Source organism: Hemiscyllium ocellatum, chromosome 3 (genome assembly GCF_020745735.1).
Source record: "Hemiscyllium ocellatum isolate sHemOce1 chromosome 3, sHemOce1.pat.X.cur, whole genome shotgun sequence".
In the NCBI taxonomy this organism is placed as follows: domain Eukaryota; kingdom Metazoa; phylum Chordata; class Chondrichthyes; order Orectolobiformes; family Hemiscylliidae; genus Hemiscyllium; species Hemiscyllium ocellatum.
In genome coordinates this window covers 135,052,973-135,259,803 of record NC_083403.1, presented here as the reverse complement: position 1 = coordinate 135,259,803, position 206,831 = coordinate 135,052,973, and the positions used below count along the sequence as shown (strand labels likewise).

The 206,831-nt window shown below is 40.2% G+C and overlaps 1 protein-coding gene across 2 annotated transcripts; it reads right to left on the bottom strand.

Moving 5' to 3' along the window:
• Nucleotides 1-17,912: 17,912 nt before the first annotated feature.
• atad2b (ATPase family AAA domain containing 2B) lies at nt 17,913-151,649 on the bottom strand. Of its 2 annotated transcripts, none has more exons than XM_060853661.1 (28): nt 151,364-151,649; nt 115,876-116,042; nt 114,398-114,447; nt 110,570-110,723; nt 108,648-108,756; nt 96,673-96,802; nt 95,028-95,144; nt 94,176-94,251; nt 93,801-93,902; nt 91,795-91,906; nt 89,040-89,155; nt 83,540-83,714; nt 83,349-83,437; nt 78,452-78,611; nt 74,980-75,070; nt 70,169-70,480; nt 68,359-68,500; nt 61,538-61,724; nt 61,233-61,418; nt 59,504-59,639; nt 50,400-50,596; nt 45,972-46,131; nt 40,191-40,313; nt 36,638-36,754; nt 31,995-32,765; nt 27,787-27,914; nt 21,834-21,962; nt 17,913-19,840 (listed from the first exon to the last, which is right to left on the bottom strand). In XM_060853661.1, the coding sequence occupies exons 1-28, from the start codon at nt 151,472-151,474 to the stop codon at nt 19,799-19,801; spliced, it is 4,389 nt and encodes a 1,462-aa protein (XP_060709644.1). In that variant the 5' UTR covers nt 151,475-151,649; the 3' UTR covers nt 17,913-19,798. The 2 variants fall into 2 exon arrangements, with proteins under 2 accessions (XP_060709644.1, XP_060709650.1); XM_060853667.1 differs by having other exon boundaries at nt 95,028-95,141.
• Nucleotides 151,650-206,831: the final 55,182 nt, after the last annotated feature.

Genomic DNA, 206,831 nt, shown 5'->3' with positions numbered 1-206,831 from the left:
CCAGCTCCATTCTTGAGCTGAACCACTTTAGAAGGCGGCAGTAAAAGGAGGGTACTGGACGGGCTAAGCAATTCCAGCTGCCAATATTGCTATCCATAGCACAATGGGATGGAGATCATGTAATTGATGAGAACATTGAGGACAACACTGGGGCCACAACTGGAAGTCAAGAAAGTAAACTATACTGTTCATTTTGAATCTAGAACTTTTAGTGTATTGTGGAATATTACAGGGATAGGGTAGGGGGTTGGATCTGGGTGGGCTGCTCTTTAGAGGGTCATTATGGACTCAATGGGCCAAATGGTCTGCTTCCGAAGAGTAGGGATTTGAAGATTCTAAAGTTATATGGGTCACTGCAAGTTTATGCAGTTGACCACATAGCTGAATAATTTAAACTTTTCGGCCATTAATACACATCGAACCATGTGGAGATCACTGAATGAATTCAGTTACTTACAGAAAGAATGCTTCAATCTGGATGACTGATCAGCTGTACTGGCTGCTTGCTCTATAGTTAGACAGCTCAAACCATCCACAGAACACACAAAGTTTCAACTGACATCAGAAGAATCACAGAATCCCTTAGTGCAGATACAGGCTATTCAGCCCATGAAGTCTGCACCAACTCTCCAAACAGCATCCCAAACTACTCCCATCACCCTGAATTTCCCATGGCAAACGTACCTAGCCTGCATACCTGTGGACTGTGGGAGGAAACCAGAGCACGCAGAGGAAACCCACACAGACACAGGGAGAACATGCAAACTCCACACAGACAGTCACCCAAGGCTGGAATCATACCCAGCTCCGTGGCGCGGGGAGGCAGCGGTGCTAACCACTGAGCCACCCAGAAAGGGGGCAATTTCCAGAACACACTAAACCTGTGGGCAGCTTTTTGCAAGATCAGCGATGAGTGACATTCTGTCACAACCAAGAACAACATCCGGCTCAATAATCTGTGCATTTTTGGTGCGGACCATAATTTGGACCACACCAGTTGGATTTATTGCTTTAACAGATTGAGAATTCATTTAGAATTGTAGCACAACCAATAAATTTAATTTGTAATTTAGTATTAACTGAATTGAAGTTACCTGCCTAATAAACACTAAATAACATTTGAGAGAGATACAGGTCGTTCTGCTATAACACGTGTTTTGTTAATGCGAATCTGCTGTAATGCAATTGACAAATTGGGGACACTGTTTCTAAAGCATAAACATTTAAAGTGTGTATTGGTTAATATGGCGCTGCTATTATGTAATTTTCTATAATGTAGGATCGTACAAGAATGGAACTGCCGTGTTATGGCAGAACTGACTACACAAATTATTTCTCCTGAGCCTGCTCATGCCCACTTCAAGGATTTGTGCAATAATTTGAGTGGACATTGAAAAACTTGGCTGCTTGTACAAAATACAAGCAATTAGTAAATAACTGCTTCCATGATTAGATTAACATATCAGCTCCAATTTAAGTATTGAGAAAAATGCATTGATCAATTTATATTTCTTGATGCTCCTAATGCCTTGATGACAAAATCTGCCAATTCTACTTGAAGTTCCCAAGCAACATCCATAATAAATGGCCATCATGGGTTCACAACACATGGGCGTCAGTTAGCTGGCTTGCTAGTTTGTGATGCCGAGTGATGCTAATAGCATGGGGTCAATTCCCACACCAGCTGAAGTCACCATGTTATCGTTGAGGACTCACATTAAAGACAATGTCCAGCTAGCTGCAAAGATGCTATTATCCTGAAAGTCATTGATGCCAAAATATTGTCACAACCAGTGAAAGTAATTATACAAGTCAGTCATATTATCCCTGATGACTTGGGTAGCACATTTCAAGTCAGACACAGTCACCTCAACTAAATATACTCATTTGCACACATCCCACTAAAACACATCAGTGCCAGTTAAAGTACACATCATTCAGATCAAATTACATCAATTATCCAATTTCTGTCCACGTAAGAGGTCTGCTGCATCTTCCTAAGCAAAACTTTGAAAAACACCTTTAAACAATTAAACTTGGAGATAATTGTAAAGGTATATGTTCGTAAGCAGGGACCAAGTGCAACAAGATATTGGCCTAGATTTTGCTATCTCTGGGAAACGATCATTGGCTTCCATTAATATCACCTACAAAAGATTTAGTGGGCTGCAGAATACAGACATCCACTTATCAAACATTAATTTGAATTTTACACCATCAACAGGAAATCTATGCCACCTACGAATGGGAAGAAACAAACAGGTTGGTCAGCTAATTGGATTGAATAATTCTCACAGATAGTAAAATTGGAATTTAAAAAATCAAGACATATGTATCATACTTAAATGGTCATCTAAGAAACTGAATAAAGATTGAGATATAATGTGGTTCAGTAAAACTGTAAATATAATTGCAGATATTTGAATTAAATTGGCAATTTTTATGGTGCTTCTATGGGAATAGGATTCCATACTTGTAAGGTTGAGTTTTTCAAGACCATGAGAGGTTGGTCAACATTAATAATGACTTTGTACATGAATAAAATCTCAGCAATTTCTGACTGAACAAGATCTAACAATGCTCCTTAAAATGAGAAAACACTGTTTAAATAATCAAAATTCATAACAGATCTGTAACTTCTAAATGATTCCATTTGCAAAGATTACAACAGCATACCCTATGGACACCCACTTTCGGATTTAACTTTAAACTGGACATGTGCAGATGCCCAAAACTGGTATCAGTTTTACGCAGCAATCAACTGATAATTTTGAGGGCTGTCATATCACATTGTGACTAATTTAATAAGATATTCACACACCGGGTGCAAAAGTTAAGGAAAACAACTAATTATGGTTACATGGATCTTTGCCATCATTTCAGTTTTACGACGTGTTAGGGTTCATTCAAAATTGGTGTTATTTTGGCACGTTCCCATAGAGTGCAGAGAATGAAAGAATCTGCTTTATCCTTTTGTACTACATGCAACCTTACCTCACACACATTCAATCCACCAGTCTTGACAGAAGCACAAATTTGAGGGGCTTTGTTAGGGGATTCGATTAAACTTAACTGCAGATGGAAACAAACTGGTGAACAGATATACACAACAGAATGGACCATTTGCAGGACTGACTATTTGTAATATCACAATATTTTCAACAGTGTAGTTTCCCACAGTCAACACACTTTAAAGTGAATGAAGGTTCATTTCATTCAAAATAATTAAGATGATGCTGCTGGGAAATAAATGCTTCCAAAAGTAAAAATTTCTTCTGGTTCTTCCAGAATACTACCCCTGACATAGAAAAGAAAATGCATTCCTAACATCTTATTTGAGATTAAGTTATTCAAAGAGACCACAGGGGGGCAGCAGAGAATTAGAAATCTATTCACACTAGTACAACAAAGACCCATCCGAGATGTGAAAATTTACTTGTTAATATAAAAGGTGGTTTTAATTGCTATCTGGATATTCCATGTCTACTTTGATTTTATTTAAAATATGCAAGTCAAAAATTAAAATGATTTCATTCTCTGGGAATACTATCTTTGATAAGAGGGGAAAGAAATTCAAAGATCAAATATAAAACTTCACAAGAATCAACTGCCATTTAATTTGCCTTGGCACACTGTATCAATTTTAATAACTTGTTTTCATAGGAAACATACCTTGCTTTTCTCTCCTATATTTGATCTGCAATAATGGTCAGAGATAGCACTACCTTAGAGAGCATTGAAATAAATTAAAACAAATGACTAACGGGTCACTTTGAAGAAACAAATGTCTCTGTTTGCTTAGTCATTGACACAGAAAAAAAACAAAAATTCTTCTGAAAGCCAATATTTCATTTACATCTCAGTCCATCTATTTTAAGTATTAAAACTGAATTTCAGGATTGGTTTCTAACGAAGACATGCTAACCATGCACATTTGACAAATTAATTTACAGTATTCTCATAGAGTTTATACAACCATAAAATGCCCATCATTTGTTTTCGATTGCATGGTTCTTGCTTCTATATTTGGAATAGCAAAGTTTAATTTTGGTACTTCAATCACAAAGACATAAAGTTGAATGTTATACCAATCAAGCAATTCCCTCAACAGGCTAATCTTCAAGTCCAGGTCTTTACAAACCATGTACATCTCCCCTCCCACTCCAACTCCATCACCCCCACTCACACCATATTCCCAGAAATTTCACAGTCAACATCACAACCATTTAGTGGCTTATTAGAAACAACTGGCAATGTTCCCTATTCTGAGGGAAACCAAGCAGAAGTGGGCAGAGTTGTGTACTATAAAGAAATGTCACTGCTTTGACCACGGTATGTAATATCATTTACTGAAAAAAAAGGACAATAATATAAAGTGATAGGACAGTGATACAAATATATCTGAAATGCTTTTCTCTCTCTCTCAATTGCAGCAGTAACACAAATAGAAGAATGTTTTAGAAAATAATGTCTGTAGAATACAACTTCTTTGCATTTATGTAGAGATAACTATTAAATTATACCATATGATACATCATTTTTGTATGCAATAAAGTGAAATATTCATTTAGACATTGTTTTTAAGTTTTCTGCTCTATTCCTTAGATTGACTGCACTTTGCACAGTTGTACTATTTAAATAAGAATGTTAAGGGTTTTTTTTCCGAAACAAAAAGACATTGAAGGCAGAACGGGGGTATTACCAAACAAAAATGCATGTTGTTGCAACAAAGATTTTATAAATGATCAAAAGATTGTTCAAAGAGCCATATTTTAATAAGGATCTTAAGTGACAAGAGTGAGGCAGAAGAATCTAAGGAAGAAATTCCAGACTGGATAAAGTTACAATGGAACTATTCCTAACCCTAGATGAACAATAAAGTTGCCACAGGATAGAAATAGTGTGCAATTGGGTGAATATAGACACATAGTTACTACTAATTGTTCCAAACAGCACATGAAACTACTTTATTGCTACAATCTTGCAGATATCACATACATTAATACATCTGCAAGGTTATTTTGTACTCTGTACCCAGTGTCCGTTGTACTGCTGCCTGAATCACAAGTCCCTAAAAATAAATCTACAGTCAAATCTATGCTTAGCTCTTCCCCTGAGTCCAGATAAGCATTAACTCTAATCTTCGACATTTGGCGCAATTATGGAACCATTACATTGAATATGCCCAAAAGAAGGTTCCTTACCTTTATAATTCATTGACATCATTTTTCAAATGAAGATAGTTTTAACATTCTGCATTTAATCTTTTGAGATAATACTCTATGAGGTCACCAGCTGTCAAGTCTTCCCTCATAAAAATACAGGTATGTCTAGCACACATCCTGCATCCAGCTCTTTATTAATGCTGTCAAGTACATGGAAAGGTGGCTCTGAGTGACTAATTTATTTCTCCCCCACACCACCAAGAGAAAATACTTGGTCTATACTCTGCATTACACTTTTAGACAATCTTGTGTCCAATACTTTGCACATCTATCTTCAAGCGCCTCATCTTCCGCCTAGGAACCCTCCAACCACAAGGGATGAACTCTGATTTCTCCAGTTTCCTCATTTTCCTTCCCCCCACATTGTCTCAGTCCCAACCCTCAAACTCAGCACCACCTTCCTAACCTACAATCTTCTTCCTGACCTCTCCGCCCCCACCTACACTCCTGCTTATCACCCTTACCTTAATCTCCTTCCACCTATCGCATTTCCAACACCCCTCCCCCAAGTCCCTCCTCTACATTTTATCTTAGCCTGCTTGGCACACTTTCCTCATTCCTGAAGAAGGGCTCATGCCCGAAACGTCGATTCTCCTGCTCCTTGGATGCTGCCTGACCTGCTGCACTTTTCCAGCAACATATTTTTTCAGCTCTGATTCCCAGCATCTGCAGTCCTTACTTTCTCCTCCATCTAACTTCAAGGCCAAATAGCTGGAAAGATTTGCAGGCAGTACCTTCCTTATACATTCCTGAAACAACAAGCGTTAGAACCCAACATAGTCTCTGTTCTGAGGTTACTTAAAGATGCATTCAACAAACTGCACTGATGATGAACAAACAATGGGATTAGCATACTGTAGACAAGGCGAAACAGCCCCACATTGAACATATAAACATACAAATCAGCAGGGAGTAGGCAATTTAAACCCTCAAACCTGCTCCATCATTCAGTAACATTGTGGCTGATCTGATTGTAACCTCAACATTCCTGCCTACCCCCAATAACCTTTCAACCTCTCGATAACAAGAATCTACCCAGTTTTGCCTTTAAAATATTCAAGGGCCTTGCTTCCGACACATTTTTAGGAAAAATGTTCCAACGACTGAAAACCCTCTGGAAAAGTTTGATTAATTTCTGTTTTAGATGGGCCACCCTGATTTTTAATCAGTGATTGCAGTTCCAGATTCTCACATAAGGGGAAACATCCTCACCATTTCAACTCTTATTAAAATCCTTATGGTTTAAATCAAGTTGCCTCTTACTCTTCTAAATTCAAGTCTTTCCAGTCCAACCTTGCATTTCAACTTTTATTCTGGAAGAGAAGAAATCAAAGCTTTGCTTTCATAGCACATCAATAATAATGTATAATAAGACTTATCTCCTCAGAAATTTCTGTTTGTTTCTAATTTACAGCATCCTCAGTTTTTATTATCTCCTCCACTCTGTCATCAATCTCTAATTTTTGAGCGGTGTTCCCTATTTCTAAAATCATCCATTCAACATTCACCTTGTCAAGGTTTTTCAGGATTGTATGCACTTGAATATAATAAACATTCTCTGAAACTTCTCCAAATATTTACATCCTTCCTTAAAGTAGAAAACCAAAACTACATATAGTATTTGAGATATGGTTTAATTAAAGTCCTGAATAACGGAACCATAAAACTCTTATCTTTATTTTCAATTCCTCTAGTAATACAAAGTTAAAAATCACACAACACCAGGTTATAGTCCAACAGGTTTAATTGGAAGCACTAGCTTTCAGAGCGACACCCCTTCATCAGGTGATTGTGTCAGGTAGCATCCACAATTACCTGATGAAGGAGCGTCGCTGCGAAAGCTAGTGTGCTTCCAATTAAACCTGTTGGACTATAACCTGGTGTTGTGAGATTTTTAATTTTGTACACCCCAGTCCAACATCGGCATCTCCAAATCATGTCTAGTAATACAGGATAACATTCCCATTATCCTCAACTACATGTTGTACCTGCATACTAAGCTTTGTGGTTCATGCACTACAAGAACTGGATCTGTCTGAACCTCACAAGTACATAGTTGTTCTCCAATTAATTCAAACCTATTTTGTAAATTCCTCGTGCCAAAGTGAACATTTTTACATTTTCTTACTTGTACTCCATCCTCGCCTGCTGTACCTGTTCAACCTGTTTCCATCTGCATCCTCCTGGTACCCTCTTCACAGTATACTTTCCTGTTTTGGCATCTGCACATCGAGCAATCATTCCTTTGCTCCCCTCAAAATCGATACAAATTGCTTTAACAAAAAGGTTCCTGCAGGATTCCACTTACTGTGCCCTGCCAGCAATCTATTTATGTATACTGCTTTCTGTCAGTGAGCCAATTTTTTAATGCATGCTAATATGTTACTCCTACACCATGAGCTGCTACTTTGCTTTATTGCATCCAACATTCCTTCTAACTTTCCTTGCTGTGACAACCACATTCAGGAGTGGAAGCCATATGTCAACACCAACCAACCTATGCAGAGCACCCTAGCTCAGAATAAACGTTTAGTACCTTATGATAGGGCAACTCTCTCATTCCGATCTCGTGAAATCTAACAAAGGCAACAGTATGCCTCCCATAATATGGGGGGATCAAATTCAGCACATATTATCTTATTAAAACCCTCTACAACTGTAGCAAAACTTTATTATTCTCTTACTCTATTCCTGTCATAATGATATGAAACACCATTTGCCTTTATGCTTGCATGCTAATTTTGATTTATATATAGACCCACATTTCCTCATGCATCAACATTGAAAAGTTGGCCTTCTACAAATATGTTTTGCTATTTTTATGAGCAAAGTGAAAATCTTCACTTTCTCACATTATACCCAGCTGCCACCTTGTTGCCTGCTCACTTGTCTACATTGCTGTGCAGACTAAGTTCATGTCACTGTTTACATTTCCACCTGGATTTATATGTCAGCAAACTTAAATACATTACCATCTATCGCATCATCCAAGGCACTAGCATAAATTAGAAATAGCTAATGCCTCAGTATTAATCATCGCAGCATTCTAATAATCAGAGCCTGCCAACCTTAAAATGTCCTATTTGTCCTTACTCATTTTCTGGTCATTAACTAATCATCTATACATGCTAAATATTACCTCCAATTCCATGAACGTTTATCTTGAATACTAAACTTTTAGATAGCACCTCACTTACGTCATTTGGAAATCCATGCATACTGTACATTCACTGGTCTCTTTTCCCTACCCTTCTTCTTAAATCCTCAAAGAACCTGACATTTGTCAAGCAAAATTTTCCTTTCAAAAAAAATTATGTTGATTCGGACTGATCCTGCTATGAATTTCCAAGTGCATTATGAAAACTTCCTTTTTATATCCCAGCATTATGGTCAGCAGTTCGGTTTTCTCAATCTCTTCTTTTATGAATGTTGCATTTGATAACTTCCAAACAGCTGGGGCTGTTTCAGAAAAAAAGGGAATTTGTAAAGATAGTGCGAGCATATAGATTCCCTACAGCGTGGAAACAGGCCCTTCAGTCCAACAAGCCCACACCAACCCTCCGACAAGAAACCCCCCCCCGCTATTTACTCCTGACTAATCCACCTAACTCTACGGGCAATTTAGCATGGCCAATTCACCTAACCTGAACATCTTTGGATTGTGAGAGGAAACCGGAGCACCGAAGGAAACCCACGCAGACATGGGGAGAACGTGCAAACTCCACACAGACAGTTGCCCGAGGTGGGAATTGAACCTGGGACCCTGGCACTGTGAGGCAGCAGTGCTAGCCACAGAGCCACCGTGCCGCCCCAGTCATGTCATTGTTGGATTTTTGCCAACATTACTCCCCTCATATTAATTATCTTAAATTCAAGATTTTTTAGAACCTCGCTCACCATTTATTTCTAGTGCGTAATTTGGAATTTGCTGTGAAGATGCACACAAGACATTATTCACTGACGTCACCACTATTCCACAATGTATGAATTTCCATCATTGTTGAGTTGACACGGTGCTCCATCAATCAATCTATAGAGGAGGAGATAAAGAAGGGACAGATGGGAGAAAAGAATACCTTATGATCACCTCACAATGTCTTTACGCACTTCACAGGCAATTAAGTACTTTAAGAAAAGTGTGCCTAGTAATATAGGGAATATACTAACTGTAGATCTAAGTTGGACAGATAAATTTCAACTGTCATCCTCTACCAAGCATTCAATGTCACCTGGCAGTAATTTTGCCCAATCTTCCTAGAGTTTGGAAAAGTAAAATTGGCCAGGATTCCAGCTCCCAAACTCTGTCCAATGAAAGCTGGAAGAACAGCACCTCATTTTCCGCTTGGATACTCCGCAGCCTTCCAGACTCAAAATCAAGTTCAATAACTTTAGGGCTTAAGCTCTCCCATGTCCTTACTCCAAACCCCACACACCAGATCTTATTATTGCATAGTCTGCCATTCTACACAACCCATTGTTAGGCACTAACAGTCACCCATTAATAGCTGTTCACCCTCCTAACCAAATCCTTACCACTCCTTTTTCTGTCCAACTCTTCTTTTCTCTCTCTGTCTTTAGGTTTTATTATTTACTTCTTATGCCTCTCACCGCACACCACCAAGCCCACCCAATCTTCTGCATATAAACCAACATTTTCCTAGTTACCATCAGTTCCGAAACATTAACTGATTTTTCTTCACAATGCTGGCCAAACCTGCTGAGCTTTTCCAGCAATTTCTGTTCTGACGTGTATATATCCTTCCACAGTGAAGCTTTTTTTAAACATAGCACAAGCTCACCTGAATAAATTATGCAAAGACTGTCAGATGCCCATAGAATCAGAATCCACAGGCTTTCAATGTCTTCAAGAAGGGAAATGAAGTACAATTGTCACAATAGAAGGGATTGCCGTGAACTAAAAAAAAGGATGGTCACTACTGCAACTACAAATCTGCAATCACAGACCTAATTTTAGAAGTTTCAGGACCTTTAACATGGAAAACATTCCAAGGCATTTTACTGGAAAGAATAACTGAAACAAGGAAGAAAAAGTCATGATTGAAAGCAAAGTTGAAGAGTGGAACACAGAATGCTAGAGAAATTCAGCAGGTCTGGCAGCATCTGTGAAGAAATAGAGTTTAACATCTCAGAGTTCTAAAGAAGTTATACCGCGTTCAAAATGAACTGTTTTTCTCTCAATAGACGCTGCCAGAGCTGTTGAGTTTTTCCAGCATTGTTTGTGATTATTTCACATTTCTAGCATCCACAGTATTTTGCTTCTATTTTGAAAGATGAAAAGATGGATTATTACCAACATTTCTCATGGTATGGGTGACATATGGACGGGTTTAGGCAGAGAATTTAAGGGAGTAGAAAGAAATCCCTCCTCACATTATATATGGACTTTTTTTTCTGAACTGCATGTAATGTCTGCTTGGTCACAGGTAAAAATTTTGATTAACTCCAACAATAAGAGCAATAATAATAAAGCTTGCACACAAAAATAAATCCCACAATGTAACAGGTTTTATTCGAAGAGAGTGTCTGCCATCAACACAAAAATGGCCCCCTTGGTCGATATAGGAATGCTTACTTGTGCTATAACATCACCTACATATGCAGTTACACAGTCAAGTGAAAAGTGTTGGAGATGCATAACATCAGCACTCACCTGATTCCTGCTCTCTCCTCCCAGGCGATCAGTGACAATCCTGACTTTAATTCACTTGAAATTTCATGTTTCCAGCTAAGGTTGAGATTGGAAATACTACATTATTTTTTTAAAAATTTGCGAATGATATTTTAGCACCATGTAATTGTTGGCATAGCTGCCTTACTCTCTACTGGCAATCCAAACTGGATTTTAAGCATTGATTTCAGAACTCTTCCTTTCAACACTCCATTGTGGACAGTGAGAGATGTGACCAAATTCCCTTACACTTTGTAACAAGCGCTGTATATTAATTGAATTGCTACTTGGTCTGCTACACTCCAGCTGCCAATGGCATTATCCATTAAAAAAAATAAAACTATTAAGGCAATTAAAATTGTGAACATTAGGAACAGAAGGTGCGTCCATTTAGCCCTCGTACCTTCCCTATCTTGAACTCATCTTGTCAGTCCTTATGCTCTTTTACTTTACAGGAAAGGATGCAGGAGAGAAAAGGGTAATAGGCAGGGTATGGAAAATAGGGGTTGAAGCTCACTTGACTTGAAATAGAACGTAGAAACTAGGACATGCAAACAAAAATGAACAAACTTCAAAAAAGATTCAAACAATTACACTTACACTCCCCTTCCCTTCATGAATCATTGAACCTCCTCTATCCCATTCTTTAATTCCTCAGGGTTTGGATATATGGAACATAACCTCTGTTAGACACATATACAGTGTTAATGAACGAATGTAAAAGGGTATATGTGTCTGCACTGAACCCATGCTGACACTGCTCAGTTCATTTACTTCAGTTTTCACACAGTCAGCTTCTGCAGTGATCTATACTTTATGTATCAAGGCTTGAGATCCAGCAGTCAGACCACCTTGAAAGATTTTGTTCTGACAGCTCACAAGTAATATTTTTATGCACTCACAAGCAGGAGACTTGTAGGTGGTAGAGAATCATCAGTCATAGATCTAACATTGTGCTCATGTGGCCATAGTTTTATTAGAGTGGTTTGAACACATGCTGTTCTGACTCAGCAAGCGAATGCTACAACTGAGGCGTGACTGGCATAAACACAATGATTTCAATGCTCCATGACAGATAAGCGTTATATCTTGGGATTCAGGAGCTCTGATTTTTATTGATAACAGCTCTTAGCATTATCAAATCCTGTATTATTCAGTGTTTCATTGACATGGACTCAGGACGGTTGGCTCATTATTTTCAAAGTCATGAAATCGAACAGTGTGCGGAGATCGAAAAGTAGAATACAAATCTCCAGGTTACACATTAGATATTCTTCTGAATATAGGGTTTATGATTTTATGGCCTGCTGACCAGTAATAAAACATGACTGAAGATACACGTGGAAGTACCAGAAAACTGATTAACTTCTGTTAGTATGCCAAATTTGTCCCGACAACATTGAAAAGAGACAGCTGATACAAGCTCTCTTTTAAATTGATTTTTTGCACTGTCCTACTATCCCAAGTACTATTAATTATTATACTTTAAGTCGCCTGTTCACTGAATTCAATTTATCATTGACAGCTAAAAATTCTTTTCAGTGTTCATCTGTCATCTTTCACTGTTCAGATTAATGCAAACAATATATTAACAGTTTGAAGGACACATGAAGTGTAGAGAATTTAGTGAAATTAATCAAAAACATAAAAAATAAATGAACTATGTCCTAATGAGCAATTACCCTTTAGAAAACATTTTTAGTTATTAAGTTAATTGGTGACCAAATTCTGACTTCTTTGCTGGCTTTCTGTCAGTAGGAGTTGAGTCACATAAATAGTAACGTCCTCTCTATTCATTATTCATAAAATTTGTCACAATGTTTAGATTTGCAAATATAATGTGATATTACAAATACAAGTACATTAAAGTAAATATGGAGTGAATAACTGCATATTTCATAGAATGGAAATTGTGCATGCGTGCATTCCTTACATCTGCTGTCCATTCCCAGACATATACTAGCACAGGGCTTGATCTACCCTAGAAACTCAGCCCAATTCCATGATGGAATTATCTGCCAGCCTGCAAGAATTATTCCAGTGCATAGAAACAAATAGGAACAGAAGTAGGATATTTTGTCTTCCAAGTGTCTCTGTCATTCAATATGGTCATGGTGGATCATCATTTCAATACAATGGTCTCACTTTCATCCCATGCCCTTTGATCCCTTTAGCCCTAAGAACTGTATCTAACTTCTTCCTGAAAGCATTCAATGTCTTGGTCTCAAGCAGTAGCTTTCGGAGCGCTGCTCCTTCATCAGGTGGTTGAAAGAGCAGTGCTCCAAAAGCTAGTGCTTCCAAATAAACCTGTTAGACTCTAACTTGGCGTGGTGTGATTTTTAAACTTTGTCCATGCCACTCCAACACCAGCACCTCCAAACCTCGGTCTCAAGCATATTCTCTGGCTCCCCCTCATCAACTCTATTTGCAACATTCTGAAGACAAAACTATATCACTTGTGTTAAACATTAACTTCCCCTCAGATATACATGTTACCCAAGTTAATCAGACAATTCTTTGCTACATATCTAGTAATCATGTCCTTTATGACATGTGCTAGTAATTTCCCTACTGCTGATGATGAGCTAACAAGTCCTTTTTTTTTAAACCTCCTCTTAAACAATGGGGTTACATTTTTAACCTTATCTTCTGCAAACACCTTTGCAGAATTAATAAAATTTTGGCTTGAAGTAAAAGATGAACCCTAATGCATCCACTATCTTTGTATCTTCATCACGCTATGGGTGAAGGTAATCAGGATTTGTCAACTTGCAGTCACATTAATTTTTTCAACTTGTTTGTTAATCATTTCTTTCAGTTCCTCACTCTCACTAAACCCACTTTAATTATTTCGGGGAGACTTCTAGTGTCTTCTTCTGTCATGTCAGACATAGTACTTACTTAGCTTCTCTACCATTTCCCTATTAGGGTTTCTCTTACGTCTGCCTGTAACAGCTGGCACACCACCCCACTCACCTTCACCCAAGGTCCCAAAAAGTCCTTCCTGTCGAGACGGAGGTTCACCTGACTCTCCTCCAACCTAGTTTACTGTAACAGGTGCTCCCAATATGGTCTTCTCTACATCGGTGAGGTTAAACATAAATTCAAGTCGTGTTTCGTTGAGCATCTCAGTCAGGCCTGCAGGGGCAAACCGGACCTCCCAGAGGGGGAGGTGGGCAGAGGGAGCGGGGTTGCCTTGTTAGTTAAGAATGAAATTAAATCTATGGCACCGAATGGTATCGGGTCAGACGATGTGGAGTCTGTGTGGGTAGAGTTCAGGAATGACATAGGCAAAAACCCATAATGGGAGTTAGGTACAGACTTCCCAGCTGTGGTCAGGATCAGGGGCACACAATGTACCAGGAAACAGATAGGGAATGTCAGAAAGGTACGGTCACAGTGATCATGGGGGACTTCAATATGCAAATGGATTGGATGAATAATGTTGCCGGTGGATCCAAATAAAGGAAATTCATGGAATGCTTACAAAATGGCTTTTTGGAACAGCTTGGAATGGAGCCCACAAGGGAGAGCAAGCTATTCTGGACTGAGTGCTACGTAATGAGCCAGACTTTACAGAAGATGTTAATGTCAGAGAACACTTAGGAGGCAGCGATCATAATAGGGTAGAGTTCAGTCTGCAGTAATTATAGGTGCATGAGCAAGGAACTGATAAAAATCGACTGTAAGCACAGCCTAGTGGGGACGAGAGTAGAGCAACAATGGCAGGAGTTTCTGGATGTAAGTGAGGTCACAGTACAGAGGTTCATTGCAAAGAAAAGAAAGATTACCGGGGAGGGGGAAATGGGTGGAAATTAGACAGCCATGGCTGACAATGGAAGTCAGGAAATGTATCTTCGGAAAGAGAGCGAGCCTATAAAGTGGCCAAGAACACTGGGAAATCATAAGATTGGGAAGACTACAGAAACAAACAGAGGATAACAAAGAGAGAAATAAGGATGGAGAGGATCAAATATGAAGGTAAGCTAGCCAGTAATATTAGAAATGTTAGTAAACGTTTCTTTCAATACATAAGAAACAAACGAGAGGCAAAACTAGAGATCGGACCGCTCCAAATTGATGCAGAAAGGCTAGTGATGGGAGATAAGGAAAAGCTGAAGAACTTAATAAATATTTTTGTCAGTCTTCACAGTGGAAGACATGAGTAATATCCCAACAATTAAGGATAGTCAAGAGGCAGAGTTGAGGATGGTAGCCATTACAAAAGAGAAAGTACTTGAAAAGCTAAAAGATCTAAAAATGGATAAATCCCCCCAGATGGTCTACATCCTAGAGCTCTGAGGGAGATGACTTAAGAAATAGCGGAGGTGTTGGCTGTCATCTTTCAAAAATCACTGGAGTCAGGGCAAGTCCCAGATGATTTGAAAATCGCTGTTGTGATCCCCTTGTGCAAGAAAGGATCAAGACAAAAGATGGAAAATTATAGGCCGATTAGCCTAACCTTGGTTGTAGATAAAACTCTAGAATCCATCATTAAGGATGAGATTTCTAAATTCTTGGATGTGCAGGGTCAAATTAGAACAAGTCAGCATGGATTTAGTAAGGGGAGGTCGTGCCTGACAAACCTGCTAGAATTCTTTGAACAGGTAACAAGTAGGTTAGACCAGGGAAACCCAGTGGATGTGGTCTATCTAGACTTCCAAAAGGTCTTTGATAAGGTGCCTAATGGGAGGCCGCTGAGTAAGGTGAGCTACTGGCATGGATTGAGGATTGGCTGTCTGACAGAAGGCAGAGAGCTGGGATAAAAGGTTCCTTTTCAGAATGGCAGCTAGTGACAAGTGGTGTCCCGTAGGGTTCAGTGTTGGGGCCACAGCTGTTCACTTTATGTATTAATGATCTGGACAAAGGGACTGAGGGCATTCTGGTGAAGTTTGCCTATTATACAAAATTAGGTGGACAGACAGATAGTACTGAGGAGGTGGGGAGGCTGCAGAAAGATTTAGACAGTTTAGGAGAGTGGGTCCAAGAAATGGCTGATGAAATTCAACGTGAGCAAATGCGAGGTCTTGCACTTTGGAAAAAAAGAACACAGGCATGGACTATTTTCGAAACGGTAAGAAAATTCAAAATAAAGACAAAAGGATCTCAGAGTGCTAGTGCAGGTTTCTCTAAAGGTTGACTTGCAAGTTGAGTCAGTGGTTAAGAAAGCAAATGTAATGTTGTCATTTATCTCAGGATGGTTGGAATGTAAAAGCAGCAATGTGTTTCTGAGACTTGATAAAGCTCTAGTTGAGCCCCATTTGGAATACTGTGTCCACTTTTGGACCCCACACCTCAGGAAGGACATACTGGCACTGGAACATGTCCAACGGAGATTCACACGGATGATCCCTGGAATGGAAGACCTAACATATGAGGAACAGCTGTGGATCCTGGGATTATATTCATTAGAGTTTAGAAGATTGAGGGGAGGACTAATAGAAATTTACAAGATAATGCATAGCTTAGTAAGGGTGTACACTAGGAAACTGTTTGCAAAAGGCGGGGATACCAAGACCCATGGGCACAGCCTTAGAATTAGAGGGGTTCAATTTAGAATGGAAATGAGGAGACATTTCTTCAGGCAGAGAGTGGTGGCCCTCTGGAATTCATTGCCACACAGGCGAGGACGTTAAATGTCTCCAAAGAAGAGATTGATAAATACTTAATCTCGCAAGGAATTAAGGGATACGGGGAGAGTGCTGCAAAGTGGTGCTGAAATGCCCATCAGCCATGATTGAATGGCAGAATGGACTCGATGGGCCAAATGGCCTTACTTCTACTCCTATTTCTTATGGTCAGTCACTGCCCATTTTAATTCCCTTTCCCAGTTCCTTTCCCACATAACTATCCTCAGCTTCCTCCATTGCCACAGTGAAACAATGAGAAACAACACCTCATCTTCCCCTTGGGCAGCCTACAGCCCGGAGGACTCAGCATTGAGTTCTCCAATTTCAAATAACCTCCCTTCCCATTCCCTGACTCCATTTCCAGCCCCGCCTCCTCCATTCCATTCTTCTGACCGAACCTTCCTTCCAGTTATCAACCAGATTCATTCCTCCCATCAATCAACCACGCTGTACCGTCCACCTGTGTTTACCCTATCTCCACCTCACCATTCTGCTGCTCTCCCTACCCAAAACCTTCCCCCACATTCCCACCCCCCCCCAACCTTTATCTGCAGCTCCCCTTACCCCCAACCCCAGTCCTGAAGAAGGGCTATACCCAAAATGTTGACTTCTCCACCTCCTGAAGCAGCCTAGCTTGCTGTGTTCTTCCAGCCTCCTGCTTGGCTACCTCGGTTTGACCATGTAGCTACTTGCACACGTTGGTCATTTTTTTGCCACAGGCATCTCTTTAAAATACAGGTGGCAGTTAAATTTTAGGTAAGTTTCACATTTTGTGAAAGTCTTGAATGGCATCCTCTGGTTGATCAGATATACTTTAATAAGAATGCCCGCCGTAAATTTTAAGGCTGAACTGGAACACATACCTTTTTGCCTTATACTGAACGTTATCACAGAAATTTATGTACACATGATTCTTCAGATAGTCAAATTAAAACATCTCAGCAATCAATCTACACAAATTGTGTAAATATAAGGAGCTATCGTAACAATTTAGAAGTTATGAAATTCAACAAGGTAACATTCCCATAACTGCATTACAGCATGTTTTAGAAGTGCAAAATTAACGACCAACGTGCAGGAAGGAAACAAAACCCCCATGCCTTATGAACTGCCTCAATTTCCAGCTGATTTGAGCAGCTCCAACACATGATCCATTAGAATTGGACATTCTGCTCAAATTTCACGACTTCTGTGATGTTCCTATACTTTCACATAAACTCACTGTGGAGAGTCAAGTCTAATAACCAGGAGAGTAACCAGCCTTTAAACCATTGCTTTAGATTGTAATGTTTTCATACATTGACTCATTCAAATATAACCACAACAAATTTCTTGCTTCTCACCTTTATTCAAGTATTTCACAGCAGTTGGCTTACAAATTACAGTAAAGGTATTCCAAATTCCAAAGTTTAAAAACAAAACATTTAAATAACTTATTATCTCACACTAATGCAAAATTCAAAAAATGGGAAGTCATTTTAATACAATGCTCAGTAACTATAGAATTCAATATATAGCATAGTTAATGTTGCAAAGCTAAGCATTCAAACAAAAATAGACACACCTTTTATATGAACCAAAACGAGACACCAATGACTAGGAAAATAAATGTACAAATACAACAGCCAATGCTGCTTTTCAAAGGAACTCAAGCTTATATTATGATGAATCCCACGTTCATCTTCATGACCTGGCATTCCAATTTTCAGTGGAGGCGGGATTATGAAACATATGACATAAACCAAATGTGAAAGACAAAATACAGCTGTTGTTGAAAGGAATCTAGATAAAATGTGTTGGCAACAGGAGGAAATCAGATAAGGGAGGAAATTTAAAAGATTACTAAATTTGGTACAACACACATAAAATCATTATAGGTTTTTGTTGATGCTACCAATGCTGCTACTGGCACAGGACATTAAATTGCAAATGGAATAGAGAACAAACAACTCATTTCAAAAACAGTAAGGATGCAGCAGTTCCTGAGACCTATTTAACCCTTTTTAAATCAGAAACATGCTACAAAATTCAGCTATGTTTTTCAACAAATGTACAGTTTGTAATAACAATTTCCCAAATTTGCTCCGTATAAAATGCTGTTAGTTTAGTGTAGTTTAGATTGTAAAATACCCTCTTGCAGTTATACTTCTTCAATAAATAGGTAAGGAAAACATCACTGTGAAAACGTATGTCAATGAAATTTTTGTGAGTTCCTATTAGTTTTATTAAATTTCTATAAACTTTTATTTCTCAACATTTTAAATAGATAGTCCCAAGCAGTCATTTACTGAAATTTATTCAAGTTGGGAGTTCAAAGTTCACATGGGAATTCTGAAGCGCACTTTGGATTACTGCAGTTTCTTGAAGCCAAAATTTTGCCAGTTGTATGAGGAATTGCAAAAATGTTTTATAATCAAGTACCTTAGCTTTAGAAAGTAAACTGTAGTACGCACACACTACTTACAGTATTCAGTAAACACTGATGGTAACTGGTAAACTGTGTGACTGAGAAAGCTGAGGTAGCTCAATATATAGCTGCAGTAGTCCAAGATCACTGTTCTTTCATGAGTGAATATATTTTGCATATTTTGTTATAATGCACCTTACAGTTTAAAGAGGCTGTAGTGGATATTTGGATAGTGGGTTTTGTAACACTGGACCTGCAATTGTATTAATTCTCACATTCTGTGCTTAGAAAAAAAAATAAAATGCCATCTTCAGTTCAGGAATAAAGCCTACACTATAACAGCGGTCAGTGGCTTTAAAATTACTCCAAAATTGCATCCAGTTACTCCAGCTATTTATCATGACGCAAGCATCAACAGGGTTTAATCCACTACAAAATGAACATTCAAAACTCCAAAATCCATCAATATAAAAGCGAATCTTAAGCTAAATGCTGTCAAAAATTAATAAAATAGGCTGAATCACTCTATCCAGTTTCTTAAATTATGAAGTTCTGCTCCATTGAATTCAATGATGGCAAGTTTGTGTTGGGGAGAATAACCAATGAGAACCACCTTTTTTATATCATAGCACCAGACTGTGCAACAGTGATGGCAAGTGGTTTTGAGTGTGTAATCTCAATCATGTCCAGTTTGGTTCTGTAGGCTGGTCTGTTCCAGGTACCTGAGACAATAGCACCAATTCACAAAGAGAGAGATTAAGACCAAGGCTCTGAATGTTGCTGAATGGCTCAGAAGGCTGCTTCCCTGCAAGCAGTTTATGTGTTGAACCTGTTCCTCTTCAAAGGTTCACGGGAATGTATGAAAGGTCTTTAATAGATTTTCCATTTCCTATATCAATCAAAATCACAATGGTGTCAATAAACAGCTTGTAATCTTAATGGCTTTGCTAGAATGCTATTTAATCTGGCAGCAAAGAGATCTGTTGTGAAGGAAGTGAAATAAATGATAAAGGATATGAGCATCCTTTTCAAATGAAAACCATTTCCAGCGTGTAACCTTTAAGACAAAATAGCAATTTGTGCAATGTACACAATGAGTCTAGCTGTAAAAACAGATTCAAAAATAAAATTAACTGACAGCTTTGAAAGAAACATTTCTGTAACTAATTTCATGAAACAGCAAATTTGACAAATACTTTGTTTCAATACAACCTCGAATCTTGCACATTATAAAACAGTTGAATGTTGTCAAAGATATTTTGAGGTTCACACATTGACCAGGCTTAAGACAGGGTAAAAGCCAGGGGTTAGCAGAGTCAGTGATATCTGGCTACAGCTAGCACCAAGATTAAACCATCATTCTTAGAGCTTTGTTTATTAAAAGAAAACTTAAATTACTCTACAGTATTTTTAACAGTTACATAAATTCATGGCTAGAATGTCATCAATCAATTTACTTACTTTTCAGTACCTATTCTCTCAACATCAATAATTAGTGTTCAAATTTTTTAAACAAATAATTATCTGCACATCAAGTAATGAAGCTCATGTTATTAGTATCTGAATGATTAAGATATTCAGCGAAGTCTTTTTTTTAAATAAGATAATCTAATCTGTTCATATTCTCACTATAGTCCGCCTTCATGCTGAACAGGTAAAACGTTGACTAGACTTTCAGTTACAATTTCAGCTATATATTGACCGAACAGAAATGTATTTTATAAGATGGAATGGTTCAAGTGTTGATTCATATAATTCGCACGACACCTGTTGCCTTAACGTAAAGTGGGTGCATTTTATACTGACAATCCAAAGAAGTCTGAATTCAAGTCTAGGGACCTTACAAACACCCTTTAACCTCCTCAAATTTATCACCTGCAAATGTGAGATTTTATTTTTGAAACTAAGGAGCAACTTGTTCATCTCGAAATCTTCCCATTTACAGCTATTTGATGTCTAGCTTTAACATTAACTATTTTCAGTCATGCTTCAGCTACTATTCTCCAACGCCACACCATGGAATTTAAACCCATACACTGGAACCTTGTTAAGGGCTTTCTACATATTCAAGTAAATAAATACATTACTCTCATCTATCCCTTAACCACTAAAGTGCTATCTTTGCCTGAATGATAACTGTCATTTTTATTCATTCTACTTAAAGTACAATGATTATTACCAGAAATCGAGTGCCATTATCAAAATATGCCTGAACAATTGCCAGACAAAGGTGATCATCAGATTCAATTTAGTTTCTCAAAAAAAAAATGCAACATGGAACAATTCCTGATAATAATTGTAAAAAATATAATAAAAATAATAAGTTGTAGAAAGTAATACTTGGCATTCATCATTTTCAAGTGAATAACAGGCAATTTATTTTGTTAGAAGCGAGTTAAGGTCGATTCAGACCAAGCATGAGGTGGGATCACTGCATTGTAACTTTGGAGAATATTACCTTCACCATCAGTCACTAAAATGACAACCAACATTCTAACCGGAACAAAAACTAAATCTGGATTTTCTATCATCCTATGCTGAACACAACCCAGAATTAAATAAGGGCTCTGATGGCTACACAGGGCGTTGTCTATTAAATATAAGCAGCACAACTTGTAAGCATATTTTTTAACACATGAAAAAAAGTCAATTTTGGGTTTTAAAAAAAATTTTTTTAAATCCTTTTTGAAGGAATTAAAGAACTGCTGCACCATTTACACAGTTGAATGGCCTAATTAATTGTAATATCCCACAAGGTGGCTGAAGCAAGCATATAAGATGCACAGAACCCCCCATTTTCAAGGCATAATTTTTTTCTGTTAATCCAAGGGCAGATAGGTCCTATGGGATGATCATCAAGATGAATTTGTATTACTACTTACCTCAAGTAATTGGGTTTTGTCATATTCCTTGCGATGACGATAGATGCATTGACTAAGCAAAGAATAAAGCTTTTCGAGTTGATCAACTGTAAAATTATTGCTCGTCTTAGTGGCCAACTGGAGGATATGCTACAAAACAATATGGAAGTTCTCATTAGGTAACCTTGACTTCTTGTAAACCAAATAACTTCAACACAGGAGTTATGATCATCTAGACTATTAGATCATCATGGATACATCTCTGACTTCAAAATCTTCCCAATAGGAATTCATCATATCCATTTAAAAAAAAATGTCACACTCCCAACAGAATTTAAATTCCAGAAGGTATTGGAAATCTGATGTTTAGCCTGAAATAAACCATACAACCTGGAACTCTCACATGTTGAGAAGATAAGCAATTCCCAAGGATATCAGCAACCAGAAACGACAAACAGAGAAGTTAAATAATCTGAATAGAGCTAAAGTCCAAAAATGTCTTTTGCTCAACTTAGCAAGCCACTCACTTCAAATGGATGACAAATGCTGATCTTGCTTATGATACTCACATCCCATGAAAGGACAAAAAAGTGCTGTTAATGCTCAGAAAAAAATCTGTGCTTCTAAAACATATGGTCCCTTAAACATGATAGAAAGAGATAGCATGATCATATGGCCCTGACACTTAGTAAGTTTGCAGATGACACCAAAATTGGAGGTGTATTGGACAGCGAAGCGGGTTACCTCAGATTACAACAGGAACTAGACCAGATGGGCCGACGGGCTGAGAAGTGGCAGATGGAGTTTAATACGATAAATGCGAGGTGCTGCATTTTGGGAAAGCAAATATTAGCAGGACTTATACACTTAATGGGAAGGTCCTAGAGACTGTTGCTGAACAAAGAGAACTTCGAGTGCAGGTTCACAGCTCCTTGAAAGTGGAGTCACAGGTAGATAGAATAGTGAAGACTGCGTTTGGTATGCTTTCTTTCATTGGTCAGGGTACTGAGTACAGGAGTTGGGGCATCATGTTGCAGCTGTACAGGACATTGGTTAGGCCACTGTTGGAATATTGCTTGCAATTCTGGCTTCCTTCCTATCGGAAAGATGCTGCAAAACTCGAAAGGGTTCAAAAAAGATTTACCAGGATGTTGCTGGGGTTGGGGGATTTGAGCTGTGGGGAGAGGCTGAACAAGCTGGGGCTATTTTCCCTGGAGCATCAGAGGCTAAGGGGTGACCTTATAGAGGTTTACAAAATTATGAGGGTCATGGATAGGATAAATAGACAAAGTCTTTTCCCTGCGGTGGGGGAGTCCAGAACTAGAGGGCATAGGTTTAGGGTGAGAGGGGAAAGATATAAAAGAGACCTGATGGGCAACTTTTTCACACAGAAGGTGGTATGTGTACGGAATGAGCTGGCAGAGGAAGTGGTGGAGGCTGGTACAATTGCAACATTTAAAAGGCATTTGGATGGGTATTATGAATAGGAAGGGTTTGAAGGGATATGGGCCGGGTACTGGCAGGTGGGACTAGATTGAGTTGGGATATCTGGTCAGCCTGGACGGGTTGGACCGAAGGGTCTGTTTCTATGCTGTACATCGCTATGACTCTATGAAATGAGAATATTCTGAATAGCGAAACTATCTTAGCTAACCTTGATCTATCCCCAAAAGAGGTTAATTGATCATTCATCTCACTGAAAGTGCTTGCTATATGCAAAAATGACTGGTGCTTTCACATTGCAAGAATTGTTCTTCACTATAGATAAAGCATTCAATACACTGAATTGGCGATGTTAAATTGCCCATAGCGTTAGGTGCATTAGTCCGAGGGAAATGGGTCTGGGTGGGTTACTCTTCAGAGGGTCGGTGTAGACTTGTTGGGCTGAAGGGCCTGTTCCCACACTGTAGGGAATCTAATCTAATCTGAAATATTTCTGACAAATATAATGCAGCATTTAATGAGTGTCCAACGATTCGCTTACATTTGGATGAAAACTCACTCAATTCTGAACTGATCAAATGTAAAAAGAACAATACCATACACAATTCCACTACTGAAGCTATTAAGATCATAACAAATATGCACAGCATTTGTACCCAGTGAAGTTTGAAGGTAGATTCAGATTCCATTTTTGGCACTCGCCCAAAGACAAACTGGGTCTGTGAAATGTATTAACTTGACCATAGTGTGAATAGAAACCTGGGTTTATCCTTGGGGAACCACTTTCTTCAGAGAAGCCCAGAAGCAACTGAATAGTAAAACCTTCAAACAATGAATTCCAAATATTCTTTAAACAGGGAAAAAAAACCAAAGAACTGTGGATGCTGGAAATCAGAAACAAAAACAGAAATTGCTGGAAAAACTCAGGTATTTCTTTTCTCTTCTCTGCTGATTGACGAATTGACATGTTCAGAGTTGATAGTGTAGATGCTGAGAGTTATTTTCTGCAGAAAAGAGAACCTAAAAACAAGGGAATAGGTTGAAGGATAAAGGACTGATCATTTAGAACCAAGGTCAGGAGAAATTACTTCACACAAAGGGTATGAATATATGGAATTCTCTATCGGTAGGATTGTGGCTGCTCCATTGTTTCATACAATAAAGGATGGGATAGATAGATCTTTGGTCTCTCTTTAGATGGGAGAGGTGGGCCTGAAAGTACAGTTCAAGCGCTCCATTAGCCATGATCACATGAAATGGAGGAACAGCCTCACAGGCCACATGATCTATTCATACTTCTTGAATTCTTATAAGTACATAAATGGCATTGGATAAATTAGTGGTATGAAGTGGCAACAAAACCCCCAGGATCAAATGGCCTACACTGTATGAGGCAGCTTCAGAAATGGTGAATAAAGTATTTCAGAATGCTTTAGGTTCTCAGACAGTTTCCAAGGATTAGAAAGTAGTAAATACAATCCTTTTATTTACAAAAGGAGGCATAAGACTACAAGATATAGAAGGAGAAATAAGCCATTTGGCCTATCGAGTCTGTTCCACCATTCAATCGTGGCTGATATGTTTCTCAACCCCATCTCCTGCCTTCTCCCGATAACCCTTGATCCTCTGACTAATCAAAATCCTATATACCTCTGCCTTAAAGACACGCAATGACTTGGCTTCTACAGCCTTCTGCAACAATAAGTTCCACAGATTCACCTCCCTCTGACTGAAGAAATTGCTCCTCCTCTCAGTTCTAAAGGGCTGTCCCTTCACTCGGAGACTGTGACCTCAGAACCCAGTCTCTCCTATTAGTGGAAACATCTTCTCCGTGTTCACTCATTATCCATGTCTCTCCATGGCAAGAGACTTCAACTAGTGGATGTAATTAATGCCCTTTGACTTTCTAAACGCATTTGACAGGGTGCCACATAAGAGGTCATTATATCAAATAAGTTTCTTGAAAATGCAGAGAATATTAGCATGGACCAAGAATTGGTAAATACAGAAAACAGAAGTCAAGAATAAATGATATGTTTTCAGGCTGGAAGGCTACAACAGCTGGAACACTACTTACAGCTCAGCATTTACAATCTATGTTAATGAATTAGGTTAATGAACCAAATGCAAATCATGCAAGTTAGTGGAGAATACAAAATTAGATGAGAAAGTTAACGGCAAGATGGATACAGAGGAATAGTTCACATTATCAACCAAAACTACAGATGGAGCACAATACAGCAAAGCATAAAGTTAATGGTCATAGGTCAGAGTCATACAGCACAAAAACAGGCTGTTCAGTCCAAGTCTTCCATGCTAAGTTTCCAAATCAGTCACATCTGTCTACGTTTGGCCCATATCCCTCTACATCTTTCCTAATCATGTACCTGTCAAAATGTCTGAAATGTTGTAACTGTACTTGCATCTACCACTTCCTCTGACAATTCATTCACACATGAAACACGCTGTGTTAAGAAGTTGCCCTCAGGTTCACTTTGGTGGAACAAAATTGTGAAAGATGGGGAAAATGTTTGCTTTCAGAGTAAGCTGGATGTCCTTGTACATTAACCAGAAAGTTAACAAGAAGGTGCTATAATTAAGAGGCAAATGGTTGTTAACTTTCATAGAACATAGAAAAACGCAGCGCAGTACAGGCGCTTTGGCCCTCGATGTTGCGTCGATCCAAGCCCATCTAACCTACACTAGCCCACTATCCTCCATATGTCTACCCAATGCCCGTTTAAATGCCTACAAAGAGGGAGAGTCCACCAATGCTACTGGCAGGGCATTCCATGAACTCACGACTCGCTGAGTAAAGAATCTACCCCTAACATCTGTCCTATACTTACCACCCCTTAGTTTAAAGCTATGCCCCTCGTAATAGCTGACTCCATACGTGGAAAAAGGTTCTCATGGTCAACCCTATCTAAACCCCTAATCATCTTGTACACCTCTATCAAGTCACCCCTAAACCTTCTTTTCTCTAATGAAAACAGCCCCAAATGCCTCAGCCTTTCCTCATACAATCTTCCTACCATACCAGGCAACATCCTGGTAAACCTCCTCTGCACCTGTTCCAGTGCCTCCACATCCTTCCTATAGTATGGCGACCAAAACTACACACAATACTCCAGATGCGGCCGCACCAGAGTCTTATACAACTGCAACATGACCTCAGGACTCCAGAACTCAATTCCTCTACCAATAAAAGCCAGTACACCATATGCCTTCTTCACAACACTATTTACCTGGGTGGCAATTTTCAGAGATCTGTGTACATGGACACCAAGATCCCTCTGCTCATCCACACTACCAAGTATCCGACCATTAGCCCAGTACTCCATCTTCTTGTTACTCTTACCAAAGTGAATCACTTCACATATACCTACATTGAACTCCATTTGCCACCTTTCTGCCCAGCTCTGCAGCTTATCTATATCCCGTTATAACCTGCCACATCCTTCCTCACTGTCAACAACTCCACCTACTTTCGTATCATCCGCAAACATGCTCACCCAACCTTCTAGCCCCTCCTCCAGGTCATTTATAAAAATGAAAAACAGCAATGGTCCCAAAACAGATCCTTGCAGAAAACCAAGTATTTAGAGTATTTAAAACATCATAATAAAGAAGTCTTTCTAAAATCATAGAGGACATTGGTTAAGCCATACCTGGAGTACCATGTACAGTTTTGCCTTCCTTCCCCAGAGAAGAACATACTTGTCCACAAGAGAGAGAAATTAAAGTTAAGACTAGTCCCTGGGGAGTGTCTCAGGAGATGAGATTGATATAAAATCTGCCTATATTCCCTGGGGTGCAGAGTAATGAGAGATAATCCAGTTTAAACACTTAAAATTCTCATGAGATGAGAAAAGATAGATGCTACAAAATGTTTCCCTTGCAGGGGATGCTGGAACAAAGTTTTGGAATAAGGAATCAGCTGGTTAGAATTGAGATGAAGAATCATTTCTTGACTCAAAAATGTTTGGCTCTACTCTAAAGAGCTGTGAATACATAGTAGGCTAACAGGCTTCTGACAGGGACCAATTTGTTTTTTTTAAAATAAGTGTTAAGGGAATTAAGGGGTATAGAAATAGCCTAGTAAATTGAACTGAAGTCAAAAATCAGTCAAAACTTGTTGGATGGTATAGCAGGTTTAAAGGGCTAAATAGCATACCCTAGTTCATATTCTGTATGTTCTTACATAAGCCTTTTAATTTATCAGCGTATTTATTTGCTGTGATGTGGATAAGGGGAGGAAACACCCAAAAGGAGAAAATATAGGCACAGAAACATGATAAATAACTCCATAAATAAATGCAATTGAAAATAAGCAGGCATTATTCCAATGATTTTAATTTTGTGACATCTTGGCTGTCTCCATAATTCTTGGGTAATAAAAACGTTTATTAATATTTCAAATGGCTGTTGTATTCTCAAGAATTCATGAAACAATAACACAACATAAATCCGCGAATTTTTTTGCAAACTGGGAATAACTCTGGAGATGTTCAATTATTCATCAACTTACCTTTAGTCGCGCATGGTCCAAAATTACTGGGGGGACGGGTTCTGGAGAATCTTCCAATACCTGCTCCATGTGCACAACTGTCTTTTGTTCTACATGTACTGAATGACTTGTTTTCATCCTGCCCAAAACTAAGGTACATTTTTAGATAATTGTTAGTCCCAGCAGCCAGAGATAGTACTTTAAACAATTTAGTTTCATTCAAGGACAACCCCTATCTTGTAAGGAAAGCTTCAGCAACAAACAAAGCCATGTAACTTTTCAATAAAAGCAGAAGCCACAGTGAAATTTTGTACACTTAAATCTCTGGCCAAACTCAGTGTACTTGTCTCAGCCTACAGATTCAAAATCCCACAGAGATACCCCAATCTGTTACGAACCCAGAGAGATTATTACCTTTAAAAAGACATTTGAACTTTCAGTTAATGATTGTACAGATTAAAATACAATATATTTTAAGATGTTCACTGGAATAATAAAATATTAAGAGCGTTAACTATATATTACTTTTGCAGGGAACTTATACTTTAAATGACAGAACAAACTTTCAACAATATAAAAAGCTATACTGTACACTGTTCTTTAAGCAAACATTAAAATCTCAAAGGCTCAGTCCAAAGTGTTTCTTAGCTACACAGGGTTTACACCTGCTCTTTTCCTTTCTCAATTTAATATTTTCTAATGCTGGAAGGTCCTTTGTGAATACCAGTATTATTGGCAATCCTTGCTCTAGGTTAGGAATATGTCAGTTTTGACTCTTCACAAAATTAATCTTGATAATCAGAACATGAGCTTCCCACCCACATTCAACATTCAACATATTTTTGGTCTCTAGCCCCTCTCCATCTTCTTTCCACACCCCCACCACCATAGACCAATGGCAGTCTAACCAGTATATGATATTCAGTGATGTTTAGCCAAAAGCCTGTAACCAGATAAGATAATGACTTTCTTCTGCACCCTTCCCATCTTAAAGGCCATTAACATGATAATGCGAATCTCACAGATCTTCGATCCTAATAAGAGATGTTGATTTAGTTTTCTTTGACAGACCAAGTATCTTCCATATTGGAACTAAATGGACAATTTAAACCAGAACTGTTTACCACCAAGCATTTTCAACACCTTTCTGGGATATCGGTTACTTGTAGTCTAACCACTGTCAGCACACATGCTGTTGTCATTTTCTCTTTGCACGTTCTTCTGAGCAAAACAAACAAACAGTCTGGGTCCCCTTTAATCTCAAACAAAGAAAACAGCCTTACTGCCAGGCAGACTTTACAACAGGTCACATCACTTCCTCAAGTAAAAGATAAAGTCCTAAAACAATCTCAAACTTTATAACACAATGATGAGAATTATGATATTTTTCTTAAATGCCTGCCCAATGGCTTATTTCCCATCATTATAGTCAACTTTGTCTTCATACCAGTGAAACTCTGTAACTTTGAGGGGAGGCAGTAGTGTAGTGGTAATGTCACTGGATTACTAATCCAGAAGCCCAGGCTGATGTTCTAGGGAAATACATTGGAATCCGGCTACGATAGTTGATGAAATTTGATTTCAGTAGAAATCAGCAATAAAGGATGGTCTAAAAGCAATCATGGAACCACTACTGTCATTAAAATCTACCTGTTTCACAAGGAAATTGACCATCCTTACCTGATTTGGCCTGCATACGACTCCAGACCTATAATAATATGGCTGACTCTTCACTGCCTTCAAGGTACCTAGGAATGGGCAAAGTTTGCTGGCCTAGCTGGGGAGGCCACCAGCGCATTTAAACCAGGGCCTTTATTTAAGGTTAAGGCACTAGTTTTGGATCCAAGTGTCTCACTACCTAGATTAACATGAAATTCTACTATTTTATGATTCAAGAAAATCATTTATCTTAAGAATGGTAATTAATCCTATCACATTACATATTACCATATCCAAAATAGCAAGTTTCCCATTTACACATCGTCTTTACATACTGTCCAAGGATACTGTCCAAATAATTTATGAATTTGCTGTCAAGGTTACTTTGCCAATTTGACTTGTCCAAACTCTCATAATATTAAATTCACAATTATTTCAATATCTTTCACATAAGCCCTCAATTGTTCTTTATTAATGCTCTGTCCTACACAGTAATTACTATTATAATTCCAACTGTCTTCATTCACTTGTTATTACTCATGGTCACTCAAATTTATTCTGCATCTTGATCTTCTGAAACAAGATCATTTCTCACTATCATATTGCACACATTCTTTATTAGTGGAGTTGAATAAGGGTTAGATGTGCACAAATTGTTGGAGGTGGCAGGTTAAGTTGAAAAAATGGTTAGCAGACATACAGATTGCAGAGCTGATCAAAAGAGGCAAAGAATACAAACAAGGAAGATATAGCAGACCTTTTAAAAATACTGGCTAGGCCTCAACTAGAGTACTCTGTCCAATTGTGGAACCACACCTTTTAAATCAGGGATGTGAGGGTAGGAGGGAGCACAGAAAAAAATCAACAAAACTAATTCTGGAGATGAGAAATATAAATCATGTAAGATGAATGAAGCTAATGCTGCGTTTCTTATGGAACAGCAGCTTGAGATTACTTAGAGGTGTTCCAAATTAGGAGCTGCCCAGACTGAAGAAACAGGGAGAAACTCTTCCATCAGTGAGCGGGTCAAGAATCAAAGGACAAAAATTTACATTTGGAAAAGCAACAGAGGTGACACAGAAGAAAACTTTATTTCACAAAGTGGCTACAGTAAGAAACACTGCCCAAGAGTGTGGTGGTAGATTTAATCATGGGTTGAACATGGGGGTTAGCTAATTCTTTGAAGATAGAATAATTGCACTGATACAGGTACACAGGCTAGCTAAATTGCTTAAATGGGAACCCAAATAACGTCCTCCCGTGTAATAACTTTGTCTCTACCATTTTTCTGTATTCCAATCCAACTCCCTGTTGCACACTGTGTGCATTATCCTTTCCTCTCATCATTCAACCTATCACGGCACTGCATAACCACCGTGTCCTTTCTCTTTAAATTTTTAGAATTCTCCTCTCCAACAGCTAATTCATTTAAAGCAGAGACTAACTCCAAACTCTACTTTGAATAAGGCAGATTATATATCAGGATCACCAGTGTCTATTTGTTGCAAAGACGAAGTAATCAAATTTCAGTCTCAGTTCCCAGCAAGCATAGGTTCACAGAAAATAAAACACTAGAAATTTTAACGTTCATGGATAAATATGCATAAGAAGTTTCAAAACAGAAAATTTAAACAATTGCAGCTGCAGTTGAAGCAAATTACAATGCAAACTATAACAAGCATTCCCCTATAACATACTGACACAACATACAAATAATGAAAAATGTTGATATCCCTAGAATCCAAGTCTTCAATTTTACAAATTAAATTTTAAAAGTGCCTAGAATGACACTGACTTTAATAATGCTCAGCAGTGAACAATAAAGCTTTTCGCCATGATTAATTAACCCAATGTGAACCAACAACAATTCAGAAATTTGTTTCCTTGTCACCATAATTTTTAGGGTAGGCACTTTTTTTTTAAAACCTTTATTGTGAGTATAAAAAGTGAATCCAAACGAAAAAGTGTATTATTCTATATCTAGTTAGCATGTCCCAGTCAGGTTTATAGTGAATGATATGCAGCATAAAGTTTCTCTACTGCATGCCAATGACTCAAATATCCTCTGCACCGCCTCAATTCCAACTCAAAACATTGACAGTACTTGTATGGTACTCAGCTTTTCTCACCAGTAACAGGTAATATCTAGGGATGTAGCCTCATTTATTAGGAAGTTGCTGATTATTATCTAAAATCTCCACAAATAATTGTTGCAGTTCTCATCATGAAATAACTCATCTTTACTGGTGTGGGGTGAATTTGAATTCTAGTCTCAAAAACAAAACAGCAGTTTCAAGTCAGTCACTTTGTCATCAATAAACACATTTTACATTATTAACATGAATGACTTAGTCTTGTGTACCACAATATGTTAAAAGTTAACTCAATTCTGTTTTGTGTCATATTAAAAAAATAGATATCCAATGCAAATTTCTTTTACCACTGTGTTGACTATAGATGGAATTAATTTACACCTGACAAAAGCACATACATTAGGCATTACAGCAATTTCAGAAATTCAGACCTGTATGTTACACAGACAATGCCTATAAGTAAATAAAGAGGATTACCATCTTTTTCAGGTCCTAGTGATTTTAGATCAACATCTTCATTTTGTGAACACTTTGTTGCATTGGCTGCTTGTGCTGCACCAGTGACAGCATGAGAGCTATCTTCAACCAGCTGCTTTTTGTCTTTTTCTGTTGTAGGTAACTTTGAATTTGGCACAAGCTGAGTCATGGACTCCTTGGTAGGTTCACATTCCTTTCCAGGTTCATGTTTTGAAGCAGACAAATCATTGCCAGGTGCAGGATTACCAGATGTGCACGTCCTGCCAGCCAAACATTCTTGAACAGATTCACTTTCAGCACTTGCCAAAGATTCATCACTCCATGTACACTCATTAGGTACCAACCTCTTGCCAGGAGTGCATGCATCATTAGGTACACACTGTTCTCCTGGAGCAGTATTTGATTTTCTTTTGGAAAACTCATTATTTCCATCTAATTGATAGCCTGCACGGTCCTCTTTTCCTGTGGATTTAAGATCACCACTCCCTTTTTCCAATGTACCATTTTCAAGTTTATTTCCCACCTGGGCAACATCCATGATGTCACACGATGACTCATCATTAGTCAGGGAGAGTTCGCCATTCTCGTGATAATCTGTACTCACTTCCAATTCTCCATTCTCTGCTAGTTCACTTTCTTCACCTTGGTCAGCATCATGCTCATCATTTTTAAGATCACCATCTTCTTTCTTGAGGTGGATCACTTTCCTGGCTTTTCTAATAATACCTCTACCCCATTTTGAACGTCGACGTGGTTTCCTTTTAATGTGAACTGTTGAGTAACATGAAGCTGAGGTTACAATGAAATACTAATGAAACTATTCATGTAGCATTACTACCAGCTTGCTATAAAGGCAAATTCTTCATCACATTAACTGCCTTCAGTGTTTATCACCGGGAAACCTCACAGTGCAGTAGTATCGGTAGAAACTCTCTCAACATTAATAAACCATAACTTTGAATGAAACAATTCCTTCTAAACATGACCATTTTGTTTATTTCAAATTGGATTCACCTCAAGTAACCTGTTCTAAGCATTGTTCTATGAAATGCACAGACTTTTTAAGAGCAAAGGTTCTCCACAGAACAGTGCATGCACAGAGCTGGTTAAATTTTATTTAGTTTAAGGTTTGACTTTGCCCTTAAAACAGAAAGCTGGTTGCTAAAATAGTAAGCTAGTCAGTTATTAAAATATTTACTAGAGATCCAAAAATGTCATTCTAAGCAGCAAAAAAAAGTGTAAAACTTAAGATCAAGAACAACTGCATTAATATAGTGCTTTCAAGAGAAAGTGACCAACGTGGCATGATGAAATATATATCGCATCTAGCCACATAGGGAGATTTCAGATAAATGGTTAAAAACCTGGCCAAAGAGGTTTTAAGTTGCACCAGAAAGGAAGAAAGATAAAAATATAGAGAAGTGAAAGAAGGTATTCTAAAGCCAAAGGCACAGCCACAAATAGTGGCACAATTAAAATCAGGGAAGCTCAAGAAGCCATAATTAAATGCATACAGACATCTCAGAAGGCTGTAGGTCTGGAGGAGAGTACTGAGATAAAGATTGAGTCATGCTGTCAACACGGAATTTGAAAGTGAGAATACAAATTTTTAAAATCAAGGTGCTGTTTGACCATGATCAATGTAGGCCAGTGCATAGGTGATGGATCTAGATAATGTGATGGATCTAGCTAAGCTGACAGTGCACAAAAGTCCGAGAGATGGAGATTAATATGGGAAAATTCTAAGCTATTCATTTTGGCAGGAAGACTAACAAAGCAGAGAATTATTTAGAAGGAGAACAAGAACTGAATTCCAAGATGCAAAGGAATGGAATGTTATCTTTTATTACGAAAGGAATTGTACATTAAAGTAAGCATGCTGTGCCTCCATTATACATAACTTTGGTAAGACTACATCTCAATGTAGCTTTGATCTTATTATTTAAAGGAAAGACTCAAATGCAATGGAGGTGGTTCAAAGGACATTTACTACATTGATACCTGAAATTAGTAAGTTGTCTAACAAGGATAGGTAGGACAGGTTAGGATGGATTCTGCTGGAGTTTTGAATAGTGAGGCATGACTTAATTGATGTATTTGGTTGTGGACGTGGAAAGAACGCTTCCCATTGCAAGTCAGTCCAGAACTAGTAACACTATTTTAAAATTAGTGGTCACCCTTTTAAGTGGGAGATGTGGGGTTCGGACAGTTGTACAGTTTTGGAATTCTATCTCAAAAGGTGCGATTATTAAATATTTTGAAGGCAGAGGTGGACAGATTCATGCTCGACTAGGGAATTAAAGGCTATTGGGGATAGAGAAGAATGTCGCTTTTGAAATAAAAAGATCAGCCATGATCTTATGGAATGGCAGAAAGGTTTGAGAAGCCTAATGGTCCACTTCTCCTCCTATTTTGTATATTCATACATGGCCACAAGATGACAAAGACTGAGACTTGAATATGCAAGGGTATTTGACAATTAGGAAGAGCTAGAAACTACAAAAACGTCAGCGAGATAGCGCTGTTAATTAAGGCTGGCACTGATATAATGGCGAGGTATGATCTGAGTTCTGGGGATCAGCATGCAGAATCATTTTGAGTATAGATGAAAAATAGTAGTGGTACAAAAAACAACTTAGGGAAGTGGGTTATAGGCCTGTTAACAGTAGCCACACAGTAGGACAGGGCACACAGGAACAAAGATTAGGGGCTGGAGATTAAATTATAGCAGCAGCCATGGCCGATATTAATCTACATACAGAATGGACAAATCCGATTGACAAAGATAGCCTGGATGACAAGCCCATAGTGTGTTTTGAGGCGGCTACACTTGATCTGGTACTGTGTATTGAGAAAGGATTAATTAATGACCAAAATAAGCAGATATTATTATGTGATTAAATATCACTCTCTGTTTGAGGGAGTAAACAATGGATTTAAACCCAATGTTTTACACTTGAATATGTGATGAGTTTGAAGATAGAGCTGGCTAAAATGAACTGGGACACAAGGTTAGAACATTGGCCAGCAGAGATGCAGCAGCAGACTTTTAAGGAGATATTTCGGAATACTCTGAAAATTCCAGTGAGAAAGATCCTAAAATGATAGATGCACCATCTATGGCTAAGTAAGGAATTTAAAGATAGCATCAAACTGAAGGAAAAAGCATGTACCTGCAGGGGGAATAGTGGTAGATCAGAAGATTAGACAGAATATAAACGAGCAAAAAAAAAGCAAGAAATTAAAAGGAGAAAACTTTTACTGAAGAGAAATAAAAATTGAATAAATGGGTGATATCCAAGAGATAGAGAGAGACAGACAGACAGAGACAGAGAGAGAGACACAGAGAGAGAGAGAGAGAAAGGGGGAGAGAGAGAGAGAGAGAGAGAGAGACAGACAGACAGACAGACAGAGACAGAGAGTGGCAGATGAACTGACCAAATAGATCACATTAGTCTTCACCGCAGAGGATATAAATAACATTCCAGAATTAACTGAGATACAGAATATGAAATGGCATGAGAAACTTAAAACAATTACAGTCACCAGGAAAAGGCACTGAAAAAAATGATTAGAAACAATGATTGACAAATAACCAGGTCTTGATGACTTAATCCTATGTCTAAAAGAAATGGCTGCTGAGACAATAGGTGCCCATATTTTAATTATCCATAGTTCTCTATAATCTGGAAAGGTCCTAACAGATTGGAGAGTAGTAAATGTAGCTCCTCTAGTCAAAAAGGAGAGAAAAAGCAGGAAACTGAAAAAAAAGTGAGACACAGCTTACTGGATGATCTCTGACAAAAAAAAATCTAGGTACTCCACAGGCTTGTTGTTAGCAGTGATGGTGTAGGAAATGGGAAGCAGGGCTTAAGTTGATGGTTTAAAGAACAGGAAAAAACAAGGGTTACATGTACATTCCAAAACCATCATAAACATCAACTTTTATTTGCTCAAAGCTGCATTTCTGGAAAACACCACAAAATGCAATTTACTACAGTATACAGACTAATACAGATGTCTGTGTCATAATCGTTATTCAGTTATTTTACAGTTAGCTATAGTGATTTCTGTTGCAAATCACCTATGATTCACACTAAGCCAAATTAATCAAAGATTATGTTCAACATTTCACCCATTATTGAAGATCTTTCTTAATTAGCATATTCAAAGTCAAGAAAAAAATATTAAAATCTATTTGAATTACATTTAATCATTAATATCAAAGTACCACAGCTTACACCTGCTTTGTGTTAGATAATTTATTTACAGGTGCATGAAGTACACTGGAGCAGTTGATGTTAATTGCCATTAAAGGAGCTACACAGAGTGCTAAACTATAAACTTATTGTTTATAAACTGAACAAAGCTCAACACTCATACAATTCTGACATAAAGATCCGTTATTAATGCAGGCAGTAAGAGTAAATTCTAAATAACTGTCAGCATAAGGAGATATTTTATAGATAGATTGGAATATTTATACACATAGTATATAAATCATTGTACAATTCTCAAAACTTGAAATATTTGGTCATGGAACAAAGTACTTCCAAAATTACATCTCCAAAAAGCTGGTTTAATTTAAAATAAAAACTGAACACAATTCTTTCGTAACTGTTATGCTTAGTCTCATCACTTACTTGTATGCTTACATTCCCCATTTGTGGCACTTGCGTCTAAATTCCGAGAGGAGTCTTGGGCCACATCCCTTTTTGTTTCTACATTGTGACTGGTTTGCTCTGCTGCTGATTGCAAGTCTGTAAGATAATAAACAAGCATAATCTTACAAACAACATTCAGTGGAGCAGCTTACCTTGTACACAAAAACATTAAACAGAATTTAAATGATTGTAATTTATTCAGCAACTTTTACTTTTCACGATTCATTCATAGGTTGTGAGCATTGTTGACAAGGGCAGCATTTACTATTCATTCACAATTACTCTTGAATGTGGCAATGATCGTGCATCATGGCTGACTTGGACTACTTCACAGGATAATTAAGAAACATCCATAGTGAAGTATATCTGAAAATACATTTTGGATAGACAAGGCAATGACAGTGAATTTCCTTCCTAAAAGGAAATTAATGAATCAGTTGGCTTTTTATGGAAGACTATTAGTTTCCTGATCTTTATTACTAACACATTTCATTCCAGATTTATTCAATAAATTGAATTCAACTCAAACTGCCACAGGTGGGATCTGAATTCACATTTCCAAATTACTTCCAGGAATTTCCATAGATCTAAATGACCATTTATTTATAACATAACTTTGATCAGAACTTTAAAAAGGTGTGTTTTGCGGAGCAACCTGCAGAGTACTGTACCTAAATAGGTGATAAAATGGATGCATCATCAAGAAAGATATGCAGATATGGAAACTTTAGAGAGATGGTAGGGCTGGGGACTTCTGAAATTAGCAACACATGGTTATGAAAAAATTTAAATGATGAATAAATAAATTATGAATAAATTTAAATTTAATCTGAGGTGCTATCGGACCAGAAGAACAGGAAGACTTGGCTATGTTCACCGTTGATGACAACTGCCTAATAATTACCTCATTACCTGTCCTTGCTATAGGTGAATTATTTGTAGCATTTCCAGTATTACAGCAGTGATTACACTTCAAACTAGCTGTAAAGTGTTTTAAGACATTCTGAGGATGTGCAAGATGCTATGTAAATCTTTTATTTCCTCTTTTGTATGTTGAACAACAATTCAGTCAATATTGACTGGAATACAACAAAAGCTAGTAGCTATAACAACAACCCAGCAACCCAAAACCTGACCTCCAGGATGAACTGCAGCCAAAGACAAACTATTGGGTAGTTACCAGTGTTGTAGCTGTACGGAACAAAGTGCCATATACATCCTGTTCAAAACAGGCAGGACAAATCCAACCCAGCAATTACTAGCCTGTCAGTCCACTATTAGACATAGAATAAGTAATGGAAGCAGTCATCAACTGCACTATTATGTTGCATTTGTTCATCAAAAACTTGCACACAGTTTTTAGTTTGGGTTCTGCCATGTCAACTTAGATCTTTAACTCATTATGTCCTTGGTCTAGACATGGGAGAGAAAAACAGCTAATTGCCAGAGGTGAAGGAGAGTCACTGCATTTGACATAAAGGATTTACCTGATTGGCTTGGCATCAAGGAGTGCCAGCAAAACTGGAGTCAATGGAAATCAAGGGTAATTTCTCCAAAGGGTGGAGTCATACCTAACACAGATGAAGATGGATCTAGTTGTTGGTGTCAAGAGTGTGGTACTGGAAAAGCACAGCAGGTCAGGCAACCTCCGACCTGCTGCGCTTTTCCAGCGTCACACTCTCGACTCTGATCTCCAGCATCTGCCGTCCTCACTTTTCTAGCTGTTGATGGTCAATTACCTCATACATTGTTGCAGACATAGCTCAGGGTAGTGTTCTAAATGTAGCAATCTTTAGTAACTTCATCAATAATCTATCTTCCATCTTAAAATCAAAGGTGGGTATGTTCACAGATGACTGCATAATGTTTAGGATCATTTTTGACTCCTGAGATACTGAAGCAGTCCATGTACACTAGCACCAAGACATAGACAACATTGGTTTGGGAGAATTTGTGTCAAGTAATAGTCGTATCACATATGCACCAAGAAATGACGATTTGCTCTTGAAATTCAATGGCATTGTTATCACTGAATCTCCTAATATCCATCTAGGGGTTTACCACTGACTGCAGCTGAACTGCACCAAACAGAGAAGTTCTGGGCGAAAGCACAGATCAGCAGAGGCCAAGAATTCTGTGGAGAATAACTCACCTCCTGTCTCCCCAAAGCATATCCACTATCTATATGGCACAGTCAGGAGTGGGATGGAATAATCTCTACCTGTCTGAATGAGTGCAGCTCCAATGACAGTCAAGAAGCAACACCCAATCTTAACTTCAAATTATATTGACATTCACTCACTATGACAAGGTCAAAATCCTGGAATTCCCTTCATCAAGCACTGAGAATGGCGCTACAACACATGGGCTGCCGTGGTCAAGGTGAACTTCTCAAGGGTATTTAAGAATAAGCAATAAATGCTGGCTGAGTTGGTGATGCCTGTATCCCACGAAAAAGTAAATAACTTTAAATAACATGAGTTACCCAGTAAGGAAAATTAAGAGATAGGTTCTGAGGTAAAACTGTCTCTAAAAGCAGTCAGCATTGGCATTTCTACTTTTAAATCAACCTGTTCAAAGATGTTTTTACGCATCTATGGAACAGGAAGGGCTTGAACCAACCTGTGCCTTTTGATTTACAGACAGGGACACTACAGTTGCACCACAACAGTCCTTACAATTTACATAACTTCAGAAGCAAACTAAATGGTCCTAGGGGCAAAAGGACTAGATCTTAAAACTGAAATATGATGAAAGGATGGGACCATCCCAGAAAGATTCCTGAATGACATGATCCAGATCAGCAATTCCATGAGGTAATATTCAAGCACACAAACCATTCCAGTTCAGAAATCTGTTGCTTAGAAATATCAGTTGTTCCGAACTTTTTTTTTAAATAAGTAAACCCAATTATTTCCTAGATGTCATCAATGCTATTTTTGCACAGCACTTTGAGAGTGGAAAAATGGAACATATTTTACTCACATGAGTAAAACAATCTTTGCGACAGCTTTATAATGTTTTATCATTGTTTTGTGTTTCAGGTGAATACTTATATGTATGGTGATTCACGATTCATACACTTGCACTGAGCTTTCTAACATCAGTCTGGATTAGTCTAAAAATACTTGGTCCTCAGACTCCAGATTTGGGAGGCTAAAGGAAAATGACGTCAATACCATCAGTTAACATTTACCATTTAAAAGAAACCAAATTCACTATGTAAAGAACACGAAAGTTTGATTATTAGATTTTGGCATAAAACAACATGTCCTGTGCTCTAGTTGATCCAAAGGAATAAACATTTAAACAGAAAAGATACGAGTAATTTGAAGAAGTTCAAAAATTAAAGGAAACTTAGATCAGTTAAGGGAAGAAGAAAAGTAGTCTACATTATTTCATTAATGCACAAATAAATGCAGAAAATATGATGTGCTACATATTCAAGCAGCACATCATGGCGATGGCATGTTCCAATTTCTTCTTTAAAGAAATTTGGCCTATTAGAGCTATTACTTCAGTAATTACTCACTTCGTTTTCTCCTGGATTCTTTGATATCTTCACAGAGTTTGTTAAATTCAGGATCTAACTCAGCAGCAACAATTGCATGTGCGGTATCCTTAAGCGTACAGGCTCTGTGTCGAATTATGCGATCTGCAAAAAGAAATACCAAGCAATTGCCTTTGAAACAAACAAGCTCATTTGGAATATTTGCCTCAAATTAAAAATATTCTCTACTGGACAATAAATGATTTGCATAAATTAAGGTTATCAAAAAAGGATCTTCTGAATTTATCTCAATCTGAATCTTCTCAATTTATACAAGATGCTGCTTCAGACTATAATTGAACCAGCAAAACATGCAATTCACACATTCTTTATGCTTAAAGAGCATAATCAAGACACCAAGATATGCATATCACATATGACGACCTCCCACTATTTGGTCAATTTTTCAAGGTCAACTCATACCACCTTTGGCCAATTTAAAACAAACACATGATTTTTGTGACATTCAAACATGTAGGGTAAATATAATTACAGGGTAGTGCAATTGAACAGTAGCTTGTTGGTTCAACGAAAGATGCTGTTGAATTGTTATCTAATGCTATTGAGAGAAAACAGTGGCAGTGGAAGGGTGCAGGAAAAGAGGAAGTGGCTCAGATTCCTTAATACCGAGTTAGATGTTTTGAGGTTAAGAGAGAGAGAGAGAGAGAGAGAGAGAGAGACACACCATGGACAAGAGACAGAGTGCGCACAAGTGTGTAAGAATAGAGTGTGAAAATCAACTTAGAATCTAATAACAACTTGATTCTTAATACTGCAAATAATTAAATTCATCCACTCAAAATTAAATACCCAGACAATATTTTGAATGATTTAATTAATCCATATATAATCAAAACAGTACTTTTCAAAATATACGTAGAAACTATTTCTCTGTCAGGAACAAAGAAATATTGGTGGAAAGACACAACTATTATGTCAAGATGGAACAAGTTGCATGCACTACTTCACTCTAAATTACTTTCAGGTGATGATCTCACCTTTCACCATGACGGAAGGTGCTATATGAATTTATCATTAAATTTTATTTACTATACATCACTTGCGAAATCAACTGAATTGGAAGGGGACTAATATACCGGCAGGGAGATTTGCTGGAGCTGATTGGGAGGATTTAAATTAGTAAGGAGGGGTGGAACCCAGGGAGATAGTGAGGAAAAAGATCAATCTGAGACAGGTACAGTTGAGAACAGAAGCAAGTCAAACAGTCAGGGCAGGCAGGGACAAGATAGGACTAATAAATTAAACTACATTTATTTCAATGCAATTCAATCCTAATGTGGAAGGCAGATGAACCCAGAGCATGGTTAGGAACGTGGGACTGGGATATCATAGCAATTATAGAAATGTGGCTCAGGGATATATAGGACTGGCAGCATAATGTTCTGGGATACAAATGCCACAGGAAGGATAGAAAGGGAGGCAAGAGAGGAGGGAGTGGCATTTTTGGTAAGGAATAGCATTACAGCTGTATTAAGGGAGGATATTCCCGGAAATACATCCAGGGAAGTTATTTGGGTTAAACTGAGAAATAAGAGAGGGATGATCACCTTGTTGGATTGTATTATAGACCCTGTAATAGCGGGAAATTGAGAAACAAATTTGTAAGGAGATTTCGGTTCTCTCTAAGAATAATATGGTGGTTATGGTCAGGGATTTTAACTTTCCAAACACAGACTAGGACTGCTATAGTGTTAAAGGCTTGGATGGAGAGGAATTTGTTAAGTGTGTCCAAGAAAATTTTCTGATTCAGTATGGGAATGTACCCACTACAGAAGGTGCAAAATTTTATTTACTCCTGGGAAATAAGTCAGGGCAGGTGACTGAGGTGTCAGTGAGGGAGCACTTTGGAGTCAGCGACCATAATTCTATCAGTTTTAAAACAGTGATGGAAAAGGATAGACCAGATCTAAAAGTTGAAGTTGTAAATTGGAGGAAGGCTAATTTTGGTGGTATTAGGCAAGAACTTTCAAAAGCTGACTGGGTCAGATGTTCGCAGGTAAAGGGACGGCTGGAAAATGGCAAGACTTCAGAAATGAGATAACAAGAGTCCAGAGACAGTCTATTCCTGTTAGGGTGAAAGGAAAGGCTGGTAGGGGTAGGGAATGCTACATGACTAACAAAATTGAAAGTTTAGTTAAGAAAAAGGAAGCATATGTCAGGAATAGATGTTAGATTGAATGTATCCTTAGAAGGCAGTAGAAGTATACTTTAGAGGGAAATCAGGAAGGCAAAAAGGTGACATGAGATTAGATTACTTACAGTGTGGAAACAGGCCCATCGGCCCAACAAGTCCACACCGACCGCCAAAGCGGCAACCCACCCATCCATTACCCCTTACCTCACACTACGGGCAATTTAGCATGGCTAATTCACCTGACCCGCACATCTTTGGACTGTGGGAGGAAACCAGAGCACCCGGAGGAAACCCACGCAGACACAGGGAGAACGTGCAAACTCCACACAGTCAGTCGCCTGAGGCGAGATATCGTTGGCAAACAGAGTTATGGAGAATCCAAAGGGTTTTTACAAATATATTAAGGACAAAAGGGTAAGTAGGGAGAGAACAAGGTGGCTTTTGTGTGGAGCTGCAGGAGATGGGGGAAATACTAAATGAATATTTTGCATTAGTGTTTACTGTGGAAAAGGACATGGAAGGTGTAGAATGCAGAGAAATAGAGGGTGACATCTTGAAAAATGTCCACATTACAGAGGAGGAAGTGCTAGATATCTTGAAATGCATAAAAGTGGATCAGGTGTACCCTAGAACTCTGTTGAAGCTAGGGAAGTAATTGTTGGGCCTCTTGCTGAGATATTTGTATCATCGATAGTCACAGGTGAGGTGCCGGAAGACTGAAGGTTGGCTAACATAGTGCAACCACTTAAAGATGGTAAGGACAAGCCAGGGAACTATAGAGCGTTAAGGCTAACGTCAGTAGTGTCCAAGTTATTGCAGGAAATCCTGAGGGACAAGACGTACACGTACTTGGAAAGACAAGGACTGATTAGAGATAGTCAACATGGCTTTGCGTGTGAAAAATCATTTCCCACAAACTTGATTGAGTTTTTTGAAGAAGTAACAAAGAGGATTGATGAAGGCAGAGCGGTATACGTGATCTATATGGAGAAAGGGGGTACTGCAGATGCTGGAGATTAGAGTCAAGATTAGAGTGGACTTTTGCCTGAAACGCTGATTTTCCTGCTCTTTGGATGCTGCCTGACCTGCTGTGTTTTTCCAGCACCAATCTAATTGTGATCTATATGGATTTCAGTAAGGCGTTCAACAAGGTTCCCATGGGAGACTGGTTAGCAAGGTTAGATCTCATGGAATACAGGGAGAACTAGCCATTTGGATATAGAACTGGCTCAAAGGTAGAAGACAGAGGGTGGTGGTGATGGAGGGTTGTTCTTCACATTGGAGGGCTGTGACCAGTGAAGTGCCACAAGGATCAGTGCTGGGTCCACTACTTTTTGTCATTTATATAAATGATTTGGACGTGAACATAGGAGGTATAGTTAGTAAGTTTGCAGATGACACCAAAATGGGAGGTGTAGTGGACAGCAAAGAAGGTTACCTCAGATTACAACGATGAATGAATGACATTAGTTTTGCATGTTGTCAGAATAGGGTCTTATAGGGTCTTCCAACATCTCAGAAATGACTGCCAGACTACTCAGACCCCTTAGCATCATGGGAGCCCACAAACCCACCAACACACTAAAACAGCAGCTAATGAACTTGAAAGACCCTATACAGACAACAAGCAAAACTAATGTCATTTACAAAATATCGTGCAAGGACTGTAGCAAACACTACATTGGACAAACAGGCAGAAAACTAGCCACCAGGATATATGAACATCAACTAGCCACAAAAAGACATGGCCCTCTCTCACTAGTATCCTTACAAACAGATAAGGAAGGACACCACTTCGACTAGGACAACACATCCGTCCTAGGACATGCCAAACAGAGACACACATGAGAATTCCTAAAAGCATGGCATTCCAATCGGAACACTGACAAACAAACACATTGACTTGGACCCCATTTACCACCCCGCTGAGAAAAAGAACAGGAAATGACATCACCATAGGAAATGACATTACCAGCCCAAGGAAACCCATACATATAAACAGAAAACAGGAAACATGAGCAGTGCTTCATCCGAAGGCTCACTGAAAATGTTACTAGTATGGTGATGAGACGTCTGAAAATGAGCATTTCAGCTTAGCGAGCAAATGTACATCCAGGATATATCAGAGCTAAGCTGTGGGAGAATGGCTTTCCTGATCAAATATCTGCTCATAGTGTATCACACAAATTCATGAATGGGCCTAAGACTGCAACTTTCAGTCCTAAGAACTAGTCTACCACAGGCTACCTTGGAGGAATAAGGTGACCAGTAATTTAAGCAACAAGTCAAATTTTCCATTAACAGGACACTGCTGTCAAGTCAAAAAGAGGTTCTGCCTACTATACAGACGTACCATGCATTCTATGAATTTCAGTGCCTGTACGATGGAAGGCGTAGATAACACAAAGTGGGGGACTATCTCAAATAATGCATTTTTTTAGCAGTTTGCAGCCAGCAGACTTGTATTCAATCAACTCATATTTGCAAAAATCAGAACAGAGAACACAATATTATAGGAGATTTCACAATCAATTTACGATGATCAGTCGGGCTCACAAACTGACTCACTTTTCCCTACAAAAAATTACATATATGCATATGCAGGACCATGTTCTCTTCAAAAAGATAGAACGCGCCATTCATTGTGTCTTTTCCAACTATACACACACACACACAACTATCTCCCCTAGACAGTGCCTTGACCAATTAGAATCAACTTGCCTGGTTTAGACACATATTTTGTCACAACATCTCATCCAATTAGTGCCCACTTGCCACCCAATCAAATACCCTTTTCTCAGGCAATGTAGATTGTTCGCTTTGAAATTTCCACTTCTTATGATGTTAGATTAGATTAGATTACTTACAGTGTGGAAACAGGCCCTTCGGCCCAACAAGTCCACACCGACCCGCCGAAGCGCAACCCACCCATACCCCTACATATACCCCTTACCTAATACTACGGGCAATTTAGCATGGCCAAGTCACCTGAACCACACATCTTTGGACTGTGGGAGGAAACCGGAGCACCCGAAGGAAACCCACGCAGACACGGGGAGAACGTGAAAACTCCACACAGTCAGTCGCCTGAGGCGGGAATTGAACCCAGGTCCCTGGCGCTGTGAGGCAGTAGTGCTAACCACTGTGCCACCGTGCCGCCATGTTGTCCCAATAATGCAAAAAGGAAAGCTTTGACATCAAGTCTCATTTTCTGTAAAACTGATAATTTTCTTGAAACCAAATTATGAGCAATGTTTTGATGATATCTTCAACCAAAAGGACTTTAGGCTATTGAAAATTAATTTAATGCAACAACTTTACTGTCAGAAGAGAAATAAACATATCTCCCGTCAGTGAGAATGATATAAACCTAGATCACAAAGAGTAAATTTACTGTGATACTGTTGCTTTCCATACTTTTATGGCTACTCAATACTTTTATCAACAAATTCACAAAAGCACAAGAATTGCATCTGTGCCCTTATACCTGGACTCAACACACTTTCAGACATGATCCAAAAAAGAATTTAATTTTGTGCAAGCAAAATTTGATTTGCTAGTTTGTTTGTGACCCATCACTGAAGTGCTCATTTTAACTTTCATCTTACCTCCCGGAACCTTATCAGGATTATACTCAAGAGCGTTGCTGCAGATAAGGTTAATATCTACCAGGAAGTCCTTCACGGTTTCATATTTATGGTTGTCAATTTTCATCATCATGGTTGATAAATCCATTGGTTGTATAATGACTTCCAAATAGTCAGAAACCTATAAATATTTTTAAAGATAAAGTGTTATCACAGAGATTTTATTCATTAAAGGAGAAAATACATATGTTTCTAACTAGCTCAAGTTATTGCAATTTTTTGCATTTGCCTGGCTCATGGCTGCTGAAGTTCAGAAGAACAAGAAGTGACTCTATAGAAAACTCTTAGGGGGCTTGACAAGGTAGATGCTAAAAGGTTGTTTCCTGGCGTGAGAGAGTCTAGGACCTGAAGGCATAATCGCTCGATGAGAGGTTGCATATTTAATATACTGAGAAGGAATTTCTCCTCTCTCAGAGGGTAGTGAATTTGTGGCATTCACTACTGCAGAGGGTGGCAGAGGTTATCAAATACATACAAGGCTGAAATAGACAGATTTTAAATAGTAAGGGATACAAGGATATTGGGGAAAAGTGGCATTGCAGATCATCAGATCAGCCTTGATCTATCATATGATAGAATGGGCTGAATGGTTTCGCATGGTCAGGAAGGAGAAGATCACATCTGGGGTGAGACACAACAGGAGTATACAGTTCAGGGATTTTGTGGGCAGTGTGGGAATTTGGTGCAGAGAGAAAAATTGCTTTTTGCTCGGTTTTTTTTGGGCTTGTAGTCTATAAGTTTTTTCTATTTACAAGATAACCTGAAGCCCAGGATTGGGGTCTGGCACAAAACAGAGTTAGAGCACAGGAAAAACATAAGCTCGTGAGCTGGTAATAGCTGCTAAATTGACTATTACAGGTTACTTTCAGATTGATGGTAATTAGGAGAATTTTTTTTAAAGATTATAAACTGAAAGATTAATAGGAATTTTTTAATGAAATAAATTAAAAACTAAGTAAACAAAATGGAGATGCATAGCCAGGCGATGTGTTGTACCTGCATAATGTGGGAGCTAGTGGACCCCATTGTGGTCCATAGTGACCGCATCAGTAGCAAGTGTTGGTTGCCTGACGAACTCAAGCTTAGTTGATGAGCTGGAGTCTGAGCTTTGAGCACTGCGACATCATGGAGTGGGAAGAGTTACCTGGAGGCTGCATTTCAGGAGGCAGTCACACTCCTTAGATTAACTAGCTTGAATTCAGTAAGCAGTCAAAAATAGGAAGGTGTAACTACCAAGGAGGCAAGTAGAGTCATCCAGCCCTTGAGCTTGCCCAACAGGTTGGAGATTCTTGCAGGTGACAACTTTGAGAAAGGATGATAGTCAACATAGAACTGAGGTTGTTGTACTTAAATATGCATAATCTATGAAACAAGATAAATAAGTTTGTAGCATAGATTGAAATTGGCAGGTGGGATGTTATGGGTATCATACAGATGTGGATGCAAAAGGACCAGGGCTGGAAACTAAACATCCAAGCATACACGTCCTAATGAAATGACTGGCAGGGACTGGGTTGCCTTGTTCGTAAGAAATGAAATTAAATTGAAAGCAAGAAATAATATCAGAACTAAAATCTATGTAGGTAGAGCAAGAGAAAAAAGACCTTGATGGGAGTTACATATAAGCCTCCTAGCAGTAGTCAGGATGTAGGGAAGAAAATAAATCAGGGAGATAGAAAAGAGACTATTACAATAATCACGGGGGACTTCAACATACAAGTGTCCTAGGAAAATCGCTGGCAGCCAATCCCAAGTAAAACATTTGTGGAATGGCTACAAAATGGGTTTTATGGAGCAGTGTGTGGTTTTGGTGAAATGTAATGAAGCTTCCATAGCCCTTTGTGGCAAAGTTTTAAAGCGTATTTAAGATAGGTTCTTGATTAGTAGGGGAATCAAAGGTTATGGAAAGGAGGCAGGAACATAGGGTTAAGAAACATACCAGCCATGGGCTGAATGGCCTAACTCAGCTCCTATGGGCTTATAGAAATTAGCAATTCAAATATCTCTTCCATTCTCACTTATTGTCTCAACGTATTCTCGGAAAAAAGTTCTTCCTTCTTATGTTGATAAGTTGCCCTCAAGATACTCCTCCAGTTATCTTCATTCTCCTCTTCATTACATATGTTTCCCCAGAAAATTTCATTATGTCACCAGCCAACTCTCACAGGATCATCACAGGTGTAACCCCATGTAAATTTTCTAAACACACTTTCTGCCTCAAGCAAACACATATTCATTATCTTCAATTCTCTATAAACACATGTATAAATAGCAACTGAGAGTTCTAACATTTCTAATGGTCTCAGCAATTATTTTTGCATCTTATCATACACTATCCTTCATTAATTATACAATAGCTGGTCTCTGGTTCTTATATGTCTCGAGTTTCCGCATCACCGAACATCAGTGATCTGTTGTCAACATTCCAATCTGGGATTTAATTCCTTTCCTGTATCTTCAATTCCCAAACCACCAACTAGTTTAAATAACTGCAATACCCATCCAATTTGTCAAGCTGTCACTATTCCTAACGGATTCAGGCACAGCACATCACTCCTGTATCAGCACTTGTTTCCAAAACAAGTTCTAGTTATTGATTAACTGCTTAATAACTATGCATTAGGTTACTAGAAATTCATTCGGAATGTTCTACTGAACACTCTTGCATACCTAAATGCAGACGTGGAATTTAACGCAACATTTGTTGTTGGTGGTGGTAGTGTTGGGAGTGGGGTGGTTATCAGACAGAATGTGACAGCTAATTACCTTTCTGCCTCTGTCCTGGGCCAGAAGACTAACAGGCAGTTTTCCCACCCTGTTACCACAGAGGACCTTGAGTACAGACTTAATGCAACTTGGGATTTATTGCTATACACTTTTATTTTTACTTTGAAAATCTCCATTTGGATTATACATCACATTGTGTCAGCTTTTACAATATTCACATGTTCACTTATAATTTAGTGTAAAGACACTTGCATTTTGCATTTTTAGTTATGGAAATGGTAAAAGGACTGTTTTAAAAACAAAGGATTGTGGAAAGGATTACTACATACTGGGACTCATTACAAGTATTGTTTACACAGCTGATTGTTAAAGCCATGGAGAGGATGTGTATGAAGTAAGAGTCAACTGGCAATAAGTAGATAATGTGTCTTTGCAGCAGTGACCAGGACCAAATAATAAAAAAGATGTAGAAGCAGAAAAGGTCATTCGGTCCATCGAGACTGCTCCATGAGTCAATAGCAAAAAGGCAAATGCCTTCTGCCTGCAAACAACTATCAGATTGGCACACTCAAACTGCTCAGCTACCTGGGAGCCAATGTTTGGTCAGAAGCTATCAGACTTCCAAAAAGAAAGCAAGTGTCCTTTCCTCTGCCATAAAAGCACCTCAAGCTTGAAGAAAGTTACTTTCCCTCATCAGTTACATAAGCTTTTGATCGTAACTAGTAAGTCAGAGACATTATTAAATGTGAACCAGTTGTCCCATGTAAGTCAATTTACTTGAAGGAGAGTCAATGAGCAGCAGAGCCTGACAAACCAAACGGACCATTCCATCAAGTCCTATGAACAGAGACCACTGATCTGCCTTCTCAGTCTTTCTGGCCATCCAAGGCACCCATGTCTTTTTGACTGTACGTGTATGTGTGTAGGGAAAGTTTTATAAGGAGTTTAGAGTTTTAACTAGCAGAATTATATGTTTATGGTTTGTAACAGTTTATCTATAGCTACAATCCATTTATTTGTAATAAATAGTAACTCTGTTAAGTGCAAAAACCTGGCCATGTGTTTTCTGTAAGCCATGTTTTAAAACACAGGAAATATTGGGATACTTTATGAAATCTTTAACTTTTGTGACAACTGTGGGAAAAGCAGGGCTTGATTTCAAGTGCAATATCCAGTGGGATGTAATATTAGAAGCTTCATTTAGCAGACCCTTTTTAAAATTGTATTCGATTAGTTGCACCTTTATCACTAGCTGAACTCAAGGTGTTTTCTCTCAATGTGCAATCTGTCAATTGTACTCCTAAGTTATTCAAGATGGATATGCAAACAATTTCATTTCTGTCTGTACCTGACATTCACACAAGTATCGTTAGCCATAAGGAAATATGCTCGTGATTAGGAGCAGGAATCCTGATGATCTTCTTCATCTGGTACCTTTTTGTTACCCTATCATTCCTGAACTACAATCACCTTGAGATTAGGAATCAAATATGGAATGACCATGTTTCACATGGTACTTCACTGCATCACACTACATTCAGACTTTGGGAAACTGGAAAGTCATAGTGTACCCCACTATCGTTAGCCCTTCAGCTGAAAACTTTTGACATTAGCTGGAAATGAAATGAATGTGAATGAATTTTAAAAGGTACCTTAACTTACCTCTTCAATATCCACAGGCTTACTAAAGATGCTAAAACGTTTGTCAGTGGCAAGTCTTTTAGTAACATCCCTGAGAAACAGTCGAAGTTCTCGAAAGGTATTTTCCTCTTGTTCTTCTATCCGTTTTATTTCTTCCTCTGATAATTGTCGCGGTGCAGGAGGCAATGCTGGTGGAAGGACTTCCAAGGCAAGTAAAGCTAAAAGAAAAAGAGCAAAATGGAACAACATAATTAGTTTGTATAAAATTTCTTCAAAATATCAATTTGAAGACTCATCATCTCGCCTCTTGAAAATTTATATATTTAAATGATTGTTTTCTAAATAAATACTTGTACAATAAATGCCACATTTAGAAATATAAGTTGTTGTATTTTGATGAAATGACTAATTTTTGAGGTACTATCTTAGTTTGAAGTAACATTTGATGACTTTGCATTACCTACCTTTTTAAACAATTTTGCTCAAATCTTTTCTTATGGGACAAGTAACAGTTAGGGCAGCTGCTTGTAAGACTGGGCATAAGTGACCCAAAGATGCTGAAGGTTAAGCAACTGTGTCTGTTTTAATCATCTAGATGCTAAGGGATCAGGGCTGGGAGGAAATAAAGCTTTTAAAAAAAAGACTGAAATCAGCAGTTTGAACAGAGTATGATACCTACCTTTAACAAAACTGTGTATTTTGAAAAGGGTTTTGTTTGCGAACCGACTCAGTTCATTAGCTTTGCAGAACAAAATAACTATTTTTTTAAACAAAAAGACACTGGTGATAATCTATTGGAAACCTTTTCTACTTAACTGCTTCGCATTTCTGGAGAATTAGGTGATTGGTTTTGAGCAACAGTCGGTCTGATTGATAACAGGAGGCAACATTGTACAAATTCTCTGCATCTAAAAGGAAACTTACTTGTGACACAGAATTCAATTACAACTTCTGATGCACAGGGAATATTTGTTTAGTCTAGCTACAGAGGTAGATTAACACCTGATAACCCTCATCTTAAGCCAATGGAAAAAGTTAATTTAAACTGTTTCCCAATAAGGAACACGACACTCAGAATTAGCAATAAGTGTTGGAAACACAATGCCTTTTGTGGGGTAGTATTGCCATGGCCTCTGTGGCATAAATCTTCTGATACAGTTCAATGTAACATCACTGCAAGAACAGGAAAAGGGTTGCTTGAGTTGGCAATACGGGCCGTAAAAACGCTGCTAAATTTCTGTGTTTTCTGCATTGTTTTCACTGTCTATTTTCCTATCATCTTAATAAATTTGACTCAATACATAAATACTGGTTAATTGTACCTTGTTAAGTCAAGCACAACTGCACATCTCATTATCATAAAAATCCAAGTTCGTAAAAAACTTCCCACCTTTCAAAGTAGTGTGTGAATAATGTGTGTTCCTCCAAGCAAGACTGTAGCATTTTTTTTTAAACTGGATTCAGCAATACTAGGAACCAGAGGTAAAATGAATCAGATATTCATACAGACACAGAGAAAAGCTCCGAGCTTTACCAAGTAATGCCCTAATCAAGTAAGCCATTGTGTTAAAATCCACAAAAATTCAGCCTTTAACAGACCACACTGCAATGTTAGAATGCATGGAAATAACAAATCAAAATTGTCATGCCTTCTAAGATGGTTAAAAAGGTTGACTACTTGCTGGGAAACCTTCATTTTTCCAGATACGTAGGGTTCTATTTTGATCAGTAGTTACCAAGCCACATATAGCTGACACATCTGTCAGACTAGACCTGCAGGAAGCGGTGAGAGGATGAAGATTAAAAACCTATTTAACTTCATTCTCACCAACCTGTCTTTCTGCATCGGCGCAAGACTGTATTAGTCAGACTGACCATTATGTAATTTGTGTGCTTACTATATCTTGTTATGTGACACTGCCACTTTGCTAACCAGAATAGATTCAGAACTGATCTAGCAGCCTTAAACTGGTTATCAGCAGCAGTAAGACCATCTTCAACCACAATCTGCACCATTTGATCTGACATATTCTCACCATAACATGATCATCAAGCTTCAGAAACAACCCTATTTCCAAGAGAAGAGCAGGAGAAAAGTTGGCAGCAGCACGAGGTATGCCTGAAAATGAAGCAGTCACCTAGTGAAGCTGCAAAACAGGATTATATGCATACCAAACAGCAGGATGCAGTATGATGCGGACAGATAAGCCATCCCACAAGCAACACATCAGATTAAAGCTCTGAAATCTTGCTACATTCAATCGTGAACAGTGGTAAACAATTCAATGGCAAACCAGAAGAGATGGCTCCACCATATTTCACTCCTCAATAATGAGGAAGCCAAGTACATTCACCCAAAAGAAAAGACTGAAGAGTTCAGACCAACCTGCAGCCAAAAATGCCAAGTGAATAAGCCATCTCAGCCTCCTCACATGAATATCACAGACGGAAATCTTACGCCAATTCATTCCATGCCACTTGATTTCACGAAATAGCTGAAGACACTGTATCCTGCAAGAGCTATGGATCTTGGCTACAGTACTGATGCATCGTGCTCCAGATGCATTCGTTTTCTTAGCCATTCCATTCCAGTGCAACCACATACCGGAATCTACCAGATAATGCGGAAATGTGCCCTTTTACACAGAACAAACCTAACCCAGCCAATTGACTGCAAGGCAACATTTCACAGGACGTGACAACAAGGAGCCCTAACAAAAGTTAAGTCAATGGCAATCAGAGGAAACTTTCTCTACTGGTCAGATTAAAATTGGAAGATGGTTGCAGACGAAATATCTCACCTCCAGGACAAAATTATAAAAGTTGTTTAGAATAGCATCTCAAGCCCAACTATCTTCAATTTTTTCATCAATGATCGTCCCTCCATCACAATATTACAAGATATTTCTTGGCATTTGAGGCATTCAGTAACATATGCAACACATTTGATATTGAAGTAGCAAGCCGCGAGATAAGCACAAGATTCAGGTTTGAGATGATAAGTAGTGAGTAATATTTGCACTATACAAGTGGCAAGGAATGACCATTGTTGACCTTTTTAACTGAATTATCATTGCCAAGTCCTTCACCATCAATTTCCTAGGAATTACTGTTACCGAGAAAGTTGACTAGGCTTAACTGTGGTTACAAGAATAAGTTTAGAAGTCAGGAATCTTGCAGTGAGCAATGGCCCAAAGCCTGTGCACCATTTGGCTCAACTCAGGAATGTTATGGAATACTTTCCACTTGACTGGATGAGTTCCGATCCAACAACACTCAAGAAGTTGGATACTAAGACAAAGCCGCCCATTTCATTGTAACTTTATCTGCCAAAATAAAACATTCACCCCCTCCACCATCAGCATATAATGATGACTGGGTAAACAGTCACTTGAGCGCCTCACCACACCACCACTGACAGCACCTTTCAAACCCACGTCCTTGCTTATCTAGAAGGATAAGACTCAGGGACACATGAGAATATGGTGATCTGCAAATTCCCCCTCTATGCCAAACACAAACCTGATATTGAATTATATTGTCACTTTGTCAGTATATTGGATTAAAAGCTGGACACCTCTTCCTAATAATTACTATGGGTATACCTACATCAGAAGTACTGTAGTAGCAAATGAAGACAGCTCACCACCATCAAGTTAAGGGGCAATTAGAGATAAACGACAAACTGTGGTCTTTCAAATAACTGGTACATCACAAAAATATAACTTTTAATATGAATTTCTAATTTTTAATTGCCCCAAGAAGATGGCCTTCTTTCTGGACTGTCACAATCTGTACTTACGAAAATACAAAATTAGAGAAGTAAGCCATTCAACTCAAGGCTGTGCCATCATTTAATAAAGGCATAGCTGATCTGTGTGTGTTTGGAATTCCACATTCCCATCTAGAGTCATAGAGATGTACAGCATGGAAACAGACCCTTTGGTCCAACCCATCCATGCCGACCAGATATCCCAACCGAACCTAGTCCCACCTGCCAGCACCCAGCCCATATCCCTCCAAACCATTCCTATTCATATACCTGTCCAAATGCCTCTTAAATGTTGCAATTGTACCAGCCTCTACCACTCCCTCTGGCAGCTCATTCAATACATTTACCACTCTCTGTGTGAAAATGTTTCTCTGTAGGTCTCTTTTATAGCTTTCCCCTCTCACCCTAAACCTATGCCCTCTAGTTCTGGACTCCCTGACCCCAGGGAAAAGACTTTGCCTATTTACCCTATCCACCCTATCCATGCCCCTCATAATTTTGTAAATCTCTATATGGTCACCCCTCAGCCTCCAACGCTCCAGGGAAAACAGCCCCAATCTTTTCAGCCTCTCCCTATAGCCCAAATCCTCCAACTCTGGCAACATCTTTGTAAATCTTTTCTGAACTCTTTCAAGTTTCACAACATCCTTCCGATAGGAAGGAGACCAGAACTGCACGTAATATTCTAACAATGGCCTAACCAATGTCCTGTACAGCCGCAACATGACCTCCCAACTCCTGGACTCAATACTCTGACCAATAAAATAAGGCATACCAAACGCCTTCTTCACTATCCTACCTACCTGCAACTCCACTTTCAAGGAGCTATGAACTTGCACTCCAAGGTCTCTTTGTTCACCAACACTCTCTAGGACCTTACCATTAAGTGTATAAGTCCTGCTAAGGTTTGCTTTCCCAAAATGCAGCACCTTGCATTTATCTGAATTAAACTCCATCTGCCACTTCTCAGCCCATTGGCCCATCTGGTCAAGATCCTGTTGTAATCTGAGGTAACCCTCTTCGCTGTCCACTACACCTCCTATTTTGGTGTCATCTGCAAACTTACTAACTGTACCTCTTACACTCGCATCCAAATCATTTACGTAAATGACAAAAAGTAGAGGACCCAGCACCAATCCTTGTGGCACTCCACTGGTCACAGGCGTCCAGTCTGAAAAACAACCCTCCACTACCACCATCCTTTGAGCCAGCTCTGTATCCAAATGGCTAGTTTTCCCTGTATTCCACTTGCCCTTGATAATCCTAGAGTTCCCTGCCTAACAACAATCTATGCATGTCAGTGTAAAAAATACTCAATCATCCTGCCTCTTTCGCCTTCCAAGGCAGAGCTTTCCAAAGTCACATTACCCTCAGAAAAAAATCTCTATACTTAAAAGGAAGATCCCTAATTTTAAAACAGTGTCCCTAGTTCTGCACTGACACACAAGAGAAAACATCCTTGCCACATCCATATCAAGGCCATTCAGGATGTTATACACTTAAATCAAATTATCTTTCAAAACATCTAAACTCCAGTGAAAATAAACTCAGTCTGTCCAAACTTACCCGATCGAGAACACTCACTCATTCCAGGTAACACCCCAGTAAATCTCTTCTGAAGCATCTTCAGTGCACTGAGCATAATTCCTTAAATAAGGAGACCAAACCTGCACACAGTATTTGAGATGTGATTTCATCAGTTTCCCGTTTTATTGAAGAATAACAACCTTCCCTTTTTGTTCAATTCCTCTCAAAGTAATGGATATTATCCCATTAGCAAATGAACTCCACAATTCTCATATTATTCTCTACCAGCCACATTTTATACATTTATCTCATCTATCTTCATCTGCAATGTTCTTACATCATCTTCTCAACATACTTTCCAACCAAAGGGACCTAAGGGGCAACGTTTTCATGCAGAGGGTGGTGCATGTATGGAATGAGCTGCCAGAGGAAGTGATGGAGGCTGGTACAATTACAACATTTTAATAGGCATCTAGATAGGTATATGAATAGGAAATGTTCAGAGGGAAATGTGCCATTAGATTAGGTTAGGAAACCTGGTCGGCATGGACAAGTTGGACCGAAGAGTCTGTTTCCGTGCGGTACATCTCCATGCCTCGGACTGTCTCTTAATGCTGTCTGCAAGTTTAGTTATTATTCCTTCATTGCCCTTAACTAGGTCAATAATGTAAATTGTAAAAGGTTGGGATCAAGACAGATGGGTGTGGAACTTTACTCATCACATCCTGTCAATCAGATAGTGACTCATTTATTCATACACTGTTTTCTGTCAGCACTTTAAAAGCTGTTGTTGCTTCATTTACATATTATTCATATTATTCAACCATCCTCTTAACTTCTATTGAGAAGGGCTTTTGGTGTCCAGTGATGCGCAACTTATCACAAAATACCCAACTACTGACTGCTCAAGTAGTCACTTTTTGTGGCTAGTCCAGTTGAGTCTCTGGCCAATGATAATTCCCAACACCTTTATAGTGGGAAGAATCAATAATAATAAACCCATTGATTTTCTCAGAAGACTGTTTGGCTCTTTTCTTTGGAAACGGTCACTGCCGAACACCACATGATATCTAATAAAAGAATTCTGAACCACACCAAACCTAAACAGACCATCCTAAATTTCAAATGTAATACACACTTGCACTCCCAAATAAACACATACAATTGATAACTTGTTGTGATTTGTTCATCCTTTAACTGAACAATCTTATGTGTATCAAAATTCTCTGAAGGACTGTTACAGTTGTACTGAAAATGGACTATCAAATTCAACAATCATTTGACTTTAATACTTTGAGATTTTCATGCACCAAAATTGACCTTAAAAAAACAAATACGGACATAAAATGTTTGCTAAGGTCATGTGACTAGGGTTGAGCCAGACTCATGAAGAGATCAACGAATATCAGTCTGAGCCAAACTTAGCATGCTTATAAGAGGTCATGAAAAGTCATATCTGTATCTCCAGTGCTTTCAAACCTTTCTACAAGTTACATTTCTTATAAGATGAAAGATTGTCCACAGAATATTCAGCTTGGAAAAAAAGACAATAAACAGACTTAGTCATATACAAATTGATCCTTATCAGAGCAAAAACAATGAAAAATTGATTTGTGAACACAACATGGAAGACACACTCCACCCATCTCTCTCTCTCTCACATGCTCAAAAACACCTGGTGAAAAGCAATTTGAAACAATAATTCACAGAGGACTCCAGGACATGTGCAGTCTCACTGTTATGGTACAAAACAGATACTAGGCACACAGTTGGGCAAAGATCTTTTCATTCTTGTAACTCAAAGACTCAAAAAATGTATATTTCAACTGCCTTTCTATCCCTGTTGTACCAGATAACATTCCTACCCTTTCTGTGTGCACATTTGTTCCCTTTTTTTTGGGGGGAGGGGGGAATGGTAAACAGTCTCTTACTCCAGAGAACCATGGAATTGGTTTGCCTTCTTTTCTGATTGGGTTAAAAAAGTTTAATTGAAGTATGGTAACAAAATTTTAAAAAAAGATGTTTGTTTCAATTAACTAAATGGGGAGTCAAAGGTCATACATAAAGACCAAGGGCCAGTAATTCACATCTAGAACCAAGGAGTAATATATTTAAACGAGTGAGAATAAAGATTGTCAGTAGAAGACCAAACATGCTGCGCTTTCAACTGTGGACAGTTAGCAATCAGTTCAGCATTTGGAATGAACACAACAGATGTAACACAGAAAACATATTCCATATGAGATTTGTGAACACCTATGGAAAAGAGAATCCATTATAACTAGCTATAAAGTGACATGGTTGCTTGGAGCTAAACATCTACTTGTTTGATGCCCTAATTTAGCCAAACGCACAAAAAAACATAGACCGCTGACTACACAGTATTGCCAAACTGAAGATTACCTGATGGATGGAACTAGAGCTATCTTTCAACAGCAATATCTTAGGAGTCAACTCATAGTTGAAGATACCATTGCACAAAATACATGGCATTGACTGATGGACATTTTGTGAAAGGCCTGAGATATGAAGACTAACCAAATGGGAAAACACTGTATTTTAATGGTTGTATCCCTAAACAAATCAGCCTGTGATAACTATTCAGGAAATGAAACTTAGCATTTTGCAATTCAACACAGCCAGTCCAGGGCATGCTGCCTTGTACTCTGCTCTAGTGTTATCATGACCTGAACAATTTGTTCAGAGCTGGCATTTCAAGAAGCAGACAGAAGGTTTTCCACTTTTGAAACTATGTAGAATATTTAATGGAAATAACCCAGTTTTGATCTGAATTGAACCATCCAAATCTTATGATAAAACTACATGGCTACCAATGTAGCCATAATCCATGCTGCTCGGTGAATCAGTCAGTCACCAATGCAAAGTCCAAAGATTCCGCAGAGATTAGTATAGAATGCACATAAATTTGTGGCTTCAAAGATACTACTATATTTCTGTCATATACAGGTTGTATTATATTTGACGAATGCACGTGAAACATCAATCATGACTACTTGCCAACGTAAAGGTCCAATAACAATTGACACTGGCTGAAACTGATACTAGCTATGATCATATTGAAATATTTTAACAAGTCAGCCCAAAAACACTGGAAATCAGCGTCAGTGATCATAGAAATGGTATAATGCCTTCTCAAACTCAAAGTGATTTGGCATGATCAATTGTTGCAGTGATTTATATAACTGGATACAAAATCATTTTCTGCACAGCAAAATTCCAAAAATAGCAATGAGATAAATTACTGTTGCTGGTAATGAGTAACGAGTAAATGGTCTGGATTTGCCAATGTAGCTGAACTTGCAGTGTAGCTCAAGCCACTGAGGATGACGCACACATGTGCACAGTATTTGAACAGCTAGTTTACACTTCCAACTGTCTGTTTTCCCTGCTCAGATTATTGCACGATTCCCTCCAAAGTGATTTCAAATAGCCATCTCCAACTAGACGTGGACATTTGACCAAATGTGTTTCAAGTTTTTGCCCAGCTGGTATTAAACCCGCTGAGGAACACAGTTCTAGATAAGTCAGTTTTACTGGCAAAGAAATCAGTGCCCACAGCACCTTCAGCAATAGTATCAGAGGGAGAGGTGGAGAGGAGCTTGTGATCTCCATCTAAATAAAATGCTGCTTGTTAAGAACGATCAACTGATGTGTGAAGAAGTCTGTAAGAATTATAGGTAACATCTTGGTCCTACCTCTGTAGAAGTTACCTAGTATAAAAATGCACTATATTTAGTCGGATCATGTGTAATTTGAAAATTTGATAAGCATAGAATTGGTTTTTCTTTCAACCATTAGCTCTTACCAGCTTTCTTCTTCCTTGGTGGTGGCTTTGCTGCTTGGTTTAATATCAGATCTTCAAAGAACTTTGTTCTTTCCTGTTCATTAGGTTTCGGTACATCTATAACTTCCCCATAATTGATTTCGAAAATGCATTTAACCTTAATGTTAAGAAAAACAGAAAACCCATTAAATTCAATATTTGTCTTTGAAGAAAATAAATTAGGATATGAAGTGACAAAAGATAACCGGGTTAATATCTTGAACCTGGCAAATGAAATGCAAGTATTATTATTCAGAAAAACATTGTATAATCACACACATCCATTGCATGTTACATAATATGTGCATACATCACTGTTATGGTGCAGATTTTTGCTCCAACATTCAAAACCACTGCTGCTGAGAACATAAATTCATAATCAACATGCATATACGCAGTCCCCAGGATGCAAACGGGTTTCGTTCTTAAATCTATTCCTAAGTCAATTTGTATTCAAGTCAGAATAAGATGCAGGTCAATGTAAATAACAGTTAATAAGCAGAGAAAACAGATGTTTACACTCTTGTATGCGATTACATTCGTAAGTCAAGCATTCGTAAACTGGGGACCCCTCTTTATAGTAAAATATTAGCGTTGTCATTTTGTTCATTAAAAACTTGCCTTGGTATTGCAAAATATTTACACATTTGTGAAAGAAATCAATAGTAATGACTTCATTAGGTATAAAACTAGAACACGCTACTTTTTTATGTCCATCCAACAAAATGGCCCTCTTCATGCTATGTTTATATTTAAAGCAATATTTGAATGAAAGCATTGCCATTACTTTCAGATTGCAGAAGGAAACCATTAAACCCATTAGGGGGTGGCACGATGGCTCAGTGGTTAGCACTGCTGCCTCACAGCGCCAAGGTCCCAGGTTCAATTCCAGCCTTAGGCAACTGTGTGGAGTTTGCATGTTCTCCCCGTGTCTGTGTGGGTTTCCTATGGGTGCTCCGGTTTCCTCCTACAGCCCAAAGATGTGCAGGTGAGGTGAATTGGCCGTGCTAAATTGCCCACAGTGTTAGGTGCATTAGTCAGAGGGAAATGGGTCTGAGTGGATTACTCTTCGAAGGGTCGAAGAGCCCGTTTCCACACTGTAGGGAATCTAATCTAATCTATAGAAACAAATAGTATTGCTGAAGAGAACACCTAAGTACTGACAGTTTATGTCCCTGTGAAACTGTACAAACCCCACACAGGTGTGCATAAATTTAGACACAAAAAAAATTTTAATATAAAAATTCTCAATGATATTTCAGTTCAAATTGAGCACATTAATTAAGAAAATTATGAACTGTGACCATCAACAATATAGAGGCAGTCTCCAATTTATGAATGTCTGACAACAAACACATGTACTTACATACAAGATTTCATATTAATTTAAAAGATTCGACACGCAAACATTTGCTTGTACTTACATGTGGTTATTTTATGCTGTACTGTAGCGTGTTCTGGCTTGCATACAAATCAACTTATGAATGCACTCAGGAATAGAACCCATTCATAACCCGGGAAATGCCCATACTTCAAATTCTGTATTACCAATTTCTGCAAGATGTTAAATGCATATTTATAATAAAACATAACCCATTCCAATTGCAACTTTTAGAAGAAACCAATATGGACATAACTGTCCAAACAGCTTTGCTCTACTCTGTAACCGTTCTATGAATTTATATGCACTGTAGTGAAATTGACAACCTACCTCATCAGGCAACTCTATATATATTGCTTCAGAGGTAGCCACTATTAAAATAGGGGAAAAGGGTGGTATGTCCTGAAGTAGAGTCAAGAAAGTAGCTCGCACTGTGTCACTGACTGCATCCCACCACTCTTTAATATGAGGCACATAAATTACACTTGGTACCGTCCGACGTGCCTCGCGGAAAACCTAAGGGAGGAATAGGAAGTAGGGAGAAAAAAAATCTTGGCTTTAGATTTTCAGTGCTAGTTGAAAAGTTACCCACAAGAATCATATGTACTAGGTTTTCTCACTTCCTCTAGCCTCACCTGTGCACACGACTCCTCTGGTGTTTTTGCACTGACAGAGTACACTGCTGGCAGATCTAACCTATGCACAGAGAACTTCTCAAGTGAATGCAGCAAAGCAGGAGCAAGATGTGAACTCTGACCAGATCCTTTGCTCCCACAAAGAAGTAACCGAGGACGATGGGATGTTGGCTGGTGATGTGCTGACCTACAGAAAGAAATCTTGCACTGAGTAATTTTCCAGGTTAACATATACGTATCATTGTGTTTTGTATTCTTAAAATTATATATCTAAATTTCTGATGACTCAGACAATTCTGCACTGTCAGAGTTGCTATTCTTCAGATGAGAGGTTACATTGAGGCCCTGTCTGCCTACGACGGAACCAAAAAGATCCCACAGCAATATTTCAGAAAACAACAGAGCCGTTATAACCATACCTTTGCAAATACTTATCCTTTAATCAACAACATAACAGAGATTATCTGGTCCTATCACATTGCTATATTGGATGGGAGCTGCACAAATTCTGCAATTCCTACACTACGATAGTGATTATAGTTCAAAAAGTGTAAAGTGCTTTGGAACATGCTGTCTCTGTGAAGTGCACTGTATAAATAAGTATTATTTTTGAAATCGGTTGGAAAAACTTTATACTTTTAAACTAACAAAATTACGAAGTAAACCCGTAAATGATCAAGATGTATTTCTCTATAATATCCAAGATCTGGCATTTCAACTGAAACTAACTTTGTTTTCCAGACTGCAAATATAATGCCTATTATTTTTGTCTTAAAATATTGTGCTCCTGCAATTACCCACTCCTAGTAAATTAGTGACCTCAGTCACATCACTGGGATAGATACCAGACTGCTTAATAAATATGCCAAAAAAGCAACAGCCATGTCATCCTTTCTCAGAAGAATGAAAATAGTTTGGTACTGACACACAGACGTGTGTGTGGGGGGGTGCTTCTTCAGTAAAACATTAAGTCATTTTGTCAGTGGTTGCAAATTAATCGTTCAGACTTTGGTCTTTAACAGTTACAAAAGATATTTCATGCAACGTCCTTAAAGACAATAAACAAAGAAAAGCATGATGCAATATAAAAACCAATATGAAGTGCGCAACACTGAAGCCCTCGTGGACGACAATAGTTCAAGAAGACAGCTTACTGCCACCTTCTCTAGGGCAACTGGGAACAGGCAATAAATACTGGCAGCCAGCAGTACCCATGTTCCAGGAATAATGAAACAAATTGAAGAAGATATATTTAGAAATACAGTATAAAGATTTTTGTGGATGTTTTAACTAATTTCCTAATAGTTGTAGCCATACAAACAGTCCTTGGAGAAAAAAAGATGTTTAGAGGAACAGAATCTTTACAACAAACTTAAAATTTCAAAATAGAAAGTAGTTGTACCAAATGCCACATTTCACTTGCAATTTGAATATTATGTGCAAAATTGAAACCTTCCTGAAGATGGCAACACACTGCAATAATTATGTGTTTCTTCTGATCAGTTAAATAACCCAACTGCTCAATTCATTTTGCACAATTACAAGTTCTGAAAAGCTCTAACAATTATTGCTAATTCACTGCAAAACATGATAGCCAATAATAATTTAGATTTTGGATTTAAAGTGAGAGTTGCTATCAAGTTTTTAAAGAGTAAATGTATCCAATTTGAATTCAGTACAACATTTTCACATTTTGTCCTAATACATTCCTATTGTAACAAATTGTATATCTGTTTACATGAACTATCAAGGTGTTTATTATGTTTCTGATTCAAACTTAAAAATTTCAACTCTAAACTCATACAAATAAATAATCAATTCTGAATTGCCACATTTTTCTCAATTACATTCAGTAAGGCACAGTAATTTCCATGTCACCCAAATATCAAAAGATACTAAAGTTCTGATTTTATTAAAATTATAACTTTCATTTTGGAATTATTGAGGTTAAAATACAAAATGTCATATCCCCAGCATTTTTTTTTTAAAAATATGCCAAGAAAGTTGTTGAAGATCATAGTTAAATAAAAACAAACTTGCATCCCAACTCTTCATCACCAAAAAGAATATTTCTGATAAGTAGGTAGTGTTGCAAGGAAATCTCACAAACATTAATTGGATAAATAACTAGATAATCTGTTTTTGAAATCAAGTTAAATGTAGGTTAAATGCTGACCCAGAAACCAGAAGTACTGTCTCTCTTTGAATTATAGTGCTTTATTTTAAAATCCAGCCGAAGGGGCAAATTAAAGAAAAGAGCCATGGGTTTGTCTATAAACAACAAAAGGGTGTGTTGATCAAATGTTTCACAGAAATTAGAAGATATTATCTCATCCTTCCACAAGAAATGATGACATCCCTGCAGCATCTAACAACTTAATGAATAATTCTACTGTTGCTTATATGTTTCCAAGAAGACTATTTTAGCTGTTACTTCCTGAACTTTTTGAACTTACTTTGCATCCGTCTACCCCATGTTCCTTTCCTGTGTGATTTTGGCTTATATTTTAATTGTAAGATAGTAAAGCAACTGAACTAGGCAGAATTTTCAAAGAAAAGGCAGCTTGTGACATTTCAAATCCTGGTAAAGCTTGATACAGTCACTAATTTATAAAAGATGTCTACATATTTTAGAAGATTTTTTTAACCATGTCAACAGCCTAATAAATTTGTTTCAGGAAAGCAAGAGTCTGATCATTTAAATACTGCCTTAACATGCCTTTGACACAAATACATACAAACTGAGCAGTACATTCATGTGCACTAATAACTTACAGTTATGTCACAGTTTTAACAGACAAAAATATACCATGTTACATTAAAGAGGCAAAATGAGAATTAAAAATGGAAAGACAAAGTGGAAGATAGGGAAAGTGACCAAAAGCTTGGTGAAAGTCAAAAATGGTCTTGAAGATGGTAAAGACGGGAAGGATTTTTGGTCGGAAAATTGAGACTAAAGCTTACATTATTTCCAATTACTTAGCAAATATATCTCCCTAAAGCCAAGTGCTGAATTTGAGGCAGTTAGTCCAGTGCTTAATCTCTATTGAGAACACTCATCAACAATGTGTAGCACCACTTAGCGAGTCACCACAAATGCATACAGAGTTTGTACTAAGCTGGCAATGATGGTAGTTGACTGCACAGGGATCCTGGCTTGTCATGAACCTGTTACTCAAGAACTACTCATGCTATGTTAGTTCAAAGAGTGTTGTTCTTTGAAGTGTGTTAATGAGTGAGTTAATGTTAGCCACAGGAAACTTTTTAGCGGCTTCCTGTATAATCCATTCCTTCATCGAAAGGGCATTCGTTGGTAAGCTTCTCCAGGAATGTTGATCCATATATGGATAGAAGACAGACAGCTGGTGGATTGAACACATCACCACGAGTGGAAAGTTAGGTGCATGCGATTTCAACCAGCTTCTGTTTTTGTTTTGTCAGTTATCAGATGTGTGGGGGATTGATGTTTGACTTTCAGGTTATGTTGCCCAATATTGCTTTTACTAGAGTATCAACTAGGCATGCAAGTAATCCCCTTTGCCAGACAATGCACAGTGGTCTTCTGAGAACTGCAATCAGGGAAGCACCGAATACTGTAGTGCATCCCACATAGATCCAGCAAGTCTAGTTGGTATGTCATTTCGGGTTTCACTCTTTGCTGCTCTTTCTTAGCTGAGCGTAACTATGTAATTCTATTTTGGCATTGGTATTGTGGAGATGGAATACACACAATAGAGTTTTTTAAGGGATTCAAAATCAATTATTCATATGTTGCATTGCTTTCACAATGGTTATAATCACTTTTTCAAAATAGGAACTTTCCAAAACACTAAAGTGTAGAGTTAGTTTATTTGCTGCTTAAATTTAATTAGCAGGAACACTTTTTCAATGCAAAGTCAATACTGGTTGCATGAACCAGTTAGTAAACACATTGAAACAGCTCAATGCATTTTACAGGCAATTGATAAACATTATTCCAGTGACATGAGGGACTGTCACAAGTGCGTATCCATTGTCATTGATTACTGAAAGTTAATTTGCTCATACTTGAGAATCTTGTTAGGTGTACACAACTACATTATTTAGATGAGATGACTGACGGGAGTTGACAGCAAGTCAACATTTGACTGAATTTGGCACCAGAAAATCCTAATAAAATCCTAGGAGGGTGCTCTTCACTGGTTGGAGTGTTGCCTACATAAAAGGTGGCAGTTGCAGCAATTCCTCAGGGTAGTAACCAAGGCCAATCCATCTTTAACTGCTTTACCCAATAATCCATACTTCCAATAAGTTCACAAATGGAGATGTGAACTAATGACAACACAGTGTTCAGTATTATTTGCTACTCCTAGATAAAGGATCAACAGGTACTCATCTACAGCAAGGCCTGAACAACGTTAAGACTTGGCTGATAAGTGGAAGCTAACACATACACTTCTCAAATAGAAGACAATAACAATATCCAACCAAAGAGAATCTGACCATCAACCTTTGACAATCAAAGAATAATCACTGCTGTATAATTTACTCTTGAGTAGTCAGGGGATGATTAGAAACTTCATTTAGAGTCATAGTCATAGAGATGAACAGCATGGAAACAGATCCTTCGGTCCAACCCGTCCATGCCGACCTAACATCCCAACTCAATCTAGTCCCACCTGCCAGTACCCGGCCCATATCCCTCCAAACCCTTCCTATTCATATACCCATCCAAATGTCTCTTAAATGTTGCAATTGTACCAGCCCCCATCACTTCCTCTGGCAGCTCATTCCATACAAGTACCACTCTGGTGTGTGAAAAAGTTGCCCCGTAGGTCTCTTCCCCGACCCCAGGGAAAAGACTTTGCCCATTTACCCTATCCATGACCCTCATAATTTTGTAAAGCTCTATAAGGTCACCTCTCAGCCTCCAACACTACAGGGAAAACAGCCCCAGTCTGTTCAGCCTCTCCCTATAGCTCAAATCCTCCAACCCTGGCAACATCCTGGTAAATCTTTTCTGAACCCTTTCAAGTTTCACAACATCCTTCCAATAGGAAGGAGAACAGAATTGCACGCAATATTCCAACAGTAGCCTAACCAATGTCCTGTACAGCCGCAACATGACCTCCCAACTCCTGCACTCAATACTCTGACCATAAAAGGAAAGCATATACCAAGCACCTTTTTCACTATCCTATCAACCTGCGCCTCCACTTTCAAGCAGCTATGAACTTGCACTCCAAGGACCTTACCATTAAGTGTATAAGTCCTGCTAAGATTTGCTTTTCCAAAATGCAGCACCTCGCGTTTATCTGAATTAAACTCTTGTCATTTCTCAGCCATTGGCCCGTCTGGTCAAGATCCTGTTGTAATCTGTAACCCTCTTCGCTCTCCACTACACCTCCTATTTTAGTGTCATCTACAAACTTACTAACTGTGCATCTTATGCTCGCATCCAAATCATTTATGTAAATGACAAAAAGTAGAGGGCCCAGCACTGATCCTGGTGGCACTCCACTGGTCACAGGCCTCCAGTCTGAAAAACAACCCTCCACCACCACCACCCTCTGTCTTCCACCTTTGAGCCAGTTCCGTATCCAAATGGCTAGATCTCCCTGTATTTTGTGAGATCTAACCTTGCTAATCAGTCTCTCATAGGGAACCTTGTCGAACACCTTACTGAAGTCCATATAGATCACATCTACCTTTCTGCCCTCATTAATTCTCTTTGTTACCTCTTCAAAAAACTCCATCAAGCTTGTGAGACATGATTTTCTATGCACAAAGCCATGTTGACTATTCCTAATCAGTCCTTGCCTTTCCAAATACATGTACATCCTGTCATTAAAAAACCCTGCAGATGCTGGAATCTGAGGTAGACAAACAGGAGGCTAGAAAAACACAGCAAGCCAGAAGTCGTGAAGAAGGGTTACACCTGAAATGGTGACTTCTCCACCTCCTGATGCTGCCTGGCTTGTTGTGTTCTTCCAGCTTCCTGCCTGTTTACCCTTCGAAACTTAATTTACCTAGCCATGTAAATACTGCGAGAACAGTTTGTCAGAAATGAGGAATCTGCAATGAGTAACTCACTTCCTGAATCCACAAAGCATACCCACCATCTACAAGTCAGGATTGTGATGGAATACATAACCCTTGTCTGGATGAATGTAGTCCAACAACACTCAAGAAACCTGGCACTCCTCTTGACACCACCCACGACAAAGGCAGCTCACTTTACTGGCAACCGTCAATCGTGTTAGACATTCAACCCCTCTACGCGGCCCACAATAACAGCTGTGTGTACCATCCACAAGACATGGCAGCCAAATGCAACTATTTTTCACACCTCCTATGGAAAAGGCAGCAAGATACCTGATAATGCCACTATCTGCAAATTCCCTTCCCAGGACGTATCTTATTCTGTTTCAAACTTAAAGCCTCTTTATTACAGCTGTGTACATGCACTTATACACAAACTGCAGCTGTCCAAGGTATCTTCTGATCATCACCTTCTTAAACGCCATTAGAGATGCGAAAAATGCTGGCCTTAGTGGCATTCATATCCCATGAAAAAATGTGAAAAAGTAGCACAAATATCTTCGGGCAAAGTTAGCTAACATTAGAACATTTTTGGAAAATAAAAACACTCACTAAACTGAATAAGAGTGTCATAAAAAACAATTTTTGTCTCAGATTTATTTTTCATCTTTTGCCAAAAATAAAGCAGAAACCAAGCAAAATTTTAATGAGAATTTTAAATTATGTTGGACTTGCTTTTCATGTAACAAATATCCAATCAGCAATCCAAAATATTGAAGTTATTAAATGCAATTACTCACATGGAGAAGTGCATAAAGGGTTTATGTTTAGCAGCTGGTGGTTGTTTCTTTGGTGATCCCAACGTAGAGTTATTCTCAAAAATTGCTGGCTCAACCTCATCATCACTGGGGATGTAATCTTCCAAAATGTGGTTTGTAGCATCTGACAAAGCAATCAAATACAACATGATGGAGCATGAACAGTATTTTAAGAATATTTAACAAAGTACAATACAGTAAGAACTGTCCAAAGTGTGCACATGTGCCTGTCTCAAATGTTGACTCTTCAATTAACTTTTAGATTTCAATGCAAGTTCCAAAAACATTATGTTTTTACAAATAGTAACTGCTGACATCATGATGATCGTCAAGGAGGCATTCAAAATTTGCAGCTCTGCTATATTACCAGTTACGTTGAACATTGTTATTATTTCTATTCAGTCTACTACTAGATATTCTAAATTACTGAACTTTTAAATTCTTTAACACTAAAAATGGTCATTAATTGTTAACTTCAAATCTTAATCATTCTCCTTCTTACTTTCTTCAGTATTGTTTGCAATTTTTATTTGTAACCAATTACAGACATTTCATTTCTGAATAACAACCTAATTACTTTAACTTGGTTAAATTATCATTAAGTCAGTTAAATATAGCTTGATTTATTTTAAGCAAATTGCTAAAGAAGTTTTAAATGTTTAGAACTAATATGTCAAACAAGCTTTCGAATGAAAGAACAAAACGTTAAAATAATCTGTAAATGACAAATAAAATCACAATACAAAAATCATTTAGAAATGCAAAACTTTCTTTGGAACTGCTATTTTTGTCTTTACACAAATTGTGTCATATTAAAAAACTCAAAAAAAATCACTCGCAGCAGGATTGCAGTAAATATCTCAGCAGTAATATGAATGACTACCAATCTTTCAGTTTATTTAGGCTTAAATTGTCTCTTTTTTGAATTCCAGTTTGTTGTACAATACAGATTGAGTGAGATCTGTGATTCTACAAGTAGTGAACTCCTAACTTAAAATTCATCATTATGAGCAGCTGTCAAATGGTATCCAGGTATTCTTCTCAGGAAGCAATGAAACTAAAGGACCAACAAGTCCAATAGGTTTATGGATAATATAATGTTAGCACATCATTCAATTGTGTGGAGGCTAAGGTGGAAGGTTGGCATTGGTCTTGATATATTGTACAGCATTTCATTCATAAGAATACATAAAGAAAAAATATATATTCTATTGAATAAAATGAATACATCAAAACTACAGAAGTATTTTACTTGCTTACACCAAGAATTTTTTAAAACTTTGTTTTAAAGCCCAACTGTTTCAAACTGGAGATATTGTTTCCACACTGATTTAAAGACAAGATCCACGTACAACAGAACTATTGAAATAACTGTTGGGTTCCAACAACGCTGAGCTTTTCATTTAAAATGTGGAGATCATAAGTGTCAGAGTTACCTTAACTGTCCTAAAATATTTAAAGATGAAAATATCCTAGAATAAATTGATGTTAGGTATATTTAGATGAATTAATTGCTTCATTAACCTTACAATGGAGGACTTAAACCAATATGATATGGAAGTATGTTCTGCTACAATATGGTTCACATAAACCCAATTATTTTCCAACAAATGAAGAGGAACCTGTAGCATCTTTCTCTATATTCCAAATCATTGGTGTTTTGTACAGGTGTGAACAGATTGAATTAATAAAGTAATTACTTTATGCCCCTCATCACATAACAAAATACTAGTAATTCAATTCATCCAGCAAATATACAATAACAAAAAAAAATTCTATAATATATACCGACCATCTCTGTTGTCATTCTGTGTCTGTTCAGCATGAGGGAAAACCTTGTGCAAAGCAGTTAGAATTCTCCTAAAGACATTTTCCAGCAAAGGCCTGATAATGTGTGATAGTGCTTCTCCTGAAGAGGTCACAGCTCGTTGTGAAGCAGGCACAATGTTCTGCATGGCAAGATAGAAGTCCTGTGCACTTATAACAATAGATGAGACATCCAGCTGCAGCTTTTGACTGGTTGCATAAATCTGAGGATAGCGTCGGCGTAGGGCAAACAGGGCTGCCTCAGTGCAAAGTGATTTTATATCAGCCCCACAGTAGCCTTAAGACAAATCAGAAAATTCATTTTTAAATAAACACAAAGTAAGTCATCTGTTTTGCAATAATTCAAAACTAAAGTAGCATCCTTGCATTAAAATGCTAAGTATTTATTCACTCTCAAATTGTGAATTAAAACTGTGGTATCGCTGAATTATACAATGGTTACAGCACAGAAGATGGCCATTTAACCAATTGTCACTACGTCAGGACTCTGCAAGAGCAATTCATCTAACTCTTTCCACATTGTGAAATTCCCTGTTCTGTTACATATCCGATTTCTTTTAAAAGCTATGACTAAATTTCCTTCCTCGACACTTTCAGGTAGTGTAGTCCAAATCCTAAACATATTACATGAAAATTCTTCCTTCGGTCAACTATGGTTCTTTTAACATCCACCCTGAATCAGTACACACTGGTTCATAATCCTTCTGACGATGGGAACAATTTCTGTCTATTACTAATTGGATTCCTCATAATTTGAGCGCTTCTATTAATGCTACTCTCAATCATCTGCGCTGAAGGAAAACAACCATAACTTAACAAATATGCCCATACTTCTTTTTATTTGTTCATGGGATGTCGGTGTCGCTGGCGAGGCTAACATTTATTGACCATCCATGATTGGTCAGGAAAATATAACAGAATTGCTCATTTTTGGATATCGCCTATAAAGCCTTCACATCCTTCCTAAATTGGGCACAATACTTTATTTGAGACCAAACCAATATGTTTTACTAAGGTTCAACATTCCTACATTGCTTTTTTACACTCTGCAACTTTTTACAGAGCCCAGGATCCTGTTTGCTTTTTTAATCACTCTCTCAACCAACTTTTCCCACTGTAATGGCTTTTGCACATATATCCCCAGATCTGTCAGTTAATGCACCCATTAACAAAAATGCTTTCTTTGACTTTGAAACAAACTGAATCTAGGGGGTTGAAATTACAATTTTCAGATTAATTTCAAATTTCAAAAAGAACTTCTGATCATGATTGGCAGTATCTGTGAAGGGAAATCAAAGTTAACATTTCGGATTCAGTGACCCTTCCTCTCAAGTGTTCTGAGGAAGGGTCACCAGATCCAAAATGTTGTCTGATTTCTCTTCACAGATGCTGCCAGACCTGCTGAGCTTTTCCAGTAACTTCTGTTTTTGTTCCTAATTTACAGCGTCCACAGTTCTTTCAATTTTTATTTCTGATCATCACTCATTTGTGTAGAATTCAGCAGCTAATTCAAAATGCAACACTGGCAGGAACTTTGGATTCAATCTCTGAGTTAAGAAACAGTAAATTATAAGCAAAGATAAACGGATTCAAACCTATCGTTTAAATATAGTGGATGTTGAAAATTTGATAAGAATTTGAAATTTGGGAGAGTTGTAGCTCGGGTGCTCGTTGTTGTGGTTCTGTTCGCTGAGCTGGGAATTTGTGTTGCAGACGTTTCATCCCCTGTCTAGGTGACATCCTCACTCAGGATGTCACCTAGACAGGGGACAAAACGCCTGCAACACAAATTCCCAGTTCAGCGAACAGAACCACAACAAGAATTTGAAATACAGAGTTGATTTGGTCAATTCTTCAAATAAATAACCAGTTACATTTTGTACATACTAATCATTTTTTTTTGATTCCTGAATTATCTCCTGTCAAACTTAGTTTATGTTCAAGGTCTTCCAGCAAATGCCCTGTATTTTCTGACCATTTTCTCACATATATTAATTAAAATGTTTAACTTTAAGGGTTTTGAAAGGACTAATATCTTCTAAATTACAAAATCCAAAATATATGCACAGATCATTCAATATAGCAACATTGGCCGAGGCTACATTTTTAAGAATTCAATCAAAACCCTCTAGGGGTTTATTAATCAATATGTATTCCAGTATTAAAAAGATTTTGACACTTTATAATATTTGCCTCAAATTTGTTGTTGCAGAACAAGTAGATGGACCAAATTGTTTGGAGTTTAAAAGCTTGGTCGGTGATCTTATTCAATCAAAGATCCTGAGGGGATTAGCAGAGCGGATACTGAAAAGATACTTCCTCTTTGGGTAAACCTAGAACTAGGAGGCAGTGTTTAAAACTAAAAGGGTCTCCAATGGAGATGTGGAGATGAAGAAAGTTTTCTTTTCCCCAGAAGATCTACTAGTCTTTGGTATTCTCTTATATATTCAAGACTGAATTAGATAGATTTATCGCATAGTCCAGGGTTATGGGGAGCAAGCAAGAAAGAGTTAAGGCATCAGTTATGATCTTACTGATTTGTCGAGCTGGCTCAGGGGCCCAAATGGCCAAATCCTGTTCCTAATTCTCTGTACTCTGCTGCAAGTTTCCATAACCTGATCTCTTGTAGCCAGTTTATAGTAAGTTAATGGCCACAAAGATTAGCTTTCCAATGAGCCATGGCACCTGTCATGTGTCTAACTCTGGTCACCAAAAATGCAACAACTGCAGAACTCCATGAAGCCTACTTCAAATAACAAGTCATAGCATGACATCACTGACAGGACTGCGATAATTCTTCAGAGTCAGAATCTGGTGCTTTATGGCATCATCAACAGGTAACGCACCTACACAGTCATAAATATCTCACATGGATAATTCACAGTCGCAAGCTGAGTGGCACAGATGCAAAGCAAGTGCAGTGTAAATACACAACAATAGCGTTCTAGATTTCTAAACCATAATCTACTTAGCAGAATTAATGTGCCTTTGGTGCCAGGAAATTGCAATTTCTTCAATTATGGGTCAAGACTCTAAAATCAAAAGTAAAGGCTCAGAACTGGTGAAGGTTGGCTTTAAATGTGATAAGACTGGATCTGGCCAAAGTGGAGGGAAGCAACTACTTGCAGGAAAATTTACATTAGAGCAGTGGAGTTATTCAAAAGGATAATATTGACAATGCTGAGTCAACATGTTCCTGGAGTGCAGGACGGGATGAACAAGTCCAGTGTACCCCAAATGTCAAGTAAAGCTTGTTGCAGATATCCAGGGCTCAAAACAGCGGATGACCTAGAAAGTGTGAGGGTGGTTGCTTAAATAAAGTAGGAGAACAAAGAAAGGACATGAAAAACCAACAATGTTTCATTAGTATATTGAGGCAAGAGAACAACTAGGGTAAGATTTAGGGCCCATTAGGGACGTATATGACAATTTTATCGATGGAGCTGGACGACACAGCTGAGGTTTTCAACAGGTACTTTTCATCTGCATTCATTATAGGGAAAGACAGTGTAAGCATTGTAATTACAGAGGATGACTACATTTATTTGGACAATTAATATTAAGATGGAGAGGTATCAGCAGTTTTAGCAGGCTTGAAATTGGATAAATCCATCGGTTCAGGTCAGAAATATCCAGACTCCTGGAGGAACCAAGGGAGGAGATTGCAGGGGCTTTGACATTAAATTTCTATTTCTCTCCAGATACAGGAGGGATGCCAGAGGACTGCAAGACAACTAATGTTGGAGGCATTATTGTTTAAGAAGGGTCGTTGGGATAAACCAGGAAACTATGAGCAAATGAGTTTAGCGTCAGTTGTACAGAAACTGCTGGAAAAGATTCTGAGCAACTAAATCAATATACACTTGCAGAGGTGTAGTTTAATCAAAGGTAGTCAACATAGTTTTATCACAGGGATATCATGTCCAACAAATGTGAATTTTGAGGAATGACTAGGTGTGTAGATGAAGCTAGTACAGTTGATTTAAAACTTTAGACAAGGTCCTGTGAGGCAGAATCGTTAAGAAGCGAAGAGTCCACAAGACGCAAGGCAGTTTGCTAAATTGGATCTAAAACTGGCTTTGTGGCAGGAAGCAAAAGGGTGATGATCAAAGGGCACTGGGTCCCTTGTTCTTTGTTATGTACATCAATGAAGTGGACATGAACATAGGACGTATGATCAGTTTGTTTGCAAATGAAATTGGTGGTGACAAAAACAGCAGAGATGTCATCTTCGACTGTAGGACGATATAGACCGGCTGATCAATGGCAAGTGGAATTTCATTCTGAAAATTGACAGATGATGTATTTTAATTGACCTTGTTGAGGTGTACAGACCGCACGGTTCAAGAAGGTTGCTAACACAACCTCAGGTAAACTAGACATAGGCAATAAATGCCAACCTTGCCAGCAATCATGTTCAGAGAAAGAACTTGTAGAAGTTATATTTTATCAATACCAATTTATGAAAAACAAAAAAAAAGATACTTTTAAATTTTTAAAAAGACATGATGAACAATGTTTATCAAATACATGCTAACCTACTGACATGTGAAGAACTCAAAAATTGGTTGACACTGATCTAGCTAAAGCAGGCAGTTCCACATGTAGGATAAGCTAAATACCCATTCATTGAACTCAGACCTAATATACATCCGCTCACCCCACTTCAGTGTATTTAATACCATAATGCAATTGCTCAAGCCGATTTTACCCAAAGAGATCGTAACATACAATATTGAATAAGTAAACTTTCAAGGATTTTAACTTAATACTTACCTACACATTTTTCAGCTAATTCATCAAGGAAACCCTGCAACAGTTTTGGATTCCAGTCTCTGGTATGTATCTGAAATATGTGCTTTCGTGCCTAAATGGTCAACAAAAAGAACCAAATACAGTGTTCGTACTTTATGATTTCAAAACATTAACTATGGTCCATTTTGAATTCCTAAATAATAATGTTTTCAATCTCCATCTTGCAGGGTCAAAGCAATACTCTAATAAAACAAAACTCTCAAAGTAGATCTTTAATAATTTAAAAGATAAATTAAGAAGATAAATTGTGCCACATGCACAAAATTGGCTATTAAGTAATAGAAATTAGAAATGTAAGATAACTGTCCCTTTCTCCAGTTCTCAGGGATTGAGTTCTGTCTTGGTCCCTATGTTGCTAATTTCACATGAACAATAGCTGTTAGAACTTAGAGTTTCTGTGAGAGATGACATTGTTGAAGCTACTTAGTTGTTTCCGAGGGCAGAAATGAACAAAGAAAGAGCGCACCATCATAACCCAGGTCACATCACAACAAGCAAAGTTTAAGAATACCAGTGCTGAAGCAGATGCTGGAGTTATACTATTTTGATTATTCACCCCCTCACATCACATTATATCATGCAATTGTGGTGAAAGATGTACTATATATAATTTTGAGATTTGAATTTGAAAATAAATATAGATGGTTGTGGGCCAATTCTGCGGGTTTTTTTTTTACAAATGTCAGAAAGTTAATTTGGAACACTGACCTAACTGTATAAATTTTGTGAAAACATCTGAGAAGACAGCATTAGAAAACTTGTGATGTTGACAAATAAAATATTTGTACTGTTGAGTTCAAGGTAGGCAAAATAAACATATGAGAGCAATCTGTTTAGTGGTAATTTCAGGAGAGAAGGTTCGAAGTTTTACTTCAGAGATGAACAGTTGTCCTCATAAAAGGAGAATACAATTTTTCAATTCAAGTCCAGTAATCAGTCACTTCAGTTCATGCCAGCATATTGGGGAAGGAATGAAAATAACGTGTCAACAATCCAAAGAAAAGAAATCGGAAAGGATGAATTAATTAACATTTCTAAATACTGATTGGAATGATATGTTTCTGATATTGACTCAGTTTAATAGATGGTGTTGGAAAACACCAAAGTCACCATAATTTGGCAAAAGTCAATTGGAGATTCATGGTGGGTTCCCTTGTGACATTTTTTCATATTACTGTCCCAGTCAAGCCTCAGGAACTTTCTCACCTATGGCAACCCTCTCACCCAATGCTAACCTGATTCTCTCACGTGCCATAGCCAGAAAAACTTGCCACTACTCAAATATCCAGGTACATATTAGCATCCCTGGTATCAGTGCCATGTTTACAATGCTACTACACATCTGCTCAACAGGTCCCCTGCATGTTTGCAGACATTCACCTAGGCATTACTGAGAAGGGTAAATTGCCCACAAAGTGGAGTGCCAAGGGTCTGAAGGTCCTGCTGAACAAGCTGGTCCAGATAAGGACCATCCTCTTTCCCCAAACATCGACAGAGCAGGTCACACCACAAGACCTTGCCAGCACGGCCAGAGGTTATGAACAAGACAGTGCCTGTCTCCAGTACCCCGAGCAACACTGAAAAGAGCAAGGTAAATGAACTTCGTCACTCTGCCGGGGTAAGTGCCACCATCTGCTCTCGCTACTTCACACACCTCCCACCTAGTTAACAGTAAGTGAAGGAAGATGTTACATTTTCTACCACTCTCATTATCACAGGCATAGTCCCTCACTTACTGTTACCCACTCAATTCACCCCCACCACCAACCCTGTAATGCCACTGTGCTGCCTTCACACTTACTTGGATCACTTCGTCACCTTTTCCACACTTGTACCAGCATCAACAGCTCTGCAGTCAATTTCTTGTGTGTGAATATATTTCAGCTACCTAATTCAACAATGACTCAACAAACTCAACAAGCTTCAATGCTGTAAAAGCTATGTCTTTCTGGAAAATCCAAGCTCAAATCAGAAAGAAGAGCAAAGGAATATAGGGCTACTGTTTCACAAATTTTAAGAATAATCAGCGATTAGAGGGCTTTAAAAATGCATCAAAAGCACTGGGGTTCATTGTTAGAAAATACTGAAAGACAGAAGAGTTGACTTAAGTAAGCACAGCATCTTAATTCAACCACACTCAAGAAAGCTACGCCAAGTTTGATCTCCCTATTATGGAGAAAATAAACAGAAACTGAAGAAGATGTAAACAAAAAGGGTTTCAAAGTGATCTGAAGTGCGCATTTATAACCATTAGGACAGACCGTGAGGTCAAAGCTCTTTTCCCAAGTCCCACCTTTAAAATTACAAAGGGATTTGATCAGGTAAATAAAGAAAAAAATGATTCCTCTTCTAGACAGTACTGAACTATGGTTCATAAATATTAGATAGTCACCAATAACTTTAACACAACAATAACTTCTTTTTGTACAGTCCCTTCAATATAGAGAAACTTATTTACCAGAAGAAGTTAATGAAATGAGCATTAAAGATGCATTTAAGCAAAAGATAAATAAGTACACAAAGTAAAAAGGAATAAAGCATTTGCTAGCAGAGTTAGATGAAGGAGGCTCAAGAGGCACACAAACACAAGAATAAACTAGCCTTCACATCTACAATACTGATAGAATCATAGAGTTATAGAGATGTACAGCATGGAAACAGACCCTTTGGTCCAACCCATCCAGGCCAACCAGATATCCCATCCCAATTTAGTCCCACCTGCCAGCACATGGCCCATATCCCTCCACACCCTTCCTATTCATATACCCATCCAAATGCCGCTTAAATGTTGCAATTGTACCAGCCTCCACCATTTCCTCTGGCAGCTCATTCCATACACATACCACCCTCTGTGTGAAACAGTTGCCCCTTAGGTCTCTTTTATATCTTTCCCCTCTCACCCTAAACCTATGCCCTCTAGTTCTGGACTCCCCGACCCTAGGGAAAAGACTTTGCCTATTTACCCTATCCATCCCTCTCATAATTTTGTAAACCTCTAGAAGGTCACCCCTCAGCATCTGACACTCCAAAGACAATTTGAGTTGTGGCAATAGATTTTTAAGAAATACAGTTTAGAGAGCTGAAATAACAAAACTAGATTCCTTCTATAATCTTGCTTCTTTGTGCACCTCTTGCCTACATTTACCACTGTAAAATCCAGTAGCAATGCACAGAAAATAAAGGAGCATTAAAAATGAGACACCAATATTTCATTACCAGTAACACCTATTGATACTTTAGCACATATCCGTCATGCAACGGTTCAGTAAACGTGTTGCTTTATAGCAACAGTATTACTGTTTTACTGAAACTGCTGAGGGAACACAGGAAACACCAAAAATCAAAATCTTGTTCTGGCATTTCCCATAAGCTACAGTAAGATTACAATATAAAGCTCCAGTTAAGAAATAATACCTCAAAAAAATTCCAATACCTTTTTATCAGGCAGGTTAAAGAGGAATTCTCTGTCAAAACGACCTGGTCTCCTGAGCGCGGGGTCAATGGAATCAAGTCTATTAGTAGCACCGATTATAACTACTTCGCCTCTATTATCCAGTCCATCCATCAGTGCCAGCAATGTGGATACTATAGAGCTGATAAAGAAATAGGAGCAATCTTACACAAGAATATTTAAGCAAAACACATTATAATTAACTCTAACATCACATAGATGCACAATATTGGAAGAAAACATTTGATGAAAATGTACAATTTCTTAAAATCGTTCTTGTCTACGTCACTCGTTTTGTCTTAAATTCTCATCCAGAGTATGCATGATGGCTACATTATGGCACCACAAGAGCACACAACAATCAAGTTGCCTTTAATAAGAAAAATAATCTGATCAGAAATAGTTCCTCATCAGGTTATTCCAATGATGTTGGCAACAAAGCACTGTTCAAGTCAAATATTAGAATAAACTAAAGATTTCTAACAGATCAACTTTCCAAATGAATCCAAAAAAGGAAATTCAACCATAAAATCTGATTAAGTATTGAAGAGTTTTGATTCAAGAATTTTTTTTAAAAAAGATTTCACATAGCAATACCTAATAAACTACTTTAACTTTATCATCTGTACTCATATAATCAAATAGAGATAAAAATTATTTGTGGTACTGTGAACAATTTTGTAAAACAGCAAATAATGCTGTCAACTCATTTTAATAAAATTAATTAAATGAGTAAGTTTACAAGCAAAACAAAATGTATTGACCATGGTACATTTGGACTTTCCAAAAGAGTTTGTGAATTTTACAACAGACCTGGTTCAAAAACCAAAATATGTTGGCAAAAGTTATATGACACCAGGTTATAGTCCAATAGGTTTGTATGAAATCACAAGCTTTCGTAGTGCTGCTCCTTCATCATCTGATAAATAAACCTGTTGGGCTATAATCTGGTGTCATGTGACTTGAGATCAGACCAGCGTGGACAATCATTGTCCCAGCAGTACCAATGACTGCATAAGTAAAACAGTCAATAGACTGAAAGAAACAGAAAAACAGAGTGTGTGTTTTTCACCTTGACAGCTACCAAGAGACATACAGGAAATAAATTCACAAGTACATTCCTACACAATGTCGTCCTCTTCAATTTTCATTACCTTATTCAACACTAATTAGCAATGTATCCAAACCTCTCAAATAAAACAATGTGGAAGAATCTTGCTTACCATTAACTTGAATAATCTAGACACACTGTCATTAAAATGTTGCAAGTGGAAAGACATATGAAAATAGGGGAGTTTTACTGCAGCTGTAGTGAAAACACATCTAGAATATTGTATGCAGTTTTGACCTTCTCATTTGGAGAATAATTAATTTTATTAGAAGCAGTTCAGAGATAGTTCACAGAACTCAATCCTGGGGTGAGGGAGAGATTGAAGTATTTTATGAGAAAAGGTTGGACAGGTTGGGTGGTGATCTGTCCACTGGAGTTTAGAATGAGTGGTATCTTATTGAAACACAAGATCCTGAGGAGAATTAACAAACTGGAGACAGGAATGATGTCTTCATTTGTGGGGAAGATGAAAACTAAAAGATACAATTAAGCTGAAGAGGTCTCCCCTTTTAAGTCAGACAAGAATCAGTCTGGTTTCTTTCAAACAGTCACCAGTCTGTAAATTTTTTTTCCCAAAGAAAGCAAAGGAGATTGGAGAACTGAATGTATTTATATCCGAATTAGACAGATAATGACAGACATGGATTCAAAAATAAGGGGAGAGTACAGATGGAAGGTTGAATTGAGACCACAACCAGATCAGACAGGATCTTGTTGAATGACAGAACAGTCTCAAATGACTGAATGCCTAATCTTGCTCCCAGGTCCTCTGGGCTCAACACAATAATATTAAATATTCTAGTATTAGGTAATTATGTTAATAAAGCTGCACCTACCCCACAACAGCTGGACCAGATGGCTCGGAATTCCCCATCAACATGATGCTAAGTTTAACATTTAATATGAATTGTGTGACACAAGCGGCATGATTTACATATAGCTTATTTTTTAGTTCAAATTTCTGAATTTGTACTAGTGGTATTTGGGTTGTGTGGGTCTCTGAAGGGGTTTATGATTAACTTTTAATTATTTTTGTAACTATGGCGATGGCTTTTTAAAACAGTCCCAAGAGAAGTAGTTTTGGAAGAGAGTGGGAATTTGTTTATATTGGGACAGTTTACTTGTAAAAAAGAACTAAACAGCATTCATCTTTTATTCAGAGAATTCTGGAATTTTATTTTTGGGCACAGGGTAAAACACCCATAGCTGGGAAAATAAAGTTTTATTTTGTTTCAGTTGGGACAATTCTGCAACAGTCTTTAGAGGAACTGGATGTGCAAAGCAGCTGCTCCCCAGAAAGACAGATGCTAGTTTAAAATCAGGGTAAGGTACAAGTTCGACAACAGAAGTGCTTGAAGGGGTTACCAAAGTCTAAGCTCAAAAAACATGATAAATCAAGGAAGAGGCCAACAGATTCTCAAAACAGGGAATTGAGGACACATCTAAGACAAACCATATGTGGGCTAGAGAAGGATATTCTCTAATGTTTGAGTACTCTAGTGGTACGCTTCTGGGATAAATGGGATTGTGTTTTTACTGAGTGTTTTAACATCATTAAATATGTGTTACGTGCAATTGGTTTGGTTTATTTGTTTGGTCTATCTTCACTGCTTTTGCAAAATACTCTGTGTGATTGTGAAACCCATTTGTGTTGCAGGAAAGACTACCTCATGGAAAAGCAAAAGATTTCATGTATCAGGCCAGTTTTCAGTCTGCTATCTGATCTGTCCAGTAATAACATCAGTTGGAACCAGAACAATTAAACTTTCTAGTGAAAGCAATGTTCCAACTTTGCATGTGTGAAGAGATCAGTGAACTACTCAAGTCAAATCATAAATTTAATGGGGACCAAACAGTAAGTTGTTGGAAAAATTTTATTATATATTGTAAATAGAGGGTAATAGACATTAGGAAAAATAGACACTAACTGAGATATGTTTAACAATTAGGTATAGAGACAAACAATATGAAATCAGACTCTTTGGTCCAACTCATCCATGCCAACCGTGTTTCCAAACTAAGCTAGTCCTACCTGCTTGTATCTAGCAGATATCCTTCCAAACCTTATCTAAATGTCTTTTAAATGCTGAACTGTACCCGCATCTATCATTTCCTCCGGCAGTTCATTTAACACATGAACCACTGTGTGTAAAGAAAGGTGCCCCTCATGTCCTTTTAAAGCTTTCTCCTCTCATCTTAAAAGTATGTCCCCTCGTTTTGAACTTGCCCACCCCAGGGCAAAGATCCTTGCCATTCATCTTATCTATGCCTCTCATGATGTCATAAATCTCAGTAAGGTCACCCCTCAACCTCCTGTGCTCCAGGACAAAAAGGTCCAGCCTATGTTTATAATTCTAAACCTCCATTCACTGTTAGCCAGTAAACCTTTTCTGAATCCTCTACAATTTAATAATATCCTTCCTCTAGCATGGCAACCAGAACTGCACCAGTATTCCTAAGAAGGCTCAACAATGTCCTGTATAACCTCAACGTGACACCCCAATTCCTTCTACAAAGGTCTGAGCAATGAAGGCAAGAATGATCTTCTTTACCACCCTCTCTGCCTGTGATGCAAATTTCAAAGAATTATGTACCTGAACACTTGTCTCTGCTCTACAGCAGTACCCAAGTCCTACCAGTAATAAGTCCTATCCTTGTTTCTTTTACCAAAATGCAATACCTCGTATTTATCCAATTAAACTCCATCCACCACTCCTCAGTCCACTGATCCAAATGATCAAGATCTCTTTGTAATCTGAGATAATCTTTTTCACTGTCCACTATACCATCAATCTGGTGTCATCTACAAACTTACCAACCACTCCTTATTCTCTTCTAAATGGTTTACAAAACGAAGCCACTAATCCTTATGGAAGGCTGCTGGTCACAGGCCTCCACTCCGATAAACAATCCTCCACAACCGTCCTCTGTCTGCTACGTCAAGCCCATTTCGTAAACAATTGGCAGATCATCCTGAATCACATGTGATCTAACTTTACTATTTAGTCTACCACGTGGAACCTTGTCAAAGGTTTTGCTAAAGGCCATGTAAACGACGTACACTGCACTGCCCTCAATCTTTTTAATTACTTCCTCAAAAAACTCAATCAAGTTTGTGAGACATGACTTCCCCTGGACAAATGCATGCTAACTATCCCTAATTGTACCTTGCCTCTCCAAATGCATGTAAATCCTATCTTTCAGAATCACCTCCAAGAATTTACCCATCATCAACATTAGGTTCACAGGTCTCTAGTTCCCAGGCATCTTCTTACAGCTTTTTTTAAATAAAGGCACAACATTAGTCACTCTTCAGTCTTCTGGCACCTCATCTGTGGTTATAGACAATACAAATATCTCTGCTGAGACCCACAATATTTTTCCCTAACTTCACACAACATCCTGGGATACACTTGATCAGGTCTGAGATTTATCTACCCTCATGTTTTCGAAGACATCAAGCACTTCCTCTTCTGTAATGTGAACTGTTTTCAAAACATCAATATTTGTTACTCTGAGTTCTCTAGATTCCATTTCTTTGTCCACAGTAAATTGCTCTGGACATTTTTATCAACACAAGACGAGGAATTATTTTGGATGCTATGAAGCAACATTGTAAGTGCATTTGATAAGAAGTATAGTAGTATCTTGCTAGTTGTATGAACCACAATTATCCTCTCTCATAATTACAGCATTCCTTTGCACTCTGATGCAAGTCTAAATGTTAAGACTCCAAAAAATATTATCACAGAATTCATAAAACAATACCTATGAATTTGATCTTGTCTGCTTGAACGAACTGGTGCCAGACCATCAATTTCATCAAAAAATATAATTGAGGGTCGCATTAAGTAAGCCTGCCAGAAGAAAGCAAAGATTGTGAATTATGTCAGTATGTTAAGATATACAGTAGTGCATTAAAAAAAATTGGAAAACATGTTGCCACTTGCTTTGTTTACCTGGTCAAAGAGGAGCCTAAGTTGTCGTTCAGACTCCCCTACCCATTTGCTGAGACAATCTGCGCCTTTCCGCATGAAGAATGAAACCTTCTTGTCTCCTAGGCTGCATTCATTAGCCAGGGCTCTAGCTACCAAAGTTTTGCCAGTTCCAGGTGGTCCATAGAATAAACATCCCCTACACCATCCAACAAAATAATTTATAAATGCACATCAGTATCCAGATATAGTTTTAACATTAACTTCGGATATTGAAATTCACGATTCTTTGGATGCTCTGATCCAAAACATTTCCCTTCCCTTCTCTCCATCTGGTTTATTACATCCCATGAAAAGACAAACAGGGATGTGATTTAATGATTCATACCAAGTATTTGGTTTTAAAATAGATAATAAGTTTGAGTAAATTTATTTACTACAGTAAATAAATATTGCTAAGGTAATAACACTGCAAAAGTATTTAAATTTAGTTTTGACTAAGACTACTGAACCATACTTTTACATTTTAACCATGCACCTCATGATTTTGTTTTAATATCCACAGTACCTATCAACGTTAAAGAGGGTGCAAGTGCAGTGTGACCTGCATGTATACTCATACAAATCACTGAATGTGGTAGAACAGGTGGAGAGAGCACTTAATAAAGCATAAAGTATCTTGAGCTTTATTAATAGGGGCATAGAGTAAAAGAACAAAGAGGTAATGCTGAACTTGTACAAGATGCTAGTTAGATCTCAGCTGCAGTATGGTGTGCAGTCTGGGAACTACAGTACAGGAAGGATGTGAATGGAGGGAGTGCATAAGTGTTTTACAAGAATGGTTCCAGGAAAGAGAATACAGTTTTGAAGACAAGTTGGAGGGCTTCAGACTGTTCTCCATTGAGAGAAGTCCAAAAGGAGATCTGACAGAAGTTTCCAACATCATGAGGGGGTCTGGACAAATTAGGTAGGGAGAAACTCAAAAGGATTAAGACCAAGAGTTTGCAGATTTGAAGTGATTTGCAAAGAAAAAGCAAATATTATGTGGCAAAATACTTCAAATAACAAGTTGCTCAAGTCTGGAATGCACTACCTGCAAGCAAGGAGAAGGCAGGTTCAATTAAGGTATTCAAGAGGGCATTAGTTGATTTGAATAAATGTGCAATGTTATGCGGAAATAGGAAAGCAAATGGCCCAAAGTCATGACACTCATTTAGAGAAATGATGTAAACCGCAATGGGCCAAATGACCTCCCTCTGTGCAGTAACACATCGGTGATGTCACAAAACAGCTGAAGACACAGGATATTGCAAAGACTCTGGGCTCTGACAACATTCTGATAACTGTACTGACAGTTGTGCTCCAAAACTCTCCATACCCCTGGTTAAGCTGTTCCAGTACAGCTACAAAACACATCTACCCAAAAATGTGAAACATTGTCCAGTTAATGCTATCCACAAAAGGAACAAATCTAACCTGGCCAATTACCATCATACCAGTCTATTTTTTATTATCAGCAAAGCAATGAAAGATTTGCTGACAGTATTATTAAGTGGCACCTGCTCAGCAATAGCCTGCTCACTGTGTTCAGTTTGGGTTCTGTCATGGCGACTCAGCTTATTACAGCCTTAGTTCAAACATAGAGAAAGAACTAAAATGTAGAGGCGCAATGGGAGAGGCTGCCTTTGTTGGATTATGGTTTCAAGGAGCCCTGGTAAAACTAGAGGCGATAGGAATCTGGTTCAGGGTTAGAGACTCTCTGCTGGTTGAAGTCATACTTATCACAGGGGAAAAAATTGTTGTTGTTGATCAATCATCGCAGTCATGAGTTCCTCAGCATTGTTTCCAAGGCCCAGCCATCTTCATATTCTTCATGAATAATTCTCCCACCATCGTAACAACAGAAATGGGGATGACTGTACACTGTTCAGCACCAACTACAATTCCTCAGACACTGAAACAGCCTTTACCATAGGCAGAAAGACCTGGACAGGTTTTGGCCAGTAAGTGGCAAGAAACATGGATAACCAGCAAAAGTCAGGCAAACATCACCAACTAAAGAGGACCTAATCATCATCCATGACATTTAGCAGCATTATATTCAAGAATTCTATTCTCACAACACCCTGGGGGCTACCATTGACCAGACAATGAACTGGATTTGCCATATGAATCAAGTGGCTACAAGAACAATCAGAGATTAGGGATTCTGTAGTGGGTAACTTATCTCTTGTCTCCCAATTGCCTGTTCACTATCTATAAGAAACAAGTGATAATATACTACTTGCCTGGATGACTGCAGCCCCAGCTCTCATAGGACAAAGAAGTTTAAACTGAAGGTGGTCAATAAGATAGAGTCAGGTGATGACCACACCTTATTGACCCCCTTCAACATTCATCTTGTTCACCACCAACACAATGGCAACAGCAGCTACCATTTACAAAATGCACTGCAGCAACTAAACAAGCTTCCTTCAATAGCACTGACTAAACTTGAAAATTCTGCCACTTTGAAGGACAAGGGCAGCAAATGTGTGCAACACTGCTAAAGGGGAGTGAAAAGAGTGGAATGATGTGTTTTAATTTTTCAATTGTCACCAGATATGAAATATGTGCCAGAAGACTGGGAAATGGAATATCCCCTTGCTCAAGAAACAATTCAAATCAGTTTAACATCAGTGATTGGTTACCTTGCAGTAAACACATGACCAGAATGCTATTGTCAAGCTAAAAAGACGTTTTGCTTACCACACAAATAAGGAATGCGATAGGTGTTTCAGTGCCAGTGTATGCCAGGTGAGCAGGCAGTTAAGTGGAGCTGAACCCACGAGATGGTCAGCCATGACCTCAACGACTGGCAGAACAGGCTCAATGGGCCAGATGACCTACTCCTGTTCCTACTTCTTATGTTTTTATGTATGTAGACTGTTAACTGGCAGACAACACATCCCTTTTACCATTTGCAATGTGCAGCAGGCTAATCATGCACAACTAGCTCATGTTTGCTGACCTCAGAACACCATATCATACAGTAAATGAGATTTTGGTATTGTCATTATTTACTAAATAACTCTGTGTTAAGAATTAAACTAGAAGCCAGTTTAAGATTATTAGGCTTGCAGTGAGATACATTTACATGTGCTGGAGGTTACATATATAATATAAAGGGACCTGTTCTTCACAAGCAAGAAATAATTTGTCAACATACTGTACATTTTTTCACGTGGAAATGGTTAGAGAGAGAGACTATCAAATGCTCCTGCATTTCTCAGTAGAGACAAAAAAAACTGCAGATTCTGGAATCCAAAGTAGACAGGCAGGAGGCTGGAAGAACACAGCAAGCCAGGCAGCATCAGGTGATGGAAAAGTCGAGGTTTTGTGTGTAACCCTTCTTCAGGACTGGGGATGGGTGTGGGGGGTGCTGCAGATAAAAGGGGGAGGCAGGGCAATGTGGTAGGGTGAGGTGAAGACAGGTAGAGGATACGACCTGGTTGGTCAATGGGAGGAATAAATTAGGTTTGTGGCAGGGAGGAATGGAAGGGAGTCAAGGATGGGAAGGGAGGTTATTTGAAATTGGAGAACTCAACGTTGTGTCCTCCAGGCTGTACGCTGCCCAGCAGAAGATAAGGTGTTGTTCCTCCAATTTGCAGTGTGGTCTGTGGTGGCATCGGAGGAGGCCAAAAATGGTCATATTGGAAAGGGAGTGGGAAGGGGAATTGAAATGGACAGTGACTGGGAGGTACGGTTGGCCCCTGCAGGCCCGGCTGCAGTGCTCGACGAACCTTTAGTTTATGTTCGGTCTCCACAATGTAGAGAAGACCACGTCGGGAGCACCTGCTTCAAACAACGTGTTTTTCCTCCTTCTGTCATCCAGACAGCCCTTCATCGCACCACCTCCATTCCCAGCTTCACTGCTCTAAACCCCACCCACCACCTCCCAATGCAATAAAGACAGAGTCCCCTTGTCCTCACCTACCACCCCACCAGTCTCTGCATCCAACTCATCATTCTTAAACACTTCCGCTAACTCCAATTAGACTAAACCACCAAGAACATCCTCCCTTCCCCACCTATCTCTGCCTTCCGCACGGACTGCTCCCTTCAACAGTCCTTGGTTTGCGCCAATCTCCCCACCAAGCCCCCTGAACTCTCAGGTACCTTCGCCTGCAACCAGAAAAGATGCAAAACCTGCTGGTACACCAACACCTTCACCTCCATCCAGGGCCTCAAAACATCTTCCCAGGTGAGACAGAGATTCACCTGTCTCTCCTCCAACCTAGTTCACTGCATCAGGTGCTCCCAATGTGGTCTTCTTTACATCAGGGGGACCGAATGTAAATTCAGGAAACGTTTTATCGAGCATCACAGCCGGGCCTGCAGGGGCCAACCAGATCTTCCAGTCATTGCCCATTTCAACTCCCTTTCCTACTCCCTTTCCAACATGACCACCCTTAGCCTCCTTCATTGTCATAACAAACCACATCGCAAATTAAAGGAACAAAACACCTCATCTTCTGCCTGGAAAGCCAATAACCCGGAGGACTACACATCGGGTTCTCCAATTTCAAATAACCTCTCTTCCCATCCTGACTCCTTTCCTAGCCCCTTCCCACCCCTTCCACTCCTCTCTGCCACAAACCGGATTCACTTCTCCCATTGACCAACCAGGTTGTACCCTCTACCTGTCTTCACCTATCCCCATTTCACCACATTGCCCCCTCCCCCCAACACCCAACTCTAGTCCTGAAGAAGGGTTACACCTGAAATGTCGACTTCTCAACTTCCTGATGCTGCCTGGCGTGCTGTGTTCTTCCAGCCTCCTGCCTGTCGACGCTGCATTTCTCATGACAACATTCTAAATCAGAATCTATCTTCTTTGTTTGCATTTTTTCAACTATTATCAACAGCAAACAGTTCTTGTTGCATCTCCATGTCAATCACGGTCAAGCAATCAGTTACCCCTTCTGAAGCTATATAAACTGATACCACCAAGTTGTTTGGTTCATTTGGTGTCAGTTCTGTTGAGAGCACGATAAAAAACTTTATAGCAGTATTTATGTTCTGCATTACAAAGCAATTCATTTAACCATGATCGATGAACAGCCACAAAGACTTGCACTTGCAAACAGAAGCACTAGAAATCAAGAAGTACTGCAAGTGGGCACTAAAGGAAAAGAATAAATGTGAAACAGTAGAAACTGCTGACTGCATGATAGAAGAGAGTAGCAAAACTATATTAACATGTCTATCCTGAAGCCTCAATGTCAGGAGTCTGCTTGAAAAATTAGAATTTAGCTTCAAACATTTCCATAACCATTACGTGTGCAACAAGGCACAATGTCTTACTCTGTAACAAAACATCTTTGGCTACAGTGAAAAAATAGCAGATCAACTTGGGTTTCTATGGCCTCTTAATTGTAGAAAAGTTGTCCAAAGAAAAGTTCTTAAGAGGAATAATCAAATAAAATGTGACAGTGAATCAAAAATGGAGTGGACTTTACAAAACACCTTTGGGAAAACATACCTTGGTGGCTGAATCTTGAATCGTTCAAATACTTCAGGATACAACAGAGGAAAAACGACCATTTCTTTCAGAGCTTGAATATGATGGCTAAGCCCTCCCACACTATCAAACCGCACCTAATAAAAGACAGACCGTGGAAATTAAATGAGCGATCAAGCAGCTCAATAGCTTTGATTTGAACAGCTTCACTGAAAAGTAAACCACAATAAATGAATAAAAATTATGCGAAGTCAGCTATAATATGACTATTGACTACATCACATATTAAAGAGATTTAGCAAATGCAAAATTGGCAACTTAAAAATAAAGAGTTCTGAGATTAAACTGCATGGTTAATCAAACAAATAAACTTCGTACTCAGATTATTTATATAGAAATCCTTTGCCACAATCAGAGCTGTGATCAGAGTTCACTAAACAGTGCAAAAATATAGATTCTACTCAAATAATTTAACTGCTACAGAGAAAGGAAATTGCACTGAAGCACAGTCTGGTCAGTGACACCATAGATAGAAGATACAGAAGGCTATGAGCAATACACGTGTTTTGCCTTGCTTGGGGTTTCAAGATGACTTAATATCCTGTTAAAAGAAAGATGGTAACTTGGTGAAATTTCACTTCTCACAATCTTGGAGTCTGTGCTACTGAGATTTGTTCTTATTATTGACATGTAACTTAAGAACTAAGACCAGAAGTAGTCAATTCACTCCTTTAGCCTTCACTATTCAATTAAAATGCTCCTGATGTGATCTTGGCCTTAACTCCACTTTGCTGTCTGTTCCTCACTACAGTTAAAACCGAGGACCATTCTGAATATCCTAAATAAAAACATCTACAAGTCTCCAATGAAGGAGGAGAAACATGCAAAATCTTCAAAGAAGATCCTTCTTAGGTCCACTTTAAACGGGTGACCCTTCTTCTGAAATTGTGCCCAGAGTTCGGAGTTCCCTTATAAGCAGAAGTGGCTCAGCATCTCCATATCAAATCCACTCAATCTTATGTTCCAGTAATATCAGCTCTATTTCTAAGTGCCAATGAATGTCTACCTATCTTCCTCAAGGGTTCTTCATAAGGTTATCCTCCTCATCTCGGAATTCTGCAGTTTGTCCCCATTTATATAACAATTAGCTTGTCTATAATCTCATTTCCTCACATTCGTCATCTGTCAAATTTATGCAAACTTACGTAACTCACTTATATCTTTTTGCAGAGTCCGAACAGCCTCCTCACATCTTACTTTCTTTTTAGCTTTATATCATCAGCAAACTTCACCACACTACATTTGATCCCTTCATCAATTCATGAACATAGATTATAAATTGTTAAAGCCATAACACTGATCCCTAGGACCGAGGAAGCAGGCTGTTAGGTCCAGCATATCGGCCAGCCTCTTCTCCTGTAATGATTGTGATTATTTATAATTTCAAATTCTATGGTATTTTCTGGTTTCAAATGAATCCCCCAATTTCATCATTTAAAGAGAATATTTTTAAGCTACTCTCTACGATTTCATACACTTGTAAGATGCTCTGATATCAGATTGCTTGAAAAGTTGCTCTTCTATTTTTCTCCTTTCTTAAATGATATATTGTTATTTTCTAATACTTGCCCAAATGTCAGCAGCTGTGAATCTGCATGTGAGATTCCCAATCCGTATACGCTTCTATTAGATTCTTAAGAATTCATGATAATTTACAATACTGAACTCAATTGTAATTTTCTAGGCAATATTATCTGTAATGTCACCAATCAGTAGCATTCTCGCAAGCAAACCAACTCTCATCAGCATAGTAGCAGACATTTTTGCAGCCTACATGAAGAATCTTGAGAGCACTTATTAACAGTGTGTCACTAGGACTGGTCTGGGCCATTGCTGTTAACACACATATATATAAATAATTTATTGATATGTACAGATACTAAGCTATTGACATCAAGCTTAACAGGAATGAAGAATTTAAACAACAAAATCCACTAATGAAACACATAAATCAGGAAAATTTGGGAAAGTCTGCTAATAGAGGAAAATTGGTATTTAATATGAACAACTCTAATTCCAGAAAGGAACAAATAGCAAAAAATATAAATTGTTCAAATCAGTTAAAGACACAACCAAGGAGAGGAATCTGGAGGTCATGACTGATAGTTCACCACAACATCTACAGCAACATCAAGCAAGGCAGACTGACTTCAAAATGAAGCTGCCAGAGGGAACAGGTACAACAACATATTTATATATCATCTCTAATATTGCAAAATACAACACTTCACATAATGATAACGAAACTGTAGCACAGTAACACCACCGAAATACAGCGGCAGTGCAAAACACAGCAGCTAAATTGACACCTAGCTGAATGCATCCAAGAAGCTAAAAACATGGGATGTTTTAGTCTGATAAGTGATATAGATAACGCATTGGAATTTGTCACAAACATCAGGACTGGGAGGTACAAACAAGCTTAAAATGTTGTTTTATATAAAGTAGGTAAAGACTCAATCCAGGAGCATAGCAAAGATAATACACAAATTAAAAAGGAATTTGGAAGGAAATTCAAGATTGGACAACTGAGCAGAGTCAGATTTTAGGACTGGCCTGGGGCATTTTCTGGTATTGAACTTTTTGCTGGCCATACCAATCACATGTCATTGGGCTATGCTGCAAAACACTGTCCGAATTTCTGAATTCACATTAAAACAAAGTATTATGCAACAAATTTTATACAAGAGTGTTTTAAAAAAAAAACAATACTTACTGATGCATCCAAGTGCATTGGATCTACATCAGCCAAACTGGCACCAACTTTGACCCGCTCCCTAAGGATTTCACTCGTTAAATCTTCTGTTCTAATGTTCATCGGAAGACACCTGTTTAGTAAATACACTGCTTACAACCTTTCTGAAAACTTCCAAACCCTACCGACTCTTTTTTTGTTATAAAAGGTTTCTTTTTAATTTTTAATGTATACTGTTTGTGGAGCAAGATGAGAGACACGCTGCTGGAAAATTTGTTTCTCTTTGTTCACAGAACATGAGCATCAGTGGCAAGGACAGCATGTATGGCTTATTCCCAACTGCCCTTAAGTATTAGTGAGCAGCCATCCATGAAGCAATGTAGTCCACATGGTGTCAATACACTCATTGTGCTGTTAGGTTGCCAGAAGGCCCAGGCAGCTATTGTGGAATAGTAATATATTTCCATGCCAGAATAGTGAATTTTTGTTTGGCGGGGGGAGGAGGCGGGGGGATATCTTGCAAGGGGTGTAACTTTCATACACTTGCTACTCATGTCCTTTCAGATAGTTTGCAAGTTTGCAAAGTGCTGCTTAACAGCCTTGGTTACATTAGCGCATCTTATGGATGGAATACTATGCCATCCAAAGGTGAAAGAGATGTCAGGAAAGTGGGCAGCTTTGACCTGGGTGGCATCAAGCTGAGAGTGTTGTTGGAACTGCATTTGTCCCGGAAACTGGAGAGTATTCCGTCACACTCCTACTTGTGCCTTATGAATGACAGAAAGGCTTCGGAGAATAAAACAGCAAGTTAACTCACTACAAAATACCTAGTCAAAGACCTGTTCTCACAACCACAATATTTATTCTCATTAATTTTCTGATTCAATAATCGCCGAGCTTTTCAGCAGTTGGGGAATTCAATACTGACAATCTTTTTTTACTGTCATTGAAAAATGGCTAGATTCTATTACAAATGGTCTTTTTCCTGAGAACCTGGATGGTGCGAATTGGTACTTGCAACATGTTAATCCAAACTCAAACATTTTCTAATTGCGGTAAATGGAAACAAACACTGTGCAACCAATGAAAGCATTCATTGCAAACCTTGATGGAACAGCTGAAAATAGTTGGGCCTTAACACTGGCTGAAGGAATTTCTTCAGCAAGTTCTAGAACTGGAATGATCAGCCTGGAACAAACATAACCATCTTCCTATAGGTATGACTTCAGCAAACTGCTTCTCATTAACTTGACCTTCACCAGTACTCTTTGATGCCACAGTCAGCCAAATGCTGCCTTGATGTCATAAGCATGCAATCTTATCTCAGCTCGACAATTCAGCTTTTTCTCATGTTTGTCCAAGGCTGTGACGTTGTCTGGAGCAAGTGGTCCTGGTGAATCCAAACAGAGCCTCTCTGAGCAGGTTATTGACAAGTGCCACTTGGTAGCACAGTCACCAACTCTTATCTAGTACAGCAGTTAGTTCCAAATTAAAAGTTCTCTATTATGGCCAAACCTAGGAGGAGAAATTCCTATTCTATCAGTATATCATATTCCACTTAGTATACCAGCGCTTCTGAGGTCTGAGAGAACAGAAATGTCGTTAATTGTGAACAAGGAGAAATAAACCAATCTGCTAAGAATTAAATTGAGACTGATCAACAGATAAAAGAAATCATATACTTTGATCTAATTCAACTCTAGGGACTTTAAACACTATACCCCATTTTATTTGTCTGAAAAATTGACTAATTATTTATATTATAGTACAATAGATTCTAGGCTCAAAAGCTTAAATATTTTGAACATTTAATACACACCATAGAGGAAATGTGTTACACTATTTTATTATTTGCAATGCACAAATTCATCAGATATCTTCTAACAAATTTCTAAATTACTGACGCAATTCTAAATTTTCAAATAACTTAAAATTTTGTTTTGGCAGAATACACAGTTCTTTAAAACATGAAAATCAATTCAGTCAGATCTTAAAAGCACACAAGGATCTCTACTGATATACTTCACCTGTTTCTGGCTCTTGCCATGCTTTTAGATTTTCTTCTTTCAAAACGTTCTTCATCAGATGACGATGTGGTGTCACTGCTGTGGATGGCATGTTTCTTTCTCCTTTTTAAAACAAAGAAAAGTAAACAATGAAGATAACCAATCGAAAACAAGTCTATGGAGCAAGCTTAATGGGCCAGACTGCCTAAAAACCATGTCAATTTATGCTCATATGTTCCCTGAAAATGCTGCTACTCATCTGCTGCCTAGGCTGCTAAACATAAGAAACTAGGGAAAAAAAAAAGAGTATTATTTCCTCCTCTTCCACAAGTTAACTTGACTCAAGTTTCAATTTTGAAAAGTACACTTTGTTAAGTTTATTTTAAATTATTTTACCTGATATGACTCCTTCTTGCAGGAGATCTGAGTGTATCAAATAGTGTGCTTTGCCTTTGTCTCCGATGAACAGGCTCTAAAATCACAAATTAATTCCTACAATTAAAAGAACTGTCAGCCTGAGGACACCGTCTCGTGACACTGAAAATAGACACACACATATGAAGCAATTTATGTGGTTGTCAGTAAGATGAATACATTATTTTTCCAACTGAACATTTTATTCACCATTCTATAAAATTATAGCTATTTTCAGGAAGCTGATTTTCATGGATGCCATTTTAACTACAATGGAACCTTTCACAACTAGCAATAAAACCGTGCTCTAAAAAAATGCTTAATTTAGATGATTAAAATCTAGACAAGTGTACATCCCTGAAGTTAGACAAGTCAAAGAAGCTATGTAATTCATTGCAAATCAACAATTTGTTCCAGAAGCCAGGAGCCATGCCCTTGACAGGCCAGGGCTGCTACTGTCTCTCTTGTGCCTTTTGCTCCTCTTCTCTCATTCTGTAACCCACTGCTGCCTCTCACCGCTCCCTCATCCAAGGATGGTCACTGGAACAATGCTGCAGCTTGGGCTTCACTGCTGCTGCTGCTGCTACCCTTCACATGGCTTCACAATCTTACCCTGCTCACTCACTGTCAATGTGGGTGATGTTTCAGGCCACCAAGTGGATCATACAGAACTTCCAGCAAATTTCCAGCAGTGCCATCACTAAGATTGGTTGCTGCTGTCCTTCCCTGATTTTGGGGGCGTCTTTGTACATACATGCACTTGTTGCCACCTGGAGATGCCACTTGCAGTTTTCACAGCCTTCCACTAAAATCATACTATTTTACCACTTTTACCTATTGGAGGGGCTTGGTATCTTTGCACAGCCTTCCGTTGCCTCAGGTTATATGGTCTGTCATTTTCTTCAGCCTCTTCAACTTCATCACCATCTTCCTCCTCTTCTTGAGATTCTACTGAAAACATATTTTGATCTTGATTAATTCTACAATTGCAATCAACAAATACAACAGGAAAGGATATACAATCAATTCAATCAAAGCTATAGTTTTAAGATTTGGTGATTTATTTTTCAAATCCTTGTCAGATATTGGCCTGGATTCTTTGATGTCCAAACAGTCATTATGACATGTGAGCTACGCACAAGCAGCTGCATATGGGGATCCTGCTGAATTCCTATCATAGCAGATTCGAAAATAAATTGTCCAGGAAATTAAAGATTATGCTGAGCAATTTGTCTATGGTTGGAACCATCCAAAAGCATCTATTTAAAAATTGGAGAATTTGGAGGTTTACAATGAAATGAAGTAAATAATTACTTGGTAAGAGTTGTAGCATGAAACACAGTCAGTAATTATGCAACTGATCCCATATGTACCTCACACACCCTCAACTAGACCTTGATCAACCAGTTACACTTACATCAGACCCTGAGGTGAAACTCTCCTCCCTCCCACTTGGACCCAATACCCTGCCTAGCTCGAGACCATACATCTCCTTCCCTCCTTCAGATCAGAGCCACTTCTATCCTCCCAGGACACAAACCCCCTTTCCTCCCTCCAGACCCAATCTGACCCACCCCACCACCATCTGTTTCCTCGCTGCAGACCCAATAGGTCTCCCACCATGCAACGTAGTTCCGTAGGCCCATAGTACCTACCGAATTGGAACTCTAACCACATGATGTGTTATCTTACCTAAGTGCTGCTCAGTTGGTATCCTAATCTGCTACCTATCTAGCACCCTAAACTCAGACTTACCTTACATGTTTAATGTTCAACAGCAACTGCCAAAATGGCAGTTTGTGATCAATTACCCTGGCCAAACACTTCCAAACATTAGCCAAAGATGAAATAAATACACTAAACTATTCACAGCATCATGATCAAATAAAAGACACCACATAAACAAGTATTCCGAATACTGTACCACAAACAAGTGGATAAGAGATGATGATATATTTTCATGCCCAACATACTGATGTCCCAACGTGGTTAAAACAAGGTTCAATGTCCTCACTCAACTCTGGATCTCAGTTAAATCATTGTAGGAAAAATTTGAACAGAGGCAAGCAACTACACTTTTCCAACAGTCCCACAGAAGGAACAAAAATCAGTGTTATCCTGTCCTCTAGCTACTCTTAGAAAAATATCAACTAAAAAAGGATTTTAAAAAAAGGAACTAGCAGCATAACGATGCTAAGAATAAAAATGATTTGACGGGGCCGGCATTGAATTGGGATGTACTAAGTTAAAAATCACACAAACATGTCTTACGATCTTATACTCCATAACCACTCCATGAAGGAGCAGCTCTCCAAAAGTTAGTGCTTCCAAATAAACCTGGTGGACTATAACCTAGTGTTGTGAGATTTTTAACAAAGAGTAAAAATATATTTCTTTGTTCATCATTAAGGATCAAGGCAAGAGATGGCAAGTGCAATAAATTAAATCAAAAAATTTTAATAAAAGATATATACTGTACCTTCACTTCCTTCTTCTTCCTCTTCCTCTTCTCCTTCACTAGCTTCCTCAACGTGGATAGGCATTCCATACATGTTTCTTCTTAAAGGTTTCCTTTTCCTCTTCACACGGGAATACATATCCATATTTTCCTACAATTAAGTTATAGGTATCTTACCAAATGACAGGTTGTTCCAGAAAAACACAGAAATGCATACAAGTTAATATTTTCATCGTATTATTAAACAACCCTCAAGTCTTTTAGTCAGGTGATGTGCTCTTCCTGTCAGATGTGGGAGCTCAGGGGGAATTTAAATGTTTCCAGAGATGATGTCTGCAAGAAGTGTGTTTGATTGCGAAGCCTAGCAAACCACATGGATCTGTTGGAGTGGTAGTTGTAGGGTCATAGAGATGTACAGTACGGAAACTGACCCTTTGGTCCAACTCGACCATGTCAAACAGATATTCTATCCTAATCTAGCCCCATTTGCCAGCATTGGCCCATCTCTCTCTCAACCCTTCCTATTCATATACCCATCCAGGTGCCTTTTAAATGCTGTAATTGTACCAGCCTCTTCTACTTCCTCTGGCAGCTCATCCCATAAATGTGAAGGTTTGTAGCTCAGGTTGAGGCTTAGGGTATAGGTTTGTTCGCTGAGCTGTAGGTTTGATATCCAGACGTTTCATTACCTGGCTAGGTGACATCATCAGTGGCGACCTACAAGTGAAGCGAAGCTGTTGCCTCCAGCTTTCTATTTATATCTTTCTCCTGGATGGGGTTCCTGGGGTTTGTGGTGATGTCATTTCCTGTTCGTTTTCTGAAGGGTTGATAGATGGCATCCAGATCAATGTGTTTGTTTATGGCGTTGTGGTTGGAGTGCCAGACTTCTAGGAATTCTCTGGCATGTCTTTGCTTAGCCTGTCCCAGGATAGATGTGTTGTCCCAGTCGAAATGGTGTTTTTTTTCATCTGTGTGTAGGACTATGAGGGAGAGGAGGTCGTGTCTGTGGCTAGCTGGTGTTCATGTATCCTGGTGGCTAGCTTTCTTCCTGTTTGTTCTACGTAGTGTTTGTGGCAGTCCTTGCATGAAATTTTATAGATGACGTTGGTTTTGTCCATGGGTTGTACTGGGTCTTTTAAGTTTGTTAGTTTTTGTTTGAGAGTGTTGGTGGGTTTGTGTGCTACTAGGATTCCGAGGGGTCTTAGTAGTCTGGCTGTCATTTCTGAAACTTCTTTGATATATGGTAAGGTGGTTAGGGTTTCTGGCTGTGTTTTGTCTGCTTGTCGTGGTTTGTTCTTGAGGAATCTGCGCACTGTGTTTTTTGAGTATCCGTTCTTCTTGAATACATCGTATAGGTAGTTCTCCTCTGTTTTTCGAAGTTCGTCTGTGCTGCAGCGTGTGGTGGCTCGTTGGAATAGTGTTCTGATACAGCTTCGTTTGTGTGTGTTGGGATGGTTGCTGGTGTAGTTGAGTATTTGGTCAATGTTTGTCGGTTTTCTGTATACGCAGGTTTATAATTCCCTCTTGTCCTTTCTTTCTACTGTGACGTCCAGAAATGCGAGTTTATTGTCAGTTTCTTCCTCCTTGGTGAACTTTATGCCTGTGAGGGTGTTGTTGATGATGTTAAATGTCTCTTCTATCTTGTTTCGTTTTGTGATGACAAAGGTGTCATCTACGTAGCAAACCGAGATTTTTGGTTTGATTATTGGTAGGGCTGTTTGTTCTAGCCTTTTCATTACGCTTCTGCTATGAATCCTGATAGCGGAGATCCCATGGGTGTGTCATTGGTTTGTTTGTAGACTATGTTGTTGAAAGTGAGGTGGGTGGTGAGGCACAGGTCCACTAGCTTCATGATGTTTTCGTTGGTAATGTGATTGATGGTGGTTGGTGTGTGTGTGATGGTCTGTTCTAAAAGTGTGACGAGTGTTTCCTTTGCCAGGTTGTTGTTGATGGAGATGAACAGTGCTGTTACATCGAATGAGATCATTGCTTCGTCTTCCTCTATTTTAGTGTTTTTGATGATTTTTAGGAATTCCTGGGTGGATTGGATGGAGTGCTGTGACTCTTCTACTAGGTACTTCAGTCTCGTGAGTAGTTCTTTGGCCAGTCTGTAAGTTGGTGTTCCGGGTAGTGAGACTATAGGTCTGATGGGGGCTCCTGGTTTATGGATTTTTGGTAGTCCGTAGAATCATGGGGTGTTGGTCCCGTCAGATTTCATTTTCTGGAATTCTGTCTTGTTTAATTGTCTGGAATTGTGTAATTTTCTTAGGAGATATGTAATTTTGTTTGGGGTTGTGGGGTCGAGTCTAGCACCTCCTTTTGGTAGGTGTTGGTGTCTGCGAGTAGTGCATTGGCTTTCTCAATGTAGTCCCTCCTGTTCAGGATGACTGTGAGCCGACCTTTGTCTGCAGGTAATATAATGATGTTTTAGTCTTTTTTGAGGTTTTCTAGGGCTTTCTTTTCTTGTGTGTTCAGTTTGTTTCCTTTCCTTTTGCGGCTCAGAGTAGGTGCACCTGTCTGTCTGATCATTTGTTGTGTTTCTTCCGTGAGATTGTTGTCCTTCAATGTGGTTTCTAATGCCGCTAGGAAATCCTTCTTGTCAGCGTCTCGGTAATTGAAATTTAATCGTTTTACTAGTACCGCTTCTTCTGTGTCTGATAGGGTCCGGTCTGATAAGTTCTTTATCCATGCCCCTGTGTTATTGGTTTTGGCTTTTTTTGAGAGTTTGTCAAGTTTTTTCTTCAGGTCCCAATTTTTCTTTATCTGTGTTTGTCGCTGTTTGGTGTTTATGACTTGTTCTACCGCGTCTGTCCATTCTTGATTTGTTGCTTGCTTGAATAACAGTTTTTGGCGCGCAATTTCCCAGATGTATTTTCGGAGTCCGTGGTGGGTGTCATTGATTAGTTCTCGGAGCATTCTGCGGCCGTTTTGTTCTGTTAAATTTCTGGCTTGAGGTATTTTTATCGGCGGTTTATATTGGAGACATATTGGCAGTACCTGTTTTCTTAAACATTCATGCAGGAAGTACAGTTGTTCGCGGGTGGAACTCTCTCTGATGGCATTCCTTTCCCATCTTCAGGCCAGTTGTAGCGTGTTGCACCCATAGGTTTTCGCAAGATTTGTGAAGGTTTGTAGCTCAGGTTGAGGTTTAGACACGATCCCCTCTCCCTCATAGTCCTACACACAGATGAAAAAAAACACCATTTCGACTGGGACAACACATCTATCCTAGGACAGGCTAAGCAAAGACATGCCAGAGAATTCCTAGAAGTCTGGCACTTCATGCACAATGCCATAAACAAACACATAGATCTAGATGCCATCTATCAACCCTTCAGAAAACGAACAGGAAATGACATCACCACAAACCCCAGGAACCCCATCCAGGAGAAAGATATAAATAGAAAGCAGGAGTCAACAGCTTCGCTTCACTTGGAGGTCGCCACTGATGATGTTACCTAGCCAGGTAATGAAACGTCTGGATAACAAACCTACAGCTCAGCGAGCAAACCTACACCCTCATCCCATAAATGCACCACTCTCTGTGTGAAAACGTTGCCCCTTAGGTCCCTTTTATATCTTTCCCTTCTCACCCTAAACCTATGACCTCTAGTTCTGGACTCCCCCACCCCAGGGAAAAGACCTTGCCTATTTACCCTATCCATGCCCCTCATGATTTTATAAACCTTGATAAAGGTCACCCCTCAGCCTTCAACATACAAGGGAAAACAGCCCCAGCTTTATCAGCCTCTCCCTATACCTCAAATCCTTCAGTCCTGGCAACATCCTTGTAAATCTTTTCTGAACCCTTTCAAGTTTCACAATATTTTTCCGATAGGAAGGAGACCAGAACTGCATGCAATGTTCCAAATGTGGCCTAACCAATGTCCTGTATAGCCGCAACATGACCCCCCCTCACCCCCCCCCCCCCCCCCCCCAACTCTTATACTCAATGTTCTGACCAACAGAGGAAAGCATTCCAAATGCCTTCTTCACTATCCTATCTACCTGTGACTCCACTTTCAAGGAACTATGAACCTTCACTCCAAGGTCTCTTTGTTCAGCAACACACCCCAGGACCTTAACATTAAGTGTACAAGTCGTGCTCTGATCTGCTTTTCCAAAATGCAATTCAAGGCAACAAGGAGTTTATAAGAGCAAGAGGTTATGCTGGATAGCAGTTTCAAGAGGGTAGAGACACTGCAGATACAGTCAGGTAGATGGTAGACCAATGAGAGTGGTAGGAAATGTGGGAAGAAAATGAGGACTGTAGATGCTGAAGATTAGAGTTGAAAATGTGGTGCTGGAAAAGCACAGCTGGTCAGGCAGTCGCCAAGAAGCAGGAAAATTAACGTTTCAGGCAAAAACCCTTTATCAGGAATGAGGCTGGGAGCCTCGTTGGTAGAGGGGTAAATGGGTGGGAAGTGGGCCTGGGGTGTAGGCAGCTGAGAGTGCAATAGATGAAAGGAGGTGGGGGTAATGGTGATAAGGGGAGGGTGAAGCGAAAAGGTGGGAAGGAAAATAGACAGGTAAGACAGGTCATGAGGGAGGTGCTGAGCTAGAAGGTTGGAACTGGGAATGACGTGGGTGGGGGGGGGGGGGGGGATGAGGAAACTGCTGAAATCCACCTTGAAGGGGTTAGAGAGTCCCGACACAGAAATTGAGGCGTTCTTCCTCCAAGATTCAGGTGATGAGGGTGGGGCAATGGAGGAAGCCCAAGACCTGCACGTCCTTGGCGGAGCGGGAGGGGAGTTGAATTGTTTGGCCATTGGGGGGGTGGGGCTAGTTGGTGTCGAGGAGATATCCTCTGAAGCGCTCTGCAAGTAGCCGTTCTGTCTCCCCAATGTACAGGAGACCACATTGGGAGTTACAGAGACAGTGAATGATGTGTGGAAGTGCAGGTGAAACTTTTGTGGATGTGGAAGATTCCTCTGGGGCCTTGGATGGAGGTGAGTCAGTCACCCTTGATGGAGATGGAGAGGTCCAGGAAGGGGAGGGAGGTGCCTGGGGTGGTCCAGGTGAATTTAAGGTTGGGACAATGTGTTGGTGAAGTTGACGAACTGTTCAACCTTCTCATGGGAGCACAAGGTGGCATCAATGTAGTAGGGGAAAGGTGGGGAGTGGTGCCGGTGTAACTGCGGAAGATAGACTGTTCCACATAGCCGACAAAGGTACAGGCATTGCTGGGATCTATGTGAGTACCCTTTTTGTTTTGAAGGAGGGGGAGATGTAGCCAGATAATGCATCATCCTCATCTCAAGATGTATGCCAGTTTGGATACTGCTGGGGTGGAGGCGGTGTTGGCCTCTCAGGACGCTATAACACTACCAGTCAGGTACAGGGACTTGCTCAACTGTAATGAGAGATATGTCAGATTACAAATGATCAATTGTGATAGGGGACTCATGAGTCTGGGGCACAGACAGATGTTTCTGAGACAGTCAGCAAGACATTAAGATGGTGTGTTATCTCCTTTGTGTTAGGGATATCCCAGAGAAGTTGCAGAATATTCTCAAAGGGAGTGTGACCAGCAGGAGGTCATTGTGTATGTTGGTACTCACCACATAGGTAGGGAAAAGGGATGACATTCTGCAGAGAGAATATAGCAAACCAGGCAGGAGATTAAAAAGTAGGTCCTCAAGGGTAGTAATATCTGGACTACTATCAGTGCCATGTGCTGGTGAGAGCAGGACTAGGAAGAAGCATGGCTAAGGATTTGGTGTAGGGAGCAAGGATTCACAGTCTTAGGCCATTGGGATCAGTTCCAGGGTACAAATGACCTGTTTGAGAGGGATGGACTCCACCAGATGACCAGGAGACCAACATCCTTGCAGAGATTTGCTAGTGCAACTCGGGAGTCTTTAAAGTAGTTTTGGGGGGAGGAAAATGACCAAAGTGATAGTGAGAAAAGAGAAAAGGCTGCAGCTGGTACAGTAGATAAGAGAAGAGCTCCCCAACAGACAAGAGCTTGTCAGAGAATGAGATAAAACCATTAATAAAACTGCATTTACTTTAAAGCAAGAGGCCTGACAGGTAAGGCTGATGACTTTAGGCCATGGGACCTAGATATCATAGGTATTACAGAAATATGGCTCAGAGATGGACAGGAATGGTAGCTCAGTGTTCCGATATATAGATGCTATCGGAAGAATGGGGGAAGAAGAGAGAGACAAGAGGAGGGGAAAGTGACATTTTTGGTTAGGGATAACACTATGGGTGCACTTAGGGATCGACAAACTTCAGGAAGATCGTCGACTGAAGTTATATGGGTGGAACTGAGAAATAAAGAGATGATCACCTTGTTGGGATTCTATTATAGGCCCCCCCAAAAGTCATGAGGAAATTGAGAAGCAAATAAGGGGCTGTCGGTTTCTGTAAGAAGAATAGTAATGTAGTGGTAGGGGTAGGGGTTTTAAACTTTCCAACCGTTGTCATAGTGCTAAGGGTTTGGATGAGGAGGAATTTGCTAAATGTGAATAAGAAAGTTCTCTTGTACAATATGTAGATGCCCCTAATAGAGAAGAAGGAGCAATAATTGATCTTCTGTTGGGAAATAAGGCAGGGCAAGTGACTGAGGAATCAGTGGTTCTATTAGTTTTAAAGTAGTTATGGAAAAGGCAACACCTGATCTAAAAGTTAAAGTTCTAAATATGAGGTCAGTTTTGATATATTAGACAGAAATTTTTGTAAGTTGATTGGAGGAGGCTATTCACAAATAAAGGGTTGGCTGAGAAGTGGAAGGCATTAAAAAAATGAGATAATGAGAGTTCAGAGACAATATGTTCCTGTTAACATGAAGAGCAAGGCTGGAAGATACAGGGAATGCTAGATGACTAGAAGAATCAAAGCTCTGGTCAAGAAAATGAAGGCAGATGTCAGGTATAGACAGCTGGGATCGAGTGAATCCCTAGAGGACTATAAAGGCAGTAGGAGGGAAATCAGGAGGGTAAAAAAGGGGACATGAGATAGCTTTGAAAAATAAGAGTTAAGGAGAATCCAAAGAGGTTCTATACGTACATTAAGGGCAAAAGAGTAATTAGGGAAAGAATAGGGCCCCTTAAAGATCAATATGGCCATCTATGTGTGGAACTACAGGAAATGGGTGAGAGACTAAACAAATATTTCACCTCAGTATTTACTGTGGATAAGGTCGAAGAAGCCATGAAAATTGGAGAAATAAATAGTGATGTCTTGAAAAAAAAGATGTCATTTTAGAGGAGGAGATGCTAGAAGCCTTAAATGTATAAAAGTACATAAATCCCCCGCACCTGATCAGGTATTCCCCAAAACTTTATGGGAAGCTAGAGAAGAGATTGCTGGGCCACTTACTGAGATAGTTGCATCATCAACAGCCACAGGTGAGGCACTGGAGACAGAAGGCTGGCTAATGTGGTGCCATTATTTTAAAAATGCTGTAAGGAAAAGTCAGGGAACCGTAGACCGGTAAGCCTTATGCCAATGGTGGGCAAATTGTTGGAGAGGATTCTGAAGAACAGAGTTTATATGCATTTGGAAAGGCAAATACTGATTAAGGATAGTCAACATGATTTTGTGCGTGCAAATTCATGTCTCAATGACTTGAGCTTTTTGAGGAAGTGACAAAGAAGATTGATGAATGCAGAATGGTAGATGTTGTGTATATGGGCTTCAGCAAAACATTCGACAAGGTTTCACATAGTAGACTGGCTCATAAGGTTCAATCACAAGGGATCCAGAGGAAGCTAGCCAACTGGATACAAAATAGGCTTGAAGGTAGGAGACAGAGGGTGGTGATAAAGGATTGTGTTCAGACTGGAGGCCTGTGACCAGCAGTGTTGATTCTTACCAAGCCAAACCAGGGCTGGACACATACAGTTAATAGTAGGGCCCTGGGAGTGTTGTGAATAAATTGCTCTTGGTGTGCAGGTGCACAGTTCCTTACAGACAGACAGGGTAGTGAAGGCAGCATTTGGAATGCTTGCTTTCATTGGTCAGTGCATTGACAATAGGAGTTGGGATGTCATGTTGCAGCTGTACAGGACATTAGCCTGGCCAGTTTTAAAAGTACTGCATACAATTCTGGTCGCTCTTTTGTAGGAAGGAAGAATGAAAGGATGTTGTTATATTTGAGAGGATGCAGAAAAGACTTACAAGGATGTTGCCAGGACATGAGGGTTTGAGTTAGAGGCAGAGGCAAATAAACTGAGGCTCTTTTCCCCTAGACCTTACAGATGTTTACAAAATCATGAGGGACATGGATAAACTGAACAGCCAAAGTTTTTTTTTCCGTAGTGTGGGGGGGGGGCAAAAGTAGAGGGCATAGGTTTAAGGTGAGAGGAAGACTTAAAAAGAATCTGAGGGATAACTTTTCCACGCAGAGGGTGTTGCATGTACAGAACAAGCAGCCAGAAAGTGGTGAAGACAGCTACAATTACAACATTTAAAAGACATCTAGATGAGTATGTGAATAGGAAGGGTTTAGAGGGATATATGCTGGTAAATGAGACACGGTCAGATTAGGAAGTCTGGTCAGCACGGACCAATTGGACTGAAGGGTCTGTTTCCATCCTGTATGACTCCGTAACTTTGAGTCTTCCGGTTATCAACGTCAAATTGTAATACAGCACTATTGGAACAAATAATTAACATTAATACATCAATTTAATCTAAACAAAGAAAATTGAGGGAAATCTGTCATGAGATCATGAGTTCTCACCAAAACTCCCAGGTGAACCCCAAAAGAACTGGTGTGATGCAAAACTCACACTCATTTAAAAATTGCCGCATTGTAGAAAAGATCCCAATTAACCTGCTTGACAAGCCTATTAATTGGCAAATTTTAAGACAAAAAATTAAGATTCTAGAATATATCCATTGTCTAAGATTACAAATAAATGATTAACTTAAGAAAAAGCTATGTTAAATCAATACGTGGAACTCAAGGTAAACCAAAGAAACTAGTGGAATCTAAAATTCAACAAATAATTCTGAAATTGATAACTAGTCTCAGTCATTGTGAGCATGAGCTATCACACATTTCTGTAAAGACCCATCTGATTCATTATGTTCCTTCGGAAAGTAAACTTGCCCTTCTTCCCCAGTCAAGCCTGCATGCAACTTCATCAATACGGCGTGGGTGACTTTAAAAAGCCTTGCAAAATAGCCAAGCAGCCAAAATAGCACAAGATATCCAAGCAGAATTAGAATATTCATGTTTTCTCTGCCAATTGATCATGGCTGACATGTTGCTTAACCTCATCATTCTGCTGCCTTCTCTCCATAACTCCGGATCCCCTTATTAGTTAAGACTTATCTACCTGACCCAATGACTTGGCCTCCATAACCTTGGGTAGCAGAGTTCCACAGATTAACTATCCTCTGGCTGAAGAAATTCCTCACTTCAGTTCTAAAGGATCATCCCTTCACTCTGAGGATCGACGTTCAGGTTCTAGTCTCTCCTACCTTTGGCAACATCTTCTCCACATCCACTCTATCCAGGCCTCTCTGTATTCTGAGTGTTTCAATAAGATCTCCCCTCATCCTTCTAAACTCCATTAAGTACAGACCCAGAGTCCTCAATTACTCCTCATATGACAAGCCCTTCATCCCGGGATGTCTTTTTTGTAAACCTTCTCTGAACACCCTCCAATACCAGCACGTCTTTCTTTCGAAAGCAGGGCCCAAAATTGCTTTCAAAATTCTAAATGTGGTTTGACCAGAGCCTTACACAGCCTCAGTCGGACATCTCTGCTCTTGTATTCTAGCCTTGTTGAAACTGTACTTGACTTAACTGCCAACTGCACCGCCATGTTAACCATGAGAGAATCCTAAACTATGACTACCAAGTCCCTTTACACATCAAATTTTTGAAGTTTTTCCCAATTTAGAAAAGTCTGCACCTGTATTCTTCTAAGCAAAGTGCATAACCTCACACTTTTCCACATTGTATTCCATCTGCCATTCCTTTGCCCACTCTTTTAGACTGTCCTAAATCCTTCTACAGCATTCCTGTCTTCTCAACACTATCTGTCCCTTTCAATTTAATTTCATTTCTTACTAACAAGGTAATCCCACCTCCTCTGCCCATCTGCCTATCCCTTTGATAGGATGTGTATCCTTGGTTATTTATTCCCAGCCCTGATCCGCTTGCAGCCTCTCTTCTGTGGTTATGACCACAACTTACCTGCCAATTTTAATCTGTGCTAAAAGCTGATTTAACTTATTTCATATAATGCATGCACTTAAGTACAACACCCTCAGCACTTAAATAATAAAAAATGTTTTTTTTTTAATTTCAATAGACATGTCTATGAACTAAAGGTTTACAGTTAATGACAAGTATTTCCTTTTCATGTAGTGTCACAGCTTTTCAGTAAAAGTGTGACCAAATATCACAACATCATAATTTAAATGTTAGCAAGCAAAGATAAAACAAATCAACAACTAAGTAATTCAGCAATGTTAATTTTACTTAATTTGGAATTGTCAAGTCTTCAACCCCTCTTGAAAACCATTACGCTTAGAAAATCCAAAACAGAAAGCTGGAAACACTCAGATGCTTCTCCAAATTATTTCTAAATCTTGTCACTGAAAAAAAAATTAACTTCTGACTTAACTACGATTACTAGTCAGGATGAGAAGGAAAGAGCCCATGAGGAAGATAACAAGGGTTTTCATCTCTTCCCACTAATACCAAAGATAGATGTGAAGGAAGAGAATTCTCCTGCCTGAACATACTGGCACTTTTAAGTATCATCAAAATAATTTGCAGTTCTGAAGTAACTTCTTTTTTCCCCATACATGTATATGCAAATATCGACATGCAATAGTCATTGTGCTTCATTCTGATAAATTTTGTCAAATACTTCAGAGAGTTTGCCAGTGTTAAGCTGTGTAAAGAGCAAAAATCTCTCAAAACAAAAAATATTAATTCATATTATCACAATCATTTGCATGCTATAGTTTTCATTTAACATTGATTACATTAGCCAATGGGGTTAAAATGTTATCAAGCAGAACTTAGTATGAAAAAGCAAGTCACTACTGATTTTTGAAAAAGATTCAGAAGTCAATATAAGCTATTAAAATTAAATTTTCAAATATGTTCTTCAGGATATCGTGTTTTTTGCAATTAGCTTCATTCAGGTTATTTAAGAAACAGAGGAATCATGCCCTGTATTATCCTGATAAAACCAGAAAGATGTTTAGAAATTAATCTTAGTTATGCAAATCAATTAGACAACATGATCATGCATTTAAAAAAACCTGCACAGACCGAACAAAAAGCACTGATTCTAGTTCATGCAGGACTGAACCATGTAAAATGGCATGGCTCCAGGTTATAAGTGTCAGTAAACTACTGGGCTACAAATCATCACATTTGAATTCAATAATGTCATTGAGCATCATGTTGTTTTCAGCAGGTATTTGGTAATTTATTTTCAATTTTCTTTCTCTCACCTACCCCTCCACTCCCTCACTAGCCCACAAATGTGGAAGTCAGTTGTGATCCATACTGTGTGCTAATTCAGCATTAACTAAGGATCAAACCTCACATTTCTGCCATGCACAGCTTGATATCCCTTTAGCCTATGCACTAAACAATCAGGAGAGATATATAATAAAAAAAACTTTAAACCTATCAGCAGTATTTTTGTAACTTGCCGTCCATCCTGCACTGCAATCCTCATAATCTGAGCTGCATTAAAAAATCGGACTGAAAACCCATGAGAAAGCAACACTGTAAACAAATAGAATGCAGAAATAACAAAAGCTGGTGAAAAATTGTCACTTATTTTAAGAGGTATTATGTGATCCATTTGCAATTTACAACATGCTTTTCAAAAGAAAACTCCCATTTTCCATGCACTCATTTTTCTCCATTCTGTGCTCACCACCTGCTTTAAGGATTCAAAACCTACATTAGTCTGGCAATCTTAAAATCATAATTATTGTTTTTTTTTTAAGCAAAAAGCTACATCTTCAGAATTCTCCTTAACAAAAGAACATATACTCACGAACTCTGTATCTGTCCACATCCTGAGACGCTCCACTTCGCCCGGTCTTCTGTTCTGTCTAATGTTACTGGTGATATTATCCATTTCTTGCAGTACAGCTTCAGCAGTACTGGATTCACATAGTACAAATAAACGTATAAAATTAATGATTTCAAAATGTGCCCCTGTCTATTATGCACAAAATAAAACAAGATTAAGGAAATGATTAAGCCAAGTGTGAGGAATAGGAGTTTGGTGATGACAAGTTCTGGTCACAATTCTGGTCTCCTTGCTATAGGAAGGATGTTGTAAAACTTGAAAGGATTCAGAAAAGATTTACAAGGATGTTACCAGGGTTTGAGGTATAGGGAGGCGCTTAACAGGCTGGAGCTCTTTCCCCTGGACCATCAGAGGCTGTGGGATAATCTTCGAGTAAAAAGTGAGGTCTGCAGATGCTGGAGATCAGAGCTGAAAATGTGTTGCTGGTTAAAGCACAGCAGGTCAGGCAGCATCCGAGGAACAGGGAATTCGACGTTTCGGGCAAAAGCCCTTCATTATTCCTGATGAAGGGCTTTTTCCCGAAACGTCGAATTCCCTGTTCCTCGGATGCTGCCTGACCTGCTGTGCTTTAACCAGCAACACATTTTCAGTGTGGGATAACCTTACAGAGGTTTATAAAACTATGGGGGCATGAACAGGCTAAATAGGTCTTTTCCCTGGGATGGAAGAGTCCAAAACTGAAGGGCATACATTTAAGGCGAGAGGAGAAAGATTTAAAAGGGACCTAAGGACCAATTTTTTCACGCAGAGGGTGGTATGTGTTTGGAACAAGCTGCCAGAGGAAATGGAGGAGGGCTGGTACAATTACAACATTTAAAATGCATCTGTATGGCTATATGAATAGGAAGAGTTTAGAGGGATATGGGTGAAATGCTGACAAATGAGACTAGATTAATTGAGGATTTCTGGTCAGCATGGATGCATTGAACCGAAGGGTCTGTTCGTGCTGTACACCTGTATGACTCTAAGTACCCAATGTCAAGGCTGTGCAGGTATTTGACTTATGCTTGGGACTTAAGTAACAAAGCTGGAGAGCTGAATTACAAATTGATTCACGAACTAAAGAACTTTAAAAGGTAGATGATTTCAAAGCCTGGAAGCCTGAACACCTTCACACCAACATACTATAACTGGAATTGGGGAATTAAAAGTTATGCCGTAATCTTTCACGTTGTTTGCGCCTGGATGTATACAAGTTGTGTGGTTATGGTGGTCAGCAAGAAATCTGAAGTTCAAGAAATGAAATCTGTGAATGTGAATTCAATAAAATCTAGCCATCTGTCAACTGATTCTAGAGAAAAAAGCATTGGAAGCCATTTGCTGTCATTAAAACTAACTGGCTTATGAATGTCCTCCAACAAAGGAAATGATAAACCTGTATCATTTGACTCCAGTCTCAAGTACATATCATCCTTTAATACCCCTTAAAGTAGCCAAACTCTGCTCATAATCTAATATGAAACCAGAGATTAAGCATTCACCATATAGAAAATTGTTATAATTATTTGTACACCATATGGAAGTACTATATACAGTGTGCCAAGATATGGAAACCAAATCAAATTTATTTAAGGTATTTCACTACAAATTTTTTCAAAGCCAAATGTGCAGCCAGATGATCTACCAGTGTCTTCTTTCAACTGCATGAAAGCACAGAAGTGCAGCGCTGGCTACCTTTCCTTCTAATCTTTGCCTTCTTGATTTTTTTCTTGACACCTTCTTGTGACAAAAAAGCAATTAACTGATTTATTAAATAAAGTGAAATCTCTGATTTTATATATTAATCAGGGTTGAACCCACTGCACACTGTAAGAGCTAAAGAAGAGAGGAAGATACCTTAAATGGTACTTCATTATAATGGAACTACAGTACAAACACAATACCTGTTTACGAGCTGATCAAACAAGAGGCTTTGGTTGAGAGTTTCAAATTTATTCCTCCTTGCTCGACCACTTCTTCTAACTTCTGAGTCACCATTCATGTGAGAATGGTCCCCATCCTCTTGGCTTTCACGTCGGCTTCCAGGATTTCTGAGAACTTTTTAGCAAAGGATCACCATCAGTTATTAGTTGATTTACATGTTTTGAAGTAGCTGTGCTTAATATACAGATATGTGATGCTGTTGAAAGGCAGCTTGCAGTCTGTTGCAAATATATGTTTTAAATGAAATTGCAAGTTGCATGGCATTCCTTCTGCACATTTTTTCCTAAAAGCATACAAGTTTTGTGGCTGTGGTGCTAGACATGCAATTCAGAGCTCAGAAGCTGAAATCATAGCATGATAAGTTGTGAAAGTAATTTCAGTAAAAACTGATAATTTGTCAGAGTTGGCACCAGCTAAAATTATCAAGGAAGCCACAGGATCATCATTAAAAAAAAACTAGCTGGTTTACTAATGTCATTTGGCAAAGGAAACTAGACACTTATACCACTCGACTCCAGTCCTACGGTGCACAGCTGACTCTTAATGCCCCTTGACATGGGTGACAGGACCAGGTTAAGACTAGGCATTCCATATTAGAAAATGGTCTAAATAAGTCAAAAGAAACTTATTGATCTATAATCGTCCTATGTATATTCGGCTACTTGATCGAGCTATTTGTAAACTCAACAACCCCCATAGGTTATTTCAACAACAGAACGTAGCTGGGTTTTCTTCTCTAAAAAGTAAGTTACAAATATGAACAGGAATAGTCTATTCAACACATTAAGCCTGCACCGCCTTTCAATACAACTGCAGTTGATCAGTCATTTACCCATAACTCTGTACCGTCCTCTCAGCAAATCAGAAAGCTGTCAATCCCTACCTTAGATATTCTCAAAAACAGAGCTTTCACCGCCCTCTGTGACGGAGAATTCCAGAGGTTCACAACTCTGAATAAATAAAACTTCTCAGACATTGGGGCATCCCTGGTTCTAGACTCGCCAGTCTACATAAATGCGTTGCCTGCATCTATACTATCTAGCTCTTTTAGTATTTTGTAAGTTTCAATGAGATCACTTCTGATTCTTCAAAACTCTAGCAAATGCAGGCCCAATGTTTCGTTATCAGACAGTTCTGCAATCCTGGTGAATCTGTGTCACACAACCTCTACAGCAATACTTTGGATATTGGAAGATAAGGAAGATAAGCAAGATAAGGAAGTCAAAACTGCACACAATAGGACAAATGCTATCTAACCAACCTCTAATACAATTGAGCAAGACTTCATTATTCAAATCTTCTTGCAATAAAGGCCAATAATCCATTAGTCTCCCTAACAGATGAAAGGCTAAAATGTAGCTACAGCTGTGACTTGTCAACACAGACAACCAGGTCTTTTAGTGTGCAGCTCCAACAGGCCTTAAGGTAAATGAAATTTTGGCATTTATTGCTCAAATGAACAGAGTATAAAAGTAGAGAACTGTTGCTGCAACTGAGACCACACCTGGAATACTGTATACAATTTTAGTCCCCTTGAGCAGGGATGTAGTTGCACTGGAAGCAGCTCAGAGAAGATTCTTTAGATTGATTCCTGAGATAAGGGATGAAGATGGAGAGAGATTGAATAGTTTAGACTTATACTCTCTGGAGTCTGGAAGAATGAGAAGAGATCTAATTGAGATACTTAATATGCTAAAGGGGATTGACAAAGTAGACATAGAAATGTTCCCTCATGTGGGGCAATCTAGAACAAGAGGTCGTACTTCTTGTAAAAGTGACAGTAGATTAACAACAGAGATGAAGAGAAAATACTTCTCTCAAAGGGTTGTGATTCCATGGAATTCACTACTCCAGACCATTGTGGATGCTGTGACAATAAGTAAATTTAAGGGTGAGATAGATAGATTTTTAATTAGTAATGGATTGAAGGCTTTTTGTCAAACATCACCTTGTTATATATTTATGGTACCTTTTACAGTCCATTCTTAAGTTTTTCCGAGATCATACTTATATTCTATTCACGCTTACAATATCAATTTCTTGGTCATCCTTTTGCACATTCTATGAACCTCCAAATCCTCAGAATTGCTATTATTTATAGCCATTTTATTGGGTTTTGTTTAAACTTTTTTTAAAAATCCTGAACTTCCTTTGATACCTGCATTTTACGACTTTTGTGTTTTTGCGCCTTGAAAGAATGCCCAGTTGCTGGAAGTCATGCAAAATTCTTCAAAGACTGTCCATTAGCCACATATCTTTTAATGCATTTTCCCAAACCATTTCAATCAATTTGTGCCTCATACCTCCTGTAATTTCTGTTCTTCAAATTTAACACCCTTGCTTCAGAATGAATGACCTCATTTTCAAACATAATGTAAAATTCTATCAGACTGTAACCATTCAAACTGGAAGATTCTTTTACAATATTATTAATCAGCCCTTGATCCGTAATACTAGATTTAAAATAGCACTTTTTTTTTTCTGGTTGGCTCCTCGACAAGCTACTCTGGAAAACCAGCCTTAACAGTCATCACAGTGTTCTTGACAAGATTTGTAGCTCAGATTGTGGATGAAGCTATTGTGCTCAATTAGTTTACCTAATCCAAATGCAGATTAAAGTCACCCAAGATAATGGTGCTGCTCACGCTACATACTTCTCTCATTTCATGATTAATACCAATGCCTGCTCAATTAGTGGGCAGCACAGTGGCAAGCAGAGACCTGGGTTCAATTCCCGACTCTGGCGACTGACCGTGTGGAGTTTGCACACTCTCCCCGTGTCTGCGTGGGTTTCCTCTGGGTGCTCCGGTTTCCTCCCTCAGTCACAAAGATGTGCACGTAGGGTGAATTGGCCATGCTAAATTGCCCGTAGTGTTAGGTAAAGGGGTAAATGTACGGGAATGGGTGGGTTACGCTTCGGTGGGTTGGTGTGGACTTGTTGGGCCGAAGGGCCAGTTTCCACACTGTAAGTAATCTAAATCTAAATCTATTTGGTGGCCTATAAATAATACCCTCAATTCTGCTGCCTCTTGCTATTTCTTCCTTTCACCTAAATAAATTCAACACTATTCTTAGGATCTAAGATCCTCTCTTGTTGATGTACTGATCCAATCTTGTATAATCAGTGCAACTGCACCTCCTTTTCCTTCACGCCTGTCCTTTCTAAATGTCAGATATTGTTGAATATTCAAATGTGCATCCTGGTCACCATGTGACCATGACTGTGAAATGATAATTAAATTATACCCATTTGTCTCTATTTTTGCCTTTAGATCATCTATCTTGTTGTGAATGTGATAAAACTAAAAATGCTGGAAATACTCAGTAGATCAGGCAGCATCTCTGCAGAGAGAAATAGACTTTCAGGGAGACACAAATCACTCAGTTCATATTTCTTGCAATCTGATGTACAATGTGGCACCAGAGAAAGGTGATGTTCAAAAATAGATCAGCACATCAATACAAAAGTAAACAGCAGCAACAGCACAGTAAAAGGTGAGGAAGAAAATTTCACTATAATCAAACACATCATTTCAAACCCCGTGGGTTTTGCCTGTTGCCAGAGCAATACAATTCAACTCCATGTGTTAGGGAGAAGAGTTTATATTCTGCAGTTATGATTGTTACTTGCATAACTCATGATTACACTTGATTCTTATAGAAAGCACTTCTTTCTTGTCTGGTTTTCCTTCAGCTCAAGCAGCCAAGTTTAAATTGGAAATATATCCATTTAAAACAGTGGTCTTCCTTTTTTCATACAGCCTTTCATTAGAAAATAAGCAACTTACCCAAACTATTGTGACCATTTTGCATTGAAGCACCAGTGCGAGTAGTTAACCTGAGAAAATTACAAAATAAGAATATTATTATGGTATGGAAGGAAGATTTATTCTGAATTGGTAATAGTACACTAAGGGGAATATCACTACATATCTTGAAATATTCATGAAAACTGCATACAGTTTAAGCCAGTTTCTATTAAAATATGAAAAGTAACAATAATTTTGATAAATTGCTCTGGAGATTGAAAGCACCTCTTCCACCCTTTAATGGTTTCAGTATTCATTTTACTTACAAACAACAAGTCCAGCAATATTTCAGTCTCTGAACCACTTCTGAGCTGGTTTATATTTCTGCATCCTTCTCCTGAATACTTTGAATCAACCTGTTCAAAGATGTTATTACACACTTCTTCCTGGAGTCGGTGGGACTTGAACCAGGGTCTCCTGGCTCAGAGGTAAGAACATGACCGCTGCACCACAAGAGCCCTCGTGCATGTGTCTCCACCACTTGTCAATTGGTAGCAGATCTGCTGTGTTATTAATTCTCTTGTGATGGGGTTAACAAGAGCTTATTAGAATGGCAACTGAATTCACATTCGGGCTCCAAGAAGAAGCGAGAGGTTTTATAGAAAGAAATCATGTCAACTATGCAGTGTAAGTACAATTTGCTTGTGATGCTAACAATACAGAAGATTCAGCTGCAGTTGCTATGGTTATCACTGGTACTCATCAGTGCTGACAGTGCGTACAGCTGTGTTTCCTTTTAACCGACAGCAACTTGCATGGAAGTTAGATGAGTGGCTGAAATGTATTAAACAAATTCCACATACGTACTTAAAGCAGTAATTATTTATTATTACTGGCACCTTAAAGAGTGTTCATTCATTAGGAAAATGTATACTGCAATTTGTACATTTCAATGAGTTGGAAGAATTGAATATAATTTGATCATAACAAAGATATAAAAGTCATGAAAGAGATAAAACATAGACTTATTTAAATAATAAATGAAGAAAGAGTTGAATATCATGAAAAATAAACAATAAAGGCAGGCCTCAAAATAGCACAGGAGAGAAATTTTGAGGACATCTAATCTAACTTAAATCATTAAAACTATTCAAGTTTTTAAAAGGAAGCAAATAGTGAATCAGTATTTCTACTGGCAAACAAACAATTTAGAATGAGTACTAGAACCATAAAAGAATAAGCCAAGAGAAATATAAGGCAAAGGTTGTCAATCCCAGTGAGTTATTAAAGCTGAGAAGCAAAAAAAGCTTTCAAGCATGGAAGGGAAATATAATGAAGGAACTAGAGTTTAGTTCTGAATTAGGAACCAAATTATTATCACCTGTGTCCAAGTTTGAACTTCGAGGTTAAAAACAATCTTCCTCTTTAAACTATACAATTTAGCATACTGATATTATGATGGCCTCTCAGGTTTTCTGATAATCATGAGGATACAGAGAGTTAGGAATGCCTCTCACCTGGACTGCCTTGTTGAGCTACACCAGTCTTCTGCTGGACCACTGTTATGTGGACTGCGCTCGGTTGAAAGATCACTCGAAACTGGGTCAGCATTCCTTCGCCTCAGTTTTGCCGGTGGTTCCGTCTGGCTGTCACTTAAACTTGCTTCATCATTACCAGCATCCTGCTGTAAAAAGATAATATTTTGCTTTCAGAAAGTTAAGAGAATGTTTGCCAAACTTTAATGGGTGAGGAGAATAAAAGTCTACATCTAATTATTAAATTCACATATTCATGCCTGCAGCCAACAAAAGTATAGGAATGGTTGAAATTCCCATCCCAATCCCATCCTTTTCAACATTTGCCAGTGAAGGACAAATGCAATTTACAAGCATGAAGTTATATGATAGCAAAAAAACCAAAATGAGAAATCTATGCAAAATGATTAGTTAAGAAAAGTAATTGGAAGTACAGAAGCAATATGCATTCTATCACTAATATATTTCTCTTTAACAGGTAAAGTCTTGTCCAAAGTTGCACCCCAGACCCCAGCTGTGTTGACACATAGAATAAATGGAACCCTCATTATCTATTATGCTTTAATTTTATACATTAATCTCTTATGTGGGACTTTGTCAAGAGCCTTCTTAAAGTGTCTGAGGAGTCACAAATGGAGCTGAACACTGCACAATTGTCAGAGAACATCCCCTCTTCTGATCTAATGATGGAGGGAAAGTCATTGAACTGGTGTGTTGTAACATCCCTGAACAGAATAATTAAAATTATATTGAGGAACAAGGGCTCTTATGGTGTAGTGGTTGTTTCCCAACCTCTGGATTAAAAAGCTCGGTTCAAGTCCAACCTACTGCACAGCTATATAAATAATAACCATGAGCAGGTTGATTAGAAAATATCTACCCTGAGGATCTAGGGCTCTTGTGGTGCAGTGGCCGTGTCCCTATCTCTGAGCCAAATAGTCTGGGTTCAAGTACCACCTGCTCTAGAGGTTTATCACAATATATTTGAATAGATTAACTGAAAATTTCTACAAGGGAAACTCCTACATGGTGATATCTGGAACTGAGCAAACTGACCTCGATGGCCACAGCCACCATCCTTTGTGCCATGGATGACTCCAACCATCAGAGTTTTCCCCCCAATTCCCACTGACTAGTTTTGCTAGAGCTCCTTGATGCCCCACTAGATCAAATGTTGCCTCAATGTCAAGGACAGTCAGTCCCACCTCACCTCATGAATTCAATTCTTTTGTCCATATTTGAAAAGGCTATAATGAGGACAGGAGATGATATTTGTCCAAGTCAACCTTTATCCTTCAACCAGCCTTACAAAAGCAAATCATCAAGTTGTTTCTTTCAATGCTGTTTGAAGAACCTTGTTTTCAGTAAATCGCTTGCAAGCTGTAGACAAATTATTTCCACCGGTGACTTCATGCCTCCAATTCTTTTCTTCAGTCTCATGTAAGATTTTTATTCAATATGACCCTACCTATGAAGCTGGTGTAAAGGCAGATTTTATGAAAACCACAAAGTCAGAATTCCGTTTGATCCAAACAGATGATCTGAATGTGGAGCCTCAAACAGAAATACAAGAGTAGCCCGATTTTCTTTATCATTATTAAACCAAGACAAATACCAAAGTTTAAACCTAAATATAAATAGAATTATGCAACCCCAAGACATGATAATTCAGTAAGGTCTAAATTGGATTTTAAAAGTCGAAGACAAGTACCTTCACTGGTGAAACCACATATGAGGTAGTGTGTACTGTACTGATCTTCAAGGAAGGTTACAAATGGGTTGGAAGCAGCTTGAAGGAAGTTACTGGACCAATATGTGGAATGAATGGGTCACCTTATGAGGAAAGGTTGGACAGGCCAGGGTCATTTAGAAGAGTACGAGGACTACTTGAATGAAATATGTTAATGTTAATAACATATGCCAAGGACTAAGGTAGGGCAGATGTGAAAAGTATGTTTCTTCTTGTGGGAAAATCTTGATCTCGTGGCTCACTGTTTAAAAATAAGGTGCGTCCCAGTTAAAACAACAAACAGATGAAATTTCCTCCGAGGAGTGTGTTTGGAATTATCTGCCTGAAGTAGTGTTGGAGACAAGTCTTCGAACAGTCTTGAGGCAGAGGTGAATAGATTACTGTTAAGCCAATGAATGAAAGGTTATCAGGGCTATGTGGAATTTGAAGTTACAATCAGATCACCCATGATCTTATTCAATAGTGAAGAAGGCTTGAGGGGCCAAATGGTCAACATACACTTCTTGTGTGTGTTTGAAGTATTGCTAATTCATTATCATTACTAGAAGATCATGTGTAAGTAGTTAATATTTTTACCCTAACCTGTTCAATTTTACTCCCTTTCATATGCTACACTTTTTACTGCATTTTGTGTTTAAATTGCCAATTTCAGGTATCAAAGTCTATCAATTTGGTCATAAGAAAAGCAATATAGCTTTTTGATTATACTGTGGCATTTTAAGTACAAAACAACACCATTTACTAATTCTTTCTTCACAACCATAACGCCAAACCATGCTAGATCCAGAATTACTTTAAAGGAAAATGCACCATACAGCAATGAAAGAGCAATGGTTACCAAATCCCAGAAGAATCACTGTCCTAGAGTTGAATAGGTTACAAACAAAGACCTGAAGTCATATGAGACAAAGTAATACTGAATGCCATGAGTAAAAAAAAATCTACCAATATTGAGAGTGCTACTCTAAAATGTACTGACAATCAACATTAATGCCTTACTCTGGAAAGGAGAAAAAATAAAAAAGGATACAAAACCTGTATTTATAAGTAGCCAATGTGTATGATCAGGTCCTACAACTGAAATGTTGAGGGATATGTGTTTGCCAGAAAACCAGATATTCCCTGATTTTACATTATAAGGCAGAACCAAATGGACTGTTTTGTGCGTATATTCTGTGAAATTCATGTATCATACTTGGTCTTGCAAAATGAATGACCAAAAAAAAAGTAGTTCAAGAGAACTATTCAAATTTAGCTCTATATGAACCATATTCATAAATTTTAAAACTTTCCAAAAACAATTAGAATCCAGAAGAACCCTGAATTTGTCTCGTGCTCTACAATTATGTTGGCTCTAAAAAATAAACTAGATGAATAAATAAATAACTTCAACTGTAAGAAAGTATCAGTGTTGTAAAAGACCCTAAAGACTTTACAGGTTAAAGGTCATTGCATATGCTTATGAGTGCATATTCCATATGTTTTACAAAGAACTGTATTTTCTCTTATACTCACAAGAGAACAATTGTAATATTAAATATATAATTGCCTAGCTAACAGATTGCAGGTACATGAATTTTGTATTAACATTATTTTTATACAAAGGAAGTAACATAAAAGACTTTCCTGGGATGTCTGGAATAGATTAGACAATGTCTTTTGAGAGTGAAACAGAATTAACAAAACAATTGAGGGTGGAGGTGGGTACAATTACAACATTTAAAAGGATGGGTGTCTGAATAGGAAGGGATATAGGCTAAATACTGACCGATCTGATCAGGTCAGATTGGGATGTCGGATCAGTGTGGATGATTTGGACCAAAGGGTTTGTTTCAGTGCTATAAGTTGATTCCTTTCAATGTTAAGAAGGAGGCTGACATTTTTTCTACTCAATCCTACTACAAATGTGACTCAAGGTTACATATCCATACTTTCCCACACAGGCTGAGCACAAGACCATCACAAAATTTAAGTAGTCATACAAAGAAAAAAGATTCAGTGGGATATTACCTATTAAAATAAATAGGCTGAGCACAACAAAAGAAACTGGAGGGGACACTGCTCATCACTATCCAAGATCAAAATTGCAAGTTCACACTGCAGAATGAAATGAAGCTGCAGTTATTCCATCATGTGATGTGAACATTATTGGCACAGCTAGCATTTATTGCACATCCTTAATTGAAAGTGAAAAAAGGGATAGCGAACCTAGTACAAATACATCAACAGTGCTGTTAGAAATGAAAGAAGCTCCAGGATCTTAATCCAGCACAGTGCAAGAACAGCAATTCTAGTTTCATATCAGGATGGTGCCTCACTTTGAGGAGAAGTTACAGGCTTTTCCAATGCAACTGCTGTCCTCATTCAAGGTGGCTGAGCTAATGGGTTTGCAAGGTGCTGTAGAAGAAGCCTTAATGAGTTGCTGCATTGCCATTGAGCATCAGCGATGGAAGTTGTTTCTGGTGATTGATGGGCTGCTATGTCCTGGATTGTGTCAAGCTTAAATGCTTTTGAGCCACAATCACCAGGTAAGTGGAGAATATTCCATCATATTGTGCCTTTTAGATGCCAGATAGTCAATGAGAAGCTGTGGGGATACTGGAATGGACTTGCTACAGAATACATAGCCTCTGTTGTACTCAAATGACCACAATATGTATTTGACTTCGAGTTTAGTTTCTGGCCACCCCAGGATATTGTTTGAGGTGATTCAACGATGGAAATAGCACCAAAGACAAGAGGAGATGGTTAGATTCTCTCGTGTAAGGGATGACCATTGCATGGCACTCATGTGGCACAAATATTACTTACCACTTAACAGGACAGGCCGTGATGTCATCCAGGTCTAATTGCATACAGATGTAGACTACTTCAGTATCTGAGAAATTGAGAATGGTATACTGAACACTAGTAAGTGAACATCCAACAAAAGGAGACAAGGTCACTGGTGAAGCAGCTGAAGATGACGGGGTCAAGTGCATGACCTTAAGGGGGTCCTGCACTGATGTCCTGGGCTGAGAGGATTGGCCTCCAGATGACCATCTTCTTCTATGGTAGTTATGACTCCAACCAGTTCCCCTAATTCCCATTGACTTCAATATTGCTCAGGTGCTTTCAATGTCAAGGCCAGGTACTCTCATCTGACTGAGTTCAGCTCTTTTGTCAATTATTTGACTAAAAGTATTAATGAAATCAGCAACTAAGTGATCCAAGTGAATCTAAACCTAAACCATATCTACCAAGCATCCTAAGCTCAACACATTACTTCATAATGTATGACTATTCTGACACAGGAAACTATAGTAATTACTTCACTTATTAAAATATTTCACAAGGAATGAGGTGAATAACCAATTACATGAGAACCAGTGTAAAAGTATCAATTTAGCAGAACAAGTAACTGTGTGCGACGAAAATCAGTTAAATCACACTTCCTCCAAATAGCAGAGCACCAGTGTGTCCTGACGTTGAGTATACCAAAACAGACAAGAAAGGGAAAATCCAATTTCTGTAAAATGAGGAACTTTCTCATCACTGAGACCTCAACCATGATCCCTACCAAGTCCCATCCTAAAACTAAAACAACATTGTTTCCTCCTTTTTCAAGCAAAAGTAGTAACAGATTCAATGACATTCTAGAACTTTACTCAAGTAACTACTTTTTTTCATCCAAGTTTACAAATGAAGGGAGCAGAATTTTAATCAATTCCTTATTTCCAAGTCTGATACAATATTTACCAAAGATCTTCATCTTTGATTTAATTTCACCACACGGCCAGCTAATTGCAGCTGAAACTTCTCAAATAATGGCTCACTCATTTTGTAATGTCTAGTTAGCAGCATTATTGAGAAAACTTCATAGAACACCTACAGTGTGGAAACAGGCCATTTCATTTTCCATTTGTTAATTATTACCAAAATTATTAGAATAAAGTTAAAAGTTAAAAATCTATAAGATTTCAGTATCAACAAAGTTTTTAATATTACACACAAATATCCACAATTCATCACTGCATCCAATACCAAATAAAACATGCTATCTAAACCAGGAATTAAACCAACATTAGATCTGTTAATATGCTGAACTCTATCAGTCACTTTTGCCAATAAAAGGTCACATTCCCTTGTAAAGCTGGATGAAGTTATAATCTGTGAACTACATATGAAAATGGGAAACACCCAGTGACATTGTCGATTGCTCAATACCCATATCCCACCAGTGGCTCAAGAGGAGGAAATGGACAGCTGACTTTTTGAAATGCTGGCGGCAGAGGAGGGGCAGTTTATGATTTTCAGTGACAGTGAAGAAATGGTTTTATAGTTTCATCTCATAATACCCTGCAGCTTAGAGGAGAACTGGTTTGTGGTCTTGCATTGCTCTTCTACTACTAGGCGATAGAGATCACATATTTGGAAGGTCCTGCTGAAGCAGCCTTGGCAAATCTTCAGTACTATTGCCAAAATGCTGTCTGGGTCCTTAGCTTTTGCAGCTTCTCGTGCCTTCAGTCATTTAGTGATGTCATGGGGATGAATTAAATCCAATAAAGAGTAACATCTGTGACACTGGGAGCCTCGACATGCCCTAACGATAGATCATCCACTTGACACTTTTGGGTGAAATTGGTTGTAAACACTTCAGCTTTACCTTTGCACAGATGTGCTGCACTCTAATCATACGGGATGGAACATTTGTGTTGCCTCCTCCTTTTATTAGTTATTTAATTGTCCACCACCACTTACAGCTGGATACAGCAGTACTGCAGAGCTCAGATCAAATCCGCCAGTTCTTGGATCAGTCAAAACTGTTTATCACATGCTGCTTCCATTATTCAGCATGTCACCATTCCAGTTTTGTACCTTCACCTTGACACTTGCTGTGACCATGGATTATAAACCCTGATCGTCTGCAGACTCAATAAATCTTTTCAATCCACCATGTGTCTTTTAAAAGATTTATCCAGCCAAACAATGGTGAAAGTAAATTCAGTGGCTGTGTTTTGTTTTGAGACAGAGACAGACACTGAGGCCATGTAATGTCAGGCACAGAGCGATGAATTTAACAAAAAATTGAACTGTAATCTCCTGAGAGTCATCTCAGACTGTGAACGTGACTGGAAAAAACAGACACCAGAGACATATTTTGTCTTCCTCTTTCAAGAATACAAATTATAGGTAAATTAACCCTGATCTGTGCTTGCTAGTGGAAGATGAGTGAGCTGAGGGGCTCATGGTGCATTGCGCTGGAGTACATGCATACACTAGTCTGGGTTTGAGCACTGACAGTCACAGGTGTAAATTCACCCAATAGGTACTCCTGCTTCATTGCTTAAAGGACTCTCACACTGAGTGCTAGAAGTTAGCCAGCCAACTTACCAGTGAAAGAGAAACAGGATTAAAAATGATTTTCTCGCTCAATGCTAGAAGCCAGGTAGTCAGTCAAAAGGAAACAGTATAAATAATATGAAATAACCTTCCAGGCCAGGAATCTTGAAATTGGCTGCTCAACTACTAACATGTCAGTCTTTACTCTTCATGAACAACTAAGATTTAACCATATCACTTTAACTTTTCCTTTTTCTCTTTTTATTTCTAATCTGTTAAGTTATTTCTTGTCGAATTTAGTAACTAATAAATTCTCACTTTGTTAACTCAAGAAAGCTTGGTTAAATTAGTTTCTTTTAAAACAATTTCATTTGGTCAAGGAAAAAGCTATCTACAAAGGAAGCAGGATCCTTTATAAATTAGCCATGATACACAACCAACTGATGGGTCCAGTGAATGAGGAAGGAGGGCCAATTCATCCCTCCCCAGCTAAGAGCTTGACAATGGAACTGTAGTAACTTACAAAACCTTATCTTCGGATTTGGTCACATCACACCTCGTTTTCATCCATGTTTGGTGTGGGTTTTTGGCATTCCGCCCTGGATGCCTCATTAGCCCTAGCTCAATCTCCAGGCTTGGTGGGGATGGTAGACCATGTTGTTTCAGACAGTGGTTGAAGACAGTTGTACCATTAGTACCTCACGATACTCTATTTTGAATTGCTTCAAAATCTGTCCCACTTAGTACTGTGTTCTGTGGCATTACCACCATGGAGGGCATCCTCAAATATCATGAAGGGACTTCATCTCCACAAGGAATATGCAATATTCATTCTGTGATGTTCAATACTATCGTAGACAGAAGCTTCTGTAATATGTAGACTGGTGTTTCCCTCTTATTGGTTCCCTTCCCATCGACTTAGTTTCACAACCATGTCACGTTATCTAACTCAGTAGTGGTGCTACTGAGCAACTTGTGACAGACATTGATGTTTTCCACTAGAATACATTGTATGCCCTTGTCACAGCAGTGCTTACTCAAACTGGCATTCAACATGAAGGAATACTGTTTCAACAGTTGATGAACAGACAGTAGGTGATAACCATGAGGTTTCCTTACCCAGGTATGACTTGAAAACATGAGAATGGGGTGCAGAATCAATATTTAGGACTGATAGGGCAAACCATTCCTGGCTGCATTACACTGTGCCATACCTAGTGGGTCCATCCTACCAAGGACGGTACTGTTGATGTCTGGGGCACTGGTTGTACGCTATGACACAGTACAGCAGCGCTTCACAGGAGGCTATACAGCACTGAGGCTATCACCTAGAAAGGGTACAAAACGTCTGCAAACTAATTTCCCAGCTCGGCGAACATACCCACAAACAACTGCAACAGGAAAAGATTTACTCAGTATATTGGGTGTTACCCCTGGCAATTTTTGGACAGCTTTCAGATGGTTCCAAACACTAGTCTTTGATTTTAAATTTCAGATGAATGAAGAGCATTCTAATCAACTAGACGGTCAAAGTTTTACTCTTCTAATCTCCTGTTGCATTTTCGTTTAAAAGTTGGAAGTACCTGGAAGTCTTTTTAACAATTCTAAAATACAAGTTTAACAGACAGTGCCCAGGTTGCAAATAGGTTCCATTCTGGAGTCCATTCACAAGTAAATTTGCATGCAACACAGAATACAATGCCGCACAGTATAAAATAACCATTCGTAAGAGGAAACATTTGCATGTCGGATCTTAAAAATTATATCCATGTATGGGATCACATTCGTATCAGCATTTGTAAGTTAGACATTCATAAACTGGGAACTCCCTCTACTTCTATGGGGCTATTTACCCATTTGTTCTTTATTTTTTCATCCTGCACATCTTTCCTCATATTTTGCATGTTTCATTGTAACAATCTACTGTTATTCAATCCCTTACTGCATGCAACATATATGTAACTCGTGAATCCTGGCTCCCTGTCAGATCTTTTGACTGTTTTAACTCAAACCACCAATCGTGGGAAGACCGGATAGCAGAAGAGATATTGTTACTTATTGTCAAAAGTTGCCTTTTGGAGCACTGCAAATGTAACAAAAATAAAAATCACTAAACTGTGACATTACACAACAATAGCAAACAGGAATTTGAAAAAACAAATTACTCAAACACAAACGAATGACTTGGGTTTATGATGATATGTCACCTTAATACTAACTATTGAGAGGAACGGACAAAATATAGAACATTACATTGCGCCGATCTGTGGCTCATCTAACCTACACTATTCCATTATCATCCATATGTTTATCCAATGACTAATGAAATGCCCTTAAAGTTGGCAAGTCTACTACTGAGGGCAAGGCATTCCATGCCCTTACTAGTGTCTGAGTAAGGGACCGACCTCTATGATCTGTCCTATATCTATCACCCCTCAATTTAAAGCTATGTCCCCTCATGTTAGCCATCACAAACCAAGAAAAAGGCTCTCACTATCCACCCTATCTAATTTTGATCATCTTGTACATCTATTAAATCACCTCTCAACCTCCTTCGCTCTAACAAAAACAGCCTCAAGTCTCTCAGCCTTTCCTCATTAGACCTTCCCTCCATTCCAGACAACATCCTGGTATATTTCCTCTGCACCCTTTCTAATGCTTTCTCATTCTTCCTTTCATACAGTGAATAGAATTGTATGCAATACTTCAAGTGTGGCCACACCAGAGTTTTGTACAGCTGCAACATGACCTCATGGCTCCGAAACTCAATCCTTCTAATAATAAAAGCTAACATACTGCATGCCTTCTTAACCCCAGCAATGTGGATGGCAACCTTCAGGGATCTATGCACATGGACACAGAGATATCCACACTACCAAGAATCTTACCATTAGCCCAGTACTCTGTATTCCTGATATTCCTTCCAAGGTGAATCATCTCACACTTTTCCACATTAAACTCCATTTGCCACCTCTCAGCCCATCTCTGCAGCTTATCAATGTCCCCCTGTAACCTGCAACATCCTTCCACACTGTCCACAACCACACCAACCTTAGTGTCATCTGCAAATTTATTAACTCATCCTTCTATGCCCTCATCCGGATCATTTATATAAATTGTAAAAAAACACAGTGGACCCAGAACAAATCCTTGCAGTACACCACTCATAACTGAACTCCAGGATGAACATTTGCAATCAACCACCACCCCTTATCTTCTTTCAGCTAGCCAATTTCTGATCCAAACCACTAAATCACCTTCAATCCCCGAAACTGTGTATTTTGTGCAATAGCCTACCATGTGGAACCTTATCAAACACCTTACTGAAGTCCATATACACAATAACTGCTTTACCCTCATCCACCTGTTTTGTCACCTTCTCGAAAAACTCAATAAGGCTAGAGAGGCATGACCTACCCTTCACAAAACCTTGTTCACTATCCCTAACCAAATTATTCCTTTCCAGGTGATTATAAATCCTATCTCTTACAATCTTTTCCAAAACCTTATCCACAACCGAAGTAAGGCTCACTAGTTGATGATTCCCAGGGTTGTCTCTACTCCCTCTTCTTGAACAAGGGAACAATATTTGCTACCCTCTAGTCTTCTGGCATTATTCCTGTAGACAATAACATAAAGATCAGAGCCAAAGACTCTGCAATCTCTTGCTTAGCTTCCCAGAGAATCACTGGATAAATCCCATCCGGCCCAGGGGACTTATCTATTTCACACTTTCCAGAATTGCTAACACCTCCTCCTTGTGAAACTCAATCCCATCTAGTCTTAGAAGAACAGAAGTGAACACTGCTAGATATTTATTTTAGAACTGGTTAGATTAGATTACTTAGTGTGGAAACAGGCCCTTCGGCCCAACAAGTCCACACCGACCTGCCGAAGCGCAACCCACCCATACCCCTATATTTACCCCTTACCTAACACTATGGGCAATTTAGCATGGCCAATTCACCTGACCCGCACATCTTTGGACTGTGGGAGGAAACCGGAGCACCCAGAGGAAACCCACGCAGACACGGGGAGAACATGCAAACTCCACACAGTCAGTCGCCTGAGTCGGGAATTGAACCCGGGTCTCAGGCGCTGTGAGGCAGCAGTGCTAACCACTGTGCCACCGTGCCGCCCACAGCGGTGCTAGCTATACATTTTTTTCCCAACCAGATAGCCAGGGGAGAGAATATACAACAAGTACTAGGAAGATTAAGAATAATAAATTAACACAACATTTTATTTTCCAGAGAGCAAACCTGAAAACAGGTCAAGCAGCTTTTTCCAGTAAATGTAGCTATAAGTGTAACAAAGTTGTCAATGATAAATGTATATTATTAAGAGGGACATTATTTGCAAGCAAAATATTAAAATTTTATAGGCATGACAACCTAGTGCTGTGACATGACCAAGTACCAAGAGCTTTGCAAAGTGTGATAATTCTGATATAGCAAGCAAATCTTAAGGATTTAGAAATATAAGTAGATTTGCCATTGCTGAGCAAGCTGAATGTTTACCAAGAGCAAGAATGTTAAATCAGTACCCCTAGTAATGCTGAAGCCAAATAGTGCAGGCACTGAAAATCTGAAATCAAAGAAGAAACCTGAGAAATACTCAGCAATCAAGTTGCACATTTGGAAAGCGAAACACAGTCAACATTAATTGATTTGAAATGCCACCAGCCTCATGCACTGGAAGCAATTATGGGAATTACGTATACTCAAAAAGCATTCCCACCTATGACATCCAGAAAGGTGGGAAGACAAGTGGTGAGGGTGACTCAGAGTCTGCACAGGGATATAGGCAAGCTAAGCAAGTGGGCAAAACCTTAGTAAAGCAACATATCATGGGTAAGTGTGCAATTTGGCAGGGACAATAGAGGAGCTGAATAGTACTTAAAAGGAGAAAGACATCAGAAAGCAACAGCACAGAGATCTGGGAGTCATCATGCATAAATCACAAAGCTAGCATGCAGGTTTAGCAGGGAATAGAGAAGTCAAATGGAATCTGGGGCTTTATTTGAAGGGAATAGAGTATAAAAATAGAGATGTTTTACCAACACGACTGAGCTTGAGTTGGTTGGCGAGTACATAGAACATAGAACATAGAACATAGAAGGATACAGCGCAGTACAGGCCCTTCGGCCCTCGATGTTGCGCCGACCGAATCCTACCTAACCTATACTAGCCCAATAACTTCCAAATGCCTATCCAATGCCCGCTTAAATGACCATAAAGAAGGAGAGTTCACCACTGATACGGGCAGGGCATTCCATGAACTCACAACCCGCTGTGTGAAGAATCTACCCCTAACATCTGTCCTATACCTACCACCCCTTAATTTAAAGCTATGTCCCCTAGTAACACCTGACTCCATTAGCGGTAAAAGGTTCTTAGTATCTACCCTATCTAAACCCCTAATCATCTTATAAAACCCCTAATCATCTTATAGTAGCTAACCACACGAGCGCTTCACATGGTCAGTATGGGGAACGAACCCACGACCTTGGTGTTATTAGCACCACGCGCTAACCGGCTGAGCTAACTGAGCAACAATTGGAGTTTACAACAATGAGAGGTCACCTTGTTGAAACACACAAGTTTCTTACAGGACTTCACAGGCCATATGCAGAAATACTGTTTCAATTTGGGGGAAAGAAATAACCATAACATGAATTGGTGTTCACAGGTATTACATCGGAACACTGTTGTTGGTACATAAGGGCTTCATTCTTATATGGCACCCTATTTCAGACCACTGCCTCTTGTTAATTTCCTGTCAACTTCCCTGTCTCACACTCCGTATCCCCTGTACACATGACAAACGTTTTCCCTGAGCTCTGTACTTAATTAAAAAATCCATTTCTATTTTCCTATAATTTTGCTGAAAGAATATTTTAAAAACATTAACTTTGTTTCTCTCATCTCCAACAACAGATGCTGCCTGATACACTAAGTATTTTAGTCTGGATTTATAACAGGTAGTAAGAGAAGCCATATTTAATTGTAAGCTTGCCAGATGATTATTTCCTGAGTATTTCAAAAAACATTTCTGTTGACTGAAAACATATTTATTTACAAATCTAAGAACACTTTGCCCTTAGTGCGTTGGACTATCAAATGCCACTTATTATTACAAAATTAAATACCCTTAACCACTGCATACAGCAAACCATGCATTGATTCCAAACCATTTTCTAAAATCTTCCATTACTCAGCAAAAAGTAGAAAGAGCTTGAATTAAAAGGCTTTACTTGAAAAGGTGTAGTCAGTCAATCAGCAGTCCAATTTTTTTCAAAAACATTATTCTTGGGAAGTGAATGCCATCAGCAACTTCAATCCTTGTCCATCCCTGATTGCCCTCAAAAGGAGGTGGTGATGAGCCAACATATACTGAAATTAAGTACACATGCATGGGTACAACACCTTTTCAAACAATTGTATTTTGGTATTATGCAAGTATAGGTAACAATGTCCATTCTCTCCAAATGTTAACAGTATTTAATATGAAATTTCTAAATTTTCAGAAAATCCTGCCTGGACAAACTTTAAAATGTGCCTTTGCATTAATTCCAAGTGATCTGTACTCAGTATGAATTGCTAAAGAAAATAACCTAGTGATGAAAACAGATAATTAATTTCAATAGAAAGGATACTTAGTATTTTCTAAGGATAAGAAGTTGAAAATGTTTTGGATCCATTTCTGAACCAGGAGGCCCTGGTTCAAGTCACACCTGCTCCAGAAGGTAGTAGTAACACCTCTGAACTGGATGCTCTTATGGTGCAGTGATAATGCCCCTACTCCTGGATCAGGAGGCCCAGGTTCAAGTCCCACCTGCTCCAGAGGTGTGTAATAACATCTCCAAACAGGCCAATTATAAAAAAAGATTAAATTTTAAAAATTTATATATTTTTTAAAAAGTGCTTAAAATCAGTAAATCTTCTTGATTTAAAAATTGAAGCTTTTACAAACAATATGCACTGTATTTAACTTTCTATGATCTAGAAAGTGCCATGATCTATCCATTATCAGTCCAAAGTGGACAACCTGACACTTGGCAGATGGATTCCAACTAGAAGCATTGGACTTCATTAACTCAAATACTGAGGAGGCTCAGTCATTCAATATTTTCAAGAGAAGAGGCTGACAGATTTCTTGATGTTAAAAACAGCAAAGAAATGGGGAACACGCAGAAAAAAAATCGCACAATGGCAGAAGGTGAGTTATGATCCAGTTTAATTATAGAGCGGACTCGAACAGATGATTGGAACATAGCAAATAGGAACAAGGGTAGGCCAATGTTAAAGTAGATTACTCCTATGATTGTGCTGTAGGTCATGACAAACAAGTTTTGCAAGAAAGGGCTATTAAATGAATACCAGACAGCAGACACTAGCGAAATACTGAACTATCAGCAAAAACATTTCCAGAGCAAAGTAATTTCAAGCTACTTAATTTCAACCAAAATAAACAACTGCAAATGTGAAAAAAAAATCAATTGTACCAAAAATAATAAAATTACAGAAAGCATTTGTAACTGGATGGAAGTATATTGTAGATAAAAAGCAAACTACAAAATAGATACTAACATTTTTTTAAAACATAAAAACAGTTAAGTCAATGAATCCTAATTTGCTCCAGAGAACTATTAATTACATTTACGTATTTAATCACTAGGAGGAAGTAAGGACTGCAGACGGTGGATATCAGAATCGAAAAGTATGACGCTGAAAAAGCACAGCAGATCAAGCAGCATCCAAGGAGCAGAAGAGTCAATGTTTCGGGCATAAGCCCTTCATCAGGAATGCCCAAACTGTCGACTCTCCTGCTCCTCGGATGCTTCCTGAGCTGCTGTGCTTTTCCAGTGCCTCACTTTTCGACTAATTAATCACTACAAAAACGTGCAGCACAAGTTTTCGAACGTGTGCAATTAAATCAGAAGGAGGAAACCTGGGCATTTGCAATGTAAATGAAGAGGGCAAAAATACAATGACACTGGGGGAGAGAGAGAGAGAGAGGAGAGAAAAGACCCAACCATCTTCAGCTGCTTCATCAATGACCTGCCCTCCAATATTAAGGCCAGAAGTGGGAGTGTTCAACAATATTTACACAATGTTGCACCATTCATGACTCCTCAGATACTAAATACTTTAATGCTCAAATGTAACAAGATCTAGACAATATCCAGGCTTAGGCTGACAAGTGACAAGTAACATTCATGCCTCGCAAATGTCAGAAATTGACGATCCCCAATAAGAGACACAGACAATCTAACCACTGCCCCTTGATATTCAATGTTATTACCATCAGAGTCCACCACTATCAACATCCTCAATGCCCAGAAACTCAACTGGACTCATCGCATAAACACAGTGGCTACAAGAGCAGGTCAAAAAGCTAGGCACACTGTGGCAAGAACTCACCTCCTGACTCCCCAAAGCTTGTCCACCATTTACAAGACGCAAATAAGACGTGCAATGGAATACTCTACACTTGCTTGGATGGGTGCAGTCCCGACACTCAAGAAGCTTGGCACCACCCAGAGCAAAGCAGCCTGCTTGACTGGCACCATCTCCAAACAGGCCAATTCATAGATGGGTGGGTTAGCTGATCTCAAAAAAGTTGATCTAATGGTGGGTTGGGGGGTTGGTTAGGGAGGAGAAATGGAGTAGAACTGATCCTGCTTAAGCTATGATTAAGAAAAATTTAAAACTGGAAGAATTGGGTTCTCCATCTGCAATCTGTTAATTACTCTTTGATGGTGAAAACATATAAACTCTGAGTAAGGAGAAATCAGTCTTCCTGAGAAGTCCTCACATGGTCAACTGTTAACTACCAGAAATACACAATCTGGACAGCAGAAGGTCAAATTTCTAAAAATATATTAAGCAGATGCTGCAAGCATCAGAGAAGTTGATAGGTAGACACTTGATTACCAACGGTATCAAAGATTATCAGACAACACCAGGTTATAGGCCAACAGGTTTAATTGGAAGCACTAGCTTTCGGAGCGTCGCTCCTTCATCAAGTGGTTGGGCCCGAAAGCTAGTGCTTCCAATTAAACCTATTGGACTATAACCTGGTGTTGTGTGATTTTTAACTTTGTACACCCCAGTCCAACACTGGCATCTCCAAATAAAAGTTATCAGGGTCATGCAGCAATGCAGAGTTGAATTGAAAATAAAATCAGCCTTGGTCTTATTGAATGGCAAAGCATGCTCAAAGGGCCAAGTGGCCAACTGTTGTTCCTTGTTCATGTGTTTGTTTGTTTTATGACAAAAGACTCTAAAATAATAAATTACTTTAAAGTGAAACAACGTTAAGCAATGCAATTTCCATCAAGGACTTGCTGTGTTGAGTATGTTCACAATATAAAAATAAATACTGTGGTTGTATATCAAAGGTAACTGGAGACAGGCAATAAATACTGGTCTTGCCAGTGATGCCTACACCCCATGAATGAATAAAAAACATCAACTAATTAAAGTGATATGTCTTTTTAGGGCTTGCACGGTAATCCTTGAATATTGTCAGCACACACAAATAGTTCCACAAAAATAATGCACTGAAAAACCATTTACAAATTATGAGTCAAGTACACACTTGAATTAAGATTAATATCTCTTTCATTAAGCAAATAGAAACATCTGGAGCAACTCCAAAGTAACTAAACTGCTGAGAACATTTGGGTTGCATTGTGAGGACAGGTTACAGTAACTTCGAGCTGAGAAAGTAGAGTAATCTAATTGGGACAATTTGATAGAGTGATCCAGAAAAGAAGTTTAGTAAAGGAATCCAAAACAAGGTGCACAATTGTAAGATGTCAGCAGAACAGTTGGCATATTTCACAAGACAGCAGCAGAGATGTGATTTTTTTTCCATTAAAGGTTAGGGATGCTTAATTATTTAAAAACTTCAAAATGGAACAATGCATTTCAAATTTTAAAGAGTAGTCATGGAATTTGGGTTAGGTAATGGAGCCATGCTCCAATGGAATTAGAATTAGAAGCCCTACTGCGTGGAAACAGGCCAACAAGTCCACACCAACTCTCCGAAGAGTATCCTACCCTGACCCATTCCCCTACACTTTACCCCTGACTCATGCACCGAACCTATACATCCCTGAACACTATGAGAAATTTAGCACAGCGATTTCACCTCACCGGCATATCTTTGGATTGTGGGAGGAAACCGGAGCACCCAGAGGAAACCCACACAGACATGGGCAGAATGTGCAAATCCCACACAGACAGACGGTGGCCTGAGGCTGGAATCAAACCCAGGTCTCTGGTGCTGTGAGGCAGCAGTGCTAACCACTGTGCCACCGTGTCACTCCTTGAGCATTGAAATTACTCATCTCCATGTTCCTTTGGCAGGAGGTTACTTTATTATCTGGATCGTGTCAAGAACTGAACACAATTGTTTGTTTGGCCAACACTTGAAAATAAATTTCATCGGTTTCAACAAGAAAATACTAAGTTTCAATAATACAAAATGTTTATTAATTTGTTCATGGGATATGCCTTCACCAAAGTCCCATAGGACAAAGTGTTGCTCTCTTAATACAGAGAGACAACTACTCATGTGTTTAACCTAAAGTTCACCACACCTCCAGCAAGGGTCCAGGAGGGGCTTTTCATGGTAACCTCAACCATCACTTTGCATTGCAAATCATCAGTCCAGCCTAACATGGGAACTGAGCTAACCCACCACCATCACTGGTTAGGCCGACATTTATTCTTGGTTGCAAACTGCCCTCGAGAAAGTGGTGATGATCTGTCTACTGTGCATTTGCAGATTTTGGGGTAAAGGCATTCCCAGAATTACAAGGGAGAACTAGCAATCTGACCCAGTTGAAAATAGCAACATAGGTCCAAGTCAGGATGGTGTGTAACTTGGAAGGAAACTTACAAATGGTCATATTCCAATGCATTCATCATTCTAGGTGGTTGAAATTCTGGGTTTGAAAGATGCTGTCAAAAGGAGTCTGAATGAGTTGCTGCAGTGCATTTACTCCCTTCATCACCACCTCTCACTGCTGCCACTGAGAGGTGGTGGTGAAGGGTGTAAATGTTAAAAGCAGTGAATGGGATTCCAAATAAATGGGCTTTGTCTTGGATTGCACTGAGCTTCTTTACTGTTGTTGGAACTGCAATTATCCAGGCAAGCCTGTCACATCTGATTTATAGTTGATGATGGATAGGCTTTAAGGAATCAGAAGGTGAGCTACTCACCACTGAATTCCTAAATTCAATAATGCTTTGGTCACCACAGCAGTTATATAGTTAGTGCAGTCCAGCTTCTAATCAATGGTAAATCCATAAATGTTACGAGTGGGAGATTCGAGCGTGATTAGTGATGGACTCAGGAGACCAATGTGGTCGTTATTGGCCAGATTGGATCTGTTCAGCCTTTTGCGTACAAGATGTACATTTTCTAAATTACCTGATAGATGCCAATGTCATAACTGTGCTGGAGTTGCTCAGCTAGGGGCACAGTTAATTCTGGTAAACATTTTCAGTACTACTGCTGAAATGTTGTCAGGGCCCATAGCCTCCCAAACTATGATGCTCAAACCTCCAGAAACTGTCAAATGGAATGTTAATTAATTATTGCATTTTCAAAATAGATTACTCAAAGTTTTTAAAATTCTGGATATTTGTTATATAAAATAATAAAAATTGACTTGATGGAATGTATCTTAGGATATTAAAAATGTATTAAAGAGGGGATCCAAGATGGCGGCGATCCGAGAAGATCGCACTGCAGAGCTTCGCATCACAGGACAGACAATCCTTTAAGCCATCCAACCCAGGCCACCGTGATATCTTGGGACTCCAGAAAGAATGTGGAGTCCCAAGAATCCTCTAAAAATTAACTTACCTGTGTTTCCAGCCATCCAGAGATGGCAAAAAAGGGAAGAAGAGTATTCAAGGCCGCAGCAGCCTCAAAGCCGATTACTCTCCAGGCCCTGGTGAACGAACTCTCAAAATCTCACGAGATGATGGGGAAATAGATTGAACAGAAGCTGGCTCCAACCTCTCTCATGCTGCAGAAGCATGAGCAGCAGCTGGGAGACCTGGAAAAGAAGATTGATGAGGTGGAGCAAAGTAGTGGAAGCTGATGCCAGTTCATCCAAGGATAGGATCAAAGCCCTGGAGACACAGGTCCATAATTTGCGTGACCAATTGGATGATCTTGAGAACAGGAGCAGGAGAAACAAGATTCGGATCATCGGTCTGTCTGAGGGTGAGGAAGGTGAGTGGCCTTTGGAACTTATTGAGGACTGGCTGCTGAAATTCCTTGACTTGGAGACTGGCATGAGAGGATTGAAGATAGAGAGTACTCACCGGGTCGCAGCGCAGAGTTTGGGTCTGGGTCAACGTCCTCGTCCTGTCCTGGTGCGGTTCCATCATTACCGAGATAAGGTGTGTGTGTCATGGAGGTTTCCAGAGTCCAGGGGAAGGATCTGAATGCCCTAATTTATGAGGGCTCTAAGATCATGTTTTTTCAGGACTTGTCAGCGGCGGTGATCCAGAAACAAAAATCTTACAACTGTGTCAAGAGAAGACTGAGGGAGCTTGGGATTCAGTACTCCCTGAGATACCCAGCAGTGCTTCGGATCACCTTGGATGGATCCATCTATCTCTTTGACCCATCAGAGAAGGCAAGAGACTTTGTGGACAAACTAACCTAATTTGAACAATTTTAGTATGTATAAATAATGTTGTTTGGGTATGTTTATCATTCTGTAAAAGAAACAGAGGAAGTCCAGTTGGAACTTTATCTTTATTTTCCTCTATTGATAATTTGGTTTAAACTATGTCTGGCGGTGGTGGTGATGTACATTTTCAGTTTCTAAGTTAGGTTATACCAAAGGATGAGTGGGGTATTTATTCCCCTTTTATTTTGAAGATTTTTTTTTTATTCATATTGGTATTCTATGGCATGTTTATTCTTTTCTGCTTGTGTTTGTGGTGTGGCTCTAGCTGGGAGAAGTGAAGATGGTTGGGATGGTTAGATGCCTACTAATGGGCAGTTTGGGACAGGTAGTTGCCCCTCTGGGCAGGGGGTGAGTTCCCCTATTCAACGTTGTTGGCGCTTTATATTTTGGTTTGTTTTTTGGTTTTTGTTGTTTTTTATTCTCAATAGTTTTGTAGGTTTGTTAAATGTAGTGGTTTTAGTTTATGTAGTTTTATATTTGGTGGATCATGTGACACTAAGGCTCGGCATTTTGTAGTTCGGTTCCTCCTCTCTGGAACTTAAATGTTATTGCAGAAGATCATGGCTAATTATTTGAGTAAATGGCGTACCTGGAATATCAAGGGAAGTCAATCACCAATTAAAAGGAAGAAGGCACTCTTGAGTCTTAGAAAGGAGAAGGTGAATATTGCTTTGTTACAGGAGACACATTTGGATGACAAGGAGCATCTGAAATTACAGCAAAATGGCTTTGACCAAGTTTACTTTTCATCCTTTAATACCAGAAATAGGGAGTGGCTATATTGGTTAGGAAGAATCTCCCGTTTAAGTTGTTAAAGTGTGTTTTAAAGACACACACGGGAGGTTTGTAATTCTTAAAGCCTTGATAAATGGGGAAGAATATGGTGTTTTTAATGTTTATTGCCCTCCAGCTCATCCCCTTAAATTTTTGGTAGATGGTTTTTCTAAACTGATAAGTCTTGAGTCCCGGCACATCATTGTAGGGGGTGATTTTAACTGTCTCATGGATCCCACAGTAGACAGGTTGCCCAAAGGCCCCTCGATACCCTCTGTACAAACTAACAGTTAGTGGGTCTGTGTGGGGAGTTAGGGTTGGCGGACGTCTGGAGGCGTCTTCACCCTACAGGTAGGGATTTTACATTTTTCTCCAATCCACATCAATGTCACACGAGGATTGATTTTTTTGTGACCCCTGCGGTAATCCTGGATCTGGTGGCATCTTGGACAATTAGCAATATGACCATCTCTGATCACGCTCCGGTTTATCTTATGGTTAAGATTAAAGATGTTACAGTGGGTTCGAGGTACTGGTGAATTGATCCATCTATCCTCAAGTATAATAAGTTTGTGGAGTATTTCTCTAGGGAATTTCGGATGCTCCTAGACACCATCATAAGCCACCAACTGAGCCTATCCATTCTCTGGGAAATTGCCAAACCTTATACCAGGAGTTAGTTACTTCATATTCCACCAGTAGGAAGCGGCAGAAGGGTGAGCAGCAATGTCTCATTGAAGCACGGTTGAAGGCAACAGAGAAGGCCTACTTTGACAGACCCTCATTGGTCAAACTACAGAGGATTACGGTGCTACGGTCTGCATTAAATCCCCTGCCTAACGCAGATGGCAAAGGCAAAGCAAAAGTTATACAAGCATGGTGACAAGCCAGGCAAATACTGAGTGTATCTTGCCAGAAATAAGACAGCTTCACAAACCATTGCAGCAATTAGGGAAGGGTCTGGGAACCTAACATGTGATTCTAAAAAGATTAATGTGGCGTTCCAGAGATTTTACTTTAAGTTATACCAATATGAGGATTGTGACGAGGGGCAGGCCAAAATGGAATTCTTTTTGAGAGATGTGAAGCTCCCGGGTGTGACTCCCAAACAGTCCTTTTTCAATGCCCCGTTATCAGAGAAAGAGGTGCAGGAAGCTGTGAGGCAGCTTCTGAGTGAAAAGGTGCCCGGTCCTGATGGACTTCCCAGTCAATTTTGTAAGGAATTTATAAGTATACTGGCAGGCTCGATGCTCAATATGTTTAATGATTCATACAGTCATGACTGACTCCCACCATCTCTGAGAGGCGCCAATTTTTCACTTATCCTTTAAAAAAAGGACCTGCAAGACTATGCTTCGTACAAGCCCATCTCGCTCTTAAATGTGGACTTTTAAAATCCACTGTAAGATTCTTGTGTCAAGGCTGGAGACTCTTACCTTCTATTATTAAAGAGGATCAGACAGGTTTTATAAAGGGTCACAGATCCTCCAATAATGTTAGGAGGGTGCTTAATGTAAGTCAAGCATGCCAACAGCAGTCAAAACAGGGATTGGTGATTTCTTTAGATGCAAAGAAGGCATTTGACCAAGTTAAGTGGCTGTACCTTTTCTATACACTAGAGCGGTTTGGTTTGGGCAAAGTCTTTATAAGACGGGTAAAGGTTCTTTACGGTGGCCCTCTTGTAGCAATCATCACCAAGAGGGAATGATCAAGCAATTTTAATACTTTTAGGGGCAGCCGGCAGGCCTGTCCACTTTCACCACTGCTCTTTATGTTGATGATTGAACCATTGGCAAAGGCCATTCATGGGGATTCCAATATATCAGTTCCAGAAGTGGAGTCAAAGTTACATAAGATTTTGTTGTATGCAGACGATGTCCTAATTTTTTTGACAAATCCAGCAGTTTCAGTGCCTAGCCTGATACAATGCCTTCGTGCATTTGGCACAAGATAAATTTTGCTAAATCAGAGGCTATGCCTGTGGGTGGCCTTACGAAGGATCTAGCTCTTGAGGGCAACTATAGATTCCCATTTAGATGGTCAGAGCGGGGTTTTGTGTATTTGGGCATATTCATTACTCCAGTTCTGGATTGGCTGTTCACAGCCAATTTTTATTCAATTATTTGGAAAAATTAAATAAGATCTTCAAAGATGGGAGGCACTTTCAGTCTCGTGGTTGGGTCAGATAGCGCTTATTAAGATTAATATTCTCCCTCGTTTGATATATCCTATATGGATGCTCCCCCTGATTTTCAAGAAGCAATCACTCAGGAGACTGAACGGCTGGTTCAGTTCCTTTATTTGGCATCGTAAGCGGCCGAGTAAAAAATGAGGTCTGCAGATGCTGGAGATCACAGCTGCAAATGTGTTGCTGGTCAAAGCACAGCAGGTTAGGCAGCATCTCAGGAATAGAGAATTCGACGTTTCGAGCATAAGCCCTTCATCGTAAGCGGCCCCTCATTAAATTAGCCAAACTGCAGTTGCCTCACAGATTGGGGTGGGGATGGTGGAGTGTAACTTCCAGACATTAAAATTACCAATTAAGCCCACTTTTATCCTACATGAGTGATTGGGTTTGTGGAGATCTTCTTTCAATACGGTTAGATATCAAAGTTTCCCAGGCAAGGTTCCACCCATACCAGTTTGCTATTTTTGGACAAGATGAGGACAGTTAGGGAATATTGCCATAACCCAATAGTCATCAATACTGTTAAAGCATGGAGGGCAAGTCGGCAGAGGGAAGGCAATATTGGCAAAACATCTTTGCTTACACCTTTAGTGGATCTGCCGGGTTTTCAACTGGGAATGATATATTCAGGATTTAAACATTGGGCAGCTGGGGGTGTGTCTTGCATGGGCGATTTATTTGAGGGAAACGGAATGACATCCTTCGATCAGTTAGTAGGGAATTATCTAATAGAGACCTCTTTCGTTTTTGTCAAGTTAGGGATTTTATTCAAAAAAAGACCACACTTTTGACTGATCCCTGCAAATCTGACATAGAGAGGGGGGCACTAAGTGCTAAGAGTACACTTTCTGTCAGTACTTTATATCATCAATTGGGGGGTGCCACCTCAGATGAGTTTATTCAACGCTGCAGGATATGGGAAAGAGAGCTGGGTGTTGAAGTCTCCTCAGAGGCATGGGAGGATATTTGGGAGAATGCAAGGAAGATATCAATTTGCAATAGGACTCATGCTTTACAGTTGAAGATTCTCCACAGGGTCCACTTTGCTCCGTACTATTTGTCAAAATTTAAACCAGGGGTATCTTCAGCATGTAGCAGTGCAAGGTCTACTTGGGTGCTCTTATCCATTGTCTTTGGTATTGTGATAGGCTTCAAACACATTGGAGTGCTGTGGCAGTTGCAATGGAGAGGACTTTGGGTGTAAGGGTGGAGAAGGAACCTATCTCTCTCCTTTTGGGCCGGCCCACTGTATTTCTTGCAGACGTGCATAAGCAAAATACTTTTTCAATATTCTCACGTTCTGTGCAAGAAAGAATATCTTGCTAGGTTGGATATACAAAACAAACCCAGGTCTGTCAGGTTGGCGGAAGGTTGTTGTGGAGCCCTGGATTTTGTCACAAATATGGAACACCACAAAACTGAGATTTGTTTTTACAAGACATGGCAGTGGATGTAATACACTTGTAATTTCAGAAGGCTTTTGAAAAGATACCACACATTAAGCTACTTAGGAAGAGCCCATGATGTTGGAAGTAGTATATTAGCATTGTTAGACAGAATCTTGTGGCACAGTGACAGTATCCCTATCTTTAAGCCAGAAGGTCTGAGTTCATATCCCACCTGCCCTGGAAGTGAGTCAACAGGTTGGTTAGTATTTACACTAGGACTCTTGTGGCACATTGGTAGTATGCCTACCTCTCAGCCACAAGACCGGGGTTCAAGTCCAACCTGCTCCAAAGATTTGTTATAACATATCCAAACAGGGTGATTCAAAATACATAGTAGCAAGGATACAGGACTGACTAATTAACAGAATTAGAATTACAATCCCTAGTGTGGAAACAGACTCTTCAGCCCAACAGGTCCACACCAACCCTCCTAAGAGTAACTCACCTAGACCCATTCCCCTACCCTGTATGTATCCCCAGGCAAAAGTGAGGGCTGCCGATGTTGAAGATCAGAGTCAAGATTAGAGTGGTACTGGAAAAGCACAGCAGACCAGGCAGCATCTGAGGTTCTGATGAAGGGCTTTTGCCCAAATGTCGATCTTCCTGCTCCTTGGATGCTGCCTGACCTGCTATGCTTTTCCAGTACCACTCCAATCTTGACTATATTTACCCCTGACTAATGCACTGAGCCTACACATCCCTGACCACTATGGGCAATTTAGTATGGCCAATTCATCTAACCTGCACAAGTTTATGATTGTGGGAGAAAACCAAAGCACCCGGAGAAAACCCACGCAGAGACGGGTAGAATGTGCAAACTCCACACAGTCGCCTGAGGCTGAAATTGAACGTGGGTCCCTGGCGGTGTGAGGCAGCTGTGCTAACCACTGCCACCTAAGACGACAGAGTTGGAATAAAGAGGGTATTTTCAGGATGGCAACTAGCAACTAGTGGTGTGCCACAATTAGTTACAATATATTCATGACTCAGAAAGATAAATTACAATAGCCTAGCTTGTGGCTGATACAAGTGTGAAAACAAGTGAGGACAGTGAATCAAAGAGTCTGCAGTGGGAGTTAATCAGGTTGAACAGGTTTGACAGATGAACTATAATGTGGGAAAATGTGAGATTATTTACTTTGGCAGGAATAATCAAGGAAATTAATATTATTTGAATAGAGAAAGACTGCAGGAAGCTAGAGAGATATTTGACAGTCCTACACAAATCACCAAAAAACTAGCGTGCACATTCAGCAGGTAATAGGGAAGGCAACAGACTATTGGCTTTTACTTCAAAAAGGAACGGAGTATGAAAATAGAGAGGTCTTGCTAAAAATTTTAAAAAGGCACTAGTCAGACCACACCTAAAATATTGTGCAAAGTTTTAGGGCTCCTTATCTAAGAACAGATATACTGACATTGAAGGCTGTCAGGGAAGATTAACTCAGCTAATCCTGGGTATGGAAGGAGTGGCTAATGAGGAGAGGTTGAGCATGTTGGGTTATTACTCAATGGTGTTTCAAAGATCACCTAATTGAAACATAAAAGCTTCTTATGGTGGTTTGACAAAGTAGATGCACAGAGTTTGTTTCCTTCGTGGGAATGTTTAGAACAAGAGGACATAACCTCAGAAAAACATGATCCATTTACAATAGAGATGAAGAGGAATTTCTTTTCACAGACCATATGAATTATAGAATTCTTCACCAGAGAAGGCTATCGTGGCTTGGTCATTAAGTATATTCAAGGCTAAGGTAGGCAGCCTTTCAAAATGAGTAAGTGAATCAAGGGTTGTGGGGAAAGCCACAAAGTGGAGTTATGGATTATCAGATTGCCTATGCACTTACTGAATGGTGGAGCAGGCTCAGTGGTTTATTTCTACACCTAAATCTAATGGTCTTATGGCAACAGGAGGCCATGTGATGGAACAAAGTCACCCTCGACCAAGATAGTTCTGAAGGTGATTGCCCATGGGAACCAATCAAGACACTAGATCCAGTGCCTCAGGAAGATGAATGATTTGCTTGCTGCACACTGTTAAGGGAAGCACCACTTACTACTCAATGTTTCATGATCCAATGGGTGCAGGTTTGCATTGCAAATTTACCACTGCACAAACTGTCAGACACAAAATTGGGTGCCTCATTGAAGACATTGATTGCACAATGCACTTTCCAAATTTGCACTACTTTGAACCATCGTGCTTATGCCTCCCACATATCTGCTAGGGTTCACAACTATAAATTAAAGAAAAAGCAATGACACAAACCTCACACACCACCAGCTCATCGGCATTTTGCGGCTAAGAGAATCTACACTCTGATTGCTTCTCACCAAAGGCTTAAATGGTACAACCACAAAAAGACAGCTTCAGGTTGAACCCTTCATGGGAATATATGTCTCAGACATCATGTACAACTCTGTTGATTTGCATTAAGTCTAATCTTTTTAATCATACTGAAACACCTTTTATTCACAGTCTCTGAACCTAAAACATTCTCCCCACATACCACATTCTTCTTACAAGTGTGGGCGGCACGGTGGCACAGTGGTTAGCACTACTGCCTCACAGCGCCTGAGACCCGGGTTCAATTCCCGATTCAGGCGACTGACTGTGTGGAGTTTGCACGTTCTCCCCCTGTCTGCGTGGGTTTCCTCCGGGTGCTCCGGTTTCCTCCCACAGTCCAAAGATGTGCGGGTCAGGTGAACTGGCCATGCTAAATTGCCCATAGTGTTAGGTAAGGGGTAATGTAGGGGTATGGGTGGGTTGAGCTTCGGTGGATCGGTGTGGACTTGTTGGGCCGAAGGGCCTGTTTCCACACTGTAAGTAATCTAAAAAAAAGTATTGCAAAGGAACAACCATAGGTCTTAAGTTTTCACATTAACTAGCAGAGCAGACTTGATGGGCTGAGTGGCCTGCTTCCACTTCCACTTCCACTTATTTTAAAATAGTTAGTCCATTTCAAGATTTCCCCATGAGTACACAGATACAGATAATGCCACACAGAACACCCTCCTAATTTCGGTGCAGGAATGACATTTGACAGCAGGTGGCCCCAAAGTGATATTGATGCATATACGGAAAGCACTTGCTGCCAAAAGCTTCACTACCAACTTGAAGGTGGTCCTGGACAATACTGCTAAGATTGAAAATTCAATAAAAGCAAGACCTTTAAATAGCAAAATATTTTCCATTCTGTGTACTGAGGTGGAAGCAAGCAATTAAATCTGTTATTCCACTTTTAGAATCATTGGCCATCACATGTCAAGGTTCTACTATATTTCGTTGAAATTTGCTGTGAAATCAAACTATTAGTTACATGCCACATACTTTCACATCTATTGTTTGCATAAGAACTGGCAATTCTGGATACTTTCACAGATCTAATCCCATGCGTATTCTAGGAATACTGGGTAATTCTAGGAAGCTGGGTTAGGAATAGCAATATTTTTAAACTCATACAGGAGATACTGAAAATATAAAGAACACCCATTTTTTAATCAACCTTACTGAGTTTTTTGAAGCAAAAAACAATAGAAAAACTGTAAACAAGGCTATGCACTATACAAAGTTTTTTTTTGAACAGGTCTTGAGAACGTGTCACCACAGTGATCTCATAGTTAAACCCAGAACATGTGGGGACAAAGGACAATTAGCAGACTAATAGAGTCATAGAGTCGTACACCACACAAACAGACCCCCTTTTGTTAAACCAGTCCAGGCCAACCATAATCCCAAACTAAACGAGTCCCACCTGCCTGCTCTGACCCATATCCCTCCAAACCTTTCCTATTCACTGACTGATCCAAATGTATTTTAAACAAGCTTACAACAAAACAGAAATGGAGAGTAACAGTAAAGTCAAGTTATTCAGACTGGCTAAAATTGGGAATGGATATTTTGCAAAAATCTGTGCATGAACCACAGTTGTTCTGAATTTAGACAAACAATTTGGACTCAGGAGTACAATTCTAATCTTGGTGCATTATTAAGAAATGGTAACTGCCATAAATTACAGGAGGTTATGAAGTAAGTTTGCAGAGCAGTTGTGTAGTTGAAAACTTAGCTTCAACCTAACCAATTTTAAGGTGGTACATTGGGTAGGAATGATAAGGTGGCTACTTACTCCTTGGAAATTAAGTGTCCCGATCGGAAGAATGGCAGACGAGTCTGGGCACCAATAAATAATTATTGATACGACAAAGGTGAACAAAGAAAAGTAAAGAACATGGGTTCCTTTCTAGGATGCATAAGTGAAAATAAACTGAACTGTACTATGCTTAAATATAACCTTGGTTGGATTACACTTAGTTCTGTGAACAGTTTGGATCTCCATACTGTGAAAAGGATTTACAGCAACTGGAAGAAGTTTAGATAAACAGATTTATTACAATGGTATTGGAAGTGATAGGTGAGGTCCGTCATGAACTAATGAATGGCCTGGTATTTCTTTCTCACAAGGGGAAAAAAAAGTTTTTTTTTAAATGGGAGGCACATGATAAATATCTTAAAAGGTTATAAAAAGGTTTGATAAGGTAAACTTTCCACATGTATTTCCACTCAACAGGGCAATTATAACTAGGAACCATAAATAAGAGTTTTTGATAAATAGCAAATCCAGGTGAAACTACTTGACCAGTATAACATACTCGCTCCTAAGAAACATTACAAGCAAGAGTAGGCAATTCAGTCCTTCAAGCCCACTCCACCATTTAACATGATCATGGCTGATCTTATCCTGGTCTCAGTACCACTTTCCGCCTGCTCCCCACAGCCCTTTTTCCTGTGCTTTCAACGGAGGCATTCCATTTCTTTCTTGAATCTGTTAATTGATTCTACGACCACTGCACTCTGTGGCAGAGTCCCACATATTCAAAACATTCCAAGAGATGCTCATCTCAGTTTTAAATCTATTTTCTCTGACTGTACAACCATGCCCTCTTGTGCAAAATTGTCTCACAAGAAAGAACATCTGCTCAACACCACCTTAATAATCCCGTTTAGCATTATATATACCTCAATCTCATTCTTCACCTCACCCCCCTCACCGACTTCACTTCACCTCATCGACTTTCTTGCTCCTTGATGCTGCCTGACCTACTTTGCTTTTCCAGCACCACCCTTTTCAACTCTGTATTGAAGAGGAAGCTTGATAAAAACGAAGGAGTCAGGGAAAACAAGATACATTGATGCAATTAAATGAAGAAGTTGAAGCATAAGCATTGGCATGGACAAGTTGAGGCAAAGACATGTTTCTGTCGTAAACACTTTGTAGTCATGTCCAAAAATCCACTTCAGGTTTTTGATGTCTACATACATCAGGTATTGATTTGAGTTGTTTGCATCATGAACACATAGCACACAGATGGAGTAGGCAATGCATTACAGATTACATGCTGATGTTCCATACACCATGAGGTTACACAACTGCTCACTGAAGAACTACTAGATTAGTTGTTTCTTCTAACAACTCTGTCTCCACAACTTCCCCACTCAAATCTTAAAATTTTCAATTGCAGCACAATGTTATTGTGTCTTACTTTAAATGTTAGTAACTTGTTGGCAACTATGTTTTAATTGACACAATGTGTCAACAGTCACTTAATTATACAAAAGTCTTTATTAGACTCAGGCAACTTAAAAATTGTTCAAACTATTTATACAAATGTCAAATTATCATTTGTAATATCTCGTAATAGTCTCCAGATTGAAAGAATGGCAGGAAGAGAAACACACTATTTCAAGTTGTCTTTACTATAACTTGTACAAAATATTAACCAAAATTAAAAATATAGAAATCACTTTCAATAATATCCTTTTTAAAAAGATCAATTCTTTTGTGATCAGGTTTCAAATTAATAAAGCCATGTTGCACAAAGCACTTATTGAAGTAATGTACCCCAAGAGTCAGTACTTGGTCCATTTGTGTTCTCTGTATATTTAGATACTTGCACTTGGGTATAGAAACATGTTAAAGTTTGCCAACATCACGAAATTAAGAAGTTACATAAACATTGAGCAAGACTCTAACAATATTTTGAGACAACATACAATGGTTGGGCAAGCAGATGGCACATGCAATAACCTTAATCTGCAATGACTAATATATTTTGAAAAAATGATAAGTAATGAGAATACACATTTAACAAAAATAAGAGAAATGAATATATGTAAACAGCCACTGGTTGAAGTAGATTATTCCTACAAGTAAATGCTGATTGCAAGATTAAGCAATAAAGAAGTAAAAAGAAAATGACTTTTATAAACAATTAGTGTAAATAGATAAAGATGAAGCTATGCAAAACACGATTAAGCTGCAATCAGACTGCTGACTGCAGGCCATCAGAACCAAATTGTGGCCACAGAAATAAAAAAGTATGGATGCTTCAGGATGATGCTCAGAACGAGACAAATGCAACAAATATGAGAAAAGGGATACTGGGACTAAAGCAAATTTCAAAAGGGACTCTTGTGGCACAGTGATGGCATCCCCAACCCTAAATCAGCAGGCCTGGGTACAAGTCCACCTGCTCCAAGTGTTATAAAATCTCTGATCAGGTTGATTAAAAATATTCTGGATTAGTGGTGCTGGAAGAGCACAGCAGTTCAGGCACCTGATTAAAAATATTTTTGAAGTTTCAAGGCACTAAAGCAGAAACTCAAGTAATGTATCCCATTTGAGTTAAAAAAAAAACTCGGACTCAATTTTCAATTATTACTAAAATGAAGAGAAATGGATTCCATGAATTATTGTTGGAACTGACAGCTAAGAGTATTTAAACTACTTTCAGGAATATAGAGTTGGTATATTTCAGAAGGGCTTGAGATAGGTGCAAAGAGTTGACAAGGGATAATATCAGAACTGAAAAGTTATACCCAGTACAGCACTCCACCACCTTCTCAATGGCAGTTGGGGAATGGGTAACAAATGCAGGGTTGGGCAGCAACACTAACATTCGATGCAGTTTTTTTTGAGGGAACAAAAAGAAAGTGGCTAAAGAGTGATCAAAAAGCTCCTTAAAATAATATATATTAAGTGCGCACATGCACACACAGTTTCTACTTGTGAGAAAAGCAAAACTAAGGCCATCAACATACAAAAGCCACCACAAACCCAAATGCTGAATTCATAACATCTTTACCAAGAGAGGGGTGAAAATAGCATAGAAATGTAGGAGCAGACCATTCGTTCCATTGAGTCCACATCAATTCACCAAAGAACATCCCACCCAGGCCTACCCTATCCCTGCATATCCCATGACTAATCCACTTAACCTATACATTCCTGCACAACGCGAGACAATTTAGCACGGCCAATCACCTAAACTGCACATCTGTGGACTGGAGGAGGAAACCGGAGCACCCAGAGGAAACCCACACAGACACAGGGAGAATGTGCGAAATCCACATAGACAAGTCACCTGAGGGTAGAATTGAAGCTGGGTCCCTGGCACTGAGGCAGCAGTGCTAACCACTAAGCCAAGATATGGAAAATACTAAAACAGGGGATAGTTGTATAGTGGTAATTATAGTGTAAATATACTTAAAAGGAGATTAGATAAGCATGGAGGAGATGGGAATAGAGTGATGGTGCTAAATGTCAGATGGGGAGGAGTCTCAAGTACAACATAAATACCAGCATCGGCGGAATGGTCTGTTTGTGTGCTACATATTGCATTTAATTCTATGCCACATGAAATGTTTTGCCACAGGGAGTGTTTGAGACACTTAAGATAGACAAGGACTAAAAGGAGCTGAAAATGTGTTGCTGGAAAAGCGCAGCAGGTCAGGCAGCATCCAAAGAGCAGGAGAATCGACATTTTGGGCATGAGCCCTCCTTCAGGAATGAGGAATGTGCACCAAGCAGGCTAAGATAAAAGGTAGGGAGGAGGGACTTGGGGGAGGGGCGTTGGAAATGCAATAGGTAGAAGGAGGTTAAGGTGAGGCCAGAGTGGGAGTGGGAGTGGGGGTGGGGGTGGGGGAGGACAGGTCAGGAAGAAGATTGCAGGTTAGGAAGGTGGTGCTGAGATCGAGGGTTGGGACTGAGACAAGGTGGGGGAGAGGAAATGAGGAAACTGGAGAAATCTGAGTTCATCCCTTGTGAGTTCGTGTTGCTATGGTCTGTCGATGGAGGAGTCCAAGGACCTGCATGTCCTTGGTGGAGCGGGAGGGGGAGTTGAAGTGTTCAGCCACGGGGTGGTTGGGTTGGTTGGTCCGTCCGGGTGTCCCAGAGGTGTTCTCTGAAACGTTCTGCAAGTAGGCGGCCTGTCTCCCCAATATAGAGGAGGCCACATCGGGTGCAGCGGATGCAGTGGATGATGTGTATGGAGGTGCAGGTGAATTTGTGCTGGATATGGAAGGATCCCTCGGGGCCTTGGAGGGAAGTGAGGGGGGAGGTGTGGGCGCAAGTTTTGCATTTCTTGCGGTTGCAGGGGAAGGTGCCGGGAGTGGAGGTTGGGTTGGTGGGGGGTGTGGACGTGACGAGGGAGTCACGGAGGGAGTGGTCGGAATGCTGATAGTGGAGGGGAGGGAAATATATCCCTGGTGGTGGGGTCCGTTTGGAGGTGGCGGAAATGACGACGGATGATATGATGTAAGTGGAGGTTGGTGGTGTGATAGGTGAGGACCAGTGGGGTTCTGTCCTGGTGGCGATTGGAGGGGCGGGGCTCAAGGGCGGAGGAGCGGGAAGTGGAGGAGATGCGGTGGAGAGCATCGTCGACCACATCTGGGGAAAACTGCAGTGTTTGAAGAAGGAGGCCATCTGGGTTGTTCGGTATTGGAACTGGTCCTCCTGGGAGCAGATGCGGAGGAGACGAAGGAATTGGGAATATGGGATAGTGTTTTTACAGAGGGCAGGGTGGGAGGAGGTGTAGTCTAGGTAGCTGTGGGAGTTGGTCAGATTAAAGTAAATGTCCGTGTTGATTCGGTCGTCCGAGATAGAAATGGAGAGGTCTAGGAAGGGGAGGGAGGAGTCTGAGACAGTCCAGGTGAATTTGAGGTCGGGATGGAAGGTGTTAGTAAAGTGGATGAACTGTTCGACCTCCTCGTGGGAGCACGTGACAGCGCCGATACAGTCATCGATGTAACAGAGAAAAAGGTGCCAGTGTAGCTGCGGAAGATGGACTGTTCCACATATCCTACGAAGAGGCAGGCATAGCTGGAGCCCATGCGGGTGCCCATGGCTACTCCTTTGGTTTGGAGGAAGTGGGAGGATTGGAAAGAGAAGTTGTTCAGAGGGAGGACCAGTTCAGTCAGTCGAAGGAGGGTGTCGGGGAAGGGTACTGGTTGGGTCGGCGGGAAAGGAAGAAGCAGAGGGCTTTGAGGCCTTCGTGATGGGAGATGGGGGTGTATAGGGATTGGATGCCCATGGTGAAGATAAGGCGTTGGGGGCCGGGGAAGCGAAATTATGGAGGTGGTGGTGTCCCGGATGTAGGTGGGGAGTTCTACGTTCGGGACACCACCCACGCCTTCCACCTTCTCCATGATTTTCACTTCCCCAGTCCCCAATGCCTTATCTTCACCATGGACATCCAGTCCCTGTACACCTCCATCCCCCATCACGAAGGACTCAAAGCCCTCTGCACCAACCAGTACCCTTCCACTGACACCCCCCTTCGACTGACTGAACTGGTCCTCACTCTGAACACCTTCTCTTTCCAATCCTCCGACTTCCTCCATACCAAAGGAGTGGCCATGGGCACCAGCTATGTCTGCCTCTTCATAGGATATGTGAAACAGTCCATCTTAACCTCCTTCCACCTATTGCATTTCCAACACCCCTTCCCCCAAGTCCCTCCTCCTTATCTTTTATCTTAGCCTGCTTGGCACACTTCCCTCATTCCCGAAGGAGGGCTTATGCCCGAAATGTTGATTCTCCTGCTCCTTGGATGCTGCCTGACCTGCTGCACTTTTCCAGCAACACATTTTCAGCTCTGATCTCCAGCAGCTGCAGTCCCCAATTTCTCCTAAAGAACTATAAGGAAGATAGGAGAGCAAAAGAAAAGTTCCACAAACATAATAAAAAGATTAATTGCTCTAGTTTTTGCTTACATTTTCATTACTGTACTTTGGAATCCATTTCACAACGTTTACAAATATTTCAGTGTATGTTAATAAGATGCACATTTAGACCTTTGGGTTTGGCATTCATTGTCTGTCATTGAATTGGCTTTTATAGCCAAATCCAAATATTAAACTTAAATTGCACATTCATGTCTAAAACATTTTTCACACTAAAGCATATTAAGAAATACAAGCTTGCCAGCTTTTTAATGAACCAGTTGAGTTACAAAGGCACAAGTTGTCTTTCCAAAAGCAACCTGATGTAAATCAGATCAGAATTCAAAAGCCTTTATCAACTTAGGGCGTTAAATAAACTGTACAAATCCATGGCGACATTATGAACAGACCTTCAGATTTAAAATCGAGAGATTACTCTGAAATGCATTTACCAAGTGTCGAGTTGACAAAGGCTTGGAACAAAAGCCTGCACAGCTTGACAAAATATCTGTCATCTTCTTGCCAACTGAGAAGTTTCAAAGTCTTCACGAGCATTTAGGGCTGCCTGAGCTTTCTTTCCTGTCGCTCACATCTAAATCGCTATTAAGGGGAGCACTTTTTTTTAAAATAAAAAACCTCCTATACGATCAGAGGACTTTTTCTTTAACAAACCAAGACGGTCTACTTCAAAATCCTGCAAACATCTAAGAGCCAGTGAAACCACATAATTTCGAAGCGCTCGCCGCATAACAAGGGGTTGGCAGGAAATAAGAAAGACATGTATGTTTACATTCTGAGCGCGCTGTGTAATTAATTAAAAAAAAAGTTAAGAGGGGGAGATTCGGGGCTGGGGAGCTGAGTTGAAGTTTGATTATGAGTTGTCATTCTGCAGCTGGCCGCTGACGGCGCCTGCCTTGTCCCTTCCCCCCGCAGAGAGAGACTCTTTACAGGAAAACACACAAAGACTTTCACCCCCCCCCCCCCCCCTCCTCCCGCAACAGGAGACAGAAAAACCCCTCCGGTGAACAGCTGCCAGACAGGCCGGCGCTTGGCACCCCAACTCCGGAGGCCCGAGCTGCCGCCACCCCCTCCCCCTCCTCCCCCCACCCCGCTCCCGTCCCGGCGGAGAAGCCCAAACAAAAGAGCGGTCCGCACCGGGTTCGGGGCCCAGCCTCACATCCCCGGGCTTTCCTAAACCACGGACCGGTCAAGGGGCCGCCTGACAAGGGGATCGGGATTGGCGAGCCGGGCCCTGGCTTACCCGCTTGCCGTCGTCGTGTTTGGCGGAGGAGCGGGACGAGCGGGTCCGTGACGAGATGCGGCCGCTGATCAGCTCCGAATCCAGCACCGAGTTCCGCCGAGTCCGCACCATTTTCCTCTGTCAGACCCTTAGTTCCCGGCCGATCCAGCTCTACGGATCGTTGGGCGCCATTTCTCCTCTTGTGTCACTCAACACAACGGCAGTCGGGGGATCCTCGGCTCGGGCTGGCGGAGGCTCGGCTCGCATCGGGGATCCTCGGCTCCGGGGCTGGCGGAGGCTCGGCTCGCATCGGGGATCCTCGGCTCGGGCTGGCGGAGGCTCGGCTCGCATCGGGGATCCTCGGCTCCGGTGGTTGGAGAGTCGGCCACGGTCGGAGATTCTCGGCTCGGGGCTGGGGAGGTTCGGTTCTGATCGGGGAACCCCGGCTCCGGAGGGCAGAGACTCGGCCGCGGTCGGATATCCTCGGGTCGGCCGCTGGGAGACCCAGCGAGGATCGAGAGTCCTCGGATTGGGCTCGGGTAGTCCCGGCTCGGGCTGACGGGAGCTTCGGTCAGGATCGGGAGTCCTCGGCTCGTGCTTCTCGTAGTGGGGGGGGTGAATCGGCTAGAATCGGACATTCCCGTCTCGGCCGTGGGATGCCCGTCTGAGACTCGGCTCGAATCGGGGATCCTCGGGCAGGGTCGGATATCCTCGATGTTTGCAACACGCAGGGGCTGAGTGTTGAGTGAGTGACAGGGAGAGGTGTTAATGTGGAATGTCAATTGAAAGCAGGATCATGAACCTTGGTCACCTGTCTCAAAGGCAGGGGCATTATCACTACATCACAAAGCCCCAACACCCCACGCTGTCTTAAATTGACATCTAATTTTGTTTCCACTCACCTGTTCCAGAGGGGTGTAGTAATATTAGATTACTTACAGTGTGGAAACAGGCCCTTCGGCCCAACAAGTCCACACCGAACCGCCGAAGCGCAACCCACCCATACCCCTTACCTTACACTACGGGCAATTTAGCATGGCCAATTCACCTGACCCGCACATCTTTGGACTGTGGGAGGAAACCGGAGCACCCGGAGGAAACCCACGCAGACACAGGGAGAATGTGCAAACTCCACACAGTCAGTCGCCTGAGTCGGGAATTGAACCCAGGTCCCTGGCGCTGTGAGGCAGCAGTGCTAACCACTGTGCCACCGTGCCGCCCCATATCTGAGTCATTTAAAACAAAACATGGGATTGGCATCACCCACTAGACAAAATTAGACATACCTGTTTTAAGACAGACAGACATCTGAGTTGACATCACTTATTTAGTCTTTTGCCAAATAAATAATTCCATTAAAAGGGCCAGTTGGCTGCACACCTCGCCTGTGATGCAACATAGGTTCAATTCCTGCACCAGCTCAGATGACCGTGACTCCCCTCACCCTGAGGCACAGTGACCCTCAGGTCAAACCACTGCCTCCAATGACAGAGCAGTCTGTGGCAACCTTACCTTATTTTTAATTCCAGTAATTCATCTTCAAGCTCAACAATAAGTTGCATTGATGTAGTGGTTTAAGATAGGAAGTCCCACAGTGTTAGGGTTTGTTTTGTATAAGAGGGTAGCTTAATAGTTAGGAGACAGTAGTTCGATTTTGTGTTTATTTTCTTTTTATTATACTGATATTTGTTATTAATTGTATTTTTCAATAATTTTATATGTTTGTAAAATTAAAAAAAATTGCTAATAAATATATTTATTTAAAAAAAGGAAGATTCTTGGTATAACAGTGTGCGGTGGGCACTTTCTCCCTTTGTCTGCGTGGGTTTCCTCTGGGTGCTGCAGTTTCCTCCCACAGTCCAAAGATGTGGAGGTTATGTGGATCGGTGATGCTAAATTGCCCATTATGTCCAAAGATGTGCAGGCTCAGTGGATTAGCCATGGGAAATGCAAGGTTACAAAGATTGGGTAGGGGGCCCTGTGACTGAGTGGGATGTTTTTCAGAGGGGAGGTGTGGATTTGGTGGGCTGAAACGCCTGCTTCTACACTGTAGGGATTCCATGCTTCTATGAACACAATTATCAGACAAACCAAATAAATAAATGTAAAATCACCATAGTTCCAAAAGACCAGAGGGCTGCTCTGTCATTAGAGAGAGATGATTGGTGGTGATTTAACCTGAGGGACACAACACCTTTGGCACAGGTAGTATTTTTCATGGTAACCTGAGCAGGAATTAAATCCACTCTGTTAGTATCACTCTGCATCGCAAACCACTCATCCAGCCAAGTGAGGTAACCGATCAAACAAACCAACTGCAATATGAAGAGTATAAAACAAAGAACTGCAGATGCTGGCGATCTGAAAAAAAAAGAAATTGCTGCAGAAACTCAGCAGGTCTGGGACCTAAAACGTCAATTTTCCTGCTCCTTGAATGCTGCCTGACCTGCTGTGCTTTTCCAGCAATGCACTCTCAACTCTGATCTCCAGTGTCTGCAGACCTCACTGTCTCCTATCCTGTTTCTGAATGACTTCCAAGACCCAACAATCTAACTTAAGATTCCACTTTCCAGAGGTACTGTCGTGCACACCCCCCCCCCGCCAAAAAAAACACAGTGAATGTGAGCTTGGCATCTTTGTATTGTTGCTGCACATGATGTGCCTATGAGCATCTCGGGTAATATTCGCTTCTGAAGACAGTTTACAAGGAAAACATCAATAGTCAAGTGTTTCAGTGGATTAAAACAGCCCACAGGAATATAGTGCAAAGTGCTGTATTTGTTTCAAATTTAGTGTATAATGAAGCTTAACACCCATGCAACCAAGTGGCTTCACGGTTTTTAATGTACAGCTGGGAGTAGCAGATTGGAGGCTTTCTCAATAGATGGCTGGAGATATCCATTTTCCTCCTCATCACCAACACTTTCCCCTAGCTCACTTGCGTTCTTTGCAGTCTCTTCCTCAAAGTGGGTGAGAATCTGTATACCCCATCCCCATACCCCACCCGTCTGTGCACACTGTGCTGGTTGTACACATTTTTCTACTGCAAAGGATAAAAATAACACAAGACTTTAGCATGCACCAGGCTTGCATTCATATACACAGACAAGGATGTGAATCCTTAGATTGTTCATATGCAATGCTTATGAGAAGCGTGTGGAATAGGGGATATTATGAGTTAACAGGCTCAGAATGAAAGATCCTTCAGTATAATCAAAGAATTTGAGTAGATGCAAATCAATAAAGTTTTACATGATGCCTGTGACTGATATTCCTGTGAAAGGTTCATCCTGAAGTCACTTTTTGTTCTATGTAAGCCTTTGGTGAGAAACAATCAAATGTGTAGGTTCTCCTAGCTGTGATACGTTAGAGAACTGGCATGAGCTTTATGTCAGTCCTTATTATAAGTGTGAACCCTGGCAGATTTGTACGAGGCAGTAGTACAGTGGTGCAGATAGTGCAACTTTGAAAAGTGCAATAAAGACATTAATTGTACGTGAGTCATCCTAAGGAGAGGCCTGGCATCCAGTTTTGCGTATGTCAGTCTGTGCAGTGGTAAACTTACAATACAAACATGCACTTATAGCATCATGGAGCATAAGTAGACAGTGATGAATCCTTTGACAGTGTGTAGTTTTGAGGGATTGGATCCATTCTCTGCACTGGTTCCTATGAGCAATAACATGCACAGCCATCTTGAAGACATAGAAGCTGAAGGAGGCCTCCATTTCTGCATCACCATTCTAAGTCCACCTTCCTGTCTTTTCCCTCAACCCTCAATTCATTTACTGATTAAAAGACTGTCTACCTTAGCCTTGAATATACTTAATGGCCCAGCCTTCTTTGGTAAGTATCCAGCAATTCACTACCGTCTGAGAAAATAAATTCCTCCTCATCCTTAAATGGATGACCCCTCTTCTGAGACTATACCCTCCGGTTCTAGACATTTCCACGAGAGGAAGCAAACTTTCCTCATTTACCTGTCAAGTTTCCTAATAATCCTATATATTTCAATAAAGTGACCTCTCATTCTTCAGACTCCAGTGAGTAAAGGTCCAACCTACTCAACCTCTCCTCATAAGAAAATCCCTTCATACCTGGGATCAACCTAGTGAATCTTCTCTGGACTGGCTCCAAATGTAGTAAATTGTTCCTTGTGCAAGGGGATCAAAGTTTTACACAGTATTTTAGTTGTGGTCCAACTAATGCTTTGTATAATGTGATCAAGCACTCTCTATTTTTAAACTCCATTGCCCTTGAAATGGAGGCTAAAAGTTGCTTTCCCTATTGCCTGCTGAACTTGGCCGCTGGCTTTTTGTGATTCTTGCACAAGGATCTGCAAATCTCTCTATACCGTTGCTTTCTACAATCTTTCTCCATTTAAATCATATTCATCTCCTCTGTTCTTCCTTCCAAACATTATATTCGTTCTGTCAATTTTCTTGCCCATTCACTTAACCTGATTATATTCCTCTTTAGACATTGTGTAACCTGCAAACTTGGTAATAGTCCACTCTCTTCCATTGTCCAAGTTATTAAAATGTCATTACTGGTAATCTCACATTCCCTCTAGTGTAGATGCTCTGCAGGAGCACCTGTCAGGAGGCAATGCTAGTGCATACCTCCAACATTTCTAGCAGTGACTGAATGTGATGAATCACTGTCCTTGAAAAGAAAAAGCTTCAAAGGAGTTTTGAAAATCATGAGGGACATGGACTGAGTGCCTGAAAAGAAACTGTTCCCACTACCTAATGAATTGAGAATCAGAGGGCACAGTTTTAAAGTACATTGCAAAAGAAGCAAATTCCTGAAGTATTAACTGATTATTTAAATGGAAATAATGTGCAGGGTTATAGGGGAAAGGCAGGAGATTGGCACTAAGTCAAAATGTGCAGAGAGCCCAGTGCATCATGATGGACCAAATGACCATCATCTGAACCATGCTAATTCTATGATTCTGTAATGTTACCGGGTTGTAGAGAGTGAAGTATTGCCTGGTTGCCTTTTAAATATGGTGCTGGAAAATCCCAACGGTGGTTGGGAGACTGGGAGGGAGTGGAGACTGAACTTCTTGCCTGCTTGCCCTTAACATTGAGCATTTTACCCACATACGAATGTCTAATAGGCTTTGGTCTTCCAAATTGTTAACTGCAGCATGTTGAGGCTCATCCAGGAAACTGAGGCAGTGGACAGAACAGATCACAGTCATTCAGGTCCTTGAGCTCTTTTCGTTCGCCATTCAAAGAGATCCTGGCTGATCTGTATCATAACTTCACCATCTGCATTGGCTCCATATTCTTCTGAATCTAGGAAAATAAGCTGTCAATCTCAGATTTCAATTTATGAAAAAATTCTAGCATCTGCTGCTTTTTGTGCTTCTACTACCTTTTGCACAAAGAACCTTACCTAGAATCTAAGAGTCATACAACACAGAAACAGGCCCTTCACTCTAATCAGTTCATGCTGACCATAAACGCAAACTAAATTATTATAAACTAAACCTGTCTTATCTTCTAAAAGGCCTTTTATGATTTTTTGCTCATGTTATCTTTCACAACTTTCTCACCAGCAAAGTAGTCTTCTCCCTATCTATTTAATATTTTTTTCAATATCTATAAGCTTTTCAAGTAATCCACTAACACTGAATGAATACACAATCTAGTTCTTCTAATCTCGCCTCATAAAAAACCTGTGGGCCCTAGTAACATTGTGATGAACCTGCACTGGATTCCCTTCAACACCAATGTATACTTTCAAGGTGTGGTCCTCAGAATTTGGACAATACTGTAACAATTTGTCAAGGTTTGTTTAACTCCACCCTCCAAAGTCCCAACCTCAACTGCTTAGAAGGACAAGGCCAGAAAGTGAATGGGAATACTGCCTTCTTCAAAAAAGAAAGGCTTACAATTATGAAACATATAATCTTACACTGCTTGCAAAGCATTTGCAAAGTTTAGGCACTGTTTGTAAGAAGTGGAGTAGTCAATTCAGACACAGCAAACTCTCTCAAATAACAATTTGATGATGATCAGTAATCTTGATTGAGGGATTAATACCACCCAGTATACCGCAGTTTGACTATCAAGTTCTTCTTCAAAGTATTTCTTTAATATAGAACAAATGGACTTGTAGTTGAAATTCTCATCCTAAAAAAAACAGATGGTCCCTCCAACTGTACAGCACTCCTTATATATTGTACCAGAGTCTCAGTCTTTTAGATTAGGTTACTTACAGTGTGGAAACAGGCCCTTTGGCCCAACAAGTCCACACCGACACGCAACCCACCCAGACCCATTCCCCTACATTTACCCCCTTCACGTCACACTACGGGCAATTTAGCATGGCCAATTCACCTAACCTGCACATTTTTGGACTATGGGAGGAAACCGGAGCACCCGGAGGAAACCCATGCAGGCACAGGGAGAATGTGCAAACTTCATACAGTTAGGCTTCTGAGGTGGGAATTGGACCCGGGTCTCTTGTGCTGTGAGGCAGCAGTGCTAAGCACTGTGCTACCTTGTCCCCCACAAGTCTTGCTAGGAGACAAGCTAGAAAAAGTTGCAAGTTTATGAATGGGACAAGGGAGATCTTCAAAGAAGCTTATATAATTGGACAAGGAGAATGAAGGAATGCAGCACTGACACCTGAACAGATACTCATAATCTGAATGACAAAATGTCTGTCAACCTCTTGTCATGTATATTGTTGGAGGTGAGGATGAAGAGGCCAAAGGAGTGGAACTTAAGAAGAAAGTTAGTGTTTGATAAAAAAAAGAACACCAATGAAGCTGCACTGCCATGCTTTTCTAAATCACCAGACTGTCAAAATTAAAACAGGATCATTAGCAAATAAGATATATGAACACAAATATAATTGAGTTGCTTGTTTCTTCAAGAATGCACCAGTGGGTCTTAGGAATCATAGTTTGGAAATCCAGATTTACAGGAACTGCTATGTGTCATACCACAGAACCACAGGTGCAAAAGGAGACCATTTGGCCCATCCTATCTGAACTAGCTCTTCAAATGAGCATAATTAGTCATTACTAATCTCCTGCTTTTTCCCTATACTCTTGTACATTAATTTTATCCAGATATTTATCCAGTACCCTTGTGGATGCCTCAGTAGAACCTGCCTCCACCACATTTCCAGGTCGTGCATTCCATACTCTAACTACTCACTGTCTAAAACAGTTTTTCTCACTATGCATTTGCTTTTCTGTAAATCAGTTCAAATTTGTGCCACCTTGTTCATAATTCCTTTTACAAGCAGGAATAGTTTCTCCTCATCTACTCTGTGTAGTCCCTCCTAATGATTTTGAAAACTTTTATGAGGTCTCCTCTTAGACTTCTATTCTCTGAGGAAAACAATCCCAACTTCTTCAATCTATCTATCTATCCTCTTAACTGGCACCATTCTTCTTAATTACTTCTGCACACTCTCCAATGTTCTCCATGTTTTTCTACAACCTCTACTATCGGGGAGAAGGTACTGAAGCCTGAACACACGCGCCAGCCAGTTTCGTAACAGTTTCTACCCTACTGTTGTCAGAATACTGAATGGACTCACAAACTCTTAACATTCGCCTGTACCTCTGTTTTTGCCTTTGCCACTGTTTACCTATTATTTATTATCTATGCTAGTTAACTCTGTGATCTGCCTGTATTGCTCGCAAGACAAAGCTTTTCACTGTGCCTCGGTGCACGTGACAATAAATTCAATTCAATGTGTCCACATCTTTCTGTAACATTTACCCAAACATGTACATAATACTCCAGTTGAGATCTAAAAAAGTATGTTATACAAATTCAACATTACCTCTGGCTCTTGATGTCTCTACCCTTATTTACTGAGCTGAAGACATAGCAATCGTATTAATTGCTCTCTCAATCTGCCGTGCCAAGTGATCTGCGCACATATATACTGACACCCCTATGTTCAAGCACACTGTTTAGAATTGTAGCCTATTTTATATTTTGTTTCAAATTATTCCTACTAAAATGTGTTCACCTCACATTTCTTTGAATCGATCCCCATCTGCCATATATCTCCCCACTCCATCAGCTTGTCTATGTCATTTTGGAGTTCTAAACTGTCTTCTTCACAGTTTATAATTCTTCCAAATTTTGTGTAATCTGCCAGCATTTACATTGTTCCCTGCATACTAGAATCCAGACAATTGATAAATACCAGGAAAAGTAGAAGTTCCTGTACTGACCCCTGAGGAACTGCAGATAAAACATCGTCCAGCCCAAAAAATGCCCACTGACCACTACTGTCTGTTTCTATCCCTCAGCTAATTTTGTATCTATTTGCTACTGTCCCTTTTATTCTCAGAGCTATAACTTTCCCAACGCATCTGTTGAGCAGAACTGTATGAAATGCTTTCTGGACGCCCATGTACATTTCATCAATACTGTTACCTCCATTTAGTCTTTCTGTCACCTCTTCAAAAAAGCACAGAAAGGTAGGTAAATGCAATTTCCCCTTTAGAAATCCATTTTGGCTCTTCTAATCAACTTTTTTCCACATGGCTGCTAATTCTAACCCAAATAATTTGTTGTAGGAGCTTCTCCACCAGTGAATATATCTGTCATAGAAGAGGATCTTAAGAATCTGGGCAATTCTACCAAACTTATGATTTTTTTAAATGTTCCACTTGGTCATTGGCAGAATGCAGAAGCCCAATTATGCTTGAGGGGGAAAAGTGACTCGATATCCCAAACGCTGACACAATGTTTTCCTAGCTAGAGCCAAGAATTATATCCTAACATTTTCAGGCAATAGTGTTCAGACCATCTGTTTGACTTGGTGTATCTCCACAATCCGCAGTGTGCCTGTATTATGTTCAATCATATTGTTTAATTAAGCATTTGCAGGCTTGGGCAAAATATCACGCCCACAGGAACAGATGCCAGAGATGACAGATGTACCACACTGAAGAATGCAGCATTAATAGCAAATTCTAAAACAATAGCAGCAGTATCGCTTAGATGTTGTATCTCAGTCATAACACGCATGTCTTTAGCTGAAATAATAACAAAAAATGCTGGAAATACTCAACAGTTTATGACCTGAAACACAGAGCTGAATTTCATAGGTGCCCCAGGACTAGGATTAGAAGAGGAACCGGAACAAAACTAAAAAATATCAAGTTGGGGCAGCTCCTTGACACATTTGAGTCTCTGAAAGATCTTGCCAATGGTTAGTTTCAGCCATTCACATGGCATCGTTGGAAGCTGGTTAAGCTAAATTAAGTGATAAATTAAGAGCAGAAGAGTTGACCTTGAAATCAAAAACACCACTAATTTGCTATTTAGGAGATTTTACAAACAAGTGGTATTACTTCAGTAAACGTTATTTGGCTATAAAGTAAATGTCCTGAGAATATGAAGGATGTTACATAAGTAGACAGACCTAGTGGTGTTATCATTGGATTATTCATCCAGTGACCCAGGTAACATTCTGGGGACCCAGATTTGAACTTGAATTCCATGGCAGATGTTGGAATTTGAACTCAATAAATATCTGGATCAAAGAGTCTAATAATGACCATGAATCCATTGTGGATTGTCAGGAAAAGCCCATCTGGTTCACTATTGTCCATTGGGAGAGGAAACTGCCATCCTTACCCGATCTGGTCTATACATGACCCCTGATGATATGGTTGACTCTTAACCGCCCTCTGGGTGTTTAAGAATGGGCAATAAATGCTGGCCTGGCTAGCAATGCCATCATCCCTGTGAATTAATTATTTAAAAAATTAAGTTATTTTCATGTGTGCCATGACTAATATAATCTGAGAACTGAAGCCAATCTAATTGTTAAATTCATAAAGTTGAAAGTAAACCAACAGGGTTGGTTTTCCAAACATACTTTCTGGACATGGATCCTCCCTTGTCTTAAGCCTGAAATTTTTCAATATACACTTAAGCCAAGAAATGTCTCTTTAAAATATGTCTTGTGAGTAAACTTAGTATTTGATAAACCATACCAGCCCAAGAGTCCATTGATCTCATGGTCAGAGACATTGGAGCCATGCTGAGTCAGAAGACCAATATTAGAATCTCTTACCTCGGTGCTGTCCAACAAGAATCAAATTGGAGGGACAATTGGAAGGAGTGAGAAAAGACAGAGAGGAGAAAGAGGGCGGATGATGGAGTACTGAGTGAAAGGAGGTAAGTAACAAAGTGAAGCAATATGTGGGGTGGTTCTGCTGTCCCTGATTTAATCTCGTTTTTTAACATTTAAAGCATCAGCACAATCTACGATTAACTTTCCTGTCACAGTGATAGTTATTTCTCATGTTCTAGCTACCCATAAAAAAGGAATATGTTGCCAAAAAACAAACGCACAGAGAATTCTGTTTTCTCTGTATTCAAAAGCTAAGTTATAGAAACCCCTCAGTCACAACAAAAACCTGAAAGCTTTGTTCCTTTCTAAACCCGAAGGAAAAACAATTCTCAGAAGTTGCATGACAATAAGGATTACCAGTGAATTTTCATGATGGAGATTTCCTTTTAAATCCTTCTGTAATTATGCAATTTAGGAGATATATCAAGGAGATAGCCCAGACTCTAACTTTTACTTTATTTAAAGGCAAGTCTAAGGTACTGTGTTCCAGATGTGATTTGATTGGTCACCACTAGGCTTTAGGCAAAACATTTTATTCTTACAGTTAAAATACGCACAAAAAGAAGAATTGGCATAATTTTAACTCTATTGAAATACTTTATAAATGAATACGTTATTTCATGAAATCATCAAATGTTCCAATATAGCAGTATCCCATAAATACACCCCTGGGAAAGGCAAATTCAGCAAAACAGATTTTCCTCATGTGCTATCTTGCTTCCAAACCAGGAGAAAGGAAAGATTGAAATAAACAGTTTTGCAGCAGAGAGAGAGAGAGAGAGCAGTACCTATCAGCTTCAATAGCTCCCTCCAAACCCCAACTGAAGGCAAAACTAAAACCCTGGGTCTGTAAGCCTGACTCCATACATCTAATTTTTAAAAAAATTCGGGAGTTCAAAGCTATTTGCCTACTGTTTCTGAAGCAGAGATTCTGCTACCATTGTGTGAACACCTCTCTGCATGGGAACCAGAACAGAACAAATCTCTCTTAAAGGCATATAATGATGATGAACATCTGCTAACGGAGAAGCTTATTTGGTCTCAACATCTATAAGGCAACAGCAAAGGGAGAAGAGCACCAATTTGAAAAAACACTGCTCAATGTATTTATAGGCCTCAAGGAGTACTCCTGGATCTTAATGAGGAGAGATGAATGATAAATCCTCCTCTCTTCATGCGATCATCCTCTTTCCTGTAAGAAACTATAAGGCTCTAGTGCAGGAGAGGAAATCTACCTGACAGTCTAACATGAAAAGCCTTATTGCCTTAAACAAGACCTCACTTACTGGACCATAGAAACTAAATGCAAGTTACACTGATGTGATGTATATATTTACAGAGACTGTGAGAAAGACCCAGATGTTAGGTTTTATGCTTTCAAGATACTGAGCTGTTTCGCCACAAAGTTCAAATGATTTTTAAAACTATTCAGTGACTGGACTAGCATTTATTGGGCATTTATTGCCCACACCTAATCGCCCTCAGAGGTTAATGCTGAATTGCCATATGAACTGCTGCCATCCATTTGCTGTAGGTGCACTCATAATGCTGTTAGGGTGGGAGTTCAAGGATTTTGACATAACGATGCTGAAGAAGTGATGATGTATTTACAAATCAGGATGGTAAGTGTTTGGGAGGGGAACTTGTAGATGGTGATGTTCCCACATATCCACTGGCCTTGTCCTTCTAGATTGAAGTGGTCATGAGTTTGGAAAATGTGTCTCAAGAGCTTTGGTGAATTTCTGCAGTGCACCTCGGAGATGATATACACTACTGTCACGCTGCATCGATGGTGGAGAATGTGAATGTTTGTGGATATGATACCAGTCAAATGGGCTGCTTTGTTCTGGATATGGTTGAGCTTTTGGAGTGTTGTCAGGGCTGCACTCATCCAGGAAATAAGGAAAATTCCATAATACTCCTGACTTGTGCCTTGTAGATGGTGGACAGGCTTTGGAGGCGTCAGGAGGTGAATTAATCACTGCAGACTTTCTAGCCTCTGAATTGTTCACGTAGCATCCATGGAGAAAAAACAGTGTTAGTGTTTTGAGTGATCCTTCTTTGGAATTTCAGAACTTCTACAGTTCTAACAAAGGGCCATTGGACTTGAAATGTTAACTCTGCTTCTCTGTGCAGGTGCTACCAGACCTGCTGAGTTTCTCCTGCAATTTCTGTTTTTCTTTCAGATCTTCAGCATCTGTACTTCTTTGTTTAATTTGTATAGCTCGTCCAGTTCAGTTTCTTGTCAGGGGTAATCCCCATGTTATTGGTATTGGGGGCTTTAGTGATGGTAATGCCATTAAATATCAAGTGTGAATGGTTTGAATTTCTTTAATTTGAGCTAGTCATTGCCTGGCACATGTATAGCACAAATGCTATTTGAAAGTTTTGGCCCAAACTTAGATGTTCCCTACCTTTGGAGATGGATTGCTTCAGTATGTGAAGGCTTATGATTGGTGCTGAACATTGTGCAATCAACAGGAAACATCCCTGCTACTGACCTTATGAGGGAGGGAAGGTCATTGATGAAGCAGAATATTGGTACAACATTGAACACTGCCCTAGAGACGTATCCTGGGGTTGACATTATTGACTTTCAACCATGTCCAAGCTCCTTTCTGCCAGGTATGACTCCAGCCAGCAGAAAGTTTCTCCTCAATTCCTCTGACTCTAGTTTTGCTAGGGCTCTGTGATGCCACACGTCATCAAACATAGGTTTGATGTCAAGGTTAGGTTAGAGTGGTGCTGGAAAAGCACAGCAGGTCAGTCGTAATCCGAGAAGCAGGAAAATCGACGTTTCGGGCAAAAGCCCTTCATCAGGAATGAAGGCAGGGAGCCTCCGGTGTGGAGAGACAAATGGCTTTTAAAAAAAGTTTGGGTCCAAATTGTGCTGGTTTGAATGTAGGCCGGAGTCCATGTGGGATCAGTTGGTTACGGAGGCAAGCACTGAGGAAGCAGATGTGGCTGTGTTAGAGAGTCTGTTTCTAGCACATGGTTGAAGAGCTTCAGGGCAGAGGAGGTGACCTGGGGGTTGCAGTGAGAAAGAGATGCACAGAGATTCTTGTGGAGAGCGGAGGAGAACTTCTTCAAGGTAGGCATCCTTGCAAGAGGATTCGAAGTAAGATTAAAATCAGCTAGGCAAAAGTGAGGACTGCAGATGCTGGAAATCAGAGTCTAGAGTTGAGTGGTGCTGGAAAAGCACAGCAGGTCAGGTAGCATCCAAGGTTAGTCACTTTTACTTCACCTCTGGACTAGACTTTTCTTTCTGTGTTTGAACCAAGATTGTAATGAGATCAGAAACAATGGCAGAAACCAAACTATGCTTAAGTGAGCAGGCATAGTGAATTGTGATTAAGCTTTTCTTCAGTATTAACCCTTTTAAATCCTTATACAATCACAAGTATGCCTCAGATTTAGTAAAACAATTGTCAGGGAAGTATATAGAAAGGACATAATCTTCCAATAAATTGTCTTCTTCCATGAAAAATTATTCATGCAATGACAATTCACTGATAATGCTTCCACTTTTGGAATAATAAAAATAATCATCCAAATATTCATCCATGCCTCTTTACATTTCCTTCAAGCATTTTCAGTTTTTATTTCAAATTTCAAGCGATTGCTTTTGCAACTCTTTTGTGATCTTGTCAAATTGAGCCTCGTAGAGCAAGTTAGGGCCAACATAAAGGCACATTTAAAAGGTGAAAATGTATTTGCACACTTTGTCATTATTCCCAATCACACAAGAGTTTCTAGGAAGTTGACATTTCAAATGCATTAACTAGAATTTGGTGGAAAAGAGAACATTAACCCTTAACAAAAAGATGCCAATCCCCTTCACCTTCTCCTGATACTTCTGTATTTCCTTTTCCTCAATGAGTTCTCTGCTCCAGCAAAAACTCCTCTTCCAGTTGACCTGCTTTTGCCTCTTGCAGAGACATACAACTCATCCATGGTTACTGAGATTTCCTCTTGTCTTTAGAGGACGGTAGAAGCCAATAGAGTTCTCAACACTATAACTTAATCTTTTGCTGAATAAATCACGAGCCTTGTACCTTAGTGAGGGTCTGAACTACAAACCCATGCCACATATAAGACTTTGAGTACCTGAATAGTTTTTGTCAGAAATATATTTGATTCAAAGTAAAACTATGCTATAATCTTCAGGAGTATTGTTTAAACCTGTTAAACATACTAATACACTTTGTGCAGAAAATTACTGTGATCACTGAAGCCTTATATTGTGAAGTGTCTTCGCAAACTGAGATAATGGAAATTGTTACATATTAAGGATTTGTAGCATTTAATATCAGTGAACATTGTTATCTTCAGTTGTAAAGAAATCTATGGTATCTGTTCATTTTGAAGCTGCTTTTGTAGTTTGCATTGTTACAGAATGTTCTAGTCATTTTGCTATGTTGTGATAATCCAGATGAATAAATTTGGGATTTCCTGCACATATGTATCTTGACTACTGATTGTATCGTACACTGTCCATGTTTATCCTTGCGGCTAAACACTGCAGTGAAACTTGTGGGGTGTCCATGAGAAGAATATGCTGCATTGGACCCTTCTCTTTTTTTAATTCATTCATTAGCTGAGGGCATCATTGGCTAGGTCAGCATTTATTGCCCACTTTTAATTGCCCAGAGGGCAGTTAAAAGTCAACCACATTACTAGGTCTGGAGTCACATGTAGGCCAGACCAGGTAAGGTTGGCAGTTTTTCTTCCCTAGAAGGGCATGAGTGAAGCAGTTGGGTTTTTCTCACCTCAACATTTGACAATGATTTCATTAGACTCTTAAATCCAAAGTTTTTTCGAACTGAATTCAAATTCCACCATCTGCCATGGCGGGATTTGAACCCAGACCCTCAGAACATTACCTGGCTCTCTGGATTAACAGTCCAGTGATAAAACCATCAGGCCGTTGCCTCTCTCAAGCAGGGAGAACTGCACACTTATCTGGGGCCACTTAATGTCCAATGATCTGCATATGGCCCTATTGTATACCAAAAGACAATTAGAAAACTGTGGTGAGAAACTCTTCTATCACCTTCCAGAATTCTTTCAACAGCCTGAGATCTATGTTAGTAGGATCCAGCAACCATTCCATTTCCATTTATTGTTTTCATTCTTTGTTACAGGTATCTCTGCTTTTAACTAGGAGGAGGGATGGTAAATAGTAGAGTGATTTGAATGAATTGAAATTTTCATTGGATTGTTCTTTGTTAAGAATATTGAGGTAGCGAATGGAGTTGAGGTACAAATTGGCTGTGATCTCATTGAATGATGGAACAGTGTTAAGCAATTTTATTACCTATTTTCACTTGCAGATATCAGATACATATCAATGAGCATCTCAGGAAGAATGATTAATAATGTCTTATTGTCCATATTGCATGAACAAATTAACATGACAAGGCTAAGAGCAAGAGGCACATTGACACTTTTTAAATATCATTTATGCTGTTACAGCATATGCTTATAAGTAAAACTTGGGTCTAAAAAGGAGGTGGAACAGTGGTTAGCACTGCTGCCTCACAGCGCCTGAGACCCGGGTTCAATTCCCGACTCAGGCGACAGACTGTGTGGAGTTTGCACGTTCTCCCCGTGTCTGCGTGGGTTTCCTCCGGGTGCTCCGGTTTCCTCCCACAGTCCAAAGATGTGCAGGTCAGGTGAATTGGCCATGCTAAATTGCCTGTAGTGTTAGATAAGGGGTAAATGTAGGGATATGGGTGGGTTGCGCTTCGGCGGGTCGGTGTGGACTTGTTAGGCCGAAGGGCCTGTTTCCACACTGTAAGTAATCTAATCTAATCTAAAACAGTGGCTCAGTGGTTCAGTGGTTAGCACTGCTGCCTCACAGTGCCAAAAACATAGGTCTGATTCCAGCCTTGGGCGACCGTCTGTGCGGAGTTTGCACATTCTCCCTGTGTCTGCGTGGGTTTCCTCCCACAATCCAAAGAGGTGCGGGTCAGGTGAATTGGCCATGCTGATTGCCCATAGTGTTAGGTGCATTAGTCAGGGGTACATATGGGGAATGAGTCTGGGTAGGTTACTGTTCAGAGTGTCGGTATGGACTTGTTGGGCCGAAGGACCTGTTTCCATACTGTAGGTAATTTATTCTAAATGAAAGAAGTATGCATCAAACATTTTTCTGAAACACATGTTCCTGGTTATCATAGATAAAAATAAAATAACAAGAAGAAGTCTTCGACATCTGCTATAGATCAAGCCAGCAAACCAGAGGGAAGCAAAAATAGGAAGTAAATTAAAGGATGGAAATAGTTAACCAATGTAAGCCCTTATATCGTGAAAGACAAAGCAATTACTGCATTTGTTAGCAGAGAGCACATCACTACAAACAAAAGAAAAGTAAAAGTCATGCAACTGTGGTAGAAGATTCTATTATTAGATATATGTTCAGGGAAACTGCAGACTTTGTTTTCAAATGACCAAATTGAACACTATTGTAGAGATGATAAACTGCAGCTTAAAGTAAATTGGTCTGTAACTAATGTTTGCATATAGCTAATTACTCATCCTCAGGATGTCCAAAAATGCTTCACAGCTTTACTTTTCTCAAATCTAGTCACTTTATATGTTTAAAAAGGCACTCGGCAAAGTTCTCCCAACTTCATTGAGATAAGTAACTTGTGTGTGTATTTTAGTGGTGGTTGACTGATACATGTCTTCTAGAACTGAATTCTAGAAAACTCCCCACTCTGCCGTGTGTCCGTGGGTTTCCTTCGGGTCCTCCGGTTTCTCTTCACATTCCAAAGATGTGCAGGTCTGGTGAATTGGCTACGCCAAATTGCCCAGAGTGTTCAGGGATGTATAGGTTAGCTGCATTAGTCAGGAGAAATGTAGAGTAGTGGGGTAGGGGGAATGGGTCTGCGTGAGATACTGTTCGGAGGGTTTGTGTGGACTTGTTGGACCAAAAGGCCTGTTTCAACGCTGTAGGCCTTCTATGACTTCTTCTCTGAGAAAGTGTGAGTAGATCTTTAACATCCACATGTGAATGAAGCAGACATGGCCTTGGTTTCATGTCTAAAAGATAATGTTCTGGAAATTCCATCTTTGTTACCCCAAACTTTTGTCATCACTGCTCTGGAATGTTAATACTTGCAAAATTCCAGGAACTACAACTCCAAAAATGCAGCCCTCTCAGGAGTAAGCCTAATTAGCAGGCCAGGTAATGATGTCAGATCTAGAAAAGGTGCTTGAATTCACAAGTTTAGACTGAAACTGCAAAAATAAGTACCAATTGCACTAAGCAAACTTAATAATTAACAAGTGAATGGATCACTTCTACTGCCTTTGAATGTAATGGAAACCAAACCCTGGGTCAGACAAATAGCTCTAACATCTATTATCGGTTGTAAAAACCAGTGTGGTGGTGTTTTCCAATCCACCCACTACTTCGTAAGTCAACTCTCAAAAATTTGAAATTATTTTGAGCAGACCAGTGCATCGTTCACATATGAAGACAGATTTTCAAAATCAGAGAATCACTTCAGCGTGGAAGCAGGCCATTCAACCCATCCAGTCTGCACCGACCATCTGAAGAGGATCCCACCCAGGCCCATTCCCCTATCCTATCCCCCTGCATTTCCCATGGCTAATCCACCTAACCTACATATTCCTGGAGGCTATGGGCAATTTTGCCTAACCTGCACATCTTTGGACCATGAGAAGAAACTGGAGCACCTGGAGGAAACCCAGCAGACACAGGGAGAATGTGCAAACTCTACACAGTCAGTCACCCAAGGATGGAATCAAACTCAGGTCCTTGGTGCTATGAGGCAGCAGTGCTAACCTCTGTGACACCGTGACACCCAAATATAATGTTGAATGTTTATGCTTGCTTTTGTGTTATCAACTTAGGGAATCACAGAATTGCTATAGCAAAGAAACCTGCTCAAAATTTTGTTTGCAACAGGTGATGTTTTGCTTTAAAAGATAGAAAATGTTACAATGGAGCTAGGAGAAGCTTCTCAAATGCAACAGGATCATAATTAGTCCCCTGCCACACCTGTGCTGCCCCAAAACCCCTCCTCACTGAGATCTACCTTGGGAATCCCGTATTCAGAAATGGTTGAGCTAGCTGTGGAGCCATGGTTGGCATTGCTAATTCATTCAGCAAATGGAAATGAAACACGTTTCCCAATTTCACAGTTGGCTTTGGACTCCATGGTTAAGGCACACTGCATGTGTCTATGGTTATCCACCCAGATAGTGAACTACCTGAGTCCTTTTGTCATTATGATTTCAGTACAAGTCACATTAGAAGTTAAATGACAAACGCTGCTTCTTTCAAAAATACAAGATACTTTTCAATAGTGAACTAAAGAAAAGTAACCAAGATTATATATGCATTTGCCAAATTTCATTGAATGAGTTGGAATGTTGTATTTAGTATGGAGTGGACCAGATTAGTAAAAGTGCAGTTTGCTGTTTTGGAAGATGCAAGCTAAATTTGGCTACTTTGTTGACTTACTGTAGGGTGCTTATTAAAATGTACTGGCAAACCTTTAGAGAAAGGGAATTAAGCAGAAAAATTCCTCTGATATTCCAACAAAAAAGGTAAGATCCTTAGTTAATGCATGGAATGCGTTGCCAGCAGTGGTGGTGGAAGCAGAGTCATTAGGGACATTTAAGCAACTGCTGTACATGCACATGGATAGCAGTGAGTTAAAGGGTGTGTAGGTTAAATTATTTTATTTTACATTAGACTTAACCCTCAGCACAACATCGTGGGCCAACGGACCTGCTCTGTGCTGTACTTTTCTACGTTCTATGTTCTATGTTTTCTAATCCTTGCCAAGATATAGAATGTCACTTTTTTGTTCCTGAGTAGCACTTTCTGCAGAACTTTGGAAGTACATGTACAACATAAACAGGAGTTTCTTTTGTTTTTAATAAGTTTGTGTTTTGCTTAACTAGAAAATATTTATTTTGAAACTTTATTTTATACATTTTCTAACACACCCAGCATACACCCTTTTTAATCATTTAACCATACCAAAAGGCTCACCAGATCTTCTCAAAATATATGTTTGTCCTGAATAAGTCTGCCTATCTTGCTCCTCCTTGCACTCATCCATCTCTCCAAGACTATCACAATAATTAAACATCTTGACACAAGTGTCAATCCAGTTGCCCTTCTCTGAACTTTTCTCAGCCTGCAATATTATGAGGAGAAAGTGAGGACTGCAAATGCTGGAGATCAGAGTCAAGATGAAGGGCTTATGCCAAAACGTTGATTCCCTTGCTTCTCGGATGCTGCCTGGCCTGCTGTGCTTTTCCAGCATTACACTCTCGACTGCAATATTATCAGCCATGTCAGGGGAGAAAAAAATAGAGCCAGCATTCTAGATAACCTGGGTAAGGCCTTGAATGACAACAGAATCATCCCCCCAATGTAAATAGAGGCTATTTGGCCCAACAAGTTTGCATCAATCCTCCAAAGAGCACACCGTCCTATCCCAGTAACTTTGCATTTCTCATGGGTAATGCACCTATCCTGCATATCACGGGAACATTCAGCATGACAAATCCACTGAACTTACACATCTTTGAACTGTGGGGGGAAATCGAAGCACCCAAAAAGAACATGCAAACTCCACACAGATGGTCACCCAAGGCTGGGATTGAACCCAGGTCCCTGGTGCTATGAGGTATTAGTGCTAGCCATTTACACACAGTTCTAACAACATTCAATGAGTCATGAATGCTGGTGTACTGAATTAAGTTACATAACACTCATAGAACATAGAACAGTACAGCACTGTACAGGCCCTTCGGCCCTCGATGTTGTGCCAATTTGCTACAATTCCTGAAGAAGGGCTTATGCCCGGAACGTCGATTCTCCTGCTCCTTTGATGCTGCCTGACCTGCTGCGCATTTCCAGCAACACATTTTTCAGCTCTAAGATCAAACCAAACTACATACTTTACATTCTGCTATCATCCATGTGCCTATCCAAGAGTCACTTAAATGTCCCTAATGTATTTGATTCTACTACCAGTGCTGACAGCGCATTCCATGCACCCACCACTCTCTGTGTAAAGAATCTACTTCTGGCATCTCTCCAAAACCTTCCTCCAATCACCTTAAAATTATGCCGCCTCCATCCCGGGAAATAGTCTCTGACTACTCTATCTATGCCTCTCATCATGTTTACCTATTATTTACTTATCTATGCTACTTAACTATGTGATCTGCCGGTATTGCTCGCAAAACAAAGCTTTTCTCTGTGCCTCGGTACACGTGACAATAAATTCAATTCAATTCATCTTGTACACCTCATCCTTCTTCATTCCAATGAGAAATGCCCTACTCTGTCAATCTTTGTTCATAAGACATGGCCTCCAGTCCAGTTAGTATCCAGGTAAATCTCTTCTGCACCCTCTCTAAAGTTTCCACATCCTTCCTGTAATGAAGCAACCAGAACTGAATACAATATTCCATGTGTGGTCTAACCAGGGCTTTGTAGAGCTGCAGCATAACCTCACAACTCAACCTCCTTGCTAATGAAAGCCAACACACCATATGCCTTCTTGACAGCCCTATCAACTTGGGTGGCAACTTTAAGGGATCTATGGACATGGACCCCAAGATCGTTCTGTTCCTCCACATTGCCAAGAATCCTGCCTTTAACCCTGCATTCAAGTACGAGTGTCCAAAGTGAATCACTTCACACTTTTCCAGGTTGAAGCCTTGTTTCAAATTTGTATTTCCTTTCAAAAAATAAGGTTATTACTTCTTCTGGTCCATACACAGTTGAGCTGAAACCTAACTGCAATGCTAAATAAAATAAGGGAAAAAAACTGGTCACTCTATATAAAAAATAATGAATACTGGAACAGTCCTTTTCCTCAGTTGAACATTGAGGGTACGGACTGTACCTCTGTGGTTTGTCTTGCTTGCGGAATGTTCCTGGCTTTGCAGCTACAGCCTAACTATTGTCTCATTCTAAAGCTTTACTTGCATTTTGTACAAAATAACATTCCCTTAGAGCTTGCACAACATCACTTCAGTCATATGACCTATTAATTGTCAGCTGTTAAATGATGAGGAAGTGATCTTCTTTCATAAAGATTCAGTCAAGCTTTATTTGCTGTGAAGTGTCAAAATGCAACTTTAATATTTGTTGTAAAATGTCAGAACTTTGGCTACCTTTAGGTTCACTCTGTAATGTATAATTGTTTCGGCGTACTTATCGGTTTTGCTTTTTACTTGAGGAAGTAATGATGGAAGGGCAATGAACTCTAAACCTGTTTTGGTCACCCTGTTCCTCCTTCCCCACTCTGAGGCTCGGTCTTCATTCCCGTAGTTGCCTCTGTGCTTCTTTCTCGCCCCACCTATCAGAATCTCAGCCCTTGATCTCCCTTTTCCTCTTCCCTTCTCCGACACCACTCAAACTCCAATCATTTAACCTCAGCCACATTGCTCTCTCCTATTATCTTGAGCTCTACGCTTTAAGTCTCATTATATCTTTTTCTCCCCCACTGTCTCTTCCAGCATCGATTTCCCTTGTAGCCCTCTTCCCCTTTTACCATCCCTCAGATCCTTCTTACCCAACTTCTTCAATCCCCCTTCTAGCACTCTCTCAACTCTCTATATCTCTGGCTGTCCTTCGAATACATGATTCCATTTTCTGGACTTCTCTGTTCTTGACAGAAATTATCTCCTTAACCGCCTCCCAATATTCATCAAGCTGAGCGAAAACAAGGCAGACGTGGGCTCGTGATGTGGAACAAACTGCCATTGCTATTTATGACATTTATATTGATTTATATCAAGGGTAGATGGCACAAAAAAAAGTGAAATTGGATTCCTTCTCACCAACACAGAGGTTATTTTTATGTGAAACGAATTAAAATGCACAATAGAGTCATGCAGCTCTCTTGCTGTTTCAGTCATGAGAGGAATCTCTGGGAGTGTTCATTGAAGTGAAAGCCAATGTAAAATGATGATTGACAAGTTGGTAAACTCTGCCCACTCAGAGCTAAGAGGATGAAAGTTAGGTGTGTCAGAAAGTCAATTCAACACACTATGAACACCGAAAATAAATTAATGCTGACAGAGGCAATGTACTTGTAATATAAATTGCAACAGTGTCGTTCTACAGTCCCACTGATTGCAAAAGCACAATAATTTCTGCCACATCCAACCAGCTCATCCAGAACTGGCCAGAAATGGTTCTGCAATAGTTTTGAGGCTTGGCAGCTGCTGTGGTATAATTGTTTGTATGTCAGGGTGGATTTCACAACAAACATCACTGCAGAAAGCTGCACACACAGTTGTTGGAAAGCTACAGCTAGCTTCTTAATTTTTGAAAACGGCACCAATTGCAGGGGAAAAAGCATGTTGAGGTCAACTACGGGAAGCTTCTGTTGCCAGTCTGAATGGACAGATGGAAGATACCGAGGAGCAGGAGAATCGCCATTTCGGGCATAAGCGCTTCATTAGGAATGTGATCTTATGCCCGAAACATCGATTCTCTTGCTCCTCGGACACTGCCTAACCTGCTGTGCTTTTCCAGCACCACACTCTCGACTCTGATCTCCTGCATCTGCAGTCCTCACTTTCTCCCAGATGGAAGAAACAGCCCTTTCAGATCCGAGCAGCACAGGAGGTGTTCTTACCCAGATATCCTGGCCCAATAATCACTAATGATACCATGGAAAAAAAACACTCTTGTCTTGTAATGTGGTCACCCTAAAAACAGTAGTGCTGCCTCTGCTTCCAAATTTACTGCTACCTCATGATCTCAGTCCTATCAAGCTAAGATATCATAATTTTGTTTCTTATCTGGTGTGCAGCATCCAAAATATTTTTATTTCCTTTGTATGTAGTTGATCTCAAGCTTGTATTATCGAAATGGGTCCAAATAATAGCAGATGATTTGAACTTTGCTGAATAATTACCCAGATTTTGTGGTTATAAAGATGGTGGACTGTCAACATTTGCCATCTTACGAAATGGCGCTCGTATTTAAACACAGAAATCCAAAAGTTGCAATCGGTGGGGTATTATGTTCCTCCATAAGGTGCAGACTTTGTACATGCAATTGATCTGTGGGTAGATTTCCTACAATTGGGTGTGTGCAGTATTCTGTTATAGAGATCAATGATTTGAGGGGAACTTCAACTTCTTACACTCTATTATCACTTTTAAAAAAGCATTCAAAATATCCCAGTTTGTTGAATTAGCTGCAGCTGGGTTTTAAGCAGCATATTGTGCCATTCCATAACAGTGAACAACATGTCAGGAAATGAAGAACAGACACTAGAAATATGAATGTTATTCTCTTCATTTTGTGATAACAAAAATAAATAAAATGGTCGTTAATTTGTATTATGTTTGAATGTTTATGACATTTCAGATTTTACTGAAATCCATGTATATATCCCAAACTTCATTTCACTCTGTACAAAATTATTAAAATGGGAATAATGGTTGGTGCTTTTTACTTCCTGGTTTGTCATCCTGTATGACCACTCAGCCTGCTCAATAATTGCAGTTTGCTTGGATGCCAGAGATTTCCTGTAGTTGGCACCAGACTGAATCAGATGCCATAATAATCAACAACAGCTTGTGTCCTTATAGTACCTTTCATGTCATAAAATGTCTCAAGGTTTCTCACAGGATTGTTGTCAATAAATAATTGGCACAGAAATGTTAGCATATATTCGGGGCAGGTTATCAAAAAGATGGTTTTGGGGAAGATGGGGAAGGTGAAATTAGGGTTTTAGACAGTTAAACCAGAGCTTTGGATGGTGCCAGTTAAAGGCACAGGATGAATGGTGAAGCAATTAAAATTGAGCATGTGCAAAGAGGCAGAATTAGAGGAGTGGAGATATAGGGTCATAGGTCATAGAGCATGGCAACAGGTCCTTCAGCCCAATTTGTCCATACCAACCAGGTTTCGTAAACTGAAATAGTCCCATTTGTCTGCGTTTGGTCCATATCCCTGAAAACCTTTCCTCTCCATTTAACTGACCAAACATCTTTTAAATGTTGTATTTGTGGCTGTATCCTGCATTAAGGGTGAAGTGTGATGGGCAAGCTTCTCTCGAGGCAAGTACATTTCTGGAATTCCAACTGAAAGGAGAAGTGCATGATTGTCCCTGAGGAAATAAGCCTTGAACTATGATCTAAAAGAAGTTCCTACATGGCGCTACGTTCTGCAGGGCGGGTGGAAATTTGGTTTACTGCCTGTGTCTTTCTGAGCCTTTTTCAAAAAAAATCATCCTTATTCTGGAGGCAATCTCTCTCCTTAATAAGGGCTTGCTTCCCTGAGGTAGTTATCTGAGAATTTGAAGGAAAGTTTTTTTCTAACTCTGTTGAAATGTCTTTTTTAAACATGAGCTCATTACTCACTAGTTGCAGAAGGAGGTTTTCCTCAGTTAATATTCAATTATTTTCTCCGTGTTTTAATTTGCCAGTTGTTTAAACAGGGTGTCCTCCCTCAAAGCACCAAGCTCCCTTACTCACCACATTGCTAAGCTTCCAATCTGACTGCATTCACTTATGAGCTGCTGTCTTTCTGTATGTTGAGTATTGACTTGTAAATCCATCCAACAAGTGCTGATGACAGGCGATAAAAATGGGGGAGATTTCTGATCAACCACGTGATCAAAACAATTGGAGCCTCAACCATCACCACCATAGCTCCAAGACACAGCATGCATGTAAATGAGCCTGTCGCCATGTAACTCAGATTCCTCATTGGCCAGTGTGGACCAGATTGCTGCCAATAGCTCGGAGTTCAATCATCGTTGAGGCTGGGGTAGATTCAGTCCCACTTTGTTCCCTTACCTTTGGTGGAATTTGGGATATTATGGGTTTAATCTGCCTTCAGGCAGAGAACTGAAGAAGTGATGAGACGGAGCTGGATGTTGTCCATACATACGTGGAAACTAATGTTGCACTTTGGGTGACGTGGTTGAGTAGTGTGTAGTTCAGGAAATTGGAGGGAGCATATAATTCTTGAGCAATACCTGAGGTAATAGCCTAGGAGCAGGAAGAGAAGCCAGTGATTATGGATACAGGAGAGTGCAATGCCATCCAATTCAATTATGCTGATTCATGAGGCAATAGATTGGGCATTCAAGTGGCAAATGATTGGATAAAGACTTTCATCAAGCTTCTTTTTAATGTTCCTTTTGTTTATACTTGATGCAAGCAAAGGTCTTCAGTTGTCAAGTGACTAATCTTGGGAAATTATATTTATTATTTTTCAATTCTACCAGAGCCTCTAGCATACAAATTTTAAGTTCTAAATAAATGGTTCCCTTCAACTAAAAGTCTTAGAAATTATGTAACCTGTATTAAGTAAGCAGATGTGGTAACGCTCTTGCCTGAGTCAGCAGATTAACATTCCAAGCCACACTATAAGAGATGAGTGCGCAAGTGAGACCAGCCCTTTAAGTAGTTATGAAGGTGACCTCCCAGTTGTGTAAAAGAATTCTAAGCTCTTTATCTCAAAGAGCATTGCAGTTCAATGTTTTATCTCTCAATCCACACCAAAAATATAATCATTCCTCTTTTGCTTTTTACAGTATGTGACTGAATCCTGAATTTCCTCAGTTACAATAAAGAACATTGCCTGTGAAGTGGTTTTGGATATTGTGAAAGGTATTATTTAAATGCAAAGAGCACTTTCTTTTATAATTCATACTTTTATTATCTGATAAATGCTAAGCATAAACATAAATTATAACCTTAAACTTTGCGTAATGCTCTTTGGCATATTAAGATGAATGCAATCATCACATTGTTCATGTATTGATTTTGAGGTGTGTGGGATGATGTATCATGCTAAACTCAGAAATCCTTTGGATTAACACAGAGTTAAAGCAATTTTGTGACAAAAGGTTTTTGCAAGAGTGTTTGTAACATGATATATATGAGAATGACTCTGGCTGAAAACAAATTCCAATGTATGTTTTTAATGCTGAGGAATTTTTAAAAAATAGACAAAGATAGGTTTTTAATTTAAATATTTAATCTTAGAGACATTCAGATACATATGTCATTCAGTTTCACATGTTAAAATAAGCAGTTCAACATACAGTAGTATACAACGCTTCTTTTTATTCATTTGTGGGATGTGGACATCACTGGCTAACCAGCATTTATTGCCGTCCTTAGTTGCCCTGAAGAAATAGTCTTAACTCAAAAACAAATTAGGTCATTGAAAACCCATCTGAATAACATTATAATATTGCAGCTCTTTCAGGAAAAGTTTATTTCCAGTCATTTCTAGTTTTTTTCACAGGAGCAATCTTTTGCTTTTAGATTAGATTACTTACAGTGTGGAAACAGGCCCTTCGGCCCAACAAGTCCACACGGACCCGCCGAAGCGCAACCCACCCATTCCCCTACATTTACCCCTTTACCTAACACTAGGGGCAATTTAGCATGGCCAATTCACCTGACCAGCACATCTTTGGACTGTGGGAGGAAACCGGAGCACCCGGAAGAAACCCACGCAGACGGGGGAGAATGTGCAAACTCCACACAGTCAGTCGCCTGAGGCGGGAATTGAATCTGGTACTGTGAGGCAGCAGTGCTATTGATCTTAAAGATAGATTTTCTTGGGACTTATGGAAGGCTGACTTTATAATGGACAACTGAGTTATGATAAAGACTTTTGAAGCCTTTTATCTACTGTCCCCATTTATCTCTCCACCCTGGAGGCTCCCTGCCTCCATTCCTGATGAAGGACTTTTGCCTGAAACATCAATTTTCCTGCTCCTCGGATGCTGCCTGACCTGCTGTGCTTTTCCAGCACCACTCTGATCTAAACTCTGGTTTCCAGCATCTGCAGTCCTCACTTTTGCCGAAAGGCTTTTGAAGCAGTTAGTTAAAAAAGAACAAAGTTAAAAATCAAATGACACCATGTTGTAGTCCAACAGATTTAATTAGAAGCACTAGCTTTCAGAGTGTGTGGTTATGGCAGATCCCAAACTGAGCATCGATGCACAGTTTATTCCTTTACAAGGGTTGCTTAATAGCATTATTGATGACCCTTCCATTACTTTGTTGATGATTGAGAGTAGACTAGTGTGTGGCAATTGCCCAGATTGTATTTATGCTGCTTTGTAGTGGTATAGGACATATCTGGATGATTTTTCACATTGTCTTTTAAATCCTACATTGTAACTGGACTGCAACAGCTTCAGTCGGCACGTAACCCATTCTGGAACATGACAGCTATACAATTGCTGAAATGTTGTCAGAGCCTATCGTCTTCGCATTATCCAGTGCCTTCAGGCATTTCTTGATATCATGTGGAGTGAATCAAATTTGTTGACGATTAGCATATGTGATGCTGGGATCTCTAGAACTCGCTGAGGTGGATCATCCACTCAGCACTTCTGGCTGGAAATGGATGCAAACACTTTAGCCTTGTGTTCTTGTTGGACTCAGCACTAATTAAAGAGTGAGATTTTTTGGGAGCTTCCACTTCTGGTTAGTTGATTAACTGGTCACCACTATCATGTCTGGATGTGGCAAGATTACATAGTTAGATGGGATCCATTGGTTTTGATTTCTGTTGCTATCTGGTATGCAAGTGGTCCTGCCTTGAAAACACATCAGGTTAACACCTAATTTTGAGGTATGCATGATACTGTTCTTAACACGCCCACTTGCTCTCTGCATTGAACCATGGTTGATTTCCTAGCTTGATGGTAATGATGTAAGGGATATGCCAGGCCACAATGTTACAGTTTGTGATTGAATACAATTTTGTTGCTATTGATGGCCCACAGTGCCTCATGGATACCCAGTTTTCAGTTGCGAGAATACATTTTAAACTTGTCCTGTTTAGCATACTGGTAATACCCTACAACACGACAGAGAGTATAGTCAAAACGTGTGGCGCTGGAAAAGCACAGCCGGTCAGGCAACATCCGAGGAGCAGGAGCGTTGATGTTTCAAGCATAAGCTCTTCATCAGGAATGATTCACAATGCTGTCGGTCTGCTGTCAATGGAAGCTAGACCTGGCAAGGATGGCAGATTTCTATCCCTGAAGGGCATCAGTGAATCAGATTGTTTTCTTATGACCATGGACAGTTACATGAATGCCACTAGCCCAGCTTTAGTTAAAATTTCAGACTTATATTTGATTCATATTATGTACATGGTGGAATTCAAATTCATGCCACTAAAGCATTAACTCAGAGTTTTGTGTTACTGGACAGTGAGAGTCTTTTTTCTCAGATGGTGATGGCTAGCGTGAGGGGACATAGCTTTAAATTGAGGGGTGATAGATATAGGATTCATGTCAGAGGTAGTTTCTTTACTCAGAGAGTAGTAGGGACATGGAATGCACTGCCTGCAACAGAAGTAGTCTCGCCAAATTTAAGGGCATTTAAATGGTCATTGGATAAACATATGGATGAAAATGGAATAGTGTAGGTTAGGTGGGCTTCAGATTGATTCCACAGGTTGGTGCAATATCGAGGGCTGAAGGGCCTGTAATGTTCCATGTTCTATGTTCTATGTTCTAATCCAGTGACATTGCCATTAAACTCTTTCTCCCTTATGTGTGAGAGGTCAACAATAACTTGCTCTCTCTCTGTGAGGATGCAGCAAGACTCCCTGTCAAAACCAGGAGCTTCCGAAAACCACTCATAAAGCACTCCACAGTACTTCCATAAACTTTAGAATAAGCGAAGTTAATCTGAAGCATCATATTGGCAAAGTGAGTGCCTGAGTCTTTTTAATATCTCCAGTGTGGGGACAGAGGGGAGGTTTCCACATTGTAGCTGAATACATGTTATTTGATGAGTAATGAGCCAATGTACTGAATGGGCCTGCATTGTGCTAGTTTCAAATGTGTGCCACAGGCAGCTGTGATGGGTTCTGTGTCACAATTTGGCGAGCTGGTACTGTTGTGGCACTCAAACATAATGCTCTTGGTATAGTAACACTCCCAAAAGATCATAAGATATAGGAGTTGAATTAGGCCATTGTACTCATTGAATCTGCTCTGCTAATTGATCATGACTGATCTATTTCTTATTTTCCCTTTTGTTTTAATTTTTTCCCTCTTTTTACCCCTACACTACCGCCTAACTGCGGTAGTGCTTATTTTTCCCCAGCACCCAAGTTGTGTGTGTGTGTGTGTGTGTGTGTGTGTGCAGGTGTGAGACACGGTGAAAGACACAAGGTGCACGAATCTTTATTCAGTTTCCACCACCAGGAAGAAAGGAAACACCTGAGTGGCCAGTGACAATCAGGGCCCTTCACATCGAAGGGCAACGCTGTGTGATCAAACAGTGAAGGGGAGGGCAGGGATTAAATCAAAATAGAGTTGGAGGGGGAAATAAACAGTCCTGTTTCTTTTTTGTCCTCCTGTTTGTTTTTAAAAAAAACCCCACACTACCGCCTAACTGCAATAGTGCTTATTTTTTTCCCCAGCACCCATGCTGTGTGTGTGCAGGTGTGAGACACAGTGAAAGACACAAGGTGCACAAATCTTGATTTAATTTCCACCACCAGGAAGAAAGGAAATACCCAAGTGGCCAGTGACCAGCAGAGTCCTTCACATCAAACAAACAGTCCTGTTCCTATCATCACAGCCAGGATTCGCTAACTGGATCAGATTAATATCCAACACACCCCATCCACCTGGACACCCCGTGCAGGCCTCCTACCCGCCCTCGACCTCTTTATAGCCAACTGCCGCCGTGACATCAACCGACTCAACCTGTCCACCCCTCTCACCCACTCCAACCTCTCACCCTCAGAACGTGCAGCCCTCCACTCCCTCCGCTCCAATCCCAACCTCACCATCAAACCCGCAGACAAGGGAGGCGCGGTGGTAGTTTGGCGCACTGACCTGTACACCGCTGAAGCCAAACGCCAGCTCGCGGACGCCTCCTCTTATCGCCCCCTGGACCACGACCCCACCTCCCACCATCAAACCATCATCTCCCAGACCATCCAGGACCTCATCACCTCAGGGGATCTCCCATCCACCGCCTCCAACCTCATAGTCCCACAACCCCGCACCGCCCGTTTCTACCTCCTGCCCAAAATCCACAAACCTGCCTGCCCCGGCCGACCCATTGTCTCAGCCTGCTCCTGCCCCACCGAACTCATCTCCCAATACCTCGACACGGTCCTGTCCCCTTTAGTCCAAGAACTCCCCACCTACGTTCGGGACACCACCCACGCCCTCCACCTCCTCCAGGATTTTCGCTTCCCCAGTCCCCAACGCCTTATTTTCACTATGGACATCCAGTCCCTGTACACCTCCATCCCCCATCACGAAGGACTCAAAGCCCTCCGCTTCTTCCTTTCCCGCCGCACCAACCAGTACCCTTCCACTGACACCCTCCTTCGACTGACTGAACTGGTCCTCACCCTGAATAACTTCTCTTTTCAATCCTCCCACTTCCTCCAAACTAAAGGAGTTGCCATGGGCACCCGCATGGGCCCCAGCTATGCCTGCCTCTTCGTAGGATATGTGGAACAGTCCATCTTCCGCAACTACACTGGCACCACCCCCCACCTTTTCCTCCGCTACATCGATGACTGTATCGGCGCTGCCTCGTGCTCCCACGAGGAGGTTGAACAGTTCATCAACTTTACTAACACCTTCCATCCCGACCTGAAATTCACCTGGACTGTCTCAGACTCCTCCCTCCCCTTCCTAGACCTTTCCATTTCTATCTCGGGCGACCGACTCAACACAGACATCTATTATAAACCGACTGACTCCCACAGCTACCTGGACTACACCTCCTCCCACCCTGCCCCCTGTAAAAACGCCATCCCATATTCCCAATTCCTTCGTCTCCGCCGCATCTGCTCCCAGGAGGACCAATTCCAACACCGCACAGCCCAGATGGCCTCCTTCTTCAAGGACCGCAGATTCCCCCCAGACGTGATCGACGATGCCCTCCACCGCATCTCCTCCACTTCCCGCTCCTCCGCCCTTGAGCCCCGCTCCTCCAACCGCCACCAAGACAGAACCCCACTGGTTCTCACCTACCACCCCACCAACCTGCGCATACAACGTATTATCCGCCGCCATTTCCGCCACCTCCAAACGGACCCCACCACCAAGGATATATTTCCCTCCCCTCCCCTATCAGCGTTCCGCAAGGACCACTCCCTTCGTGACTCCCTTGTCAGATCCACACCCCCCACCAACCCAACCTCCACCCCCGGCACCTTCCCCTGCAACCGCAGGAAATGTAAAACTTGCGCCCACACCTCCACACTCACTTCCCTCCAAGGCCCCAAGGGATCCTTCCATATCCGCCACAAGTTCACCTGTACCTCCACACACATCATCTATTGCATCCGCTGCACCCGATGTGGCCTCCTCTATATTGGTGAGACAGGCCGCTTACTTGCGGAACGCTTCAGAGAACACCTCTGGGCCGCCCGAACCAACCAACCCAATCACCCCGTGGCTCAACACTTTAACTCCCCCTCCCACTCCACCGAGGACATGCAGGTCCTTGGACTCCTCCACCGGCAGAACACAACTACACGACGGCTGGAGGAGGAGCGCCTCATCTTCCGCCTGGGAACCCTCCAACCACAAGGTATGAATTCAGATTTCTCCAGCTTCCTCATTTCCCCTCCCCCCACCTTGTCTCAGTCGGTTCCCTCAACTCAGCACCGCCCTCCTAACCTGCAATCCTCTTCCTGACCTCTCCGCCCCCACCCCACTCCGGCCTATCACCCTCACCTTGACCTCCTTCCACCTATCCCACCTCCATCGCCCCTCCCCCTAGTCCCTCCTCCCTACCTTTTATCTCAGCCTGCTTGGCTCTCTCTCTCTTATTCCTGATGAAGGGCTTATGCTCGAAACGTCGAATTCTCTATTCCTGAGATGCTGCCTAACCTGCTGTGCTTTGACCAGCAACACATTTGCAGCTGTGATCTCCAGCATCTGCAGACCTCATTTTTTACTCTTGGATCAGATTAATAGCCTCAATCAGGGACATTATATTCTATAAGGTCCACCTGCCTGACCTCATTACAATGACTACACAAACTATCTGGTGTACTTCCTGAAAAGACATTAATGTCTGTTCCTGCAGCTTGAGTAGAATTCATTGCTGACAGCCCCCTTATCAAATTGGTGGAAGTGCTGAATTCACATTTTAATTGACAGTTTCAGGTGGATTTAAAGGATTAACAATCCTTATTAAAGGATTAACAGTCTTTGATGAGGTAACAGAATGGAAGTGACAGAAAGACAGAGCAAACAAATCTTTGGGGATGGGTTTCATGAATGAAAGTTTTGTTTCTGTCCCATTTGTATGATTGAAAGCTCCATTAGATTGCCAGAAGTTAATTTTTTTTAAAGTCCCTAGATGTTCCTGAGGTCTGCTTTTAGTAGATACTAAGAGAATGGCTTTGGAGATAACATGGGGGTAAGGGATGGCATGAAAGTATGAGATATCAAGATGTTGTTGTTGGACTGATGTGGTATGAGGGCTAGAGGGCTTCACAGCTTTTAAAACAATGAGGGCAAAGTCCCAGAGAGTGGGCCTTCTAACCAGCTGCCTTGGCAATTAACCCCATGTCATCTCCAATTTGCTCCCTTCGATTCTGCAAAAGCACCAGAGGATTGGAAAACTGCCAATGTGATTCCACTGTTCAGAAAGAGAGGGAAGAAAAATGCGGGTAACTCTGGGATGATGAGTCGAACATCTATTGTTCAAAAGTATTGGATTCAATTAAGAAGGAAGAATTCTCAGAACATTTGGACAATCATAATCTAATCAAACAGAGACATCAAGGCTTCATGAAATGGAAATCATGTCTGACTGATTAATTCCAGTTTTTTAGGATGCCTCAACCTGAGTGGATAGAGGGGAAGCAGTAAGTGTGTTGTATTTGGCCTGCTAGAAGACATTCGATAAGGTACTCACAAAAGGTTAGGTCATAAGATGGAATTAGAGGTAGTACATTGGCATGGATAGAGAATTAGCTAACTGGCAAGAAACATCAAGTGGGGACTTTTCAGTGTGGTGGTTCCTGGGAAGCTAAATTATGAAAACCACAGTAATCATTCTGTAGGAATTACTGTCAGTCTGCTAATACTGAAGGAGCCATCTGTCAGCAACACCACCCCAACTGAAGATCGTTTGGATTCCCAGTGGTTATTTGAGTTGATGATAATCTCAAATCCATAAAATTGATAATTGGGAGTTAGAGCCCAATTGCTGATCATCGATCTGGAAGACAACACAAGCCTTCAACTCAATTGATAGACTGTGTCCCTGTAGACATGGGGGATGATGAAGATCTGTTGAAGGGTTTATGCTCAAAACATCAATTCTCCTGCTCCTCGGATGCTGCCTGACCTGTTGTGCTGTTTCAGCACCACATACTAGACTCTGATCTCCAGCATGTGCAGTCCTCACTTTCTCCTGGTGTCCCTGTCAAGCCTATACCTTCTGTGTGTTTTATTTCAGTCAAGTTTTAGAGTAAGATGGTTTCCCTTGAACACTAAAATAATTAGATAGTCAATGCTTTTTCTATATAAGTAGGAGGTAATGCAGGGTGTTCATTTGCTATATGCACATGTTGTCTGCTGTATGACCAAGGGACGAGCATTTGGCTATCTACTCACATTATCTCCCTTCATCAGTGTGTGTACCTTTGTTGGGCTATAGACTAGTGCAGTTCAGCATTGACTCCTGCATCTTTTTAGTTTTAAAGTTTTAACATAATTCAGATAGTTGGTAAGATCACAGTAATCCTAATAATGAAAGGCTTTGACTGCTGCCACATAGGGGTGAAAGGAGGGTTACTTCAAAAGAATTTTGAAATATTTTGAAGGGACCTGTGAAGTTTTTTCATTATAATGAAATGCCAGAGGATTAATTGGCTCATGAGGAATCCAAGAGTAAAGGACACTTGGTTGAAAATTTTCACCATAAGAGTAACAAAGCTGGTGAACAAGTTATTGGGAAATATATTTTTTAATCAATCTTTTCAGACATGTTATGACACACCTCTGGCAGGTGAGGGATTTGAATCCAGGCCTTCTGGCTCAGAATAAAAAGTGAGGTCTGCAGATGCTGGAGATCAGAGCTGAAAATGTGTTGCTGGTTAAAGCACAGCAGGTTAGGCAGCATCCAAGAAATAGGAAATTCGACGTTTCGGGCACAAGCCCTTCATCAGGAATGAGGAGAGTGTGCCAAGCAGGCTAACATAAAAGGTAGGGAGGAGGGACTTGGGGGAGGGGCGATGGAGGTGGGATAGGTGGAAGGAGGTCAAGGTGAGGGTGATAGGCCGGAGTGGGGTGGGGGCGGAGAGGTCAGGAAGAGGATTGCAGGTTAGGAGGGCGGTGCTGAGTTGAGGGAACCGACTGAGATAAGGTGGGGGGGAGGGGAAATGAGGAAACAACACGACGGCTGGAGGAGGAGCGCCTCATCTTCCGCCTGGGAACCCTCCAACCACAAGGAATGAACTCAGATTTCTCCAGTTTCCTCATTTCCCCTCCCCCCACCTTGTCTCAGTCGGTTCCCTCAACTCAGCACCGCCTTCCTAACCTGCAATCTTCTTCCTGACCTCTCCGCCCCCACCCCACTCCAGCCTATCACCCTCACCTTGACCTCCTTCCACCTATCACACCTCTATCGCCCCTCCCCCAAGTCCCTCCTCCCTACCTTTTATGTTAGCCTGCTTGGCACACTCTCCTCATTCCTGATGAAGGGCTTGTGCCCGAAACGTCGAATTTCCTATTTCTTGGATGCTGCCTAACCTGCTGTGCTTTAACCAGCAACACATTTTCAGCTTCTGGCTCAGAGATAGGGAAACTGGTATTTCCAGGCAATCTCCTAGTCAAGTATTAAACAGGCTTGAGTCCGCTTAGCTACAAAGATCAGATAAGTTCAAGTGCTTTCAGACAAGTCTCCCAGCAGGCATTAAGCTATCAAATTGGGGAGTATGAACAAATTGAATATTCAATTAAATGTACTTTGGAAGGGGAAGACTTTGAAAGATCCGTTAAGAAGGTGGAGTATCAAAAACAGAAGTGTATGAACTCAGTTCTTTATTTGTGCAATTCCTGCAGGATTTTGCACATGATTAGAAATTTCTAGGAATGTGTCACTTAATCAATTTCTCAGATAGGCAATTATACATACAGGGTTGGAGCCAGAAATAAAAAAAAGCATGACCAAATGATGGAATAGGAGGGGCTGGAACCTGTTCATGATATGATTTGAATGATAAGTAATAGTAGCATAATAATTAATGTCTGTAAAGTTTGATTTTTCACCAGTTTGGAATATAAATGTGACCCAAGTTATAACATTTAAATTGAATTGAAAACTGAATCTATTTTATCACATACAAAACTCTTGTGGAAAATGATAAAAAAAATTAGTTCAGTTTGCTCACTATCTCTTATATTTCAAATAATACTAGAAATGAACAGTTGGAGGTGCTATTTGATAAGTTTTACCACTTAATTTCACTACTTGACTTTTTGACTTCTTGGTTTTTATCATAAAATTCTGATGATAATGTTGAAAGGGTTGGGATGCAAATTCCAAAACAGCTGCTCAGTTGGTGTGTCAGCACCCCTTCCAAAGTGCCACGAGGAAGGTGTGAACACTGTTATACTGTTTTATTTTGTAGATTTTCAGCTCAACCCATATTTTGCATGTACATTTTCTGCTGTCTAATATTCCCCTGATATGCATTTTAAAAATGTATTTGTACAACACTTTCATGAATTTCATTGGGTTTTCAATATGTACTTAACTGTATGAATTTTGATTATGAAGCATTTAATTAAATTTGTTGCATGAATGATGAACACAGAAGATGGCTGATATATATGCACAGTGCAAAGCTTGGTGCATTGATCATAAAAACGTAAGAAATAGGATTATAAGTAGGTCTCTTGGCCACTTTGGATGCTTCCCCACTCAGTAAGGTAGTGGCTGATCTGATTGCCACCTTAGGTCCACTTTCCTGCCTCCTTTCCCCAGCCCTTAGCTGTCATGTCAATCAAACTTCAGCCTGGAACATAGGCATCTAGACGGATATATGAATAGGAAAGGTTTGGAGGGGTATGGGCCAAATGCTGGCAAATAGGATTAAATTAATGTGAAATATCTGGTCAGCATTGGACTAGTTGGCCCGAAGGGTCTGTTTTCGTGCTATACTCTAGTCAATGATCAATCTCCAATAATCTCTGGATAAGAGAATTTGAAAGGTTAATATCATTCTGCGAGGAAAACATTCTCCTGATCTCTCTAAAAAATGGGAGACCCCTGATTTTGAAACTTCTCTAGTTCTTTATGACCCTAGTGTCCTATCAGCATTTACCCTGGCAAATCCCTTCAACATTTTATTTGTTTCAATAAGGTCAGTTCTCACTTCTAAACTGAAATGAGTGTTGGTCAAACCTGAGAAGTTTCTTCAGAGGTAAACCCTCCATCTCAGGAATCAGCCGAATGACTTTCTTTGAGACTAAAACTAGACACAGTTAAGGTCAATGGTTTATTTGCCTTCCTGACTGCATGCTAAATTTTCCTTCCAATAAATATCTCTCCACTTAAGTAATATTCTGTGCTTCCATTGTGTGCCTAAATGAAACCTCCTACATTTTCCCATATATGTGCACCCTTCCCAAATTTTTGCACGCCCACTTTATCTATTTCATATTGCATATATTTTGTAACTTCTTCAAAATGTGATTTTATATCTATCATATCTAGGCAAATTTGCCTACAATCCAATCATGTCCCTTGATCCAAGCTGTTAATACAGTTTGTAAATAGTTGAGGCCCAGGCAATGACTTCTGTAGTATTCTACTAGTTACAGTTTACTAACGTGGAAATGACCCATTTATCACAACTGCTTACTTTGCTTAGTCAGTCCTCTATCCATTGTGTTATGACACAGAGACAGACAAACAATCCAAAGCTGCCTTCCTGCATCTGAATATATGTCTACATAGTAGAAGTAAACTGTTAAAATCCCTCAAAAATAGTCACCCCAATGGATCTTAATCAGTCTTTTGCATTACCAATTCTAGACTTTGCAAATAATTAATTTCCAGACATTGGTTTTGTATCTTAAACAAAACTCTCTACATGGACTTTAATAAAGTCTTTGACAAAGTTCTGCGCGGCAGGCTGATCAGTAACTTTAGATCTTATACAATTAATGGTAGGGCCACGGGGGGGTTTTGTTGAACAGAGAGACCTAAGGGTTCAGAAACAGTTGTGTGGAAGTTGCGTCACAGGTAGACTGCATTGTTCAGAAAGTCTTTCGCACACTTGCCTTCATTGCTCAGAACATTGAGCATAGGGATTGGAATGTCATGTTGAGTTTGTACAGAACATTGGTGAGGCCATTTTTGAAGTACTGTGTACAGTTCAGGTTGCCCTGCTATAGGAAGGATATTGTTAAATGGGAGAGAGTTTGAACAATTTACCAGGATGTTGCTTGGACTGTACAGTTTGGGTTATAAGTAGAGGTTGGAATGGCTGTGAACTTTTTCACTGGACTGTAGAACATTGAGGGGTGAATTTATAGAAGTTTGTGAAATCATGAGGGGTATAGATAAGGTGAATAGCAACGGTCTTTTCCTTAAAGTGGGGGAGTTCAAAACTAGGAGACATATTTTTAAGGTTAGAGAAGAAAGATTTCAAAGGGACTTGAGGTACAAAGTTTTCACAGAGAGGTTGGTTCATATGTGGAATGAACTTCCAGAGGAAGTGGTAGAGGTGGGTACAGTTACAACATTTAAAAGATATTTGGACAGATATATGAAGAGGAAAGGTTTAGAGGGATATGAGCCAAAAGCAGGCAAGTGGAATTAATTTAGTTTGAGAAACTTTGTCGGTGTGGACTGGTTGCACCAGAGGGTCTGTTTCCATGCTGTATGACTCCATGATCCTACAACTTTATGACTCTTAATTATTTATTAGATACCCAATAATTTTAGCAGAGAGAAAATTAAACAGCTGATTAATTTCTGTACTTTAAACCCAAAACATTTGTTTTCAGCCTCCATTCACACAAAAAGACAGGCAGACAAACAAACATAGTTAAGGGATAAATGATCATAATGAATTGTGGTGTGGGCTCGAAGGGCAGAATGGCCTACTCCTGCACCTATTGTCTATTGTCTAAATAAAAGATAAAAAATCAAAACTGGACAGATTACTTAAATAGTTTTCATGATGCATTGTTCCATAGGCAAAGGTATAACCTCTTTGGTCATTTTTCTGAAATATTGATTAGGGTCAAGTTCTCTCTTCATATTTGCAAAAGTAGCAATGCTTCTAACATAGCTTTATATTCTTTGGACTTCTAGACTCTGGCATATCAGATTCGGTAGGAAACTTTCAAATCTATGTGCTGTCTCAGCATCAGCCCAGAACCATTTCACAAAGAGCATATTTCGCAAATAAATGTTAATTCAGCATTCCACCCTGATAGACTGAAAGGTTCCCCCCGAGGCCTCAATTATTATTCAACCATTGCCATCTACTTGAATATAGGGTCTATTCCAGACTGCCAGAAACTGACCTCATTAACAGCCAACTTCTGCTACTTGTTTTAAACACAATACTCTCCTGGTGTTGTTGTGTGTGATAGAATGCTTTTAATCAAGACTCAGCCTGCAATGAGCCTCCAGCCCTAGCTTCACAAATACATAAAGCTTGTTGGACTGATCTTTTTCTTTTACCACAAGCTGCCACACAGTCCATTAGTAATTTCCAGCTTACAATTCATCATTAATAAAAGAATAAAAATAAAAATAATGGGGTGGCACTGGGCTCAGTGGTTACCACTGCTGCTTCACAGAGTCAGGGACTCGTTTTCAGTACCAGCCTCAGGTGACTCTGTGTGGAGTTTGTACATTCTCCGTGCGTCTGTGCAGGCTTCCCCTGAGTGCTTGGTTTCCTCCCACAGTACAAAGATGGGCAGTTTAGGTGGATTGGCTGTGCTAAATTGCCCATTGTGTTCACAGATATGCAGGTGAGGTGCATCAGTCAGGAGTAAGTGTGGAATAATAGGGTAAGTGAATGGGTCTGGGTGGGATACTCTTCAGATGGTCGATGTGGACTTGTTGGGCTGAAGGGCCTGTTTACACACTGTGAGGATTCTATGATTCTATGAAAGATTGGTAAGGGTTTCGACTATTGCTGATATGTGACTCACAGCACTGTGAATACTTAGTTTGCAAAAGTACTGGGGAAGGTAATGAGATTCAGAACTGACAAGTCCCTGGACCTGATGGGTATGCACTTTAGAATCTTAAAGCAAGTGGTGGTAGTAATACTGGTTGCGAGCTGTCAAATCCCCTAGATTCTGGCAAGATCCAGTGTAATAGAAAACCACATATGTATCACATTAGTTCAACAAAGAAGGCGATATGAAGCAAAAACTGTGGGCCAGTTAGACTGACATCTGTCATTGCTAAAATGCTACAAACCATTACTAAGGATGTGGCAGCAGGATATTTAGAAAATCATCATTAATTATAGCAGAGTCAGCATGGATTTGTGAAAGTAAGACTGCATTTGACTAACTTATTTGGTTACTTTGAGGATTTCAGAAGGACATTTGATAAGGCACCATATGAGAGGTGGTTTTCTATTACACTGGATCTTGCCAGAATCTAGGGGATTTGACAGCTCGCAACCAGTATTACTACACCACTTGCTTTAAGATTCTAAAGTGCATACCATCAGGTCCAGAGACTTGTCAGTTCTGAATCTCATTACCTTCCCCAGCACTTTTCTTTCTGTGATCATGATTATTTAAGTCATTTCCTGTATTTTCTACAATTCTAGGGAAGCTTTTGTGTCTTCCATTGTGAAAACAAGTATAAAATATGTGTTTCCATTATTAAACCCCCAGCCTCACTCTCAAAGGGATCAACATTCAGTTTAGATGCTTTCTTCCTTTCAGTATACTTAGAGTTGTTTCTACGGTCTGTTTTCATATTTCCTGCTGATTCTCTCTCATCCCTAAGTTCTCCCTCTTTTTTCAAGTCTTCATTGCTAGTTTCTAAAAGTCTCCCAATCTTGGCCTAACTCTTACCTTTGCAGCATTTTCTTTCAATCTGATACCATCTTAACTTCCTTAGTCAACCACAATCAGCACATCCCTCTAATAGGCTTTCTTTCTGAACAGAATCTATTGGCAAGTCCACAATGTGTGATGGAGAGGTGATTGGAAGGGGTCCAGCACCAATTTGGCACAGGGTTTTGCATTGAGAGCGAGGCACATCCTTCCAAGGGTGGAAGTAGTGGCCAATGAAATTCATAACCATGATGCAGCATTTGATGACCAATGCTCATTGCAGCAAAATCAAAAACCACCTGACGTCTAGATGCTTAGCAGAAGGTCAAACTTCTGCCTTCAAACTTTGGATATCACTGGTCAAAGGATCAGGGTGTGACAGCAGTCCAGCAATCTCTCCATCAGATTACAAAGCACCATCAGAGATATGGGAGGGTCTCCAGAAAAATAAAATGGGTTGTCTTAACTCATCTTAATAGAATCTGTCCTCCCTAGACTGCCATTCTGACAGTAACTTTGTCCTTGTCCTTGCCAGTCAGTTCTGACTGCTGTTACCCTTAATGACGTGGTACAATCTGAAGCCGGGCCTTCCAGAGCCAAATTTATTGGAGGTTATCTTACAAGATGATTTATAGTCTCCCCTACTGAAATTCAGGAGATTTCCTTCATTGGATCTATTAGATATCACGACATAAGGCCTGTTTGGCCGGCAAAATCACATAGAAGGCAGTAACTAAGGCAGTGCACCAGAATTTACATTTGTTTGCTGTATGTTACAATTCCATCGATACATTTGATTTGTAATGTTTAACTTGTTTGATTTGTGCTTTGGCATTGTGGCCAAGTGGACATTGTTAAGGTCTGGAATGCAGAGTAGCTAAACAGTAGGACAGCTGATGAATGGAACTTGTCCAAAACCATGTCCAAGTCTTTGTTTGTGAAGATTAACTGGCCGTTTTTCTACGAGGAAGGGAGTAGACATCGCAGTGGGAGCCTCACGCCAATACTTCTGATGCTTGTTCAACATCCAGCATTAGATTGAGCAGAGTTTTCAACCCCCAACATAAACTCCATTCCACTGACTCCATGCTCTTCCCGGCAAATGTTTGAGCTAAAGTAAACTGTTCACAATTTTGATGTCATAGTTCACCGTAAAATAAGCTGCCAAACACCTATTTGCTTCCCCTCTATAACATTACTAAACTTCAATTCTGTGGAGGGAAGGAGTCGGAGAAATGGATTTTATTTTTTTCAGGGGGAGCTGGAGGTGCACAAGTTGAGCATGGATAGACTTGATGAAAAAGCATGTAAAAATTTCCTGAACATAGAGTAATGGAATTACGCATTCATCATTTATTTACCTAATTTCTAAAGACTAGAGTTAAGATAATTAATATAGTTGCACTCTGATTAATGTGATATGATCCACATTGTTGATGACTGATTGTTGTATGGATTGTTGACGTGTAATTGGATCATTAATGCATGAATAGCAAATTTCTTTTGACAGTAATCAAATCCTGATTATTGATGCAAAAGTGGTTTGGTAATGAATTGAAATAAATCTGATTCATAATACACTATCAAACCAATTATTAATGTCATAATTTTCTTATTACTGAAGAAACTTCCAGCTGACTATTAATGCAATAGGAACCATGTAATAAGATCCTAATTATTAATGTAAAAGAATCCCAATTGTAATGTAATTAGATATTTATTATTTATGCAAAACTATCTCAATTTTTAGAAGTGATGGTATAGCGGTAATGTCAGTAGATAAGTAATCCAAACATTAGTGCTTGGATTGCAAACATTGACCTCATTCCTGATGAAGGGCTTTTGCCCGAAACGTCGATTTTCCTGCTCCTTGGATACTGCCTGACCTGCTGTCCTTTTCCAGCACCACTCTAATCTTGACTCTAATTTCCAGCATCTGCTGTACTCACTTCTGCTGAAGTAAACCAAGGCTGAAGTACTGGGAAAACAGATCCATCCATCTTCAAACTTAGTTTAGTGCGTCATGTGCTCCCAATGTGGTCTTCTCTACATCCGGGAGACCGAACGTAAACTGAGGGAATGGTTCTCCGAGCATCACAGCCGGGTCCATAGGGGCCAACCAGATCTCCCAGTCACCGTCCATTTTAATTCCTCCAACCAGTCCCTTTCTGACATGGCCATTCTTGGCCTCCTCCATTGCCAAGACAAACCTCAGCTCCTATTTGAGGAACAACATTTTATGTTCCGCCTGGGTACGCTACAGTACAGGTGACTCAGCATTGAATTCTCCAATTTCGAATTCCCTCCCCATCCCCTGACTTCTTTCCCAGCCCCTCCCCCTTCCTGCCACAAATAGGATTCATTCCTCCTATTGACCAACCAGGTCATACCCTCTATCTGTCTTCACCTATCCCCACTTCACCACCCTTCCCCCACCTCCTCCTTTATCTGCAGCTCCTCCACACAGACACCCAAAGTCCTGAAGAAGGGTTACACTTGAAACGTTGACCTTCCGCACCCCCTGATGCTGACGGACTTACTGTGTTCTCCTCCTTTCTACTTTGAATATCACCATGGCAGATGATGAAATTTGAACTCAATAAAAAAAATTTGGAATTCAGAGCTAGTCTAACAGCAACTGTGTGACTATTGTCATTAGTTTACTAACATCCATTTGGGACGGAAATCCACCATCCTCACCTGGTGCACCCTACAAATGACTTCAGACCCAGAGCAATTTGGTTAACTCTTAATTTGCCTTTGAAATGGTCTCGTGCGCCAATCAGTTGAAGGCCCCCAAGTAGGAATGGGTAACAAATGCCAGTGACACCAACATTCCAGACAAAGATTTTCAAAAGAGATTGCCATACAATAGTTAATGTAATAGATCTCCTATCATTGCTGTCATGGAATCCCCAATACTGATGCAATAGGATTGTGATGATGTAACAGAAGGATAATTATTAATGCATTATGATCCTATTTATTCATGCAAGATAAAAGTGAATATTGAAGTAACTGGTTTGTACAAAAATTTTAAAAAAGACAACCCATTCACAAGGTTTTTCTGCAGCAGCCAGGCCTTGGACAACAGTTACTTAGACCATGTCCACCAAAAGGAATCTTCACAGCAGTTAGAAATCAGTCTGAGCTTCACGACACCTATTTCTGCCTCAGAGCTTCCAAGCTCCAAGTTTCATCGCCCAACCCCAACGGGAGTTCCAACAACAGTTTGAGAAGACCTAGTTTACTCCAGTTACTGGTCAGTGAGTATTGTAGTGTTCAGTCTGGTAGGCAAAAATTAAGGACTGCAGATGCAAAGTATTTAAAGTCATAGAAGTAGAATGACCAACATAGATGGAAAGCATGCCCAGTACTAGGTAGAAAGGGAATGCAATAAATGAACAGGTATTTACTGTAATAGACAGGCAGTGAGTATGACAGATGGATGGTATTTTAAAATAATAGGCGGACAAGGAGTATTAGGTGAAATTGAGGACTGCAGATGCTAGAGATCAGAGTCAAGATTAGAATGGTGCTGGAAAAGCACAAGAGGTCAGACAGCATTCAAGGAGCAGGAGAATCAATGTTTCGAGCATTAGGATAGAGTATTTATTGTAGTGAGTGGGCAGTGGGCATTATAAACAGACAGTGTGGAATATCGGATCAGCCATGATCTCATTGAAAGTTGGAATGGGCTCAGTGGGCCAAAGGGTCTGCTTCTGCTCTTATGTCTTATGGTCTGATAGCATGAGCAAGTGGATAAACTAGGGTTGTTTTCTTTGGAACAGAGGAGACTGAGGGTGGACACAAAATGTTTAATATTATGAGGGGCTTAACTAGGGTCAACAGGAAGGTACATTTCCCTTTGCTGGAGGGAACAATGACAAAGGGACATGACATGCACTTAGGATGGAAGGTTTAGAGGGTACATGAGGAATGTTTTCACATGGAGAATGGTGGGAAGCTGGAACCCTACTGTCTGTGAGAGTGGTAGAGGCAGAGTTTAGAAGTGTTCAGATGTACACTTGCAATGCCAAGGCATATAAGGCTATGGGCCACATGCTAGAATATAGAATTAGATTAGCATGCTTGTTTTTGACCAGTGCAGACTCAATGGACAGAAAGGCTTGTCCTGTAGAATCTGTGACTGTATAGCTCACAACAAAGGCATAATCCAGTGGGAAGGAGATAAGGCAACCAGGATGAGAGGTTGTGTAGATTGTGTACCTGTTGTAATACATAAGCATGAGAGGTGATCTTATTGAAACTTACAAAGTTCTTAGGAGACAAGAGACAATAGGTGCAGGAGTAGGCCATTCTGCCCTTCGAGCCAGCACCACCATTCATTATGATCATGGTTGATCATCCTCAATCAATATCCTGTTCCTGCCTTATTCCCATAACCCTTGATTCCACTATCCTTAAGAGCTCTATCCAACTCTTTCTTGAAAGTATCCAGACACTTGGCCTCCACAGCCTTCCGGGGCAGTGCATTCCATACACCTACCACTCTCTTGGTGAAAAAGTTTCTCCTCAACTCTGTTCTAAATGACCTACCCCTTATTTTTAAACTGTGTCCTCTGGTTCGGGACTCATCCATCAGCAGAAACATGCTTCCTGCCTCCAGAGTGTCCAATCTTTTAATAATCTTATATGTCTCAATCAGATCCCCTCTCAGCCTCTAAACTCAAGCGTATACAAACCCAGTCGCTCCAATCTTTCAACGTAAGATAGTCCCACCATTCCTTGAATTGACCTCGTGAACCTACGCTGCACTCCCTCAATAGCCAGAATGTCTTTCCTCAAACTTGGAGACCAGAACTGCACACAATATTCTAGGTGTGGTCTCACCAGGGCCTTGCAGAAGACCCTCTTTGCTTCTATACTCAATTCCTCTTGTTATGAACGCCAGCATGCTATTAGTTATCTTCACTGCCTGCTGTACCTGCATGCTTGTTTTCATTGACTGATGTACAAGAACTGAAAATGTGTTGCTGGAAAAGCGCAGCAGGTCTGGCAGCATCCAAGGAGTAGGAGAATCGACTTTTCGGGCATGAGCCCTTCTTCAGGAAACGTTGATTCTCCTGCTCCTTGGATGCTGCCAGACCTGCTGCGCTTTTCCAGCAACACATTTTCAGCTCTGATCTCCAGCATCTTCACTTTCTCCCTGATGTACAAGAACACCTAGATCTCGTTGTACTGCCCCTTTACCTAACTTGACTCCATTAGGTAGTAATCTGCCTTCCTGTTCTTGCCACCAAAGTGGATAACCACACATTTATCCACATTAAACTGCATCTGCCATGCACCTAGCCTGTCCAGGTCACCCTGTAAGTTCCTAACATCCTCCTCAAATTTTACCCTGCCAACCAGCTTTATATCATCAGCACATTTGCTAATATTACTTTTAATACCATAATCTATATCATTAATGTATATTGTAAAAAGCTGCGGTCCCACTGGTCACTCCCTGCCATTCCAAAAGGGAGCCATTTATCACTACTCTTTGTTTCCTGTCAGCCAACCAATTTTCAATCCAAGTCAGTATTTTGTTCCCAATACCATGTGCCATAATTTTGCTCACTAACCTCCTATGTGGGACTTCATCAAAGGTTTTCTGAAAGTCTAGGTACACTACATTCACTGGATCTCCCTTGTCCATCTTCAGAGCTACATCCTCAAAAAATTCCAGCAGATTAGTCAAACATGATTTCCCCTTCGTAAATCCATGCTGACTCTGACCTATCCAGTTACTGCTATCCAGATGTGTTGTAATTTCATCTTTTATAATTGACTCCAGCATAGGATGGGTTAACTCCAGGAAGGGTGAGAGAGGTCGGCACCTAGGGCAGGAGTCTTTTGTGGATGTACCCATTTCAAACAGGTATGCTGTTTTGGAAAATATAGGGGGTGATGGATTCTCAGGGGAATGTAGCACGAACAGCCAAGTTTCTGGTATTGAAACTGGCTCTAATGCAATGAGGGGAACGTCGGCTTCCAAGAGATCAATTGTGTTAGGGAATTCTGTAGTCCGAGGTACAGACAGACATTTCTGTGGCCAACAGAGAAAAAGCAGAATGGTGTGTTGTTTCCCTGGTGCCAGGATCAAGGATGTCTCAGAGAGGGTGCAGAATATTCTCACGGGGGAGAGGGGCCAGCAGGAGGTCATTGTCCACATTGGAACCAATGACATTGGAAGGGAAAAGGTTGAGACTCTGAAGGGAGATTACAGAGAAATTTAAAAAGTACGTCCTCAAGAGTACTAATATCTGGATTACTCCCAGTGCTACGAGCTAGTGAGGGCAGGAATAGGAGGATAGAGCAGATGAATGCATGGCTGAGGAGCTGGTGTATGGAAGAAGGATTCACATTTTTTGATCATTGGAATCTCTTTTGGGGTAGAAGTGACCTATACAAGAAGGACGGATTGCACCTAAATTGGAAGGGGACTAATATACTGGCAGGGAAATTTGCTAGAACTGTTTGGGAGGATTTAAACTAGTAAGGTGGGGGTGGGGGTGGGGGACCCAGGGAGATAATGAGAATAGAGATCAATCTGAGACAGGTACAGCTGAGAACAGAAATGAGTCAAACAGTCAGGGCAGGCAGGGACAAGGTAGGACTAATAAATTAAACTGCATTTATTTCAATGTATGGGGCCTAACAGGGAAGGCAGATGAACTCAGGGCATGGTTAGGAACATGGGACTGGGATATTATAGCAATTACAGAAACATGGCTCAGGGATGGGCAGGACTGGCAGCTTAATGTTCCAGGATACAAATGCTACAGGAAGGCTAGAAAGGGAAGCAAGAAAGGAGGGGAGTGGCATATTTGATAAGGGATAGCATTACAGCTGTGCTGAGGGAGGGTATTCCCAGAAATACATCCAGGGAAGTTATTTGGGTGGAACTGAGAAATAAGAAAGGGATGATCACCTTACAGGGATTGTTTATAGACCCCCCAAGAGTCAGAGGGAAATTGAGAAACAAACTTGTAAGGAAATCTCAGCTATCTGTAAGAATAATAGGGTGGTTATGGTAGGGGATTTTAACTTTCCAAACATCGACTGGGACTGCCATAGTGTTAAAGGTTTAGATGGAGAGGAATTTCCTAAGTGTGTACAAGACAATTTTCTGATTCAGTATGTGGATGTACCTACGAGAGAAGGTGCAAAACTTGACCTACTCTTGGAAATAAGGCAGGGCAGGTGACAAGATTGTCAGTGGGGGAGCACTTTGGGGCCAGCGAATATAATTCTATTTATTTTAAAATAGTAATGGAAAAGGATGGACCAGATCTAAAAGTTGAAGTCCTAAATTGGAGAAAGGCCAATTTTGACGGTATTAGGCAAGAACTTTCGAAAGCTGATTGGGGGCAGATGTTCGCAGGTAAAGGGATGGCTGGAAAATGGGAAGCCTTCAGAAATGAGATAACAAGAATCCAGAGAAAGTATATTCCTGTCAGGGTGAAAGGGAAGGTTGATAGGTATAGGGAATGCTGGATGACAAAAGAAATTGAGCGTTTGGTTAAGAAAAAGAAGGAAGCATATGTCAGGTATAGACAGGATAGATCGAGTGAATCCTTAGAAGAGTATAAAGAAAGTAGGAGTATATTTAAGAGGGAAATCAGGAGGGCAAAATGGGGACATAAGATAACTTTGGCAAATAAAATTAAGGAGAATCCAAAGGGTTTTTACAAATATATTAAAGACAAAAGGGTAACTAGGGAGAGAATAAGGCCCCTCAAAAATCAGCAAGGCGGCCTTTGTGTGGGGCCACAGAAAATGGGGGAGATGCTAAATGAATATTTTGCATCAGTATTTACTGTGGAAAAGGATATGGAAGATATAGACTGTAGGGAAATAGATGGTGGCATCTTGCAAAATGTCCAGATTACAGAGGAGCAAGTGCTGGATGCCTTGAAACGGTTAAAAGTGGATAAATCCCTAGGACCTGATCAGGTGTACCTGAGAACTCTGTGGGAAGATAGAGAAATGATTGCTGGGCCTCTTGCTGAGATATTTGTATCATCGATAGTCACAGGTGAGGTGCCGGAAGACTGGAGGTTGGCAAATGTGGTGCCACTGTTTAAGAAGGGCGGTAAAGAAAAGCCAGGGAACTATAGACCGTTGACCCTGACCTTGGTGGTGGGCAAGTTGTTGGAGGGAATCCTGAGGGACCGTATGTACATGTATTTGGAAAGGCAAGCACTAATGAGGGATAGTCAACATGGCTTTGTGCGTGGGAAATCGTGTCTCACAGACTTGATTGAATGAAGAAGTAACAAAGAAGATTGATGAGGGCAGAGCAGTAGATGTGATCTATATGGACTTCAGTAAGGTGTTCATCAAGGTTTCCCATGGGAGACTGATTAGCAAAGTTAGATCTCATGGAATACAGGGAGAACTAGCCATTTGGATACAGAACTGGCTCAAAGGTAGAAGACAGAGGGTGGTGGTGGAGGGTTGTTTTTCAGACTGGAGGTCTGTGACCAGTGGAGTCCCACAAGGATTGGTGCTGGGTCCTCTACTTTTTGTCATTTACATAAATTATTTGGATGCACATAAGAGGTACAGTTAGTAAGTTTGCAGGTGACACCAAAATTGAAGGTGTAATGGACAGCAAAGAAGGTTACCTAAGATTACAACAAGATCTGGACCAGATGAACCAATTGACTGAGAAGTGGCAGATGGAGTTTAATACAGATAAATGTGAGGTGCTGCATTTTGGGAAAGCAAATCTTAGCAGGACTTATACACTTAATGGTAAGGTCCTAGGGAGTGTTGCTGAACAAAGAGACCTGGGAGTGCAGGTTCATAGATCCTTGAAAGTGGAGTTGCAGGTAGATAAGATAGTGAAGAAGACGTTTGGTATGCTTTCCCTTATTGGTCAGAGTATTGAATACAGGAGTTGGGAGGTCATGTTACGGCTGTTCAGGACATTGGTTAAAAAATGAGGTCTGCAGATGCTGGAGATCACAGCTGCAAATGTGTTGCTGGTCAAAGCACAGCAGGTTAGGCAGCATCTCAGGAATAGAGAATTCGACGTTTCGAGCATAAGCCCTTCATCAGGAATAAGAGAGAGAGAGCCAAGCAGGCTGAGATAAAAGGTAGGGAGGAGGGACTAGGGGGAGGGGCGATGGAGGTGGGATAGGTGGAAGGAGGTCAAGGTGAGGGTGATAGGCCGGAGTGGGGTGGGGGCGGAGAGGTCAGGAAGAGGATTGCAGGTTAGGAGGGCGGTGCTGAGTTGAGGGAACCGACTGAGACAAGGTGGGGGGAGGGGAAATGAGGAAGCTGGAGAAATCTGAATTCATACCTTGTGGTTGGAGGGTTCCCAGGCGGAAGATGAGGCGCTCCTCCTCCAGCCGTCATGTAGTTGTGTTCTGCCGGTGGAGGAGTCCAAGGACCTGCATGTCCTCGGTGGAGTGGGGGGGGAGTTAAAGTGTTGAGCCACGGGGTGATTGGGTTGGTTGGTTCGGGCGGCCCAGAGGTGTTCTCTGAAGCGTTCCGCAAGTAAGCGGCCTGTCTCACCAATATAGAGGAGGCCACATCGGGTGCAGCGGATGCAATAGATGATGTGTGTGGAGGTACAGGTGAACTTGTGGCGGATATGGAAGGATCCCTTGGGGCCTTGGAGGGAAGTGAGTGTGGAGGTGTGGGCGCAAGTTTTACATTTCCTGCGGTTGCAGGGGAAGGTGCCGGGGGTGGAGGTTGGGTTGGTGGGGGGTGTGGATCTGACAAGGGAGTCACGAAGGGAGTGGTCCTTGCGGAACGCTGATAGGGGAGGGGAGGGAAATATATCCTTGGTGGTGGGGTCCGTTTGGAGGTGGCGGAAATGGCGGCGGATAATACGTTGTATGCGCAGGTTGGTGGGGTGGTAGGTGAGAACCAGTGGGGTTCTGTCTTGGTGGCGGTTGGAGGAGCGGGGCTCAAGGGCGGAGGAGCGGGAAGTGGAGGAGATGCGGTGGAGGGCATCGTCGATCACGTCTGGGGGGAATCTGCGGTCCCTGAAGAAGGAGGCCATCTGGGCTGTGCGGTGTTGGAATTGGTCCTCCTGGGAGCAGATGCGGCGGAGACGAAGGAATTGGGAATATGGGATGGCGTTTTTACAGGGGGCAGGGTGGGAGGAGGTGTAGTCCAGGTGTAGTCAAGGTAACTGACTCCCACAGGTACCTGGACTACACCTCCTCCCACCCTGCCCCCTGTAAAAACGCCATCCCATATTCCCAATTCCTTCGTCTCCGCCGCATCTGCTCCCAGGAGGACCAATTCCAACACCGCACAGCCCAGATGGCCTCCTTCTTCAAGGACCGCAGATTCCCCCCAGACGTGATCGACGATGCCCTCCACCGCATCTCCTCCACTTCCCGCTCCTCCGCCCTTGAGCCCCGCTCCTCCAACCGCCACCAAGATAGAACCCCACTGGTTCTCACCTACCACCCCACCAACCTGCGCATACAACGTATTATCCGCCGCCATTTCCGCCACCTCCAAACGGACCCCACCACCAAGGATATATTTCCCTCCCCTCCCCTATCAGCGTTCCGCAAGGACCACTCCCTTCGTGACTCCCTTGTCAGATCCACACCCCCCACCAACCCAACCTCCACCCCCGGCACCTTCCCCTGCAACCGCAGGAAATGTAAAACTTGCGCCCACACCTCCACACTCACTTCCCTCCAAGGCCCCAAGGGATCCTTCCATATCCGCCACAAGTTCACCTGTACCTCCACACACATCATCTATTGCATCCGCTGCACCCGATGTGGCCTCCTCTATATTGGTGAGACAGGCCGCTTACTTGCGGAACGCTTCAGAGAACACCTCTGGGCCGCCTGAACCAACCAACCCAATCACCCCGTGGCTCAACACTTTAACTCCCCCTCCCACTCCACCGAGGACATGCAGGTCCTTGGACTCCTCCACCGGCAGAACACAACTACACGACGGCTGGAGGAGGAGCGCCTCATCTTTCGCCTGGGAACCCTCCAACCACAAGGTATGAATTCAGATTTCTCCAGCTTCCTCATTTCCCCTCCCCCCACCTTGTCTCAGTCGGTTCCCTCAACTCAGCACCGCCCTCCTAACCTGCAATCCTCTTCCTGACCTCTCCGCCCCCACCCCACTCCGGCCTATCACCCTCACCTTGACCTCCTTCCACCTATCCCACCTCCATCACAGGACATTGGTTAGGCCACTGTTGGAATATTGCGTGCAATTCTGGTCTCCTTCCTATTGGAAAGATGTTGTGAAACTTGAAAGGGTTCAGAAAAGGTTGACAAGGATGTTGCCAGGGTTGGAGGATTTGAGCTACAGGGAGAGGCTGAGCAAGCTGGGGCTGTTTTCCCTGGAGCGTCAGAGGCTGAGGGGTGACCTTATAGAGGTTTACAAAATTATGAGGGGCATGAATAGGATAAATAGACAAAGTCTTTTCCCTGGGGTCGGGGAGTCCAGAAATAGAGGGCATAGGTTTAGGGTGAGAGGGGAAAGATATAAAAAAGATATAAAGGAGGGATATGGGCCGGGTGCTGGCAGGTGGGACTAGATTGGGTTGGGATATCTCGTCAACGTGGATGAGTTGGACCAAAGGGTCTGTTTCCATGCTGTACATCTCTATGACCCTATGAGGTCAGACTAGCTAGTCTATAATTCCCTGCTTTCTCTCTCCCTCCTTTCTTATGTGGGACAACATTAGCCACCCTCCAATCCGCAGGAATTGATCCTGAATCTATAGAACATAGGAAAATGATCACCAATGCATCCACGATTTCTAGAGCCACCTCCTTCAGTACCGTGGGATGTAGACCATCAGGTCCCGGGGACTTATCAGCCTTCAAACCTAACAGTCTCTCCAACACCATTTGCTGGCAAATATAAATTCCCTTCATTTCAGGTCCTTCAGCCACTATTACCTCAGGGAGATTGCAAATGTCTTCCCCAGTGAACACAGATCTGAAGTATCAATTCAACTCTTCTGCCATTTCTTTGTTCCCCGTAATATATTCACCCATTTCTGTCTTCAAGGGCCCAATTTTAGTCTTAACCATTTTTTTTCCTTTCACATACCTAAAAAAGCTTTTACTATCCTCCTTTATATTTTTGGCCAGTTACCTTCGTACCTCATTTTTTCTCTGTGATTGGTGGACAGTGTATATTATGAATGGACAATGTTTACTGTGATTGGTGGACAGTGAATATTATGGATGGACTTTACTGTGATTGGTATTCAGTGAGTATTATACATGGACAATGTTTACTGTGATTGGCGGACAATGTGTACTGTAGATGGATAATGTTTACTGTGATTGATGGACAGTGAGTATTATAGTGGGACAATGTTTACTGTGATTGGTGGACAGTGAGTATTGGAGATGGATAATGTTTACTGTGATTGGTTGGCAATGAGTATTATAGATGGATAATATTTCCTGTGACATGGGGACAGTGAGTGTAGAAGAAAGTTATTAGTTGGATGTTTACTGTGATTGGTGGACAGTTAAAAGTTTGGATGGATAATGTTTACTGTGATTGGTGGACAGTGTCTATTATAGATGGGCAATGTTACTGTGATTGGTGGAAAGTGTCTATTATCGATGGACTATATTTATTGTGATTGGTGGACAATGATGACTACAAAAGTGAGTATTATTGGTGGGCAATGTTTTATACAGTTGGACAGTAAGTGTTTTTATTTGAAAAGTGTTTTAACATAATTAGGTGAGCTGTAGGTATTTTGGGGCAAGTGGGTGTTGACTGTGCTGGGTGGACATTAACGGCTGGTGTTTATTGTAATAGGTGAGCAGTGGACCATCTCTGTGCGGTAGTCTACATGCTGCCGTAAGCCCGCACAGTGAGCTGAGCAAGCGGAGTGTGGGACAGTGAGACAAGCGCCAGCGATTCCTGTCCGTGCTTACAGCGAATATCCAAAGATAATGGGAGAGGAAAGTACGTCTTTCGAAAGTGTCTTTATAAACCAACCCACTGCTGAGACCGATCCGAAAATCGAAAAAGTAAATATTTGTTTTGATTTTTTAAAACTTTAGAGCTTGAGGTCTGTCAGTGAGATTTACTGCGTGATTCTACACCGAATCAGAAAGAGATCTGAATGAAATATCTCTATGTTGCCTGGATTTGATGTGTTTGGTTATGTTTTTTTTGAGAAAATAATGAATGCCGCTTTAGATTTTAATGTAATAATTGTGCGAGAAATACCCAAAATGCTGTTTGATTTTAAATCCATCATTATTGTAGCCACTTTGAAGGTAAATAACAAACTAATAACAGAGATAAAACAGAAAGTGTTGAAGAAACTCAGCAGGTCTGGCAGCATCTGTGTGGAGGAAGCAAAGTTAATGTTTCGAATCCAGGGACTGTTCTTCTGAAGAAAGACACTGGACCCCAAACTTAAATCTGTTTTCTCCACACAGATGCTGCCAGACCTGCTGAGTTTCTCCAGCAATTTCTATTTTTATTCAGATTTCCAGCATCTGCAGTTCATTATTTTATTTCATTGTTCTGTACATCACCATATATTTTTTCAGCCAATGTTTTGGACATTCTGATGGAGGTATATCATGTTAAATCAAACAAGGCAGAGAATAGGCCACCAACTTGCATGTCTGCTTCACATGAACTGTTCAGAATAGAGTGATATACTTTATAAAGACAGTACTTCACACTGTAGCGGAACTAAACGACTTGAAGGGCTTTTGCCGAAACATCAATTTTCCTGATCCTCGGATGCTGCCTGACCTGCTGTGCTTTTCCAGCAACACACTCTCATCTCTAATATCCAGCATCTGCAGTCTTCACTTTAACCTGAGGGTGGAGTTGATGAGTGGGTTCTTATTCGGGTTAGACTTTGCTATGAACTCCTTTGACTGTGTGTCAGATGTGACTTGTTGAGTTTGGTGAAGTACTGATGCACTGCCACCAAATGAAGGTTTCAGCTGACCAGGTCGCAAACATATTGTGTAACCAAATCTGAACCAGTCTGTTATCAGCATAGTTTCTAGATCATTGTGGATAAATAACTATTCTCAGTTACATAAAGCATTGCCTAATAAGGAAAAATAAGTGTCAAATTATCAAGCTGGTGTCTGGTAATGGTAGTCACGCTTTGGAGATGCTGGAGTTGGACTGGGGTGTACAAAGTAGTGCAGCGCTCTGAAAGCTAGCGCTTCCAATTAAACCTGTTGGACTATAGCCTGGTGTTGTGCGATTTTTAACCTGGTAATGGTGTAGCATTGGACTTCATACTCCCTTCCAACCTTCTTCACTCCATGTTAAATTTATGTTAAAATATCTCCCAGCTGTGTCATAGTTCATCCAAATCTTTACTGTTTTTTTTCCCAATTTACAACAAATCCAGTTCACTCTCATCTCGACTGTTTCATTGGTGGCCCCTCACAGACAAGGATAACTCTCAGGGTGAGTCTGTAGGTGGCTATACAGACCAATGCTTCCACTGTAGGCTCTGTTACACTTGGGGCAGGGGATGGTCATGGAAAGAGCCACGTAGGGCATTGATGTTCCTTTCCCTGTCTTCTCCTGGCTTCCGCTTTTTCCCGACGAAAGGTGTTTGATCTCTTCCCAGATGCTCCTCTCCCACTTTGGGTGGTCTGGGTCCAGTGATATTCACGTGTCTGTGGGAATGCTGCACTTCCCCAGCGTGGCCTTGTGGGTATCTCTGAAGCGCTTCCTCCGTCCACTGGGGACTTGCCTGCCATTTCGGAGCTGGGAGTAGAGCACCTGCTTGGGGAGTCTCGTGTCAGACATGCAGATGACATGCCCAACCCCATTGGAGCCAATCGAGTGGGGGGGGGGGGGGGGGGGGTTGGTGTTGGTCAGTGCCTCATTGCTTGGAATGTTGGCCTGGTCGAAAACGCTGGTATTGATGTGTCTGTCTTCCCAGTGGATACAGGGGATCTTGCACAGGCAGCGTTGGTGGGACTGCTCCAGTGTCTTGAGGTGTCTGCTGTAGACAGTCCATGCCATGTAAGAAGATGGAAACGCTACAGCTCTGTATACCGTGAGCTTGGTGTCAGATCTGATGTTGTTGTTCTCGAACAGCTTTTTCCTCAGGCAGAAGAAGGCTGCACGAGTAAACTAGAAACAGTGCTGGATCTCTTCATCAATAAATGCTTTGATTGACAGGATACTCCTGAGGTATTAGCAATCCAGCATTCTCTAATGCCTTCCCCTGTACCTTGATGATTGGAGATTCACTCCACAATGCCAAGACAGGGTTGGTGGGAGACCTTCATCTAGCGGATGTTCAGGGTGAGACCCATTTG

Bases quoted from the DNA above. Each gene is read 5' to 3' on its own strand.
- atad2b (XM_060853661.1), bottom strand. From the start codon at position 151,474: ATGGTGCGGACTCGGCGGAACTCGGTGCTGGATTCGGAGCTGATCAGC. The intron at 116,043-151,363 runs GTAAGCCAGGGC...ATCTTTTTACAG, and splicing joins AACACGACGACGGCAAGCGG to CAGGATGCTGGTAATGATGA. The intron at 78,612-83,348 runs GTATTGTTTTAT...TTTCTTTATCAG, and splicing joins AGACAAGATCAAATTCATAG to CTCTATAGTATCCACATTGC.